General features: G+C 46.5%; 17 protein-coding genes and 1 pseudogene across 33 annotated transcripts; 13 read left to right on the forward strand and 5 right to left on the reverse strand.

The window, feature by feature from the left end:
• Nucleotides 1-7455: 7455 nt before the first annotated feature.
• KHDRBS1 (KH RNA binding domain containing, signal transduction associated 1) lies at nucleotides 7456-42909 on the forward strand. Of its 2 annotated transcripts, XR_004423855.1 has the most exons (11): nucleotides 7456-8129; nucleotides 18187-18311; nucleotides 19099-19215; nucleotides 21668-21814; nucleotides 24477-24610; nucleotides 25113-25314; nucleotides 25974-26041; nucleotides 27417-27475; nucleotides 29768-29960; nucleotides 32557-32615; nucleotides 42228-42909. XR_004423855.1 is itself a non-coding variant. In XM_033114227.1 (9 exons), the coding sequence occupies exons 1-9, from the start codon at nucleotides 7748-7750 to the stop codon at nucleotides 29863-29865; spliced, it is 1332 nt and encodes a 443-aa protein (XP_032970118.1). In that variant the 5' UTR covers nucleotides 7457-7747; the 3' UTR covers nucleotides 29866-31116. The 2 variants fall into 2 exon arrangements, 1 of the variants encoding a protein (XP_032970118.1); XM_033114227.1 differs by lacking the exons at nucleotides 32557-32615; nucleotides 42228-42909 and having other exon boundaries at nucleotides 7457-8129; nucleotides 29768-31116.
• Nucleotides 42910-51203: 8294 nt separating this feature from the next.
• On the forward strand, nucleotides 51204-69486 carry TMEM39B (transmembrane protein 39B). 4 transcript variants are annotated; one of them, XM_033115779.1, is made up of 9 exons: nucleotides 51204-51354; nucleotides 53003-53129; nucleotides 53643-53862; nucleotides 54445-54528; nucleotides 54846-55000; nucleotides 62285-62621; nucleotides 63572-63759; nucleotides 67498-67618; nucleotides 69035-69486. In XM_033115779.1, the coding sequence occupies exons 1-9, from the start codon at nucleotides 51351-51353 to the stop codon at nucleotides 69275-69277; spliced, it is 1479 nt and encodes a 492-aa protein (XP_032971670.1). In that variant the 5' UTR covers nucleotides 51204-51350; the 3' UTR covers nucleotides 69278-69486. The 4 variants fall into 4 exon arrangements, with proteins under 4 accessions (XP_032971670.1, XP_032971671.1, XP_032971672.1 ...); XM_033115780.1 differs by lacking the exon at nucleotides 51204-51354 and adding an exon at nucleotides 51863-52356 and having other exon boundaries at nucleotides 69035-69396; XM_033115781.1 differs by lacking the exons at nucleotides 51204-51354; nucleotides 53003-53129; nucleotides 53643-53862; nucleotides 54445-54528 and adding an exon at nucleotides 54577-54719 and having other exon boundaries at nucleotides 69035-69396.
• A 3182-nt stretch (nucleotides 69487-72668) lies between these two features.
• KPNA6 (karyopherin subunit alpha 6) lies at nucleotides 72669-111730 on the forward strand. Of its 2 annotated transcripts, none has more exons than XM_033113815.1 (14): nucleotides 72669-72812; nucleotides 95783-95916; nucleotides 96663-96755; nucleotides 97166-97265; nucleotides 98163-98257; nucleotides 98942-99073; nucleotides 100383-100471; nucleotides 101385-101484; nucleotides 101782-101945; nucleotides 102120-102198; nucleotides 103782-103907; nucleotides 104219-104346; nucleotides 105749-105927; nucleotides 106530-111730. In XM_033113815.1, exons 1-14 carry the CDS (start codon nucleotides 72695-72697, stop codon nucleotides 106715-106717), a joined length of 1725 nt encoding a protein of 574 aa, XP_032969706.1. In that variant the 5' UTR covers nucleotides 72669-72694; the 3' UTR covers nucleotides 106718-111730. The 2 variants fall into 2 exon arrangements, with proteins under 2 accessions (XP_032969706.1, XP_032969707.1); XM_033113816.1 differs by lacking the exon at nucleotides 72669-72812 and adding an exon at nucleotides 73136-73274.
• Nucleotides 91497-91909, forward strand: LOC117026786 (2-iminobutanoate/2-iminopropanoate deaminase-like; annotated as a pseudogene).
• Nucleotides 111731-114495: 2765 nt separating the features above from the next.
• TXLNA (taxilin alpha) lies at nucleotides 114496-129096 on the forward strand. Of its 4 annotated transcripts, XM_033114321.1 has the most exons (11): nucleotides 114496-114513; nucleotides 115037-115246; nucleotides 115844-116206; nucleotides 117579-117670; nucleotides 120077-120247; nucleotides 121504-121698; nucleotides 123425-123544; nucleotides 123771-123845; nucleotides 124354-124446; nucleotides 124827-124922; nucleotides 125647-129096. In XM_033114321.1, the coding sequence occupies exons 2-11, from the start codon at nucleotides 115069-115071 to the stop codon at nucleotides 125971-125973; spliced, it is 1710 nt and encodes a 569-aa protein (XP_032970212.1). In that variant the 5' UTR covers nucleotides 114496-114513; nucleotides 115037-115068; the 3' UTR covers nucleotides 125974-129096. The 4 variants fall into 4 exon arrangements, with proteins under 4 accessions (XP_032970212.1, XP_032970213.1, XP_032970211.1 ...); XM_033114322.1 differs by lacking the exon at nucleotides 114496-114513 and having other exon boundaries at nucleotides 114741-115213; XM_033114320.1 differs by lacking the exon at nucleotides 114496-114513 and having other exon boundaries at nucleotides 114742-115246.
• A 2360-nt stretch (nucleotides 129097-131456) lies between these two features.
• CCDC28B (coiled-coil domain containing 28B) lies at nucleotides 131457-135749 on the forward strand. 2 transcript variants are annotated; one of them, XM_033113854.1, is made up of 6 exons: nucleotides 131462-131607; nucleotides 132819-133005; nucleotides 134298-134464; nucleotides 134585-134778; nucleotides 134994-135016; nucleotides 135612-135749. In XM_033113854.1, exons 2-6 carry the CDS (start codon nucleotides 132842-132844, stop codon nucleotides 135664-135666), a joined length of 603 nt encoding a protein of 200 aa, XP_032969745.1. In that variant the 5' UTR covers nucleotides 131462-131607; nucleotides 132819-132841; the 3' UTR covers nucleotides 135667-135749. The 2 variants fall into 2 exon arrangements, with proteins under 2 accessions (XP_032969746.1, XP_032969745.1); XM_033113855.1 differs by lacking the exon at nucleotides 135612-135749 and having other exon boundaries at nucleotides 131457-131607; nucleotides 134570-134778; nucleotides 134994-135605.
• A 306-nt stretch (nucleotides 135750-136055) lies between these two features.
• On the forward strand, nucleotides 136056-138723 carry IQCC (IQ motif containing C). Its single transcript, XM_033113847.1, has 5 exons — nucleotides 136056-136135; nucleotides 136551-136694; nucleotides 136920-137184; nucleotides 137393-137511; nucleotides 137632-138723. Exons 1-5 carry the CDS (start codon nucleotides 136094-136096, stop codon nucleotides 138448-138450), a joined length of 1389 nt encoding a protein of 462 aa, XP_032969738.1. The 5' UTR covers nucleotides 136056-136093; the 3' UTR covers nucleotides 138451-138723.
• A 374-nt stretch (nucleotides 138724-139097) lies between these two features.
• On the forward strand, nucleotides 139098-144300 carry DCDC2B (doublecortin domain containing 2B). 4 transcript variants are annotated; one of them, XM_033113848.1, is made up of 10 exons: nucleotides 139098-139480; nucleotides 140220-140336; nucleotides 140428-140479; nucleotides 140916-140992; nucleotides 141236-141367; nucleotides 141665-141811; nucleotides 141918-141957; nucleotides 142592-142727; nucleotides 143157-143260; nucleotides 143531-144300. In XM_033113848.1, the coding sequence occupies exons 1-10, from the start codon at nucleotides 139215-139217 to the stop codon at nucleotides 143624-143626; spliced, it is 1167 nt and encodes a 388-aa protein (XP_032969739.1). In that variant the 5' UTR covers nucleotides 139098-139214; the 3' UTR covers nucleotides 143627-144300. The 4 variants fall into 4 exon arrangements, with proteins under 4 accessions (XP_032969739.1, XP_032969742.1, XP_032969741.1 ...); XM_033113851.1 differs by lacking the exon at nucleotides 142592-142727; XM_033113850.1 differs by lacking the exon at nucleotides 140220-140336.
• Nucleotides 144301-144447: 147 nt separating this feature from the next.
• Nucleotides 144448-148960, reverse strand: TMEM234 (transmembrane protein 234). The gene is made up of 5 exons (XM_033113856.1): nucleotides 148866-148960; nucleotides 148431-148582; nucleotides 147585-147651; nucleotides 144966-145058; nucleotides 144448-144704 (listed from the first exon to the last, which is right to left on the reverse strand). Exons 1-5 carry the CDS (start codon nucleotides 148879-148881, stop codon nucleotides 144610-144612), a joined length of 423 nt encoding a protein of 140 aa, XP_032969747.1. The 5' UTR covers nucleotides 148882-148960; the 3' UTR covers nucleotides 144448-144609.
• EIF3I (eukaryotic translation initiation factor 3 subunit I) lies at nucleotides 148889-155577 on the forward strand. The gene is made up of 11 exons (XM_033113853.1): nucleotides 148889-148998; nucleotides 149091-149183; nucleotides 150445-150532; nucleotides 150830-150895; nucleotides 151849-151998; nucleotides 152081-152208; nucleotides 153900-154010; nucleotides 154126-154215; nucleotides 154515-154588; nucleotides 155159-155251; nucleotides 155386-155577. The coding sequence occupies exons 1-11, from the start codon at nucleotides 148996-148998 to the stop codon at nucleotides 155465-155467; spliced, it is 978 nt and encodes a 325-aa protein (XP_032969744.1). The 5' UTR covers nucleotides 148889-148995; the 3' UTR covers nucleotides 155468-155577.
• Nucleotides 155578-155618: 41 nt separating this feature from the next.
• Nucleotides 155619-162070, reverse strand: LOC117026793 (myotubularin-related protein 9-like). Of its 2 annotated transcripts, none has more exons than XM_033113846.1 (10): nucleotides 161572-162070; nucleotides 161285-161393; nucleotides 160919-161044; nucleotides 160804-160827; nucleotides 159947-160173; nucleotides 158116-158277; nucleotides 157811-157952; nucleotides 157508-157728; nucleotides 156032-156183; nucleotides 155619-155950 (listed from the first exon to the last, which is right to left on the reverse strand). In XM_033113846.1, exons 1-10 carry the CDS (start codon nucleotides 161754-161756, stop codon nucleotides 155817-155819), a joined length of 1482 nt encoding a protein of 493 aa, XP_032969737.1. In that variant the 5' UTR covers nucleotides 161757-162070; the 3' UTR covers nucleotides 155619-155816. The 2 variants fall into 2 exon arrangements, with proteins under 2 accessions (XP_032969737.1, XP_032969736.1); XM_033113845.1 differs by having other exon boundaries at nucleotides 155622-155950; nucleotides 160654-160827; nucleotides 161572-162066.
• Nucleotides 162071-163765: 1695 nt separating this feature from the next.
• FAM167B (family with sequence similarity 167 member B) lies at nucleotides 163766-166513 on the forward strand. Of its 3 annotated transcripts, XR_004423899.1 has the most exons (3): nucleotides 163766-164211; nucleotides 164888-165213; nucleotides 165376-166513. XR_004423899.1 is itself a non-coding variant. In XM_033114994.1 (2 exons), exons 1-2 carry the CDS (start codon nucleotides 163954-163956, stop codon nucleotides 165116-165118), a joined length of 489 nt encoding a protein of 162 aa, XP_032970885.1. In that variant the 5' UTR covers nucleotides 163766-163953; the 3' UTR covers nucleotides 165119-165294. The 3 variants fall into 3 exon arrangements, 2 of the variants coding, with proteins under 2 accessions (XP_032970885.1, XP_032970886.1); XM_033114994.1 differs by lacking the exon at nucleotides 165376-166513 and having other exon boundaries at nucleotides 164888-165294; XM_033114995.1 differs by lacking the exon at nucleotides 165376-166513 and having other exon boundaries at nucleotides 164891-165294.
• A 640-nt stretch (nucleotides 166514-167153) lies between these two features.
• On the forward strand, nucleotides 167154-187140 carry LCK (LCK proto-oncogene, Src family tyrosine kinase). 2 transcript variants are annotated; one of them, XM_033116006.1, is made up of 13 exons: nucleotides 167154-167279; nucleotides 179169-179278; nucleotides 179579-179660; nucleotides 179865-179955; nucleotides 180185-180283; nucleotides 180420-180523; nucleotides 180668-180817; nucleotides 181113-181265; nucleotides 181400-181579; nucleotides 183494-183570; nucleotides 183646-183799; nucleotides 183882-184013; nucleotides 186487-187140. In XM_033116006.1, the coding sequence occupies exons 2-13, from the start codon at nucleotides 179174-179176 to the stop codon at nucleotides 186687-186689; spliced, it is 1530 nt and encodes a 509-aa protein (XP_032971897.1). In that variant the 5' UTR covers nucleotides 167154-167279; nucleotides 179169-179173; the 3' UTR covers nucleotides 186690-187140. The 2 variants fall into 2 exon arrangements, with proteins under 2 accessions (XP_032971897.1, XP_032971896.1); XM_033116005.1 differs by lacking the exon at nucleotides 167154-167279 and adding an exon at nucleotides 179050-179071.
• Nucleotides 187141-190557: 3417 nt separating this feature from the next.
• On the forward strand, nucleotides 190558-218778 carry HDAC1 (histone deacetylase 1). Its single transcript, XM_033115498.1, has 14 exons — nucleotides 190558-190714; nucleotides 196425-196537; nucleotides 206810-206927; nucleotides 211107-211181; nucleotides 212653-212791; nucleotides 213252-213393; nucleotides 214451-214543; nucleotides 215732-215840; nucleotides 215923-216063; nucleotides 216565-216673; nucleotides 216765-216895; nucleotides 217177-217329; nucleotides 217868-217916; nucleotides 218190-218778. The coding sequence occupies exons 1-14, from the start codon at nucleotides 190666-190668 to the stop codon at nucleotides 218215-218217; spliced, it is 1449 nt and encodes a 482-aa protein (XP_032971389.1). The 5' UTR covers nucleotides 190558-190665; the 3' UTR covers nucleotides 218218-218778.
• Nucleotides 218779-218979: 201 nt separating this feature from the next.
• On the reverse strand, nucleotides 218980-221361 carry MARCKSL1 (MARCKS like 1). The gene is made up of 2 exons (XM_033113159.1): nucleotides 221071-221361; nucleotides 218980-220252 (listed from the first exon to the last, which is right to left on the reverse strand). Exons 1-2 carry the CDS (start codon nucleotides 221155-221157, stop codon nucleotides 219740-219742), a joined length of 600 nt encoding a protein of 199 aa, XP_032969050.1. The 5' UTR covers nucleotides 221158-221361; the 3' UTR covers nucleotides 218980-219739.
• A 19040-nt stretch (nucleotides 221362-240401) lies between these two features.
• Nucleotides 240402-241438, reverse strand: FAM229A (family with sequence similarity 229 member A). Its single transcript, XM_033114088.1, has 3 exons — nucleotides 241122-241438; nucleotides 240894-241040; nucleotides 240402-240667 (listed from the first exon to the last, which is right to left on the reverse strand). Exons 1-3 carry the CDS (start codon nucleotides 241256-241258, stop codon nucleotides 240565-240567), a joined length of 387 nt encoding a protein of 128 aa, XP_032969979.1. The 5' UTR covers nucleotides 241259-241438; the 3' UTR covers nucleotides 240402-240564.
• A 165-nt stretch (nucleotides 241439-241603) lies between these two features.
• TSSK3 (testis specific serine kinase 3) lies at nucleotides 241604-243385 on the forward strand. Its single transcript, XM_033114089.1, has 2 exons — nucleotides 241604-242014; nucleotides 242668-243385. Exons 1-2 carry the CDS (start codon nucleotides 241870-241872, stop codon nucleotides 243330-243332), a joined length of 810 nt encoding a protein of 269 aa, XP_032969980.1. The 5' UTR covers nucleotides 241604-241869; the 3' UTR covers nucleotides 243333-243385.
• Nucleotides 243386-243927: 542 nt separating this feature from the next.
• Nucleotides 243928-265738, reverse strand: BSDC1 (BSD domain containing 1). Its single transcript, XM_033114087.1, has 11 exons — nucleotides 265682-265738; nucleotides 265355-265415; nucleotides 260133-260249; nucleotides 257998-258165; nucleotides 256589-256643; nucleotides 254579-254694; nucleotides 254058-254126; nucleotides 253812-253890; nucleotides 252443-252922; nucleotides 246907-247010; nucleotides 243928-245456 (listed from the first exon to the last, which is right to left on the reverse strand). Exons 1-11 carry the CDS (start codon nucleotides 265690-265692, stop codon nucleotides 245424-245426), a joined length of 1293 nt encoding a protein of 430 aa, XP_032969978.1. The 5' UTR covers nucleotides 265693-265738; the 3' UTR covers nucleotides 243928-245423.
• Nucleotides 265739-277873: the final 12135 nt, after the last annotated feature.

The following is a 277873-nucleotide window of genomic DNA, read 5'->3' on the forward strand; positions in this document are numbered from 1 at the left end:
TACTTCAACACCCACAGTATTGCTTGACATCTATGAGGTAGTGTTTAATAAATAGTTATTGAATGAATGAATCATGTATGCATGAATGTTCTTGAAGTAATTGCTTTGGGTGGGTGTGTCTACCCTTGTTCTCACAGGGCCACCATTGCTCAAAAAGTATTTTGGGATCTCATCTTTTAGAATTGACTTCAGGGTCACTTTAAAAATTACAAAAGAAAATAATCAGACTCACTAGTCTGTAGTCACACCTAATTTTTTATTCAAAATCTTTCTCTTCAACGTGATGTCTACCTTATTCACTAACTTTGGCTCTGGATTATTTGTTTTCCAAAATTAAATTCACCCTCAAGAATAAAAATTTGTACCTTTTATAATAGTCTGAAGAAGGGACTTTAGGCTCTGAAGACAATTTGGAAAAAGGAATCCAAAGCCCTCTCATTTCAACGTGTAAGTTCTAGAGTGTTGTGTTGATTTAAAATGACTACCTTATTTTACCATGATACCTTATATACTGGAACAGTGGTTCACCTGTGAATTAGTTTCTCATTTTAGTTATTTTTGAAATAGTTCCATTTTAGAGAATTCAATTTATAGAAAAAAATCAAATGGTATTTAGATTGAAAGGCAACTTAGGGTCTAAACAATTTCTTTTCTTCTCTTCTAAAAAAATCACTCCAACCCAGTACTTCACTATTCTTTAAACATCTCACACATAATCGCCAGTTCTTCCTGTTCTTTCTTCTGATGAGAATGAATCTTCTCTGCTTCAATCGAAACCCTAACAACATTTTATTCTCCCTTCCAGGCTCAGCTCAAATGTTTGCCTTCCAGAACTTCCATCCGATTTAAATCTCCTTCAGAATTAATTCCATCATCCTTTCATCTCCCAAACTACCTAGTATACACTCTATAAGGGCAGAGGCCATGTATGTCTTCTTCTGACTATGTCCTCAGCACCTAGCACAGTGTCTGGCAAAATATACTTGTTGAATGAATGAGTGCTCCTCTATTCTATTATCTAGCACATATTATGTATTTAATTATTTAAATATCTTCTTCTCCCACAAGACGGTCAATTTCCTCTACAATAAGGACCATGGTCTTATTCATCTTTACTCTCTCTGAGACATGGAGAGACCAAGGGTGCTCCCAGAAGAAGGTAGCATTTATCTTGCTAAAATTCCTAAGTTTCCATTCATTTACTCTCAGATCAGCCAGGATTGCAGCAGATTTCCTGTTTTATTTTTACTTCTCTTTAGTTCAAACAAACTTCTAATGGTGGAAGAGGGGCCCTAGGTACTGAAGCTTATTCCCCTGTCCACCCCCCCAAGCCTGGGCCCAGCTGACTAAGTCCAGATGTAGTATTTCTTGGGTCTAGGTGTCTCCAACTTGAATGTGAACTCCCTTTTCTCCCTGGGTTCCTCTGGCTGCCATTGCCCTTCTCTATCCGCTCCAATCTCTTCTTCCATTCCACCACCAGAATGATCTCTTTAGAACTGGGTCACTAACTCAAATGCTTACAGAGTCAGGCTGATAGCAAAAATGCCTGGGGAGTTAGAGGTGGTGCCCTCTAAAGACGGAAGTTAATTATTACTTGGAGGAATACAAACGCAGGGTTCCTAGAACATCTGATGTTTCAAGAAGAACTAGAAATCTAGAACTGTTTTTTAAATGTGAAATCTCCCAATGTTTAAGTACTGGCAATTATTTCCATTTTTTATAATTAGACAGGCCAATTAAAACAAATACATAGGCCCAAAATGGCCGCTGCACCCTTGGTCTCCTTTTCTACTCTAATGACTACAGAGCTTGCTACTCTCCACGGGCATTCAATTTCCTTACTTAAAGGTCAAGACACAGACTACCTTTTGGGCCTCATCTCCTGCCATTTTGCCACGCACCCACCCCCAATTTAGGTCATGATTTGTCATTCCAGGGAGCCACGCCAATTTTTATAATGGGTTAACATCTCTGCATGTGCCGTTCCCATTTCTATTCATTGAACCAACAAATCTTCATTGATCAACCAATCCAGGCATTGCGCTGGGTGCTAGGAACATAACCTTAAACACCACAGGCAAAGTTCTTCCCCTCATTCAAATGGCGGAGGTGGATGTTACTCAAATAATAACACAAAGAAGCAAATTTAAAATGTAATAGGTGTTAGGAATAAGCCTTGAGAGCATGTAACAACAAGAGCTAAGCTGACCTGCCCTGGGGATCTGGGAAGGCTTCCCTGAAGAAGAGACATTTTTATATACTGTGTCTGAAGGATGTGCAGGAATTATAGTACCTAAGGAAAAGAGGCAGAGGGGCAGGCAGGGGCTGTGTTGGAGTGAGGGAGAAATGACTAGAGTTTCAGGCAAAGAAGCCAGAAAGTGTGCAGTCTGGAGGAGGCAGGAATCGGCTTATTTGAGGAATTGAAAAAGGCCAGAGTTGCTAAGCACAGGAACTAAGGAGGAGAACGGCATGAGAGGAGGCGGGAAAGCCAGGCAGGGCTGGCCATGTGGGCAGGGCTCAGTCAGACATGATAAATGTTCTGGTCTTTATCCTAAGGGCAACGGGAAGTCACTGAAAAGGTTTAACAAGGTGTGTGTGTGTGTGTGTGTGTGTGTGTGTGTGTGTGTGTGTGTGTGTGTGTGTGTGTGTGTAAGAAAGACAGATGGAGACAGACATGATCAGATTTGCATTCTGAAAATATTATGCTGGCTTCTGGGCGGAAAATAGAGAAAGGGTAGAGAAGCAGGAGAAGTAGGGGACCAGTTCAGAGATGGCAGAAGTTCAGGTGAGGCATTATAGCACCTCAGCTGGAGACAGAGAAACATGGATGAGATCTGCAATATTTATGAAGTAAACAACTATAGGAGTTAGGTATGGATTATGTACGGTGGGGTAGAGTGGTGAAGCAATGGAGAGGATGACTCCCTGATTTCCAACCAGGCAATTAGTTGGGGGTACTGTTCCTAAGACAGGGGACACTGAAGGAGGTGCAAGTCAACGGTGAAGGCAACAGGGAGAATGAGTTTAATTATTCTGCAGATATTTATTTGATCAACATACATGTATCCAATGCCTGCTCTGTTCCAGCCTCTCTATGCACAAAGACAGAAAGAGTTCCTGCCCACAAGCCACTCACCTTCTGTTTGGGAGGACAGGCAGAAAAAAATATTATTATCATCCAAATATCATGCAGGCTTACCTTCCTGTGGATTCAAAAACAAAAAACAAAAAAAAACACATGAAACTAATCATCCTGAGTTTCTACTGTTGCCCCTGCAAAATCCCCTTCAAGTATTTTTGGGACACTTCTAGGGACAAAAATCAGTGGGGTCAAGTCACTGGGCACACCAGCCCTGCTCCAATCCCTTCTGTCCCTGCCCATGGCTCCTGCCAAAGGGTGGGAATGCTAAGAGCAGCTTGGGACTAGAGTGCAGCAAGCAAGGAGAATGGCCCTGAAAGTGAATGCCTCCTTAAGTTTTGCTGGCCCTGATGCTCTCAAGGTGCTGGAACAGGCCTGGGTCCGAAAAGAGGAGCTTCTCCCAAGCCCCGAGCTACGTAAGTCATCTGGGCCCTGAAGCAGCACTGCTAGTGGCTGCAGTTTGAGTTCTACTGGGGACATGCTGAGTTTGAGGGTCTTCTGAGACATCCAAATAGAGCGGTCAGGGATGCACTTGGCTATCTGGATTTGGAACTCGGAAGATTGGGCTACAGATTTAAATTCCAAAGCCATGAACCTATTAGAGGAGGGAATATTAGGGGACAAAGCTCCGCTGAACTTTCAATATTTAAATGCCCTGCCCCTGTACCCCACTTAACTACTTTCCAAATTCAGATCAGGAGTTGGTCCGTCACTCCTTCCTGTGTATTCCCACAGCAATTTGTATAGTGCTTGATTATAAAACTTTTCACAGTACTACATGGTCACTCTTGGTTTATGTATTTGTCTCCTTCATTAAACAATGAACTCCTTGAGGGCATAGATTCTTATTCAATGTTCAATCCCATGCCGTTTCAGCTATCATATTGGTGAAGACTAAAAAGATGGGAAGACAGTACCCAGAATTGATTGAGGAGGTGGGAAAAGAAGATGCTGCCTACCTTGCTGCTTGGCGCAGTCTTTTTGTGTCATTTCTAGGAATTATCCTATATTGATATTATGCACAGAGATGTTCTGTGCAGTGGTGCTCATTGCAGTACGGTTTGCAATACGGAAAAGCTGGAATCAACCTATATTTATATCAGACGGGAACTGGTTAAAAGCGCGCAATGAAATACTACACGACCATGAGGAAAAAAAAGAAATAAACTTATATACTGACAAGGAAAGGTAGCCAGAATATTTTATTTAAAAACAAATCAAAAACTGTTGGTATAGAATGCTGCAGTTTGTGTTTAGAACAAAAAAGACACACTTGCATATAGATGTGTCTGGTAGCCTACACAAGCAACCACTGAATAGTGGGTATCTTTAAGGAAGGGCAGTCAAGTGAATGTGCAAGGTTTTGGGGGGACTTTTACTTGTCACTTTCTGCCTTTATTATGGTTGGATTTTTCGTAAAGCTAGAAGTATGTATTTCTATAACGAAAAAATCTTAGAAAAACACTTTAAAATGTTGAATCTTGATCTCCCTGTCTACTTCTCCACCCTCCATATATTTGGCACCAAGTAGGTATTTAAGATTGAACAGAGGAGCTACATTCTCGGAAGAGAAACTCTCCTGCCCAGGGCTGGAGCCCTTCTTCTCCTGGGAACTGGCTGTGAAGCTGGGGAGGTAGGTAGGGCCTGCAGATCCCCCATCTGTGGAGATCACACAGGTCAGGCAAACCTCCATTCTTTTCAGCCCATCAGTTAGGAACTCACGTGAAAGTGAAAGTCTGCAATAAGGTACTCGATAGATAAATGTGTGTAGTAATAACAATGGCCTCTATCGCTTATCAATTACCTACTAATTGCCAGACCCTGTGCCGAGTACTTTACAGATGCTCCCTCCTTTAATCCGAACAGCCCTGAGGTGGCTATTCTGACCCGTTTTACCGAAGAGAAGGAAGGAGAGGCTGAGAAAGATTAAGTTAAGTGCTCGATCATTCAGCATGTAAGAGGAAGAGCCAGCTTTGGCCCTAACTCCATCTGAATCACTATGCTCTCAATTGCTCCTGCACCCTCTGCCATAGTAACTGGACTATGTGAGGAAATAGGGTATAAGTAACTTAGTCTTTTTGGAACCTCCCTGCTCCAAAACAAAGTATAGCTACAGCCTGTGAAAACAAGAGATTAGAGAGCAGGCCTTGCAAATCCACAGCCAGCATGAGCACCCAAAACTCTTCACTAGGCACTAAATAACATAGTAATTATTATTACTTCTGCTTATAAGCCCTACTATTGGGAGGTTTACACTGATATTTGTTAATGTTCACAATTCTGCAAGGTAGATGTCATTACCTCCATTTTATAGAGAAGGAAACTACAGCTCAGACAGGTTATGGTTTTCTCAATGACACACAGCCAAAACAAGGCAACACTACATTTGAAATCGTCCGTCTTACTCCAAAGTCAGTCTTTTCTCAAGGCCATATTGTTAATACCTTCAGGAGAACCTCAGACAGCATACCATGGTCCACAGAAAATGAACTGCAGACCTCTAGGCTTTCAGGACAGGAATTACTCTTCCCAATTCCTAAGGAAGGGTTCCTGTACCATTCCCTCCACCGGTCCCCCCACAATGGAAGGCTGCTGCACCACGTACTTGGTAATAAGTACACTGTGGGCACACAATCATCGTTTCAGAAATTACCTTTTGTGCATCTCACCCTGAAGAAGAGCTCAAAGCTCCCTTCAACCCCACCCTCAGAGAAAGTAAGATTTGGCAGCCATCTGGTAAGAATGTTGATTCCGTCTAGAAACCCACAGATACCACTACCCAGCTCCTTCTCAGACACTTCCTTATCAAAGTTTTATTAGCCTCAGCTCAAGGTACCTCCTCCATCTGGGCATCTCATTACACAACAAGGACACTTCAGCCATTTGTAACACCATCACCCAAGCAGAATGTTCAAGGACAGCAGCAGAAATGAGTTGCAAGGGAGCTATAAATCCTCCTTGCCCCCTTTCCCTCCTCCATGCATTTGATGTCTCCCCCCACTATTTCTTCACAGTTCACAACTCGATTACTCCCATTCCTTAAATGCGTCTCTGACATTCTCATCTCTGCTCATTTGTTCACGCTTCCCTTTGCCTGGAACTCATTCTCCTCTGGCCAAAATCTATCTTGTGCTTTGAACTCCAATCGTACTTAATATTCACTTATCTCTTGGCATTTGTCACATTACAATTTTTCATTACAATTATTTAAAACATTCTTTTTTTCCTCCTACTTGAATATAAACTACGTTTGTGACCTCAAAGTACTGCACCTGACACCAGAAATATATCTATATATGTGATAATTTGTGAAGATATTTGTGTTTTGTTCTCATTTCTGTGGGTGGTTTCTCTCCCCCACTCACAAGGTTGCCAGGCCTTAATGTTCTCTTGTTGAAGGCTTCAAAGTTTCAGATCCCAAAATCAAAAGTTTCCAGGCACCCAGAAGATAATTTCCAGAAATGCTCCTGAAAAGCGTTGGCTTATTCTGGGAAACTGATCCAGAAGGAAAAGGGATGGGAGTGCTTAGAAAGGGAGAAGCAAATATCTGTGAAAGGAAGGAAAGGTTAAAGAAGGCACCAGAATGAGGAGAATGCGTTGGCAGACTGTCCACTATACACCTTGGCCTTGAGAGCAGTGGTAAGGATCTCTTTGAACAGGTCTGGAAGAATCCAGTGTGAAGGGCCCAAAAAGAGGCAGGAGGCTTACCACTCACATCAGTAGAAGGAGCCACCCTAATGATGCAACCATCATGGATTATGGACCTGGCCTCTAGCCCACTTTTTGCGGAAGAATCTTAGTTCAAGTCCTCCAACAGCCTTCAGTCTTCCCACTGCCGAGTCCTTCCTCAATTTTTCCCTCCAAGCTTTCCTTTCTCATCTGCACCCTTCAGCCCTGCGTCAGACTCTCCCTTAGTCGTTCCTTCTTCACCCCAGCCTCCCCTCTGCCCTGTCTCTTCCTCCTCTCTTCCCAGGCCCAGCCAGCCTCAATTTTCTCCTCTAACCCACGCCACCCGCAACCTCGCGTCTCTCCCGCCGGTCTCCTTTTATTCCCCTACTTCAATAACCCCTCCCACCTCATTGAGCACAACCCCCCTCTACTGCTGAGCCGTTAGAGGGGGCGTGGCCCCGCCAGTAACAGGTCTCCCGCCCCACACTCCGCGGGTCCGCGCGCAGACAAAGACATTCCACAGCCCCCGCCCCCACCGCGCACTCGGCCCGAAGGGGGAGGAGACACGTGTCCCGCTAGCGCCCAGTCACGTGGTAGAGAAAACGAATGCTGCCCGCCGCCACCCGCGCAAGCGCACAAGGCTTTGGCCTGGCGGGCTCCGAGGGAAAAGAGGAGCAGGGAGGCGACATCTTCGGGTTCCTCGCCGGTGCGCAGGCGCCGTGGCCCGATTGGGGACTTTGTTCTTCGCGGAGAGACCCAAGGGCGGTGCCGGAGACTGGCTGCGCACGCGCGACGCCTCATTTCCGGTGCTCTTTCGCTGGGTCGCTCGGGTCGGCTTCGGTCGCCGTCGCTCCTGCTCTCCTACCCCCGCCAACCGCCACTCGGGCCTCTGCCGCTGCCGCGTCGCTTCCTCGATCCTTCGATCGCACATCCTCCCCAATGCAGCGCCGGGACGACCCCGCCGCGCGCATGAGCCGGTCCTCGGGCCGCAGCGGCTCCATGGACCCCTCGGGTGCCCACCCTTCAGTACGTCAGGCGCCGTCTCGGCAGCCGCCGCTGCCTCATCGGTCCCGGGGAGGCGGAGGGGGATCCCGGGGGACCGCCCGGGCCTCGCCCGCCACGCAGCCGCCACCGCTGCTGCCGCCCTCGGCCACGGGTCCCGACACGACAGTGGGCGGTCCGGCTCCGACCCCGCTGCTGCCCCCCTCAGCCACTGCCTCCGTTAAAATGGAGCCGGAGAACAAGTACCTGCCCGAACTCATGGCCGAGAAGGACTCGCTCGACCCGTCCTTCACTCACGCCATGCAATTGCTGACGGCAGGTAAGCGGGCCTCCCGAGTCCTTCTGGGTCGCCCGGCCACCCGGGAGCATGGGTGGCAGCGGCTTTGTTCTTCTCTCTTCCCGCCCCCTCGGGACCAAAGCAGTCATGAACTCCCCTTCTCGTTTCCTCATTCTCATCTTCGGTAGTCTGGATTGCACATTCCCATCCCGGCCCTGGGTGCGAGGGAGAACGTCTAGGCTGCAGTGGAGGCCCGAAAGGCACTTGGCGATCTCTGAGTGCAAAGATGTTGATGGATAGTGCTGCGCTCCCGCCCCCTTTGTGATCCCCCTCCCACCTCTTGCAGCTGCCCCACGCTCCGAGTGCTCAGATTCTTCCAGAAATGAACCTTTATCTCCCCCTGCCCCCGAAAGGGAAAGCTTTTTCGTCTGCGGGTGGCGGTAGGCGCCTCAACTGAGGGTGTAGGAGGTGAAGACAGCCTGAGCGAGGGGGGGCCGTGGGAGGGCGGGCGGAGGTGAGATGGGGTGAGGCTGGAGTGCCCTGTCCAGCGCGCCGCGGTTGCTAGGGCCGGGTCAGACTTAGCGGTAACTGGAGCTTAAGTTGCTCCGAGGTAGGAGCAACCGGTGGGAATCGACGCTTGAGGTTATCCGAATCGTATTTCCGACTTGCACCTAAAATAATCATTGCTGCAGAGCTGGAAGTGGTCAAGAATAAGCACGGACCCTCTTATTTTACAACTTGTGTTCACCATCATTCAAGAAGGGGAAAAATAACCCTAGAGACAGTGAAACTGGGAAGAGGGAGGAACGGGTGGTTTGCATGACATTCCCCAACGAAATGGACAAAAATTGAGGAAGTTGCACGATGCTTGTACCTGAAAGCCTTTTTCTTTGTGTTTTTTTTTCTTTTTGCTTCAGTAGTGAAATAGATTAGGAATAGTATAGTCTTTGTTCTGTGTCGCTGCTCCTTTTCTGCTCTGCACTAGCCAATCACCTAGTCGCTCTGATTTCTCCCTAAAGCCGTCTGTTTTGCCCTCACTTCTAGTTGAAACGTTGTTTTAATAAGTAGTTCTTATATGATACCTAAATTTTAATAAGTACAAATTCACAGCCTTCAACACTGAATGAGTGACTAACTGGACTTTTTGACAAGGTTAATGTAACAGGCAGATCCTTATGAGAATACTTCGCTCCCTTTGTTCTCTATCTCCCAACATTGCTAAGGGGTCTTTAAAAGCATAAAGCACTCAGTGGTCAAGAATAAGCACAGTTAGATAAAGTGTTTACATTATGAACTCAGTGCTTTGCTGTTCTGTAATGGATTGTTTGAAGCATTACTGTTCATGTATTCTGGCAAGGTTTTTGAGAGCAAGGAATGCTTTTTATCTTTATATTTTTCTATTGTCTTACATGTAGCAAACCCCAGGTGCTTGAATTTGAAAGCAGATTTAGGAATGTCCGAGTAGTAAAGGTTGACTTGGTAGTCTAATTTTTATTTCCTCAAGTCTTTAATTAGTCCAGGTTAAATTTGTGAGATAAAATAACAAACTTTAGGACTTTTAAAGTCTTGGCTTAGGCTTGAAATTCTGACCCTTGACTTGGGAAACTTCCTGAACCTCAGTGACCTCAACTGTAAAGTGGAGTGGTGAGTTGTGAGGATTAAATGATGTGTAAAAGCACTAGCACAGTTCCCTTCGACCTATAATCATTAGATAATAACTTGTCACCACAAGTGATAAATCTGTGGTACTAAATATGGTATGAAAATACAACATATTTTTTGCCTTTCTGACCACACCAAGTACCCAGTATGGTATTCATCTTTTAAGTAAAAGGTGATTTCTTGGGATAACCATCAAAAACTAGTGATCCTTTAAAGTTATTTATAATTTTCACCCTCTCTCACTGCTTAAATTCTGTTGCAAGAGAATGCTCTTTAATTTTTTTTACCTTGGGCTTTTTTGTCTTTTTTTTTAAACTAAAATGAAATTTTAATTGGAGAAATGAGATTAAAGTAATGTTGGCTTATTGAGAGAACAGACTTGAGATCTGTGGAAATTTCTCAGCATGAATAAATCTTGATATATATTGGGCCCTACGTTTAAGGTATTTTTTAATGATCTGGAAGAGAGATTGTAGTGAAGTCAACCGACTCCCAGAGAAGACAGAATAGTAGTATTTAAGCTCTGATAAGGAGACGTGTGAGAAAAATACAGCTAACTCACACTGTGCTAGGCAGTGGTCTGAGCACTTTACATCAAATATTTAGTCTTTACGACAAAACTTATGAGGAAGTTACTCTTATTCTCGCTTTTACAGATGGGGGAACCATTCATACAAAGATTAAATTGCCTAAAGTAACAAAATTAGCAAAAAGCATAACTAGGATTTGAAGTCAGTCTGAGTCTGGATCCACACACGCAACCCTCTCCACCACTCCACTACAGTACCTGATACAAATTGTACTTATAAAAATATTCTGTACTACTTGGACAAAATACTGAAATCCACTTGAATGCATCAGAATGCTAGCTATCTAACAGCAACGAAGATGACGAGGCCAAGATACAGAAGAAGGAAACCCAGAGCGGAGCCTCGTGGTTGGGATTGTGACTCCTTCAGGCACCTCTGCCCCTTCACAGAGGTACCACAAGACCCAGACCACTCTTCCTTCACCATCCACAAAGCTCTCCCTGTCCCTTTCCCAGCTTTACTTGGCATTGATCAGCATCTGATGCATCGTATATTGTAGTTGTGTGTGTGTTTGTTGACCACCCCTTCTTTACAACTAGAATGTCAGATCCACCAGGGCAGGAGTCTTTTGTCTGCTTTATTCATCACTGTATTTCCTGTTCCTTAAAGAGTGCCACATAGAGTGAATGGCGGCTTACTAAATATTTGATGAATGATAATCATCTTCATTGCGTAATGGGAAAATATCAACACAACTCGAAGGGATTTACGTTTTGAATGTAGACTTCTATATTAGCCAAACTGGTATTTAACTATAATGACAATTAAATGCATTTGCAGACATGCAAGGACTCAATGTACCCATGCCTGTTTTCTGAAACAAAAATAATTTATCGTTTGTGTTAAATATTTATATAATAAATGTAAAATGCTTTTAAGTATATCAGTGTTCTTTTTCTACTTTCCACAATTAGGAAAATACAGGTTACTATAAATAACTCAGGAGTAAGTAAACATTTGAATATGCGTAGATTAATAATCCCCAGAAGATGTTGAAAGGATACTCATAAATCCATCTTCCAAAAGCACTCAGTGGAGAACATTTACAAAGTCTATTGAAACTTTCAAAATAGTTCATTCCTTAATTTTATTTACAGTATACTATAGAAATATATCTAGACAGTCCCATTTCATTCCACAGGGCTGGAAAACATTTTTGAAACAGAATGTCGAATTGCAAAGAAATTGTAGGTCAAATATAGGTAGAAGTATAAATATTAGGGAAGAAAGGCAGAAGTTATCACTATTTGCAACATCGTAGCTGTTTACCTAGGAATGTGGTGGGTGATACGGTTGATTTCAACATAAAGATGTACAAATCAGTAGGTTTCTGATCTATAAGTATTAGCCAGTTAGAAATAATTTTAAAAATCTCATTTTTAGAATAGTATCAAATGCCTTGGGATAAGCAATAAAAATCAGTTCAAAATGTATGTGAATAATCATAATGAACAATAACAACGATATTTAATCTTTGTAGAGTACATAACATGTGCCATGAGATGTGCTACTTAAATTTCCTCTTCCCGGCCATTCTGTGAGGCAGAAACAATTTTCATCTCAATATTACAGATAAGGAATATTGTGATCACATACTGTCAACTTAAAAATTTTTTGAAGGTGATAAAGGAAGATCTGAATAAAAAAAGAAATATGCAATATTTTTAAGGGGACATGAGTGTGGAGAGATGGGTAAGAAGGAACTAATGCTACAAAAATGACAGAACTTTAACATGTTGAGTTTTTGCGTTTTCCAAACTAATTCCAACTAGATTTATTTTTTTCAACTTGGTATGTTGAACATAAAGTAGCTTTAAAGAGTAAATGAAAATAAATGAGAAAATAATTTTTTGGAGACAGGAAAATGATGAAAATCTGTTACACTGACAAAAATTAAGTCAAACAAGACTTAGGGCTTGAGAGGGTATGAATTAGAAGGAACTCTTAAACTTTGCTGGTGGAAGTGTGAATTGGTACAGCCTCTTTGGATAACAGTTTAGCATTTCACCTGAAAGTTGAACATTCAAATTTCTTAAAATTCAGCAATAGCTTTCCTAGGAATATACCCAAAGAAACTTGCACGTGAATGCTTCATTCAAAAGTGGTGCACCTTGTTTACAAAATGGTATAACTTCTTGTTTCACCATTGATTGGATACTGAGATTTTCAAAATGAAATATTAATACAGCAATGAAAAAGAAAACTACAGCTATATGCAGCAACACGGAGAAATCTTGGAAATCTTAATATTGGGTGAAAAAGTAAATTCCATAAGGCTACATACATATAGTACAATACTATTTTTATAGAACATAATATTCGTAAGATTAAGCAAAATATTGTGTCTGTGTGTGTATCTGATAAAGCAGTTTTTTAATAAAACTAACATGTTTACCAAACGACTCAGCAATTGCAATTTATCCCAGAAAAATTAAAACTTAGGTCCACATGATACCTGTACATGAATGTTCATAGCAACTTTATTCATAATAGGCAAAAACTGAAAACAAACTATATGTCTCCAATGGGTGAATAGTTTAAACTGCAGTACATCCATACCATGGAATATTACTCAGCAATAAAAAGAAAGTAACTATTGATGAATGCAGCAATTTGTATAGATCTCGAGAAGTGTGCCAAGTAAAAGAAGCCAATCTCAAAAGGTTGCATACTGTGTAATTCCACTAATTTAACATTCTTGATAAGACAGAATAATTAGAAATGGAGAATAGGTTAGTGGTTGCCAATGGTGAGGGAGAGATGGAGGGGGATGACTGGCTATTAAAGTGTAGCATGAAGAATTTTTGTGATAGAACTGTTCTGTATCTTGACTGGTGGTGGTGGTGGTTACATGAATCTGATTAAATTGCATAGAACTAAAGACACACAAATAAGTGCATGTAAAACTGGTGAAATCTGAATTAAGTCAATATATTGTATTGTTAATAATCTGGTTATATTGAGAAAACTGGTTATAGAGAGAAAACTGGGTAAAAGGTATATGAGATCTCATTTCTTACAACTGCATATAAATCTACAATCATCTCAAAAAATTTTTTTTAAGGAAAAAAAGCCCTAAACTCTAAATTATGCCCTAAGAAAGGGATTTGAGAGACTATGGTCAATATGCCATAATAGGGTTTGCCACTGTCCTGGAATGTGTGAATTGAGCCCCGTAGAGTTCTTAACTCAGGCTTTGGGGGGGTTTTTTTTAATCAGTACCCACCCTTACTTAACATTGTGTATGAAATATTGTTTGTATCTTTTTCTGGGGAGCTATTCTGTAGCTTTCATCAGATTCTCAAAGGGGCCTATGAACCTGCCGCCTCCCCCTCAAAAAAATTAAGAATCTGTGCTCTTCCTTAAAATTATAAATAATTTGATAAATAAAAATAATGTGTTTTTAAACAAAGATAGTAAGCTTACTGGACCTGTGATTCCAAAAGGTGTTACCAAGAGAAAAGTTACAGGACGGAGAATTATAAATTTGGGAATGATAAAGATGTAAATCTTTTAAGGGAAGTTAGAAGTGAGTGTAAATGGTACATTTCTTTCATTCAGTAAATGTTTATAGATGTCTATTGTGTATTAGGCATTGTACTAAGAATGGCAGATACTCAGTTTAGTAATGGAAAGGGATTATAAATGGTTAACCAGGGGAAGGAGTGCTGTGGTTAGAAGTATGAACTAAGTGCATTGAGAGTCAAGAGGAAGGTGTGACCCCTGACCTTCTGGAGCAGCTATACTATGAGTCTTACCCTCTTAGAAACACTGTCTCTGGATGCCTTAGTCAGAAAATCTTGACCATTGTGTTTCTTAGGCAGCCCTTGTCAAATGTTCAGTTAGTAGAGTGAGTGTACATGATAATCTGGTTTTAGTTAAGCCAATCTAGTTGATAAAGTTTGTATATCATTTTTTCAAACTTCTCTGGTGTTAACATTTTTGTGTTCATTAAAGCTCTTTCTTTTTTTCTTATTCTCCGTCTTAAAAGTCAGAAGGGAAGACTAATAGAGGTTTAATGACTTGCTCAAAGTCACATACCAAGCTTGTAGCAGAGCTGGGAATCAAACTCAGTTCTGTCTAGCTTCAAAACCGATGCTCTTCCCTTTAAGACATACATTTAAAAAAGTATGTATTTTTTTAATACATAAAAAAAAACCCTCACCCTTAGGAGTTCACTGTCTGGCTGTGACAAGACCTACCAAAAGAGGAAAGGTTAAGTTACACTAAAAAAGAGTAAGAGAAATGCCACAAGATGAGTTGAATGTGCTTTGATGTAAGGAGTGACCGGGGTTTATGTGCCTGCTCTGTCACTAGTTAGTTTTGTGATCTTGGGCAAGTTACATAGTCTGAGCCCAGACTTCTTCAGTTGTTAAATGGAGATAATCCTGGTTAGGAAGACAAAATGAAACAATAAATACAAAATCCCTGATACATAGAAGCCTTCGGATAAGATGATCAGGGAAAGTATCTGGCTAGGAAACAAATGGGTAACACCCTTCTGTGTTGTTTACACCTTAGGTTTTCTTTCTTTGGCTCTTGGGACATCCAAGGTCTCCAGAGGCCTAGGCAAAGATTTAAAGGAGTTAGTTTCAAAAAGGTTGTCTAGAAAGGACTTTTGCCTGCGGGTAAGCCATTTTTAAGAAGCTTCTCCTTGATTTTTTTTCTACCCATGATAGCCTGATCCTTGTTCCCAAGAGAAGTGAGGCCACAGAGAGAAATGTAGAAAAAGACACTGAACACCTGAGGCACCTGCAGAGTCCTTTCATTGCCTTTAGCCCTTTCAGCATGACAGTGTCTGAGGTTATAAACTGTACTTCCCAAAATTTTAAAAAATCAGCTTTTTCTTGTTTAAAGCAAGTCCCAACCTCCCCACAACACACAAACCCCTCATTGAGAGGCAATAATAAAAGCATGATGTTTGAAGTTAGAGAAAGTCTAGGTTTTATTTAATCCTTATTCTGGTACTTTAATAGTTCATGACTTATCAGTTTAACTGTTCTGAGTTTGTTTCCTCAAGTATAAAATGGGGATAGTACCATACTTCACTGAGTTATTTTTCTAGGCTAAGTGAGGTAATATTTGTGCAGTATTTGATACATAGTAGGCATTGAATAAATGTTCAGTCCTTTTGTTCCAAACATGGAAGATGACCTTTCTTGAAGATTTCAAGCTGCCTCTTAGTCTTTTGTGTTCTAGGCTAACCTCCCCTGATTCTTTCATCTTTTCAATTCTCAGTTTTATTTAAAATCATTGTTCTCTGAACTCTCTAAAAATGCTTTAATGGTCGTTTTTAAATTGTGAGATAAATTGGACAAAGGGATTCTAATTAAGATCTGACTAGTTCAAAATACAGTAGAAGGAGCCATGTTAGAAAAAGGCCTTAAATTCACTGGGTGCATCACACTGCATGTAAACCTTTCTACTGGATTCCATTTTTGCAGCCCTTCTTCCTAGTATAGGAGTACAACAGATTAATAGACTTTGAGTCATCTTGCACTAACCAAGAAAGTTTCTGGGAAGTGATGTAAAATACAGCTGACGGGCCTAATTGGATGGTAGCAATTAATAAACACTGAGGGACATAGATAAAATGAGGTATGCAATTTGTGCCACATTTTTAGAAGCTACTCACTGATGTTTTCAGATAAAAAAGGTGGCATCTTTGTTCCTTTAGAACTTTTGAGGATTGAGTACCCAGTTTCCCAGCCTGGAAACTCACAAAGAGATGTGTTCAGAGATGGTAGGCTCAAAACTAGTGACTAGAAAAAGTTAATATTAGCAGTAGGTGGGAAAGGGTGGGGGTCAGGATACACCACCAGTAAAACAGCAAACAAAGAAGGTGTTGAATGAAGCATTTAGTCTGTTAATTATAAGGTCAAATTTGTTCTCTATTCTAAGCATTGAAACATAGGCGTGTGAAGAGCACTGCATTTACAGTCTCATAGGAGTAAAGGTTTAGTTAAGAATATTTACAATATGATTAGCAGTTTTAATTGTCAAAAAGTAAGGGAATGTGTACTCTCAGGCATAAGTGGGTCAGTTAGCTCACTACATACTATATAACATCTGAAATTGGGCTTTTTATTAAACAAGATGCCTTGTGTTTGAAATTCTGAGCTCTTAGGAATCCTGTGAGGGTCAAAGTAACTTTCCTTTATGTACTTCACAGTTGGACTTAGTCTAAAGTTTTTTAAAAACTGTTAAAGTTACAGATTTGCGCAATACTTTGAAGTAGTACATCTTTATACCAAACCTGTGATTTTTCAAAGTGGGGTCCCCAGACCAACAATATCAGCATCAACTGGTAACTTGTTAGAAATGCAAATCCCAGACTGGGGTTGGGGCCCAGCAATCTAGTTTAATAAGCCCCCCAGGTGATTCTGATGCAGACTGAAGTTGGAGAACCCTTGCCTTAAAATGATAGGAACACGGTGGGAATATTATGTAAGGAAAACATTCTGTGTTTTTAGAATGTTCCACTGATTTTAGGGAATATACATTTTTGACCATACAACCTTTTAGCTGCTGTCTGTTACCTGCACGCTCTGCCCCCACGTCTGTTAGTATCCCTGTCGTAGCACTTACCTATACTTCTCTGCTAACTTCATAGACTGGGAACTCAAGTACATAAATATAATGAAGACGGGGAGCATACTGACTGTTCTGTTGTGTCTCCTATACTTATAGGATAGGTGCCTGGCCCTTACCGCTTTCCCATAGTGGTTAATGACTGCCTCTTTTTAGTAGGAAGCACTCAAACACTTGCAACCACTGAGTGAACAAATGAACGAACAAATGAATGAATAGATGAAGTTCCCTAATGATAGGAAATACTGTTGGATGCTAAGGTTCTATCTTATGAAACTGTCTTAGCCTGCAAATTGAAAGTACCTTGGTGCATTTTTTTCCTTATGATATTGACTGAATTTGGATAATGTTGACACTTCCCAGGAAATGGACTTCAATTAACGTGCACACATGTTATTTTATTCTGTTTTATAGCAACCTCATGGGGTAGATATTGCCTTCATTTTACAAATAAGGAAACCAAAAATCAGAGCAATTAAATAACTTTTCAAAGTTCACACAACTAGTGAGTGACAGAGCAAGAACCAGCTCTTTCAAACTCTTAAGGACTACTACTGTCCAAAGCACTGCTGTCGTTACCGTGTTTCCCCGAAAGTAAGACCTAGCCGGACAATCAGCTCTAATGTGTCTTTTGGAGCAAAAATTAATGTAAGACCCGGTATTATATTATATTATACCCGGTTTTATATTATATAAGACTGGTCTTATGTTATGTAAGACCGGGTCTTATTTTACTTTAATTTTTGCTCCAAAAGACGCATTAGAGGTGATTGTCCGGCTAGGTCTTCTTTTCGGGAAAACATGATAGTGGAATTTTAATGGGATTCTCCATTGTATATTTTTTTTCCCTCCATTGTATATTTAAGTTATTGACTTTTATTTCTTCATCAAGATAGGACTTTGTACTTTTCCTTGATGCAGATTTTATTTTATTTTTTTAGTTCATTTATCCCTTTCCCCCCATCTCTTCCCATTATTGTTAAATCCATTTATTCTAAGAAACATTTTAATGTCTCTTGATGTAGAGGCTTTAGGTGGGGTCGTGGAAGAGCAAACTGCTTTTATTAGAAGCAAGCTTTGGGTTTCCTGTTCCATGTAGCTTTGGTACTTTCAGTCAGTCTCTATCTGAAATTAACACATCCAGCTGAACCATTTGGTGTGATTACATGGCACTCCATCTCATCACTTTATGTATATTTGGAAATTCGCCTTTACTTACCAGAACAAAACTCAATTAAATTGTTTGTTTCATTCAGAGATTGAGAAGATTCAGAAAGGACTTTCAAAAAAGGATGATGAGGAGAATTACTTGGATTTATTTTCTCACAAGAACATGAAGCTGAAGGAGCGGGTGCTGATTCCTGTCAAGCAGTATCCAAAGGTAAGGTGACAGGCGCCTCACGTCTCTGAGTTGTCTTCCTGAGTGTGAGAGTCATGGGCTTTCATAACAAATGGCGGAGATTGGTGCATCAGGAACTTACGCCTGTGAAGCTTCTCTTCCATACTTGTATACTTGTTTCTGGCAGTTGAAACAAGTCCATTACTAGTAGCATAGCTGTAGCCAGGAAGGAAATAAAATCATCTTTTTATTATCAAAACGAGTTTCTTTCTCAAATGTTTGTTTAGGCTCCAAGTTCAAAGGAAAAAAAAATGGAACCCTGAAGTGTTGTTCTGTTAATAGATTGACCTGAAATCTAAATAAAGGAAATATGACAAATTCTTGGCTAGATAAAGTTAATTTTATTTCTTACTCAAAGCTTTAAAGTAAATGCTTTCTCCTCCTCCTTTTCGTCTCCTATTTCCTTTTTTCAGGGAGGCAATTATATTTAGTTTACCAAACTAGTACTACAAAAGGGTGCCATATGTCTGTTCTGTTATGAGGTGACTTCCTTAAAAATGTTTATGTGTGTTAAAGTACTAGGGGTTGCAGTGTGATATTGTGGAAGGAGCACCAGACCGTATCAGGAATCCCAAATTCAAGTCTAGGAACTGCCACTTTGATAACCTAGGTGAACCATTTTATTAGTACAACCTCAGTTAATATCCTTTAGTAAAACGGGAATGGAACTGTACCTGGTTTACAGGTTGTTGAAGATAAAATGAGATAATATATGTGGAAATGTTTTATAGGAACATGTGTATTTAGAAATCTATTTATTTTCTGTCAGTTTAATTTTGTGGGGAAAATCCTTGGACCACAAGGGAATACTATCAAAAGACTGCAAGAAGAGACTGGTGCAAAGATCTCTGTGTTGGGAAAGGGCTCAATGAGAGACAAAGCCAAGGTAAGCTGGCATTAATTAATGAGGTAAGATACCATAATGCCTTTCAGTAGCCCAGGGTCCAGTATAGATGCCTTATGGAAGTTAGCACTTGCGTATGTACAGAATATGACTCCTTTAAATTTGCTTTGGATGTAAGAGATTGTAGACCAAGGTAATACATTTGCTTGGCAACCATGAAAGCCTAGCTGTTCCCTGGTGATTGTTTTCTTTCTGACTTTTGACTATGTAACAGTGGAAACAGCAGGAGAAACTTTGGCATTAGGAATCTTATCTATGAAAAGTTGGAAGGTGAGCTGTACTAAAACTTACCCAGACTAGAAACACTAAAATTTGAATAGCATGTTCCCTTTGCAATAACATGGAAAGGAGCAATAGTGTTCTAAGAGCAGGTAAGTCTGGGATTAGTTGTCTGGCTTGTTTTATAATCAGCTGGAATGTGAGGCCCACTAAAAGAAGGTATTCCAAAAGGAGCCATGGGTGATCCTGACAAAAGAACCTAACGCTTATTGATTTCCTTGCCATAGCCTCATTCGCTTTGTACTTTGTAAGTGCCAAGAAACATCCTACAAAAGAAGAATAGTCTTATTTAGCCTTCTAGGGTCAGATTTTTAGATGAGACATCCCTGCTACAGCCTAAAAACTTACTCTTTCAGGCCTCCTTTTACGCAGCCGAATTGATGAATGTTGTTTTCTCAGACCTTCTTTTGTCTACTCCCATTTCTCAACTAGAAGAGTAGTTAGAGCTGAAGTATGTTATTCTAGCTAATGAGATTTACATGAGATTTTCTTATCTCTATCCTGATTTCTTTCCTCCCCTAGAACTCTTATCTCGTATAAGCAGATAAGAAGGGCTGGTGATTAACAGCTCTACCTGGGATTTAAAAGCAAATGCTTGACAATCAATGAATGAATCATTCAATGATTGGCAAACAGTATAGAGATTTCTCAAAAAATTAAAAATGTAGCTGCCATAAGGTACAGCAATTCCACTTCTGAGTATTTATCTGAAGAAAACAAAAACACTAATTCAAAAAGATATATGCACTAATATATGGTGATGGAAAGAGAACTGACTCTGGGTGGTGAACACACAATGTGAGATACAGATAATGTATTACAGAATTGTACACCTGAAATCTATGTAACTTTATTAACATTTGTCACCCCAATAAACTTTAATTAAATAAAAAAAGATATATGCGCCCCTGTGTTCATTGCAGCAGTTACTAGTGATAGCCAAGATATGGAAGCAACCTAGATAACCATCAGTATATGAATGGATAAAGAAGATGTGTATACATACACGCACACACACAAAAAAAATATTTAGCAATAAAAAATGAAATCTTGCCAGTTGCAACAATGTGGATGGACCTAGAGATTATTATGCTAAGTGAAATATTAATAAATCAGACAGAAAGACAAATGCCATATGATCTCATTTATATGTGGAATCTAAAAAAATAAATGAATAAACATACAAAACCGACCCAGAGACATAGAGAACAAGCTGATGTTTGCTAAAGGGGAATAAAAATAAATTAATTATTAATAAAATTAGTTTAAATTACTTTATTGCATTTTTTTCTTTTTACTTTTATTTCTATTTGTCAAAAAATTATTAAACCTACAGAAATTATCGAATGTGACCCATAACCAAGAAAGAAAATCACTTAATTGAAAAAGACCTAGAAATAATAGATATGGGATTTGCAGACAAGTCTTGAAAATAATTATTATTAATATAATTTGTTCAAGGATATAAAGGAAAAAAGCACATAATTAGGAGAAAGATGTTATACACGGAAAATGAAACTGTGACAGCTGAAATGTAAATTTCACTGGGTGAGCATGAGATAATGTAAGACACTGAAGGAGAACAAAGGGGGGTGGAAATCAGAGAACTTAAAGACAGGACTATTCAAGCCAAAGTATGAAGATACAGAAGACTGAAAGAAAATGAACAGAGTCTTAGTTACCTGTGAAAGCATTATCATGCAATCCAGCATATGTGCAATTACAGTTGTAGGAGAGGAGAGAGTCGGGCAGAAAACAATTTAAGGAAAAAAAATAATAAAAGCAAGTGCTTGGCAATGAGTGAATGAATCAATGGATGAATCAATAATTGATAAACAGCTATTATCTGAATGGAGACTGGAATTAAGTTTGTCTCTTCTGTACTTTCTAATAAGAGCTCCAATGAATATGCCAGGATTCAAGACAGTAGTTAACTTAGCAGCAGACCAATTACAAGTTTAGCAGGTTGTGTAAATTATTATTCTCCAGAGCTTGTTTTACTTTCTTCTTGCACTTGACTGTTTTTCTTAGATGTTAGGGTTATTTCTTGCTGTCCCTTTGGCCTTAAGGTAAAGGTGTCGTTTGCTCCCTAGTCCCTGTGATGTGATTTTTATTTGTTTATTTATTTGTTTGTTTGTTTCGCATTTTTCCACAGGAGGAAGAGCTGCGCAAAGGTGGAGACCCCAAATATGCCCACTTGAATATGGATCTGCATGTCTTCATTGAAGTCTTTGGACCCCCCTGTGAGGCTTATGCTCTTATGGCCCATGCTATGGAGGAAGTCAAGAAGTTTCTAGTACCAGTAAGAAAATCCATATCCTGTGTCGTTTGAGCAGGAGAGAACTGGGATATTGTGCTGTTGCTAAGGCAGGGATGCTTAACTAGGGTCTCTGCATAACCTGAAATTGCATACCAAATTCTACACTTACGCTTCTTTTCCTGAAGTAGTCCGTTACTTGTACCTAGTTTTCAAAGCACTGTGCCCCAAGGCCACTCTACCCATCCTTGTCTAATGTGATCTTAGTTGTATCTTAGGTCCATAATGTGTCTGGCGTTCTAACATCTAGTTAACAAATATTTAACAGGGTCTTCGCTAAACTAAGCACTTTGGTACTAGTGTGGAACCAGAGGGTTATGATAGGAAAATTACTACGATGGTCATAAACCCTCTGCCCTCAAGGATTTATGTTTTGGTTCCTATAGAGAGTCTAGAGGATAACAGCAAAAAGCTTCTAGTATCTAATGTTAATGGATTAAATTTCCTAGAGGAGTTTATTCAAGTAGAGTTTGATTTGAAATAGACATGATTACTACAGGCTTGACTGACAATATTAAACAGATTCGTGTGCAGCTCCTTTGAGAAGAATTTGGGACGAACCGGGTTATCTATGTTGTTTATTACTGCCTGGTCAGAGGATCCATTCTTTGAATAAGTAGAAAATAGTGTAATTTTTGCCATTTAGCAAGGCTTGGTAGTTGTTAGAATTAGCATACTACTATTAAATATTTAATAGCCAAGGATGAATCTGGAACCTTAGAAAGTTTTTGGAATACTGTTCAACTAGAATTGAGTAAGCATCTAATTTTCATCATTAAAACTAAAAGTAGCTATAGTTCTTGGTTTTCTTATATATGTAAAATGAGGGAGTTAGAACTAAATGTGGTGAGAATTGGTAGAGCAAAAATTTATTAGCAGTGCATACCTATAATGCTGAGCTCCAGGGATTCCGACACTGTCTCAGATGTCTCAGCAGCTGCTTTGCTTCCATGTACCTCGTCTTCATTAGAATGTTCAACGTGAAACAGCAATTTTAAATATCCTAGAGAAAAATCCAGAGCTGGTCAATTTTCCCTTAAGGGAATTCTTTTGACTGTTTTTGAGGTGTTGTATTGAAGCATCCTGAGCCATTCTGTTTCTGAAGGACTGTGGGAAAATGCCCATCTCGTCTTTATTGTTAGTCTCAGAATATTTCTCAAAAGGGATAGGTTTACAAGGCTTCCTTGTAAGCGGATCTTCAAAAAAGATGCGTGCCAGGGAGATCTGGGTTTCCTCACTGTTGATGTGGCAGTTGGGAGACTGAGCACGTTGGCTGTCACTGGTCACTTGATTCTCCAGTGTGTCTCAAGCAGCAGTAATATGTAAGGTGGGAGGAGCTAAAGAGCTGTGGTGAGTCATCTCTGTGGTGACTAGAATCTTCTATTCTTAAAGCTGTATCCACCTGGAATGCATAAAAATGCATGAAGTATTATTAGGTTGGTGTAAAAGTAATTGCAGTTTAATAAGTTAAAAATAATTGTAAAAACCGCAGTTACTTCTGCACCAACCTAATAAGACTGAACGGCTCTCATCAGGAAATATGTGAAAAGATTTGCAAATGGCATTTGACTCAATTCTTCCCTCTTATGAAGAAAAAAAGTGAGCCTACTTTTGCATCCATGACCAGAGCCCTCCGTTTTCCCCTTAGAACCATTAACTATACCAGAGAGGCTTCCTGGTACAGTTAGAAGAGCACTGGACTGGGAGCTTTATCTGCGTCATCTTGGACAAGTTATTATTTCACTTTTCTGAGCCTCAGGTTCCTTGTTCATCCCAAACATATGTTAAGTATCTGGTAGGTGCCAAATACTATGCTTGGGTCTGAAGTTACAAAAATGGCTCCCAAGGAGCTCACAATCTAGTGAGAAAGACAGATAATTCTACAGTGAGGTGGTAAGTGCTTGGGTAGAGAAAATTAACATGGCCCTGTGGGAAAAGAGGAGGGACTGGGGGTGGCATCCAGAGAAAGTTTTTCAAAAGAGGTCATGTTTTAGGTTAAGTCTTGTAAGAGTGGGTTAGAGTCCCTCAGGTGGACCCCCAAAAAGGCAATATAGTCTAATGATGCAAAGCCTTGATTTTGGTGATTCTGAATTCACGTCTAGAATCTGCCATTGACTCTTATGTCCTTAGACTGGTTTCTTTATACCACCTGAGTCTGTTTTCCCAGCTGTAAAATGGGAAGATCTCCTACTTCGGGGTTATTTTGAAGATTAAACTGAAAAATCTATGTAAAGATTATTATATAATGCCCAGTGCATGCAGCTTAATTAATAGTAGTGGCTTTTATTATTCTAAGAAGAGGAAACTATTTGCAAGAATGGATGTGTAAGAGTATGCGAAGTTCTGAACCACCAGTTGTTCAGCATGGCTTGAAAGGAGGTTATACATGGAGAGAGGATGGAAGTGATGATCTGGAGAGCTAGGCAGGGATCACATCATAAAGAGCTACAACATTCTAATGAAGGACAGGTACTTTCCTCAAAGGTGACAGGTAGGATGCCATTCGACTTCAGAGATTGAATGACCTGAGACTTCATTTGGGCTTTCAAAGCTATTCTTAGCATTCAGTGCGCATGTGGGCTGGATGACTTCTCAGCAGCACAGGTGGAGGTGTTGTACAACGCTCCTCATTATCTTTCATTCGCAGGATATGATGGATGATATCTGCCAGGAGCAATTTCTGGAGCTCTCCTACTTGAATGGAGTACCAGAGCCCTCTCGCGGACGTGGGGTGCCAGTGAGAGGCCGGGGAGCTGCACCACCTCCTCCACCTGTTCCCAGGTAAAAATAGTGGAAACAAAACCAGAAATAGGATATAAATTTGACAGCTCGTACCATCTCTCTCTTAGTGGTGCTCTTACCTCCAGCTGAGAAGGGGTCTTAGGATTTGTATCCTGCATCGAGTGGAATTGTAGATCTTGGGCACTTTAGCCATAGTCAAGTGCAGCAGTCCTGCTGAAACTTTTAATTTTGGACATTGCTAGCATTTTTAAGTGGCCTCTGACTTTAGAATTTTACCTTTTGTTGCTGATCTTTATAGAGTATTCAGACTCTTCAAGGCAGTCCACCAATGAGACAGTCGTAGGTCCACTGTGGGATCTGGGGAGTCTTCCATTATGGGTCCTTGACCCACCTTACACCTTACCTCTGTGTTTTAATAATATTCTATTTGGGGAATCATAAAAAGCTAGCTAGCTAGCTCCAGAATTTGCAAACAAATTTGAACATGAAAGTAGCCCATTGGTTTAAAAAACTCCATTTAAAATAAACTTTATTTTTGCAGGGGCCGTGGTGTTGTACCTCCTCGGGGGGCTTTGGTGCGTGGTACACCAGTGAGAGGAGCCATCACTAGAGGTGCCACTGTGAGTCGAGGAGTGCCACCCCCACCTACTGTGAGGGGTGCTCCAGCACCAAGAGCACGGACAGCAGGCATCCAGAGAATACCTTTGCCTCCACCTCCTGCACCAGAGACATATGAAGAATATGTAAGAAGTTTGAACAATGTGCCATTTCCCAATACCTAGAAGGTTGCCAAGGGAAGTTGAATGACAGGGCCTTGGCCCTTGATGTAGGCGACAGGGACTGCTTGTAGGATTTGGGAATCTGCTCTCCTCTTACAGAAGGTTAATGTGAATGTTAAGTATGAGAAGATTTTTCCATTTTAAGCATGGTTTATTATATGTAGATTAAACAGGAAATAAGCTATACCAGGGAGTATTTTCTCAGTCTGTTGAGGTGTTGCTTCTGGTCCTGTCCTCAGTTTCAGTCTAATAAACTCGTACATAACTTCCTATAGGTTTGTACATGAAAAAAAAAAAAGAAAGAAGCTGTGCCTTGATGTACAGTGTTTTACTAAGGGGTCTCCCACTACTATTATTACTACTGCAGTTCAACTTTGTGCCTTATTTCCTGCCCAGTGTTTAAAGGGTTTTGTTTTGTTTTGTTTTTCTTCATTGGTTCGTTGTTTTGTTTCATTTTTTTAAAAAAGTATGACCCTTACTCTCTCGACTATTCCACAATGGGTGTTAACATTTTGGAGGGAAATTTCATGTTCTGTTCATCTAAAAGCCTGCCATCCTCCCATGGGATATAATTAGCTCCCCATCTGTGATTCTGACTTTCTATTTCATTTCATTTGTTCTAGGGATATGACGATTCATACGCAGAACAGAGTTATGAAGGCTACGAAGGCTATTACAGCCAGAGCCAAGGGTGAGTCAGCCAATAGAGGTGCTGTTTCGTGTATTAGAGATGGAGGGAGGGAGTTGGAGGAACTGAGAGATTTTTGGCAGTACAAGTCTGAGGAGCAACATGGCTTGCCTTTTGAGGGTATCTCCTCTGCTTTTGACATCTGTAAGGCACATACTTAGATCTGTACGTTTGGATAATTGTGAATCTTAAATTATATTGTAAAATCTGGGAATAGCAGATGAAAATTTCTTGAGCTGTGACTATGTGCAACAAAGGGAAAATGCCTTTAAATTCTTTTGATTTATTATTTTAAAATATCAAAGCCACATTAAAGTTGTATAAAGGCCTAAAAGAAAACTAGAATCCCACTGCCATAACTTAGGTTTTTTTCCTGCACTTTTCTTATAAAACATTTTGTGTGTGTGTGTGTGTGTGTGTGTATGTATCTTATCTGTGATTGATTGAAAAGGCATCTCCTAATTCTACAGTGGTGACAGAACAGTTCTTTTCATGTTTGTTTATTCTCTTCCAGTGAGCCCTGTGAATACATATGTCCACCATGGTTAAGATGGTCAATTTCAGATTATGCTTTTTCACCTTAAATTGTGTGATATCCATATTTTTCTTTGCTATAGTTGTCACTTTTTTATGAGTACATAATTATACATGTTTTGGAACTATTTTGTGGTTTGGAGATGGGGGAATGAGCATTTTCTTGTATAACAAGATCTGACAATTAAGTTTGCGAACTCATCCTAGAAAAAGTGCTACATACCTCATTGCTGAATATCACTATGGTCTCCTTCAAAGTACTCCCCTTGGGAAGCTATGCACCGATGCCAGCGCCTAGTCCACCCTTCAAAGCAATTTTGGAACTCTTTTTCTGGAATGGCCATCAGAGCTGTCATATTACCCTTGATGTCCTGAATGTCATCAAAATGTCGTCCTTTCAATATTTCCTTTATCTTTCGGTAAAGAAAGAAGTCATTGGAGGCCAGATCAGGTGAGTAGGGAGGGTGTTCCAATACAGTTATTTGTTTACTGGCTAAAAACTCCCTCACAGACAGTGCCGTGTGAGCTGGTGCATTGTCGTGATGCAAGAGCCATGAATTGTTGGGAAAAAGTTCAGGTCGTTTTTGTCTAACTTTTTCACTCAGCTTTTTGAGCACTTCCAAATAGTAAACTTGGTTAACTGTCCAACTGGTACAAATTCATAGTGAATAATCCCTCTGATATCAAAAAAGTTTAGCAACATCATTGTAACAAGTTCACAAACTTAATTGTCAGACTTCATGTATACAGTAAAATGACTAAAATATGGAAATATATGGGAGAAAGGTGAAACTGAAACATAGTTGCTGTATAGCTGTCCTAACACTCTGTCTTTGGCTTTCAGGGATTCAGAATATTATGACTATGGACATGGGGAGGTTCAAGATTCTTATGAAGCATATGGTATGTCTTTATTTCTGTGGTGGGGCAGAATGTTCAAGTAAGTACCTGAGAGAAGGCTGGATGACAGGGTGAGAGAGTCACACGTCTGAGGAGAAGCCCTTAAAGACCAAGGTGTTGGTCGATGTGACGATAGGAATCCTACTCTTGTTTAAATTTTTGGTGTATGGTAGAGAGAGGGACCACTAAAGTGAGAGAGTGGTACTGTTACTGTTGGAAGACTAAGCAGATGTCCTAAGCTGGGGCGCAGGTCCAGCCTGACCTGGTTGGAACAGCAGACTTTTAAACTGATATTGTTGTTGTTTTCTGTCTTAGGCTGGGAGATGGCTAGGCCTGGGTTATGTTGCTGGGCTTTTGCTGCTGATACCTAGACCACATTGGTGGATAATAATTTAATTATATCCAGCTCTATTCTTCTGCCCCTCCTCACTTTTAAAAATAATTTTGGATCTCATCGAAAAGAATCTCAGTGTAGAGGAAGTGCTAGCTGAAAGGGATCTAGCTGGCCAGAGCAGGTTGGGGCAAGAGTAGCGTCTGTTAGACTCAGATTAGAGACTGTAGGCTGGAGCCAAGTCGGCAATACTGCACCAAGATCCCTACTGTCTTAGAGACATCTCAACTCAGGCCTTGATCCCAAGAGAGCCATAGAGGCTGGAATGGCTGCAAAACCAAACTGCCTTCCCTGAGGTTTGGTTGCAAACACATTGCTCAGGAGTGTCCTCAAGAGCCAATTATGGCCCCGTGTTAGTGGGCCACAGGGAGGGAGTGCCACATGGCAGTGGATGCAGAGAGAGCAGCCTTTTGAATGTGAGGCATTTTCAACACACCGGAAGGAATTCCAGAGTCCTTGGCAGGGGGTTCCGCAGTTGACAGTTCATCTTAAGATAACTAGTCGACAGTCTGCCCGATCCTCTAGCTGAAAAGGGGGCTCCACCTTAGGGCCTCCAACAGCCAGACAAGCCGAGCTCAACTCCTCAGCATAGTATGTAGTAGCCAATCAGCTGCTTGCCCAGGAAAACCATTTTTACAAGTTCTAGCTAAATGGTACTGGACAGTTGCCATCAGTAACACGGCACTACTCCGCTCATATGCCACTATTTAGAAGGGTGGTATGATTGCCCTGGAGTATTTTCCTCCGTCGGTGAGGCAGCACAGTGGGGCCTCTGTCTGTGTTGACTAAATTGCATTTCTGTTTTGCCGGATAAAAGACTAGACTGCAAGAGGCAGGATGCTCCTTGTGCTCCTGGTATGATGTTGCCATGGTTAATCTGTTCTGATGCCTGCCTTTATAAACAGAATTAGAAAAATAAACTGTATTGTTAGTACCCAGGAGGCACTTGAACAGTGATGGACAATTATGCTAGGTTTATAAACAGGCTTAGCTAGGGTTCTGTGAGACTTTAGACCCATATAGGGGTTATTAAACTTACCAGTGATGGAGGCAGATGTTTGTGAATGCGGGCAGCTGGAGAAATACTTCAGGGATGAACTGGCATGTGTAAAGTATGGGGATGAGTGTGAAGAATAAGCTTATGAACACAAGTCATTTTTATGAGAGGTCAGCTCTGGAAGTAAGGGATCCTGTCCCTCGAGCTTTTCCTTGTCACAAAGGAAAACCATTTGAGGATGTCAGCCATGTTGTCTGGCTTCTCTGGATTATTGACATAAGCAAGAGGCCGTGAATTCTTCTAATCAGGGCTCTAAACGCATTTGATTGGTACTTCCCGCCGCCAGACCAGTGGACCAGCTCTGCTGGTGGGGGGGCCTCCTGAAATGTGGCCCTTGCTTGCTTCTCCCAGAGAGCCAAAGGACACTTTGCCGCAGGGAAACCTGGTTTGGCTGTTGCGTGGAAAGAGAACTACCTGCTTCCAGTCTAAAGACTTCCAGAAGTTGTTATCTTACCCTAGCTGTCTGGCAGATTGCTTTGGGAACAGGAAGGGGCATTGCAGACCCAGTAAGATTGATTTCCTCACTGTCTCAGCAAGGTGTTAGGTTTATCAAGGTCTGACGGCTGGAGGATAGATCATGTTGCCTGTGGAGAGCCTCTGCTGGAGGTTACTCCAAGCCTTTCTGAGCTTTTTTCTTACGTCCATTTACTCAAAACTGCCCTCCCAGTGGGAAATTGCCTGAGCTGCTCAGGAGGGCCAAGCAAAAGGAAAAGCAAGGACTACTGGGGAGGTGGCAAGACATTGGAAGCAGCAGTGTTTCTGGTGATCTTTACCAGGTGACCTACCCCTGCTCATCCCAAAATGCCATTGGCCCATGGTTTATAAACTATTCTTGCTTTCCCCGCAGGCCAAGACGACTGGAATGGGACCAGGCCGTCGCTGAAGGCCCCTCCAGCTCGGCCGGTGAAGGGAGCATACAGAGAGCACCCATATGGACGTTATTAAAAACAAACATGAGGGGAAAATATCAGTTATGAGCAAAGTTGTTACTGATTTCTTGTATCTCCCAGGATTCCTGTTGCTTTACCCACAACAGACAAGTAATTGTCTAAGTGTTTTTCTTCGTGGTCCCCTTCTTCTCCCCACCTTACTCCATTCTTAACTCTGCATTCTGGCTTCTGTATGTAGTATTTTAAAATGAGTTAAAATAGATTTAGGAATATTGAATTAATTTTTTAAGTGTGTAGATGCTTTTTTTCTTTGTTGTTTAAATATAAACAGAAATGTACCTTTTATAATAAAAAAAGAAGTTGAGTAAAAAAAAAACACCACAAACCTGTTAGTTTCAAAAGTGACATTGCTTGCTTAAAGGTTCTGAAGTTAAGGCTTGTTAACTTTATCTTAGTTTTGATTTGAGGCATCCCGTAAAGTTGTAGTTGCAGAATCCCAAACTAGGCTACATTTCAAAATTCAGGGCTGTTTAAGATCTAAAATCACAAACGTTAACTGCAATAGGTGCCACCATGTAAAAGTGAGCTCAGACGTCTCTAAAAATGTTTCCTTTAAAAGCACATGGCGGTTGAATCTTAAGGTTAAATTTTAATATGAAAGATCCTCATGAATTAAATAGTTGATGCAATTTTTAACGTTAATTGATTTAAAAAACAACAAAATTAGGTTTGTAAAACTGACTTTTTCATTATGTGGGTTTTGAAATCTAGCCCCAGACATACAGTGTTGAGAGATACTTAGCAGGGAGTAGGTTTGAAAGAGGTTGATTGGGGGAGAGGGGTTGGCCACCTGAATTGAATTTGATGCAGAGCTTTTTTAGCCATGACCTTTCAATAATAGTAGTAATAATTAAGATTTCAGTATTTATTTTAAAAAGACAAAGTATTTTGTCCATTTGAGATTCTGCACTCCATGAAAAGCTCACTTGGACATTGGGGCCAAAAGCTGATGATTTTCTTAAGTTGTGACAGTTGTCAATATTGAACTGTTCCCAAGGTAGTTAGTCAAGTATGTCTCAACACTAGCATGATATAAAAAGGGACACTGCAGCTGAATGAAAAAGGAATCAAAATCCACTTTGTACATAAGTTAAAGTCCTAATTGGATTTGTACCGTCCTCCCATTTTGTTCTTGGAAAATTAAATGCTACATGTGTAAGTCTGCCTAAATAGGTAGCTTAAACTTATGTCAAAATGTCTGCAGCAGTTTGTCAATAAAGTTTAGTCCTTTTTTAATCAAAGTAAATGTGATGAATTGTCATTTTTGTGGGTGGACAATAAAATAGTTTTCTCTTTCAAATAAACTTAAATTAACTAAAGTTAATGGGCTTGTTAAAATACGGAGGCATTCTTAAAAGTGGTGGGGGGGATTTTATTTTAAGTATACCAAAAAAATTTTTATTGAGTTGTTAAGTTTTAGTTTAAAAATAACCAAAGCTTTTTCACCCCCTGGAAGTTGTTGAAAACAGTTTTATATAATCCTATCACAAGATCTAATTTCTGGAGAGAAAAACCCAACTAAACCAAAACTTTGATTGTTTTCCATACATAGGCCTCTATTTAAAGTGCCAGCCACCCTAGTTTGCATCTTCTGTAGAGCCCCTGGGTGGTCCTAAAAGTGACACCAAATAATCTGAGCTTGGAAAGAAATAGCACCTGCCTTTAGAGACGACAATTCAGCAAACCCTGGGTGCCCTTAAGGGTTTCCCTTCTAATCCCAGAAATGCTGTTAATAAAATCTGCTGGGCTGGGGCAGGATCTGGCATGACAGGCTGGCTCTGAACTCCCTCCTGAGAGACCAAGAGAAGAAATGATGGAATTGGTTGGCCCTGTTTCCACTCTTCTGTTAATTTTCAGGGTACTCGTGCCTTCTCTAAGGGAGCCACCTAAAACTGCTCGGGGGTGAAAAATCCTCTTGTATGAAGTGCCAAGCTGCCTGCAGCAGTGCATGATGGACATTTTTTTTTTCTTTTTAAAACACACCAACAAAAAAATGTATTTGTAGATTGTGATAAAGTGTAAATAACTGAATTTTCAACCATGGTTTGAAGTCAGCTTTCAGGGCATTATGTCTTGTTTTGATGAAAAGAGATCACTCTATACCCCCCTTTTTAAAGGAAAATTATCGCAAGAGAATCAGGATGTGTAAAGCTAACATGCATCGCAAAAAACCAAAGGTAACCTAAATGTCTGATTTTAATAGCACATATTTCTCTTTTACATAAACTGTGACAGCAACTTGCATAAACAATTCTTTAGCTGTTAATTTTAATGTAAAAACTTTGCAAAACTTGTTTAATAAAAATAGCTGTAAAAAGAAAAACCATATGCTGCCGTATAAATTAGCCATAACTCTTAATAATCCTGCCCATCACAAGTGAACTGTAATGTAACCTGGGCACAAAGTCTGACATCTTAAATGACACACTGTAAAATTTCAATGACTGTAGATTAGATCTGCTCCCCAAAGTAAAGCTTTCTGCTCAGCTATTTTAAAATGTACAAGGATGAGCCCCGATAGGTCCCCATATTGATATTCACAATGAAATGTTACTTAAAATTTCCTTAAAAGTTGCATGTTTCTCTCCTGTAATGTATAAACTGCATGCAGGATCTCTATCTTTTATTTTGTATGTCTTGAAAACAACTTCTTCGAAAGACTGATCTCCTACTTCTCCATTTTCAGGTCCTTGAAAATCCTGAGACATTTCCTGGGGTAGAATGGGTAGTGAAGACCCATATCAGGTATGTTAAGGTGGCTTTCCATTAAGGATGTGGGACTTTTATCCTGACTATAAAACAGTTTTGCCAGGGGATCTTGGCCTGGGAGGTGATAAATGTGCGAATCTTCCTTGCACGTCATTTGTACCATATTTGCAACATAACCATGGTTATATGTTTACAGTCCATATTGAATTTACTTGTAATGACAACATAGTATCAACTTAGGGTTATTAAGTCCCACTATCCTGTCAGTAACCTGATGATGCAGTGTTTTATTTGGAGTTCATTGGTTGTAAGCAACAAAGTGACTGGCTAATGTAAATAAAAGGGAATCATTAGAAGGATGTTAGGGGCTCACAGATTTACTGTGAAGGCTAGAAAATCTATCTTGGGAACCAGAGTGGCTGCGGAGAACTGAAACAGCAGTGGTGGGCCACAGGAATGATCCTGAAGCCGAGCTAGCCGCTTAAGCCCTATTGCTGGAATAAATAAAGTCTAGCCATATTTGGTTTCTTTCTCCCTCAAGATTCAAGTTCTAGGGAGGGAATGTCAAACTGGATTAGCTTGAGTCATGTGCCCATACTTCGCCAGTATGTAGTTAGGAACAAGCTCGTTCCTCAAAAGGAAGTCAGAGGGGTATTAGGAAAGGGAAGTGAATTCTGGGCAGCCAAAAAAAAACAACAATTGTCCCATAATAACTGTATTTTACAGAAGTAACTGAGAATTAGGTTAAGTGACTTCCCAGGGTCACATAATTAGTATTGGTAGTCATCAAGCCCAAGTTTATGCTGCCAGAACCTAACATCTTAATTCTTATACTATACTGCTTATAAGCTAAGGAAGGGGTATTGCTCACACTTATGAGACACCCAGTAGGGATATCGTATTGTGGTAGAAAGGATGTGGAACCTGACGAAAAATTACAGTTGAGTCTATGAGCTATCTTTAGTGATCTAAAACAAATCACTTACCTTATTTCCACATCTGGGAAGGAAGAGAGGGATAACATACACCAACAGTGGTTGGCACACAGAAGCAGTTCTGTGTATAAGACCACCAGTTCAGTGTCCTATGCATAGTAAATATTAGTGTTCTTTCCCTAAGAAAATTGAACCCTCTGGTTTGGTTAGTTGGGCTCACTCTGACAACTGAATAAGCCTTCCTGTTGCTTGAAGCCTTCAGGGAACTCACTAGATGATGTTTTCGTCTGCTCCTGAATGAGTTGTTCAGGGTTCGGATGGCCTTGAGGAGACAAGTTCTACGTGAGAAGGCCAAAGTCACATAGAGCCTTTCACAGAGAAATTTGCCTTTTTGGACATTTCTTCCAAGGAAGCCTACCTCTCAGCCAGGAGCCTCTCAGATTTGGAGACTTTCAGGGGGGCCATATGCCTTGAGCATGGTTTTGGGAACCCAGGAAGTCCTAAGGATGACATTGGTTCATATGAATGGCTAGGAAAATTTAAGGGGAAGTCCCTGAATGCAGAGAAGTTAGTCTCAACTTTGCCTAGGGTAGTGTGCAGAGCAGAATTTTGAGGAAGTGTCTTTCTTCACTTGGCCTGTAATTTGTGCTTGGAAAGACAGGTTCCATTGTTGGCAGACCATGCCTGGGTCTGCCTGTTCTGGGTGTGTAGGTTAGTCAGTTGGTCCCAGTGTTTTCTATAGCTTTCTGTCACTGCCTGTGAACATTTATTACAGTTCTACAGGCTTTAGAGCCAGGCAAGCCTGGGCTCTGCTTCATCAGAGTTTTTGTCTCTGTTGACAAAAACAAAACCCTTAACCCCTCTCATTTATCATCAAATGAAGTTGATAATAACAGCTAACATTTATCACTTATGTGCATCACCATATCCTAAGCCGTTAAGAAGGATTATGTCATTTGATCCTCTCTACCTTTTTCTTTTTTAGTTGAGATAAAATTCACATGACATAAAATTTACCATTTTCGCCATTTAGAGAGTATACAGTTCAGTCGTTTTTAGAACATTCACAATGCTATGCAACCATCATCATCTATTTAATTCCAGAAAATTTCCATTGCCCCAAAAAGAAATCCCATACCTGTTAGTCACCACTGCTAATTCCCCTCTCCTGGCAACCACTAATCTACTTTCTCTGTCTATGGATTTTTTTCTACCCTGGACATTTTATATAAATGGATTTGTATAACATGTCCCTTTTGTGATTGGCTTCTTTCACTTTGTGTAATGTTTTCAAGGTTCATGTTATAGCATGTGTCAGTACTTCATACTAGTGATAGGAAACATATTGCAAAAGCAGCCCACTTCATTTAGAACAGCTCTAAGTATTGGAAGTTTTTCCTTGTGTTAATGGGTTACTCCAATAACATACTGGTTCCGCTTTGGACCCCTGAATATCCTTTCAAGTATTTGAAGATCATTGCCATTCATGTTTCTTTCCCAGCTCTCAAAGTTTTTTGTTAGACTTGCTAGATCTGATTTTTAAGAAAAATCAGAAATTTGTATTTTACATACTGCCAATTGTTTGATGTTTGCTGAAATTTGTATCATTCCCTTTAAAACATCCACTACAAGCCAAATGCTGCCCATAGCCTACCAGTTTGCAGCTTCTGGTTACCTTCTATTAATATAAATTAAGAACATGTTAGGATTATTGAGCTATAATTCATATACCATACTATTCAACCATTTAAAGTCAATGGTTTTTAGTATAGTCATGTACTGCGTAACAAAGGTCAATGACGGACCGCATATACAACCATCTATCCTAGGTGAGTAGTAGGCTGTACCATCTAGGTTTGTGTAAGTGCACTCAGTGATGCTTGCACGACGACAGAATTGCCTGGCGACACATTTCTCAGAATGTATCCCCATCATTAAGCGGCGCATGACTGTATATACAGAGTTGTACAGTCATCACCGTAATCAATTGTGGAACATCTTTATCACCCCAGAAGAAACACTATGCCCTTTAGCCATCTCCCACCAATCCACTCACCCTCTCCAGCCCTAGGCAACCACAAATCTACTTCCTGTCTCTATCGAGTTGCATATTCTGAACATTTCATATAAATGAAATCATACAATATGTGATTTTTTTTTTTGACTGGGCTTCTTTGACTAGCATAATGTTTTCAAGCTTTATCCATGTATCAGTGCTTCATTCCTTTTATTGTCAAATACTTCTGCATTGTATGCATATACTACATTTTGTTTATCCATTCACTCGGACATTTGGGTTGTTTTTGCTTTTTGGCTGTGTGAATACTACTGTGGACATTCATGTACACATTTTTGTGTGGACATATGTTTAATTTCTTAGGCATATACCTTAAAAAGGTATTACTGGCTCATATGATAACACTGTTTAGCATTCTGAGGGACTGCCAAATTTTTTTCCACAGAGGCTGCGCATTCCCACCAGCCGTATATTAGGTTTCTAATTTCTCCATATCCTCACCGACACTTGTTATTTTCTGTTTTGTTTTTTTGTTTATTGTAGCCATCCTACTGGGTGTGTAAATTGGTACCTCATTGTGGTTTTGATTTGCATTTTCCTAATGACTAATTTTGTTGAGCATCTTTTCATGTGCTTATTCCCCATCTGTATGTCATATATCGTCTTTGAAGAAATGTCAGTTTATATCTTTCGCCAATTTTTAAATTGGATTATATGTCTTTTTATTACTGAATTGTATGTTCTTTATATGTTCTAATGGTAGACCCTTATAAGGTTTGTGATTTGCAAGTATCTTCTCCCATTCCATGGCTTCTTTTATTTTTTCTAAATTTTTATTGGGGAATATTGGGGAACAGTGTGTTTCTCCAGGGCCCATCAGCTGCAAGTCGTCGTCCTTCAGTCTAGTTGTGGAGGGCGAAGCTCAGCTCCAAGTCCAGTTGCCGTTTAGTTGCAGGGGGCGCAGCCCACCATCCCATGTGGGAATTGAACCAGCAGCCTTGTTGTTAAGAGCCGGCGCTCTAACCAACTGAGCCATCCGGCCGCCCCTCTGGAAGCTCAGCAGCAGCTCATTGTCTTCAATCTATTTCTGGAGGGCACAACTCACTGGCCCATGTGGGAATTGAACCAGCAACTCTGTTGTTCAGTGCTCTCACTCCAACAACTGAGCCATCCGGCTGCTTCTCCAAATTATGTCTTTATCCTGTACATTGTACTACAGGCTGCCAAAGTGCAAATGAGGCTGTTTTAGCTGCCGTGCCTGGCCATATGTAGTTCTCCAGAAGCTCAGAGAGTGAGCGCCAACATTCCTTTCTTCCACCATCAACCTCATTTGCTTCTGTCCTTATCTCCCTCCAGGATTTCTTTCCAGGGAAACTCCAGGTGCTCTTGGCAGTGACAGTTGCTGCTAAGGGAACACTCTCACCCTTCCTTACCTAGGGATATGGCAATTATTCAAATAGCCTTAGAGTTTGTCCACTCTTGCTTTCTCTTCTACGACTTCTCACCCCCAGCCCAAGCTAAGAATGAAGATACATCAGCAGCTGCTAGGGCTCTCTGACCACAAAGGATGAAACAGACTCAGACTGTTTTTTGTTTCAGAAACAGGAGCCTGAGAGTCGGCCTAAATGTAAGAATTAAAACTATAAAACTCTTAGAAGGAAATCGGTATAAAATCTTCATGACATTGAATGAGGCTTCTTAGGTTTCTTACCTATGTCACAGCAGCCCCAAAGGCTTCTTGCCTACAAATACTCAACGTGTTGTTGAACAAAGTGAACAAGGGAGATAGAGGTCCTGCTGGTAGATGTTTTGCTCAGGTTTTTGAAAGTTTAAGTACTCCCTCTGTGACCTTAAACCCTGAGGCAATATGTCCCCCAAGGCTTTGCCCAAAGTTCATTTCTGGATTAGAATGCATAAGGCAGCATATGGGCTCCCGCTTTCTTGATATCTTCTCCTGCTTTGTGTGAGCCTATACAGGCTACTGTTTGCTGGCAGTGTTACTATTAAATAGTCATTTTAATTTTTTTTTTTTCATTTTATTACTTCTCGGTCTACTCCCATTCATCAATCTTGACTCCATTTTTTTAAAAGGAGAAAGTGACATAGGGAAAATAAGCAGCTTTGCTGACTAAGGGAGTAGAGAACTCAATTTAATGCCTACTGTGTGTCCCTATTTTTGTAAACGAGGCACCTGATACTAGGAGAGACGAAGTAATTTACCACAGTTGTATAGCAAGTTGTGTGAGGCGGTGCATATCAACATTTTTGTACATCAGAGTCCATTTTCTATGGTGAAAGCATGCTGCTTTTATAAGATAATACCATATTTTATTGACACTGAGGCCATTTATTATGAGATGTATCATTAGGTACTGCAAAGAAAGAAAAAAGACTGCCAGTTAAACCAACACAATGGCTTCTTGTTCGTATCGAGAGTAAGAATCGTCTTGATTTCAGAGATGTCGATTGCATTTTGTCAATTCTTACATTCTTCACCATGCACTGTCTTCTCTACACGTAGATTAGCTATTATTATCCCATTCTTACACAGTGATGAAACTGAGGCCCAGAAAAATTAAATCACTTATCCAAGGCTATGCAGCTGTGATGTAGCAGAGCTGGGATCCAAGCTCAGGCAGTCTGACTTCAGAGTCTAGGATCAGTTTCAACCACTAGACTACACTGAAACTGAGGGTCTCACCTGTCAGCCAGAACCATCCCAGGGAGCCTGTATATCATTCTATATTCTGGAAGGAGGCTTATTCTGCAGGAGTATTGTTACTAATGCAGTGAACATTTGCTGAGGTCTCTTAGACCCTTGTGCTGGCTGTGGTGGGTTCTACGTCTGTTCATAGTCTCTGCCCTCATGAAACTCAGTCTAATGGGAGAGAGTAAGTCTTACATAGTTAATAGTAGTGTGTGGTCATTTCTGTTGCTGAACTGAGTATCAGGCAGCCTTCAGGAGCTGTCCGAGAAAGGGATAAGGAGAGCCAGAGAAGGGGGAGGTGCATTTCAATTGAGTCTTACAGGATAACTAAGAATTTGCCCGGCAGACAGATAGGTTATTGTAGCACTTTATTATGGCTTTAAACAGACTAATTTCAAATTCTGCCGCCTCCAAAGCTTCTGGTTTTGGAAACTTAGGTGAGTTATCCTCTCCAAGTCTCAGTTTCATCATCTGTAAAATTGGATAATAACATTTACTTCACAGCATTATTGTGAAGATTGAGGGAACTAATATATGTAAAACATTCATCATGACATGGTCAGCACCCAATAAATGTTAGCTATAAATAGATGCCGGAAGCGTAGAATAGTGCCAATTTTGAAAGGCTAAATTTTGGGCAAGGAATTTGGACTTTATTCTAAAGTTTAGGGAGCTATTTGAGGCCTTTAGCACAAGAACACACCTGTCTTTGCCACTGTGCTGGCGAGGTAACAAAGGAAAGGAACCAGAAGAGAAAAGCCTTCTGTAAGTGGCCCTACTCCTTTGTGGGACAGTGAAGGGAATGGTCCCCCTTTACCTGGCCAAAATAGAAACACCTTGCCCGAAGGCCTTTTGGTACTTTCCTTTTTTCAGAAAGCAGAATCATCGCTCCTTTCAGGTAGTATTAGGGCTATATGAGGGTGGGATGTTAAGCTTTCATCGTATCTTAATTTAGTCTTCCTATATCCTGTCCCTTTCACCCACCCTGTGAATTGGAGACCAAAACTCTCTGAGTCTCCACTAATAGAAACTTTGTTCTTAAGGAAATGTTAAGCAAAGTTTTGCTTCACCACTTTAAGTCCTGAATGAGTGAAGTCTCTGCCTCCATTTTAAGCTCTTAATTCTGTGTTACCTCTGTGCTGGGAGTGTCGTATGTGGCATCCCATTTAATTCTTACAGACAGTCCTGGGAAGGGAAGATTATCCTGGGAAACTGATGGGTACGCATTAGGATGGCCCCAGGGTCCAAAAGCTGGAGTTTAGACCTAAGTCTTTCTGTTCCCTCTTAGCTGCCTCCTCTGTGCCTAGAGTGGCCATAAGATCAGTTTACACAAAAAGTAGTTCCCAGTTTTGGTGTACAGGATGGGTGTCCCTGGCTTGGTTTCCAGATTCCCGAAGTTAAAAAAATTGGATCTTTCTCAGCCCTCCCTCCTTTTCTGTCTCCAGACCCTCATGCACCTCTTGCTTTCCGGATTAATAGTCATGGCATGTTTAAAGCTAGCAAGCATCTGATGAATATTTAATAGTCTTGAGCAGACATGCTAGATACAGCTGTCTGAGACAGCAGCTGTTGGGGGGCAGGGAGGAAGTGCACTCCACCACCTCCTCATTCTTTTGTTCCCTGACCTAGCCCCTCAGGAGCAAAGGCCTATGGTGGGCACTAGACCCTAGTCCTGTTGTGGCTTGATTGCTGCCCTGGGCTCCCAAGGAGGCTACATGCAGACAGCAGACCAAACTCCTTTTGCAGGTAATGGGGAGCAGATATGTTCCCTGACATCTAGAATCAATTTTCCAATCCCTGAGCTGGAGGTCTTCTACTCTGTGGCCCGTTCTGGCTCTGGGATGGAGGATGTGTTCTCATCCAGTGTCCTGCCAACTGCAGCGCTCTTTTCTAAAAGGAGGGAGACTTGCATCAGGAAGGGACTTGAATTTCACAGCCACGCTGCTGCAGTTTAGCTTCTTGATGTTCCTTGACTACACATGCAGTGGCCTCTCAGCAGTAGGTGTCCTGCCCATTCGTAGTCTACACTGTGGTGATGGTCTGTAGGTCTCAGGCAGGCAATCGACAGGTAGGAGTTCTCAGGCAGGTACAAGCTCCCCTGTGCTTTCCCCCACCTTACACCTAGGGAGCTTTTTGCTTCAAGGAGGCCTTGTTTCCAGGGCAAATTTGGGGAAGTCATGGGGACTCCTGCAAAAAAAAGCCCATTTGAAATGTTAGGCAGAGATGTTAGACGTGGCCAGTCTATTGCACCAGATGAATCAGCCTCGTAGAGCACGTTGCCAGAAATTGGGGCACTGTTTCTGTTAACACTGTGTGAAGGTGCCTGAATTAGCCGTTCCCTTGTCAACCTCTGAAGCCCACGTTGGCCCACCTCAGGATAGCCAGTCTCTCCTTCCCAGGCACCATGCGTGAGAACTGGGAATAGAAGTGTTTGAGTTAGACACAGGGCTAATTCTTCTCCGCTTCCTATTCATGGCCCAGCTTTAGTTATCAAATAGATGTTCCCCATCTCTCAGGCTCTCTCTGGTCTTAGAATGTAGGAAACAAACTCTGCATCTGCTTTTGAGAAAGAGAAATACCTTGTGCCCTGATATGATTCTTCATGAGCTTCTCTCCAAAGAGCAGTACAAATGGCCTCTTTCATTCATTTTTCTTAATACATTCCTTATTATAGATTGGAACACCTGTTATGTGCTAGACACTGGAAAGTCAGTTGCAAATGAACAAGATAAAATTGGTCTCTGGCCTCATGGAGCTTACAACTTATTTGGGGAGACAAACACTAAACAGATATTACTCTCATAAATAACATGTTATATCAGTTGTGATAAGCAGTATGAAAGAAAAAGAACAGGGTGCAACAGAGTATACAACAGGGACCTAACCTAGCTTTGGGGTTTTCCTTAAGGAAATGGCGCTTAAGGTAGCGTCTAAAGGAAGAATTAGCTAGGTAGAGGGTTTGGGAGATGGTGGGGAAAGGGCATGAAGCAAACTCTAGACAGAGGGTAGAACTGACGCAGGTTCAAAGTGAGGTAAGAATCGGGACCTTATTCGGTTATCACTGAAGACCATTTAATCCAGGAGTGAGGGGTGGGGGATTAGATTTCTGGTTTTTAAACTTCACTTGCTCCTGAATGGAGAATGGATATGGGGACCTATTAGGAAACTTTTTGGCATTAGTCCAGGCAAGAAATGAGGAAGACCTCGAGTAGAATGGCAGTAGTGAAAATGTAGAGAAGTGAACAGATTAAAGAACTTTTAGGAGATAGAATGAACATAATTTGGTGATTGACTAGAGGTGGGAGAAGCATAAGTATTAAGGAGGGCTCCCAGGGCACTGGTTTGAACAGCAGGGGGAATGGGAATACCATTTGTTAAAAGATGGGAGCACTGCTACAGGCGTTGGCATGAGATAAGGGCCCAGCTCCAGGCTGAGGATGTATCTGTCCTGTCGATAACCCTGATTATTTGGGGTTGGGATGAACTCCTCATAAGGCCAAAAGAGATGGACCCCTGAGCCTAGGATTGGGGTACTAGTAATAGCTATGAGAAGATGTCTGTTTTCCTATTCGCTTTCTTCCAAAAGCTCTTTAAAAAAGCTTTGTTAATCTTTTATCTTTTTCACATCTCTGGGAGAGCAGAAAGCATTTTCCCCTTTGTATAGCTGGAGGTCCCAAAGCTTATATAACTTAAGGCCCCAAAGGTTTAGTTGATTCTGCCCTGGATCACTCAGCTCAGGTATGGCCAAGGCTGGGAGGTATGAGGTTTAAGGCCCATTTCTCTGACTGACATGAAAAAAGAGCTCCTCGGCTGTGGACTTCTATTTTCTACCCATCTGCGTACCTAGAAACCTTGTACTGAATGTAACAACTGCAGTTGTGCCGTGGGAGCGGGAGATTGTAAGGGAGGCAGCCTGGCCAAATGGGAGGCTGGGAAGCCCCCTGATGTGGCAGCTTCATGTTTCTTAACTTCTGCCTGTGTCTTTGCAGCTATCAGAGGACTCCAGACACCAGGAGAGCTGCCTGCTGTGTCAAGGTTGGCCTGAGGGCGTTTGCTGAGCACAGAGAAACCCAGGAGAGATCAACTGTCTGTTCTCACCCCAGCTCTTTGATCTGTCTGATTTACCCACAGAAAGCCAGCCAGGATCCCCTCAGAAAATCTCTAGGCCCAGCCTGGAGTCCTCAGGGCTGCAGGGGACTATGCTACTAACAGTGAAACATGCTCAGGACTTTATAAAGAGTTGAAGGGGACTAACAGTATTCTCCACACGGCCTCCTAGATCTGAATAAACTGGCAACTCCTGCGGTGTCTGTCATTCCCCGTTTGTCTGCTTCCCCTTAGGCTCCAGCAGAACTGGCTGGAACACCCCCTGTTTCCCTCCCTGCCACACCTGTGTTGTGGGTACCAGCCTGGACGTCCTTGGAACCTTCCAGTGGGCTCCTAGAGGGAAACTGGTCACCTCCTGTGTAACAGGCTGAGGAAAGCCAAGTGAGAGAAGGTTCATTTATTGGGGGAAAGTTATTTAACCTCTGCACCTGTTATTCTTTCACTGTTGATTACTAACCTTGTCCAAAAGCTCTTGAAGGGTAGGACCTTTTCTACTTCACCTCTGTACTATATCCCTTCCCCAGCAAATAACTGGCATTAAGGAGCTCAATAAAGGTTTGGTCAAGTGATGAATGGTCCCACTCTGGTAGCTTCTATCAACTTTGGGAGAAAGCCAAAGCCCCCCTATATAGCTCCCAGTTTTCTTCCTGTTATATTAGGCTAGCTATTTGTCCTAACATTTTCTCCTGAAGGATTGGAAAGTCAGCCTTTGATACAGACTTCTGATTTCCTATGACCTAATGCCCTAGGATGGTTTCACACTGAGCTTTCTGAAAGGTTAGGGCCCTCTCTCTACTATTGCACTCTTCCTTTAATGCCTCCTGGTTATTTATCCTAACAAAGGAGGGAGGGGAAGGGCCGAGTTTGGGGACAGAGTCTGTCTGCCTTTTAACTGTGCCTGGGGCCTTCTAATAAGCTTAGATTCACTCTGACCTGGAAAGGGATATTAAAATCAGTTGATTTACGTGGGGCAAGTTATTTAACCTCTGAGCCTGTTTTTATCTTAATTATTAATAAAAATAACTAATAATTTATTGAATGCTTATTATGTACCAAGCACTATGTCAAGCATTTATATGCACTGTTTCACTTGATCCTCTAATCTATCATATTCATTTTACAGATGAGGAAACAGAGGCTCAAGGAGGATAAATAACTAACTTGCCTAAGGTTAAAAACAGGAGCTATCAGATTTTCATAGTCCCTGCTTTCGACCTGTTTGTACCTGTCCCAGCCACAAGTATTCTGAAGCAGTAAAGCATTGTGTTTGTGTGAGAGGTTTCTCTAAGAAGACAAACGATCCAGGTTTACCCAGAATTGAGAGGGTTCCTGGGATATGGAACTTTCCAGTGCTAAAACCAGGAAGAGTTCCAGGCAAACTGAGATGAGTTTGTCAACATATATTTGCACTGAGACTTCCAGTCCAGGATCGGCCTCTGAGGCTGCATTTTCCTTGGTTTCTTGGTCTCCTAAGGCCTCATCTTGTGGCCAGAGTTCCATTATCTAGCATTTGAGGACCTGCTTCAGGGGAGGCAGGGGAGGAGTTTGGGGTGGGGAAGTAGGAAATCAGGTGACCTCCTGGTCACAGATAAATGGAGACCCAGAGCCTAGGTCATTATCTGAGAAGCCAACACTAGGTTCCTAGGTTCCCATACCTTCAACCCCCAAATGCAGACTACTTGTGAGCCACAGAAATTTACAGAAAGCTCACAGGGCTAAAGCCAAACAGATAGGTATTCAAACCCTAGCTGGTCACCTGCCATGTATTTTTCTGGGTCTGTTTACTCCATAAAAGTAGGATGATCCCTGTTATGAATGGGATCTGAGAAATAAGTGGAATGTGTGTGAAATACGTAGCACCAGATCTATACGTAATACCGCTCAAGTTTCCTTCCTCCTTTTTTCTGGCTTGTGTTTCTTACCCAGTCCTGTCACCTATCAATCACGACTGTCACATACAGACTCCTCCCTCCTCCCATTACCGCTTGCAGCCTTGGGGAGCTTCGTTTGAGAGACCTGACCTAGTGGGCTTGACCCACCCACCCAGCTGCCCTGCATGTCAGTCACCTCCCCTGCAAGCAGAGAAGGGATGACAGCCCCCCCCTCCCCCCATCCGAAGCCTCTGGACTGGTTTGAGCCATAAATATTTTAGCTGGGCCTTCCTCTGGCTGTTGCCAGGGCGATGGGCTCTCAGGGGACTGGGGTGGGAGTGTGGAGGTGGGGCTGACAGCCTGGGGCCTAGCTTCAGAGCTGGCCCTGGAGGGGCGGGTACGAAGCCTGGCTTGCTGCAGCAGTTCTGAAAGGCTGTTGCTGTCTGCCTGCCTTCCCTTTCCTGGGCCCCTCAGAGCTGTTCCTACTGCTTTCAGGCTCAGCTCTGCCCTTGAGTGCTACTTGATCTTGGGTAAATTGCTAAATGCCTCTGGGCCTACATTTTAACATCTGCAACACAAAAGTCCCTGCTTAACTCAGCGCTGGTAAGTGTAGAAGACAAAGATGAAGGAGGTTTTGTAAAAATCCTATGAAACGCTAGGTTAGTAAGTAGTGATTGGAGAAGCTAGACTCCACAACCCTTTCTAAGAGACCTTAAGGCTGCAGTCCCAGGGCAATGTGGATACTGCTCTAAAGACAGATACGGCACTGCCTCCCCTTCTTCCTCTCCTGCTGCAGCCCTGACCTTTTCTAAAGTTCCCAGGTGTAGCTAGACTACCTGGCCTGGCACCAGGTATTCTAAGAAGGAGTTAGGCTTAGTGGCTTATGAACAGTTTTTGCTTGAGATACAGAAATTCCGGCCGTCAAACTTGATCTGGCCCTCAGCCACTACCCCATCCTAGAGATCTCACATCTCGCTAGCTGCGAAGCTCTAGATTGTGGCAGCATGTTCCACCCGTCCTTAGGATGGGTCTAAGAAAGAAAAGAGGGCCAGAAAATGGGACACCTAGACCAATGCCCCACCATTGAGAAGCTCTGCATCGCTTCTCGGCCATTTGGCTAAGATCAAGTGTGGAGAAGCTCTGCACTGACTCCAGGATTCCACACCCCTGCGCAGACTTGCCCACAACCTTCCTGTTGAGCTAGGGGGCTCTGATTCCTTTGTATGGAGCTCCTTCTGGTGGTTGATGTGCGCATTGTGCATTGCAGGAAAACAAGATCTCTGAAGTCAGACTGAATTGCAGGCCACCCTGAGAGGTGAGATGGTTTGCTCTATACCAGGAAGATTGCTTGTCTCCATCTCCTCATCTCCTCTCCTCCTCCATTTCTTATATAGGACATCTCTTCCATCTGTCTGCTTTTCTCTGTGGTGAATCCTCACAATTCAATGACAGGAATTATCCTATTTACAGATGAAACAGGTTTAAAGAGGTGAAATCAACTCCAAATTCTTCACTGTATGTAACAGTCAAGATCCTCAAGTGATAAGAACTTAACCTATTTTTCCAGCTGTTGTCACACAGCTGCCTGCCCATCTGTCCCCTCGCGCCTACCCCTAAAAAGAAAGAAGAGGCTGTGAGACTATTCCTTTCAGGGACATTGCTTCACCTTTATGCCATCTCCCTGTTTGGCCCCAAAGGATGGCTGGCTAGCCAATGACGGGTAAGATTCCTCAAGAAAGGAACGACCTAAGACAGGCACAGTCATGTGGGGACCACCAGGAGAATTCACGGGGTTGATAGAGGTGGGTGCAGCACCCCCCTTCCCCCGTCTAAGGAGAGCTTCTGCTTCTGTGGCTGTATTCCTTCCCACAACCTGCTTGGGAGGTGATTCTTGATGTGATAACATCAGTTCTCCATGTCAGTAAGTTTTCAACATAAAGGTTTTGTCCCCTGGGGAGGTACAAACAATAATTATTTATACATCATGGGGCTTTTGACAGGCAAGGATGATTGGTTTGAACCAGTTTTCTGGTATGGTATATGAGACTCACAGAGCCTAGAAAAAACAATACTACTTCCTTGTATGTGCCTCAATAAAAGCCACAAGGTGGCCCGACTCGGGGCTCTCAGTCCTTTAAGGCTGTGAGACTCTTGGCCCCTGTTTCAAAACTTTCTTGATCTCTGTTTCTTTCTTAACCCTTCGCCACCCCTTCTCATTCTCTCACTGCCCGTGTTGCACGGGACGCGACATCCAGCCTCATTTTCAATTACTCTCAAGCCAAAATGGACTTGCTCTTCTGGACCATAGTTTACCTCTGGACCTTTGCTTGTGCTGTTCCCTCTATCTTCATTGTCCCTCCCTCGAGTATGTTACCTATCCAAATCCTATTTTTGGAAAACTGAAATACAATATTTTCTAAACCTTGCATATATTATCTTTGTAATCAAATATTATAAGACATGTAAAGCAAATGTCTGGATGCAAACAGGTGTGTGGGTGGCTCTGAGATGTGAAAGATGGATGGGGAGACTAACATATAACATGGAAGTAAGAATGGCCTGGGAAATTAGAAGACACCTGGATTCTCTCTTGTAGGCTCTTATAGTAAAAGTCAGATGTAAGTATTTTTAAATTAAAAAAATAACAAGTTCAGACAAATAAGTTCGCGAACTCATCCTAGAAAAAGTGCTACATACCTCATTGCTGAATATCACTACAGTCACCTTCAAAGTACTCACTCCCCTTGGGAAGCTATGCACCGATGGCAGCGCCTCATCCACCCTTCAAAGCAATTTTGGAATTCTTTTTCTGGAATGGCCATCAGAGCTGTCATATTACCCTTGATGTCCTGAATGTCATCAAAATGTCTTTCTTTCAATATTTCCTTTGTCTTCGGGTAAAGAAAGAAGTCATTGGCGGCCAGATCAGGTGAGTAGGGAGGTGTTCCAATACAGTTATTTGTTTACTGGCTAAAAACTCCCTCACAGACAGTGCCATGTGAGCTGATGCATTGTCGTGATGCAAAAGCCATGAATTGTTGGCGAAAAGTTCAGGTCGTCTAACTTTTTCACGCAGCCTTTTCAGCACTTCCAAATAGTAAACTTGGTTAACTGTTTGTCCAGTTAAATTGGACCATTATTAATTTGTCCAAATTCATAATGAATAAGCCCTCTGATATCAAAACGGTTAGCAACATCGTTGCAACAAGTTCACGAAATTGTCAGACCTCGTATAGTTGGCATACAATATCAATTTTAAGTGTAGAACAGTGATTCAACATTTAAGTACCTTATAAAATCACATTAAGTCTAGTAACCATCTGTCAACCATACAAAGTTATTACAATATTATTGACTATATCACCTATTCTGTACATCACATCCCTGTGACTTATTTATTTTATAACTGGAAGTTTGTACCTTAGTCCCTTTCACGGATTTTGCCTATTCCCAAACCCCGCCTCTGGCGAACATAAGTTTGTTCTCTGTATTTATGAGTTGGTTTCTGTTTTATTCTTTTATTTTGCTTTTTAGATTCCACATATAAGTGAAATCATACAGTATTTGTCTTTTTCTCTATCTGGTTTCACTTAATATAACACCCTCTAGGTCCATCCATGTGTTGCAAATGGTAAGATTTCATTCTTTTTTAGGGCTGAGTAATATTTTGTGGCAAATATATATGTATATATATCACATCTTTATTCATCTATCAATGGACACTTAGGTTGCTTCCATGTCTCAGCTATTGTAAATAATGCTGCAGTATATCTTTTTGAATTAGTGTTTTCATTTTTGGATAAATACCCAGAAGTAGAATTGCTAGATCATATAGTAGCTCTATTTTTAATTTTTTGAAGAGCCTCCATACTGTTTTCCATAGTGGCTGCACTAATTTACATTCCCACCAACAGTGCACAAGAGTTCCTTTTTCTCCACAGATGTAAGTATTCTTGCTGGCAGAAGAAAGTGAGAGCAAATCCCTGGGAAGCTGGGACAACTGCAGGTGACATTTCTTCAAAGTCTTAGATCCTAAAATCACGTTAGTTTTCTTTGTACTTCATAATATATCCATGTTTCAATAATAATAGCTAATACTTAAATAGCACTTATTATGCACCAGGTGCCATTCTAAGTACTTTATACAGACTAACTTAATTTTCACCATAATCTCGTAAAATCGGTACTAGTACTACCCTCATACTTTACACTGAGGAAATCTGAGTAATTACACTTGAATATTGAAAATAATGCCTTACATTTCCATGAATAAAACTGACATTCCAGAAAGCATTATTGTGTTTTATCCTGTGGTTTCTGCACCCCCACTCTATACCACCAAAGGTCTGCTTAATCTAAGTGAAAACTGATCTGGAGGACAGACCAGCATTTGTCCCAAAATAACATGACTAAGGAAGAGATCTCAACTCCTAACCAATGACACAGGACTGGCCTAGAGCCAGTGGCATTTCCTCAAAAACTCAGATTCCTAGAAGAGCCAATAGAGAGCAAGTTAGTCAGGAAATAATGCAAAGAAGGGAAGTGACGGCTTTAAGGTCACAAAACAGCTGAGACATATCACCATAGATCTGGAGGACGAGAAGCTAACCAACCTCCTGCCATCTTATAATTATTTTCCCCAGAGAGCCTGTAGGAAACGTGAAAGGACTAGGACCCTAGATGTTTCTGCTAGAGACTGGGATAGAAGTGTATACTGTTCTGGGTTATTTCAGATGCAGCTGTCAGACACCAAACACACTGGTTTTCTGTAACAAAAGTCTGTAAAGTCTTCGGGTATGGCTCTGTTTCCTTCATTGTCAGTTAAGTTCTCCCCAAAAGGTAGAAAATTATCCACCAAGAGTTCCACATTTATATCCTATTTGCTTAGCCATACCAGAAAGGAGATTTTTTTCCCCCAATACTTCTAGCAAAGATTCTAGGATTGCATCTCATTTGGCCTGCATGGGTCCCTAACACGCGCCCCCGCCCCCCACCACCATAACCAGTCACTAGCTGGGGTGGCAGGGATGGAATGCTTTGATTCACCAGGTCAGGATCATCTGCTCACAGTGGCAATGCAGAGTAAGGCAGCTCCACCAAACCACATAGAGAATGGGAGAAAGGGTAGTTTCCCCAAGGGAAAATCAGTGTTCTTACCTTACCAGAAGAAGGAATGAATAGATGCTGGGCAAGTAAAATCAATAGTTGACATGTACAAGGTATGCAGGAGCCACAGCTAATGGGACATATGCACAACAGTCCATTTGAATGGATTCTTATGCTGGGTTGTATGAGTGCCCTCAAATCAATTCAGCAAATATTTCCTGATTATTTGCCATGTACAAGGTCCAGCATCTTCCACATAATAAATGCACCGTAAGACATTCTGCTGCCACCAGCCCCAGTATGACAATAACCAGACTCAAGTTATTACTTCCTCCCATAGGAGTGTAACAGGCAAACTCCTACTCATCTCAGAAACCAGCTCTGATGTCATCTCCGCGAAGCCTTCTCTTAACTATAACACCTCCCCTGTCAGTCAGCCACCTTCCATCCACCTCTGAACTTGGTCCATATTGCTATTATTATCACACTGTACCATAATTTATTGATTCTCCTCTCTCTCCCCCAATAAGAAGTGACATCTCTATCCTCAGTGCCCGGGATATAATAGATGCTCAAAAATATTTGACTTGAGTTGAAATGAGTTCCCAGGGATGGCCTATCTTCAGTCTTCTATGGAATATTCCTGAAACCATTTAGCTTCCCAACTGCCCTTCCTTTCAAAAGCCAATTTGCCATTATCTTAATTCAACTGAACTAATACTTATTGAATGCCTATCATGTATCAGGTAGTATTAGGCTTTGGGGATTCAGAAATTAACAAGATACATTTCAAATTCAGTACTCTATAAAGGGGCCAGAACCAACTCTTCTACCAGAATTTCTTCAGCTGGAAAAAGAATCTCAGCCTTGGTTTCTACTCTGCTTTGTGACATGCTTTGTGACATGGTCATTCTCCCCCCTCTCTTGTTCTACCCCAGGTCCTTTTTTCCCCAGTAGGGAAGGCCTGACTTGTTGTAAAATCTATAATTTAATGGATGTGTATGTGTTGAATTAAACTCCCTATTTCCATTTGTCTAACCTAAAAACCTAGGAGTAATCTTTGATCTCTTTCTTCCACACACCTATCCAATCTATCAACAAAACTTCAAATCCAGAATTCAACCATGTCTCATCTCCTCACTCAGTCTGGTACCAACCATCAACATCTGCTAAGATCATTGCGATGGTCTCCTTTCTGGTGTCCCTGCTTCCACCCTTGTGCCCTTACAGTCTATTCTCACAGAGCAGCAGGAGTGATTCTTTAAAAATGGAAGTTCAAAACCACCAACTACTCTCTATCTCATTCAGAGTAAAGCCACACGGCCCTATACGGTCCATCTCTTTTCAAGTCCTACTCTCATCTATTCCATCCAAGCCACAGTGGCCTCCCTGCTGGTTCTCAAACACACCAGGTATGCTTGTGCCTCAGGGCCATTCCACTGACTTTTCCTCTGCCAGGAATGCCCCCTTTCTCCAGATACCTGCATGACTGACTCACTCATTTCCTTCAAGTGAGGGAAACGGGGAAATGACTCCTAAGTTTTGACTGGGGTGGACCACAGAGCAGTAAGGCTGGAGAGAACGGTGACAACCCAGTTTTGGATAGTTGAGTTTGAGGCGCCTGTGGGCCACTCATGGATACAGTCCATCTCCGGCAGGAACTGAGACGAGAGGCGGGTTCCGGCCCCCTCTCTCGGGCCTGAAGAGATGCTGGGAGAAAGCACGCACAGAAGAGTAGGAGGTGGGTTTCCCTGCCTCTCGGGTTTCTTCAGGAGCAGCTGCAGGAAGGGCGTGGGAGACTGCGAGACAAAGAGCGCGCAGGCTCCGCCTTTGTCCGGGCGGCCCCTTTAAGAAGCGCGCCCCCAGCTTCTAGCCCGCCTTGTATGCAAATTTGGCGGCGAGGCGGGAGCGCGCGGCTGATACCCGGAGAGTAGGCTGCGGCGGTTAGTCCTCTCCCGGCCGCCGTCGCCTCCGACATATTGCCCGCAGGAGCTGCGGCGGCGAAACAGAGAGCGCTGGGGGAAGGAGATGGGTAAGCAGAAAGGGTCTGGCTTGGCCCAGGAACAGGCGGGCGCGGTGACTGGAATGGCCAAGCTGCTAATTGTTCCCCCACGCGGACAGAGTCCCGGCGAGGGGGAGGAGGGATGCTAGCGCAGAGGGACCCGCCCCCTCCTGTCGTGTTGCGGAGTGGGTCCTCTATTGTGGGGACAGGACACTTGAGTGGTGGGCAGGACTTCTAAAATGAAGGGGGCTTGGGCTTCGGTGAGGACCCGCTCACCAGCGCTAGGCGTGGGGGCGGGGCTTGGCGGGGGCGGGGCCTTAGTGCTGGGGGCGGAGCTCCTGGGGTGTAGGCGCTGGTGCGGGGGCGAACTTTCTGGGCTGTAGAGGCTTTATACGAGGGGTGGTGGGGTGAGAAGGAGACCTAATCTAAGGGAGCCCATTCTGGAGCGGGACTTCTGGGCAGACAGAGTTTTTATTGGCTGGTGGATGGGTTTTCTGGGCTGATAATTGTGTGTAGGCGGGGCTTCTGGGCTAAGGGGCTTTATGTGGGTGCAGAGCTTCTAAAGAGAGGAGAGTAGGTGTGGGCAGAGCTTTTGGGCTGAGGGTTCTTGTGTGGGATTTTCTAAGCCAAGTGTAATAGAGTATGAACAGAGCCTCTGGGCTGGGGGCTGGTTGGGGGCAGAGTTCCTGGACAGGTATTTGTGGAGATGTGTGGGAAAAGCTACCAAGCTGAGGATCTAGGGCAAAGGGGGTGTGTGTTGCTCTGTGGGAGTATGAACGAGGCTATAACCGTGACTAGGACTGGGCTGGTGCTTAGCTTTGTGCAGGGCGATGCCTGGGAACTTGGACTAGACTACTAAGCCGAGGGGAATAGATTGTGGGTCCCAGTTCTGGGTCCACAACCACAGCATTTGCCCAACGCCTGGATCCTTGACGGTGTGCTGGGGCCCTGGGTCCTAACCAGAGACACCAGGAGGCCCATTGAGCTGGATCTCGGACCCTGGAGGAAAAAGCTACAAGGGTGCCCACAGCTGTAAGCCTACAGACTGTGTAGTATCTGAATGGGGCAGTGTACACCAGAGCTAAGAGCACAGGACTCAGACCCCCAAACTATCTGTGACACAGAGTAAACTCAGTTTCCTAAACTGTGGAAAACCTACCTTGCTGGGTTCATTCACGCATCAACATATACTCATTGGGCACTTACTGAATGCTGGGTACTGTGGTAGGGGGAGGGGATACAAAAGAAAAACGTAAGTGTAGTGACCTCACTGACTTTAATTCTAGTGGGTAAGACAGACAATAAATATGTTAACAAATGAATAAGATAAATTCCAAGAGTGAATTGTGGTTAAAAACAAATGTAGAGGGTTATGGAGGCACATAGTTCAAAAATGCCAATCAGGGAAGGGCTCTCCAGACAGAGGATACAACAAATATAAGAGGTAGTAGAAACAAGCTTGGTTTGTTTAAGGAAAGAAAAGCCAGGATGGCTGAAGCATGGGGGTGAAGCAGACAATGGTAGGAGATGAGGTTGAAGAAGTAGGCAGGGGCCAGATCACAGGTCTCTGTGATTAAATAATAAAATGAGACAACAGGTGACAGTAGCCAGCATCGTTGCTCTTATCCTTGATATATGCCCTCTGGCTTGAGGATCTACCTTATGTTGAGCCCCACAGGAGGACGAAGAGGTCCCAACAGGACATCATACTGTCGAAATCCACTCTGTGAGCCAGGATCCTCAGGGGGCTCTGGTGGGGGCCACACTTCCAGCGCATCGGTCACCAGTGTCCGTTCTCGCACCAGGTAAGCTTCCTTTCTGTCTCTTGCTCTTCACAATGGGCTCACAGGGGCAGTATGGACAAAGCTGCCCCTGACTGGGCTCGAGGATGTGATACCCTAGATGCCAAACGGGTGCTTAGAAGGCAATGCGCAGCAGAAAAGACCCAGAGGGTGGTCACTTGGACAGCTGCAGTGCAACATAGTACAGTAAGCTCAGAAGTTTGGATTCCAGTTACAGTTCTGCTCCTGGTTTGCTGCTGGCTTGGACAAGTTGTCTCCCCTCTTTGGGCCTCCTTTTCCTCATCTGTAAAATGAACCTAATAATTCTTTCCTTCCTGGGGAACATGGGAAAGCCTAAACAAGATTAGGGATAGGAAAAGGCTCTGTCAGCTCGTTTGTCTGACAGGCAGGATTAGGAGGACTCCACCCTTCCCATGAACTGCTGTTCTGATCCTACCCCACAATCCTGTGCCACAGAAACCCTTCTTGTTAGGGTTCTTAGATCAGCTCCTGATGTTGTTCCCTCCCTATCCCCAGGAGCAGTCCTGGGACGGGCCTCTCCAGCCCCCCGCTGGCCACCCAGACGGTCGTACCCCTACAGCACTGCAAGATCCCCGAGCTGCCAGTCCAGGCCAGCATTCTGTTTGAATTGCAGCTCTTCTTCTGCCAGCTCATAGCCCTCTTCGTTCACTACATCAACATCTACAAGACAGTGTGGTGGTACCCGCCCTCCCACCCGCCCTCCCACACCTCCCTGGTAGGTGCCCAGCTAGTGCCAGTGGTGTGTGTGGGTGTGTGTGTGTGTGTGTGTGTGTGTGTGTGTGACATTTGGTTTCAGTTTAGCATAGCTTACTTAGCACTCTGTTCGCTGACCATGGGAGATGTAGAAGGAATAAGAAACTGGTAATTCCAGAACACTCGCCCCGAATGTGCTTAGCTCCGCACGAGGCATTGTAAGTGTAGCAGAGATGAATCTGACAGATTTTGCCCAAAGGAGCACAGTCTTAAGTCCTATGAGGAGATAAGCCACAGGCATACATGACTATTTCAAGGAGTGAAAAGATCTCTGTGCAAAAAGAGGTTCAGGGACAGGGGCATGGGTGATCAGAGCAAGAGGGCTCACGCGCCACTCTCTTACCTCCAGGGATGGTCCCACTTCCCTCCTCTGGGTCCTGTTCTCCTCTAGGTAATTTCCTGGCCTGACTCAGCTGGAGGCCTATGAAGGTCGGAGAGTGGGGACAGTCTCTATGGAAAGAACTGGGCAGGGGGCGGTGGGTATGAGAAAAGCTGCTATATGGGCAGGGGGCCAATGTGACCCCCAGCCTCTGCCCCCTGACAGAATTTCCACCTGATCGACTTCAACTTGCTGATGGTGACCACCATCGTTCTGGGCCGCCGCTTCATTGGGTCCATCGTGAAGGAGGTGATTGGGTCCTAGAGGCTGGGGACTTTGGGACTCCCCTTTCCCTTGGGGGTGCCGAGGAGACACGCTGAGCCCTTCAACCCTGAGGCATTTCCCTGGGACTCCCTTTGGACTTGGTTGAAGAACATTACTCACATCCCATCGGCTCTTGGAGTTTACTGGGTATCAAGGAGAAGGATTCACTCTGCCAGGTTCTGCCTAGTCTGCTGCCCCATGTTTCCCTGGGTGGGCTCACAGGCCATGTTGGGAGGAATTTGGGCACAGCCCCTGTGCCCTCCATCCAAGACCCCATCCCGTCCTATCTCGCCCTGACCCAGGCTTCTCAGAGGGGGAAGGTCTCCCTCTTTCGCTCCATCCTGCTGTTCCTCACCCGCTTCACCGTTCTCACGGCAACAGGCTGGAGTCTGTGCCGCTCCCTCATCCACCTCTTCAGGACCTACTCCTTCCTGAACCTCCTGTTCCTCTGTTATCCGTGAGTACCCCTCATTTCTCCCCCCACGGCCTAGCACCTGGCTCCTGACCTCTGCCCTGAGTGTGGCTGGGTCACCAGGTCCCCACACCTGGAAGTCTCACAGACAGGGCAGCAACAATGTCCCCTCATGTTGTCTGACAATATTCCCCTGAGATCAGGGCAATTAGCCTTCTTTTGCAGGAGCAGAAACTGAGACGGCATAATTTACCCCAGGTGCCACCAAGGGGGAGGTCAGAATGGGGCTAAGATCTGAGTGAATTCCTCAAAGGAACCTTCCTGAGGGGGAGTGCATGGGCTTTGTCTCGCTTTTCCTTCTCTTTCTGCTGCTCTCGCTTTCTTGGTCTCTTTTGTGTATCTCAGTGTTTATGTAAGCTCTCGGTACTTTCCCCAGGTCTGTGCATGTGAGCACCTGCGCGTGTGCATGTGTCTGTGTGGGCGTCTGTGCATGAAGTACGTGTGTGTATCTGCATGTGCATGTATATCTGTCTTGGTGTCTGTTTTGCTCACTCACTCCCTCCGTCTTGCCAGAACCCAGATTGTTGAGGATGGAGAGAGAGCGTCTGGGAGGAGCCCAGGACCTGTTCCTTTCTGGCCTAGAATTGGGGAGGGCTTTGGCAAGGTGTCCACTCTGCCTGTTCCTGCGGCAGGTGCCTGGCTTCCTGAACATTTAACAGTCATTTCCCAACCCCTGAGCTTTCTGGTTCATGAGCTTCCCCAGGCTGGACCATCCCTGTTCCCTGGGAAGATTCAGAGCTGGATACTCCCCAACTCTACTCTGCATGAGGACACTGTCATGGGAGGAGCCCCCTCACTCTTGCTTCGGTTAGATCTAGTTTTTAATTAGAAGAGTGACTCATGTCATATAAAAACGTTAAACTTTACAGAGGCTTTTTAGAAAATGCAATCTCATTATCTCAGGCCCCCAGAAAACCATTATTTACAGCATATCCTTACATATTTTTTCTGTGCAAGAACACTTACACATATACTTTTTTAAAAACAAAAATGGGATTATACTATGTATGATGTTACACAATTTATTACATTTTTCACATATTCATATAACTTGAATATTTTTCCATGGCAATACACATGGATCTGCCTTATTTTTTTTAAATGGCCTTATAGTATTCCACTGTATAGATTTTTACAATTTGTTTTTTCTTTCATTGGTAGATTTTTGAGTTGTTCCTAGCTTCTCCCTATTTGAAACAATGAGGCAGGGAACATTCTTTTGCATACATCTTTGCACATTTGTCCAATATCTGCGTACAACAGATTCCCAGAAGTAGAATTACTGCCCCAAAAGTTATGTCTATTTACATTTTCAATATATATTAACAAATGGCCCTCCAAAATGGTTGTACTGATTAAAACTGTCAACAATCACCTTAATTTGACCCTTTTTTGGTTTCTGTCTGATAAGTCTATGCTCCTTGGATACAGACATCATCCAATGTTCATATTTTGCCTTTTTTTTTAATTTTTAAAATTTTTATGAATATAATACATGTACTGCATAAAAAAATCAAATCCAGTAGGCTTAAAAGCTTATAATGAAAAACAACCTCCAACCCTACTCAAGAGAGTTTTAGTCCCACTTCTCAAAAGCAGTGTCTATCATTATTTTTGGTTTTATGTGTTTTTTGAGTTACCGCCATAATTCTTTTATTGTTATACCTTTGTTCCTTTCAAAAATTTATTTATTGATTTTATAGTTGGGATAATAGGTTTACATAGTTAAAATTCAAAAGGTATAAAAGAATATGAATGAAAAAGTCTCCTCTTGACTCCTGTTTTCTAGCTACCCAGTTTCCCTTCCCAGAGGTAGCCACTAATATTTCTGGTTTCTTGTTTATCTGGAAATAAATGTTCTTTGCATATACAAGCATAACACACACTCATATATGCACATGCATACGTGCTCACATGCAATGACGGGGAAAGATTCAGTTCACCCTTCCATTTCTACTGTTCCAGTGTTTGATAACTTAGTATTTTTAGTTTCCTATTGGTTATCTTTTTCCGTAATATGAATATGCCTGTATTTTTCATTCCATCAGCAACAGTCAGTATCTTAATCCCTTTCGTGTAAGATGAGAATATTAGGAACCCTACCCTCTTCCTCCTCTCATTTCCTGGCAACGGTACTCTTTACTTTTATATTGTCAAGCTTGATGTTCACCTTCCTGTATATAATCACATTTAAGTTTTTCATTCTTTGTCTAAGGCTAATTCTAAAAATTAAAAACCAATAAGTAGCCTTGATATTATTGGGAATATGAAAATATCATTCTCTGTAAGGCCAAGTAGTATGCATAGATGACATTCCTTCTCTGTAGTTATTGAGCTACAATCTTGGGCCTCTTAAAAAAAAATGTTCTAGTGTTAAGGTCAAATGGTTCCTCTTTTCTTACATTCCGTCAATTGCTTAAAATCATGTCATATTTTAGTTTGCTTCATATTTAGATCGTAACTTTCTTACACAGCTATTTATTTTTCTTAAAAGTTTCTAATTGCCTTTCTTTTCTCTTGTTAACAAAAGAATGATGGGCCTTCAACATATCCTCAGGTTTATCCAGCTTCTCAGTCATGCTACCTGTTGCCTGGAGTTCACCCCCCCCATTCCCCTCCCAAAGACACCCTTCTGGAACCCTCCATTCTCCTGCTCCAGTCTGGAGTGGTTGCTCTTTAGGCCTCCTGTACAGCTCTCAGCCTGGGGCTTCCTTACGCTGCCTTCCTGGGTTGGATCCAGTTTCCTGGATCCCATGTCCTCCTCTTTCTTGGTTTTCTCCCTTATTTTGTTGGAGTGCATTATCAGGTAATTTCCTTAACAGTGGGTACATGGGAGGCATATACATTCTGAGTCCTTGCATGTCTAAAAATGTCTTTATTCTGCCCTTATACTTGATTGCTGGTTCTACTGAACGTAGATTTCTAAACTCAAATTCATGTTCTCTCAGAATTTTGAAGATACTGCTCCATAGTCTCTAGCATCCAGTGTTTCTAATGAGAAAACCAATGCCAGTTTGATTCCCATTACTTTGTAGATAACTTATTTTTTTTTCTTTCTGAAGACTTTTAGAGATATCCTATTTATCTTTTGATCATTTGAAATTTCACAAGAATGTGTCTAGTATGGAACTTGTCTCATTTATCTTATCAGTATTCTATAACTTTTTTAACCTGGAGGCTTAAATATTTCTTCAGCTCATGGAAATTTTTTTCTACTATTTCTTTGATAATATCTTCCCTTCCATTTTTTTCTATTCTCTCTTGGATTTCTGTTCATCAGATAGTAGACCTCATAGACTAGTCATCTGTTCCTCTTACATTTTCTCTCATGTTTTTCTCATCTGTCTCCCTTTCTCCCTCTCCCTCCCTCCCTCCCTTCTTTCTCTGTCTTTCTCTCTTCTCTGTCTTTTCACTTTGCCTTAGGGAGAGTCCCTCACCTTTATCTTCCAGCTTTTTTGTTGAGGTTTTTTTCAGCAATCATATTTTTCATCTCTAAGTCCTCTTTCTTGTTTATGATTATTCTTTTCACATAGCATTCTGTTCTTTTTTAAAAAAAATATGTTCCCTCAATTTTGTCTTTCCACCAGGGTTAATTTTTCTGTTTCATGTTGCTGGTTTTCTAAACATAGTTGGTTTCTTTGGTTGTCTATTTATATTTAAGAATGAAGGACTGAGTAGCTTGGAGTGTATTTTCTCTCCTTCTGCCATTGTATCCGTGAATAGAAGGTTTGACTGGGAATTCTGAGTACATGAGCAGAGTATACTGATTGGCAAACTGTTTTGGGATCATTGAATAAGTTGTCAGTCTGTGGGCCCCCATAGGCCGGAACGGAGGTGGGGCACAGTGTTACCCTAGGATACCTGCATTAGAGACCTCTATTCTCCTCAGACACTTTATTCAATTTCTTTAGAGAAAATTCCTTTAGAGTGGGTTGTGTGAGGTGTGTAAGAAAATAAAGGGAATGATTCTTGTACATAAATTTGCATATTTTGCCATGTATAATGCGTACTTTTTTGCCCAAATTTGTGAGGGAAAAATAAGGATGTGCATTATACATTGGTAGTGCTAATTCCGTGTCTATATAAATATTTTTAATTCTTTTATTTATGCTTATGAGTTAAAAGTGTAACTCTAGAATAATCAATAACAATATCCGTATACCCTGGAATACGATAATCAGTTTTGGAATTTGATAATCAGTTTTGTTGAACTTATGATGAACTTGCAACGACAAAGAGTTCTTGGCCTTCTGTGATGCATAAATATCGTAAATTTGTTACCAGTACATAAAATTTCTTGTACCATAATATGTTAAAAAGTAAGTGCTAAAATTCTTTTATAATACAAAAAACAAGTACCTAAATGTAAACAAATTAAGATTTGAAATTAAAACGAAAAGATTTATTCCCTGAAAGTTTGGGCCAAAAACATGGGTGCGCATTATACACTAGAGCGCATTATACTCGGCAAAATACACTAGATCTTTGTTTAATCCCATTTGTTCAGCCCTGCTTCTTACTTCTACCCTCTATCAAATGTACCCATTTCAAGCCAGAGTCGATTTTGGGACACTCAGCTGATAATCTCCCTCACCCAGTGCAGCCCTCTCATGGCATGTTCTAGACCTACACTATCCAATTTAAGTAGCTGCTAGCCGCCTGTTACTGAACATTTGAAATAGACTAGTTTGAACTGAGATGTGCTATAAGTATAAAATACACACTGGAATCTGAAGATTTAGTACAAAAAAAGAAAGTAAAGCATCTCATTCATAAATAATGATTACATGTTGAAATAACATTTTACATATATTAGGTTAAGCAAAATAGTGTATTAAAAATTAATTCTATTTTTTAATATGGGCTATTAGAAATTTTAAAATTACATATGTGACTCATTTTTATCAGACAGTGCTGCTCTAGACAATGGCCTCCTTCCTCATCTGTCAGAAAGAGATAACCCCCACTTTCATCCTTTTTGCTGATATGGATTTATTTTCTATTGTCATGTCTTAGGTGGAGAGGATGAGAGGGAATCTGCCATCTTTCATGTGAAGTTGCTTCTAACTTGTGACCTGTCGGAGCAGTCACTTGCTATTACCACATTATTTAATTGTACCTACAATTCTTCTTGGAGCCAAAGCCAGGGAGATTCTTAAGATTCTTGCCCTTAAGTTTGACTCTGAATCCCTTATATGTTCAGTAGGTGTCCCACCCCCTCATTCCCACAGGGTATCCTGAAGAGTGTTTTGGGAATCCCATTTCAGTCTTCTTTCTTATTTCGTAGAATCACTGACCTATTTCTTTTCTAAACAAAATTACTCATATATTCACCTTATACTCTGAGCCAGGCACCATGCTGGGGGTTGTTGCAAAGATTAAAACAAGAGTTTTTATGAAAGCACTATCGTAATGCCTGGCTGAACATAGAGAATCAATATAGTTGCGTGACTTAAGGCAAGTTAAGGAAACTGAGGCTCATAGAGGTTAAATAATTTGCCCTAAATCACAGCACTAGTAAGTGACAGAGCTGGGATTTTAATCCTGGCCTATTTGCCCCTAAAGATTATGCTCTCAACCACAATTCTCTAAGTTATCTTACCTAACCCTTACCCCAGGGAGAATGATAGCATTCCCATTTTATAGACCAGAAAGCAAAAACTCAGAAGAGGCAAATTGCTTGTCCAAGGACAAGGTTCCCTTCTTGGAACCTCAAAAAACAAGAAGAAATTTCTGTTGATAAGAAAATGTGGGCCGGCCTGGTGGCTCAAGCGGTTGGAGCTCCATGCTCCTAACTCCGAAGGCTGCCGGTTCGATTCCCACATGGGCCAGTGGGCTCTCAACCACAAGGTTGCCAGTTCGATTCCTCGAGTCCCGTAAGGGATGGTGGGCTCCGCCCCCTGCAACTAAGATTGAACACGGCACCTTGAGCTGAGCTGCCTCCCAGATGGCTCGGTTGGAGTGCGGGCTCTCAACCACAGGGTTGCCGGTTCGACTCCCACAAGGGATGGTGGGCTGCGCCCCCTGCAACTAGCAACGGCAACTGGACCTGGAGCTGAGCTGCACCTTCCACAACTAAACTGAAAGGACAACAACTTGAAGCTGAACAGCACCCTCCACAACTAAGATTGAAAGGACAACAACTTGACTTGGAAAAAAGTCCTGGAAGTACACACTGTTCCCCAATAAAGTCCTGTTCCCCTTACCCAATAAAATCTTAAAAAAAAAAAAAAAAAGAAAAGAATAGAAACACCGCTCTACTATAAAAAGAAAAAATGTAGCATTCTCATTGGCCCTAACTCCTGGGGGCAGCCCAGTGACCCTTCTGGGTCTATGTCTGAGGACCTGAGGAAATTGAGCTAAAAAAAATAATGTAAAGAGCATCTGCTCTAACGTTTGATGTACTGTGCTCAGCACTTAACTACTTCTTATAATTAACTACCCTTCTGGGCTATGAGTCTATCTAGTTTTGCCCTCAAACGATATCGGCCAGACACTCAGAACACCCCTTGACTAATTAGCTCCAGCCCTAATCTAAGGGTGCTGCTTGGGGGAAAGGATTTGTACTGTTCAAGGGCTCATTTCAGTGTGTGGCACATAATAGACACATAAGGCACATAATGAACTGCTCTCTATATACTTTAAGAGCTGCCTCTAACATATACATAACAACTTACACCTCACTGCCACACCTTACACTGTCGTGCCGTGTACAGTTCAAATTAATTAATTACTCAGTATTTGTTGCGTATCTGTCCTGATCTTTGGTACCAGACAGTTCTGGGTTTGAATCCCAGCTCTGTTACTTCCTTACTAATTGTATAACCTTTGGGAATCTACTTCACCTCTCTGAGCCACAGCTTCCTCAGCTAAAAATGGCACAAAATAACAGTAACTAATGCACAGTATTCTTAGAAGGAAAAAAAGGAAGACAGTGCACGTAAAGCACTTAGTAGAGTGTCTGGAACATAGGCTGTGCCCAATAACTGTGAGCTGTTCTGATTACTGTTAGTCAGCAATAGACTGTGAGTGCAGGGACTCATCTCTTGCTTCCTGCTGTAACCCTGATTCTTGGCACGCACTCAATGCTATTACATGTGTTGAATGACTGACCATTGGATGAGAGGATGATGGATAGAAAGATGGATAAATTCTCCCCTCTGAGTAGCCAGGAAAACTAAGGCCCAGTGAGGAAAGAAGGATTCCCTTAGTGGCTGAGGTTTGGGATTCTGGCCCATGGCCTTCCCTCACCACTGTCTTCCCCAGCAGGTTTGGGATGTACATTCCTTTCCTGCATCTGAACTGTGACTTCCGCAAGACAAACCTCTTCAGCCACATGGCTTCCATGGGTCCCCGGGAGGCTGTCAGCGGTCTGGCACGGAGCCGGGACTACCTGCTGACGTTGCGGGAGACATGGAAGCAGCACACGCGACAGCTGTATGGCCCAGACGCCATGCCCACCCATGCCTGCTGTCTGTCACCCAGCCTCATCCGCAGCGAGGTGGAGTTCCTCAAGATGGACTTCAACTGGCGCATGAAAGAAGTGCTGGTCAGCTCCATGCTGAGTGCCTATTATGTAGCCTTTGTGCCTGTCTGGTTTGTGAAGGTGCGTAGCTCAACCCAAGAGAGGGAGAGGGCCTGCCTGGGGCTTTACCCTGCTGCCTGCCTCGCAGGAGCTCTGCTGCTTGTATAAATAAATAACTCAACTGTGATGAGATTCCATAGTTCTCTCAGGAGTTAGAGAACTACTGCCTCCATTTTAGAGTGAAGAGAACCAGGCTCATTAAAAAGAAGTGAGCTGCACAAGGTCACCCAGCCAATGAGGGGGACGTTGTTTCTAATACTTGATAACAAAGAGCAGTGACTTGTATTTCAATTTGGCTGTTTTGGCACAGGCATGTCACAAGATCCTGCTTTATCATTAAGTAGGAAAGCCAGGATTCATCCAGATCTGAGTGACTCTAAAAGCCTGTGCTCCCTTCCAGTCTTGTATGGCCTGGGAAGGTACCTCCCCAGCTGACTGTAGGCTTGAAGCATTTCTCCAAGGCTGGACTGCACTGAATGATTCGAGGTTGAGAGATCTTAAAGTCTCTTGAACACCTACAATGTGCTAGACCTGTCATGAGTATTATAATCCTCCAAATGCCTCTCAGAGGTGATTGGTGGTTACTCTTACCCTCTTTTAACAGATGCGCAAATTAGAGCGTAGAGCAGTGCAATGACTTGCCCCGGGTCATATAATTAATAAGCAGCAGAGGCAAGATTTGAACTCATGTCTGTTGGACCTCGGGGCCTGTGCTTGGACCCTGAAGCCTGTGCTGTGGCTCAGAATAGTGGTCAGTGGGAGCAGTTTTTCTTTGTAGAAAACTAAATAGTGGATGTGGGGTCTATGCCCATGAGTAAGCCTTCTTTGTTAGGTGTTCAATCCTTGGTTTCAGGTCACCCTGAGTTCTCTCCAGGGCTTTCCTGATCTGCAAAGCAGATAGAATCAGGGAAGGGGGAGACAGTAAAGCATGATGGGCGTCCCAGGCTTCACCCCCCTGTCGTTGCCCCTAGAACACACATTACTATGACAAACGCTGGTCCTGCGAGCTCTTCCTGCTGGTGTCCATCAGCACCTCAGTGATCCTCATGCAGCACCTGCTGCCTGCCAGCTACTGCGATCTACTGCACAAGGCCGCTGCCCACCTGGGCTGCTGGCAGAAGGTGGACCCGGCACTGTGCTCCAACGTGCTACAGCACCCGTGAGTTGCCCTACCCTTTCCTACCCAACCCCAGCCCTCCTGGTCAGTGTCTGGAGTCATTCACCTCACCGCTCGTCAACTCATTCATTCAGTCAGCAGTTACTGAACATGCCTTACGTGCTAGGCCTTGTGGCTGGAGTGGGGTATGGCAGGGCCCAAGATGGACATGTTCCCTCTTCTTAGGTAACTTGGACTGTACTGGAGATGGGAGGGGGGCAGGCAGTAAATTCATAGACTCATTGACTTTCACTGACTATTATTTATTCACTCATTGACTGAGTTGCTCATGCATGTATTCCTTGCTTCACTCCTATCATCTGCTTATGACTCATCCATTCAATCATTAGGTCATCTGCTCTTTTAGCAGACATTTATTTCTACCTAATTCATACCAGGCTTAGTACTGTGTATTGGACAAAGGTGCTTGGCTTTGACCTATAGGCAGAGGGGATCTATGGAGGATCTTGAACAACGGAGGGACCCGTTCCAAAGTGTGCCTTAAGAAACATCAGTCTGGTAACAGGATACAGTGCTATGTTAGCTGATGGTGAATCCTGGCCAGGGAAGAAGAGACACAGGGAGGAAATGACTGAGACGAGATCCTTGAGGACTTCACAGTCTGGTGGGGGTGATACTGTGTACACAAATAGTTAGGATGAGTGGGACGAAAGAGGCCCAGCTGTAGGATGGCACTGCACCCAGAGCAGAGGCAAGTCATGCCCTTTGGGAGCCCTGAGGTACTGGGCTGTCCACCCCTCAGCCTGGCTTATCCTTCACAGTGGCTAGCATGTCTACAGCCCTCACTGCAGTGCTTTTCACCCAGGTTATACTAAGTTTTCTGCCTGTATTGCCCCATTGGACTGGCAGCTCCTCAAGGCTGGGACCCCCTCTGAATCACATTGAGTTTTGGGTCCAGTACAAGGCCTGACAGAGAAGAGGCCCCTAGGACAGGTTTGTAGAGGTAGGCCCACCAAAAGCAGAAATGCACCGGGAGGCCTGATGTTGGCCCTTCGTACCAGTCAGGGTCTGTCTCAGCCTCTGGCCAGGTGGTCCAAGAAAGGGGATGGGCATTGCCAAATGGGCCAAAAGGGGCCTCGGCTGGCCTTGGGCTCTGAGGAGAGGGAGGAGTAGAAAGAGAACAGCTGAATATGAGGATAAACCTGTCCATAGCTCATCACAGGCCACAGATAAGATCCAGGCTCCTTCACATGGCTTCTGATGAACTGGGGTTGAACTGGGTCCTGCCAGTCTTTTCTGCCTCATCTCTTACCGTGCCCCAACTCACACTCTGCTCTAGCCAGGCCAGACCTCTTCAGATCCTCAAATTCTGTATGCACGTTTTTTTTAAAAAAAAGATTTTATTGGGGAAGGGGAACAGGACTTTATTGGGGAACAGTGTGTACTTCCAGGACTTTTTTTCAAGTCAAGTTGTTGTCCTTTCAATCTTAGTTGTGGAGGGCGCAGCTCAGCTCTAGGTCCAGTTGCCATTGCTAGTTGCAGGGGGTGCAGCCCACCATCCCTTGCGGGAGTCGAACCAGCAACCTTGTCATTGAGAGGATGCGCTCCAACCAACTGAGCCATCTGGGAGCTCAGCTCAAGGCGCCGTGTTCAATCTTAGTTGCAGGGGGCGCTGCCCACCATCCCTTGCAGGACTTGAGGAGTTGAACTGGCAACCTTGTGGTTGAGAGCCCACTGACCCATGTGGGAATCGAACCGGCAGCCTTCAGAGTTAGGAGCATGGAGCTCTAACTGCCTGAGCCACCAGGCCAGCCCTGTATGCACTTTTTTATCTAGGCTTTTGCACATGCTGCATGTTTTGCGTGGAACACCCTTTCCAACTTTCTTTTCCTGATGAATTCCTAATCATCTTTTAGCACTTTGCTTCCTCCAAGAATACTTTTCTGAGTACCCAGGATGGGTTTGGTGCCCCTCCCCTATGCTCCTACAATCCTATAATCCCGTGATCATTGCACCTAACACTTTTGCTGTGTTTTCTTAGTTACTTGCCTGTCATTCCAGGACTAAAGCTCCTGGAGGTCAGGGTCCTTGGCTGTCAAACATTCAGATAGCTCCTCACTCCTGGCAGAATGTCTGGCTTATAATAGGTCCATAGTAAATTTTTTGTGTTTTTTGTGTATAGTCTTTTTTTCCCTCCTTCTTCTGCCTTCCCCCACCCCACTCCAGTTCAAGCCGTTGTTTCTCAGTCTGGTTGTGTAGGACACAGCTCCTTGGCCCATGCTGGTATTATGAGCCTTGCGCTCCCTCCGGCTGAGGCAGTCAGTCGTCGGTTGGCAGCTCTCGCCGGCTGCCGGCCACTCTCGCTGGCTGCCGGCTGCTCATGGTGGCACATGGTAGCCCACGGCAGCACACAGCACCCCGCAGCAGCACACAGCCGCTCGTGCTGGCTGCCAGCCACTTACATTTTTTTTTTTTTGGTGTTTTTTTTTTTAAGTAAAATTTACATACAATGAAAAGTATACATCTTAAAGTGTATTTTTTTTTCAGTTTTGATAAAGGCATATACACCCATGTAACCCACCTCCCATCAAGATACAAAACATTTCTAGTCCCTCAGAAAATTTCCTCATGGCCACTCCTTAGCCCCCAACCAACTTTCCACTTTCTTTCACCATAGCTTAGTTTTGCCTGTTCTACAACTTCATATAAATGAAATCTTGCATCCAGCTTCTTTCATTCAGCCTTTTGTCTGTGAGGTTCATCCATGTAGTGCATATAACATGATAACTGTTTTTGAAATGAATAAATCAACAAGGCAGGATCAGGAGATTGAGCTTCTTACAGACAGTGATTCTCAGTCCTCTGGCCTGGGACCCTTGGAATTTCTGGGAGATCTCACAGAACATTGGAAGAAAGCTCACTGGTCCCACTACCTCACTCACTTGCTCACTGGACCCTCTCTGTGCCAGGCCTTGTGGCGTGGTCTGAGGACACAGAGATGAATTGGACACCGTTCCTTCCCTCAATGCCTCCTAGCCTAGTGAGGGAATACAGGGAAATAAGTAAGTGACAAAACATTGGAGAAAGCGGACCAATAGTAGGGGAGTTGGGGAAAGTTAAAGGATGCTAAACTCTGTGGGGTGTGTGAGAAAGGCTTTCTGGAGGATCCTGGGTTTTGAAAGATGACAAAAGAGCTTGCCAGAAGGATGAGGAAGGAATCAGGAAGGGCAGTCCAATAGGAGGGAGTGACTTGTGCAGAGACATGAAGCAGTAAGGTATGCTGAAGAAAGTAGAAACAGTTCTGAATGGCTTGAGCATGGTGGGAGTCAGGAAAGGCCACCCAGGGCCTTAGAGGTCATGCCAAATATTGGGGACTTGATCCCAAGAGCACTGGACAGCCTACAGAAGGTTTTGAGCAGAAAGTAGTCAGACTCAGCTTGATACTTTATGAAGACCACTCAGGCAGCTGTGTGATGGACCAATTGGAGGTTAGAGGTGAGACCGGATGACTAAAATGCTAGGGAGGGAAAAGAGTTTTTTTGACAGATCCTCAGACATTAACGTCAGCCCTAGACCTTGTGACTCCCAGTACAGTGAACATCTCGTGATTCTTAACCCCATTTTACAGAGAAGGCAACTGACACCCAAAAAAGGAAAATCACTGTGTCTGAGTGATAGAAATGGGAGTAGAGTCCTGGTGGGCACCCCATGCCCAGTCTTCTGGTACTTGCTTTTGTGAGTGAGCTGGGTGTAAAGGGCACTGTTGGGCTGTGCCTGCAGGTGGACTGAAGAATGCATGTGGCCACAGGGCGTGCTGGTGAAGCACAGCAAGAATGTCTACAAAGCAGTGGGCCACTACAACGTGGCCATCCCCTCCGATGTCTCCCACTTCCGGTTCCACGTGAGTCTTTTCCCCTGGGAAGGAGGGGTGGGGCCTGATCTAATGGGCAGCGAGGCAGGAAGGTGATGTCATAGCAAGAGAAAGCGATTTTCAGTATTTCCCAAATCCAAAGGAAGATGTATACATATGCAGCACAAGGGCAGTCATACAAATGACCGCCATTTGACAACTGCAGTTTACTTGGTAGCAGATCTTGGGAAACACTGGGTGGAGGCAGGAAAGATGATACAATAAAAGGAGGGGTTCTTAGTGGGGAAAATAATAACTATCATGGTTCCTTACTGTCAGGAATCATGCCAGGCACTGTGGTAGGCACTTCCCTTCCATCAATCGTTACCAGAACCTTGTGTATGGGAGAAATGCCGGGGTCTCCCCATTTTCAGATGCTAAGAGAGCTTAGAGAGTTTAACTTGTTCCAGGGTATCTTACGGGGAAATTTGGAAACCGATGGTAATGACACTGTGGAAAGTGCTGCTTAAAATCATCTACGCTAATGGTCTCCATTTTATTTATTTTACTATCAAAATCCTTTTTCCAACACAGTCATAGACTAAAGTTCAATATATAGGATCTCATGGCACTGCTGTGTTTAAAAAGTTGGAACTCCTTTCATTTCCCACTCACCACTGCTTTAGTCCCTAAAATGACCTCCTCAGAACCTGGGGCTCAGAGGAACACAGTTTGAGAAATCATTGATCTGGGTGATCTCTTCATTTCACAGTAGAGAAACCTCAGGCCCAGTCAGGGAAGGGTTTTACCTGAAGTCCTGCAGCCTGTCAGGTGCAGAGCTGAGCCTGACATGCAGGACTCCCATTTCCTGCCACTTCTCCCATCCTGTAAGCAGCTCTTGAGGTATCAGTACCTTGGCCCCTGCATTCTTTGAACTGATCAGAAAACTTTTATTGAGTCCCTACACTCTACGTTGCCCTGTAAACACCAGGTAAGAGTGAAGTGTCGCCATGTCCCCTGGAAGCTTCTGGCCTAGCTGGCGATGCTACACATGAAGTGGTAGGTGCTCAGGCTGTAGATTCTACAATAACCTTCCATGCCTATATCATAAGATGCTAATTTGTTCAGGCATTACAGTACCCAAGAAGATCATGTAGAAAAAGATGTTGATTTTAGACTGGAAAAGGTTTGAGAGCAGGCAAGACCTCTCAAGAAAAGCTTCCTGAAGGAGGTGGAGGTTGAACAAGATCTTAACTTATGTGGAAAGCGGTAGTCTTGACAGAAGGAACACCACAAGCAAAGGCAGAGGGGTGGCAAAGTCCATGCCTGACCCTCTGAAGTCTTTCTCCCCACCCAAATCTCCTTGGGGCCCCAAGAGCTTGTCCCCTTCAGTGGCCCACCTAGCCTATCCACGAGGCAGGTTTCAGGAGCCAACTTTCCAGCCTGTGCCTACTCTTTCCTGGGCAGTTCTTTTTCAGCAAACCCCTGCGGATCCTTAACATCCTGCTGCTGCTGGAGGGCGCTGTCATTGTCTACCAGCTGTACTCCTTAATGTCGTCTGAAAAGTGGTACCAGACCATCTCGCTGGCACTCATTCTCTTCAGCAACTACTATGCCTTCTTCAAACTGCTGCGGGACCGCCTGGTATTGGGCAAGGCTTACTCGTACTCGGCCAGCCCGCAGAGGGACCTGGACCACCGGTTCTCCTGAGCCCTGGGGCGACCCTGGGGACAACATCCAGGCTGCAGCCGGGAGTTCCTGGGGAAGGGGCTGTTGGGGAGGGTTGAGTGAGGGGCAAAAACAAAACAAAAAAAGACAAAAAAAATCCACCAGAGCTTTGTATTTTTGTTACATACTGTTTCTTTCTTTGATAATTGATGTGATTATGAGGAAAAAAAATCCTATTTTTTTACTCCCAATAAGTTTGTGTCTTGTATTTCTTTCCCTTCTTCTTGCCTATCAGAGCGCAGAGGTGTGGGATTCTGGGCCAGGAAGCCTCATGTGTGGCTTGTGGGGCCACTGTGGGCTCTGCCTTCTTCAATGGAGAGGAGAGGAGACACCCAAGGTCGTGGTCGCAGTGCTAGCTGCTTCTAGCTGAATGCTCACTGCGTACCAGATGCGATTCTATGTGTGTGACAGGCCTTGTCTTAATCCAGCTTTTGTGACAATCCTAGTCTATAGATGAAGAATGGGCTCAGAGCTATAGTGACTTGCCCAAGTTAACAGCTAGGACGTAGAGCTGGGTCAAAAAACCCTCCAAAAGACGACACTACTATCCTGGCAGGATGTGATGTCCTGATTCAGCATGCAGTTCCTGAGACCCTGCTCTGTGCCAGGCTTTGAGGTAGATGGTGAGAAAGCCAAGACAGAAACAAGTCCTACTACACTGAGATGGGTGTAACAGTTACCCTGTACAGAGTAGCAAAAGGGAAAGAATGTTTAATGCTCTTGACTTCTTGGAGGAGATAGCCTGAGTTGTATCAGCCACTTCCTAGGTGGACAAGAGGGAAAAGGCACTTCAGGGAAAAGGACACATGCAGTGAGTAGCACGGAGTTTTGGAATATCTTGGTGTCTTTTGGAAGGGAAGAGTAAGCAGAATGTGGTTCCTAGAGCAGGATGGATAAGGAAAGTGGGGCGAGGCAGGGTGGAGCTGGAAAGGTCTGCATCAGAGAGGACCAATAGCTCTAGACAAGGGAGGGTTTGTGAGCAAGGCCAAGGGCTAGAGTGGATACAAAGCTGCTTGGAGGGCCACCTGGCTCCTATGGGCATAGCAGGGGTGGGAGAGGAAACACAGTTACAGCCACTCATCTAGTCTACCTGTGTTCCCTGAGCCATTTTTTTTGGCCACAGGATATGCAGGTGAGTCCACAGGGTGTATGCGGGACAGACAATCCACAAATGTGTTTGGTGCTTCTGTTGAGGCAGGCATTGTGCTAGTGGGACAGGTAGAAAGATGAGGAATAATATCAACGAAAGAAAGTCTAAACCTGTAGAGAATTTTTATGAGTTTATTTGAGCCAAAACTGATGATAGTGCTGGAAAGCAAGATCTCAAATGCTCTGGAGAATGGCACTTTTGCAGTTTCTCTTCTGCATTTGGAATTAAGAAGGGAACAGAAGATTACATGAAGGGGGGAGAAAGCAGGGTACAGGATAGCTAAGATTAGTGCTCCCTTGAGGGCGGTTATGCCTCCGAGGGGTCTGAAAAAGAGGATTACTCTGGTGTTTCAAAGGTGTGTTAACCTAGATGCACAAAAATAATGGACAGGGCTTGCTTAAGGCAAAGATGAACCTTTTACTAAAAAAGTTGTATGCTTGGAGCTTGACTACCCACCATGACCTGCCCAGTTAGGAATTTATGATCAGGTCATCCTGTGAGATTACTTTTGCTCAGATTTATTACAGTGCCCCTTTTTTTTGTCCACAATACATACTACCATGTTTCCCCAAAAATAAGACCTAGCCGGACAATCAGCTCTAATGCGTCTTTTGGAGCAAAAATTAATATAAGACCCAGTCTTATTTTACTATAAGACTATAAGACCAGGTCTCTCTAAGATATAATATAATACCTGGTCTTATATTACTTTTTGCTCCAAAAGATGCATTAGAGCTGATTGTACAACTAGGTCTTTCTTATTTTCAGGGAACGGGGTATCTCTGCCATAGACAACCTTGAGAGAGAGACATATCTTATAAGCAAATTAGGATGCTAACTGCTGAGCAAAATGTGTGTCCAGGTCACTGGGTTGCAAAAATGAGAGATACCCCTAACTCTGTCCGGAAAGACAGGCTGTTTCAAGGAAGTGAGAAACGGTCTGGAAAGTGAATAGTTCACCCCACGGTCAAGGGGGAACGGAGGGCATTACATTCCAAGCAGAGGGAACAGCACATGCAAAGGCACAAAAGACCATGGGAGGAAATGATTCCATGATTCCCCAAATATGGATGGAGCCTGGGTTGCCTTGTGGGGAGTAGCCCAAGAAGCCAGTAAGGATCAGCCTGTGTCAGATTGAAATGTTTGGGCATTACCTAAGGGCAGAGAGTAGGAAGTTGCTAAACAGAGGAGTGCATGATAAGGTATCTCCTTTTAAAGAGATAATGGGTATGAGTGGGAGAGCCTAGAGGCAGGAAACCGGTGAGGATGCAGGCAAAATAGATCGGGAGAGGATGAAGAGGTCTGACGTTGAACAGGGGCAGTAGAAAGAGAAAGATAGTGCTTCCTTTTTGACCCTGAATTTTGAGTTGTTTCCATTAATGGACCAGGCACATGACTAGAGTTCGCAATTTATTGTGACAGGATCTGGAAGTCCAGGTCCCTTATTCTGCTTCCAAAAGACAGCTCCCTCTTGGGACCAGTGACTTGAAGATACAGCCTTCCTCTGTGTGTGGAAGTGGGGGACAGGAGAACTGGCCTGTCATACAAAAAGAGGCCAAATAGGTGCCAGCATAAATTCCGTAATTCAAAAGATACATGAACACTCGGAGCTTCAATTTCTTCAACTCAGAAGGGAGATCATTTCCCATGCTTCGTGTAACTCACAGGCCTGTTCGTTTTGTTTATTCATTCAACAATTATTTATGGAGCACATACTATGTGCCAGACACTGTACTAGGTGCTGGAGATAGTGATGAACAAATACAACACCAATCCCTGCTCCCAGAGAGCTTGCTGTGAGGATAAACGAAATAGCTCTGTGAACTATAAAGCACTGCAGCAGTCTTATTATTTTTCTACTTTTCATCTTCCAATAAAACTGTAAGCCCGTTTACTCCTGACTTATTTCCTTATCTCTGTATCCTTGAGCAAGTCACTTCCCCTCTTCAGATAATTCCTTATACATATCCAGCTGGGTCTATGATTGGCATTAATTACAAAAGTAAGGATTGCTTTCTGAGAGAAAACGTTTCTAGTCTATTTCCTCACTAGAGGCAGAAAACGCTGAGAATTAGGCACACTTTCTTTAGTAGGTAATCCCTTTCCTTCCTCCCCACCCAAGTCTCTCTCCACCCATCCCTTTTAGATCCCACCCCTATTCCCCGCCTTTTTAGCTGCGGTCTCTTTAAGAGCGTTCCTCTGTGTAAACTAGGCTGTGGAGCTGAGAGCGCATTTCTTCCCGGGGTTGAATGTTAAGTTGTTTGTCCGTTTCGGGCTGCCGTCTTGCAGGTCCGCCATATTGTCTGCTGAAGCTGCCGCTGAAGCTGCCGCCGCTGCCGCCGCCAAGTAGGAGCGGAGCCGCGATGGGTGAGTAAGGGAACCAGGCATCTGGGGATTCGAGTTGAGGCCGTCTTGAGGCTTGGGTCTGGCGACAGCCTGTCTCCAGTTTTCAGAGGATGTCTGAGTCCCCTCCAAATAGGTTTGGGGGAGAAGCCAGGCCGGGAGTGGCGCTTAGGCCAGTTTGGGGCCGGGCTAGGGCCCATGCGGGGAGCAGTCCTTGGGGGCTGGTTCTGGGAACACGTCGCCACGCCTGGAGCCCCCACGTGGTGTCCCTGGGCCAGAGCCCAAGCGTTCCCCGGGGCTAGAAAGGGGCCGACCCTCCGGCCTGCGCCGAGACTGCGGCCGGGAAACGGGCTCCCCGCCGCAGGCCCGGGCGGCGCCACGGGATCCTCATCCAGGCGTGTGTTTGACCGACGCGCATCTTGACTGGATGCAGTGGCTCCCCTGAACTGAGGGAAATCCTACCCACGTCGCGCTTAGAGTCCTCTGGTGAGGGGACGCCAGGCAAGCCAGCTCCAGGCCCGTAACCAAGGGCAGCCATGCTAAAGACAGCCTGGGCCGCTGAAGGCTAGAACTTCCCCAGCCAAAGCAAAAATAGGGTGGTTCGGTTAGGTTTAGAGTGACGGCCTTCATAGTGGTGGAAAACCAAAGGCCCAGACATTGTGGCCGTATATAGGTCGGGGATTTAAGGTTTCTGGGTCTGGCCCTGGTTGGGAGAAAAGGAGAGACCTGTTGCTTGCTCTTTCTGAAGGGACTCCGGCTGGCCAGGCTTGTGTTAGGGAAGAATGCAATGGAGAAGTCTTTGGATTTAGGGGCAGAAACATTAGTGGTATTTCCTCTCCAGCAATAAAAAATATCAAATTTGCTAAGCTCTTATGTGCAGACATTGTTCTGAGTGCTTTACATGTTCCGTTTTACTTAATATGAGCCGCCTAATGAGACAGATACTGTTATCCGTATTTTACAGATAAGGAAACTGAGACTTAGAGAGGTAAGGTAATGTACCCAAGGTCACACAGTGCCTAAACCTGGGTGATCACTCTAAAGCCCTAGTTTATAGCCTGGCCCCCTAGTGGTTGGGCTGGAAAAGGGGGGAAGAAAGCTTTTAACCCTAGGCGAAGTTGTAAAGGTGGTGGGTTTTTTTGCTTTTTGGTGTTTTTTTTTTTGCTGGTGGGCCCACTTTGAAGTCTTCAGTCTGAACAAAACTGGAAAACTGCAGATTGAATTGCTAACCCCAACTGTTGTTTGTGGGGGGGGGGGGCGGAGGAGGAGCTAAACGATACCCTGGAATTGAGTTTTGTAAGATCCTGATTCTGAGGAAATATTAATTATTCCCTTGAACAGCAAAGCAATGATTGTAGAATCAGATCTGGTATTATAAACCTGTCTGGCACTTCCTAGCTCTCATCCAGAGAAGTCACTTAGATAAATGCAGTAATACATATGGAAAGCACAACCACGACAAGTGTTCGTTCTTTTTCTTCCTTTCTGAGCCTTCCATGCCCTCATCTCTAGAAAGAGGGAAGGGCAGTGTTATCAAGGTGTTTGAGGACTAAAGATAACACAGTGTTGGAAGGTTAGGGTTAGGGTTCTATAAATATCAGACCAGATTGTTTACCTTCAATAATGTTAGTTCCTTTCTCTTAAGTACTCTGGTTTCCAGAATCTTCCATTAAGACTTACAGGTCTGTCTTTGTAATTGCAGCTTTATGTATCAGTGAAAAAGTTTAGGGCTTTTATGTTACAGATTTTACACTGGCCTTCAATTTCAAGAACACTGGTACCTCAAAGGGAGGGAGCTACTAATATTTAGTTTGTTGAGTTCAGTGAAATAAATCTGGTACAGTTTACTCAGTTTTTACAGATTGGGAAACTACCTCAGAGAAGATAACACCTAGTAAACAGTAAAGTCAGAAATGAGATTCTTAACCATTTTGCTGCACATAAACCTCTTGGAAGACTTAAGGTGTGAAGTAAAGTAGTCTTTTTCTGGTAGACTTTGAAATGAAAGTTCTTAAGTGGAGCAACAAAACCTGACCTGGGTCCTGATGGGGATTTTTAGTCTAGAGTGGGGTGGCCTCCCTTTTTCTCCAGCTCCAATTCAAGTACCTTTCACATCTCACCCTGTCATTCTAAATGTCCAGCTATTGGTGGTTTTGTTGTTTTTTGTTTTTAGCTGATCTTTATACCATGGGAGTGAAACTAGTGTAAGGATACATTTAAACCTGACAGTGAATCCGAGGTAGTTTGGGTTATCCTCATTTTTAAATGAGTAAACTGAGGCTTTGAGATTGGGTGACTAGTCCAAGGCTGGTGATCTAGGCCCTTTGGATCCTGGGGACACTAACACGGCCTGCACCACATCTACATGAATCTAGAACCTGCTGTATTTCACTGTGTCTCAGGTGTACTCTCCTTGAGCTCTGGCCTATATCCTGTGCTATTTCTCCTGTGCCAGACTTCACTAGCCTTGACAGACCTTTATAATGATTTCACTGCCATTAGGAACCCCGTGGAAGTAATCTTTGCAGCTCTGGAAGTTACTTATGCTAACCCTCCCCGGCAGAGACCACCGCCTCTCAAAACTAAGTCTTGGCAGACACTGGTGGTTTTATCACCATCCCTGCCACCTTGCTAATCAAGAATCGGGCAGCCCCTTCCCAGCCCCAGGGGCTAGGTCTTGATTAATATAAACTCTAAACCAAATCATTGTAATTCTGTCTCCCTGGGCAGTGATTGATTTGGGCATGGGCATGTGATACAGTTCTGGCTAATGAGATGTGAAGGGAAGCCTGGGTGACTTCTGAAAAAGCCTTCCTTATTTAAGAGAGATTTGCCAAGTTTTATTATTTTTTGCCAGCTTATGTTTTAATTCAGGTATCACCAAAATGTGAGAGCCTCAGAAAAAGAGAGATGGGAAAACTATAATAATAGTCAACACTTACTAGAACTTCCTATGTGCTAGGCACTGAGTACTGTAATGTTAACTCAGTTCTCAGATTCTCATGTTCTAGTTGAGGAAATCGAATCTCAGAGAGGTTCAGTAACTTGCAAAAGGTCAGAGCTAGTAAATAGAGGAATCACGTAGGTAGTACAGTTCTAACCAAATTATGGCTATGAAGGGCAGTGTTTTGCCTCTGGTAAGCAAAGAGCCCTTTCTGACTCTGAAATTGCCATTAGTAATGCTGGGATCATGAGGCAAAATTTATAATTGCAGGCAGTTCTAAAGGTGCGAGTAAAGAAGATAGAAATCACCTGATCTCTTTATGATGTTTTTAAGCAACTGAATTAGCCAATTTTGCAACTGTCCACTATCTCTGGGTTTAAATAGGACACTGAAGACCACTTTAGTTTGCTTTTGGGTGCGTGTAACAAAACCTTTCTAACTGATAACTCTTCCGGTCAGGAAGTAATTTAGCCCATCTCTTCTTTTAGTTTCCCTCCAGCCTTGCCCACCCACCCCACAGTTCATAACAGCTACTTGCAGAGAAGGCACTAAACCACCTAAGTATCTCACAAGCTTTAAACTCACTACCCCTTCTTGGCCTGCTTTTCCTCCCATTTTAATAGGGAGACCATTTGCCCAGACACTAGGACATAAGATAGAAACCTTATCCATCCTTGAAAGTCCTTTACTCTTTTCTTCCCTTTCTGTATTGGCAGTTGTTGGATACTGTGTGATCCTGTTACTGAGGTCTTCCCTAAATTGCTTTGTGTAGGTTTTTCTCACAGCATGGTCCCACAAAGAGTATTAATCCTGTGGTTTTCAACCTTACTGAGTCTCAGGCTCCTCAAAGTGAAGATAAGGATAATGCTGTTTATTAATGTTGTTAGTAAAGATTCAATGAATTACTAGATGTCAAAAAATATTGTACATTCTAAAGGTGTTATAACTTCGGAAGCCCTCCAAGTCTCTTCTATAGCCTCTCCTACCACTGCCAATTCTGCTGCAGCAAATGTTGCTAAAACACTCGTCCAATCTTGTCACTCTCCTCAGTTTAGCAATCTTCACAGGACTCCTTCTTGTTTACAGGATCAAATCATAACCCATAGGGTATGATATTCAAGGCCTTCTTATCAACTTTACTAATCTTATGCCACTGAACGTTTATCACACGTCCTGCATTCCACTCTGACTACCTCCTTTGTGCCTTCCCTATGGAAATCTGGCCTGTTTTTCAAGATCTAGTTTAAACGCTAGGTGAACATCCTTTGTGAACCTTTCCCACGTATTTTTCACGTCTTCCAAACTGGAAGTGAACTCTCCTGAATTCCTGTAGCACTTGGTTCTTGCCTTTCACATAGCCCTTTTCATATTCATTTTTGTATTTCAGTTACTTCATGCTGTGCTATTATTAGTTCTTTGACCAGTTAACCAGTTACTTAATCTCCAGAGCCTCATTTTCTTCATCTCTATAACAAGGATAATAGTATCTACCTTATAGGAGTGTTAGGGGGATTGACTGAGCTACTGCATGTAAAGCATTTTAGCATGGTGTTTAGCACACAGTAAGTACTTAATAAGTGATAACTAATTGCTGTTAGTCACTTAATGAACAAATAAAGTGCTTACTCTGTGTCAGGCCCTGTGCCAAATATAAAGATTAATCAATTTGTTTTTGAGGGGAAGTCATAAATAATATATTATGAATATTTGTCAGGAACTCATGCTTTTAGGGGCTAGGCAGGCAACAGTTACTAATTTCAGCATATTATTGAATGCCTACTATGTGCCAAAGACTCTTCTAAAGCCCTGGAAATATAGCAGTGAACAAAACAGACAAAAATCTATCCTTCTGGTGAAATCTCCAGAGTTTAAATTCTAGTGGGTAATTGAGTGAAATCAACCAAATACTAGTAGAGACTGGCGGGCCAGCTCTAGCCCCATGCAGTCCGTTGAGTCGCCTTTAGTTGTTGCCGTGAGGGAATGAATGTAAGTCTAGTGTTGCCTTATTGTATAATTTCCCATTCCTTTCCAAAGTCCCTCTCCCCCTTTAAGTTGGAAATCTGAATTTCATATGATAATAATGGATGAAGCATTTATAAATGTTACAGTTAACTTTTAAAATCTAAAAACATTAAGCAAACTAAAGCTAGGATATTTGAGGCCAAATATAGCCTAAGAATTGCCTGTCTTATTTATAAATTTTGCCTGAATTAATATTCTGTGTATTTTATAAAATATTTCTTAAAATAGTCTATGTATTTTACCAAATTCTGTGTATTTAAAGGTACATTTTAAAAGGGTGAAGACAAATATTTTTAAATGTCTTGCTGATCATGACAGCATTATGTATTCAGTAGGCATTATTTTTGAGCATATTATACATTTGGAGTAAGATGTACAAGAGATTGTAAGTCCATACTTTAAATAGTCTTCTAGATAATTTAAAATTTTTGGTTGACTTAGTTCTAATTAGCGTTCATTATATTATTTTGTTTTATTGTGATGTGGCAAGTGAAATTTTGGTACTTAGGAGCTCATAATTCCAGAGACATCAGCTCTGCTGTTTTTTTGTTCCTCTTGTGTTTGCATTATTAACATCTTCCATTCAGTTTCTTGATAGGACTCTAAACCATTTATCCATTTTATGAATGTTAATTTATTTAAAACTCAATAACTTATAACTAGGCATGCAAACTACAGTGTGATGCCATATGTGAAATGTGAATGAACTAGTGTCCTCACTTGGTATAACTCTCAGTCTTCCTTCAGGAACACTTGGCCATCTGACCAAAGTTGCCAGTATTAATAGGTATATATATATATATATATATTCACACACACCCCTATAATAAAGGTAAGCTTTACTAATATTGTATATTATATATTAATATATTAGCATATACATGTTAGAAAAAACATCTGTATTTTTTTTTCTTCCTGCATACCAGTTAATCTTTTTTTCTGTTGATGGAACTTGTGGGGTTTTTTATTGTTTTTTTTTCAATTACAGTTAATATACAATATTATATTAGTTTCAGGTGTACCCCAGCTAATCTTGTGTTCTGTACTTTGGAGAACAGTATAAATTGATAAATATTTTGGATGGTGCAGTCCGGAGTGCAATAGATACATAGGTCCACCCCAGCCTAGGGGAATCAGGGACGGCCATTAAGCTAAGTGAGACCTGACCTATGGAGAGGAGTTGTCAGTGGCAGGATGGGGATGACTGAGTATTTCAGAAGCAAAAGATTGGTAGACTAGATGGGTTGGTAGCATGGGAAGGAATTATAGTTGGATTTTATCCTGATGACAGTGAAATGCCATTGAAGGAAGGATTATAATCTCAGAAGTGACATGATCACATCGATTTATTTGTATTACTTGGACTGCTCTGGAGAGAATGAATTAGACTGCTATTAGGTTGGTGCAAAAATAATTGAGGTTTAAAAGGTTAAAAATAATGGTAAAAACCGCAATTACTTTTGCACCAACCAAATACAAGATACCAGCTAGGAGGTTCTTTAAATATGTAGTTGGTTCTTAAGTGCAAAAGTCCTAGAGAGTTGGTGCTGGTGACTGAGGTGGTAATGGGGAGTACTCGGGTTAGGAATTTGAAGTAGTAGGGCTTGTTTATTGTTTTCATCTGGAGGCCGAAGCCAGGGGTGGAATTAAGCATGACTCCTAGGCCTCTTGCCTTGAGTGGGTAGTGCTGCTGTTAACTGACATGTTTCAATCTGGACATTTTGAGGTGTCTCTGTGACCTCCAAGGGAAGGGGTCCAAAATGCAATTGGATGCAGACGTCTGGAGCTCGAGAGTAAGGTCTGGGGATGGGGTTAGAGGTTTGATCATCTATTTATCTATGTATGGTAACTAAAACCATGGGAATTATTGATGGCACCTACGAAAAATGGGTCTCAGGGGAGATGGACTCAAAAGAGAACCCCAAGTTACATCCGCTTTAATATGCAGGAAAAAGGGATCAGTAGCCAGAATTGGAAGGAGAAATAAGGAGTGATTGGTGTCTCAAAAACCAAGGGAAAAGAGAAAATTTCAAGTAGAAGGAAATGGTTGTCAGTATTGAGTGCTGTCAAAAGGACCAGCAGAATAAGAACTGAAAAGTTCTAATTGAATTTAGCATCATGCATTTGATCAGTGACTTTTACAAAAAGTTTTGATGGCATGAAAGCAAGTTGGAGTGGGCTAAGAAATGAGAGAGGAGAGGCAACTTTTAAGAAGTTTGGAGTAAGAGAAAGAACCGGTTAATGAGGCTCTTATTAAGTCTAAGAAAGAGATCATGAAGACCTGAATTAGGACAATAGCAGTACAACAGAGAAAAATTAGCAGTAGCAACAGAAGTAATTAGGAAATAAAGTCAGCCATTCTTAGTGATTGGATGTGGCGATAAGGGCAAGGAAGGGAGTTGTCAAGCGTGACTCCCAAGTGTCTGGCTTGAAAAGCTGAGAAGATACCGGTACAGACCCCTAATCCCTTATAACAGTGTTTCTCAATCTGTTCTTTTGTTATCACCCTCCTAAGAAGCCTTTTTAAACATTTTTTCCCCTAATGCATCCCTCCCATGAAATTTTAATACATAGATACACTCTACATCTTTTTATGTACGTTAAGTATGTCTTTGCTTTATGTATAAAAAGAATAAGCCTAAAGCTTGTTTCTTATTCAGTACAGGGTTAAGAATGACTAAACAAAATTTTTATGTTAAAAGTTAAAAAAACTATTTGCATTTAACTAAGTTTTATAGCTGTGTTTGCTGAATAACTTCTAATGTAATTTATTTTTAGTGAACTTTTAAACTTTTGCTTGATACGAGAAATAACGTAGAACCGAACTAGCTGCTAGATATTCATTCAAATATCATTGACATTTTTCTTGTCAATACTTGGCATAATTAATCATGACAAATTTTAATTTGTAGAAATAAACAATAACATATAAACTTAATTTTATATTAAGATGTCACACACAAAAGCACTGAGGATCAAACAAAAATAACATCCAGACACGCGTAACAGGCATGCACTGGCCACCTCTCGTCAGATGACTTAAAGATCTAGCGGTCAATCGAGAGGAAGTCCCCAGTCATGGCCGTCTGTTCACCATAGGTTTGTACCACAGATCTTGCATACTTTTGGTCTGCCTTCCAGGAAGTCAGTGTGAATGCTGCTCACGCAACAGTGGAGAAAACCCAATGAAAGAAATGAAATGTTAAGGAATTAGACTTTATTGCTAAGGTTGAACTTTGGAGAACTGCATACCTTTGTATTATCTAAGTACTCCCCACCACACAAACCAGTTTTACCCTTTTGGGGGCATGCAATATGGCCCCCATTAAGAATGTATGCCGATAAGAAACCATTTATGCCAGATATTTCAGAATTCTAATTGTTTAGATTTTAGAAAGGCATGTACATGTAACTTGGATAACACCTCCAGCAGGGTCTGGGGTAAAGCCTATATAGTCAAATATTAATACTTTGTGGCAAACCGTTTGAATATTAAGTGAGATAAATAAGGGCTATAAATAGTCTCATATTACTTTTGTTCAGGTTTTACAGCTAAACGTGTTTTGAGGCTATATTTACTTTTAAAAAAAAACTTTTCAGAGTTCTTTTGATTTCTGAATTCCAAATAAGGAATTGTGAACCATGAATTAAGAGAAATGTATAGGAAGTAGGTTTATGGAGATGATGACTTTTAAATTAAAAAAAAATTGAGATGCTTATGGGTCGTGGGTGGAAGGAACCCGTTGGGTATTGGGTGTGGACTGCAGATGTAGATTTGGAAGTCATCAGTATTTGTTTTCCAAAGACGCAATAATTGTCTAATGAGACGTGATTGGAATTGCTCATCTTGGGGTGAGGTAAATGGTAGAGAGCAAGTCCTTTTTAAAAATTCTGGCTCCTTGTTTCTTACAGCCTAGCTTTGGAGAGAATGAAGATGGAAAAGAAGGATAAAGATTAAGAGAAAGGAGCTATAAACACAACAACTCAAATCTATGGGACACAGCGAAAGCATTCTTAAGAGGGAAATTCATAGCAATACAGGCCTACCTCAAGAAACAAGAAAAATCTCAAATAAAGAAAATAAAAATAAATTTTAAAAAAGAGAGAAAGGAGCCACAGTGTTAGGAAAAAGGAGCAGGAAAAAACTACCTATTAATAAAGAGGAAGAAAATAATAGCTGTTCTTTTTGACCCAACTTCTGGAAATTGCCCTCATGAGCAATTCAGGCCTTTCAGAGTAGGAGCTTCCGAAAAAGGAAGTAACCATTGATTCAGCATTTAGGCCCTATTTATTTTCACATTATCTCACCAGTCCTGCAGAGCTATGAAGTTTATCCTCGTTTTATAGTTAATGGAAATAGAAACTCAAAGATAGTGGGTATGGTTATGTAGTTGGGATTGGAACCCAGCTCACCTGACTCCTCAATTGGTGCTCTTTCCCACTACATGGTATTTGAAGGATTTGATAGGATTTTAGGGACAACATTGGATGTCTGTCCATACATAGCATGTCTTCTGAGGGCAGAGAGGATTCCCTTTGTGTGCCTCTTCCCCTCCATGTTGTCCTGAGCCCTTGTACATGGGGTCACAGCAGATTGCCTCCCCAGTCTAGCTCCATTTTGGATCACTGTATATGTACAAGTTAGAGAAACCCCTGCTTTTAATTTGTCAGAAGAACTGTTGAAAAAGCCCTTTCTTGTACCTATTACTAAAAGTTAAAATGAAGAGCTAATCACGGGGATTTGTGTAATGCAGCCTGCAGACAGATGGAGAAGGCTCCTTGTTTGATGACTCGGGATGGAGGGGTGTAGGGCTGCAGAACCGAGTCCAGGTAGCCAGAAGTTCACTGTTACATCTCAGAAACGTGTTGCTGTGTGGACCTTTGTTTTTATTTCTCTCTAACCAAACTGGCTTGTTCCTCAAACCAACCTTGGGCTTTCTGTTCTAATCTTTGCTCCTGGTGAACTGTTCTCCCCACCCCTGTTATCTTCAGAAATATTAACCATCCAGCCTTCAAAGACCACGTTAGAGCTTACCACTCAGTAAAGCTAGTTCTCACTCCCACCCTCTGAACTCATTGCATGCTTAGAGTAATGACTCTCTTATATTCTTGATGCTATGACACTAAACTAGGTTGTAAAGCATCCTTTACACAGTGCCTGCCACACACATTTTTTTAAATGAATAATAAATCACTTGTCTATTTGAGTCAGTTTGGAGATAACCATTTGGAATATATAATTCACCCCCCGCCCCCCAGCTCCCTGAACAGTGTGACTGCATAGGAGATATTCGGTGAATATTTTGTGGTTGGCTTAAATGGAAGTTGAGCTCTTTGCTTTCCCTACTTTAAGTAATTCATTTTAGTTCGTTGTTTCGTTGTAGTACCTAATGGTAGTGGTAATGGGGTGTCCCTAGGAGGGTGAGAGCTGCCAGATTCTGCAGTCTACAAAGGACAGTTAGAAATTTTCTTATGAAGAAATTGTTCGGACTGTATCTATCCTTAGTCCTCTCCTATGTCTCTCGGCACCCCTTACTTCCCACGCCTAGGTCTGAGCACTGCATTTACATATAGACTTAAAAGTCCAAAGGATTACCGTGTTTCCCCAAAAACAAGACCTAGCCGGACCATCAGCTCTTTTGGAGCAAAAATTAATATAAGATCCGGTATTTATTATATTATATCCGGTCTTATAGTAAATAAGACCAGGTCTTATATTAATTTTCACTCCAAAAGACGCATTAGAGCTGATGGTCCGGCTAGGTCTTATTTTCGGGGAAACACAGTAGTAAATCCTAAAAGAGAATTAGGATTAGTGAACTAGAGAAATAGGACAATTAACTATCTGGTTGATTTAGTGTGCCATACCTCACTTAGACCCTGAGCCTTGCGTATACAGTTACATGTGCAGAAAATAATTTTCCCTACCTAGTCTTTTAGTCAAACCACCTAGTTTAGAGCTTCCACTTTGTTTCTTAGAGTAATCAGTGTTTAGCCCAGTCCTGTGACGATCTGCTAGAATATGAGCAGCCTTGCTATGGCCCCATTGTGGACTGACCCAGTTGTCCATACAGGATTCTCTCCCCTTGTCTCAGACTGGCGGTTCTGACAGGCTTGCAAGTAATACCCTGAGAGCCTCATGCTGTCAGACCTGTTTCATGCTGTTTTCTTGTTAGCAACATTATATGGTCATGAAGCTCCAAGAGAAATTCCAGAAGTTTGAAAAGCTATTACCAAACCTAATCCTACCTTATCAGCACAGCATTTTACTATGTTTCCCCAAAAATAAGACCTAGCCAGACCATCAGCTCTAATGCGTCTTTTGGAGCAAAAATTAATATAAGACCTAGTATCGTATCGTATTGTATTGCATTATACCCGGTCTTATATTACATAAGACCAGGTCTTATAGTAAAATAAGACCGAGTCTTATATTAATTTTTGCTCCAAAAGATGCATTAGAGCTGATGGTCCGGCTAGGTCTTATTTTCGGGGAAACACGGTACTATTTACAAAGTACTTTCATGTATCTTTTAATTTGATCTTCACTGTGACTCTGAGGTAGGGTAAGGGTAGAAAAATTGAGATACAGGTAAGTGACACCTAAGGTGATACACTTATTAACTAGTAATACCGGAAATGCCATTGTCTGGCTTTGTAGCTCCTTTCACCAATACCACACTCTACTGTACTTTTTGGTGGTCCATCCAGCACAACCACCTTCTCTCAATCTAGATATTTCTTTCGAATACAAACCCCTGGAGATATTCTGTCCATTCACATAATGTGGAGGTTTTAAAAAGATTTTTAACCCTACATCAGACTTAAATGGCATTTATCTTAGCTCATCCTATTTCCTTCAACTTTGTATTTCCCTTACCACAGCTGCCACCACTACCAATCCCTACATACACACACGCGCGCGCGCAGTGGAGGGTGCCACAAAAACAACAGGGAGGTTGAACTCAAATGGTTTTTGTTTTTCTTTTGAAGTGGCAGACAACCGTCAAGTGACTACCTACCTGTCAGTTCCTACAGTTTTCTACTTCTGTTCATATCAGTGTTGGTATCATCTGATATTTGTATTTCCTATTCCTGGCAAGAACTGGACCACACCTCATTTGAGGGGTTGAGCCAGGCAGTGGTTAGGGTGGTAGAAACCAAGAAGGAGCACCATGTTTCCTCGAAAATAAGACCTACACCGAAAATAAGCCCCGTTTAGATCGTCAGCCAGACAAATGCATTTAGTACGTTATAACAATTTCCAGAAGAAGATGACATGACTGTATTTGAATAAATGTAGATTGTTGTACCTGAAAAAATAAGACATCCCCTGAAAATAAGCCCTAACGCATCTTTTGGAGCAAAAATTAATATAAGACGCAGTCTTATTTGGGGGGAAACACGGCATTCACACTCCTAGGAAAGAAATAACAAGGGAATTCCCTTGTGGCCAGTGTGCTGTTAAGTAAAGTGTATGTCCTGGAGAGATCATTGATTGACTTTAGTTAGAAAGATCTGGATTAGACTCTCCCACTTCTTAGCTGGGTCCTCTGCCAGTTATACTTGTTTCCCCACCTCTAAAATGGGGGTCTATATGAGCTTAGGCTTAAAAATTAAAAGCTAAGTAAATTATTAATAAATTATTGCTAATCAAATTTGAATTTTCCCTGGGAACATCCCCTCTACAGAAGTCAGAGATTAACTTTGGGACATTTAAAAGATTTTTCAAAGGGGTATCTTAGTTTTTAGTGTGGGTTTAGTAGATACAGTTGTGTGCCACTTAACAAGGATACGTTCTGAGAAATGTATCTTTAGGCGATTTCGCCAATATGCAAACATCATAGAGCATACTGCACAAACCTAGATAGGTGGTATAGTCTACTAGTGTAATTGTACGTGCTACAGTTTTATACAATTGGCAGAGCAGGAGGTTTGTTTATACCAGCATCACCACAACGTGTGAGTTTTGCATTGCACAGTGATGTTATGACGGCTGTGACATCACAACGATGGGAATTTTTCAGCTCCATTATAATCTTATAGGACCACCATTGTTTATGCGGTCCATCTTTGACCGAAACGTTGTTATTGTAGCATGTGACTGTAAAATATTTTCACTATGGCTAGAGACTTTGAAAGGCATTCTGGACTGAACTTGAGAAGACTGCTTCCCATCTAGCAGTAAAGACATAGATGTGTAATTTTCTTAATAAGAGTATCATGATCCTTTTCTTCCTTGGTGCTTGATGGAGGTCTCCTAGCAGGACATGGAAATAAGTAACTTAGCTCAGGAAAGGAACTTGTATACTGGAATAGTTTGTTGGTTTAATAGATTGGTTTAATCATAAAAATGATTAACTTGAAAGGCATCTCAAAGATAAATTCATTAAGGAAAGACTCATGTGGATCGCTGATTTATTTTGATTGTCTTAATGTGCTAATTGCTATATATAGTGCCTAAAAAGAATAAGTATCCATATGCAAAAGATTGAAGTTTGAAGTTGGACCCCTACCCCATACCATATACAAAAATTAACTCAGTGGATCAGAGACTTAAGTGTAAAGAGCTAACACTATAAAACTCTTAAGAAAACATAGGAGTAAATCTTCATGATCTTGGATTAAGATAACAGAAATGACAACAAAAGCACAAGCAACCAAAAAACAGAATTGGACTCAGTCAAAATTTAAAATTCTTTTGCTTCACAGGACACCATCATAGATCATGAGAATTATGTAAGTGCTCACTCATATTGCTTTATTTTGGCTGTCAAGTAGTTGACATGTCAAAATGCAATTCAGTTTTAATCAATAAATGATTCTTTGGGTCCTGTTTAGCTACATTCATCTTTCCCCATTTTCTATACAAATTTGTATATTCCTATTCCAGATTTTTGTTTTTGTGTGTTTTATTTTGTTGAATTTATTGTAAACTACATCAGATCCTTTGGAAAACAAATTTAAAATTTTGAATGGAATATTTGAGAGCATGTGTGTACTGTGCTATAGACTCAAAGATTCTTGCTCTCAAAGATTTAATGGTCTGGAGGTGAGAGATGATGAGTTGTGAACTAAAACAAAAACAATGTCATTGGAGGTTGTCAGCAGGAACCACTTTGGGATAACAGGTATCAAAGATAAGCAAAATTGGACACTAGTTCAGGTGGTGAGGACAGATTTTAGTCAGTAATACACTATGGCAATAGAGAAAAGTGTGAACTGAACTCAGCTTCGATTTGTACAGAGGTAACTGGTCATTTTAAGGGGAGTATGAGGGAATAGAGGGTGGGAGTGTAAGAGGGGGCTCAGTAGAGCAGAAGTGAAAAATTACAAAACTTAAGGAACGGGGTTGGTCCACGTGAAGCCCATCTGGGTTTGCTAACTGGTGCTTATTGAAGTTAAGCTCCTACCTCCCACAGAGCCTGAGAGAGAGGCACCTATTTTCAGGTGTTGGCTGCAACAAACCGTAAATTCTTTCGGCAGCCTTGAGATTTTCTCAGGCAGGCACTTTTAGGGGCCTAGGGTCATCCTAGGGATGTGATCTTGAGCTGTTAGTAACTATGTTTGTGTTTTGTTAAAATCTTTATAGGCCAAAGTTGAGGCCTACTTGAGAAAGGGCTCAGAGAAGCCTGGATAGAGATGGGTTAAGCAGAGAATCTCTGGCACAGGTAAAAAATCCGTTTACCAACCTGTTGTCTTTGGGGAGGAGAAAGTTGATGGCTTAGTCTAAGACAGGAGTGTCCAAACTTTTTTCAACGTTTTTCACCAAGGGCCATATGCGGTAAAATACACAAAGAGCCGGGCCACTCACTCGAGGTGAAGTACGTATTGCCTCACCTGGTTTATTTAAGTAAACTAAATATATTTTTGGAATTTGCTGTGAGCCAATTAACAATGGATTGCGGGCCGCAGCTTGGACACCCCTGGATTAAGACCAGGTGAAAGAATGGTAATGGCATTAACTCTGAACTAGCGAAGACAGAAGAAGAAGCTGGTTTAAGGAGAAAGAAAGTGAAGTGGAGCTACATTTTCAGGTGGGAGGTTGTGACTGTAGAGATTTGGTGCTGGGTGTAAAAGTGGAGGTTGCAGCTAAGGGAGATCACTTGGGCTGCTCCTGCTGAGAAGAGGACCAAAGGTGGAATTTTCATACACATTGACATTGAGAGATTGGTGTTGAAGAGGGACAAACACTGAAACCTGAGGAGTGGATGGTACGGTAGAAGAGCTGGAAGAGGGTGGTGCCAACAGAATCACGCGTAGAGTTTCAAGAAGGCAAAAGTGATCATCAGTGACAAACAAAGTCAAATAGAATACTCACTGATAAGGCTGCTGGATTTAGCAGTCTAAATGTCTTTTTCTGAGGCCTCAGTATCCTATAGTCTTACAACAGAGCATTTTTATTCACTTTTATATCAATTCTGGAGGAAACCTTGGTTTCTGGGTTTCTAGTAAGAAACCCTTCTAAGACCTGCCTTTGGAAGTTCTCCATTCCTGTCACAAGGACGATATCTTTGCTGTACACTTGTTCACTTCCCTTATACTTACTGGCGAACATTTATTAAGTAACAGCTAGGCCTTGTGTCTGGGACAATGCAGGTGTTCATTAAGTATTGAATAAATATTTGAACAGTGCTTCATTCAACAAATATTTGTGTATCTATGATATTACAGATGCTGGGATACAATAGAGGTTCCTGCCTTCGTAGAACTTAGACATCCTATGGAGGAGAACAGACATTGTCAATTGTGTAATAAAGGAAATGAAACATTTGTTTTGACAAAAAATAAAGTAGCTTTCTTTGAATTAGGATTAAGAGGGAAGGATCTAGTAATTCTAAGAGCGTTATGGGCAGGGAGGAAAAAAACAAAAAACAAAATGTGAAGAGTGCAGCCAGAAACAACCTGATGGGTTCTAAATACTGAGAGGGCCACTGTGACAGGAGCATACGCTTATGATGAATGAGATGAGATGAAGATATAGGCAGGACCTTGGATTGTAAAGAGGTTTTTATTCTATGTGGGAGCAGTAGTGTGTTCTGGTTTTATTGTGTTGATGGATTGAGAGGAAAGAGGGAAGCTGTTTCAGTAACCAGGCAAGAGATGATCGTGAGTTGGATGGGATGGGAGTCAGGAATTGAGAGAGTTGTAAATACATTCAAGATATATTTTGGAGATAAAAGCAGGATAGGCTTTGGCAATAGATTAGATGAAAGAGGTGGGGGAGAACTCTTAGGCAAACATCTTCAGTAACAGTTTTCAGTTACTATTATGCACTCATTAAAGACTCGATTGCCAGTAATTCTCAAGTTAAACTGACTGTAAGTAGATAGATCAAGATAGAATCTAGTCTAAGAGCAGGCGCCAAACTGAATAGAATTTTACTTGTGTTGTGGGATGGAAAGAAGTAGTTCTCAGAAGTTGGATGAAAAGAGGAAGCCTTTGGAATTAGAGGTTTTAGATCACAGTCCAGCCTCACAATTGGATAGCTGACTGATCTGGTGCGAGTCACAGCACCTCTGAAGCCAGTTCCTTAGCTATTATGTGAATATGGCACTCACTGATCTTTCTCATTGGTTGTCAGGGGTCAATTAGATACTGTGTTTGAAAACCGAAGTATGATGTTGGGTTTATATATGTGTATATATATATCTATACACACATATGTGTATATATATGTGTATACATATATATGTGTATGTGTGTGTGTATATATATATATGTAATTTTTTTTTTTTTTAAGGAGGGCACAGCTCACAGTGGCCTATGTGGGGATCGAACCAGCAACCTTGGTGTTACTAGCACCACTGTCTAACCAACAGAGCTAACTGGCCACCCCATATTTCATTATTTAACAAAGCCTCTGTCAAATTTTGTTTCGCTGGCACAATGTAAAAATTGAGTATGAGTGCAGTCCCTGCTGTATTATTCTAACTGTCCGGTTAAAAATCAATAACCTTTTTACCTTTTAAGGCATTTGAGTTTGTGGTTAACTGAAATTCTGAATTGTGAGCAGATTTGTTTACCAGTGATGGAGTAGCCCCCAACCCAGAATTCTGATGGATTTGCTATTACTAATCGCTTCCCTTTTCAGGAAATGAAAAGAACATGGAATTTGGGACCAGACAGGTCAGGGTTGACTTTTTAGCATCCTGGCTTACTACTTAACCTCTCGGTCTCATTTTTCTCATCTGCAAAATGGATTCACAGGATTGTTGTGAAGATTAGAGATATCTGCAGAGCTTAGCACATTATCAAGCCTCACTGGCTCGCTAGGACTATGGGCTCTATATCTCAGTACACTCTAGTTCCTTGCTTTTTAATGAACTGGCATGTGGCCATAGTGTTTTTACCAGGAATCTTATGTTGATGCATATTTAATAGAGAATTCCTAGTTAACAGAGAGACCAGCTGAAAAAAAAGCCATTTCAGCCTGGGAGGAATCAGGTTTCTTACATTCTTCAAAAGGCCTTAAATTGGGAGATAACGGTTTATCTCTCTTATCTCTCTTCTCAATGCCATTAAGTAATTTCAATACATCATGATAAACTGTAAAGTTTCCTAACTGTAACATATGCCCAATAGGCTGCCTGCATTAAAGCCTTGGCTCATTCTCTTTGCCTGGGCAGCTGCAATAACATTTTACTAGAAAACCTTCTGTAAAGAGGAGCAGCCACTCAGTTTAGCACCAGAACAACGGAAGTAATTTGAAAAGACTGACTGCATCATAGTGTTCCAGGGCCCATTTCCTTTGAAGATTGTCATGTCATTACCTAGGAAATAAGGCTAGTTCCCTTTCCTCCTAAATATAACTCTTTGGGGTTCTTCTAGGCAGGTGCCTTCAAGTGATTGCTTGGTAACTTTTTGAAGTACAGACCATAAACATAAAACTTTGATTTGGAAAATCCTAGAGCCAGCAGCTGTCCAGGATGTGAGCTTGAAGATGTGACAGTGTCATTCCCATCCCTTACACAGGACAGCTGGCTGTATGTAGTGTGCCTTTTTCTGAGAAAGTGTGCATAATTTTTAAATTTGAATCTCAAAGTTTTAAAGACACCAGTGATTAAATGGGGTACTACCATAATCTTGCTACTTACCTACTGTGTGACCTGGGACTCAGATTCTTCCATCTATCTATTAAGACCTGTATTAATTTGCTAAGGCTGCCATAACAAAGTACCACAGACTGGGTGGCTTAAACAACAGACACTTATTTTCTCACAGACTAGAAGTCTGAGATAAAGGTGTCGTCAGGATTGGCTTCTTCTGCGACTTCTCTCCCGTCTTATAGATGGCTGTCTTCGTATTCACAGGATGTGCTCCCTCTGTGTGCACCTGTCTGCATCTTAATCTTCTCCTCTTCTAAGGACACTGGTCAGATTGGATTACAGCCATACCCCAGTGTTCTCATTTTATCTTAGTCACCTGTATTAAGATCCTATCTCCAAATACAGTCACATTTTGAAGCACTGGAGGTGAGACTTCAACGTATGAAGTCATAATTCAGGCCATAACAGGCTCCATACCTATTTTGTATTATTATTGCTAGTCCCTTGATTCTAAAAGCTTAGAAAATGCATGGCAACATTAGACATTAATTACCTACAAATGGGAGTTATAACTTCAGTGACCTATTCACTTTGAGAGAGTTCCCTGACTAAGAAAACTGAAGGCCGGAGTCTAATGAGATACGAGGAGATTGTAGTGTATGGGATTCTTCTTTCAGAGGAAAAGGATTAGCTATGTCATCCTTGATCAGAAAGGTGGTCAGCGCTGTGAAAGCACCAGCAGCCACTGGTCCCTACAGTCAAGATGTGTTAGTCGATAGCACCATTTACATCTCAGGACCCTTCAGCAAAGCATGCACCCTTCAAGTGGGCATCTTGTGCCAGGAGGGGTGGCAGAAGCAGCTAAACAAATGCTTACAAACCTGGGTGAAAGCTGCAGCTGCAGGCTGTGACTTCACTAATGTGATAAAAACACTGTTTTGCTGGCTGGCATAAATGACTTCGATACTGTCAATGAAATCTACAAACAGTATTTCAAGAGATTTTCCTGCGAGAGCTGCTACCAGGTTGCTGCTTTGCCCGAAGGAGGCCGTATTGCGATGGAAGCAGTAGCTGTCCAAGGCCTTCTCACAACAGCGTCACTCTAAGCGGGCTAGTGTTATTTAGTCTGGAATATTACTAATGTTTTTAAATTAACATCTTAATTTGTATCATTGCTGTTGGAAAGTGTAAGACTGACTAAAATATCTGTAGTATGGAAACACCACATAATAAGGGGACTTGAATATTAGATAATCCAGTTACTAATGTTATAAAGTACTGTATGCAGTACTGTATGCACACTTATGCACACTCACATTACTGGATGTAAAAAAAGGGACACGCAGTGCATTGCACACTTACTCAAATAAAAGTAAAGAGAAATAACATTTAGGAAAGATGAGTTACTATTCTTGAGAAATAATAAAGAGCACACCTAATTCAGTTAAGTCCTATTAATTTAATGGTGTGAAATATTTAATTCTCATGTCAGATATATGATTCTGCTTTTATTTGATTAAAATTTAAAGATTTAAGTTTGAATGGTAGAGGTAAAGGAGAAAAAGTGGACCAAAATTTTATACAGCTAATATTTTTCTAATGTAAATAAAATAGACGAGCAAATTTCCCAGAAAACAAAAAAGAGATAACCAAAGGTTGTCTAACCTAGAAAAGGTATGATTTGTATTTTGGATTTCTTGATCCAGCCCCAGCAAGTAAGGTAGGGAGGGCATGATTTTAAAAAGCCCCTTTGCCTGCTGGTCCCTGAACAAGAGTCCTCCTTTGGTTGCTGATACCAGATGTGCTTCTGCAGATGTTCCTCCTTGCAATCTAGCCTCCCCTCCCTGGCTTCTCCAGTGAAGTCATAAACAAATATTTGTGATAGTTTCTTGTCACCATGGCGACGACAGCACAGCCTGGTTCTCCTTCTGACTTCACTGTCAGCTCTGTTCGAAGGAGAGGACAGCCCTCTGGGAGAGCCCACACATGAAAAACCATGTGTCAGGTAATGGGGGACAGCAGTCCACAGTGCTGACTTTAGGCATCTGTCCTGTGCCAGCTAGTCCTCGGGACCCCAAAAGGGGGCTACTGCAGTTCCCTAGAACTTTTTTTTAAACAGTAAATCCACTTGGGCTTTGCCAAGTGGGTATGGAGAACTAGCACATTCTAAGACCCTGCTGCTGCTGCCGCTGTTGGTTCACCAGGCTACTTTCCAGAATGACCAGAGTCACCTCCTCTGAAATTTCATTCCCTTAGTATCTCTAGCTCCAGAATTCAGCTCTCTTCAACTTCCATTTTCATTTTACTCAGTCTCTTAATAGACTACTTTTTCCCCTCCCATTTATGGGTTTCCTTATTCCATTTCTACCTGCAAGATGAATCTCCTGTTTGAAGAAGCAGCCCACATCTTATCTTTGGGAGATTTCTTTTTTCTTTTTCTTTTCAATTACAATTGCAGCTTTATTTACAATAGCCAAGACATGGAAACAACCTAAGTGTCCATCAGTAGATGGGTGGATAAAGAACATGTGGTATATATAAAAACAATGGAATCTTATTTGGCTATAAAAAAAAAAAAGGAAATCCTACCACTTATGACAACATGGATGAATCTTGAGGGCCTTATGCTAAGTGAAATAAGGCTGACAGTGAAAGACAAATACAGTTCACCTTTGAACAACATGGGTTTGGACTGTGGAGGTCCACTAATGGATTTTTTTTAAATATGCAGGTTCATTTTTCCCTTTAATCTGTATTAGTGGACTCACACCGTTCAAACCCTTTTTGTTCAAGGGTACAATTCACATATAAGTGCCTGTGTAGTTCAAATCTGTGTTGTTTAAGGGTCAACTGTATTTTCAGTCTGTAACTTGGAATCCACGAAGGAGGAGTGCCAACTTAAGTTATAAAGGGCTTTTCCGTGGCAGGGGGCAATGTCAGCATGCCTAACCCCCACGTTGTTCAAGGGTCAACTGTACATTTTTATGTGGAATCTGATCAAAGCCGAATTTATATAAACAGAGTAGATTTGTGGTTGCCAGGGGCTAAGGGGTGCAGGAAGTGGATGGAGGTGGTCAAAGGATACAAACTTCCAATTGTAAAGTGAATAAGTTCAGGGAATTGGATGTACAATGTGGTGACTATAACTAACGAACTGTATTATATACGTTAAAGTTGCTAAGAGAATAAATCTTAAACATTTTCACCACAGAAAAATGGTAAAACTGTGAGGTGATGGGCTGGTGTGTTGATAAACCTTATTGTGGTAATCATTTTGCATATATTTGTAAATCAAATCATCACTTGGTACACTTTAAACTTAGATGATATCTGTCATCTTAGATGTTAGATGTCTCAGTAAAGCTGGGAAAAATTTTAAATGTTATTTGCCATTTTCACTATGTTGATATTTGCACTGATACTGCAAAAGGAATGGTGAGTAAAACTGCTGGTGCCTTAGCACACATCAAGACGGTGGCACCAAATGGTACTAGTAGTCCCATGTAGTCCTCACCACCACTCACTCTACTGTTGGGGAAATAATGCTGGTTTCACTTAAGAATGTCCTTGATGAAAACAGTACACATTTAACCCTGGAAAATGTGTCTGGAGGAAAATCACCTGTGGGATTAAGGTACTAGCTAAACTAGACACTTAAAATTGACAGTTTTTTACTTGAAAAAATGAACAGAAAAATGGTTATTCAGACTTCGGTTTTGGGCAGACATTTTCTCAAAATGTATGAAGCGTTTGTTGTCAGTGATAAAATTTTAACTTTCAAGTGAAAATTAGAATTTCAGAAAACCTGTATCTATCACTTAATGCACAAAAACTTTCCAATAGGTTCGTAATAGGATAAAACTGGAGTAGGGGAAGACCAACAGAAAAATGGTTAAATTATGATGTATTTACACAGTGAAATAATATAGGGAAAAATGAATGAAATACAGCTCCATGAAAAAACATGGGTAAATCTTAGAAACCCAGTGGAGGGTGGGGACAGTTCTCAGAAGACTAAATACAGTATGATATACTATTTATGGATATAAAAACTGTGATATAATATTTAGGGATATATTTAGCAATATTTTATATATGATTAGTTAAAACAAAAACAAAGATCATGACAATTCATGATAGCAGTTTCTTTTGGCTGGAGTTAGAGTGGGGATGAAGGGGAAGAGCCCACAACTAGATTTCCGGCTTATTAATAATGTTCTAGTTCTTATACTTGGTGGTGGGTTTATAGAGTCTCATGGTATTATTTTGCTTGGTAACTTAACATTATGCCTTTATCTGTTTGTATGTATGAAATATTAGAGATTAATTTAAATTTTTTTTAATTTAAAAAACGATGGTGTTCATATGGTCATTGAAAAAAGGTGCATGGTATTCCACTGAATTGGATATACTATAATGTATTTCACCTGGCTAGGTTAAATATATTTGAGTTTGTTGGGCAAATCATATTACTGTTTTCTCTCTTCTCATGGAGGTGATGATAGCTTGTGAGCATTTACCACATACCTAGCATTATTCTAAGTAGTGCTTCATGAGTATTAACCTATTTAATCCTTTTAACAACTCCATGAGGTAGGAACTATTAGGTCCCCACTTTAAAGGTGAGATCCCGAGGCCTAGAGGTTAAAGCGACTTATGGAAGATTGCACATCTAACAAGTAGAGGAGCCAGAATTTGGACACGCAACCTGGCTCCAGGGCCTATACCTTTAACTACTATGCTTATGTCAATTGCTATAATTATACTTATATTTAACTAATTTATTATGACTAAAGGAAACTGTATTGGTGCGGAGGTGGCATTAGGGATGTCCAGAGCGGTTATTGAGATTATTAGGCCACCTTGAGAAATCTGTGGTCCCCCTGAGTGGGTAGGGTGGGTAGGGACAGAAGCCCAGTGAAAAGGAAATGCTGTCCTCTGAAGAGCTTTTGCCAGTGGGTTTCTGTCTTCTCCTCTAGAGACCATGGCGAGCCCAGGGAAAGACAATTATCGAATGAAGAGCTATAAGAACAATGCCCTAAACCCTGAGGAAATGAGGCGAAGAAGAGAAGAAGAGGGCATTCAGCTCCGGAAGCAGAAGCGGGAACAACAAGTGAGTTAACCAGAATGTTCTCAAACGTACTGTTAATGGAAAGGATCCAGCCACTGATTGGTCTCCTCCTGGCACTCTCACTTACCTTCTCCTTAGGAAAGCAGCTAAGCTCTGTGGGCCACTTACCTAGTTTCCTTTGTAAAGAAATATTGGAAGAGAAAGAGAAAATCAATCCCTTATTTTTCATAATTTGGAACAATTTAAACATCATTTTTGTCTTCAGTATAACATTCTAGTTCTTGTCCCTTGTTGCCTTCTCTCTTTTTTACCCTATAGTCAGCTTTAGGCCTAGCCCTTTAAGAGGTTCATCAGCCTTTTGGAGCTGCCTTCTTTTTCTTGGGTGATTCTTTGTGAGCCTCCCTGGGACTGAGACTGTCATGTCTCATCATTTATGCTCTGCCACACACCCACTAAATTGGTAGCTTGCTAGGCCTACATGCAGTCACTTACCCTGCTTTTGCCTCTTGCTTTACCATTATTCCTTACTCATCACATTTTATACAAAGGACATCAGAATCTTTAAAGAGTTTTTTGCTTATAAAAATGCTCCCTTTAAAAATGGGAACAATTAGATACAACATAGAAAGTAAAGCCCTTGAATATCTTTCCATGTCGTTATGTTAAGCTTGGCATTTTCTGAATTATGCTAGCGTTTCCTTGACAGTTATGCCACAGCTTAATATTGGGTCATTGTTTTCTTCGTTTCAGTGAGTAATGTTACTACTGTCTCTTCTTTTTACTTGCAGCTTTTTAAACGGAGAAATGTGGAGATGATTAATGAAGAAGCTGCCATGTTCGATAGTCTCCTCATGGACTCCTATGTGAGCTCTACCACTGGGGTAAGGAAGGCCCTTGCTTCAGCCAGGCCTGGGAAGTACCTCCTTCTGCAGAACAGAAATTGAGCAGTCCACATCATCTAATAGTTTTGCTGACAACCATGCTAAGCTCTTTCTTCCATGGGCCCTTTTGTAGCTGGTCAGCTTAAAGAGTCAACAAGGATTCCTCTCTGATGGAGACACCTGAGGAAATATTTAAGGGAAGCCATCACTTGCCTCCTAAGTTAGGAAACACTTTCAAATGTCCCAACTTGAAGCAGCCGTGGATTAAACAAACACCTTCTCCTGAACCTGTCTGATATGCCGTCCTCTTGCCCTCAGGTCTTTAGAAAGCAAGGTGCCATGCAGGATTATGTGCTTATATTTGGTTCTAGTGTTGGTTTGCAAAGTCTTGAACCTGTTTTATGTTTTAGGAGAGTGTGATCACAAGAGAGATGGTAGAGATGCTTTTTTCTGATGATTCTGACCTGCAGTTAGCAACCACACAGAAATTCCGGAAACTGCTCTCCAAAGGTACAAAGCCTGGTCCTCCCCAGAGAGACCCTACGTGATTTCGTGTCTTGTTTCTTCTCACTGACCTCGTCAACTACTCCCCTTCACTTACTCTGCTCTAGCCCTACTGGCTTTGATGTTCCTTGGATAAGCCGGGTACATTCTTACCTTTGCAGTGGCTATTCCCTCTGTCTGATATCGACGTGACAACTCCCTCACTTCTATGATCAGATCCTACTGTCATCTCAACGAAGCCTACCCTGACATCCTATCTAAAATTACAGGCCATCCCCCACCCTCGGCAGTTTTAATCTTTCTACCCTGCCCTACCTATTCTTTTCTTCCCATTACACTTATTATCTATCATAATAGAATGTCTCTCCTCACTAGGATGTAAGCTCTATGAGGGCAGAGACTTGATTTTTTTCACTACTGTATCCTCAATACCTCGCACTGTGTCTGGCACATAGTTCATGCTCAGTAAAAGTTTGATATATGGTAGGAAAAACACTCCTTGCCTCAGTATATTAAGCAGTCCTCTCAAGAAAAGAATGCTGGTCTTAGAAGGGAAATGTTTAGACGAAATATTTAGAGTAGGGTTGCTCATCCCTTGGGCTTGCTTCTCTCTCTTACTTCCTTACTTGCTTAAGTAAGTACGGCTAATTACTTGCTTAGGTTCAGTACACCAAAGATGAGTGTACTTAAATTAGGACGGGCTTTAGTCTTTAGCATCCCAGCTGTGTGATACAGTTCAAAGACTGGTTATTGTTAAAACCACCTCACCAAAAGGGGGTTTGGGGCTGTTTATCAGGATGAGGATGGTCAGGGGTATCTCGGAAGGATGGTGGGGTGACCCCAGTGAAGTCATAGCCAAAGCCTATCCTGACTTTCTCTCTCCTTCCTTTCTCCCTCTTCCAGAGCCTAGTCCTCCAATAGATGAAGTTATCAACACTCCAGGAGTGGTGGATCGGTTTGTGGAGTTCCTGAAGAGGAATGAGAATTGTACATTACAGGTGAGGCCTGGAGTGCAGGGTACCAGACAAAAGCCCTACTTCCAAAAAATTGTAGTGGGATGTTTCTACAGACGACTCTCTCAGGAAATAGACAAGTAACATGAGGAAACCCTTAAGAGAAGCTATCAGTTGCCTCAGAAGTCTTGCCTCAAATAAGAGCCCAAACCTGTTCCTTAAAAGAATTTCAAAGGAACGATACCAGGCTATGATAGATTGATCATTCAGTTATAAATCAGAGGTTCTAGTCCACTTCTAACTACCTGTGTGACCTGAGGCAAATCATTTAGCCTCTTTGCATTTCTCGTCTCAGATATGGGTAGTGAGTCAATCTGTTGGAACTTAATAGAAACTCAGCTGAAAGGGACTTGGAGAGACCCATCTCATTCTAATCCTGGTTTCAGAAATGAAAGTGAAGCTCGGGAAATAAAGTGGTTTGCTAAAGGACTCCTGGGTGCAGGACTAGACCTGGACTGTGAAGCCAGGTCCACCTTCCCATTCTGTGATGTCGCTGCCGACACCTCTTCCTACCATTTAAAGCGAGGAGAGGAAAAGGCTTGTGCTTTGGTTTTTTTTTTTTTTTTTTTTTTAAATCAAGATCAAGAGCCTTATTGCTCTGAGCCAGCTGGTAGGCATGGCTGCTGTGTCTGGAATGACTTCTCAATCATGGCTTAATCTCCGTTTCAGTTTGAAGCTGCCTGGGCTCTAACGAACATTGCCTCTGGAACCTCTCAGCAGACCAAAATTGTCATTGAAGCAGGGGCTGTCCCCATTTTTATAGAGCTGCTTAACTCGGACTTTGAGGATGTACAGGAACAGGTAATGGTCAGGTTTGGCTTAATTTTTGATGGTACCTTATAGTATAATAAATATGTTTGGTCTCAGTCCCCAGTTCTGGCAAAGAGCTTCTAAAACGCTTGGAATTTTCTGAGTGATAGTAGTGTCTTTTGTTCTTTATAATGAGCCCTTTTGGAACATACCTGAGTCTATGCTAATAAGATGGCTCAGGGTGGGGCCCCTAAATAGTCTCAGGATTGGGGGTGGGGTGCCGGTCATCAGAAAAACCAAACATAGGATTAGCAGGTGGGAACTCTCAGCTCCAACCCCCAATCTTTCCACCTCAGCCTCCCCAGTGACGTGAGGAGGGCTGGAGACTGGGTTATAAAAACTCTTGAACAGTGATAATTCAGAGAGCTCCCAGGTTGGTGAACACATCAGTGTGCTGGGACGGTGGCCTGCCTGGAGAGGGCATGGAAGCTCTGTGACACCCCCACTCCTTGCCCCATACATCCCTTCCCTTTGCATAAGTGGTATCCATTATAATCCACTAAATGTAAGTATTAAAGTGTTTTCCTCAGTTCTGTGAACCTCTAGTGAATTATTGAACCTGAGGAGGGAATTTTGGGAACTCCCAAATTTATAGCCACTGGGTCAGAAGTACTGGTGGTGGCTGGGATTTGCAGCTGGTGTCTAAAGTGGGGGCAGTTTTGTGGGAATAAGCCTTTAACCTGTGGGGTCTGCGCTAACTCCAAGAGTTAGTGTCAGAATTGAATTGACTTGTTGGACATACAGTTGGTGTCAGAGCATTGATTGTTGGTATGGGAAAAATACCACACATTTGGCATTGGATCAGAGATGGCATTGGAAAGAGGACACCACAGCACCCATTTCTCAGTACCAACAGATCATAGAAATAAAAATAACAGCTTCCAATTCTTCCACTGGATTTTTGCAAGTTGGATAGAAGTGGAGAGTGATACTGGAATTTTTTTCCTCCATTGCAATAGGATCGGTCCTACGATGCTACCAGAATGCAACTTTTCAATCACTGTCTCCTTTCCTGGGGGGTGGGGAGAGGGAGATCTTGGTTTGGCTTCTCTGGCTGCAGTACAGATATCAGCCTGTCTTCCCCACTGACTCAGGAACTCGAACAGGAAAGGTCCTCCTAGGGCAAGTGCTCAAAAAGGGTGTCAACAGGGAGGGTATCTGAGCTCGTTTTATGTGTCTCGGGCCTTGAGAATGGCTTTCGTCCTGATTGTCGTTGGGTACTTGCTCTATAGTTGTGAGTATAAAGTACTCACAGAAGTCACTAGGCCTGTGGGTGACGGTTCCATCATCCCCTTTTCAGGCAGTCTGGGCACTGGGAAACATAGCTGGAGACAGCTCCGTTTGCCGAGATTACGTCTTGAACTGTTCCATCCTTAATCCTTTGTTAACGTGAGTAATTAATGATCATCTGCACCTGGGGCATCTGTAGGCCAGCCATGGGGCAGGTCTTTTGGGGGCAACTTACCTAAAGATAAGTAAATACAAAAATGCTAAGAGTGCATTTTGATTGCCAAAAAAAAGACAGATATCTTTTAGAAGCAAGGATATTGTGCCACGAGTCTGTGCCAAAGTGGATCTTGGGCTTCCTCACTTCATGGCGCTAGAATCTCATGTCAGTCATACCTGCCTTGTTTTGAGCCAGGGGAGAGAGGCAGGACTAGCCCATCTGGAAGAATTCAGCCTTCTCTACAGAAGCTGTTGATTTGCTATGGGTTTATGCATAGGTATATTGGAAAGCTCTGTTATAAACCTCCAGTCAAAGACCCCATGAAGGGTCTTCTGGATCCTTCTCCCATCCCTCCCTCCCATACCCTTAACGTAGAGCTACATTACATCTAAACCAGAATAATGAACTGTTCTTCAGAGACCGCAGTCTTACGGGCTACCACGATAACTCTTGGGCCCTTCACAGAAAGGCATTCCATACTATATGGCTAGAGCCCTCATATTAGACCTTCAGCTTTTATTTCCAAAGAGAGCGATACTTCCTATTTAGAACTTGTGGCCATGGTTAGGGGTACAGTATGTCCTATCTTAAAAGCTTTGAAGGCTTACTCAAGATCCAGCCCTCTATTCTTATTAGCTATGATCTTAACTAGACATTGCTGGTCATTATGCTCTGTGAAGATGTAGGTTGGCCTCCTGGCCCAAACAGGCTCAGTTAACTTAGGTCTATGGGTAGGAAGAAACAGTGAAGCTGCTAGAGTCTTGGGTCTGATTGGATTTGCTCCTGGGGTTCACTGGCAACAGCCCTACGCCGAGGACATCATTGCTCAGAATCTGGCTTTGCTTTTTCCTTCAGACTCCTTACAAAGTCCACACGACTGACAATGACACGGAACGCAGTCTGGGCACTGTCAAACCTCTGCCGAGGGAAAAACCCACCCCCAGAGTTTGCAAAGGTGAGAGAACTTCTTACCAGTTCCTGAGTGATAGCAGGTTCCTTCATAGGACGGGGAGTTTTCAAGTCTTTGGGGAACCCCTTAGAGTCAATCCATGGGAAACTGAAAAAGGCGATTGTCAATGAAATAGGTGATCTTGTGTGCCTGGATGGTAAAGTGAAAAGTTTGGCCTGATGGTTAAATGTAGTAGAGATCTCCAGAGCTTAGAATTACTTGTAGAGGAGGGGACAGCAGCGTTAGTATTAGTAAAGCTGATGTAGCCCTGTCCCCCTATGAGTCCCTCTCTGCTTCCAACAGGTCTCCCCTTGTTTGCCTGTGCTGTCTCGCCTACTCTTCAGCAGCGACTCAGACTTGCTGGCAGATGCTTGCTGGGCCCTTTCTTATCTGTCCGATGGCCCCAACGAGAAGATCCAGGCGGTCATAGACTCTGGAGTCTGCAGGAGATTGGTAGAGCTTCTAATGTGAGTGGTCTCAGTTAGAAAGGGTACAGATTCCTTAGGCTTCTTCAAGCTCAGACTAAAGAATTGCTGTCCTGTCCAAAGGTCAGGAGCCATGAGAGTGCTGTCAGTCTTGGTGGTCAGTAGGGCTGAGTACCGTGTGCTGGCCTCTGCTAATCCAATCTCCCTCCTCTGCAGGCATAATGATTACAAGGTGGCTTCTCCTGCCCTGAGAGCTGTGGGTAACATCGTCACTGGGGATGACATCCAGACCCAGGTGAGGAAGAAGAGAGCTGCCTGTGACCAGAACCCTTCCCTACCAAGGGCTTTGGTCCTGATGGGAGGCAGCATGGTCTAGGACAGAAAGCATGGGCTTAAGTGAAAAATTCCCACTCTGCCACTTTCTGTATGATAATGGGCAACTTGGTTGCCTTCATTTCTTCTATAAATTGGAAGCAAATCATCATCCATTGTGTGCTTTTGAAGGAAAACTAAATTAACCTGACTTAGTACCTGGGACATTGTAAGGTAATAGTTAACAGTTTTTGAGTCATGGTCCCTTTGAGATACTAAAAGCTATGGAACCTTACCCCTACTTCCTGGACCTTTAGGACCCCATGGATAGTACCCCATGTTAATATCAACTCCAGTGAGGGTACAATAAACAGGGTTCTCTGTTCAAAGGCTAGAGATCAGGGTGTTCGTTGGGTCTTGAGTGGTTGGCATAATTCTGTGGGATTCTTGACAAATTTAGATGAGCAATCGCACTGAAACCCACACTCTCATTTTCTAAGTCATTCTTACGTGTGTGCATGTGCAGTTATTCGTAACATAAAATTTACTGTTTTAACCATTTTCACGTGTACATTTCAGTGGTATTAAGTACATTCACATTGTTATTCACCCATCACCATCAGCCATTTCCATAATTTTTTCATCATTTCAAACTGAAACTCTGTACCCATTAAAACATAACTCCCCGTTTCCCCCTCGCCCCAACCCCTGGTAACCACCATACTTTCTTTGAGTTTGACTACTTTAGGTACCTCATTTAAGTGAAACCATATATATTTGTTCTTTAGTGTCAGGTCATTTCACTTAGCATAATGTCTTCAAGGTTCATTCATATTGTAGCATGTGTTAGACCTTCATTCCGTTTTATGGCTGAATAATATTCCATTGTATGCATATGCAACGCTTTGTTTATCCATTCATCTATTGATGGACCCTTGGGTTGTTTTCACCTTTTGACCATAGTGAATAATGCTGCATTAAAATTGGTGTACAAGTTATCTGTCTGAGTCCCTACTTTCAGTTCTTTTGGATGTATACCCAGAAGTGGAATTACTGGATCATACGATAATTTTATGTTTAAGATTTTAAGGAAATGCCATACTGTTGCACAGTGGCCATACCATTTTACAGTCCCACCCACAAAGTATCAGGTTCCAGTTTTCCACACCCTTCAGTACTTGTATTTTCTGGGGTTTTTTGTAATTGTCATCCTAATAAGTGTAAAGTGTTATCTCACTGTGGTTTTGATTTGCATTTCCCAAATTATTAGTAATGTTTGGCATCTTTTCATGTGCTGTTTGGTCATCTGTATATTTTCTTTAGAGAAATGTATTCAAATCCTTTGCCCATTTTTAAAATTGGGTTGTTCATTTTTTTATTGTTGTAGAAATTCTTTATATATTCTGGATATTAATCCTTGCCAGATATATGATTTGCCTATGTTTTCTCTCATTCTGTGGTTTGCCTGTTCACTCTGTTGATGGTATCTTTTGATGCACAAGACTTTTTAATTTTGATTAAGTCTATCTAATTTTTCTTCTGTTTCCTGTGCTTTTGGTGTTCTAGGTTATTCTTAACTGTTCAGCCCTTCCTTGTCTCCTCCACTTGCTGAGCAGCCCCAAGGAGTCAATCCGGAAGGAAGCTTGCTGGACCATTTCAAATATCACTGCTGGCAACAGAGCTCAAATACAGGTAGAACAAGCAGGAGGGAAGTCAGGGAGCAGGGTGTCAGGTGGGAAGCCATAGGGACATGAGAAGTTGTAAAATATTTGCTTCTAGAAGAATGTGTTTCCCTTTAGAAATGATGGTCAGTGTGTGCTATTAGTCAGAGATCCTGTGTAGCGGAAGCCACGTTCCTCTGTAGCCTCTCACCTATGTAGGAAGAACAAAGGAAGACTCCCAGGAAAGGAAAATGTCTAAATCTTAGCTAATTTGTGGGCTGGATTTGATTTCTCTTCATGTGATTTACTTTCTCTTCCCTCCCCACCCATATCCTCTCACAGGCTGTCATAGATGCAAATATATTCCCTGTGTTGATTGAAATCCTTCAGAAAGCAGAGTTCCGTACAAGGAAAGAGGCAGCCTGGGCCATCACCAATGCCACATCAGGAGGAACCCCTGAGCAGATCAGGTATCACATTCCTATAGTGAGATATATGTATGCTCCCTCCTGGCTCATGGTTTACATGTGACCTCCAGACTGCTTTTCTGGGATAGGTCTGCCACAGTCCAGCTGCAGGAGGTTTACCTGGTAAGCTGCTAGAGTGGCATTGGAGTCTGGAATAGATACCCATAGACCATGTACTTCTTTTCCCTGCTGGAGAATAGAAACCTATGACACAAACATCCATCTCTCCTCTACCTCTTCCTACCCTCCAGAGACTTTATGTAATTCTCAATTATCCATACAAAAAAGGAGAACCATGCTATGGTTCATTCCAAGCAGCTTCTTTGGGAAATCATTTTTGGGGGTGGTACTTGGGAGAAGCAAATAGGAAGCTATTTTGTGTGTGTGCTTTTTTGGCTTTAGTTTCCATTATCAACATGAGTAGTAGTGGTGGGAATTGGACAAGTGTCTTGCCGTCAGCCTGTAGCCTAGGAAGGGGAGTATATTTAGTACAGTCAGGCACCACTTAATGACAGATACTATACATTCTGAGAAAGGCATCATGAGGCGTTTTCATTGTTGAGTGAACATCATAGAGTGCATTTAACACAGACCTAAATGGTATAGCCTACTCCACAGGTAGGTTCTATGGTATGGCCTCTTGGCCTAAGCTACAAACCTGTACAGCATGCTACCGTACAAAACATGAGATTAAATCAAGCACAAGAGAACATGATGCAATCAAGAGACATGGTGAGCACGAGATGTGAGGCTGCTGCCAGCATGATAGCGTACTATTTTACAGCAAAGTTTTTTTGTAAGTAGAGTACACTCTAAAATGATGATTAAAAAAGTACTGTATAGTAAATACGTAAACCAGTAATGTGGTCATTTATTGTCATCATAGGCCAGCATGTTATGTGGCACATGACTGTTTACATAAAGCATTAGGAGAAAAGGGATAGTCATTAAGGTCAGCTTTGAAGGATAAATACAGGGTTGTAAAAGGCCTTTTGGATAGGAAAAAAGTATAAGTAAAGGTACAACAATCAGAAACCTAGAGACCTTCACATGTCTGACAGGAATGCCGTGTCCTTGGAAGGGAATGATGGGAAGCAAAGCTAGAAGAGGAGGGAAGGAGCCAGACTGTAGACGATGTGTACTTTGAAAATTTGTAAGCAGGGAAATCATGGGTTTAGAGTGGTGACATCGCAGCAAGGAGACATTAGAGACGAGGAGGAGAAATGTCTGGCAGCCTTCCACGTGGTAATGAACTTGACCAGTAACACGGGGAGGGTGGAAGATTGAAATATAAGGTGGGGGTCATGAAGGTTCAGTAAGAGTGGATTGCGGAGTGTGCTGCCATGTCTGAGGGAGACCAGCGCACCTCTCTTGCCATGCATTAATTTAGATCTCTGGTCCCCAGGTACCTGGTCTCACTGGGCTGTATCAAACCCCTGTGCGACTTGCTGACTGTGATGGATTCAAAGATTGTGCAAGTGGCCCTCAATGGACTGGAGAACATCCTTCGGCTTGGAGAGCAAGAGGGCAAGCGCAGTGGCTCAGGGGTCAATCCCTACTGTGGCCTCATCGAGGAAGCCTATGGTGCGTGCCCTCTCCCCAACGTCACCTGCCTTAAGTAGAGGGGTTCTAGGTCAGAACTTGGGGACTGTAGGCCTCCAAAGTAGTACATGTATCTGAGGGTAGGTGTTTTGGGGGGTCATTACTAAATACGGGGTTTTATCCCATCCGTTCCTTCTCCCTCTGAGGAGCAGTGATCAGTTCTCTTTCGGGTGGGCCGTACCCAGTAAGTAGGTATGGTACAGATGCAAAAAGAAAGCTCCAGAACTGATAACAGAAACAGGCACCGGAAAGCATCTTTTTAGCTGAGTTTCTAGCAAGTTCCAGTAAGAGTGCAGGATGACCTCATGACTCATCTCAGATTCAGAGAGGCTAATGATTTGCTCAAGTCAAACAGGTAGTTAAAAGCAGAATCAGGACTGGAACCTCTGATTTATAAGTGACATTTTAGTCTTTTCCCTTTGGGGATCTTGGCTCTTCTCTTTCAGGTCAATGAGAGATATGATCATACTACTTGTGTTTATAACCAGTAGCATACCTCAGGGAAAGAAAAATAAATGTTTCACAGACCCATAGAAAAGCATTCAAATTTCACTCTTCTCCCTCCTTCCTTCTTGCCACAACAGGCTTGGATAAAATTGAGTTTCTCCAGAGCCATGAGAACCAGGAGATCTACCAGAAGGCCTTCGACCTCATTGAGCACTACTTTGGTGTAGAAGATGATGATAGCAGCCTGGCCCCCCAAGTGGATGAAACACAACAGCAGTTCATCTTCCAGCAGCCTGAGGCCCCCATGGAGGGCTTCCAGCTATAATGTCTGCCTCCGGGGAGGGGATGGGATGGGAAGCACCACCAACCAGCGGAAAAGCAGCCCTCTGGTGGGCGGGAAACCATCCCCCCACCGTCAGCCACCACACACCTCTGCTGCCCTGGAAACTGTGCTCTTGACCTGCTCCGCCCCCTTCCCTGGAGGGAGCACCCTCTGGACAGACAGAATCATCTGAGGCTCACATTTGGGTTTTGTGACAAGAAGGGGACGTGTTGGGTTTTTGTTCCTTACACTATATTTTGGCTGCACATGTGTCTTTAACCCAGGAGCCCAGGCGTAGACAAAGGAGGACTGAGGTAATCAATTTTGCACCTTTTTTATTTTTATTCTTTAGTGGTGACTTCCTTCCCTTTTATCTTCCTTCATCCTTCCCAGTTCTCTGCCCTGATCTGTGTAACTCTTATCTTGGGTACTTGAGCAGATGGAATATTCCAGAAGTAGGGGGTGGGAGGGGAGGGGAGAAATCCAAAACAAAGTGTTCTTGCTCTGACAGAATATTAATCTTGTATGCTTGGATTATTTAATTTTTTTTCCTTTTGCACATTTTTCTTGTATTAAGATGGCTCTTTCCAAGAGCCATGAGTTCCTGGTTTTAGGAATCCCAGCTGCCAGCATTGTCTGGGACTAGAGGTTGAGGGGGAGGTCACCATGAGACAAGGGCCCCTCCCTCCTAACGCCTGCCCAGACCTCTTTAGTTTGGGAGATCCCCCTCACTCTCCTGGGGCAAGTACACCAGCGGGAGTGGAGGGGAGGGGCACGCCTTCGGACGGGGCTTCCCATGTGTCGCTACTGATCCCATGTTTCCTACCCACCTTCCAATGGTGCGACCCAACTTCATTTGTTTACTTGAAAATTCCCCTCGAGGTTGAATGAACCTCTGAGGTAGCTGTATTTTCTCCTAAGCACGAGACGGGGCTGTGGTCCTTCCTTTCTCCTGAGGAGAAAGTCCTTGCTCTGGTGACCCATCAGTTGCCAAGGAGGTTGGAGTGAGAGTGTCATGGATTGGGTGGGGTAACCAGGGATCCCTGCCTTTGGCCTTTCTTCCTCTTCCATAGTTGGATCGTGTATATTTTACTTCCAAAGGAGAGAATGTCAGAAAGTTCTGTATTTTTTTATAGTCTATATATTAGGTAGGTCAATCTTAATTGGTCTCCAGAGGAAGAACTGTCTGTAATTTTCTGTAAGTAGGATACTATGAGGAAGACCAAAAAGAGATATGGAAGCTCCCTTGCTCACGAAGCCTAAGCTTGGCCCTTTTCTTCTCTGCTTGGTTCTGGGCCACCACCTGGGACCAACCCTTATCTCTGAAACCTTTATGTAGCAGGTCAGCCTGGTCTGATTGTCTCTGTACCTGAAGGGAGCAAGGACGACCCCAGGGTGTGGTGAAGTCACCACTCTAGTTCTTACTGCTGAGCATCCTGCTTATTCAGAAAACCCAGAAAGCCGCCTGCCTTCTCAGATTCAGTCTCAAAGGCCCTCGTTCACGTAATTACCACACATGGCTGCCTCTCCTGTTACCACAGAAACTTAGCAGCCTCAGGACTTTTGTGAGAGTTGTTGGTGTCTTCCCTGTTTGGGATCCTTGTACCTGGTTTGGGTTTTGCCCTCGTGACAATTTTAATCCTAAAATTTTTCTTTTTTTTCTTTTCTCTTTGTGTAAAGCTGGCACAGTGCCGCAGTGGCTTACTTACGGATTTCATAGGAGAGTAACGCCCAGTTGTTGGGGATGGGCGTGGAGGGAGTTGTCAGCTAAGTGTAGACCAACTGTGAGAAGGCACAGTCTGCCCTGCCCACTTCCCCCCAAGGTCAGTTAGTCAGAGGTGCCTTGCTCCAAGCTGTATTTTCCCTTTCCAGAAACAATGCCATTCTTGCCCCGTTCCTACACATCCCCTCTGGCTCAGGTGAAATCCATGCCCCTCTGCTTGCAGATCTGAAGTTCAGGTACTCACTGTGAGCCATTGGTCTTGAATTTGCCCTCTCCTCCTAATGTTGAGATCCAACCACACAGCCATTTTCTGAGAAAGGTGGTTTAGAGCTAGAGCTTATTACTGAAGTCACACCAGTGCTCTACCGCCTTAGTGAGTCACATGTTACTCTTCACCTTGGGAATAATGACTGTCAACCCCCAGTCTCCCAGGTAGGCAAGAGGCAGGACCTTTTTCACCTGGTTGCTGACTCCATTACAGAACGATTCTCCTGCAGTTCAAAGAAAAACCCCACCCTCACCCTTACCCCCATCTTTGTCCAAAGGGCAGAGCACTTTAATAGATCTACTTTGTACATCTCAAGCAATAGTTAAGTCCCTGACATTGGGGCCAGGTTCTGACTGTGAGACATACACATCCTGCTTTTCCCAACTATTCCTCTAAAGCCTACTTTCCCTCCAGGGGCCCTGTACCAGATGGAAGACTTCTGATTCTCTGGCTGCTGCTTAAAGCCAGTTTCCTCCAAGGACTTCAAAGGCTGAAGTCTCCCAGGGCACACTTGAGGACGGATTTCTTATCAGATAAAAGTGGCCTCCAGGAGCTTTCCTTTTCAGTGTCTTCCTCAGCTCAGTTTCCCATTATCTTCCTCTACCCCCCTTTCAGTCAACAGGTGAAGTTCTTCCAGCCCACAGAGGCAGTCATATCATCTTTTGTGTGTCTCCTCTCCTTTGGCCATCTTGGGAAGCAAAATACTACTTCTATAACCCAGGCTTGACAGACACTCTTCATGGGCAGCTCCCATCTGGACTCCAGACCCTGGCCTAGGTGCAGTCAAGGGCTTTCTGGTAGATTTCTGAATGCTGTTACAGGGATGCAGGGGCTGCCAGCCTGCTATAGGGAATAGCCTGATAAGATGTTTTTGAATCTTCATATGTTGGCACAGGGCTAGTATATCCATTTTAAGATCTGTGGTGGGAGTGGAGGTATCTAGGTGTGGATTAAGGGGACAAGGAGCCTTTTTCTTAGCTAAAGTGTTCAACTACTGTTTTAAACAGTGCCAGCTATTCTTTTTTGCCAGTCTCTCTGGGCATCTCATCCCTAAATCATCTCCTTCAATACTAACAGGGTCTCTGGTCTTAGAAGCCTGCCTTCATTTCTGAGCTCTCCCCAGTGATTGCCTGGCCTTGGTGTTGGCTGCACCTTCTGGTAGAACCACATGGGTACCACCCTCAGCTGGCTATCCTGGATACTTGGGGCATTGGGTACAAATGATCCTTTCAAGAAGCAGGTATTGATGACCTCAGCTTTCAGGGACCCTTGATGGTCCCCCTTAGCTAGGACCTTTAGATCTACTCCTTCTACTCTCTTTGCGCTGGAAGCCACTTTCCAGGAGCCCAATTTTTGGAGCTGAACTGCACAGATTGTAGCTCCTATTATACTTAGTCAGGGAGAGCAAAAGAAGGCGCTCAGGCACAGACTTTATTTCTTTCAAGCCAAACCAGCTTAAAATGAAAACCGTCTACAGAATGAAATGGATTTCCATTTTCTTGTGTCTACCTGCTTCCCCCCCTGTATCCTAGAGTTACTCCTGTTTCTAGCAAACTAGTAAGGGAAGGGCATAAATGCCTAGCAATACTTCCCTCATTCCATATAACCCCCTTTGAATGCCTCAGCTCGTATGTTCAGGCCACATCTCTTCTCCTCAAGACTCAACTTGGTATCCATCATCTTGGGTGTTCCTCTGTAGATTCATCTTGTAGGCTCAGATTCTGGATTCTCCAGGTCCCTATAGGCACTACAGGGACCCGGAGGGAAAGCAGGCTGGCTGGGGGCCTCAGGAATGTGTGTTACTGTCTGCCTCCCTGGCAGTCTGGGAAAGGGTGCAAGGCTCAGTGCACTGAACCATAGGAAATGCTCATAAGCAATGGCAACATCTTCCAGGTAGGACTATCCTAGAAGTGAGTGTGAGACTGAGAAATCGCTCAGAGTTAGGTTTCTTCCACAGCCGTTTTAGGATTCTAGACCAATCTTGTTCAGTATTTTTTCTGTGTCTTAACTTTTGGATTCTTTTGTTAAGCCAACAAGCTGAGAACTAGCTGCTCTTTGGCCAAGGCCTTTATAAATGATTCAGTCATCCGGTTGTCTACCCCCCAACCCCACCTCCAGATTAAGACCATAGCACGGGAAGAATTTGAGGTCAGTACCAACCAAGTCTGTGAATTAAAGCTGTTACTTTTCCTCAGAGGGCATTTTGCATCATGCCTGGGCTATTTACAGAACCAAAACTAGGTATGAGAGAAGAGGCAGCATTAAATTTGGGGCCCAGAACACCCCAAGACAAAGGTTTGTGTAGTGTGTTATAAAGGTCTTCAGTGAGTTTGGGCCTACCTCGCTACTTCTGGGCCAGCCTGACTGATGTCCATATTAGCACATACCTGAACCCCTCAGCTAAATGCTAGCCCTGCTCCCACGTGTAGGTCAGATTTTCAGCCCCTGGGTTTGGGAAAAGCAAATCCTGCCATGCCCTGGGGGCAGTGAAGGAAGTCAAAGGTCATATCCGGAGACTGGCTGGGAACCTCTGACTCAGAATGGCCTTAAAGAGTCCACCTCTCTGAGAACCCTCAAGCCTTGTAGTTGGGTATGGGCTCTTTTAGCCCACTTTTGGGGGAATTGCCTTTGACTGAACCACTAAAGCAAAGGGGATAGGAGGTCCCAGCCACCCAATACAAACCAGATGTCCCTCAAAAATAGCTTGGGTTTCCAGCTACCGATCTTAGGAAGGTGAATCAAACCAATTTTCCTCACTGGTTTTTCTTTGCAGTTCATTTGCTCTTAGTTTTCCAAGAACTATAAACTCTGACTATTTTCCAAGTTCTCAGGGCCCCTGGGTAGACAGACAAAGCTTGATTTCAGAGCAGACATAGGCCAAGAAACCGAGGCATTGAGTGTGCTGAGTCCAGACAAATGATATTTATATACACATCCAAATTTGAAGAGAAAATGTTATTTCTTTAGGTTTCAAACACTGTAATAGATATAAAGCAAAAATAAAAACCTGTTGCAAAGTTCTAAAGCGTCGTCTCTGGAATGATCCTAGACTGGACTTTTCGGAAGTGAACAAAGAAAGTGTTTAAACTTGGGGCCTAACAGTGGAATGAGGAATTGCAACAGCCTGCTCCTGCTATAAAGACATCTTTAAAAATCACCTTTATTGAAATACAATGACATACAGTAAATGGCACATATTTAAAATGTGCAGTTTGGTAAGTTTTGACATATACCCATGAAATCATCACAATTAAGATAGTGAACATATCCATCTAGAAGTTTCTGCATGCCCCTTAGGAATTTCTCCTCCTCACCCAACCCCCAGCAACTACTGATCTGAGTTCTGTTTAGTTTGTATTTTCTAGAGTTTTTTCTAAAGGATTTGACATCATTTCATCACCACTCCACAGCCCTTTGAGCCCTTGAAGGTCATACAGCTCACAGACTACTCACTTTGGTTTAGGTCAATTCCTAAAGCAGAGATTACAGACAAGCAGCCAAAAAGCTGACTCAACATAAAAGGAGGATTTTGGTTGGCAGACAGTGTGTTTTAAGTATTAATTCACTGCCAACATTTTAAGAAATAAAGATATATCCTGAAAAATATCTGGCACTACTGGGCTTGAGTTTCTGCTTGAAAACAATCTGTAAGAGGTCTGTTTTACCATCATCACCACCATTCCCAATGGTGTCCCTGACTAGTTGACTGGCAGGTGCTAATACTGTTGCTATTTTATAGCAAAAGTAGAAATTGACTTTTTAACCCATGTTTATCAAATTGTTACTGCTTGCCTGCCTGCTCCACTCTTTACCCAGCTGGCCCCTGTAGGGCCACTGTTGATCCTTCTTGTTACACTACCCCTCCAAGCGTACCTTGTTCTTGCTTATTACGTTCTTTATCTCTGCCTAGAACACCTTCCTATGGAAATCCATCAAGGCTTGATTTGTATGTTACCTCAACAGATTTCCAACATGCTTTTCTGGAAATAAATCAGGCCTTGGTTTCGTGAGACTTGGATTCCAAACTTTTCTGGCCTTGAGTTTCACCATTATACCAAATTGCCTCTCAATGTTACCTGGTAAAAGGTGAATTTGTGCTGCCTAAGGAAAGGGGGAAGAGCACTACTCTGGTATCTCTAATTGGGAAAAATACTTAACATCTTAAGAGCCCTAAAACAATGCTGAGTTTGCACAATTAAAACATTCTCTTCCCTCACCCCCAAAACCCTAGGCTTTAGGATGAGAGAATTTAGCCAACAGTCAGAGGTTCATTGATTTGTAAGCAAATAATTTCAACACTTTACTAATGCTGTAATAGAACTCTAACCAGTAATAAGGAGCTAGGACAGGCTGCAGAGCATAGGGCAGGCTCTAAAGAGACCTTTGAGCTGGGCCTCAAAAGATTTTGTTTTTGCCATAAGGGCATTTTGGAAGCTGGAATAGCACCTGCAAAATCCTGGGAAATGCAGGCAATAGTGAAAGTATTTCTAGAGCAAAAAACAGGCAGAGGGAATGGGCAGGATTGTCTGGAAACAAGCCAAACTATGTAGGCATTAAATCCCAAGCACATGGGTTGTTGGTTTTTATTCCATTATCTATAGGCAATTCGATAAAGAATTGGGATCTCGCATTTGAAAAATTTGGCTTGTTTCCCCTTTAGCTCCAGTGCAACAGAGACTCTGTAGAGAGTAGGCCAGTGATAAAAAGGGCTCAGGAATCTGCTAAGGCTAAACTTGCCCTTGCAGGGCCCCCTCAGCCCCTGCCCAAGAGGGGCTCATGCTGGTAATGAAGAGGGGAAAAAAATACAACCCACTTTAACAAGTTGCCTTGACTTATCCTCAGAGAAAGTGTGTCATGATGGTTATTTCTTCTGGGTAAGAGGCCGGGTAGGTCCAGTAGTTAAGATGGGTGCTGGTGCCAGACTTCCTGCTCTAACCACTGTTAGCAGCTGTAAAATGGAAATAAGACATAGTACTTACCTTGATGAGTACTTAGGATCAAGATAGTAGATACAGCAGTGGCCAGTTAGCTCAGTTTGTTAGAGCGCAATGCTCTTAATGACAAGGTTTCAGGTTCGATCCCCACATGGGCCACTAACCTGCGCCCTCCACAACTAGACTGAAAGAACTACTTGACTTGGAGCTGATGGGTCCTGGAAAAACACACTTAAAATAAATTTTAAAAGTTTAAAAAAAATGTAGATACCGGGAAAGCACACCTTAAGCGTTCAAAGAACTGCTGTTGTTATTAAAAGCTTCTATTTGAACGTGGAAATCGAGGTTCTGGGAGAGAAAAGAATGTCCCGCAAATCAGTGATGAAGTTAGGACTGCAATACAGGTCTCCAGGTTCCCAGCCCAGAATTCTGGCGGGAAGGGTTGGAGGCGTGCAAGAAACAACAGCCAGGAGTAAACCTTTCGGAGCTGAATCATAGCTTCTGCGCGACAGAAAGGAGATTGACGTGGGTACGTATACAGAATGACTGGCTCCTTTCGAACCTGAGTATCCGGCTCCTAGGACTAAAGCCCTTTATATTGCATCTTGGGAGTTGGAGTCAGCCCTGCTGCATAAAGGGACTTGTAGTCCTTTCCCTCCCCCGCTTTCCCAACTCACCCGCCTCAGGGGCCCCTTCGCTATATCTTTCCCAGCAAGCCTCGCGAGAGTGCCGGCTATTGATTGGCTGCGGCGAGCAGGCAGCTCTGCCGGCAGCGGTTACCCAGGGTTTCCGGTGTGAGGCCAGAGCGGGCGAAGCTGTGCGGACGGCGTTGGGGTGGGTACCGCGGCGCCTAGCGGGACCAGGCGATCAGCGGGTCTGTAGACCTGGGCGCTTTCGGCCAGTGAGGGGAATCACACAGACTCCGCGCGAGGGCGAGGGCCGGGGAACAGCTAAGGCCTGTGCGCATGCGCCGGCGGGCGGTTCGCGCGCGGCCGGAGAGCGCGCGGGGTGTGGGTGGCTGTGCGCGCGCGGAGCCGGGAGGAGGGGGGTGCCCACGTGGGGCCTAGGGCGCAGAGGAGGGAACCGGAATCGAGCGTCCCGCCACGTCAGTCTGCGGCGGGGAGCCTATCCCGCGCTCCGCCTGTGGTGAGGTGGACGCGTTGTGCCGGGAAGAGGCTTCAAGAAAAAGGAGGCCTCCCCTGGAGCAGCTCCTCAAAAACCTGCCAGGGCACCCCAGGCTCCCCTGACTGGCCAGAGACAGGGAGAACCGTTGACTCCCTCTGGTGAACGCCAGCCAGTTTGTTTATAGGAAGCTTTGTGCACCCGGTGTTGGGATTTCTGATCCAGGCTGAGAAGAATTTTGAAGTCTGGAAAATAGCAAGTGTCTTGTTTTATAGGATCTGCTCCTCACCTAGCATTGCGAGCCACAATGAAGAATCAAGACAAAAAGAACGGGGCTGCCAAGCCAGCAGGCAGCACTTCCAACCCAAAAAGCAACCCAGGGCAAGCGGAAGCCGGACCAGAGGGAGCCCCGGGGCTGCCCAGCCAGGCAGCCTGTGCAACAGAAACTGAAGGTGCCACCAGCCAGACTCCAGGGAAGACGGAGGGTGTGTGCCAGCTCTCGGTTTCCAGCGGGGAGGGAGAGGAGTTTGTGGTGCGGCCAGTGTAGCTGCTGGAGTTAGAGGCCACTGTTGACTCAGAAAGAAGGAAGTGGAATGAGGGGACCACAGTGCTGAGTCTCTGGGATCCCCAGTGTCCTGGGGAGTTGGGAGAGCCTTCCACTCTTAAGCGCAGACACAGAACTCTTTCGAGGCGGCTCTGACAGGATTAAATCGGGTGGCAAGCAGATGAAACACCCAGCCAGCACATCCAGATTAGAAACACCTCATTCACCAGTGGGTAACTGCTTTCTATACTTGAGGCATTTCTGGAAGGTTTTTAGTAGCAAGAAGTGACTTTTTCGGGGAAGAGAAGATGACCTAGACATTGAGCTCCTGCTACATGCCATCTGCATGTGCTGAATGTTTTACTTGGTTTCTTTTATACTCGTAACAGACATGGTTGGGTGGTAGTGAGAAGTAGTCATATCATTTTATAGGTAAATAAACTGCGGCTTAAAGAAGTTAGGCAACATTTCACCCAAACCAGTAAGTTTGGGCCTGAAAAACGCAACCAGTGGTGTAACCATCTTATTTCTCACTCAGCCCCTTCATCCTCTGCTGCTTTAGGAGTACAAGCCAAAACCTCTCCGTCTGGGGCCCTCCGTGATGTCTCTGAGGAGCTGAGCCGCCAGTTGGAGGACATCCTGAGTACATACTGTGTGGACAACAATCAGGGGGGCCCAGGTGAGAATGGGGCACAGGGTGAGCCTGCTGAACCCGAAGATGCAGACAAGTCCCGCACCTATGCCTCGAGGAATGGGGAGCCTGAGCCAGAGACCCCAGTAGTCAATGGTGAGAAGGAGACCTGCAAGGGAGAGCCAGGCACAGACGAGATCCGGGCAAGTGATGAGGTTGGAGACCGAGACCACCGAAGGCCACAAGAAAAGAAGAAAGCCAAGGGTCTGGGTGAGCAGAGGGAAGCTACTCGTGATGCTGTTGAGGGGAGGGAGTTTGGACCCGAGATTCCCTGGGCTAGCCTACTCTGCTAGGATGCAGAGGAAACTACTTCCCAGGGCTTAATCAGTGCCAGGGCTGTAGGGCCATAGCATAGAGGTGTGCAGGTGGTTCACTGCACAAGGGCTTCTGGCCTTGGGAGCAAGTGGGAACCGAAATTCAATCTGCTGGGTGGACTCCTGTGCCAGCCAGCCAGCCTGCACGGTTTCTAACCTGTTGTGTTGGGCAAGGCCTTTCTCCTCTCCAGTCCTTTGTTGTCACAGTAGAGAATTGGGCTAGACCAGGGTTGAAAACACAAACAAGCCAAGTTAGTCAGGGGCCTCGTGAGGACGAAGAGAGTGCCTCCTTCATCCAAAGGGTTGACTGTCACCTGGTCCCAGCAAGTTGATAGCATGTAAAACTACAGCCTAATTCTAGCCAGAGTCCCAGCCCCCTTTTTTTTAAGCTAGAAATCTAGAATTACACGCAACTAATATGCTAGGAATCAAACAAAACCCATCTGTGGGTTGGATTTGGCCTGTGTGCTAGTGATTTGCAGTCTCCACATTGGTCTCTTGGAGCCTCCTAGGGCTGCCACTTCAGAAGCCTGGTGCTGTGCTATGTACGGTGGCTCTCTAGGGAGGCAAGGAAGATTCTGACTCAGGCACAGGCAGTGCAGGAGAGTCTTGGCTGAAGGTGGGAATGGGGGCGGCTAGTGTGTGTTAAAAAATCAAAGTCCGGTGGTATTATACCCTTAGCCCCTACTCCCGTATCCCCTAACTGTCATCCTAACTTAAACAAGGTTATTTTGTTTGTTTTTAATCTTAGGATCAAATATCGGGAGGTACATTCATTTTAAAGTTCACTGTTTTGCTACCTCTGTTGGTGAGAGTTTAGTAGTCCTCAAGGAAACCTTTTCCTTTTTGCATCCTTCCTCTATCAGAAGGGCCCTCTTTGCATTGAAACAGTAACACTGAATTCACAGGTGGCCACCTTTTTCTCACCTGTTGGAAGAGCAGGCAGTTTTGCGTTTTTTGTTTCTCCCACTCCTGGTGCTCACCAAGGAGATTCCACAGAGATTCAACCATTTATTTAATAAGTATTTGTTGAGCGTGTCCTCCGTGCTGGGCACCAGAGCAAGTACTGGGCCACAATAATAGGCAGAACTGAGTTGGTCCCAGCCCTCATGAAGCACACAGATTAGCAGGGAAGGCAGCCAGTTCAACAGACAGAAATATAAAGTGTGATAGGGGAGGGCTGCCTCAAGGCAGAAGAGTGTGGGCCCAGGCCTGGAGGGGAATCCCAGAGAAGAGGGTTACATGCCTTTGTTCCCTGTGCTTTGCAGGAAAGGAGATCACATTACTGATGCAGACATTGAACACGCTGAGTACCCCAGAGGAGAAGCTGGCAGCTCTGTGCAAGAAGTATGCTGAACTGGTCAGTTTTCCCCCTTCTCATACCCTCCCTGCCTTGGAAAGTCAGCAGGCCACCTGGCATGGGGTTGTAGGTAGCTTAATTCCTGTTCAACCTCTCCCTGAGCCTTTTCCCTATCTAACTGGGGAGTCCAATCCCAGCCAGCCTCTTCACGGCTGACAGTAACAGGAGAAATTTCACATTCCAATGGTAGAGCTCTAGAGCTCCTGGCCTGAATTCCAGATACCATATTATCTCACCCCCGTGTGCCTCAGTATGCATCTCCCTAAAATAGGGAAATGCCCGGTGCCATCATCACACTTAACAAAATTAACACTAATCACTTGATATTTTGTTAATACCCAGTCCATAGTCAAATTTCCCCAGTTGTCAATTTGATCAATTCAGTGTCAAAATGAGGTCCATTTATTACATTGGGTTATTACAACTTTTTTTTTCTTTTACTCCAAAGCAGTCTTCATCTTACTACCCTGCTTTTCATGACATTGACTTATTGCAGATCAATTATCCTGTAGTGTGTCCCACTTTCCAGCTTTGTGGCATTTCACTTGTTTCTTTACCTCCTTCGTTCACGTAAATAAAGCGGAAGTTAGCTGTAGAAGTTTATTCCAATTCAAGTTCAACTTCTTCAACAAGAATTCTTCATAAATGGTTCTCTGTACTTCATGTTGCATCACAGGAGAAACAAAGTGTGGTTGTCCCACTTTTAGTGGTGAAAGATTGTTCAGTGGGCTCAGGTGTCACCAACCAGGTCTTTCCTCTCTGTCAGGTTTCCCATCAGTATTTGAACTAATAGATTCCACTAAAGGTTATTGCCTAATTATTTTTAAATTCTTTCATTCCATTCACAGTTATTAGCTGGAATTCTCCTGTAAGTAACTTCTCTCATTTGTAAAATGGGGAAAATCACACCTGCTTAATGGGGTTATTACAACAATTAATTAAGAAAAGGATATGAACAATACACCACCCTTTCAGAATGATCCAGCCCAGGAAAGATTAATGATGGCAAGAGGAGAAGTGAGTTGCTAGAACGATGTTCTCGAGTAAATGATAGGAAATTAGGTCCAGTACACCAGGAGAGGGGTTGGCCGTGGTGAGAAGCACAGCCAGGTCCTCCTGACTGGAGGAGAGGACAAGTGCAGGTGGACTGTCAGGTATGGAGCTTGTGCCCCTGCTCCTCTGGGAACTTCTGTTTTCTCAGAAATGGAAATGATAAGTTTTAGCTGGGGCAGGAGAGATTTGAAGAGGAGGATGAAATAGTTGTCCAGAAGAATAGGATGGCTAGGCAAACGAGAGCTCTTCCTGAAAGTGATCCTGAATTCAAAGTGAGATTCTTCAGAGTTGCTTCAGTGCCGGTGCAGGGTTAGCAACAGGTTGATATACCAGGGTTGGGATTTTGCTGAGCAAGGGGGCAAGAGAGTTGAGGGCATAAGGAATCTAAGCTGGGTGAAAATGTATGTGATTATTTAGAAGAGGGTTAAAGGAAAGTGAAAGGATGGTTGGGTCAATGGACTGGAGGTCCACTAAGGTAGGGGACCTTCCGGGCCCACAGATGTTGGAGGGAATGAGGTAGGTGGTGGTGCTGGCCTGGGATGAGATAATTGAGGTGGGTGCAGGCCCGGGTCATGACAAACTGGCTGACTGAAATGTGGCAGTCTGAATCTGGATGTGCTGTAAGTGTAAGGTACACGTTGGATTTAATAGACCTAGGGAAAAGGAAGACTGTAAAATATCTTAAATTTCTTCACATTGATTCCAGGTTGAAATGAAATACTCTAATATTAAAGTTAATTCACCTCTTTTTACTTTTTTAATGTGGCCACTAGAAAAATTTTAATTACATAATTGAATCACATTGTGTACCTACGGTACAACATGAATAGGCTCATGGGAGGGGAGCGGAGCTGGGAGAAGACAGGGTCTGAGGACGAGGTTAAGCGCTGTGAGGCCAGGGAATCAGAAAGATTGTCGATAATGAATGAAAAGGTCAAGATGATAATAGGAATCATATTAAAGAGAAAAATGGTGACCAATGCTGAAGTCTGAGCAGTGCGAGGGAGTGACAGGTCTATTGATGAGTACAGAAGGGGTCGCAGGTGGTCTCATCGAGAGCCTGAGTGTCCAAAGAGTTGGGGAAAATGTAATGGTCTGAGAGTCTTGAAATCTTGGTCTCTGGAGTCAGAGCTGGGAGAGAAACTGGGATCTGCTGACTGCGTGCCTCTGCTTGTCCGTCTGAGTGTCCATTTCTGTATCCTTGAGTTACAGGGGTCCTTGGGGTTATCGTGAGGGGCGTACCCGCACAGTGTCCAGCCTGTGCTGTTGGGGCTGGAGTTGGGTCAGCTCAGGAGACCCTGGATCCCCATGAGGAGAGCCCCACAGGGCACTTACCTGCCTCTCTGTCCCCAGCTGGAAGAGCACCGGAACTCCCAGAAGCAGATGAAGCTCCTGCAGAAGAAGCAGAGTCAGCTGGTGCAGGAGAAGGACCACCTGCGCGGCGAGCATAGCAAGGCCATCTTGGCCCGCAGCAAGCTCGAGAGCCTGTGCCGCGAGCTGCAGCGCCACAACCGTTCCCTCAAGGTAGGCTGGCTGGACCCCCTAGGAGGGACAACTGGTTTTCTTGACTTCTTACCTTTGACGGCTTTCCCCTTAAAAACTGTCACAGGCTTTCGGTATAGAAACAGATTTCCCCAGTAATGCCCTGCCTTAGCACGAGTTACTTGTAACCATTTGACATGTACTCGTCTTAGGTAAGGCAAAGGCTAAGGAGCTAAGAGAACCCAGACTGCAGGAAGTCAGGAGTTCACAGTTCCATAGCAGTCCCCGGGTAAGCCGGGGTCCAGCACCAAGGAGCAGCTCTTCTCCCAGAGTGGGTCAGTCAGGAATGTGGGTCCTTTCCTGCCTGTTCTGCTTCTCCTAGGGTGGAGTCAGTCTGGTTAAAGGCTGGTCACTGCTGTGACCTCCAGATCGTTTTGGTAGGCAGATCCTCAATGTATTTCTCATGAAATTTGCATCAGTAAATACATGCTGTTTTGCAACTTGCTTCGCTCATTTTTAGTTTGTTTTTTTAAAATTGACAAATTTAATGTAAATTTGATGTAAGAGATTCAAAGGTAACAAAAGTAACAAATCAAAGGTAATAGTCACTCACCATCCTCAACCTCAGTGCCCATCAGAAACCACTGGGAAGAAAACCTACTTATGTGTAAGTTGAACTACAGCCTTGTAACTTTCCTGTCTACATATAAAATCTTGCATACAGTTTTTTAAATGAAATTATTGTACACGTGTTGTTTCGTATACTGTTCCATTTTCTCATTTTACACAATGCTTTATTTTTCCCTATCAGTGTATATAGGGCTATCTCATTTTTTTTAAACAACAAATTTGAATAGATTTTGCCAGATTGCTTTCCCACCAACAGTGTCTGAGTGCCTAATTCTCCTAACCCTGCATATAACTGCATTTTAACTACTTGGTCGGGGCGTGGGGGCGTCAAAGATGAAAGCATGTTAAAACTAAACTACTTAATAGGTCTTCCAGACCTAATCTGAGGGCTGGAAGGATAGGCTTCAGGAGATTCCAAAGTTTTTTAGAATGACACTTACATATATGCCTGCGTTTTTCTAGGGAGAGAATCTCTCACTTGATGTCACCTGATATACAGAAGGGTCCATTAGAAGCCCCCGTTGCATGACTTCTTGGAGCCTGGCTACTCCTCACTTTGAGAGCAGGGAGGGCTATTGATAGAGACCATCCTGGACTGGTTGGGGGAGCCTTGTGAGGCTGGCTGGGGAGCAGTAGATGATGGAGCTGGGGCTGACTTCTCTGCCCAGGAAGAAGGCGTGCAGCGGGCCCGGGAAGAGGAGGAGAAACGCAAGGAGGTGACATCGCACTTCCAGGTGACACTGAATGACATTCAGCTTCAGATGGAACAGCACAATGAGCGTAATTCCAAGCTGCGTCAGGAGAATATGGAGCTGGCAGAGAGGCTCAAGAAGCTGATTGAGCAGTATGAGCTACGAGAGGAGGTAAGGTGTTGTGGACAGCCGTCATGGCCTGGGAATTGGGAGGTTCTAGGTGTGTAACAGACTCTGGGACAGCACTTTGCAGGCTTCATCCCATTCTCCCTTTCTTTCCTCCTCCGTCCTTGTGAGGGAGGCAATGTTGTGCATCCTCGTGTAGACAAGGAACTGAGGTAAGGAGAGACTGGCACAGCCACAGGTCCACTGTCCTAGACGGTAGGTCCAGTATGTTTTGGAATCAGAACTGTCCAAGTCTTAGAATGGAGATACGTTCGTGGACTCTGTTACATAGCACCCCCAGCAGGGCCTTGTGGCAGCACCCCCAAATCAGACAACAATATTTATGCAGTTAAACTCCTGAGTATACTCACCTAGATAATAATTAGCCATACAATGGTACAGGTCAAGTTTGTCTGGCATCTTACTTCAATTGCAGTTTTCAGAGTTTTAGAATTTGAAATTACAGGGGAGGAGCTGAACCTGTGGTCAGTGACCAACTCCAGGAGCTGTGTCCTCTGATTCCTGGGCTGGCGTTGGCTGATTCCCAGGCACTCAAGTCCCTCTCTGGGAGCCCACATGCCAGTCACTTGGCTGCTCTGGGCCTCTGTTTCCTCATCGTGAAAAGGGAGACTAGCAGCTACCACAGTGCCAGACCAGGCCCCTTCCTAGGCCCTGAGGGTGTGGTGACAGGTGGGATAGGCAAGACCCTGCCCTCCTGGGCTCACAGTCCAGTGTGGTAATCACTGTGCAGGGCCTAGAGCGGCCTCCCCTGGCCCACCCCGTCGTTTTTCTGTACTGCATCCTCTGGGAGCAAGGCTGCTTATGATGCATTTGATTTGAGAGGAGTTGGTTTGGTTCTTGTCCCTTAGCCCTGAGAGACATGGAGGTTCCCTGAGGCACATACTTCAAGAAGCTGAGGGTTCTCTTTCTCTTCCCCCTCATTCCCCCTAAGGCAAAAATAAGACTTGGTACTGCCTGTGGCGGTGGAGATGGAGGTGCAGGGCTCCCAGACTCTATGTGCCTCAGTTACACCCCGCCCCCAGTCAGATTCAGGCACTCCCATCCTGCCCCCTCTGAGCCTCTGGACCTCAGATCACAGGCCACTGAAATTCATCACGTCCCAAACTGGACCTATCCCCAAGCCACCTTCCCCTCCCCTTCCAAAAAATACACAAAATTCCCCACATCCCTTTTTTCACTTGCTTTTACTTTTGAAATAGTACTTAAGTTCATCCCCTTTGCTCCATCCCTGCTCTCAGCTGGCCCCAGTTCCCAGGGCTGCTCCAGCTGTAAGGACAGCCATTCCTAGTGATATCTAATCTTCACCTATAGATAAGGCGGAGTTCTGTCAACAGAGCTAAGCTGTTGTGCTGATAGAGGTGTTCTTTTTGCCCTTTCTTCCCACTTATGAGGGAGTCAGGCTTCAAAAGTGACGGTTGTAAGCCCAATGGAGGGATCTCTTTTGGGGTTGGAGGTTTGGGTTTCTGGGAGCTGATTTTGTCCATAAACCCCTGTGCTTACCCAGGGCCGACTCAGTGGGAGAGAAATAAGACGAGGTTGGAAAATACATCTTCCAGGCATTTGGGGCCCACGTCCTATGGTACACATGAGAGTCCAGTATGTCAGATTGAGATGGAAGGCTGGGCTGGGGCCCTGGTCCCTACAACCACTGGGCCTCCCTGAGAAGGGGAGCTCCTGACACGTGGATTCCTCCCACCATGCTTTCCTGCAGCATATCGACAAAGTCTTCAAACACAAGGACCTACAACAGCAGCTGGTGGACGCCAAGCTCCAACAGGCCCAGGAGATGCTGAAGGAGGCAGAGGAGAGGCACCAGCGGGAGAAGGATTTTGTGAGGCTTAGGCCCTGGGCGTGGGGGGACTTGAAGGAGGTGGAATGGGTTTTGGCTTAGCTCATAGTCAAGTTTGTATGGGAGAGGCTTCTGCCTGGCCAGACCAAGGCACTGCTTCTTCAGACACTAGTCTGAGAGCAGGAAGCTTCAGTGGTGTGGCGAAATAAAAGCCACACACAGCCCCTCAGGGCTTCTGACAGCGTTTGGGGTCCTATCTTGGAAATAGCTCCTCAAAGAGGCAGTGGAGTCCCAGAGGATGTGCGAGCTGATGAAGCAGCAAGAGACGCACCTGAAGCAGCAGGTGAGACAGTGTGTATCCTGACCCTGCGCCTCCAAGGTCCCCTCGCGGGCCCCATCCCAGGGGGAGGGCAGTGGGACCCTCATTCTAGGACCACCTTGACTGCTGTGTGACCTTGCTGAGCCTTTGTTCTCTCTGGACCCGCCCAGCACCTGTGTGGTGGTGACCAGGTGGCTAGGTGAGCTTGAAGGACTTCGTTCCTAGTCGGAAGTGTCGTGCTGCTTTTGAGGAGGTGGGGACAGATGGCTGTTTTTAATTACAAATACTTAATTCTGGAAGAAATATTTGAAAATAAACATAAAGGCAAAACATAAGTCATCCCAAATCCTACTTTCCAGGCTTAACATTTTGGATTATGCCCTTCCAAATACATAGTTTTTGTTTTATTTTTAAGAAAAATGGTATCTCAGTAGAATTGTTGGGTCAGGGCTGAGGATGGGTCTGAGTGTGTTGCCCAGAAGTGCCCTCTAGGGAAGCCCAGTCTTAACCTGTGGGCTTCTTTCTCGCCCAGCTTGCCCTATACACAGAGAAGTTCGAGGAGTTCCAGAACACTCTTTCCAAAAGCAGTGAGGTGTTCACCACATTCAAACAGGAGATGGAAAAGGTAACACTGGTCCAGGCTGGGTATGGCTACAGGGACACAAGCTGCTTCATTCAAAGCGGGGTGCCTCATGGGTAGCTGTTTCCAGTAACAGTGTGATTGAGACCAAGGGTGGGGACATATGGAGGGATCGCAGCCTTTCCTCCCTCTCAGGGAAGTGTCAGTCAAATGTGCACCTTCCAGAGTGTCCTGGCGAAGGGGCTTCTTGTCATTTCCTGTTATTGGCATTGGGCGTTTAAATTGAGTCGTCCTGAAGTGGCACAGAAGGCACCGACTGTACTGTAATGCCTTGGCTCCTTGGGACCATCCCCCACCTTGGGGCCACATAGATGCATAGCAGCCAGGCCCCCTGACCATTTCATTCTGCCTGTCACATAACCCAGATGACCAAGAAGATCAAGAAGCTGGAGAAAGAAACCACCATGTACCGGTCCCGGTGGGAGAGCAGCAATAAGGCCCTGCTGGAGATGGCTGAAGAGGTGGGTTCAGTGTGCTGTGCAGCTGGGGTTGGGGTACGCCGTTACCAAGGGTCAGGCCCTTTCCTGTACGTTCTAGCAGTAACTGATGCAGCTAGCATGAGGTGGAGTTGGGCTTCACATGCATGTGTGTCCGAGTCCAAGGCACCGCCAGCTGTACCCAAGGGAGGCAGTGAGCTCAGTCATAGGTCTGCAGTGGAAGCAAAGAGAACAAATGGAAGAAAGGAATAAAGGAGAAGGAAAAATAAGGGGTGTCGATGATGCACGTGGTTTGTATGCAGAGTGACCCTGATCTTATGGCTTGAGATGTGGGAGAGAAAAGAAACTCAGTGCTGGAGCAGCTACTGCAGCCAGACCTGCTGAATGTCTTCGATACACCAGTTCATTGCACCTTCCCTCGAGATCTATGAGATTGATGTTAGTAGTCCAGTTTAACAGATAAGGAGGGAGGCCCAAAAGCCAAGTACTTTGCCAAGGTCGTCTAGTGGCGAAACAGAAACAGGAGGAATAGATTGTCTTCAAGCCATGCCCCTTCTCTATACTACATAACACTGCCCCCAGCTGACAGCCAGGTCTTGGCATAAACCAGGGCTGTTGACTCAAAAGGGGGCAGCTTTTGACTTGACTCTATTCCCAGCATTGTTAAAATGTGAATCTTTTCTACCCAGTGGTGGTGTGGGGTAGAGGGTCAAGGGCATGGCACTGAAGGCCCCCTTTGTCTCCCTAGAAAACACTCCGGGACAAAGAGCTAGAGGGCCTGCAGGTGAAAATCCAGCGGCTGGAGAAGCTGTGCCGGGCACTGCAGACAGAGCGCAATGACCTGAACAAGAGGGTACAGGACCTGAGTGCTGGTGGCCAGGGCCTCCTCACTGACAGTGGCCCTGAGCAAAGGCCAGAGGCTGCCACTGCCACCAAGGAGCAGGGTGGCGAGGGGCCCGGGGCCCAAGCACCTAGTTTCCCAAGGGCCACAGAAGCTCCTTGCTGCCCTGGAGCACCGAGCACAGAAACATCAGGCCAAACAGGGCCCCAGGAGCCCACCTCCACCACCGCCTAGGGAGCCTGGTGCTGGGGGCGTGCTGGGAAGGGAGCAGGCAGCCCCGCCAGGCCTGGCCCATGCGAGGCTCCCACTGCTAAGCAGTCCAGTGCCGAGGCCCAGGGTGCTCTGACTGGGTGGCATCTGACACTTGGCAGTTTTGGATTTTGTGGGTCAGTTTTACGTACATGACATGTGCAAGGCCTCGTACATTTATATCTGTTAAGTGTAAAGTGGGCTTGCATTGGAGGTGGGGTGTGTACAGATGAAGTCACTGGCTCATCTGTGAGCTGAAGAGTCTTAAAGAGAAGCTGTCATCTGTAGCTGCCTTCACTGAGCTGACAGGACAAGTAACTTGAACATTTCCCTGCCGGGTTTGAGGCTCACATCCCTCCCTCCCTGCCCTCCAGGGCTCATGACAAGTGACACACCCAGGCCGTGACTGTGTTTCTCTTGTTAGCGGGGTTTGGGCAGCTCTGGCTCTTCTAGCTCTTCTGGAAGCTCCTTTGCTTCTCTTGACCTGGAAAAGGGGTCCCCAGGCAGAGCCTTGGCAGGCACTCAGCTGGTGGTCAGACTGCTTCCCTGCCTAGGACGGGACGTGGGGAACGTCTGTGAGGTGATGCTCTGGTAGGGAGCCCCCCGGGCAGCGCTTCTGCCCTCTGGGAGTGCCAGGACCAGGCCGACGATGCTTCTCAGCCTTATCATTCACAGGTGCCTCTAGCCTGCACAAATGATTGATGAGAGATCACCCAAAGGATTCTTTCTGAAGGTTTTTTTGTTTTTGTTGCACATGCCAGTGTCTTATCGAGGATCTGAGGGAGGAGGAGAGTCCTAGCAATGGTGCCTGGGCTCCTGGTCTCCAGTGTCCCACCACCACACCCCAGCTGGCAGCTTTGCCATGTTGGTGCTTAGGTTTCCTGTTTGATGAAATCAGAGTGTAGTTAAAGGAAAAGGCTTTTGCTGGCTTTGTCACAAAGCTTACCTATGGGTTTCCGTCCTAGAAGGCCACCACGATTCCCATCACCACTGTCTCCATGCAGCAGTTGCTGGGCTCCAAGCCTAATTGTCCTCCTCGGCTTTACGAGTCTGTTTCTGCTTCCTGCCCCCACCCCCCCCAGCGTGCAGTTCTTGAGCTTTGCTCTGGTTCCATTGCCCAAGGAATGAGAGCTAAGGTGTGTCCTCCTTGACATACCACTTCTTCCTGTGTGGGAGCCCCGGCTCTTGTTTGACAACTGATGCATGGGAATGAGACTCAGTAATTGACTGAGCCTTGCCGAGATTTGTCTTGCCTCCATCCCGTCTCCCACAGCCCCTCTTACACGTTACGCTATACTCTGAAAGTTGCCTGGGATATTAGCCAGTCTGGACAGAGCAATTTTCTAGAACAGTGGAATGAGTCTTGGGTCAGGAAGCACGGCTCTGCTGGGCTTGGGGTACTGTACCCCATCTCCAGCCAGGCTTCAGCTTCAGTGTCGCTGAGGGAGCCAAAGTCCAAGGTGGAAGGGATGGTTGAGCTTCTGCTTCGTGCTGTATTTCCTTGAATCTAGTTCGTTATCATACATGTCCCTTCATCTTCCACAACTAGCCCACTCTTTCAGCCCTTAACTTAAATCCCTCTTATTAAACTAGGTTCATGGAGAGTATTAAGTACTCCTGAATCGTGTTCTGACTTAGACCAGAGATGGCAAATGGATGGCATTTCATTTACTCTCAGCCCCCATGGTAGCTACCACCAATCTGCTTCAGAGTATTTCCTGCTCATCCCTGGTATTGCTTCATTTCTCAAGGTTCCCTCAGCAGCCAGTATAAGTGCTGAGACCTGTGTTCCATCCCTGGCTGAGATACTGCTCTCCCGTGGAGAAGTGTATCCTAAAATCTTTTCTTCCCCTCTGAAATGCCTGTCTGAATGGTCCCTGAACATGTCTCTTCCTGTTCCAGTAAAGCTTCTTCCCCGAGCCTCTGTGCCAGGCTGAGGTACACAAGAGCTGCCAACCCCATACAGGGTTTGCTGGGCTATGGAAGCACAGGAGAGAGGTGGAAGCTTCTGCCTGCTCCCTTTAAAGGTCAGGAAGGCCTGCAGTGGCCCATGATTGCCTGCCTCACTTCAGCTACCTCTTAAAGCCCATGGGGTTGGGGGGAGGGGGCTGTTGGAGCCCAGTGTGATGGGAAGGGAACTCAAAGCTGCATAGCACAGCAGCCCTCTGAAACCAAGTCTAGTCACTGTGGAGCTACAGTGAGCAAGGTGGCCCCAGCTGGCCTTCCCAGGTCAGAAATACAGGCCCTGGGCAGAGGAGAACCTGTCCTCAGCTCTAGGCATCCTGGCCAGGTTATAGATGGGGATCCCATCCTTTCTCTAACTCCATTGACCAAATCTTACCAGTCACTACAGCTGCTCTACTTTCCAAAGTCAGCCCAGGTACCTGGGTGATGCCCACACCAGCCGGGAGCCTGGGTCAGATGCAGGAGAGGAGGCCTATGAATGAAGGCCAGTGCCTTCCTCACCAGGGCAGGTCCCATGCTCGTGACCTCAGTTCTAGGACCAAGAGTTGTGTTGGTTTCTTAGATGCTAGCTTTTCCTGCAGGGAACCACGGTAGGTGAGGCTCACAGCCCTTGGCTCAGCTGACAGTAATTTCTGTTCAGGACCTTAATCCAGCCGAGAGCTTCATGTACACCAGATTCTGGGGTGTCAGCAGCACTTTTTTTCCCCCCCTCCATGAGGTTTTTGGACCATGGGCTGCTCAGGCACTTTTCTGTAAGGGAATGTTATGTCTCTAAAGATGGTTATTTCCCCTCCACCCCTCTGGTGATTGCTGAGGGCTGACCAAGAGGCCAGTGGAGCTGCGCACCATGGTGTCTATGGGGGAGGGTCAAGGCCTGCTGAGCTGATTCTCCAGCTGCTGCTCCAGCCCTCCCACCTCGCACAGCACAGATGGACACCCCAGGGACAGCCAGGCACCTGCCTGGGGGAGGGGTGCTGCCTTCTGTCCCTGTAACTGCTTCCCTTATGGCCCCACTTGGCCACTGGATTTATTTGAAGCTGCATTCGCAGCTTTTTTGTCTCATTTTGGTATTCACAACAGCCAGGGACTTGATTTTGTTGTATTTTAGACCACATTAAAGAGTCTGTTGCCTTACTTTCCTGATTTTTGTGGTCATTTGGTGCTTCTTGATCCATCTATCCATCACTGATTTGTACCGATCTGCTGCCAAGTCTCTGTGCCTTGATATCCTGCATCTTCCAAAGTGCCCTCTTTCCTTCCAGCGGTCCCCACAGCCTCAGGACAGGGAAGATTCACTTGAGCTGCCCAAGCGGGACTCTTGGTAAAACCGGTGTGATGCTCATGGGAACATCAGAGGTGATTTCTTTCACTCAACCAATCAAAAGTCGTCCCTGCCCTCCCAGGGCTCATAGGCTAGTAAGGGGGAAGGGAACTTAGATGTAGGAAGGATCGTGGTGCTATAGGAGCCTACCTGTCCCCTTCAACAAGAAGAGGGGTGGATACCGAGAAGGGCCTGTGGCCCAAAGGGCAGGTAGGAGTTCCACAACTTTATTTAGTGATAGAGTGGATCACCTAGCACGGTGCACAGAAGGGTGGTGGGAGGAGGTGTTTGGGCCACATCACCAAGAGCCTGTGTGCAGGTGAAGAAATTTGAGCCAGATCAGAGGGCGGGTGGAGGGGGTAACCCCTGAAGGTGTTTAGATAGGAAATACAGGTAAGCAGAAGGCAAGTACAGCAGAGATCTATCTAGGCATATGCCAGTTGAAGCCCAAATTAAGATGAGTGGGCACCCGTCACTGCTCTCTGGGGCTGTCTGCCCTGGGCGCCATCTTTTGGCAGTGGCCTATCCAAGGGGGATATACAGGAACCTCCAGGTTCCTCGGATTTTCTGCATTCCTTAACAAGACCACATTCTGCGTGCAGTTCTTAAGAATGGGCTGGTTTCTTAAACATGTCTGCTCACCCACCCCAAGCCTAGGTGTAAAGGTGAGGCTCCCTGATAGCAGACATCCTACTGGTGGCCTCACACAGCACCATGTTCTCTTGAGCCTGGGCTTGTCTGGCGCAAAGGATAGTATATGAATGCCCAACAAATGGAAGAGAAAGTGCCCGTCCCTCCAGACCTCCACAGGCAAGTGTGTCCACACAGTCTCCGCAGAGCCTCTGCCCCTTCTAGTCAGGGTCCCAATGGGTTATTTTTCTGTGCTGGCCACATTGATACCAGCCAGAGATCCTTCGGAGGGGATCGGGAGGCCAGCACAACTCAGCTCCCAAGGCAACTCTGAGAATCGACTTCACCCTGGAGGTTCTCCTGGGCCCTCTGCCACCTTCCTGGAGGAGCCCTGGTGATACTTGCAGTTCTGGTAGTGGAGGAGAGCGACTTCCCAGTTGTCCTCTCTACCTACGCAGACCCATCCCTCAGATTCCTGGTTTTTGAGAAAGTCCTGAATTAGTGTCCCCTTTTGGATCAGTCTGGGCGTCGGAAGCACCTGGCAAAGAGCCCTGCTCAGGAGCCCGCGGAAACAGTGCCTGACCCTCCCTAACTCAGCCTGAGGTCCAGGCCCAGGGAAGCTGCTCCTGCCCAGCTGACGGGGAAGGTGGGTGGGGCAGCTGTGCGCATTGCCCTGGGGCAGTTATTTGAGACTGCAAGGCGGCCTGGCCAAGGAAAAGCCTGTCTCCTGTTGCACAGATGCTTGCCTCTCTGAGGACCTGAGCTGGGAGCCTCTGCCAGGTCTTTAAATAGCTGCCCCATTGATCTGGCCCCCCCCTCACCCTGGGGGCGGGCAGCGGCAGGGGGCAGGGTCAGCCTTCATCAGGTGCTCAGGTTTCCCTCCAGGGGCTGCAGTCAAGCGCCCTGTAATCGTCTCAGTTTCCAATGATCTGAGGCTTCCTACACCAGGTCTCCTAGGCCTGGGGGCTGAGAGGGGTGGGCTTGGTTCCACCCCTTCGTCAGTGACGGAGTACAGCCCCCACACTACCAGCTAGGAGTGTCTGGGTGTTGTTTTGATCGTGGGAGTGGTATAGCCCTCAAAAGACTATTGTCGATTTTCAGTAAAATGGGACAATGACAATATCTTCTGTCAGGGTTGTTATGAGGATTAAATGTCCATAAAGTGCTTTATAGGAGATCTGGACTCAATAGATTGTTATCTGGCAGTTTATTTCCGCTGCTGCAGCTTTTGATGCTTCTTATATGCTTTTATATATTCATGCATATTCTCTCTCTCTTCCTCTCGCTCTCCTCTTCTCGCTCCCGCTCCACCCCCCTATATCCCCCCCCCTTCCCTGGCTCCCCCGCTCCTCCCCCCCCCCCCCCCCCCCCCCGCTCTTTCTGACAAAGCCACCATTTTGTAAGAGACTGTAGTTCCTCTCCAAAACTCACAGGAAAGCAAAAGGATTTTTAGGTTGCCATCACACAACCAACGTGGTCACCTTAGTTCAGGACGGGAGGTAAAGTCACAAAATGGGCAGCTTAATAAATGTGGGGATGCTCTCCCATCTTCCTCCATCCCAAGCGCTAAAGAAGGTCACTTTCTCTTTAAATGCAAATTACCTCCTTCCTGCTCAGTTTCCACCCCTTCTGATCCCTAGTAGGAGAGAGCTGAGGGCGGAGGAACCCTCACTGAAGCATCACTCCGGACCCCAAATCTCCAGGTCAGTTGTCCCTTTCAGGAGGGGGCGGGGAGGGGGGCGAATGACGCAGGTCGAACACTCCATTTGGGATCCTGGCTTCCCGAGCTGAGCAATCCATTGGCTTATGGAACGTGGCTTTGGGAACTGAGCATGGGAAACAGATCCCAGGTCGACCGCAGCAGTTCCTGGGGAGCAGGGGATCCTGTTCCAGTTCTTCTGTCAGTTCCCTGATTGGGCCAAGCTGCTGCTGGGCGAGGCAGATGACGTTGCTCCCAGTCTCCCCTCCACTACACCCCCTCTGTGCCAGCCAGCCATGAGCCAATTTAAATGCTCATGCCCCCAGCGCCACCACCGGAGTGCAGAGTCAGGCTTGGTGATGGCAGTCTGGAGTGAGCAGCTCGGGGAAAACCTCTGTAAAGGGCCCCCAGGCCTCCCTGAGGAGGACCTCAGCCAACCTGGGCTTAGGAGGCCGAGCAGTGCCCGCCACAGGCCAGCCACTGTTGGGGCCAAGGCAGCCAGCTGCTGACTACCCCACCTCCCCAGCTGAAGCCAAGCAGGGACTTTCTGAGTGGGGAGGATGAAGGAGCTGGAAGCATGTCCCAGGGAACTTCTGGGAGTTATCTGGTGTTTGCAGTTGTGGGTTAGTGGAGGAGGGGGCATGCCAGTGTCTCACACCGAGTCCTGCCCTGCATGCCACAGCTTCTTCCTCTGCTCCCCACCCACTGGTCGTTAGTGCTTGACACGGGTCTTCCCAGCCACCCCCACCCATAACTTGGTCACCTCCCATGCTGAAAGGGTTTGTCAGTATCTGCCTAGCAATTGAACGGGGGCCTGGTTAAGTCACCCCTCATCCTTAGCTGGGCTCCTGCCAGCTCACATCCACCCTTTCTCCCTCCACATTTCCTCTGCCAGCTCCGCCCCCTCAGCCACACGGGCAGGAAACTCTGGCAGCCTGAGGAGAAGAGTATCTGGTGCAGCCCTTTCAAGCGGGGCTGGAGGGCGGGTGGGACCTGGGTGGACCTCGGAAGGTCCTCAAATACACATCCATGACCCTAGAAGTAGGCGCTGGCATCGGGTCCTGCCCATACTGGATAAACGATGGGACAGAGACCCTGACAGATGTGAGGGGACAGTTGGAAGTTCCCAGGACCTTTTCCTTGCAGCTCTCAGGGGTTGCTGGGTGAAAGGATGACTTTGGCCCTCACATCTCAGTGGGACTGCCTCCCTCCCAGGGTCTGAGACACAGCCAGCATCAATGGAGGACAAGAAGAAGAAAAGGAGTCCCAAGCCCTGCCTGACCCAGCCGGCTCCGGCCCCAGGAACACTCCGCAGGGTCCCTGTGCCCACCAGCCACAGTGGCTCTTTGGCCCTGGGCCTCCCTCATTTGCCCTCCCCCAAGCAGCGGACCAAGTTTAAGAGGTGGGTACAAAAGGAAAGCAGTGCGAGGAGGGAGGGATCCCAATTCTGGGTTGAGCCCAATGGGTAGAAAGGTAAAGAGGGCCTTAGTTTTTACTTACTAAGGAATAATTGATGCCTTCCCTGTGGCTGCCCCAGCTAACCCTTGAGATGATCAGACCAGTCCCTACGTAGGTGGGTCACTGGGATCACACAATAGGATGATACACCTCAGAGCAGGAAGTGAACAGCGCTGCCTGCCAGAAGTGAGAATCAGAGAAGGCTGGTGGGCACACTGGAGGGAGACTGTTCGGAGGGGCTTACCTGGCATAAGTATGGAAGAAAAGTATTGCTTGGAAGGTTCTGAGAACCACAGGTGGTTTGGTGGCCCTAGAGTCTCATGGGACAGAAATGGTGATGGGATACTCAAGTGTACAATTTGAATTATCTGCTTAACTTTTTTAATGATTGGGAATTTGTGTATTCTTTCTCCAACTGCTTGTTATGTTTCCCTGTGGCTTTGACACTCCCTGCCTGAGGGGCATGTTTGGGGACCACCACAGTAGGTGTAGCTGAAGCTCTGGGCTGGGGCAAGAATAGGAGGAAATGCAATTGGAAAAGCCAGGTATTGGGTAAGGGCCAGCCTGGGAAGGTAGATCAGTGTTATCCCGAGGGCAATGGAAAATTCAAAAATTCTTAACCCTTTTGCCACGTTGGTTGGATATATCTGAATGAATATATCCGAAATTTTTATACATAAAAAAGTCATTTATTTACAAAGCAGCTCAAATTGTTATTATTAAATGCATAAAATAATCAAAATATCAACTTTTTGTTTGTTGTGGATTTCTGACACATTTTGGGGAAAAAAACTTGAAATCAATTAACACAGCAAAAGAATTAAATAGAAGAGAGACAGAAAGATATTTTGGGGAGAGGTGAGATGGCTCTTGTGGCAAGAAAGGAGTAACTGTCCCCAAATTCACTGAGAACCAGTGAGGACAAGTGATTCACGCAGGGTCACAGGAGGAATGAGTGGGGGACTCAGAAAAGAAAGCAGGAGCCCCCTTCCAGGCATGGCTCTGGCTGTATCACTGGCAGAAAAAGACTCCTGCTGAACTCTTAACCCTCACCCCACCTCACCCACTCCCTTCCCTTTATTAATCCCAATGCCCTGGGCAGGGCCAGAAGAACAAAGATCCATTTAAGTTGGTGAGTGGACGGGAAGATGAATTAGTGCATAGACAGATGGTACAAAAGATCTGGGGGTACCTGGCTGCTCCCACCCTGACCTTGGTCACTTCCATCCCACCCAGGGTAGGAAAGGAGAAATGCCGCCCAGTGCTGGCTGGAGGTGGGGGTGGCTCTGCAGGCACCCCCCTGCAGCACTCATTCCTGACCGAGGTGACAGATGTCTATGAGATGGAGGGGGGACTACTGAACCTGCTCAATGATTTCCACTCAGGCCGACTGCAGGCCTTCGGTGAGTTCTGGGGGCTGGGCTTAGAGGGCATGTGGGTGGGGCTGGAGGGCCTGGTCTCTGGGGAGCTGCTGGGACCAGGGTGCCAAACTTGCTCTTAGGAACCAGACATGTGCTGTCCAGGGAAGGAATGCTCCTTTGAGCAGTTGGAGCACGTGCGGGAGATGCAGGAGAAGCTGGCCCGGCTTCACTTCAGCCTGGACGTGTGTGGGGAGGAAGAAGAAGAGGAGGAGGAAGAGGATGGGGTCACTGAGGGACTGCCTGAGGAGCAGAAGAAGACAATGGCTGACCGCAACCTGGACCAGCTGCTTAGCAATGTAGGTCAGGGCTGGGTACTTCTGTTCCTGGGGGGTCTAGGGAGTCTGGGAGGTACATGCTCCCACGGCCATTGCTGGCCCCTGGGTGAAAAGCTGGGAATGCATGGAGTCAAGAGCTCTTGGCCCTTCAACCTCTACCAGAAGCCGGCCCCCTGAGCACCTGAGGTTTGGCCTGGCGCTCCTCCTGACACCAACCTCTCTCTTTCTCTTGACAGCTGGAAGATCTTAGTAATTCTATGTATCCTTTCCAGGGGACCTGACAGTGTGTATGTGTGTAATGGTACCCAGAGAATTGAGTTTCCTCTTTCCCACCACCTTCCAGGAGTATTTACATATAACCAACTTCCCCACCCCTTTCAGTCCTACTGAGTCAGAATTAGCCAGAGATTGCCCCCAGGAAAAGGAGTGCAGACAGAATTTCCCAAATATTAGGAGAAAGCTGGTTGCAGGGAATATGTTTTACCTACCTATCCAAATCTTTGCAAGTATCATACTTTTGCTGACAGTAATCCATGGCAAAGTTTGTCTAATATCTTCCTACTCTTTCAGCACTCAACAGTTATTTTCACTGATTTAGATTATCTCCCCACCTAGTAGTCCTAGTCAGAAAGAGTGCAGGAGCACGCACCTGCAGGATCTAGACCAAAGGAGAAGAGTGTTAACCACCTAGCAAGAAGGGTAGGCGAGGACTGCAACCTCAGACCGCGCACCACCCCAGAGTCCCTTGCGTAGCCCCTTTGCACAATTGGAGAAACTAAGCCTGTGCAGGATGGGAAGATTGGGATGGAAAGACTGGAGTCCAAAGAGCGCATCACAATCCTTGACTGGCACAGACAGAAGTTGCACCTGGCGGAGAACGCAGAGCCTGAGGAGCAGTCAGCTGTGTAGGTGTCGGACCCAGGCCCAGACTGCCCCCTCTTATTCACTTCAAACTGTGACTTTTTACGGACTCGGACTCGTATTCCGCGGCCCCCCAGGTGCTAAGGGGAGGGGGGCACTGGGTGGAATTAAACCACAAAGAAAGAAAACGGCTCCGTGTCCTCCCTCGCCTCCCTGCGCCTTTACTCGGCAGGGGCGCCCCAGCCCCCGCGGATACATCCCTGGGCAACACACTTTTGGTTTGGGAGGTCCCGCGCGAGCACTAGGGAATCCCGGGTGGGGCTCAGGTAGTGAGTTGGAGGCGGGCGCCCGGACGCGCCCAGCCCGGGAGAGGGGTACGGTTGCCGTGGATACGGTGGGGCGGGGCCTGCGCGCGGCGCGGACTAGTGACGCACTGCGCAGGCGCCGGCAGGCCCGCAGGGCGGTTGGCACCCGGATGGAGCCGGAGCAGTTGGTTCGGAAGATGTCGGTGCTGCAGGTGCAGGGGGGGGGGAGGACGGGGGGGCACGATTCCCGCAATGGGATCTTGGACTGGGACCTTTGAACGATATGAGGCTATCACGTTTAGTCACCTATCTGCGTGCCCACTATGGAGATACTGACACACACCCCTGAAGAATGCTGGGCCCCACAGACCCCCACGAGCCCCCCACTCCCACACCACGTTCATGCGGGATCAGGGAAATGGCGGGAAGGGCCTTAAATCGAAGAGGGGATCCAGTCCAGCATGCTCCGTTGAAGCCCTGGAGCCCCAGCACACAGCGTCACCTATCCTTTCCCCTTGGCCGGGTCCCCTCTTGCAGTCATCGGGATGACCGCCCCAGGAGAATTCCCAAAGATGCCTCCACTTTTGCTGTGATAAGCGTTTTCTTTCCCCTCGTTCTCCACACCAGGCCTGCGTCCGGGGCTTCTTGGTCCGACGCCAGTTCCAGAGTCTGCGAGCTGAGTATGAGGCTATTGTACAAGAGATCGAGGGTGATCTGGGCACACTTCAGTGGACTGAGGGCTGGATTCCTAGACCCCGATTTCTCCCACAGGTAGTAGGCCCCCCCCGGAGGCAAAGGGAGGGAAGTTGGGACCTGGACAGGATTCAAGGAGATGGCAGAATCCATCCTTCCTGCTGATGAGCTTTTTTCAATGAGAGAGTCGGCAGACTCAGCTCCTCACAATCCTGAATCCCCACCCATACACATGCTAAATCATGACACCCAAATACTTGGCGGGTTTAGCCCTGGGGCTCTCACACCTGACTAATTTATCAGAAGGCAAATTCCCATCGGACCTGGAAAGCTGGAGAGAGGATACCAAAGTCAGAGCAGGAACTATGGAGCTGCTTCCCATGTAAGGAGCCTGACAGAGAGGTCATCCAGGAGGAGATGATGCTGAAGAAGTCAGGAGAGAGCTCAGCAAACTCAGGAAGTCTTCCCTGTAGGGATGACAGCCCCTGGTTTCAGGATAAGCGGAACAGGAAACCCAGGAAACCCAGCCAAGAGGAGACCAGAGCTATGTCAAGGATGGAGATCCCAGGTATCTCTCTGCCTAAATCAGGGCAAGCCCCTGACCCTCTCTGGGTCTCAGCCTTCCTGTCTGAAAAGTGAAAGGCTTGTGCTAGATATAAGCTGCATCCCTTTCCTTCTTCCTTCTGCCTGGTTGGGGGCAACTCCGGTGGGCAGGGCAAGGTTGCCAGGATCTACCCCTCAAGGCTTGCTCCCTTCTTTTTCTCCCTCCGTCACAGAAGCTGCAGGTCCAGGACTGCCCCTCAGCCAGACTGAGCTCCAGGAGCTCCAGTACTGCCGCAGCCACTTGGCCATGGAACTCCTGTGGCTACAACAGGCAATCAACAGCCGTAAGGAGGTATGCACTAATTTGAAGCCCTCTCTGTACATTTAGGGCCAAGGGTGGGGGTTAGGGAAAAGCCTCCTGCCATGCTCAAACACGCCTGCCTAGTACAATGTCAGTTCTCTCCTCTAACAGTACCTAATTCTCAAACAAACACTGAGATCCCCAGAGGCAAGCCAGACCAGAGATGAGCCCAGCATGTCCCCAGACCATGGGAGCCAGGCCTGTGAGAGGGCTGGGTCACAACGAAACCCACCCCTGGAAAACCAGTCCTACAGGACCACTGCAGAGCCAGATCATGTGGATAACTCATTCTGGAGGCTCAAATCACAACCCAGCAAATCCCCAGAAAGACTGGCCACTACAGACAAAACCACTGCTGGGACTAAGTACAGGGACCCATGCTACAGGAGGGCTGCACCACAACTTCCCACACCATCAGATAAACAGGCCATAGAGAACAGGCTCACCAAAGAGCCGGACTGTGGGGAACAGACCTTTGAAGGGACCTGCCTACAGCTGACGCAACTCCTGGAGGACCGGACCCCCAAAGTCCTCAAATCTAGGAGTAACTGTTCTACGCAGGCCAGGATACAGCTGCCCGCACTCTGTGAGGATAAGTGTCCCAAAGGGCCAGACCACAAAGAGCCTGATTGCCAAAGAACTAGGCCACAAGAGTTGGGCCTCTCAGAGGACCATGTCATCTGGGATAGGACTTTGGCAGAGCACGGTGGCCTGGATCTCTGGAAGACTAAAGCACCCAAAGGCCAGACCCCCAGTGGTGAAAGCTCTGGAGACAGAGCTTCCAATGAGTATCGCCACGAAAGATGGAAAAACCAGAGGACTGGACCGTGGAGACCAAGGCCGCCTGATAAACTGTCTTCCACAGGGTCAGACCCCACAGGAGAGGACCACTGGAAGGGCAGGCTGTGGAAAGCAGGACCACCAGGCTAGACCCCGGGGAGCCAGGGGAGGACCAGACGCCGGAGGGGAATGATACGAAAGGGCGAGGAGGGAGATAGGCCTTCAGGCATTGGTACAGCTCTGCCTCCTGCCCCAGCCATTGGTGGCTAATGTGGCCAAGAGAAGCTGGAGCAAAGAGGGGGCACCAGTACAGGGATAAGAGGGAGAAGGATACTCTTTTATCCTCTGCCTATGACTCAATCCAAAGTTTGGGACACGGAGTCACCTGGGATAAGTAAAGTGAAGGGCCCGGTGGAGAATAAAGGTTTTTCTTGGATTCTGAGCCTGGTTGCATTCATCTGCCTTTGGTCAGGACAGACTCTGGGCCCTTCTGCTCACTTCCTGCTGCCATGGGGCATCTTCGCCAGAGCTGGCTGGGAGCAGACTAGCCATCCCTGGGGAACAGCCCCCAAAGCTGATCCTCCTGTGAGCTCAGCCCTCGGGCTGTAGAGTGGCAGGGAGGTGCTGAGAAAACCTCCCTCTGCTCGGTATTGGAACATCTGTGTTTCAGTGTGATCTCTGCTCCTGCCTCTCCCTGAGCCCCAGGGTCTCCCCTGTATATAGTGATCACCCCTGACCTACTCTTGTGAGGCCCCACCCAGGGCCTCTTGAATGAGACCCTGAATGTAAATAGATATTCCTGCTGAGGTTCTCTCTGCATTCCTGAGTGAGGGCAGGTCCCCACCTCTGATTGGCACTGCTCCCAGCCCTGCTTTAGTTGCCTGGCAACAGCTCTGCGTCTAGCTGAGAATATTATGGCGGGTGGCAGTCCAGCAGCTAAGAGGATAGTGGTACACCGAAATGGGGACCCTTTCTCCCCAGGCCGCCAGCTGGTGGTGACTCAACGCCGCTTCCCCACCCTGGAGAGCTTCCTTGGTGAGGTAACATCAGCCGTACAGGCCCCACTGGCTGTGCGTGCCCTCTACACGCCTTGTCATGGCCACCCTGTCACCGACCTGGCTGACCTGCAGAATGGAGGGCACTATGTGGCTGCTGGCTTCGAACGATTCCGCAAGCTCCAGTGAGTGGGTTGGGACTAGTTAAAGAGCCTAGGGAGGGAGGGACTAGCAATAGCAATATCGTGTTCAGTACTTACTATGTACATGCAGGCACTTGATATACTATTTCAGAATGCAGCAACCCTCTGAAGGGGGTGGTCTTGTCCCCATTCTTTAGAAGGGAAAATTAAGACAGCCAAGTTAAGTGATAAGTAAAACAGTGGAGCCACAGTTCAAGCTGAAGTACGACACTGATATTTGATGGGCATAAAGCCCTTCACAGCCAGGACTAGCCTGTGGGAAGGAAAACATTCTTCCACAAGCTGAGCCCCTTTTTCCACAGCCTCTTCCTGACTGGATCGGCTACGACCACCAAATACTCTAAAACCATCCATCATCGCTCCTCCCTGCTGTGTGTAGGCATCCAGTGCTCTGCATTAGGCTGGGGTTAGCCCCCTTTGCAGGGTGGGTTGTGCCTTCCAAGATGGGAGAAGAATTTGAGTATCTGAGCTTCCAACGTAGATCTGGCTCCAGGTCTTACTCTGTTCTCAGCTGAGTTTGTTGAGGGGTCGGGAGCTAGATAGACTTAGAACCTGGGCTCTGTCATTTCTGTGTTACTTTAGGTGATTTCATTTAACTTTCAGCCTCATACAAAATGAGATAAAACCACCTACCTCATAAATGAGAACATTTCTGAGATACAGTAGGATGCTTTAATGAACTAGTTTCTCTCAAGCTTTACTCTTATGGTTTGTGTCTGAGACCCCAGTCTGGATGTGTCAGACCCAGCCTGACCCAGAGCCCTAAGGCAGGTTCAAGTACCAGCATCTGTTTCTGGACTGAGATGACGGAGACTGTTCCAATGGGAAGAGATACCTGGTGAGCTGGGCCTCAGCCCCAAACTCGCAGCTACCAGGCTGTTGAGGTCCCAGGCTACCTAAGATGACCTGTGACCTATCTGTCCTTTCAGCTATTTACCCTCTGGAGGGAAGAATCCAGCTGAGAAAAGCAGCAGACTACCAGTAAGTCTTCCCACCCTTCCAGGGATTGCCCCCAGTTTGGTCTGGGAAACCAGGGGCCCTGGAAACAACAGGATCTGCCATGCCAGTCCCATGGGGGCAATCTTCACACCCACTCTGGAGCAGCTGCTATGTTTCCTGGGTGCGGGATTTCAAGACAACTATCCCATGCTCCTTTCCCAGCCTTTTACTTTATCTCCAGGCTGTAGTCCACAAAAGAAAGAGGAAGCTGTAAAATACATGGGGCAGATGGGTGGTTAGAATGTGACTTAGGGAGTTAGAAGCACCCTTTGGTGAAGGTGTGACCAGTCCTATCCCTCCTTGCCCCCGCTTTGCCCCCGTCTGGTGCCTTTCCCCCACCCTACCCAGCTTGGACTGATCCACCCCCAACCAAAGGCCTCAACTCTCTCCTGATTTTGGGACCTGAATTGGATTTCAGGGTCCTCCGGGGACTCAGTGCCCATGTGGTGGGGGCTACGGACGGCGGCTACCTGCAGATTCCCCCTGCTGTATCTAGTGAGTACTGGTATCAGGGAGCAGAGACAGATTTTTGTTTCAGTAAGATCAAGAAAAGGTGGGTGGGTTTGTTCCAGGAGCCCCTGGTCACTAGTGGGGATATAAAAAGTCCAACATGCTTGATTAGTGACAACCAATGTGCTGGTTCTTGGACCATCTTCTGGTCCCTATGCCACTCTTCTTCCTCTCACATGTAGCCAGTCCTGGGGACCCTTCCCCTTACCAGGCTGCTTTTTGTCCTAGTGTGTTCAGGAATGGGGACCTGTTAAGTCCTCCATTTAGCCTGAAGCTGTCCCAGGTTGCCAACGAGGACTGGGAAACCGTGTTGAAGCTCCTGACCAAGAAGGCCAGATTAGAGAGCGGGGCTGTGTGCAAGTGAGTATGGGGCCGGGGGAAGCCCACAAGCCCCCAGAGGGAGCCTCCTGACTGGTTTCAGCTGTCCTTGATGAAAAGGCAAAAAGAAAGCATGTTGCTCCAAATGGGACTTCTTTCTACGTGACAGAGAGAGGCCCCTCCAGCCCAGCTCTCGGAGCCAGCTCAGGGACTGGCCCTGGTGCCCATAGGGCCCGTGACCAAAGGGTACCTTGAAATTGCCGTACCCACCCCCTCACAGTCTGCCGAATATGAGGCATCTTATCCACCAGCCCTTACCTGCTCACCTCTCTGTCCCAGACTCTGCACCCTGGAGGGGCTCCCACTGTCAGCCAGGGAGGCTCTGGTGAGTGGCCATTACTATGTGGCTGTTGGAGATGATGAGTTCAAGGCCCTCCCCTATCTGGAGCTGCTGGTGCCTAGCCCCTCGCTGCCCAGGGGCTGCTGGTATGTATGAGTGAGGTGGGAGGGGTAGCAGGTTAGAAGAGCGGAAGCCACCCTGACTCTACGTCCTCCTCTGCCTACTATAAGCCTTTTCTTTTTTTCATTTCAGGCATCCCCAAGACCCAAAGTCTGGGCGCCACAAGCAGGGGGTAGGTGATGAGGGGAAGGAAGGGGAGTGACTCCTTCTCCAGCTCAGGCTCTGCCCTTATCTCACTGCATCCTCTCAATAATCTTGTGAAAGAGAGATTATTATTCCCATTTTCCAGAGGAGAGACTGAAGTTCAATGGAGTGAAGTAATTTGTTCAGGGAGACAGTTATTGAGCTGCAGGGATCAGACCAGAACCTGGTCTGAAAGCTAGCTCATCCAGGCTCTAGATCTTCAGGACTCCGACTTTCTGGACCTAATGCCTTCTTACCAGGTTGCATGCTGGGAGACAGAACTGGCACATCTAGCATAGCAGAGTCCAAAGGAGCTTATCAGGCCCCCATCTTATCCCAGGCCTGAGCTTTCCAATGAGATCAGCCAGTGAGCATTAGGTATGGGGGAGGGGCACACGGCCTGGTCTCACTGGGGTTCTTGAGTGCCAGGCACCAGCTGCTCTGTCGCTGGATAAGGCAACCTGATGGGAAGAAGGAACAGGAGGGAGGAGGCAGGCTGTGAAGACGGACAAGACCTCCTCTATAAGCTCCCACAGGCACCTGGGCCATTCAAGCCTGGACTGGGAGTAGAGAAAGTAAAAAGAGCCAGTGCCCATGGCTCAAGTGCGGTGTCCCCTCTATAGGCCCCTGGCCACAGGGCACAGGCAACCCAGCCCTCTCCAAAGGAACCAAGCCAAATTGAGCCATCTGTTTTCTATGCCAGACCTCAGCAGGCCATTCAGCCAAGAAGCATACTGCCCACTCTCTCATTTCCATCAGGTGAGGGGACCCCAAGACCCAGGCCCTTCTCAGCTACCTTCTGACAGGGACACAGGATGGTCCCTGCTGTTGTGAGGATGACCCATAGGGGCAGGATGACCCATGGGGGCAGAATGCCCCCGTACAGAGCTGGCCCTGACCTCAGCACCGCTGTCTCCTACTCGCTCCTGTGCATATCCAGTCCCTTGCCTCTTCACAGGGACTTGGCATATAAAAAGCAGCACATGGAAACTCAGAGCAATGAGACTTCAGGGAGGGATTTGGAAGGGACGGGACTGGAGTCCAAGGGCCTGCCTCTGAACTACCCTGCCATCCTCTGATGTAATGAGGAATGTGGAGCAAGGCTCAGAGGCTGGGAGAGAAGGTCAAGGGCAAGAACGCTGAGGAATCCTCAGCCTGGGCATCAGCGGATGTTGCCTCCCTCTTCAGGAGTCAAGGGAGTGTATGAGGCTCCCCACCCGAGGAAGGAGACAGCGGGGGCCCAGGAAGTAGCAGATGATGACGACACCTGGACAGAGGAACATCTGCATCAGGTGGGCTGGGCTGGGGGCTGGAAGTGGTACCTGGGACAGGAGTTCTGAGCTGGAAACTGGCAGCCCTGGGTCCCAGGAACAGTTCTTCCCCATTGTAACTGGGAACAGATCTAACATCTGAAAGCCCGACTTCTTACCTTGTTAAATGACAGGGCAGATCCTATTTTCTAAAGTCTCTTCCTATTCTGGGGTTGGAAAACTCAGTTGAGGGCTGGAAGCTGGACATGGGATGCTAACGGATCCATTTTGTATGGCCTTCGCCTCCTCCAGAAGGCAGCACAGATAGTGGAAGAGGCCCTGTCCCTGGAAACCCAGCCTCGGGCTGGGGTAGCTGTCTCAGCATCAGCCGCTGATCCGCCATCCTGAGAGCCAGCAGTTCTAGCCAGGCACTGGGGACTGCCACTCTGCAGCCACCTGTTATCCTCAGCCTCCAGCAGCCTGTTTTAGAGGAACCAGCGCTCCCCTGGGCTCACAGGGTACGCTGTAGCCCCCGCAGGCCCTCCCCACTCTTCTGCTCCTAAACCCACAGCCCAGTCTCGGTTTCCTCTTTGAGCAAAGCAGCCCTAGCTATGGAGGCCATTTCCTTATGGGGTTCTCTGGCCAGAGAAAGGAGTAACCAACTGAGCTTGAGGGAGAGACCACAGACTTGGGAGCGGGTCTGTCACAATAAAAGAATTCTTACGAACTTCCGTCTGTTAACTACAGATTTATTATAGGCTACTACTCGCCGGGTATTACGCCATATGCTGGAGTTAGGCAGTGCTGGGGCTCACGGGTGTCCATCTGTTTGACAGGGGTAGGCAGCTGAAGACTCCCACCCACCTCATGGGTGGGACATGCAAGGCTAACAGACAGCTCATCTCCCCTACATCTGCCATTCTGATGCACCTTCTTCTCCTCCGTTCCCCCCTCAGCCAGCCAAGGCTTTCTGACTGAGCCCTGGAGGCCTCCTGTTTGCATTTCTGGTTCAAAGGCTATAGCTGGCCCTCTCTATGCAGCTGGAGTTCTGCAGCCCATCGACCCTGTTGCTGTGATGGTCCAGATCAGGCCATGGTAACAGGGGCTGGGCGGGGGACCTAACATGACAGCAGGAAGAGAGCTGCTGGAGCAGAGGTTTGCTGAGCGGCGTGTGAAATTTCTTGTGCTAAATCCTAGCAGTTGAACAGCACTTGAAAGTTACAAAACCCTTTCACTCTTGTTCTTTTATTGTGATCCACGAGGTAGCTATTATCCTTGTAAGACATGAGAAAGCTGAGGTTCAGAGGGTAAGTGCTCGGTCCATCTGCTTGCACGTCATGGCCCAAAGGGCTTTCTGGAGAGAGCAGAACTGGAGGGTGGTGTTGGCCCGCTCAAAGGGTAGACGGTTGCCCCTGGGTCTTGTTCATTGAGCTTGTGATGCAGAGTGTAATTCCTGCCACGGTGAGCACGATGCCTGCGAATGCTCCTAGGATAATGGGTAGAAATTGAGGGGCTCTGAGCCATGCCAGCAGGAACTGAAAGAAGGGCTCAGAAGGAGTCTGTCCCCAGACTGTCCAGGGGAAGAAAGCTCTGATGGCTGCAAGGAAGCAGGGGAGCTACAGAGGAAAGGGATAGGATGGGGGAAGGTCCTCTACTCACCCGCCCATGGAAGATGGCTCCGGGAAAGAACTAACCCAGGGGTGTCAAGGCCCCTGCTGCTTTCCGTACTTGCAGTGGTCTCACTTACGTTTTCCACCAATATCTTCTCCAAGGAACTTCCCGACAATCAGTGTGAAGACAATGGCCAGAGAGTTACTGATGGGCACAGCTAGGGTCAGATCTGAGTGATAAGAAGGAAAAGAATCTCTGAGATGCAAAAATTACCTTTCGAAGCACAAAACACTTCCATTTCATCATCAAGACAGCCTTTTTAAAACAGGTATCTCATGGCCCCATTTCCCAGATGAAGTCACAGCAAAGCTCAGGATTCAAACCCAGGGCTTCTGACTGCAAATTCAGTGCTCCCTCAGGATTCCAGCATGAAGACCTAAACTACAAGGTCTGGGACAAACCTGGTGTTGCTGATTTAAGGATGAGATCTCAGAGCCCACAGGAGCAGCAGAGTAAGTGCAATAACATCAAACATAGCCACCATTTATTAAACATATATTATGTGCTGGATGCTCTGTGTACGTATCTCATTTAATCTTCACAACACTGCAAGAAGAGCATTATCATCATTTTGCATAGATAAAGGAAACAAAGGCTCAAAGAAGTCACATCCATTGAGGCAAATTGAGGATTTAAACCAAAGTCTGCTTGACTCCAAAGCTGTGCCCCTCCTGAACTAAATAAATGGATATGGACAAACCCAAACAGCAGGTGAAGCACATTTTATTTCTGTTTCAGCTCAGGCTGGGGCATTGAGGAGTTCAAGAAGAGAAAACAATGTCAGAAGTCGGAGGCCAGGTACCTGTTCAGGACAGGCCCCACAGGGCTGGGCCTCAGGTAGAGGTCACCATAGCCCAGGCTCTGTTTCTTAGTTTTGAAGCTCCAACGAACTGACTCCCAATAAACAAACTTGAAAAAGACTAATGGAGATAACAACACTGTTAACTTAAAATGTACTACACTTAAAATGTGTTAAGAGGGTAGATTTCATGTTAAGTATTCTTACCACACACATACAAAAAAAAACAAAACCCGAATGGATAAAAGAAGCTGCATTACTTGTTTATAACAAGACTCAACTGTCAGACTGGGATGCTTAGGTGGGCTCCTCAGCACATTCTTTCCCAGCACTCCCAGGTCTCACCTGCTTCAGGTAGAGGAGGAGAGAACTGTCCTGCCCCTCACCCCCTGCGAGGCTCCACCATGGCTGGCATTCTCCATCCAAGAAACTTACACAACTCCTACCTACTCAGAGCTGCTCCCTTAAGCTTACACACCTTAAGGTAAGCACCTGCATTCGAAGCACCTGCATCGAATGCTGGCGGTGGCTGCTAAAGACTGACTGGTTTGCGACAGTAGATGGGGGAAGGAAGCATCATGGTCAATGGTAGAGTGAGGACACTGGAGTGATGCAGATGTCGGCTTCCCTATATAATCTTGGTTAGATCACTCAGACTCACTGCGCCTGTTCCCCACACGTAAAACAATGATAGCAAGATAACAACGTAGTCTTACAACACGGTTGTTTTAAGATGAAATATGATAATGCATGCATAGTCTCTGGCCTACGCAGGTGCTTAGTAGTGACCACTGTTCTGATTATTAGAATGGGTAGATGTTCAAGGACAGACACTGAGTAGGCGGATGAGATAACAGGATCCTAACATTGCAGTTTGCTCAAAACTTAGTAAATGGCTAACTGCAGTCTGGCCAGAGGGTTCAGCATTCTTGGGCAACAAGGAGTGCTAGAGGATTTCAAACTGTCTATTAAATGAAGTATTATGAGAAGCCCAAAATGTAAAACAGATGCAAGTGGAGTGTCTCTAGTTGAAACTAGAGGAGGCAGGTCTGAAGGTTGACCTATCCCCTCATCCTCCCATGGCCTCTGAGCGGTTCCCCAAAGCTATTGGGGCCCAAACTCCACTCAAATCCCTGGGAGGCCTGGGTGAGACTCCAGAAGAAGTGAAACCACAGCACGGGGTGGGGGGGGCTACTTCTCATAGCACAGTTCAGGAGCATAAACTTTATGGTTTCAAATCCTTCTACACTGATACGCTACAGTGTATCAGTGTATCAGTTTATCTCTCTCTTAAGAGAGAGAAAATAAGTTGCCCAAAGTTTTGTACTCCATCTCCTAAATGGAGATAATCATGTCTCCTTCATAGGGTCATGATGAGAATTAAATAAAATATGTAAAACTAGCACAGCATCTGATGCAGTAGAGGGCAGTCAACAAACAATGGGGGAAAGGAAATTTATATTTATTGTGCTCCCACAGTGTGTACCAGGTACTCTGCTAGAAACTTCTCATACACTGAATTTAATCCTCTCAATGCTATGAAGCTGACTGTATAAAACCAAGGCTCAAATAAGTGACTTGCTCGAGATCGGGCAGGTAGCACACAGTGGAAGTGAGTGTCAAAGCCAGCCCTTGGCACAGCAAAATGAACCTCCCTTCTTCCTCCACTGCTGCACAAGACTGCCAGGCTTCATACCAACCCTAGTGCCTGGCAGCATACTCATAACCAGCCCAGCATGTCGCTACTGCTCAGAGAAGAGGGTACAAAGAGGGAACCAGAGACAGTGGGCTCTCCCTTCACTCCAGGTGAAGGAGGTATCGCAGGCACCCTCCCCAAAGTGACTCATAGGTGGCCTCCATCACTAAGCATAGCAGTTCTGAAAGCCCGAGACCCACCTGTTGATGCCAAGGTGAGGTAGTAGAGAAGGGAGCCACACTGGTTAAGGAAAAAGGGCATCAGGTACTGAAAACAAGAAATCTACAGTCAGTGGGATTGCTGGACTGAGGACCACTGCCTTCTTTGAGCTTATATGACTTTCCTTGGAGGGAAGAATAGCTGTAAGGGTCCAGGATGCACTAAGGCCCTGAAAAGGACTTTTCCAGGACAGAGGCAAAGTTATTGACTAAATTCCATGCCTTTGCCCTGAATGCCCTCTCCCTCAGCCCTGCTAGTTCCCATCCTCCCCATCCCGCAAGTCCCTGAGTGCCAATGTCACTTCTGCCAAGAAGCCTTCCCGAGTCCCCTAGCTCCAGCCTCCCTCCTCTGAACTCATGCAGCACTTTATCTGTACCTCTCATAGCCCTTAGCCCTGAGAGGTGCTTGTGTCATTGTCTTGCTTTTCCCACAAACCTAGACTGACAGGTCAGAGGTAATTCTCCATACCCTTCCTTATCTCCCTCCCCAGGGCCAATTTGATCCCCAAGGCCTCCCTCTGGAAAGGTCTATTGGCTCACCATAATCAAATAATCATAGCAGCCATAGATTAAACACTAATTATGTACTAGGCCCAATGCTAAGTGCTTTATGTGCCTCATCTCATTTAATCTTCACAACTGCCCTATAAGATGGTTACCATTATTATTCCTATTTTACAAATGATGAAACTGAGGCTCAAAGAGGACAAGTGACTTATCTAAGAACTAGCAAGTCGGTGGTGGGGCGCAGATTCTGACCCAGACCTGTTTGACCCCAGAGACTAAATTCCTAGCGGGGCTACCCCGAGAGGTCATTTACAGACGCACCTCAATATTCAAGAAGAGGGTCTTCATCTCCTGCACCAACTGCCGGACCCAGGTCCGCTCGTGAACCTGCTGCAGGCGGGAGGAGGCCCGTTTCAGCAGTGGCTGTGTGCCACCCCACAGAGCGGCCACGAGCACCAGAGCCAGCACCTGCCCTGGATGGAGAGGCGAGTGACCCTCTCCCCGCCACCAAACGGCTGCTAGCCGGGCCCAGCCAGCCTCCGGCCTCCCATCTTCCAGCTAGTCGCCCCCACATCCTTCCTTCGCTTTCCGACGCCCCAGGTGCGATTGACCCGGGGAGATGGATCCAGGACCCCGGGATTTGAGCTTGTAGCAAGGGTCGGGGTTAGGTGATGGAAGTGGAGTAGGAAATGGACTCGCGGGTGGGAAAGTCGGGAGATGGGAAAAGCCCAAGGAGGGGCGGGGCCGCCTACCCACCGACAGACGCCGCCATGGCAACGCCGCTCTTGCACTTCCGGGAACGGAGGGACGGAGACCCACAATCCGGAAGTGACACAAAGCCTCTTCCGGTCCTCCTCACGTTGCCGCCGCTCGCGTCAGCGCAGGGATGGTGAGTTCCACAGAGTTGAGGGTGTTGCGGTGGGGGTACGGGGTTGGGCAGGGGCCGATTCTGGCGCTGATACTCCTATCCTGTCCCCACAGAAGCCGATCCTGCTGCAGGGCCATGAGCGGTCCATTACGCAGATTAAGTACAACCGCGAGGGAGACCTCCTGTTCACTGTGGCCAAAGACCCTGTGAGCGCCTAAGGGCGGGCGAGCAGGACCGTTCGGAGGGGGCCCGGGAGGGGGCGAGTTCATTCTGCCAGGGCGATGGGTGGACAAGCCAGTGTTGCCGCGAGCGGGGAACCAAAAGAGCGCCCCGTTCTAAGAAGTAGGGAGAGACCATTCCGGGGGTAGGTGGGCGAGAGCATTCTACCCGGAAGGGTGGGAAATAACTCATTGTTGGTAGAAGACGGGAGTAACCGGGAGAAGAAAAGCAAGAAACCATAGTGGAAGTGGGGAGGGACGAGAGTCAGTTCGTTCAGGGCACCGGGAGGAGACCATTCCTGGGGAAGAACAAAACTATTCTACCAGGACGGGGGAGCAGACCACTTCTAGAGGGGAAAGCTTATAAAGGTGGTCCTGGTCTTGCTTCAGTCAGTCCCTCTGGGCCCCAGCCTGCCACTCGCTGAGTGCCAACAGCCCCTCACAGGGCTGCCTTTTGAAGTAGGGCCATAGGAAAGAAGTTAACTCTAGTGGCCACTGTGGGCGCTCTGAAGCCAAACAGACCTGATTTGAATCCTGCAGCTACTAGTAATGTGACTTTGAGCATGTCATTTAACCTTTCTAAACTTCAAGCTTCCTTTTTTATAAAATATGGGTGCTAATAGTACCTCCCTCATGGGGTTGTCTGAGATCATTCAAGTAAGGAGCCTAGAGCTTAGCACAGAGCGTGGTGTGTGTGTATGCCTAATTAATGTTAGTCGCTTACATTTTAAATTCTTTAGACATCATTTTATTGGAATAGCTTCACAGCTGCTCTTTGAAGAAGGCATTATTGTCATGGCCATTTTACAGATGGAAAAACAAGTTCAGAGAGGAGAAGCACTGTATTTGAGATGATACAGTGAGATAGAGGCAGAGCAGGGACTGGAACCCAGGCTTGCCGACTATCAACAGCTCCCGTTTGGACAGGACACCAAAGCCATTTTTCTGGACTGGCATGCAACTTGATCTTTTATTTTCCTAAGGGTTTAGGAGTCTGGAGGAGGGCTGGGACAGTGGCAAATGGAGATGTTTTTGCAAGCCTCCTGATTCCCCTGCTACTTACCTGCAGGAAGGGGGAGAATTCAGGCATTGCTCTTTTTAGCAGCAACCTGCTGTTTCCCAAGAGATGAGCAGGAGAGGGCAGTATCTGGCCTAGCGAGAGACTGCTGAGGGTTCCTGGGGCGAAATAGGGGGCCATGGCTCTGCCTGGGAGTGTACCATCCTGTCACATTGTCTTTGACTCCTCCAGATTGTCAATGTATGGTACTCTGTGAATGGTGAGAGGCTGGGCACCTACATGGGCCATACTGGAGCTGTGTGGTGTGTAGACGCCGACTGTATCCTTGGCTTTGCTCTGAGTCTATGTTCCCAGTGTCTGCCAGCAACAGAGAGGCTGTTGACTTGGAGCTGCGAATTTGGGATGCAATTGTGTGTCTGGAGAATGATACCTACCTCCTCCTACTCCCTGGTCTGTTCACTGGTTGGGGGAACATTTAGGACAGGTTCCAGTTCTGCATGAGGAGGTTAGAATGCTCTGAGGTAAGAAAGGAAGAAGGGCTCTCGAGGGCTGAACAGGGGAGGTGAGTCAGTTGGGCTCAGATGAACTTGGTCATGTTTCTTAACACTCTCTTCAGGGGACACCAAGCATGTCCTCACTGGCTCAGCTGACAACAGTTGTCGTCTCTGGGACTGTGAAACAGGTAAGTCTGGGTCATCCCTTCTTCAGCAATCAGTGAGGACCTACAATGTGCTGTTTAAGTGAACAGGTTCTGAGGAAATAGAGGTAAATCCAGAGATGGTTCCTAATCTAGGGAACAAGAGACAGATGAGGAAATAAGGACAACCGACGAGAAAAGAGGCATGACAGTAAAATATAATCCATGTTAGAGGAAGCATAGAGCACTGCAGAAGACCAGAGGGGGCAACTGGCTGCCTTGGAGTGGGAATGGAAACAGCCCAGGAAGGTTTCCCAAGGTAAATGTCATATGAGCAGGGGCTTAAAAGATGAGAAAGACGTCATCACTTTGGCATACGCAGGAATGAAAGCATGGCAAGTGTGTCCAAGTCATCTGATCTGGCGGGAGTTCGTTTCTTGAGGGGAGAAATAGACAGTCAGTGGAGAGAATGAAACAGACTAGGACCGGAACAGGCTTTGAATGCCACACTCAGGAGCTTGGTTTATTCTGTAGGACTTGGCATGCTGTTTAGGTCCCTGAGCAGGGAAGATTGGTGGTCTGTGTTTGGTTTTAGCAAGCTCAGGGAGCAGTGGGGAGCATTGGAAGAGCTGAGACTAAAGACGGAATCCTGTTAAGCTGCTCCATGTAGTAAATATTTACTGGGCACCCAACTCTGTGCCAGGTCTATGCTGGGTACTGGGGACACAGAGAAATCAGAGTAGGTCTTTGCTGTGGAGGAGCACATTCTGAGGGGCAGAAAGATGTCTTGCAATCCTCTATGAGCAGTGCCACAGAAGCAGTGTCTGAGGAGGGGCTGTGGGGAAGAAGTGAAAAGACTTGAGCGAAAGTATAGCAGTGAGGAAGAGGAGGGTGGTGGGATAGAGTTACTAGAGCAGGAGAAACAGTGAGAAGCAAGTGTAGTGTCCTCCCTGTGGTGGCAATGGGCAAGGGGTAGCCCAGACTCTGCCTGTCCCCAGGGAAGCAGCTGGCTCTCCTCAAGACCAATTCAGCTGTCCGGACCTGTGGCTTTGACTTCGGGGGCAACATCATCATGTTCTCCACGGACAAGCAGATGGGCTACCAGTGCTTCGTGAGCTTCTTTGACCTGCGGGATCCCAGCCAAATCGGTAAGGGCTGGGGCCAGGGCTGGGGTTGAGGGAAAGGGCACGGCTGCAAAGCCTGGGGCCTGACATCTGCTGCCCCACGCAGACAGCAATGAGCCCTACATGAAGATCCCTTGCAATGACTCCAAGATCACCAGTGCCGTTTGGGGACCTCTGGGAGAGTGCATCATCGCGGGCCATGAGAGCGGAGAGCTCAATCAGTATAGTGCCAAGGTAAGGGGCTGGGTGGGGCTCGAGCCCACCTGAAGGAGTCCCTACAAAAAGGCAGGATAGCGCAGGGGTTGAGAGTAAGGGCTGAATTCAAATACAGATTTTACCACTTTGTGAGCTGTGTGATCTTGGGAAAACCTGTTTATCTGTAAAATGTTTCACGGGTCTAATATGACATCAGGTGTTTGAAGAACTTGTGACAGATTACTCAGGATCTGTTAATAATGATCACAGTTAAGCATTTTCCTGCCACCCTAGAGTGCCAGGCCCTGTGCTGGGATCTGAGGACAAAGAAGTGAATCAAACGTGAGCCCTATCCCAGGGGGAGGCAGATTCGCAAATAGCTAGCACATGAGTCAGATTGTGAGTTGTGCCACCAGAGAGATCTCAACCAAGTACAGGAAGTGCCCTCTGTCACAGAGGAGATGGTACATACATTAAGCCAGGAAGAATAAATGGAACGTCACGCAGGAAGAGAAGTATATTACACGGCGGGAAAGAACAGCACACTCAAAGGCACAGAGTTAAGGGAGTGTGTGGATTCTTGAGAAAATCAAGCCTGGTATCATTAGAATGCGGTGACCATAAAGGTTAGTCGTTCTCTCGGCAAGCACTGACTGTGGTACACTAAGCACCAGGCCTACCTTCAGGAAGGGAATGGGAACCAAGGTCAAAGGTCAAAGGCTTGGTGCTAGCAAATAGTGGAGCTGATCTATGCCCCCCGCGTAGGCCAGACTGCAAAGCTGGTGTGTGTTCCCCAAAATGTAAGAGCCAGATACATCCCTAACACGTGTCCAAATTGATGGAGGAGACAAAAATACATTCTTCCCTCAGAATAGGTAAAAATAATTAAGGAAAGGAAATGAATGTTTTCTGGGGGCCTGTTATGTGTGAGGCAACAGTGCTCAGGGCCTTTCATTCATCTAACAAATGTTTACAGAGCACAGGCCAGGCCCCTGTCACCATACAGTTCCAGTATCGTTAGTGACCCTGGACAGTGGGCTCTCAGTTTTCTAGATAGAGAAATTAAGGCACAGAGAATTACTTTTAAGGGCAGACTCTAAAAGTCTGCTTTTTGTACTACACAGTCGAGCAGGTTAGGGTAAGGGAAATTGGATGAAATGGCCCTTTGAGAAGAACTAAGAAAGGGTGGACATGCAGCAGCCCTGGGGGACTGGGACCCAGACCCTGGCAGGGAACGGGGATGAGCTCAGGCTCTCATTGGCTGCATGATCTCCAAGTCACGCTCTCTCTGAAAACTTAGTTTCTTCCTTTTAAATTTTCCATTAAAATACCCACATAGTAGGATTGTTGTGAGGATTAAATGAAGTAGGTATTGTTAAGTGTTTAGCACAATGCTTGGCAAATAGCTGTTCAATAAATATTTGTTGAAAAAAGGAATAAATGGAAACTGCTCTAACATTATAATATGATGATTAATTAGTAGGTCCATAGATTTGTCACCATAAACATGTGTTTTCCTAGATGGACTAGCAGTGTTTATGAAATTTGTACACGTGGGCCAGGTTAGGATGTAGGCATTGCCTGGGGAGAGTGAGTAAATGTTGATTCAGGAGAGAGCTAGTCCCAACCCAGACCTCCCCTCCCCTTGATAGGACAGGAAGTAGTATAGAACCTGGTTGGCGGGGCGAGTGGGGTTCAGGCTGGTCAGAGCCTCACTCTCTCTTTCCCAGTCTGGAGAGGTATTGGTGAACGTTAAGGAGCACTCCCGGCAGATCAATGACATCCAGTTATCCAGGGACATGACCATGTTTGTCACTGCATCCAAGGACAACACAGCCAAGGTGAGCCTGGGCGAGGGGTCTGGCAGGGCTGCTCTCATACTCTTGCACAGCTCTCAACTTGCCCAGCTTCCCCCAGGAAGGCTCCTTTTACAGATTTCCCTGCATCTCTCTCCAGCTCTTTGACTCCACAACCCTTGAACATCAGAAGACTTTCCGGACAGAACGTCCTGTCAACTCAGCTGCCCTGTCTCCCAACTATGACCATGTAAGGGAACCCCACCCAGGCTTCCCCAAAATATTTCCAGGTTCTAGGTGTTTGTCTAGCAATTAAGATACGAACTCTGGGGGGAAGTAGTGTCCGGCAGAGGAGATTCTCAGAGCATCGACAAGGCTGAAGGACTGAAAAGCCAGGTGACCAGGCAGGGGGTGGCTGAAGTATTTGTCCCTTGCCCTTACTATCCTCCCAGTCTGATGTGGGAGATACTAAGTCTATAGGGTGTGGAGGGCAAACAAAATGGGCTTGCCTGTCTTTTGGGCCTGTCTAGGGTTTCTTCTTCCCTTTAGGTGGTGCTGGGCGGTGGTCAGGAAGCCATGGATGTAACCACCACCTCCACCAGGATTGGCAAGTTTGAGGCCAGGTAAAGGGGGAGGGAGCTTTTCCAAATTGAAACCTCATGGAGTGTCTTTCATAATGGACACAAACCGTGTAACTGAAGAGACTTCCCTTATTTATATATATATATATATAAATATATATATAGCAGAGACTTCCCTGCTGCTAGAAAATGCAGGCAGATCTGTGGCCCTCCTGTGACAAGTGTGTCACACAGCAGTTAAGAGCATGAACTCGGGGGCACACTCTGATACGCTAGACCCATCGTTGTATTTCTCTGTGCCCAATTATCCTCAGCTGTATAATGAGGACAGTGATAATATACTTACCTCATGTAATTGTGCAGATTAAATAAATGAGTTAATTGATACCTATTAAGCTCTCAGAACACTGCCCAGCACATAATACGGAAGTGCTAACTACGTATGCAGGAGGACACTTGGGTCCATTCTTTCCCTGACTTCATCTTATTTCATTCACATTTATTTCCCCTGATCCCAGTATCCCCACTTTACAGTTTGCACTGGGGAGTGGTACTTCTGAAGTGTTTTGGAAGGAGATGAACTGTCCCTTCTCACCATCCTCTCTCCTCCAGGTTCTTCCACTTGGCCTTTGAGGAAGAGTTTGGAAGAATCAAGGGTCACTTTGGACCTATCAACAGTGTTGCCTTCCATCCTGATGGCAAGAGGTAGGGCCTGGTGAAGGGAGCTGAGCTCAGCCCGGGTCTGGTCCTTGCCCCACAGGCCCACCCTCTGCTCTTTTCCCATAGGCCTGCCTTCCCCAGAGCAGGCATCTGACCGGCCCCTGGCTATTTCTTTGCAGCTACAGCAGCGGTGGAGAAGATGGTTATGTCCGCATCCACTACTTCGACCCACAGTACTTTGAATTTGAGTTTGAGGCTTAAGAAGTTGGATCTCCATCCTGGCCAGGGAAAAGTTTCCAGGCCAGGGCTCACAGAAAGTTTTGGACTCTGAGAAATAATAAATGAGTTTGGAAATAAATGATTTCTGGTCAGCTCTTTTGTAGGGTCTATTTAATCATTTCCCCTTCTCAGTGTGACACCCCACCACACTGATACCAGTCATGGATACCTTTATTATTTGGACCTTCTCCCTACACTTTGGACACTTCAAACTTGGAACTTCAATATTATGGGGTTGGCTGGTTGCAGGCACTTCATCCAAGATCCAAAGGTGCTGAGGGGCCTGGAGAGGTCTCAGGAATGTCTCAGCCACTATGCAAGTGGCCAGCGCTTAGGGCTGGGGCTCAGAGGCTGAAACCATTGGCTGAGAGCCTTCCGTCTTCTCCTTATCTGTCACTATTTGCCACACCTTCTCCCATGCTACCTCTGAAGGCTCAGATGGGTGGATCCAGCGCAGAAACAGTCCTGAGGAGGAGGAGGAGGACATGTAAGGGAGCTGAGCAGAGGGGATGACTCCCCAGGGGAGAAGGTGGGGTTGGGGCTCACCTTGCCACAGTCGCAAGCTCTGAGGCTCCACTGAGGGCCAGATGGCCAAGGGATTGAGGACATAGAGTGGGTTCCGGAGTTTTCGTTGCTCTTTTGGCTGGTTGAGAACAGACCACAAGGAGTGTGTTCGAGTTCTTACTTCACACAGGCATCTAGAGGGAGTGAGGGAGTGAGTTTCCACACAGCGATGCACTCTGGGATTCTGAGTGGGGGGCCCCCGGTTACTAGGGTGACTGCCACCGCGGGGCAGTGATAACCTCCCCTTTTTCCTGCAAATGTTACTGCCAGTCATCCTGTACCATGCTCTAGAATAAAGTGGAACAAGACAAAGCCTAGTTCTTAAGGAGTTGAGCTTAGCTTTGCCTGAAAGTGTCAGAGAAGGCTAATTAGAGATGTGCCATTTAAGCTGGGTCTATCAGAAGTCCACCAGGTGTGTAAAAACGTGGAAATACTTAGTGAATGTTGGTAGATCGGGACTGATGAGTTTTTACCAAAAAAAACACGGATGAGTGATGAAAGTGGAGATAGAGCAGTGTGGAGGCTGTTCCAATGGTCCACATGGAAAGGAAAAAGGATTGGAGTTGGTAGGAGGGGACTTTAACAGGAGAGGACGAAGCTAAGAAATTTTTAGGAGAAAGGCTAAATACAAAGGATGGGGAGGAAGGAGGTAACCAAAGATAACAGTTTCTAACCTGGAGGACCCATGAGTGGAGTTAGGAAAACAAGGCGGTGAGGGAGGCTGGGCCATGAAAGATAACTAATTGTGATCTCCACATTCCTGGAGAGGAATAACCCGTCCCTCCACCCCCCATTTTAGTCTGATGAGAAGAAGATGGCTTTGGGGTGCTTATTGGGAGCAAATGCAACCAAATAAAAATAGCTACCACTTGTGTGCCCACTATATGCCAGGCACTGGGCTAAGCACTTTCCATGCTTTTACTCGGCTAATCCTCAAACACACCCCTGATAGATTTTGGCTACAATCATGAACTTCTCTTCACTACTAACTTCTCAGAAGTTAACTCAGTTAACTTCTCAGCTAACTGAGACTCAACAGGTGAGTAGTGGAGCCAGAATTTGAGCCCAAACACCTAAACTCAGCTTTCAAACTCTGTTCTATCGCTTCACTAGAATCAACGTTGCAAAGTGGCAGAGAGCCCCAGAAATGATTTATTTTTGCAGCAACTTTCCCTTTCAGTCTTTGTTTTTAAACTAGGGGTGCAATTGCTCTTGGCTATGGACAGAGTGGGGAAGAGCAAACGATTGGCCTTGGACCACCTATCTCAGCGTTTGCAGAAGTTAGGAGGAAGTGTGAGATTTGGAGGTCGGGGAAGAGAGGGCACTCGGATTTTTTCTAAAAGAGAAACTCATCTGAACGGGAAAGATGTCTTCTAGGGAAGTAAAGTGCTGGTGCAGCAGGTATCAGACCCTGTCCTGTGCCTGCCCCTGACCCCCCTTGACTCCCCCTTGGCTCACCTCTCCTTTTCACTGTTGCAGAGGAAGGTGCCAAAAGGAGAGGCATAGGCGTGTTCAAACAGGGCCAACAGCAGGCCCTCCCCAAACTCCAGCGACAGCGGGAACTGGCGGCCCAGCTGCCACACACAGTCCAGGAAGAGGAGAAAGGTGGGTGCCTCGTGCTTGGGGCGGGCATGGGAGAAGGCGGAGTGGGCACAGCGCAGCTGGAAGGGATGGCCAGCCTGGGGAAGGGCAGAGCAATGGGCACAAGGAAGTGGGGGTTTCTGGAGAGGGGTGTAGGGTTGGGGCTGGGTGGCCACTTACCTGGATCCACTCTCGCTCCACCAGTTCCTGGAACCCAGCCATGGTCCGGCTCAAGGGGTCCAGGATGAGTTGGGCCAGTGAAGTCACAAGCAAAGTACTGTCCATGCCTTCAGCGCCATGCACTAGGATGCAGGCCCCTTCCCTGTGGGCCCAGGGCTGGTCAACAGTGGCCAGTCCTTCCCTGCCTGGGGTGCCCAGGCCTGGAATAGAATGGGCCCAGTCCTAGGATGTATTTGCTTACTGAGATAGGTGCTCAGGGATTGAGCACCCTGCTCTGTTCTCTGTCTCTAGGGAGGGGCTCTTACCTCTCCATGCCCTGTGCGGCTAGGCAGGCGGTGCTTAGTGCCTCCTTCACATGTGCCAGCCAGCGGCAGCCCTCTAGTCGACTAAGCCAGCGATCCATGCTCTGCTCCAGGTCCCCACAGGCTTCCACCAGGCGCACGAAGCTCTCCTGTAGGGGCCGCCCCCTGCACAAGTGAGAGTCTTGTCATCCCTCCCCCAGCCCAAGCTCTGGTGAGCACAGCCTGAGAACAAATGCTCCAGACTCAAGAGGGAGACACAGAATCCAGGACACTTTGAGGAGCCCACCTAATCTGATGGAAATGATTCAGTGTCCCTAAGAATTCCCCAATCTGATGGAGGAGACCCAAGACCCTCTGGGGAGACTTACTCTGTTGGGGGGCACAGAATTACCTGGAGAAGGGCCACATAGCCCTCTGGGGAAGTGCTCTGGGAAACCCCCAATTTGATGAAAGTATTACAGTATCCTTGAAGAACCCCAATCTGATGAGAGCAACACTACTCCCTGGGGAGCCCCCAGTCTGACAAGAGAAACACAACACTTGGAATTCTGGTATCTGCTCCTACTTCCCAGAAACTGCTCTAATCAAGATCACTAGTGACCTCCTGCCAGAAAATCTTTTTTTTTAATTATTATTTTGTATTGACATACAATATTACGTTAGTTTCAGGTATACAACATAGTGGTTAGACATAGATACAACTTACGAGGTGATCACCCCATAAGTCTAGTACCCACCTGGCACTATTCATTGTTATTGCAATATTACTGACTATATTCCCTATGCCGTACTTTACATCCCGTTTAAAAGCTGTCAGTGCCTTTAGGATAAAGTCTAAGCTCATAATCATGGCATTCAAGACCTGTGCTCTGCCCCTGTCACCTCTTTAGCCCCACCTCTCTCTACCTCCACCTTCACTCTATACTCCCACCATACTAAAGTACTTGCAGTTCCCCAAACAGGACAAATGACCTGCTCCCTGCTGTACATACCTGCAGTGCCTTCCATACAGAAAGTCCTTCTCCCACCTTCTGGCTAACTCCCCCTCCTCTTTCAAGTCTCAGCTAAAGCATCCTACTCTCAGGGAAACTTTCTTTGGACTACCTGCACTAAGAGGGGTGCCTCTTCTGTGCTGCTACTTATCATACTGAACTCTAACTGCCCGTTTACTGCGCATTTCTCAGCCATGTCTGGGCTGGCCACCATCTCAGCGTCTGTGCTCAATCAATGTTGGCTGAATAAATGAATAAACAGAGTTTTGCTCCCCTATCCAGAATACAAAACTCTGTTTATTCATTTATTCAGCCAACATTGATTGAGCACAGACGCTGAGATGGTGGCCAGCCCAGACATGGCTGAGAAATGCGCAGTAAACGGGCAGTTAGAGTTCAGTATGATAAGTAGCAGCACAGAAGAGGCACCCCTCTTAGTGCAGGGGGAGCAGTGCACTCTCCTCAAAGCACAAAAACTTCCTCAGAACGTCACCTGGAGACAGAGGAAATAGATACAGCTGTGCAGGTACAGCCCTCAGGGCAGGGCTAGGACAAATGGGGAGGTGTGTGTGTGTGCTGAGGTTATTCCTGGAAGACAATTTTCATTTTAATGTAAAGAGGTACTTTTCCTTTCCAGCAGAGTTGGGACGCCCAGGAAGTAATAAGCTGTCTTAGTGGGGGTGTGCTAGTGGGGATGCCCACCGGGATGGCTACCAGGAAAGGCCTAACAGTCCTCAAGTTTCCTGGGAGACACGCCTTCCCCTCCTAGTTCCCCATGTCCCCATCCCCATCCATGAAGAGTCCTACAAAAGAGTCTAGGAGAGGATGGGAAGCCCCCTTACCTCTCCAGAGGCCGGTGCAGCCGTTTCCAGCCAGGGTAGGCGGCCTTAGCCTCGGTGCCGCCGCCAGTTAGGCGGGCATGTTTGGCGGTCTGGGCCGAGCGCGTATCCACGATGAAGCCCCGGGTCCCAGGGGGGGCTCCTTCCAGCACAGCTCGCAGCAGCTCCTCGTCCTCAGCGCAGCGCCGCTTCTGGGGCCCGGTCAGGGGCTGGCTGGAACGTAGCAGCACCTGCGGACAGGGACTCAGCTCTGGAAGCCGTACCCACCAGCCTTGGTTCAGGCACCCCGCTCAGGACCGAGTCTACACACTGGAGCGGTTCAGAGCTGGCAGGGGTGGGCTGGGGCACAGGGGCGGCGGAACTCGGAGTGGTGTTTAGTTGGCTTGCGGTGGGACGGGGGAGGGACCTGATGAGTAGACTGGGCAGGCCCTGGTTTGACAAAGAAGGGACTAGGCTTCAGCCGCCCAGACCGATCAGGGGCGGGGCCCGAGAGCCTAGACTCTGAAGCCCGGAGCGGGGCGGGACCAGAGTTGGGGAAGGCTGGATTGAGCAGAGCTGGCGGGGCTTGTCGGGGGCAGGACACGGCGCGGCCCGAAGGGCCGGAGCCGAGACAGTAGCGGGGCAGTGAATTAGCCCGGCCAAGGCAGAAAAAGGCCCAGAAAGGACGCGGTTGTTCCTAGCGGCAGAGTCTGGGGAGGGGCGGGGCTCACGGTTCCGCTGGGAGCATGGTGGTAGCTGAGCACAGGGAAGCGGCCTCCCTGGCGGAAGCGGGCGCTGCGCGCCAGGGCATCGTCGCCCACTGCGCGAGGCACGATCACGGCGCGGGGGTAACTGGGGCACAAGCTGAAGTCCTCGTTCACCTCGCTCAGCCGCCACGCGGTGGTCTGCAGCGCAAGGAGGGGCGAAGGCCAGGTTTAGGATACCCAGTGAGTGCCACGTCCCCAGGCCCTTCCCAGGCCCCCACGACGCACCCACCTCGCGAGCTACTCGCTTGTAGTAGCGTTCCGGCGGGTGGAAGTGCCAGGCGTCGCCCAATCTCAAGCCCTTGGGACGGTGGTAGAACGGATAGGAGGTGATGACCGATTCCAGGGAGGACAGCGCCTGGGGAAGGAAGTCAGGGGATCTGGGAAAGGTCGGAATCATCTCACCGGCGCCCTTCCAACCCCTCGGTTCCACAGCTTCCGCCTCTCCAAGTACTCCAGACCACCCTGCATCCCCTTGCCATTGGCTGTGCCCTGAGATAACATTGGCTGCTGAGTATCCTTGCTCAGTAGTCCCTGTTTACTCCTCTAGTTATGGGATAGGGGTAGCTTAAGGGCCTCGGGTGCACCCCTGGCGCACCTCGATGGAGCGGGCGATGTCAAGCGTCGCTTCCACGCCCTCTATGTCCAGCTGTAGCACGCGCAGGTCCTTACAGCGCAGCGTGATGGTGCCGGAGTCACCCGCGACCCTGAGGAAGGACGGACTTAGGCTGAGTGTCCCCCGACCCCCTCCTCCCGACAGCAGGGCAGGAGAAACCAGGATTGGACGTTACGCGGGGGGACACCAGCTCCAACAGCGCTTGCCCTTTCCGCTCTACCCGCGGAGCTGCGAGGTCCTCATTCCCGGGATGTCCCCACTACGCTTACCGCTTCTCGATGGAGTCGACACTACGCAAAAGCAGCAGCCACAGGTCTGGAGTCGCCTGGGGCCCTGGAGACAGCAGCAGGTGATGGCCGGTGACACACAGCGTGCCGCGCAGCGGGGGCGCCTCAGGGCCCCGCAGGAGCTCTGCTTGGGCCCGGCCCGTACGGATCAGCTCCGAGAACTCCATTCCCGCCTATGGTGGGCCTGGGGCCCAGCAAAAAGACAGACTCCTGTAGTGTCAGGCTGAAAGAGCGCGGGCTCTGAAATGGACAGGAACTGGCTGGGCAGCTGGCGACGCCGGCAAGACAGCTGTTAAGGAGGCCCCTTGAAGGAAGAGATTGAACAGTATCACAGGAATTTCCCCTTCTTATTGCCAGCACCTCTTAGCGTGGACGCCAGTCAGAGCCTGTTAAGGAAACCTCAATTTTGTCATCTGTGAAATGGGGAGAATAATCTTGCTTAAGCCCTTGACCTCGCCTGATTTGCAGGAAGCACTCAATATTTTTTTTATTTTTTACACTGGGATGTTGACACTCCAGCTGATTTAAAAAGGAGAGAAAAATGCCATCTTTTCTCCTAGACCTGGTGGAAGGGGTGGAAAGTGTGGGCGTGAAACGTAACTGCCTACTTCCTCCCTATATCTGAGGCTGGTGGGGGAAAATCCCTTGGTCCACCTTAAATGCAAGCAGCTGTGTAGTCGGCTCCTTCCCCCTACCACAGCTGGAAGTCTCTGCCTGAGGGCGCCCTCTATAGGGGCCACTTCTGATTTAGTCCTGCCTTCTGGAGCCCCATGCTCTATCACTTCATCCTTTGAACACATATGAATTGCAGGTACACTGAGCTGGGTTCCATATTTGGTGTTGGAACCCAAAGGTGACTGAGGAGGGTTCTGTTCATAAGGTTTTCAGTTCTGGTAAATTACACGAGATTAAACCGATTTACTGGAGGACTCATCCATCTAATTCTTTCATTTCTTAAACACTGATGTCTACAGCTGTGTTAAGTGCTGATTACCATAAGAGGAAGAAGACCCACTCCTGCCTTCAAAGGGCCTTCTGGTCCACTAGGTTCCAAGCTCTTGTGTGTGTTGGGGAGCGGGGAAGGAGGCATGCAAAACCCTTCTTTCAAAAAAAAAAAATCATACATGGACCCTCATAATATAAACATAAAATTGGAACTACTCTATGAAAGGAACCAGATAATAGAGTACAAACTGTAAAATTCCAGACCAGCAGCACCAGCCGGGATGGGAATTGGTTAGAAGTGCAAATTATGAGGCCCACCCCTGACCCCACATATACTAAATAAGAAACTCTGGGAGTGGGGCTGACAGTATTTTTAAAGAAGTGTTCTAGGTGATTCCAATGCATGCTACAGATTGATAACCACTAGAAAGGTGTTTTTGTTTTTTTTTTTAAAGGCTAAACTAATCTATGCTGTTGGAAATTAGAGTAGTATTACTCTTCGGAGAGAAGTGACAGGCCAGGAGCACAAAGGCTGTACCAGCCTGGATGCTAGTAAAACAGAACTCTGCTGCTTGACCTGGGTGCTGGTTACATATGTGTGTTCAGTTTGGGAGAATTCATCAAGCCGTGTACTTATGATAGGTGAATTTTTCTGTGTGTATGTTATTTTTCAGTACAAAGTTTACAAAAGGGAACTGCTCTGGTTAAAGCCCTGGGAGAGGCCCTCCAGGAGAGGCAGGTCTAAGAGCCCATCCACAGCTCTGTCCTCACCCGGCACTGTCTCTGAGGGATTTCCAAGGGAACCTGAAGTTCCTTAGAGTACAGTTTGAAATCTTTGATCTGCCCCAACAGAGAGTCAGTGACTTGTCGAGACCCCACATCCAGCACCAGAACCCAAGTCTCCCGACTCCCAGGCCAGGACTCTGGCCACTATTCCTTTGCTGAAGGACCAATGCCATGAGTGACGATGGGGCCAGCTTGTCAGCCTTCTATCCCCTCCCCCACTCCCTTACTTGGGTGTTGGGAAAAGGGCCAAGACTCTGGTGTGGATGATGCTTTTCTTATCCTGCAGCAACTTCCTTTCTGGGAACTGGGTGTCTCCTTCTGGGCAAAGACAATAAAATTCATCCAAGGGGCTAGAGGATCAGGGCTCCTCCTGTCACCACCCAGATGGGCATCACGTGGCTCCAGGGTTACAGTCCAGGAAAATCCCAGCCCTTGCACACTCGGCCTCCCATACCCATCTACTCACCCACCCTGATACACTCAGCCTCTTCCAGCCACCTTGAGCATTCACTATCACACACACACACTCCCTGGCACACTTCTTTCAGCTTTTGCCACTTCTCCCTGAACAATATTGCCAGGCTTTCCCTAATTCCAGAGCTGTAGCCTTTTGTCACTTACCCCAAACCCACCATGTCCTTGGGGCCACTGAAATTCCAGGCAGTGGGTGAAGAAAAGGAGGATGAGGAGGAAGAGAGCCTAGACTCTGTGAAGGCGCTGACGGCTAAGCTGCAGCTGCAGACACGGCGGCCCTCATATCTGGAGTGGACAGCCCGGGTCCAGAGCCAGGCCTGGCGGAGGGCCCAAGCCAGATCTGGGCTGGGGGGACCTGGGGCCATCTGCGGCTTTGACTCAGTGGATTCTGCCCTTGAGTGGCTCCGACGAGAGCTGGTGAGTCTGGTGGGGTGGGCAGCCTTGCAGAGGGCCTTGGGATAGCACTTCTAAGGGCCCAAGACCACAGGTGAGGGGCAAAGATGAGAATGGACCCCACCTCCAGCAACTGCCCACTCCTATGGCTGTGTCTGGGGGCTGAGGAGCAGGAATGGATTTGTTCAGTGTTTTATTCAGGAGCCTTGCTGAAGGATTCCATTCAGTCTGCTGACCTTGTGCTTCTTTGGCTCAGGAGACAGTATAGATGGGAAAGGCATGGCCTCCCCTACTCTGGGAATTTGCTATATCCCAAAGACACTGTGAAGTACAAAATGAGGTCAGTACAAAATGAGCATGGTCAGTACCATGCTGTAGACAGAATCTGAGGAGGCAAAGATGAAATAGGTGGTTTTTACCCTAACATGTACAAATATAAAGATGTCCAGGCTCCATATTGGAGATTCCACTTAGTTATCTGGGATGGGGCCCCAGGAACGTGTTTAACAATGGCTCCTTGTCTTAGTTTTAGAACCATCGGTATGGAGCAAGAGCAGAGAGAGGGGAGGATCAAGCTGGGGTGAGAGGGGGTGTGGAGGACACATCCAGTGCAAGGCCCCAGGGTGTTGACAGGAAGGGAAGAACAGGGCTAGCAGCTGAGCGCTGGTGCAGCAGGCTAAAGGCCCCCTCTCTGCCACAGCAGGAGATGCAGGCTCAGGACCAGCAGCTGGCCGGGCAACTGCTTCACCTGCGGGCCCAGCTGCACCGGCTGAAGGTGGACCAAGCCTGTCACCTGCACCAAGAGCTGCTGGATGAGGCCCAGCTGGAGCTGGAGCTGGAGCCAGGGGCCGGCCTGGCCCTGCCCCCACCGCTGCGGCACCTCGGCCTCACACGCATGAACCTCAGTGCTCGGCGCTTCACCCTCTGCTGAGGGGTGCCTGTATGCCTCCTGGGCCACCCACTACCTCTTCCTCAGCCCACCTGGAAAGGGGGAAGCAAGGGGTGCCCCAGAGGCGCCAGCACCTGGTGAGGGAGGAGGGTTGATGGGTACACACTGGGCTCTGAGAGCATCCTGTCCCTGCTGCTGCCCCAGTTGTGTGTGTGTGTGTGTGTGTGTGTGTGTTAGGGGAGGAGCTCACAGACACCCACCAGGCTCCTCAATAAATGCCCTCTCTGCTTCCCATCAAGGTCTCCGCAGCCATTATTCAGGTTCAAGGTCGTCAAGTGTTATCTGTTGCTGGGACCAGGGATTCCGTTGCAAGAGAGAAGACCTGGGTTGGGGTGGAAATGAACTGATGGATCCTCATTTCCCCCACAGCTCCAGCTCTATGGCTCTATCTTATCAAGATCAGAACTGGGGAAAAACTTAAAATCCTAAATCACGTCCATGGAAGGTGACTTGGGTACGTGGGCAGCTGAAGAATGCAGAATCCGGTAGAACTGGACTCAAAGGCAGCTCCCCCATTTGTTTCTATCAGATTTGAGAAGGTCCCTTAATTCCTGAATCATTTCCTTTACCTCTAAAATGGCAGTGCTAATTCTCACTCCCCAAGTAGGTGGATGTTTCGTAAGTGGGAGAATGCACAGTAAGCACTCAGTAAATGTGAACTATCTGTTGCTTATCCTTACTATCAGCAGTGGTGTTATTACTATTGTGCTGAACCCAGAGATGGCCTGTGCCATGCTCAGGTTCATAGCTAGGGTTGCTGACGCCTGCAGCCCAGACTATGGGCTCTGTGTCACTGTAGTTGGGTTTTGTGTTTTTTTTCACTTTGTATCTCTCAGTCTTTGTTTCTGTGTTACCCTCTTTGTCTGACTTTCCAACTCAGGCTTCCTCTTCCCCCCACCCACTTCCTGTCTCCCCCTTCCCTCTGCAGCTGAGGTGCACACAGCATCAGCTTCCACCTCACAAACCCCAACAATGCTCTGTGGGCTCCCTTCCCCCAAACTGCTCACTCAGTGTAGGCTCAGGCAGTGGTGACGTGTTTATACTTTCCTCTGGGTGGGGTCAAGGCCCAGCTCTTGGGCCTGATAAAGGCCACCTGGAGCTCCTCATAACACTGATGACCTGGCCCTCAGACTATGATGGGTGCCACCCTCAGTGTGGCCTCCGGGTAAAGGGAGATTCTTGGCCTGCTTGCTGCTGTGACAAGGTTCCTGCCTGTAACAGAAAATGCTGCCAGTCTGCTGCTTGCATCTGGGTGCTTGAGAAGGAGTGTTTGTTCTAGCTTCCACCTGTTGCGGGAGGTGGTGCCAGGCTCTGCACCTCTAATAGGGTTGGTGGCCTTGCCACTACCTGAATTAGAATTGTTCCCCAACTCTCCAACCATCATTAGTGGGTGTCGTCCTGTCCTCTTAAAGACACAGCGTTATCCTGCCTTCTTCCTTAAACAGCTTGTTGTCCTGCATTCTGTCTATAACAGGAGTGTTAGCCTACCCTCTGACAATAATAAAGCTGTTGTCCTGTGCCCTGAGATGACATGGCTATTATTCCGACTATAGCAGCCATGTTAGCTTGATGTTTGAAACGTGGGTGTTCTGCTCTCCAACTACTTAACAGAGGTATTGTCCTCCCCTTTGCCCCTGAAATGATGTTACCTTTGCCCTCAGACTGTAATGAAAGGGTCCTTCAGCTCGCAGACTGTGACAACAGTGCTTCTTGCCTTTCACTGACAGCTGAGGGTGTGTCTGCGTGCCCTTGCTCATTGGGGTTTAAAGGCTGCCCTTGAATCTTTTGTCCAGGTGTATCCTGGAGGGCAGGAGGGAGGTTCCATCAAATATCCTCCCTTCACCTCCAAGTACCACCCTCAGGGTGAGCAGGGCCTGGCCTGGAGACGTACAGGACCCCCAGAGACTGAGGGTTGGGGGGCTATGGTGGCAGGAAGCTTGGGGTGCTAGAGGCTTGTGGTTGGGCTGCTGGGGCCCGGTTGACTGCGGAGCCCTCAGGAGGAGGCAGGAAGTCAGGGTGGGACGTGGGCGCGAGGAGTCAGGTGGTGGCTACGACGGTGAGGGGAGCTGAAACTCTGTCTGGGCAGCCAGGCTGGGCCAGGAGGACCATGTGAATGGGGCCAGAGGGCTCCTGGGCTGGGCAGGTAAGGAGTACCGGGACAGAGGTCCATGGGGCTGGTGGGGGCCTGATGGCAGGGGGCTGCAGCTGGGCACGGGGCCAGGCTCCTTGGGTATGCAGCAGCCCTTCAGTCTTGGGGTTGGGGGCACAGAAGAAACTTGCTGGAGGTCAGGTAGGAGGCATGCAGTGCAGCCAGATCAATTCTTTCCTCTGTAGCTGTTGGCTCTTGGTTCTGCCACAGGGCCGGCCATCCACCTCCACCTCACTGGGATATCTGGCACATGGCCTGTCGGGTATTGACAAAGCCTTCAGAAATCCCCAAGTCCAGTCCCTCATCCCATGGTGGATGAGCCTCCTGAGTCCCAGAGAGGGCAAAGGCACTCCCTCCCTGCTGTCCCTCAGCAAGGCAGTGGCAGAGCCCTGGGAAAGGGTGATGGTGTAGGCTATGACCCCCACTCCACCATGGAGCAGGGAGAGGAAAAGGCTTGAGTCAGGGGATCCAGGAATCCTTCTGGTTGCTGGGTCAGAGCCCAGGGACAAAAATCTCCTGAAAGAGATCAGAGTCACCCAGACCATCCAAATGGACACGTGTGAAGTGATTTTAGCCTCAGTGACCAGCACTGCTTGGGAGAGGGAGGTGTCTCCCGTTTGGAGCAGATGGAAATGCGAGGGCACATTTATCATCTGGAATGGGGCCTCCAGGGCGGAAGTATCTGACCGGAAGCTGGGAAGTCGGAGGGGAGAGAATGAGGGGAGAAGGTGAGAGGAAGGGCTATTTTTATCCAGGACAGGGATGCAGTTGGCCCTGGGCGAGGACCGTCTGAGCTCCCATCTGGAAAGCTGCCATCCCTACCCCTGCCAAGTGTCGCAGGATGTCCTCCCCTCTCCCCTCGCTCACTCCTGCTGCAGCCACACACACAGCTCCTACATGTGTAGGGCCAGTTGGTCCTGCGGATTATTCCTGCTTCAAACCCCAGGAAAGCATAGTCAGCTACCTGCCCACCCCCTCACTGTGCAACTCTCAGCCTTCAGTTTATGGGGAGAGTCCCCACCTGCACCAGACTTTCCAGGTTTCCCCTGCCATTGGAGTTTTTCTTGACACACAATTTCCACCTAGTCAGCACGTCCCAGCCTTCTCCTGTCCCCAGCTCCAAGGCCTGCAGACTTTTGTGGGGGCTGAGGAACACGCTGGCTCTTCCTGCACTTCAGGGGGGCTCATCCACACCCTGAACAGGCATGAGCAGGCCCCCTACCCCCATCCAGCCTATGCTTGTAGATGACTCAGGGCTCCTCATCCTTGGGGCTCAGGGAGAGTGGTTCTTCTCAAAGGGTAAAAGGGCCAAGTGATGGGCACGAAGACAGGCTGAGCATTAGAGGTTGGGAGAAGCCATCCCTTAGGTTACCTGGAAGGCTTCCTGGAAGAGTCAGCGCAGTTCTGAGAAGGACAAAGGTCCATTTTGGAAAGTTCCCAGGACATGAAGCCAAGGTCACTGTCCCTGGGTTCTGTTCTTTGGGTACCATGAGGTCAGAGACCTGCAAGCAAGATCAAATGCAAGAGTCAATGCAAAGAGCATGCGTTTCAGAGTCGGGCAGGCTAAGGTACTATTCCAGTTCTGCTATTTCCTTGAACGAGTGGCTTCACCTCCCCGAACTCCAGTTTACTTATCTGTATAGAAGCAATAATGAATTTCTCTCTTACAGAGTGCTTGTGGGTAATCAAAGAGATAATAATGACTGTGATGTGCCCTGTAATGGTCTAGGCTGTGACCCCCATGGAGCAGGGTGATGAACAGGCTTAAGTCAGGGGACCCAGGAATCTTTCTGACACATAGTAGTTGCTTGACAGAGGTTTGACACTCTCTCCTCCTGCAAGTAGTTTACCAAACGGAGGACTGTCCACACCCAGAATTACTCCTACTCAGCGCTTTGGGAGGCCAGTGAACCACCCATTCCCTCACACTTGTGCTGTGGCTTTGCAAATTAGCTTGTTTCCTGTGTATAATGGGTGTGAGAATTCTAGACCGGGCCACAGATCTACCTTAAAGGAGGGTCCCACACACAGTTACCATGTTTCCCCGAAAATAAGACCGACCCAGCTGGGCAATCAGCTCTAATGCATCTTTTGGAGCAAAAATTAATATAAGACTCGGTCTTATTTTACTATATTTATATTTTACTATACTTATAGTAAAATAAGAGCGGGTCTTTATAGTATAGTATAATATAATATAATATAATATAATATAATATAATGTAATATAGTATAATATATAATACCAGGTCTTATATTAATTTTTGCTCCAAGAGACGCATTAGAGCTGATGGTCCGGCTAGGTCTTATTTTTGGGGAAGCAGGGTATACACACGCACACATACACACCCTATCCCAAACACCATACATATTGTCAGTGGAAAATGTGTGTGTGTGTGTGTGTGTGTGTGTGTCTGTGTGTGTTTGCATGTATGTTCAGAGGCAGAGGCAGGGTCTACACATACAACACACACTGGACCCCACAAATCCATACACACACCCACAAGCTGATGGCTTCAAGGCCAAGCTTCATTCAGTGAAAGCAATGCTCAGAGAAGCTGAGTGTATGGGGGGCATGGGGACACGTAGGACCACAACAATATCCAGGGATGTGGCCTTCTCTAACAACCAAGTTCAGTGTTGGTTTTAAAGCATCTGGAGTTGCATTTCCAATGCTTGCTCTAAAGAATGTTATTTCCAGAGGTGCCTGGAAAGAAAAGGTTCTCGGGCCAAATCAACATGGCCTCAGCTACAAACTGTCTTGTATTAACTTCACAGTCAAGCTTGTGAAAGCTCTGAAAGTCCCTTCAGAAGGAGCCAGATTGATTTTATCTAACCCAATGTTTCCCAAACTTCCTTGGTCGCAGAACCTTTTTCCAGTAGTACCTCTTCCATGGTTACAGTTCTTGAGACAAGGAGAGGAATGGAAGGGCAGGCTATTGATCCTCCTCAAATGATCCTCTTCTGGCAGTGTTTGCATTGGTGGTGGTTTTATTGTTTTTTGCTTTTCAAGTACAAAATTAGCACACAGTTGTTTTTAAAACTTCAAACAGTATAGAGGCATATAAAGAAATACAAGAAATGCAGCTCCCTCCAATCTTACTTCTGGGATATGCTCACTATGAACAATTTGGTGAGCGTCCTTCCAGAATTTCTTATGTATGGCTACTGAAAAGCCTAGCGGTTAAGAACCTAGTCTCTGGAGACAGGCAGAACAAGGCTCAAATTGCCACTCCACCACTTATTTGTTTGTTATGAGGCCTCAGACAAATCGCTTTACCCCGTTTGAGCCTCAGTTTTTGCCTCTGCAAAATGGGGATAATAATAGCACTTACTTCATAGAATTATTATGAGAATTACATGAAACTATGCAAATAAAGGCTTTGCACAGAGCCCGGCTTAAAAGAATCCCCTATATATACATATTGAAATGCAAATAGGCTTATATTCTACATTCTGTTTTGTAACTTCTTACCCTGTTATGTCTGTGACATTTTTCCATGTCAATACATGGAGATCTACCCCATATTTTTAACAGTTTTAACTAGACTTCGTTAACTTGGTAAGTGAGTAATGGTGGTGATTTTGAGACGCTACTTCCTGGCAAGTATTGCTGTTTTGTGTTGTTAGTGTTAGTGTTGGAGTCAGACATTACTGATCAGTGAGCTAAAGTAAAGACAAGCATTATGGCTTCCTGTAAAAGAGTGCTCCGCCAGAGCGGCACCCACCTCTGTCAGAGGGCAGGATGAAGTGGACGGGAATCTTCTGTGTCCCCAGCGTTAGATCAGGGCTTGCCACATAAGAGGTACCCATTACATTTTCATCAATAGACTGGCCAATTAAGAAAATTGTGCTTCTTCTAGCTCACCAACAGAGGCCTAAGCCCAAAGTTCTGTCTCACAGTACAGCATTTCCCCAAATATGGCCTGTGTATCATTGATGAGGGTGAGTGATTTTAGGGGGTAATGAATGGACGTTTACAAATGTGAATTTTTGTATCATATTATGTGTTTATTTATTTATTTAAAAAATTTTATTGGGGAAGGGGAACAGGACTTTATTGGGAAACACTGTGTACTTCCAGGACTTTTTCCAAGTCAAATTGTTGAACTTTCAATCGTAGTTGTAGAGGGCGCAGCTCAGTTCCAGGTCCAGTTGTTGTTAGTTGCAGGGGGCACAGCCCACCATCCCTTGCGGGGGTTGAGGAGTCGAACTGGCAACCTTGTGGTTGAGGGGTCGAGGGGTCGAGGAGTCGAGCCGGCAACCTTGTGGTTGAGAACCCATTGGCCCATGTGGGAATTGAACAGGCAGCCTTCAGCGTTAGAAGCACAGAGCTCCAACCGCCTGAGCCACTGGGCCGGCCCCATATTAAGTGTTTATTTTAATGTATACTGATTTCTATTTATGGCTGGTGATACTGATTTTCCATTTATGGTAGTCAAGTTTCATTTTAGATAAATACAGAGGCTGTCAAAAAATGTATACACATTTTAAGAAAGGAAAAACTATTCAAATTGTAATGCTCAATAGATACCGATAACAAAAGATGAATACAAGTCACGTCTGACTTCTGCAATTACAAGAGGTGCTCAAAGTGGTTCCCATCAGCATCCAGACATTTCTGCTTACGGCAAACTACTGCTTGAGCAATGTTGACCAAAGTGTCCACTTGTATACATTGTTTTGGCACCCCCGGTATATTAAAGGTAAAAAGGTAGTCCGTGGAAGGACCAAAAAGGTTGAAGAAAAATGAAAATGATTGATAATTTTAGTCTGGAAAATGTTTAAGTCTGGTGTAATGAAATGCTCATGCCAGCCTCAAACAACTATTATTCTCTCCCAATAAATTAAAAAAACAAAACCAAAAACTACTATTCTCATTTATTTAATCCTTACTACCATGTTTCTCTGAAAATAAGACCTAGCTGGACAATCAGCTCTAACACATCTTAGAGCAAAAATTAATATAAGACCTGGTATTATATTACATTATATCATATTATATTATATTATAGCCAGTCTTATATTATAGTAAAATAAGACCAGGTCTTATATTAATTTTTGCTCCAAAAGACGCATTAGAGCTGATGGTCCGGCTAGGTCTTATTTTCGGGGAAACACGGTATATGCCAAGCACCATGTTAAACACTTTATCATATGGGATCGTCTATATATCATATATAATGCTCACAACAGCCTTAGTTGCAGGTCCTATTTTTATGCTCATTTTGAAGATGAAGGAACAGAGGGAGGCTCTGGGAGGTTTAGTAACCTGCCCAAAAGCCCTCTGCCAGTGAGTGTCTGGGGGGTCTTGGGATCGAACTTGGGTCACTATGACATGGACGTGGTGAGCTGAGCCCCCATGACCTGCAAACTCCTAGAAAGTTTAATAAAGCAGCATGGATTGTCAAGCTGTAAGTAAGACTCCACCCTGATAAAACCCCCATGACACAAAATACACACTGAGGTATGTGAGGGTGAGGACTCACTAAAGGGATTACTAGGTACATATGTGTTACTAGTTGGAGGGCTTCTACCCAAAAGACCAGCTTTAGAATAATTGCTCTATAGCCCTGTTTATGGCAATCATTAACTAGCAGAATCAATTCTATGTTCAAGCCACCCCCAGTTTGTGAGAATAAATCCAACTTGTTTGCATATAAGAGAAGGCTTATTGTTTTGTTCTCTATTTTTATGAACTCTGTGAATTCACAGAGTTCATTCAAAAGTGTTATTATGTGAAAAAACAAACATGAAAAAGGAGGGAGCTCAGGATATACCTCTGCTTTACCCACTAGTAATTGCTTACCATGCTTGCCAACCCTGATCCTTGAAGTGTCGTGATGAGGGTTCTGCGTAGGTATGCATAGCTAAAGCTCTTTGCCAATGACCAAATCTTGGCAGAAGAAAAAGGCCAAGAAAATGTTTTGAATTATTCCTGACAGATTTTCCACAAGGTGGCCCAGAGTACAATAGTGGTCTTGCAGTGGCGTAGCCTGCCTGCTCTTGACATAAAGCATTATCCCAAGAAACCCAGGCAAGAAGCTGGCACACATTTTGGACAGAATGTTCAATAAATGAGTAGGTTTACAGTTTAGGGAAGGAAAATTGATGACCATTTTTATTTTATTAAGGGGAAAAATCACATTCTAGGGCCAGCCAGGCGAAATAATGATCTATGAAGTTGATAAAAGTGAACGAGCTAGCAAGAATCTGAAATCATCATGATACGATTCCTAAACAACCCTGGGGTCAGGAAATCTAGTCCAGGACTCCCTGCAGCCTGGGAGTTTTGATCAGTTCTATATAGTGTAAGCAGGGCCACTGTGCGTTTTGGGCACTGTGGGCTGAGGGGCAAGAATGGTGGGGACTGAGGGGTGGCCCTTTGTAATCGGCTCAAAGTGCTCTGTGGACCATGGGCAGCCTTGAGCTTGACGGCGAACTTTATAGACCCTAGTCAGAGGAGGTCTAGAATCTCAAAATTCCTGCTATTGACCTTGAATTCCTGAGTTGGGAGAAGAGAATGGCCTGTTTCATTCACTCCAGAAACTGCCCTCATTGCTGGTTTTGTAGAGCCCTGGGGATTCCTTAGTTCTGTTTCTCCTCCTTCTCTTCCTTCTCCTTCTGCTTCCCCTTCTTCTTTTCTTTTGGACAATGAGAAATTTATATTAAGCTTTAATTTTTATTTTCTTTTTTACTGACCTCATTTATTAACCTGGTTATATCATTTTGGCTACATAGCAATCTTTGTCAAACAAAGACCAGAAAGATGGGACCCACATTTTGTATAATTAGATGTATGCATGTAAGACCTCAGAATTACACAGGGACAAGCATAAAGTATACATACCCCCATTTTGTTATACATCTGTCTACAGGCACTGACTCAGGCACACCCATGGGTATGTACACATTAGCACAATGCTCACTGAGTCATATGCCTCCATATGCATGGACTTGCATTCACGAGTCAAGTAAATGTATACACAGAAACATGCATTTTAAGTAGAAAGAGGAGTTGTCTTAGAAAGATAGGACTTGTTAACAGCACAATGATTGAGTTTTTGATGGAGTGTGGACCACACCGTGTCAGACCTGCCTCCCTGCCCATTTTCTCCATGACCTCTCAGGACCCCACACCGCTTTAGAGTGAAGAGTACAGGAGAGTACCTTGATAAAGGAGGTAGGGGCCTGATTTGAGTTTCGCCTCTGCCAAGAGCCCTCCTGTGCTATTCTATTGGAAAAATCACTTAACCACTCTGATCTCTCAACTTCTCTATCTTTAAAATGAGGTTGGTGAATTACATTAGTGTTTCTAAACTCTTCCCTCTCAATGACTCCTCTGCCCGTCCCCTGTTGTACCACCCTATAGATCTCATGATTTTGAAGTTTTTGACTACTAAATTACCTCATTTAAGTACTAATTTTCTTGTTTTATAGTTCAAATTTTAATCAGAATCTTAACTAACTATGCACTGAAGAAACAATAATACAATTTCCCAAACTAAGAAGCTGGTCATAGTACGATTTTGCTTCAGAGTTTTGAAATATTGAAATAACCTGCAGGTCTCCAACATTATCCTGGGGCCTACTAGGAGCACGTTAGTCCCAGTGACGCTGGGCTGGGAGCCACTCATCAAAAGAATCTCTGATACTGACAGATCCCGAGGTCTTCTGATTGCTGCCAGGCCCAACATTGCAAAGCTCACCCCTTGTAGAGAGTAGGATCTGCTACCTGTAGCTGGAGTATTCCAGGAGCACAAAACAAACGTTACAAAATTCCTTTTGGCTTAATTTAACACAGCTTGACTTTTTCTCACTCATGGCCCCCAGACTTTAGGGATGTCAGCTCCTTGCTTTTGTAGGCCCAGATTCAGACCAGGATCAGCTCCTGCCAGCATGTTCTCCTGGACGCTAGCCCAAGGTGTTGTGGCTTTTCCCCTTCCCACGTGACTCCAGCCTGGACCAGTACCAACTTCCAGCCCTATGATCTCCCGCCTAAATTCCTCCTGCCCCTTCTACTGGTCTCTCCTCATTGCTACACCCCAGTTCATGCCCCTTTCTCAACCCCAAACTTTTCTCAGCTTTTTCTTCCCCTTTTCCAAAGCCACTAAGAATGTCAGGCCTAAAAGGAAGCTTACTGAGCTAAGTCCATACTCCGTCTGATGTTGGTGTTCTCTTTACAATATAACCAACCTGTGGTTTCCAAAGGCCTGTTTGAATGTCACAAACAACTCATGACCTTACTAGAGATAGCTCAGCTCATCTTAGACTGGCTCCAGGTTATCGCCAGTCCTTTTCTGGAGGCTTTTGCTACTAATCAGTTCCTGGCCATACCAAAATTAGCAGTCAAAAAGCCATTTGTCGCTACAGATGGGTGGACTCTGGTAGAGCAGGATTTCTCTACTGCCCTCCCCTCCAGCCAGGACTCCTACGAGTAGGGGAAAGAGTGAATGTGTCCCCTTCCCTTTAAAGTCTCTTCATTGGCTTAAAACTCCATGTACATTTTGCATTTTTCTCCATAACAGACTGGGTTACTTTAATGATATGAATAAGGACAGGGGCCACTCACTCTCTCTGGGAAGATGCACACCCATGACTTCCGGTACCCATGAGACGTTATGAGTATCTCAGTTTGAAAAACAGGAGCTTAAATCAAAGAGGACTATTTACCAGTCCTATTCTCTCACTCTCCACAGCAGGAATTGGTAGTGTAGAATGGGCACTGGTGAAAATCTTTCTAAACTCTAAACTAACATTTATGTAAGCTTACAAGAAAGGGATGATGATCCCCATTGAATAGAAAAGGTAAAGGGAGGCTTAGAAAGAATAATTTCATCAAACTCATACAGTAAATGTCAGAACCAGGATTTGAACTTAGGTCTGACTCCAGGGCCTGTCCTTGAGTCTTTTTATTTATTTATTTTTCAAATTGAGGTAGGATTGACATGTCCTTAAATCTTGCTAACCAAAAACCTCCACTGCTCCCACTTCCACTTCGTCCCAGCATAGATTGGCAACTCTAGCTTTGTTCTGCCCCAAATAGGTTGCATAAGTTTAAGCAAGCCTCTCTGGGCCTTGGTTTGTTCACCTAAAATCAGAGGTTAGACTTGGTGGTTGCAGATGGGAGAATCTGTGCATTAAAAGAATTTTTAAAAATTTTAATCACGGTTGACATTCAATATTATATTAGTGTCAGGTGTACAACATAGTGATTAAACATTTATATAACTTCTGAAGTGATCCCCCGATAAGTCTAGTACCCACCTGGCACCATACATAGTTATTACAATATTATTGACTATATTCCCTATGCTGTACTTTACATCCCCGTGACTATTTTGTAACTGCCGATCTGCACTTCTTAATCCCTTCACCTTTTTCACCCAGCCCTCCAACTCCCCTCCCATCTGGCAAACACCAGTTCATTCTCTGTAGCTATGTGTTTGTTTCTGTTTTGTTTGTTTGTTTATTTTGTTTTTTAGACTCCGCATATAAGTGAAATCATACGGTATTTGTCTTCCTCTGACTTATTTCATTTACCATAATACCCTCTCGGTCCACCCATGTTGTTGCAAGGGGTAAGATTTCATTCTTTTTATAGCCAAGTAATATTTTGTTGTATATGTGACCACATCTTCTTTATCCAACCATCTATTGATGGACACTTAAGTTGCTTCCGTATCGTGGCTATTGTATAGAAAATGTCCTTCTTTGTCTCTTGCTATAGCTTTTTTTTTTTTAATTTATTGGGGTGACAGCTATAGCTTTTGTTTTAAAGTCTATTTTGACTGGTATAAGTATTGCTACCTCAGCTTTTTTTTCCACTTCCATTTGCATGAAATGTCTTTTTCCATCCCTTTACTTTCAGTCTGTATCTTGAACTGAAGTGGGTCTCTTGTAGGCAGCATATGTATGGGCCTTGTTTTCTTTATAAATTTTACTGGGGAACATTAGGGGACAGAGTGTTTCTCCAGGGCCCATCAGCTCCAAGTAGTTGTCCTTCAATCTAGTTGTGCAGGGCGCAGCTCAGCTCCAAGTCCAGTCGCCGTTTTCAGTCTTAGTTGCAGGGGGCGCAGCCCACAATACCATGCGGGAATTGAACTGGCAACCTTGTTGTTGAGAGCTGGCGATCTAACCAACTAAGCCATCCTGCCACCTCTCCGGAAGCTCAGCGGCAGCTCGTTGTCTTCAATCTAGTTGTGGAGGGCGCAGCTCACTGGCCCATGTGGGAATTGAACCGCAACCCTGTTGTTAAGAGCTTGTGCTCTAACCAACTGAGCCACCCGGCCACCCCAGGCCTTGTTTTTTTATCCGTTCAGCCTCCCTTCATCTATTGATTAGAGCATTTAATCCATTTACACTTAAAATAATTAAAGATAGGTATGTAGTTATTGCCATTTTATTATTCATATTTTTGAGCTTTTTTTTTTCTTCTTCTTAAAGAAGTCCCTTTAACATTTCTTGTAATACTGGTTTGGTGGTGGTAAATGCCTTTAGCTTTTTCTTGTCTGGGAGAGAATCTGTGCGTTAACCCTCCACATGCCTGTCAACATTTATTAATGATGACTAGTTCTGGGTGCTGGGGCATTCAGGCAAATAAAGCACAGCTCCTGTTCTTGAGGAATCTCTCATCTCACCAAGTAGGTGAGAGAGGCAGTGGGACTAACACAAATCAGTCTAGTCATGGCATTCAGTGCCTAAGTTGATGATTGTGGTCTGAGTAGAATGTTGTAGGAGCAAAGAGCATTGGGAAGGCTTCACAGAGTAGATGATATTGGAGCTGAGCCTTGAAGATTGAGTTCAATTGATGGACAAAACCAGAGAGGTCCAAGGCAGGGGAAACACAAGTGCAAAGGCACGGAGTAAGAAAATAGTGTGGGGTGTTTGGGAGAAACAAGAGTAGCTCAGAACACCAGCTGTGTGAGTGTGTGGGTGGGAGTGCTTGTGTGTGTGTTTGTGTGTTTATGTGTGTGTGTGTGTGTGTGTGTGTGTGTGTGTGCAGCAGAATAGACTGAGGAGGTAGATTTGATCTTGATATTAAAGGGTCTCGAATGACGGTAAATTAAACTTTATATGAGGACTAGTGCTTTCTAAGCAGTTCTGAGGAGCAGCCCCAGGGAAAGAGGTGTCTCAGGGACTCCTAGGGACTTCAGAGTGTGGCCCCCACTTGGCTTCAGGCAGAACAGCTCCACTTTTACCTGCTTTATCTAGGGGGTTCTGCTTGATTTCATCTGACAAAAAGTTTCCACTGCTAAAGCAAGCAAACAAATAAAAAAGTTACGGCCAATAGGGCTGCTGAAGGGTTTTCTGATGGGGAAAAGCAGAAAGAACGCTCTGAAGGAGACTTTGTGTGTGGGCGGAAGGGGGTGGGCAGAGGACCGATAGCTGACATTTGGGAGCAGGAGTCTCTTATTTTGCTTCCTTGTCTGGAGAGGGGAATTGTAATTAGGAGGTGGGGCACACACCTCTCTGGTAGGGGTAGATCAAATCTTAGGTCTCCCCTAGGGCTCAGGGAAGTGTGTGTGATCTCTAGTAGGTAGTCCCCCAACATGGGGGATGGGCAGAGGGAGAGCGTGGGGGAGAGGCAGGAAGCGGGCAACTAAACTAACAAAGGTGTCTGTGGCGGTTTGCCCATCCCAGGTGGGAGGGCGGGGTCTAGGGCTCAGCCCCAGCCTTGGGCACTGTACTTGTGGCCTGGGGGCTCAGAGGGAGCACCAATCGGGAGTTAGGGCCCCATTTCAGCTTTTCTATGGCTGGTGAATGGGGGCTGGAGATAATTTCTGGTACTTCTGGAAGTTCCCAGGGCTAGGCCCTAGCATGTCTGTTGTTGGGGGAGTAGATTTTGGGGGACTCCCTTCAGCTCCCTCTCCATTCCCCCAGGGATCATGGGCTGTAGCTGCAGCTCAAACCCTGAAGATGACTGGATGGAAAACATCGATGTGTGTGAGAACTGCCATTACCCCATAGTCCCACTGGATGGCAAGTCCACGGTAAGAGGCAAGACAGGGGGCTTGGTGAGGGAGGGTGGAGTGCACAACCCAGAAGAACGAATGGACCACCACTACAGGTCCTTGAAATAATAGAGCAGCCCTCTCCCCTGCAATACAGAAAGGAAAAGAGGCCCAGAGAGGGGAAGGGGCTCTTCTAAGGTAACACAGCAAATAGTTGGCAAATTCAGGGATAAGACTCAATTACTGGAGAAGTGAAGGAGAGCAGAGCAGTGGGGCTGGGACACAGGGTCTGGCCCAGCCTCCTGCTCTCTGGCCTCACTGTCTTCCCCCACCCCACAGCTGCCCATCCGGAATGGCTCTGAGGTGCGGGATCCACTGGTCACCTACGAGGGTTCCAACCCCCCGGCTTCCCCACTGCAAGGTGACCTCAACCAGCAGGGCCTGGAAGATAAGGCCTGTGGATCCTTGGCGGGCTGTCTCCATCTCCTCCCCACCCGTCCTCAACCATGGCCTGTCTCTCTTGCCCCCACTCTTTCCCTCTGCCCTGTAACTCCTCTGCCCTGGGAACTCCATGTTCCCAGACTATTCCAGGCTAGTTCTCCCTGACAACCCACTGTCTTTACAGACAACCTGGTTATCGCCCTGCACAGCTATGAGCCCTCTCACGACGGAGACCTGGGCTTTGAGAAGGGTGAACAGCTCCGAATCCTGGAACAGTGAGTGCCCCCTCCACTCCACCCATTCTTGCCCTGTAGTAGGATGTGAGGGAGCTGGAATCCTCGGTACTGCGGCCCTCCTTTGGCTCCTGTCTTGCAGTAGGTGCCCTTGAGACAAAATGGAAGGTTCCAGAGTGCTGAGCTGGAGGGTGGGGTGGCATGGCATAACTGGGACTCTGAGGGAGGGTTGTCAGGTTTCCAAGGCTGAGCGGCCACCGCTGTCGTGCAGGAGCGGCGAGTGGTGGAAGGCACAATCCCTAACCACCGGCCTAGAAGGTTTCATCCCCTTCAACTTTGTGGCCAAAGCGAACAGCCTGGAGCCCGAACCGTAAGTAGGGATGGATGAGAACGGATCTAGGGATCTCGGGGCAGAGGAGGGGTGCTAAAGGGTGGTGGTGAATGCTTGAGGGTGATGGAGGAAGAATGGACCAACAGACGACGGCCTTCGCTTCTGCCTTGCGCAGCTGGTTCTTCAAGAACCTGAGCCGCAAGGACGCAGAACGGCAACTACTGGCGCCCGGGAACACGCACGGCTCCTTCCTGATCCGCGAGAGCGAGAGCACCGCGGGTGAGCGCTGGGCGGGGCCCGGCTGGGTGGGGCCGGTGGGCGGGGCCACGTGAGTCAGAGGGGAGGGGCGCTGTGGCGGAGATGCCACTGGCAGGTGGCCACTACCCCCCAATTTTACGTTCGTTCACCCATTCTTTCATTCAGGATCGTTTTCCCTGTCTGTTCGGGACTTTGACCAGAACCAGGGAGAGGTGGTGAAACATTACAAGATCCGTAACCTGGACAAAGGCGGCTTCTACATCTCCCCCCGTATCACTTTTCCCGGCCTGCACGAGCTGGTCCGCCATTACACCAGTGAGCGCGGCAAGACCCCCTCAGACGTGGGTCTGAGGCTCCTTCACCTGTGCCCTATCAGCCTGCCTCCCCCAAGTCCCTCTCAGGGGTGCCCTCTCCTCATCTTTGAGCATCCTCCTTCATTCCCCCACAATGGGTGAGGTGCGGTTCCTTATAGCCCCAGGTGTAGAGTGACAGCCCTACACCTCCCCCGCCGGTCCATTTCCCCTAGACGGGGCTTGGTGAAGTGGGGACTGGGTGGGGGTACCCGAGTCCCGCCATGTTCACAGCCTTACCCCGTCCCTTGTCCTCGCAGATACTTCCGACGGGCTATGCACGCGGTTGAGTCGCCCCTGCCAGACTCAGAAGCCTCAGAAGCCTTGGTGGGAGGATGAGTGGGAGGTTCCCAGGGAGACGCTGAAGCTGGTGGAGCGACTGGGGGCGGGCCAGTTCGGAGAGGTGTGGATGGGTGAGTGAGGCGGGCAAGAGAGAGGGGAGGCGTCTGCTGCAGTCCTGAGAGTCCTGCGACAGTGTCCTGTTTCTGGGTGCCTGATTCTTGTTTCACGGGCACCGAGTGACTTCCCCAATCCCTCCCCGCCCCAGGGTACTACAATGGGCACACAAAGGTGGCAGTGAAGAGCCTAAAGCAGGGCAGCATGTCCCCCGACGCCTTCCTGGCCGAGGCCAACCTCATGAAGCAGCTGCAACACCAACGGCTGGTCCGGCTCTACGCGGTGGTCACCCAGGAGCCCATCTACATCATCACCGAATACATGGAGAACGGTGGGCGCCGCCGCCGTGCGCGGCCGCTGGGGGGCGCTGCCGTCCCCGCCTTGTGCCAGAGAGTGGAGGAAATAGTGCCTTTTCTTCTGGCTCAGCACTGAAGTTTCTAGAGTGTTCCTGGGCCCCTAAAGACACCCCCAGGGCTTAGAAGAGGCTGTGTTCTTCGAGCCCATCTGGGAGCCTAGCCTGAGGTGGCAGGCTCTTAAAGAGCATTCACTCCCGAACTACCTTGACCCGCAGTCCCGTTTGCCTTCTTGATCTAAGGATGCTTGATCTCAGGAAATGAGTGGATCCCTTGCCCCATTTCTTTCCCTTCTAACACTCGGGAGGGCAGATACGCCCCAAAGCCCTCTTTTTGAGTTCTGGGTGCGCCCCTCCCCCTCCCTTGTCAGCTGTTGGAGAGAGTGAAAGCCTTGGGTAGGTAAATAGGAATTTCTAGGTTCAGCTTTGCTACTGATTTGCTGTGTGACACAGGCCAACTCCCTGTCCCGCCTCTGCTGCTCAGTTTCCCCGAGTATAACAGCAGAAATCTAAATAGGCTCACCCAGAAATAATACAGTTATTAAGGGCTCTAGGGTCTGACTACTTGGGGTAGAATCCTAAGTTTACCATTGTGTGGCCTTGGGCTGATCCCTGCACTTCTTTCGGCCATGGTTTCCTCCATCTGTAAAATGGTGATCCTAATGCAGTTGTAACTTTGCGGAGGTTTTTAATGAGGATGAGAGAGTTAATGCATATGGAGCAGTTAGAACAGTGCCTGCCGTATGTTAACTGCCCAGTAAGTGTGTTGTTATCTGACTCTGATTCTTTGGGAGTATAAGATCGGTCCCTCTTTCAGGAAGAGAAAAAAGCTGTTAATTGGCTAATGGATTCTGGAAATGGCAAATAGGTTTTATCATGTGGGCCAACATCAATTGGTAGTTACTTGGAGTTCTGTGCTGAGAAGGGTTATGAGGCCCACTGGGAGTGAGTGCTGGGATTGATTAGCGACAACAATTATGGGCACAGCGGACACAACGGGAATGGCAGTGTATGTCCACATAATGGCAGTGTCTGGGTGAGGGAGGCCTTTCTCTTTGGTGACGAATGCAGCACTCAGCGTGGGGACACTCAGGTTGCTGGCATCTTCACATAGGAGTTTAACTTTTTGAGAAGGGCCAGTGGTCACTAGCTCCATTCCAGTAACTCCCACCCCTGGTCTTCTCCTAGTCACCCTCTGCTACCAGAGAGGTGGCACTTCTTGTCCCTAGTCACCTCTTTCCATACTCTTAATGCACTCAACACGTTAATGGCTGCTTACTTTGTGCGGGGCACTGGGAACATGGATGGACAAAACACGGTTCCTGCTATCAGCAAAATCTCATTTTAGTTACGTGCACTAGGAAAACCAGAGTTTTCCAGTGTGTCACGGGGAATGTAGATGATGATGCAATTTATTATGTCTGGTAGGATCTAGAGAGGCTTCCTAGAGGAATAGTGTAGCTGGGTTATGAAAGAAAAGTAGATTTTTAGCAGGCAGAGATGGGACAAAGAGACTTTGGAGTGAGAGCCTGGTGGTCTGCGTGAAAAATCAAAATTGTCTAGGGTGGGTGGAGTGAAAGAGGTGGGAGGAAGAGAAGAAGCTACACATGTGGATCATGCAGGGTTTTGGATGACTGGCTGAGGAGTTCGGGCTCTATCATTAGTGACAAGAAGCTTGCAGACCTCTCCAAACATACCCCATTCTAGCCCTGGGAAAAGACTTTTGCGTATTCCGGGCCCCCTCACTCTGAACACACACAGCCCTCTATTTTCAGCTCTCATTCTTCCTTTCCATGTGTCAGACACTGCTTCCAGACCCCCAGTTAGGGGAGAAGTGTCTGGGAGCCCCCCTTTGGGGCAACTTGGGTCAATAACTCTTGCTTCTGACCACAGGGAGCCTGGTGGATTTTCTCAAGACCTCCGCAGGCATCAAGCTGACCATCAACAAACTCTTGGATATGGCAGCCCAAGTAAGGAGAGTGGGGAGGGCTGGGCATGGGCACAGGCCGGCGGGGCAAGACTGCTGACCTGTACCTGGCCTGCAGATTGCAGAGGGCATGGCATTCATTGAAGAGCGCAATTATATCCACCGTGACCTGAGAGCTGCCAACATCCTGGTGTCTGACACCCTGAGCTGCAAGATTGCAGACTTTGGCCTAGCACGGCTCATTGAGGACAATGAGTACACAGCCAGGGAGGGTAGGTGTGGGATATAAGGGAAGCTGGGCCTTCCAGGGTCTGGCCAAGCAGACCCAGATGACCTCACTCTGCCTACCCCCAGGGGCCAAGTTTCCCATTAAGTGGACAGCACCAGAAGCCATTAACTATGGGACCTTCACCATCAAGTCGGACGTGTGGTCTTTCGGGATCCTGCTGACGGAGATCGTCACCCATGGTCGCATCCCTTACCCAGGTCAGGGCCCAGGACAGAAACTGAATCGGGTGATGGGAAAGGGCAGCAAAATCCATGTCTTGACACTCACTTCTTCCAGGCTCAGAATCTGAAATATTCTAGCTGTTTCTCCTCCATCTTTTCAGGCATGGGACGCCATCATCCCCAGTCAGGTGCCACATCAAGCATGGTTGGCTTCCATCTCTGTCTCTGGATCTCTCTTTCCTGTCAATAATCCCAGCTCTTCTGTTTAGTTCTGACACAGGCAGCCTAGTAGGGTAAAAGAGGATCTGGCCTGAAAGGCAAAAGGCCTGCCGCTTATTACCAGATCAACCATGATGCTAACGTTCTGTTTGATCAGATCATTCCTTCTTTTCCCATCTGTATAATGTAAGGTTAGAAGAGTACCTGGCCCATACTAAGCACTGAAAGTGTTAGGTTTTGTTATTAATCATCACTTTATGCAAGCGACTTTGGGTAGGTTAGCTTCACCTTTCTGAGCCTCAGTTTCCTGATATGAAAAATGAGACTATTTGTGAAAGAGCTTGACTCATAATAGATGTTCACTAAACACTGACTTCCCTTCCCTCTGAAGCTTTCTGTCTAAAGACACGAGAGAGAGACACACGAAAGCAACTAATTCTCACTCTCTCCCACCCCTCCCTTTATCTCGTGGACAAAGTCCTTTACCCCTGAATTCATCCAAGAAAGAGATGGAACTTTTTGAAAGGAACTTGCTAGGAAACTGGGGAAAGGAAATGGAACACAAAGCCAGGGCAGGGAGGTCATGGAGTACAGTGGCCGGATTTGTAGAGGCTTCGCATATCCCGAGAGCAGCGTGCGCAGAACTTTGCTCCTAGGAATATAAAGGCACTTTAGAATCAGGTGAGAGCCTGAAGGCTTTCCCTGCCCTGGACTTGTCCCTCCACAGAAACCAGCAGCAACACTGGGGTTAGAACCACACTCCAGTCATCCTGCCAAGGGCCCTCACTGCTCCTCCACTGTGCCCATAGAGACGAACCCATAGAGAATTTCTCTATCGAAGAAAAGAGGCATTGAAAGCATGATAATAAATGGCAACTGACACATGGCTTCAGGATTAGGGAGACAATGGGCAGTAATGGCGACCTGGGTGAACTTGCAGTTAGTTACTCCAGCAGATGGTTGCTGTTAAGACATGGGGACCCCAAAACCAGATCTTTTGTTTTTTCAAGAGAAGCTAAAACTTGGAGTTTTAGAAAAATTTGCTCATTTGCAGATATTGGTGATAGATTCAAATTATTTAAAAACACTATAGGGGCCAAACCAAAGTAGGTCTGTGGGCTATATTTAGGCTGAGTTTAGCGTATGGGTTTGTAGCCGTGACTCTAGCTTTGGGTGTTTATTTCCCAGGCCTGTGTCCTCTAATGTCCTAATTTTGAAATGTGAGCGACCCATAGCTGGAGGCCTCACAGGGGCAAGGTCTAGGGAAGAGAGTCTCTATTGAGCAGAGTCCAGTCCCTTTGCAGGAGCAAAACTTCTGTTTTGTCAGGACCGTATAAGGGTTTAGTCTTTGTGGATTGCCTGTCACTGTCTCCTCTCAGGAGTCTGAAGGAAAACTAAGAGGCCACATGGGAAATTTAGAAACAGGGAGCAATATTTCTGCTGTTACCATGCGGTTTTCCAGATCAGCTCCTCTCGGGGTCCACATGCTAGAAGGCTGCCAGGTGGACCAGGACCAGAACAAAGGAAGGGAACTGGACCAAAAATTATTTCATATGGGTCATGGAGGGACCTTGTAAATCTCTGTCCTATGCAGGGTTTGCTTTGCTGGGGCCCTTGATCCATCTGGCTTCCTGATGCAGCATCTCATGTTCCTGAGAAGCTGCACCACTGTCCTTGCTGTGGGCTCCCATCCTGCCCTGGGCCCTGACCACCGCACCCTTCCCCGCCAAATAATAATAATCACAAGTGTTATTTATGCAGTATCTCCTCTGCAGGCATTATACTTGGTACTTTATATGCACTATCTCATTCAATCCTCATAAAAAACTCTGAGGTAGGAGCTTCTACCCTGTTTCCCCAAAAATAAGACCTAGCCGGACAGTTAGCTTTAATGTGTCTTTTGGAGCAAAAATTAATATAAGACCCAGTCTATATTACATTCTATAATATTAATTTTTGCTCCAAAAGACGTATTAGAGCTGATTGTCTGGCTAGGTCTTATTTTTGGGGAAACATAGTATTTGTTCTGTTTTTCAGATGAGAAAACTGAGGCTCAAAGAGGCCAAGGTCTCACAACCAATAGATGTTACAGGTGTGTGTTATTGAGGGTCTAAGCCAAAGCAGACACTCCAAGGGGCATGACTAACATCTAGCAGGCCTTATCATTGAGGAAGAGCAAGATCTTCCGGTTTGGTGCTCACACCGTGCCAGTTAAATATTCTGATCATCGCGCCACCTGTGGGCTTCCTATACCTGGAGACTTGATGTCCTTTCTCCCATCAACCTCTAGGGATGACCAATCCTGAGGTGATTCAGAACCTAGAACGAGGCTACCGCATGGTACGACCTGACAACTGTCCGGAGGAGCTGTACGACCTCATGATGCTGTGCTGGAAAGAGCGTCCAGAGGACCGGCCCACCTTTGATTACCTGCGCAGTGTGCTGGAGGACTTCTTCACAGCCACGGAGGGCCAGTACCAGCCCCAGCCCTAAGAGGCCTAGCTGGCTGGGACGTGGAGCCCTCCCCGCATCTAGCCAACCTGGCTGGGGAAGAAGCAGTTCTTGTGCCGTTCCCATGTGGCCTATGCACATATGGACCCTGCACGTGAATCCTATCTACATGTGACACATCCACTTGTGTCTTATACACAGGTTCTTGAGTTGTGTGGGCTCTGCACATGTGCCTTGTGTATGTGTGGCCTGTACATATATGTCTTGGACACCTGTCCAAGCTATCCCTCTCTGGGCCCTCCTACTTCCTGAGACCACTAAAGGAGAGAGGCCTGTGATTGACACCAGCTTCTGCCCACCCCTTTTGCCTTTCTCCTGGTCCTAAAGAATCTCTCTCCTGGAGGGGGAGACCTTTCTAATACCTCTGTGTGCTCCTCCTTGGTGCCTGTCACACATCAGGAGCTCAATAAATGTCTGTTTGTTGATAAAGGTTTTACATCTCTCTGCTCCCCACTCCTATCTCTTCTTCCTTGGGAGGGGAGAGTGGGGGTTCAGAAGATGATAACCCTGAATTGCGGTGAACCATGGGATGAGGGGATGTCTGAACTTTTTCCAGCTCTGCTGACGCTGGGGGCCAAAAGGAGGTCCCGACTCTTTGCTGTACGGGCTCTTTGAAACCCTTTAAATCCCCACCCCAAAGGCTTCAGGGCGACTCCTACCTAGAACCTCCTAGTATATATCCCAGGACCCTCTCCCTCCTATTACATAAGAGCAATAGCAATTTTTTGCGTGGGAGGGAAGGGGAACAGGACTTTATTGGGGAACAGTGTGTACTTCCAGGACTTTTTTTTTTTCCCAAGTCAAGTTGTTGTCCTTTCAATCTTAGCTGTGGAGGGTGCCGTTCAGCTTCAAGTTGTTGTCCTTTCAGTCTTCGTTGTGGAGGACGCAGCTCAGCTCCAGGTCCAGTTGCCGTTGCTAGTTGCAGGGGGCGCAGCCCACCATCCCTTAAGTGTCAAACTGGCAACCTTGTGGTTGAGAGGATGCGCTCTGACCAACTGAGCCCTCCGGGAGCTCAGCGGCAGCTCAGCTCAAGGTGCCGTGTTCAATCTTAGTTGCAGGGGGCGGAGCCCACCATCCCTTACGGGACTTGAGGAATTGAACTGGCAACCTTGTGGTTGAGAGCCCACTGGCCCATGCGGGAATTGAACAGGCAGCCTTCCGAGTTAGGAGCATGGAGCTCTAACCGCCTGAGCCACTGGGCCGGCCCTAGCATTTTTTTACATGCTAATGATTCAAGGGCTATATTTGGCTTCAGATGTGTTTTGATTCACTTTCAAGATGTTTTTAAACATCGAGTTAATTCACTCATTTAACAAATATTTATTCAACATCTACTGTATGCCAGGCACAGTTCTGGGCTCAGGATATACAGTAGATAAAACAGTTTCTGCCTTTGTGGAGCGTACATTCTAGCAAGGGAAGACAGACAATAAGCATCACAAAGATGTGAATGATACGGTATGCTACAAGGTAATGAGTGCTAAGAGGAAAATAGAGTTGGGTAAGGGGAATTAGGAATGTCATGTTTGGGGAGGTTAACATTTTTAAAGACAATGGTCTGAGAAGCCCTCATTGAGAAGGTGACTGAGCAAAGATTTGAAGGAAGTGAGTGAGTGAGCCTCCTGGTGTGGGGGAGGAGTGGTGGGGCAGAGGAAACAGCCTGAGGAAGAAGCTTCCCTGGCCAGCTCTAGAAGTAAAGGCTGCTTGAAGGAGGGCGATAGATCCTCTGGGGCTTTGTGGCCTTTGTAGGAGACATATTGAGGAGGCTTTACTAGGATTTGTGCAGAGCCATGACATGATCTGACTTACATTTTAAAGGATGGCTCTTACTGTTATGTTGATAATAGACTGAATTAGCAGTCAATTTATAAAACTAGATAGATTTTGCATAAATCTCCAGATTTCTGTATCTCTTGAAAAACCAGGAAGGTTTGGCTCCCTTGCACTTATCTGTCCTAGAGCTGAGTAGTGATCACCCCGTTTGGATGGGGTATGGGCTCTCCTTTTGCCAGAATACTCTCCACTCTCTCTTGCTCCCAGACAATGAAACTATTAGCAGCTATTTATCATCATGTTCATGTTCTTCTTCTTACAATATAGAGGAAAATGAAATTTTTTTGGCACCCACATTTCCATTAAAAAGTGAGAAAATTGAAGATACCTGAAGATGGCAGTGTGTTTGTGGAAAGATGGGGGAAAGTGAAAAGGAATTCAATTGAAGAGAGTGAAAAAGAATTCAATTAAAAAATATGCAAACAAAGCGCCTGAATCAAACTAATATAAACAATGTAAATATAATATATATCCAGTCATTTACATCACCTGCCTGATCTCTGTTGGCATTTGAGTGTGTGATGTCCTGCATTTTATAAAATGCTGCCACACCCACAACCTCCTTTGGAAACTGTGCAGCCATAGAGTCTGTCAACTTGTTTTCTTATCCTCTCCATTTTACAAAGAGGGAAATGGAGGCCCAGAAAGTTTCCTAGCTAGGAAGCAGCAACACAAAATTGGGAATAGAGTTTATTCCCTGGCCTTTTGTTATTTCTTTAATAGAACTGCCCAGTATTAGATCTCTTATTACCTTCATTATTAATGGCCCAATACAATTCCCAACTGAGGAACCCAATTGTCCAAGCACTCTTTAAATGTAAAGAAGCATATTGTATATTATTGACTATAGGACCATGAGTGAGTAACTTACTTGGCCCATAGTAAGCACTCACTAAATATTAGTGTTATTTTAATGGCCCATCACAGTGTTTTTCAGCCTTTCAGCTTTCAATACTGACCAGTTGATGACTGATCTAGTGCAGTGGTCTCAAGTGTAGGGTGAGGGGCAATTTATACTTCCTCTAACCCCTCCCCTCCTTGCCCTGGAGACTTGCAATGTCTGGAGACAATTTTGGTTGTCACATCTTGGGGTGAGGGTGCCAGTGGCATCTAACGAGTAGAGGCCAAGAATGCGGTTAAACATCCTATGGTGCACAGGACAGTCCCCTACAATAAATAATTATCCAGCCCAAAATGTTAATAGTTCCAATAGCTAGAGAAACCCTGCTCCAGGTTCAGGGGACCATCAGTTTTCTCCTAGCTAAAAGCACTCCTCAGTCCTCTTGGGCATCTGCATCAGGGAGGTAGGCTTGGAGAAAGAGACTAGGTTCTGCCACGTTGTTACAGTGTCCCTGATGTATAATAGGCATTCAAAATATATGTACAATTGAAAATTGAATTTAGAGGAAAAACTAATAAAAAACAAGAAAAAGAAAACAATTGAATTTAATTACTAATTGTGTGAGTCTGAGCAAGTCACAAAGGTCTCAACTTCAATATCTTTATCTATAAAATGGGGATAAAAAGGCCTCCTCCAAAACTGTTGTGAGGAATAATTGAGATAATCTGCACAGTACTTGGCCCACAGCACTTTTATTTCGTTTGTCAGTTTAATTCTCTTTCCTCCAAATCTGAGTTATAATCCACGTTCAGCCCTTTCACTAGCTGAGTGACCTTGTGCAAGTCACTTCCCCCCTGTAGACCTCAGTGGATTCTGTGTAAAATTGTACAAAGTTGGCCCCTTATCTCCAAGCACGCCTCCAACACCGAAATGGGACTGTGAAGTTTACAGACCTGCTTTCTTCCCCCGGGACTAATGGTACGGTCCCCGGGCAGCTCCCCCACCCCCCTGTCGCGGACCTTGGTACAGGCCCAGGGGGCCCTGGGCTGCCTCTCCGGGCTCCTCCGGGCTGCCCTTGCCCCCTGCCGAGTTCCGGGCCGTCCCTGCGTAAGCTGATTGGCTGGAGCGGTGCCCGGGCTGCGCGGCTATAGGTGAGCCCGGGAGGGGACGGGCGGGGCGGGCTGGAGGCCCGCCCCCTCCCCCCTGGGTCGGACGCTGAGCAGAGCTGCGGGCGGGAGGCCGGACGGACCGACGGACGGACGGGAGGGACGGGAGGCGAGCAAGATGGCGCAGACTCAGGGCACCAAGAGGAAAGTCTGTTACTACTACGACGGTGAGCACCGTCCTCGCAGCGGGGGCGGGGCCTGGCCGGGCCGGATCCGGGAGCGGGAGGCTGGGAGAGACAGGCGTTGGGGCAAGGCTGAGAGAGGAGGCTGAGAGGAAGACGAGGCTGAGAGAGGAGGCTGAAGGGAAAGGAGGTCCGGGCTGAGGGAGGAGGTTGGGAGGAAGGAGGCCGAGACTGAGGGAGGAGGCTCAGGATGGAAGTCTGGGCTGAGGAATGAGGTCGGGACAGAGGAAGGAGGTCGAGACTGAGGGAAGAGGCTCAGAGGAAAGGAGATCAAGGCTGAGGAAGGAAGCTGAGAGAAGGAGGTCGGACCTGAGGGAAGAGGCTCAGAGGAATGGAAAGGAGGTCGAGACTGAGGGAAGAGGCTGAGGTCTCCCGAGAGAGTCGCCTGAGGTGATCTTGGTGGGGAATTCGGAAGACGTCTGATGAGGAGACTTTGAGGGGACTCCTGGAGGGGAGGCTGAGGCCAAGGGCCGGAGGCAGAATCCGAGGGAGGGGTGCAAGGGTATGTGTTCCTGCTGAGTGTACAAAGGCTTTTCACTGCCCCTTTCCTTCCTCATCCTTTTTGGGGAGAGTCCTTCAGGAATCACCAACTAATCGGCACCACTGCCCCTCCCCCAGCCCCTGAGCAGGGCCTGCAGTTGCTGCTGGGCAAGGGGGTCCCTCGGGTTGGAAGCTAAAGGATGCGAGCTGTTAAAACAGACTTTTTCATGTCACCACACTCTCTGGAGACCTCATTCTGCACTAGGTAGCATTGAGCTGCTGGTGGCCATGGAGTTGATCGAGTCACTTCCCATCTTCAGCTCCGTCTGGAGAGGAAGATAGACAGTGACAGAGAACTGCTCTCTGTTATCTTGCTGGGATAAAGGAACTTTCAGAGTGTTACCGGGGCACAGGAGAAGAGGCACCCAGCCCAGTGTGAGGAGTCAGGGAAGGAGGTGCCATCTCAGTTGGGATCTGAAGAACAGGGGTTATTAGCCTGGCACAGGGCAGGCAAAGATGACAGCAGTTTAGAGGGGAGAGAGGGGACAGCTGCTTTGAAGAGCATCAGGGATGTGTCCATAGGGCCGAAGCGCAGATTTGAGGGCAGAGTGTAGAAGTGAGGGAACAGGGGTGAGGGAAAGGTTGCTGGTGATGAGGCTGGAGAAGGCATTAGGGACTAGGTCACGAAGGGCCGGGCGTACTGTCCTAAGGAAGTTGGACTTTATGCTGAGGGCACTTGTGAATCATAGACGCTTTATGCAGGTTAGTGACATCATCAGATTTCTACCTTAGAACTCTCGCTCTAGGACAGAAATTAAATTCATGAAGGTTGGGGTAAGGAAGAAGGCAAGGATCCCAAGTTTCTGGTTTGGGCAGTTTGATGCCGAGTGGAGGAGATCATGTCCGTTGATAACTTTTTTTTTCTTCAAGAAATACTTGTTGAGATGTCTGGGGGACATCCAACTAGATCGTGTTCAGTAGGCAGTTAGCCGTTCTGGTCTGCAGTTCAGAAGATAGAAATGAGGAGATTTTTGATAGACGTCAGCATACATAGTTGTCAGATGGGAATTTTAGTTACAAAAGAGGATGCCATCACCCAAGAAGTTATACAGGGTGAACGGAAGAGGATCCAGGGTGGAATTCTAAGGAAGTGGAAAAGTCTAATGTCCTTCGTGCTCTGTACTTCCCCGGCCATAGCACTTGTCACTGTGTATTGTAATTACCCATTTACTTTTTTATACTTACAGATGGTAAATGCCTTAGGGAAAGGAACAATGTCTAGTCTACCTCTATATGCTCTTCCCCCAGAACAGTGCTTAACTCATAGTTGGCTCTCAGTAAATGCTTGCTGATTAAATGAATAAAAAGATACAGAGGAATAGCCAGAGATGTAAGTGAACCAGAAAGTGTTGGGTTACAGTAGCCAAAAGAGGGAGGGACAAGTGTTGGCAAGAACTGTTTCCCGTGCTAGGTTTGGAACTGAAGCTAGATTGCTGTAGCGTGAGGAATGAATGGATGGGTGAAGAGGAGACATCAGGCTGGACCCTTTTTAATGAAACTTGTCCAGGGCAGAGAGAGGGTTGCTGATAAAGGAGAGATGTAATGGTTGAGAGTTGAGCATATTCAAATTCTTAGGGAAAATAGCCAGAGAGGAAAGGTTGGAGATACAGGAGAGGGGCTAGTCATGATGGAGGTTCCTAAAAAGACCAGGTGAGATGGACACCAGAGCACAGGTAGGGACACTAGCCTTCAAGAGGAAGTTCCTTCTTGGTGAGAAGGTAAGTGGCAAGAAAAAGTTCAAATGTAGGTAAGTTTGGTGGGGAGAGTCGAGGGAGTTTTCAAGATGAAGTTGGGGAATATTCCTTTTCCTGAGGGCAGTTGGTAGAGCAGGAATCTTGAAGAGAGTTAGCTGTTAAATAGCTGTTGTGAAAGAAGGTGCTAGGAAAATAAATTTGGAAGGATTGCTGGGCAGTAGTGAAGACACGTTTGAGGCTGGATCCTTTGACTTTGTAACCGTATCAGTTTGCACAGTTTTGTGACCTCTACATTCTCAGTTTAAAAAGAAGAAAAGAAGGGACCCAGTGTTCAGAGAAGGGAGACTTCTTACTTTTTTTTTTTTAATAATTTCTATATATATAATTTTATTGGGGAATATTGGGGAGCAGTGTGTTTCTCCAGGGCCCATCAGCTCCAAGTCATTGTCCTTCAATCTAGTGGTGGAGGGTGCAGCTCAGCTCCAAGTCCAGTTGTCGTTTCCAGTCTTTAGTTGCCCGGGGCGCAGCCCATCATCCATCCCATGGGGGAATTGAACCGGCAACCCTGCTGTTCAGAGTTTGCGCTCTAACCAGCTGAGCCATCTGGCCGCAGACTTCTTACTTTTAAGAAACAGTTTTGCAGTGAGGTCACTAACTTGGGACTCAAATTTGGCTCTGCCACTCAGAAGCTTTGCAGTACTGGGCAAGTCACTTCACCTTTCTAGGCCTCAGGTCACTTTTCTGTGAAACTGAAAAACTATGAGAACAGTGGGAAAAGCTCATCTAAAGTGTAAAAGTAGTATCTGAATTAAAAGGATTATTTCTTTTAAACTCTCTCAGCAACTCAATTCAAAACTGTTAAGAAGGTGTTTCTGGGCACCACCCTCAGGTACTCCCTTAGCCGTCTAGATAAGGTATCTTAGTTCCTCAAGTCTAAGCCTTGGCTGGATCCAGGCTTGATAGGCAAGGGAGTTGCTAGGGATCAAGGCCCCTGCCAGGAACTTGCGTAAGTAGGAACCCAATTATATAACATGATAATGGTCATGTGGCTCCTGACTGCCTACACAGGGGGTCTGCAGCTGGGTGTCTCAGCCAGTGCCTTGAGAACCTCTTCTACCCATCCCCATGGCAGATAAGGTTGTCTGAGGGGCCCTGGGAACTTTTCTGCCTCCCTTCCCGACTACTGCATTTCAAAGTCTGTGTCTGTATGGGACTAGGATCCCTACTGAACGCCACTATGTGCTATATTCTGGCTGAGAGCACAGTCGCTGCCCTCAGGGGCCTCACTAAGATTAAGAGAAGAGGATGAAAGGACATTAGGTAAAAACTAAGGAAATCTGAATAAAGTATGGACTTATAGTTAAATATATCAATATTGGTTCATTAGTTATAACAAGTACTTATTTTACTAATGGAAAATTTTAATAATGGGGCAACTGGGTATGGGTATCTGAGAACTCTCTGTTCTAGCTTTGCAATTTTTCTGTAAATCTAAAATTGTTCTAAAAATAAATTATTTTAAAAGAGAGACAGAAGAGGATGAGATCCTTAACAGCCAACTGTTTAGAAGTTTCCTATTGTCCCGGGCCCTGTCTATGACAAAGAAAATTAGAATGTGGCTTGGATGCTGTTGGTGGCATTCCCCACAGTGCACTGCTCCCTGGAATGAAGCCTGTTTCTGGCGCCAATCACAATGCATAAGAGGTTGGGACCTTTTTTTCCACGGGTGCTGAAAGATCTGCCTCATCCTGACGGACTCCTAAGGAGAGATCTTTGGGTGTGCAGTTCACTAGATTTTGGAATATTCTTCCAGGAACTTTCTACCAGGTAGACTCACAGAGCGCTCTACATTAAATACAAACTGAAGTAGGTACCTGGGAAACCCATGTAGCTTTTAGCATGCTGGATTGGAGTCAGAAGAGTTGACTCCCCATCACTCATTAGCTGTGCGACCTTGAGCAGTCACTTAACTTCTCTGAGCCTCAGTTCGATTCTTTGAATCTTTATTGCGCCTCTGTGACGTACAGGGCGTATTTTTCCTTGCCTTGAAGGAGCACCCAGTCTTGTAGATATAAATAAATATGTCAATAATTCAAATACAAAACAAAATGAATTAAGTGCTATATACAAATTGCACACAGAGGAAAAGACCATTTATTCTGATCAGGAATAGTGTGGAGCTTGAGCTGGGCTTTGTAGTATGAGGATCATCAGAGAAGGAAGGACATTCCAGGTCAAAGGAACAGTCTGAATAAAGAAGGTGAATGCCGTGTTCAGGATGCTAGTGTGTTTAGAGCAGAAATTGGCAAACTTTCTGTAAAGGACCAGACAGTAAATATTTTATGTTTTATTTTTTTATTTTTTTAAAGGAGAGCACCGCTCACAGTGGCCCATGCAGGGATCGAACCAGCAACCTTGGTGTTATTAGCACCATGCTCTAACCAACTGGGCTAACCAGCCACTCCCAGATAGTAAATATTTCAGACTTTGCGTGCCCTGTGGGTAGTTCTCCGTGGCAACTATTTAACTATTCAACTCAGCCATTATAGTGTGAAAGCAGCCATAGGCCGTATATAAACTAATGGAAATGGCTCTGTGCCAGTAAAATTTTATTTACAAAAAACAGTCAGCTAATTGTATTGGACCCAAGGGCCTGTAGTAGTAGTTTGCACACTCCCAGTCTGGAGTAGAAAGAGTGTTGTGGGGGAGGGTTGTGGTGGTAGAGAGCAGGAGATGAAGTTGGAAAGGTAGATTTAAAAAGTCCTTGAATGCCAGATTACTGAAATTCTTTATTCTTTATCCTGTAGAAGATGGGGAGCCATTTAGGATTTTTGAGCAGGGAGGTGATGTTATCAAAGCTGTGTAGTAGGGAAATAACTGGTGACAGTATGGCAGATAGTTTGAATTGAAGAGAGAGGGACCAGTTAAAAGGCTTTTGCAAGGGCTGATAAGAGTTTAGTTTTCTTACCTATAAAATTGGAATAAAACTCGCTGTTGTGACTATTTTATAAGATTATTGTGAGGATCCAGTAATAAAATGAGTGCGAATGTGTTTTGACACCATAAAGTGTCACAGTGTACAAGAGGTGAACTGTGGCTTATAATAATTCTGAATATTAACGATTATTTTTTTGTTGTGGGAGTGAATTCCTTGTAATTACGGCGAAACACCTCACTGGTTGCTGTTCCCCGGTCGCTTTGGAATGAACCCCTCACACTCTCTAGTACTGCCTGTGAGTTCCAGGAGAAGAAACTGGGCTAGACTGACATTCATAAGTGCTCACCTCACCAGCATTCCCTACTTTTTTTGGGGGTGGGGGTTACCCTTCCACAAGGTGAGTGAGAATCTTAAGAGATTAGAATGAACAAGAGAGTTTGCCTAGGAGTTGGTTGTAAAAATTCCTGGGTTCTCCTGGGAGTGTGTGTCTGTGTCACTGAAACTACCACTCTTTCTTCTTCAGGGGATGTTGGAAATTACTATTATGGACAAGGCCACCCAATGAAGCCTCACCGAATCCGCATGACTCACAATTTGCTACTTAACTACGGTCTCTACCGAAAAATGGAAATCTATGTGAGTTGCTTGGAACACCGCCCTCCCGCCCCCCAATCTCATCAGCTCTGGTCATTCAGTATTTTATTTTTCTAACTATTCATTCATTAGACATGTATTGAGCGGCTGTTATGTGGCGGACACCACTGTAGATGATAGAGATTCTGTTTTTAAGGAGTTCACTCTAGTGCTAGAGACTGACATGTACACAAATTAATTACACTACAGTGTGTAAGTACAACGATTTACAAATGTACAAGATGCAGAGATGAGGAGTGAAGGAGGAAAGGAGCTTTGGGATGTTTCCTGGAGGTGATATCTGAGCAGAATTTTAATGATGGAAAAGAATTTAGCCTGGAGTTTAGGAGGGCACTGTCATTCTCGGCCAAGGGAAGAACATACACAAAAGGGCAGAGAGGTAAGAACAATATGGTACATTTGGGGAAAATATAAGTAGTTCAGTGTGCTGCATTGCTGTATTGTAAAGTGCACAGATGTGAGTGAGGGGAGCTAAAGCTGGAGGGGGCAGCAAGGGTTGGATGTGCTGTGCTAAACAACTCCGATGGGCCAGGGACAACAAATCCAATGCCTGAAAAAAAAGAGTGATTGGGTCTGTTGAACTAGCACCAAGTCTCTGGTTACTAGAGAGTATAGACTATCTTCATCTCTTAACTGCTGATCTTTGCCCCATATTCCAGTTTTTAAAGAGAAGCTAGAAATCCAGATTATTATGTAAAATCTCCCATGTTTAAAATGTTAACCCATGTATATATTTTTTAAACCTGTACAAACAAAAACACATCAGTACATCTGTGGACCAAATTTGGTCCAAAGGTTCCCAATTTGAACCTCTTCTGGAGGCAGTGAAGAACAAGTGAAGGATTTTGAATGAAAGAGAGAGAAACAGGCATGTGTTTTAAAAGCATGGAGGCCAGTTAGGCTGTTGCAGGGTCCCAATGAGAAAATAAAGAGGATCTGGGGGCCCATGTTGCCTTGTGGTTCCAGTATAAGAGTCTGTTGTTGAAGTCTGCGGACAGCTTAAGTAACCTAGCAACAACAATACCTTCCTCACCATTTCAGAGACTGAAAGGAGATGAATCTTCCTTCCCAGATGGCCGTGTCATGTCTCTAGAGCCTGTGGAGGCAGCTGGGGAAGCAAGAGGGAGAGTAGACAGACCTTGGAACCAGAGAGGTTTTTCAGATATGAAAGGCAGCTGGGAATGAAAACCATAAAAGGTAGCAAGGTTTTCAGGGACTCTAGAGCAGACTAGCATTTAGATAAAGATACCTGAATGTGAAATAGTAAGCACTAATCCCTTCCGGAGTTGCCCAGTGCACATCTATAGCAGGCTAACCTGGCCCCCACTTGCCTTCTTCCCTGCCTTTCCCCCTCAGCCCTCCAAGGCAGCCAGATCAGCTTCTGCCTCTTTCTCCCACATCCTGACTGGCAGGATTATTTACTCTGCCCAGTTATACCTCACTCATCTTCAAGCGTCATCTCAAGCCCTATTTCTTTCATTCACCATACTTTTGTTGAGTATTTGCCATACCCCAGAGACTATATTAACCTCCATGAGATATATTGAGATAATAAAAAATGGATTCTATCTCCAAGTCAGAGGACAAATAAACTAACATTTATTGATGATTGCTAGGTGCCAGGCCACAGCTACCTGTTATTTCTTTCATGCTTATAATAACCCCAACTTATAGATGAGAAAACAAGCTCAGAGAGAATAATTAACATGCCTACAGTCACATAGCTATTAACAGATGAGCTAAGACTTGAACCCCTATCTCTCTGATTCTAGAGTCTGTCTCTGTCCATCTGTTCTTTTTGTCCTTCCTAAACAACCTCTTAGCAAGAAGTCTAGAGGTAGATGGTCTAAGGATTTCTTTGTTTTGTTTTGTTTTTTGGCTGTGTTATCAGGGATCCAGGCTTATTCTGTCCTGCTCAGCCATCCTTAACTTTTGTGATTTCATCCTCATGTTTTTTGCCTTGAAGTCACATGATGGCCGTCTCAGTTCCAAGTATCATGTCTTCATACAACAGACTCCAAAGAGGACGGGAACAGGGTCAGAATGGATCACTCTCCACTGTCCCCACCCCATACTCCCTTTTTTATTAAAAAGGAAAACGCTTTCCAGAAGTTTCCCAACAGATTTCCCATTAAATCTCATTGGGTCATTTGCCATCTTGAGACCATTCACCAGCAATTGGCTTAGACTCTCCACATTTGATCCCTGGGGCTGGGTACATTAACACCCAACCAGTCGAGATCTGTTACCAAGAAAGAAGGGAGAGAATGGCTCTTTAGGAAGCAATCAATAAGGAAATAATAATACCTTATTGGAAATGACATCATGTGTGGTATTCTGATTATAAACTTAAAGCAAAACCCTAGTATAATCTCCGTCCAGCATCTCTAGACCTTGTTCTGTTTAATGTGATCCTTTTCCTTCTCTGGACCTACATTTTCACTGAGTGTGAATCTTTGGTCCTATTCCCCCAACAGTGTTTCTCGGCATTCATCCCTTCTATCCCCTCCTTTCTCTGGGCTGAGATCCTAGCATTCCTTTCCCAAAGCACAGATAGCCATTTTAGTATCTGTCCTGAAATTGATGGTTTTTGACAGTGAGCCCAGAGGGACACTCCTTAGATTTCTCATAGAAGTTGCTGTATTATTTCTGTCTCTATACCTGAAGGAGACATGTTGAAATCTTTTTCACACAATTTGATCCTCTTTGGTCCCTCCCCCAATTCTGTCTCCACACAGATCTAATTAATCTCTCCCAGAATCAACATCCCACTTTTCATCCAGGCACATTCCTATTTATATAATCAAAAACCCTGCTCTCTTCTTTGCCTTGGATGCTAATTTTGTATATTCCCAGGCTTCTTATTCATTGCCTTCTGTTCTTTTGTTCTTTTTTTAAAAAATGTTTTTATAAAACATTGAGTAGATATGAAAGGATTTTTATAAAATATATGTAAGGTATAAAGAATCACATTGCAATTAATACCACCCGATTTAAGAAAAGGAACATTTCCGTGACTGCTAAAGCCCCTGTATGTACTTCCCTAACCCTGTCTTCTTCCCCAGAGTTAACCTCTGCCCTGAATTTGGGGTTTATTATTACCTTGCTTTACTTTACAATTTTACCAGTGTGTGTTTTACGTGTTTTAGTTTTACATGTTTGTTACATAAATGGAGCCATATAGTATTTATGTGACTTGCCCTTTTTGCTTAACATGTTTCTGAGAGGCATATATGTTGATGCATGTAACTATTTATTTTCACTGTATTTCTTTGAAAGAATATGCTACAATTTGTTTTATTATTGGTGGGCATTTGGTTTGTTTCTAGTTTGGAGCTGTTACAAACACTGCTACTGTGAACATTCTTAAACATGCTTCTTGGTGCACGTATGCTGGAGTTTCACTGGGGATATAGTAGGAATAGAATTGCTGGGTCAGGACATGTGCATATCATCACCCTTATATTAGATAATGCCAAAATGGTTTCCAGTTGCCAGCAATGTAGAGTTATTGCAGTTGCTCCAAGTCCTTTGTCAACCCTTGATTTTGTCAGATTTAAATTGTTTGGCCAGTTTAGGTAGTAATGAAATGGTATCTTGCTGTTGTTTTACTTTGTATTTCCCTGGTTACTAGTGAGGTTGAGGATCTTTTTGTTTGTTTATTGGCCATTCAGGTTTCCTTGTTGGAGTTCCTATTCAAGCTTTTTGCCCATTTTTCTATGCGATTGTCTGTTTTTCGTTTTTAATTGGACCTCAGATACACAGAATAGGGTCAGTCATTATACTTGGCAGATAAGCATCAAAAGAAGGTCCATGGGGCCGGCCGGTGGCTCAGGCGGTTAGAGCTCCATGCTCCTAACTCCGAAGGCTGCCGGTTCGATTCCCACATGGGCCAGTGGGCTCTCAACCACAAGGTTGCCGGTTCAACTCCTCCAGTCCTGCAAGGGATGGTGGGCAGCGCCCCCTGTGCAACTAAGATTGAACATGGCACCTTGAGCTGAGCTGCCGCTGAGCTCCTGGATGGCACAGTTGGTTGGAGCGCATCCTCTCAACCACAAGGTTGCTGGTTTGACTCCCGCAAGGGATGGTGGGCTGCGCCCCCTGCAACTAGAAATGGCAACTGGACCTGGAGCTGAGCTGTGCCCTCCACAACTAAGACTGAAAGGTCAACAACTTGAAGCTGAACGGCACCCTCCACAAACTAAAATTAAAAGGACAACAACTTGACTTGTAAAGTACACACTGTTCCCCAATAAAAGTCTTGTTCCCCTTCCCCAATAAAATCTTAAAAAAAAAAACAAAGAAGGTCCATGCTTGGCCTTCTTTTTAGAAAATTGATTTCTTTGTTTATTTAATAATTTATTTACTTAAATATTTTAATAATGCAGTGAACATCCATATTCCTACAACCAAAGTCCTCTTCTAAATTTTGTGTTTATCTTTTTAAAAAATATGGTTATTTGTATATGCGCTTATTCATTTACTTGTTTTTGAATTTTTAAAAAATGATATCATGCTATGTGTAGTCTTCTGGGACTTTTATCCAGAAGAATATTAGTAATATCTACTGTGTTGAATATAGCTATAATTCTTTCATTTTTCTCTGCTGAATATTTTCTCACGTTAGTATACTGCAGTTCTTCCATGTTCTTAATTTATATCTAGTTTTTTAATGTTAAGAACAGTGCTACTGGACATATTCTTGTACATGTCTTTTAGTGCATATATGTAAACATTTCTTTAGGCTATTTCCCTAAGAGTAAAATTGCTCGAGTGTAGGATCTGTGAATGTTAAACACCAAGTTGCTTGTCCGTGTGGTTGAATGAGTTTTACTCTCACTGGCACAATGTATAAGAAATACCTTGATTCACCTCCTCTCCTACACTTGGAATGAGACTTTAAATTTTGACAATCAAATGGGTATAAAACAGTATAGTATGTAATTGTGGTCTTGATTTGCATTTCACTAATGATCAGTGAAACTGAGCATCTCTTCCGATGTTTATTAGCCATTTGTATGTCCTCTACTGTGAAATGTCTTTTAATTTCTTTCGCCCATTTTCCTCTTGGGTTGTTTGGCTTTCTTTTTCTTACCAATTTGTAGTAGTTCTTTATATATTCTCGTATGGTAGTCCTCCCTTATCCGTGGTATATACTAGATCTAGAATTGATTCTTTAATATGCTTTGAAATAAGAATCCACTGAATTTTTCCCCCATGTTGCCCCAGCTGACTTATTGAAAAGTCTATTGTTTCCCCTCTAATCTAAGTGCCACCACTTTTACATATGAAATGTCCACATTTATTCATTCATTCTACGTATACTTACTAAAGACCAACTTTGTGCCAGAAACCATGTGTGGGTCTGTTTCTGGGCTCTATGTTCTGTTGACTTGGTCTGTTTTATTGACCCAGATGCTAGTACCAGTCTTTTTAGTAAGTCTTGATATCTTGTAGCACAAGCCCGCCTACTTTGTTGTTCTTTAAAAAAAAAAAAAGTGACTTGCTGTTTACCTTTTGTACGTCTATATTAATTTAAGAATTAACTCATCAAATGCTACACACAAATCTCGGATTTTGGTTGAAATTTCATTGACTCTATATATATCATCTTAGGGGAAAATTGATATTTTGAGAATATGAAGCCTTTGAATTCATGAACATGGTATATCTATTTATGTAGGTCTTTTTTTTCTTCTTAACTTTCTATTTTTTTTTAAGTGTGTTTTTTCTAGGACCTATCAGCTCCACCTCATGTAGTTGTTTCAATCTAGTTGTGGAGGGCGCAGCTCACAGTGGCCCATGGGGGGATCGAACCCGCAACCTTGTTGTTAAGGGCACTACTCTCTAACCAACTGAGCTAACTGGCCGCCCCTATTGAGGTCTTTTTAAAGGTCTCATATAAAGGCTTCCTTTAACTTCTTTATTGTGAAGTGTAACACATGTACAGAAATGTGTTATATGTGTTATAAAAGAAATGTGCAGTTTAACAAATTGATATAAAATAAACATACATGTAAACACCAACCCTGCCTTGCCAGGTGCTGCAGGGACTTGCGGTCTGGGCTGTGGGTGGGGGTTGGGGGTTGAGCTGGGCATGTAAGCTGGGGAGACTGGGGGTGGTAGGCAGGTGCAGGCCCCTCCCCCATCAAATAAAATTAAAACAAAAAACCACCAACCGGTTCAAGAAACAGAACCTTGCCAGTACCTCAGAAACCTAATATTGCTTCCTGATCACAGCTTCTCTCCCCCAAGATGTCCCCAGAATCCTGACTTTTCTGTTAATTGCTTCCTTGCTCTTCATCATAATTTAACTACCTAAATATGCATCCCTAAACAATAGAGTTTAATTTTGCTGAACTTTATAGAAATTGAATTATGTAATATGCAGTTTTTGTGTGTAACTTGTTCATCGTCATTGCCGTGTAGTGTTTTGTTGTAGAATATACCACAGTTTATCCATTCCACTGTTGATGGGCAGTTGAGATTTTGCCTATCAACATAAAGTTTTATATTTTCTCCATAAAGATAATATACATCTTTTGTTAGATTTATTTCCAGGTACTTCATTTTTTAATGCTATCATAAATTGTGTCTTTTTAAAATCTTATTTTTTTAATTGTTTACTGGTATATAAAAATGCAGTGCAGTTGTTTTTTTTTATTTAAATATGTATCCAAAGCCTCTGTAGATCTGATTCTGCTATTTGTTGTTTGTATGGGCTCTCACACCTGGTGCTGTTTCCTTGTGTGTTTTGTGATTTTTGACTGTGAGGTCATGTTTCTTGGAACATTATGGTCTCGGATGAAGATGGATTCTTAGGGCAAGTTTGCTTTTACTTTGTAAAAGAGGCAGCTTTTGAGATGGTCTTTGTCCTTCAGAGATTTGGAATAGGGATGAATTTCAAATTGTAGGAGGAGCATGATCGTTGACGATGTGGTGGAAAGCTCTATGGGTCTTATTGAGGGAGAGCTGTTTGTCTGGAGCATAATATTTATGGAAGAGAGCAGGGGGAGTTAGATTGGAAAAGGAACCTTGCAAAGTTCCAGTGATTACCGTGTCAGAATTTAGAATCTTTTCTCTTGTAATTATAGAGTTATTGAATGTTTTAGATCAGGGCATTGACTTTTTAAGATTTTTGTGACACCTTTAGAAAGATGATTGGAAGAGGATATAAATAGGACCAATTAGGAGGCCAAAATTAATCCAAAGGAGAGTTAATTTATGGCAACAGATATGTACTGAGCACCTACTAAGTGCCGGCACCATGCTAATTGCTTAGAATAAAGACAGACCTGCTCCTGGCCTCCCAGAGTGGACCAAACAAACGCAAGTTATATTGCAGTTTGAATGTGATGATAGAGGGAAGTAAGGGTTCTCAGGGAAGCACTTGAGAAAGTTACTTAACCGAGACTCTAGGGGTCAAGGACAGCACTCTGGGGGAATTAATTTTTCAATTGCAACCTAAGGTTGAGTAGAGGGAGTGAAGAGAACAGTAATGTAGGCCATAGCATGTGCAAAGTTCCGAAGATGAGAGAGAATTCCCTTGGAGAATAGCAAGTAAAATTGTGCTTGCAGAATGGTACAACCAATGCATGAGATCAAGTCAGCCCCTCATATGTTTTATTTAGCTCAAAAAGTACTTTTAAGAACTTTGTTAGTGGCCAACCTTTGACAAAATAAGATTTAACCCAGAAGACTGACAATTGGGCCCAAATTCCTTTATGGCAGTAATCAGCTAGGCTGCCCTCTCAGCTTACTAGTTTTTTTGTTTGTTTTAAGCACCAAGTTAGCTAAACTGCCTGGCCTTTTTAAGTGCTTTGAATTTGGTGTTTCCTGGGCTAGAACATAAAATATTTAGAGGGATTCTAGACAGGTGAGCAGGGACCAGATTATTTTGGTTTCCCAAGCTATAATAGGTTAAAGAGTTCGGGCTTGATCTTGTGAGTAATGAAGCATTTTTAGAAGAGCATGACGTGATTCATTTTGAATTTTAGACAGATTACTATGGCTGTAGGATTTGAGAATAGATTCACAATTGTTAAGTGATACCAGTTAGGAAATTGATGCCACAATCCAAGCCAAAAATTTGGTGGCCTGGAGATGGAAGTAGACAGAGTTGACAGATACATTGGCGGTAGTTTCAAGAGAAATTGAATGTGGTAGATGAGGTAAGAGGAGTCCAGGCTTCTGTCTGGAGCAGCTGGATGGATGGTGGCTAGAATAGGAAATCTGGGGAAGAGGAGCATAGGAGAAATAAGGTGGTGGATGCATGCAGTCAGGACTAGGAAGGGATAATGAAAGAGATGGGCAATGGATTGAAGTAGAAGGCAAGAAAGGGGGGAGTTGAGGCCAGCCCGGTGGCTCAGGTGGTTGGAGCTCCATGCTCCTAACTCCGAAGGCTGCTGGTTCGATTCACAGGAGCAAGGGCTCTCAACAACAAAGTTGCCGGTTCAGTTCCTCGACTCCCGCAAGGGATGGTGGGCTCTGCCCCCTGCAACTAAGATTGAACACAGCACGTTGAGCTGAGCTGCCGCTGAGCTCCCAGATGGCTCAGTTGATTGGAGCGCATCCTCTCAACCACAAGGTTGTGGGTTCGACTCCCTCAAGGGATGGTGGGCTGTGCCCCCTGCAGCTAACAATGGCAACTGGATGTGGAGCTGAGCGTGCTCTCCATGACTAAGACTGAAAGGACAACAACTTGACTTGGAAAAAATCCTGGAAGTACACACTGTTCCCCTTCCCCAATAAAATCTTTAAAAAAAAGAGAGAGAGAAAGGGTGGAGTTAAAGTTGACACAGGTTTTCAGCCTGAGTGGATGATGGCATCATTCACAAAAAATAGTAAAAGAGAAGTTCTGGAAGTAAAATTGAATTGGAAGTGCCTCTAGGATTTGTGGGTGGAGCTGGCTGGGAAGCTGTTGGAATTGTGAATCTGGAGCTCAGAATAGAGATTAAGATGGAGAGTTTGGGCACTCATTGCTCTAGAAGGGAAACAGTGGAGCTCTGGCGGCATTGCCAAGAGAGTAAAGGGCTTAGGATAATTAAAAACCCAAACTTAGTATTTGGAGCCAAGTCTAGCTTCTTTCACTATGGGTGTGGTTTTTTGTTTGTTTGTTTTTATAAAACAGTATCCACCTTTCAGTCTTATATTTTTTATCATATTAAGTGAGAATTAAATGAGAGTCAAATAGTATCAGGAGCCAGACCTCTGGGTTTCCTATTCCACTTACTAGCTGTATAACCTTAGGCAAATCACTTCTCTACTACAGTTTCCTTACTGCAAAGTGAGGAAAATAATAATATGAACTTGAAAAGGTTGTTGTAAGGATCACATATAAAACAGTGACTGGCACAGAGTAAACACTCAGTGTTAGCTATATATTGAAAATGCTTTATACTATAAAAGTAGAGAAGATAATTTTTTTAAATTCTATTTATTTATTTATTTTATGGAGGGCACAGCTCATAGTGGCCCTTGTGGGAATCAAACCGGCAACCTTGGTGTTATCAGTACCACGCTCTAACCAACTGAGCTAACCGGCCACCCCGAGAAGAGAATTTTTAAAAAGAGACGGAGGAATCAGAATGTTGGGATATATACCTGAAACTAATGTAAAATAATATTGAATGCCAGCTGTAATTGAAAAGAAAAATAAAATGATGGACAACAACAAAAGAAATTCAAGATTCGAAAATAAAATTTAAGTGGAAAACTTTTTTAAAAATGTTGGAATAACTAGGAAATTACCATGTCATATTTTAGTGGGGAGGATATCATCAGAATTGTTGGTGTGATGATGATTTATAAAGGAATTCCCATCTATTGCAGTTAGACACCCCTTTTTCTTGAGCTGTTGGAGCCATTATATACTGTTATATTTAATTTTAAAAAGAGGTAATAATTTGTAAACTGCTTCACAATTTACAAAGACATTTAACAGTCTCATTCAGTTATCAAATTCCCTGGCTCCTGGTATTATTTAGTAAATGAAGAAATTGAGGCTCAAGAGAGGGACTTGTCTAAGCAACAGAGCTTGCCTGAGTTGCAGTCTGGATCTTCTTCTGAGTCTCCTTTGATAATCTTGTTTGTCTAATTAGATTGTAAGTTTCTTGAGGCTTGAATCTAATCAGTAATTTCTTTGTGTTTTTCACATCACCTAGCTCAGTGCTGGACAGATATAAGTGTTCAAACTAGATTGAGTGAAGACCAGCAGTAGTCAGTAACATGCCCTTTCTCCCCTCTGCCCTCTAGCGCCCTCACAAAGCCAATGCTGAGGAGATGACCAAGTACCACAGTGATGACTACATTAAATTCTTGCGCTCCATCCGCCCAGATAACATGTCCGAGTACAGCAAGCAGATGCAGAGATGTAAGTACATTCTGTTCCCTCCCTGCTCTCACGCTCCCAGTTGGATCTCACTTTCAGTTGGAGAGGCCCACCCTGCTTTCCTTTGTACCTTCTGTTCAACTGACACCTGATTTCCCTTGCCTCCCAAAGGGGCCAGAGTGCTTCTTTTTTCAGAGTGTTTCTTGATTGTAAGGAATAGAAATTGAACTTTGTCCAATTAGATTCACAATATTTTGCTAAGAAAACTGTAGTTGTCATAATGGAAGAAGCAGTGACCTGGGAGGGGGAGACAGGAGATACAGGTCCCAGCTCTGACTCTTAACTGACCGGAGAAGTCACTTCCTCTCAGAGTTTTCCTTTGTAAAATGGACTGGATATCATCCCATACAACTGTCACTGCTCTCACTTTGTGAATATTAATTGAGACGAATTTAGCAGCCATTTAGGACAGACTCTAGATGATGTAATCTTTGAGTTGAGATGATTCGACCCCTACCCCTTGAGACTTGAAACTCAGAACAGGTCCTATCTCAGAAGCAACACTCATTTTGTAGGAATTGTGGGGACTATTTTAGCTGTGGGGAAAAATATGTTCAATTTGGGAAGAACTATTACACCTGACTTCTCCCTTGTGTTATTTTAGAAATTCTCTTTTAGCACCTAAGATCTCTTACAATAACAGCATTGTCCAGAAGTTTTGATTATTTTATGATGGCTTATTTTGAAATGTCAGGAAATCTGTGGCATTGTTTGTTGCCACTGCCACAATGTAGTCTGATCCCAAGGCAGAAAGTTATTTATTAGTTACAATAATTGTGCAGGTGATGATTACAGAACCACAGAGACCTTTTTTGAAGCATTAGGCTTCACAGCTCCAGGACCTGCTGCCCCTTCTAAGTGAAGTATTTGCTCTGTGAGTTAGCAGGGTCTTATTTCCTTCCAAGGAGAGACAAATTCATTCCTTTCTCTAGATGGCTTTAGGGGTTTCCATTACCTATTTAGGCCAGTAATCAGGCTCCACTGTCAGCAGAGAGGGCTCTTATTAGAGAAGCCACTTTGTGTTGAGGCAAGAAAATGAGCTTTAATGTCTTGGTTTGAATCCCTTAGCTCTGCCACTTAGCTATGTGCTCTTGAGTAAGTTTCCTAGCCTCTCTGAGCCTTGTTTTCTCTTCTTTAAAAAGAAGACAATAGGGGGCGGCCAGATGGCTTAGTTGGCTCAATTGGTTAGAGCATGAGCTCTCAACAACAAGGTCGCCAGTTCAATTCCCATATGGGATCGTGGTCTGCACCCACTGCAACTAAGATTGTAAACGGCCACTGGACTTGGAGCTGAGCTGCGCCCTCCACAACTAGATTGAAGGACTACGACTTGGAGCTGATGGGCCCCGGAGAAACACACTGTTCCCCAATATTCCCCCATAAAATTAAAAAAAAAAAAAAATAGTAATAGTGCCTGTCTCATAGTGGAGGTTGAGAGGGATAAGTGAGGTAATGTATTCAAAGCACCGACTGTCAATGAATAGTAGCTTTTGCTAGTGTGACTTCCATTATTTTCAAACCTGTCAAGTCAGACAAAGTACTAGGCCCTCAGGAGGGCACAGGTTTGGCTCTGACTCCAGTTTGCTCCAGTTTTCCTGAAACCAAGCATTCTAAACTTAAGCATTCAGAAATTAGGTCTGGGAATTCTCATTGAAGATGAGGGTAGAAAGGATGAGGCCAGACAACAACAGGGATGTAAGAACTGAGCTCTTTTTAAATATTTACCAACACCTGACATAGGAAATTATACCTGAAATACCTGCAATAAGACCAAGTAAGTCAGGTTTCCTTGCTTTTGGCTAGACTGTAATAAATGCTTCGTGGTCACTTTGATACTTTGAGAACTTTGATCAGAGGTTAAAAAACTGAATAAATGCAGTTTTTGGGGGGCAGGTAGTCAATCTGAACATGAGGCTCATGGTGGAAACATGATAAAAGGAATTTATAGTGGTGAAATTCGGAGATATTCTTGTCCATTTGATAGATGTGTAAGTAAAGTGAGACCCAGGAAAGTAAAATGCCTTTCCCAGGGTTACACAGCAAGGTGGCGGTAGAATGGAGAATGGAATTCTAGTCTCCTGATTCTGGAGAATTTTTAAATATGTTGCATATAAAATATTTCAGACACACAAAAGAAGTATAAAAAATAATATAATGAATGTACATGTACTCACTACCAGCCTAAGAAAGAAAGCATTACCAATACAGTGGAAGCTCCCTGGGCACCTCCTGTTGATCACATACCCTTTCTCTCCTACTCCCGCTGCCAACCCATTATCACCACCACCACCCAGGTATACGCATTATCCTGAAGTCAGTGTTTAATCCCACGCATCTTTTTATTGCCTCTCTACCTACATCTGCTCCCCTGTCTCACCCAGTATTGTTCACCTTCAGTCTCAAGCCAGCCAAGAATGATAACAGTATAGTAGGCAGGAAGAGGGGAAACCCTGGATAAGTCCTTCCTACGCTTACAATCAGCCCAAGTGACAGGCTGGTCTTCCCTCCCTCCTCGCCCCCTTCCATCTCTAATCACACAGTTTGTTGAGCTGGGAACAATGAGCTGGCCATTTGAGCCACATGTCAGTTTGGGGCCTGAAGGAAAATATTTTTTTCCTTGTGTCTAAAACACCCATTTCCTCCCATGGAGGCTCCACATCCCTAATGGGAATACATGCAAAACTTCCGAATCCCAGGCAGGCCAAACTCACTGAAGGAGGAAGCAGCCTGAGGGGGAAATGGGTTGCCAGTGGATAAATAGCCTGGTCCCAGGGACCAAAGTTCTTATTGACACAGCCTCCCAGTATTTATCCAGGAAGCTGGGGAGAGAGCTTCCCACTGCGCACCCCCTTTTGCAGGCCACACTTCCTCAGAGCACTTGTCTTGGCAAGGCACGAGATCAGGGCCCCCACCAAATTTAGGGCAATGCCAGAATTGGTACCTTTTGTGCTTATTGCAAACCTTGAGTTTCAGCTGTGTCTCAAGAGGTCACCAAAATCCAAGCTGGGCTTTCCTATGCTCTTCGTCCTAGGGCCCCTCCTCCTTATACTCTAATTTGGGAACCCCTGTTGGTAACAGTGGGTGCAGTGGGAAGAATGGGGCAAGAGAATAAGGCTCTAGCCCCACCTTGCCTCTAACTTCCTTTGTATCATTGATGTCTCAGCAGTTTCCTTTTCTGTGGGAGGAGATTTAGAGCCATTAAAGTTCCTCTCTAGCTCTGTGAGTCTATAAACTTCAGGTGTGCTTCCTTTCCGGTCTTTTTCATTTCATTTGCATTATGGTTTGCATGTGTTTCATCATTATGTGTTAGTTTGTACTTTTACCCCTTTAGGCCTGAAATAAATTTATTCCAGTTGTGGCTTGTAGGTGTAGTAGAAAGACAGCTGGACTGTGGGAGTCAAGACAGCTGGACTCTGATTCTAGTTCTGCCGCTGCCTGGTTGTATAACCTTGGGCAAGTTACTTAGCTTCTCTATATCTCTGTTCCTCTGCACAGGGGTTGATATCTGTCTTGTCCAGCTCATGGGGTTGTTAGGAGGATCAAAGGAGAATGTGTCTGTGAAATTACTGGGAAAAGACGGAGTATATTCATAGGTTTTTGGGACAGACAGATCAATACGTGAATACTGCCTCTGCCATTTACTACCAGTTCCCCATTTATACAATAGGACCAAATTCAACCTCAAAAGATTCTGTGAGGATAAATCACCTCAGGTATTGAAAGCATTTAACACAGTATTTGGCACATTGTTAAGCATTCAGTGATAGTTACATAGGTCTCTGTTCTTCACTTCTTTGTCAGCCAGAGTGAGGTCCAGGAATAAACCCAGGCTGGAAGAAGAGGCTAAGTTTTTCTCCCTCAAGGAATGAATCAACATTTTCCAAGTCTTTACTTGCTAAATGCTTCCCCGTATAAGATTTCTGTTAATCTTCTCAACAATGGGGTGAGGTGGATATCATTATCACTTGTTATAGATAATGAGCCAAAGCTCAAAAGAAGTTAAATGACTTGACCCAATTATACAGCCAGTAAGTAGTAGAGGCTGGATTAGAAGCCAGGCCTTCTGAATCTAAATTGTATGTTTTTTCCATCAGCTCATAAATATGTAAACAAAAACTAAAGGAAATTGTGGAAACTAACCTTTCGCTTATGTCTTTCAAGTCAATGTTGGTGAGGACTGTCCGGTATTTGATGGCCTGTTTGAGTTCTGTCAGTTATCCACTGGTGGCTCTGTGGGTAAGGAACATACCTCCCCCTCCTTGAGGGCTGTGCTGGGTTGTACTGGTGAGGTCTGCTTTTTAGGCCGCTATCCCAACAGGGCTGATCTGTGACCATGTGACATGGTCCCGTGGGTTTTCACGTTAGGTCTTTAAAATGTCCTTCTGGTTCAGTCCCAGCCCAGACTCAGTCTCTGACATGGTAGTGACAGGTGTCCTTGATTGTCCTCCCCTACCAAGAGATCTATACACGGGAATTCCCCGCAGACCTCCTGGGGTTGTTGAGATGCTATGAAGAAAAGCAATTTGTGAACTGCATCGTGCTATAAAAATGGGAAGTGTCATCATCTGTGTCTTACAAAACAGCGTGGTAGTTCTCTTTAGAGGTCAGAAATAACACCCCACATATCACCCACTTCCATTAGTAACTTCTAGATTACCTCTAGATTTACTCTAAACCCTTTCTTAAATATTAATTTTCCTGTGATCATTGTTTTCTCCCCTCCCCCTTTCCTCCCACCTCTCAACCTCAGAAAACAAAGTGCACAGCGAAAAAAAATTGCCCACAATCACACTGTCCATAGATAACCATAGTTACCATTTTGGTGTTTGTACATCCATTCTTTTTTCTGTGTGTATATATCTGGACATAACATATATTCATCTATATTTTATAAAACTGTGTTCATTTTATGTACAGAGAGGGAGTTTTGCGCCTACATTTTTTACTTAGTAAATCTTTAAAATTTCTCTATCTGTAGTAGACTGTAGCATGGTTTTTAGTGGCTACATGATTATTCCATGTTATGGATGTACTTTAGTTGATATAATCAGTCCCCTCTTTTTGGATCATTTGGATTGTTTCATGTTTTTATTGCCGTTAAAGTTATACTTTAACAAATGCACGAATAACATGCCACAGCACACTTTAACAAACGCCACGGATGCTTTTGCACACTTGAATGTGTATTTCTCTCTAATTTCTTGGACCTATTTGTACTGTGAGCCTCTATACCTTTGGTATCTTTCGAATTTTTTGACCATGAACCATGGTAAGAAATACATTTATACTTGTAATCCAGGTTGTACATGCGTGCGCGTGCACACACACACACACACACACACACACACTCACATACCCTCTTACACTCTGAAGCCAGTTCACAGAAGAGCAATTACCTTTATTGTTATTCTGATGTTTTTATTCTAGTCTATTTTCATTTAAAAAGATAGATATTAGTCATGACCCACGAAACCAATTTTAAGGTATACAAAGGGGTTACCACCTTCAGTTTGGAAAAGTTTTTTTAGAGTAACCAATGTCTGTTTACTCCCTATTGGAATGGTGGGAGGGAGAGGACTGGCTTGTGAATTGTACGATACAGCTGTTGAATAGTCAGGTCCTACCTCTCACTGGGTTCCCTGGGCTTCTTAGGGGGAGGGGAAGAGTGGCTTGGTAACAGGCTTATGTTCTCTCTTCCCACGCCCAGCAAGTGCTGTGAAACTTAATAAGCAGCAGACGGACATCGCTGTGAACTGGGCTGGGGGCCTGCACCATGCAAAGAAGTCCGAGGCATCTGGCTTCTGTTACGTCAATGATATCGTCTTGGCCATCCTGGAACTGCTAAAGTATGCCTGCCTGGCCTTGTCTCTCGGAGGAGCACCTTAGGCCAGGTTCCCACTTACCTTTCCCCCTGGGCTTGCCTCCCTAGTTTGCTTTTCCTAGCGGTGTGCTGGCTAGGATATGTTCGGTGAGTGTCTCTGGCCGTCCTCTCCTTGACGGGGGTCTTGATTTGATCTGAGCCCACGGCAAGATCAGGGGCAGGCGCTGCTCAGATCCTGCCTCCAGAGTGTCCCTGTGTGGCCGGAGTTGACCCTGGCTGTAGAGTAGGAAGATCGGACTTGGTCGGCTTGGTCAGGCCTCTGGAGACACCCTGCCGCTCTTCCACCTTCCTTCAGCCAGTTTCCACGTCTCTGGTGCTTAGAGATACCTGAGGGAGGCAGCCAGCCCGGTAAGCTGGGACCTGGCGCCCTTGGTGCGTCCCAATCCCAGAGAGCCCCCAGACCCCTGACCCCCTTCTGATCCTAGGTATCACCAGAGAGTGCTGTATATTGACATTGATATTCACCACGGCGATGGCGTGGAAGAGGCCTTCTATACCACAGACCGGGTCATGACTGTGTCCTTTCATAAATATGGAGAGTACTTCCCAGGAACTGGGGACCTACGGGTGAGAACTCCCTTCAGGGGCCAACCAGCTCGCCCTCAGCTGCCAGCTCTAACTCGCCTATCTTATGTCACCAAAAACCATTTCCTGCCTCTCCTGCCATTCAGAACACCATACCCCAGCCTAGGACACTGGCCATAGTCTCCTTTTCTCCCTTATCCTGAGGAAGGGAATGAGGGGACATAAAGGGTTGGGAGGGATGGGGGTCTCCTGACTCCCTGCAATTCCCTCCTGGCCATAGCTGAACTGCATTACTCTATTCACATATCCCTTATGGCTCAGGTTTTCTCCCATGGGCTAGAAGGTGGGACCCTTATGGACCATCTCAGGGGTTCTTAACATTTTTAGGTCACTTCCCCTTTGACCATCTGACTGAAAGCTGTGGACTCTCCCCAGAAAAGTACATGAAATTTTACATCTGATAACAAATACTTAATAGACACTTCCCCTTAGTGAAGTCCATCCATGGACCTCTAAGAATCCTTGGAAACTAGTTCATTGAACGGTTCTATCTGCTATTGCATGAATACAGTGAAACTAGCCACTTTGTTGTGCCAGTAGCCCTTGGGTGAAAAAGTGGCACTAATTCAGTTATTTGGTATGGCAAGCATTAGGATAACTGAGCATTTATAATTTTGAAGAATTCTTCTTCCCCCTTTGCTTCCCCTCAACTCCTCCTTAGAGAAGAGAGGGTTGTGGGTAGAGGAGTGAGCAGTAAAGCTCTCTGGAGAGGAAACGGTTGTTCCGTGGCCCAGCCACCAGCCAGCTCTAACCCAGTCTAAAGGTAGAGGTCTCATGCTCTGGGGTAGGATATTTCATCTCTGGCCCCATAAACAATCCCTCAGTCTGAGTGCAGGCTTAGTGCTGTGTCACATGTGAGCTAGACTTGCCAGTGAGGGAATGGTACTAACCAAGGTATCCCTGCTTGGTCCCTGGCCCACCTCATGAGCGCAGCTTGTCTCTCTTAGAATCACTGCCTCTTTCTTTAGCTCCAGCCCCCATCCTTGAACTTGCTCCTAGCTTCGTTTTTCAGTTGTGCTTTAATGTCCCTTTTGATTAGGATATTGGGGCTGGCAAAGGCAAGTATTATGCTGTTAACTACCCACTCCGAGATGGGATCGATGACGAGTCCTATGAGGCCATATTCAAGCCGGTAAGTGGTTTATCCAACACGTGTACTGCAAACGGTATTGGTCTAAGGGAGGGGGAGCAAAGCACCCCCAGCATTATCTTAGGAATCTCTTCCCACTGAGAGGCTGGTTGGGAAATGAGATGTGTTTCAGCCCTGGATTGCATGCTGTGCGCTCAGTTCAGGAAACCAAATTCATCCAAATATTTGTTGATGCCTTCTGGATCAGGCCCTCTGTCAGATACAAGAATATCTAAGATCTATGCCCGTGAAGAGCTCACAGTCTGAGGTGTGGGAGGCAGGCACATACCCAACAATGTGGTCAGTACTGTTTTTGAGGGGTGAACAGAGAGTCAAACTTCTGCCTGGCCTGGGGAGAGGGTAGTCAGAGATGGTTTCACAGAGGTAGTGACATTTGAGCTAGACTTTGAAAAATGAGGAATTACCCGTGTGAAGAAGGAGGTGGAGGCTGGATGGGTGGGGTGGCATTCAGCAGAGGGAACAGCCGCAGCAGAAGCACAGAGGTGCCAATACGTAGCTGTATGTAGGCCAATGAATGTGTGGGAGAAGTGTTAAAGGATGTGGGAAATGTATGTTGGGGTAGGTTTTTCAAAGGGAGCCTTGAATGCTATGCTGAGGACTTAAATCTTTGCCAGTAAGCAACAGGGAACCATTAATAGAGTAACCAAATAAGGTCAGGTAGTCATTCAGCAAACACCAAATACCTCCCGTGTGTCTTGTAGTAAGGGTGACAGAGAAGCCTGAGTTACAGCTTTGGTCCTCAGTAACGTTAGATTCTAGTTATGAGAATGAGATGTACAAAAGTGAAGTGCTTCCTCAATACCAGGCGCCAAGTCTGTTGGACCAGATGAGTAAAGCAGATGCAGCCAAGGGTCAGAAAGACTTCCGAGAGGAAGTAGTCCTGGGGCTCAGGCAGTGGAAGAAGGGAAAGACTCAGAGTGGATAAGGTCATTCTAGGTTCAGCGTTAGCAGAGGTAGGAGGCTGTTTCAGATTGGAAAACTGAAATCCAAAGTGGGGAAACAAGAACCCCAGGCTGATAGTACCTTTCTCTGCCACCCAGCATGTGTCAGAGTGGAAAGGTCAGAGTGGGCGATAAGGTACAGAAGGAAGTGTTGCCTCCACTCTTTTCAGCCCCGAACCTCACATAGCTTGTTTGGAGGCTGGTGGTGAGTAGGATGTGTACCTTCTAGGTCATATCCAAAGTCATGGAGATGTTCCAGCCCAGTGCGGTCGTCTTACAGTGTGGCTCTGACTCCCTGTCTGGGGATCGGTTAGGTTGCTTCAATCTGACCATCAAAGGTGAGTCTGGGTAGCAGAGGGCTGGGTGGGCAGGGTCCCGCTGGGTGTTCCTGTAACCCAGCACTGCCTTCTCCCTCCAAAGGGCATGCCAAGTGTGTGGAGTTTGTGAAGAGCTTCAACCTGCCTATGCTGATGCTGGGAGGAGGGGGCTACACCATTCGTAATGTCGCCCGGTGCTGGACGTACGAAACAGCCGTGGCCCTGGACACAGAGATCCCTAATGGTAATGGCTCCAGGCCCAGGTCGGGCTGGGTGGGGCTGGCGTTCACGTGTCCTCAAGTGCGCAGCCCCTGCCCCTTGGCCATGTGACCGGCCTTCTGATGCTAGTCATTGATTCTCCTGCCTATTCTCTTGTGAGCGTCAGACAGTAACTGTGTCAGTTTGTCCTGAGACCTTTTTGACCCTGTCCCTTCTCCTTCCTGCTTTTGGCCTGGACAGAATTTTCAGCGGTTATTTATAGCTTTGGAATTTCTACTCTATAGGTAGGGTAAAGGGTAGTGAGTGACACACACGCACACACACGCACGCACACACACACTGGTGTGGACACTGCAGAATGGCATTAAAAAGACTGAAATCCTATAGGCACAATCTCACCCAATCGTGGACTCATTCTTCAGTTTGCTAGTCGGGCTCTCAGCTCCAGAGAAACCTGCAAATGCTTTTCTCAGGGTCCCATGGTTTGGCCGGGTCTCTTGACTCTCTTATCTGCTGCCCCAATTAGAGCTTCCATACAACGACTACTTTGAATACTTTGGACCAGATTTCAAACTTCACATCAGTCCTTCCAATATGACTAACCAGAACACGAATGAGTACCTGGAGAAGATCAAGTGAGTATATCCCGACACCCCTTGATTGAACATCCAGGCTCTGGTTTGTCTCTAACCAGAACCCCGCCACCCTCTCTACCATTGGCCATAGACAGCGACTGTTCGAGAACCTGAGAATGCTGCCCCACGCTCCTGGGGTTCAAATGCAGGCGATTCCCGAGGACGCCATTGCGGAGGAGAGTGGCGAGGAGGACGAGGAAGACCCTGACAAACGCATATCGAGTAAGACCCAGACCCGGGGCCTGTGCTTCCCACCCAGTAGGCACCTCTGACCCCCTGCACTGTCCTGGTTCCACATTCCTCCCAAGCTCCCTGTCTGTTGGGAAACTCAAGTTCCAAGTCCCATTGTCTATAGAAACAGTTCGGGAGCCTGAGTTCCCTCCCCCACTTCTCTTGGTCCCCTTCCCTCAGTGTCCCTTAGAGGACACGCAGGGAAGCATTGTGCACAGACTCAGAGGTCAAGAATCTCCTGCTCTCTCTCAGTCTTTTCCATTGCTTCCCAGTCTGTTCTTCTGATAAACGAATTGCCTGTGAAGAAGAGTTTTCTGACTCTGATGAGGAGGGAGAAGGTGGTCGCAAGAACTCTTCCAACTTCAAAAAAGCCAAGAGAGTCAAAACAGAGGATGAAAAGGAGAAAGACCCAGAAGAGAAGAAAGGTGGGTTTGTGTTGGGCCAGGACTTGGGTCTTGAGCCCCAGGCCCTGGAGGAGGATGAATCTATGTAGGGCACTGGGAGGAGGGAGCTGACGTGGGCCCTGCCAGCTCCTGTGGGGCTCTTCCTCAGCTCCTTGGGCCTTTCAGTGGCTCCCAGAAGTGGCAGGGCTCACAAAAGAATGAAACTCGATTCGTCATCTCCACTGGCTTATTGAGCCCTGCCAGGCTCCGGAGCCAGGGACTTGCCTGGACTCCCTGTGGTCAGGAGCGTGGCTCTCACATACCACCCAAACCCTTTTCCTGGCACTTCACCCCAGTTTCCCAGGGGGCTGCCTCCGCCCACCGGGTTCAGCTCTTGGAGGCTGGGAAACCGGTCTGACCTGTTTGTTCTCAGCAGGGTTCACTGGGTGGACTTGGGATGGGCTTTTCTCTTTTGTATGTCCAGTGAGCTGTAGTGTGGAGAAGGGGTTTCTGGGGGAGCAGACTCCATGGGTCTTCCAGAGGGGCTGTCCTTGGCCATCCCTGTACTTTTATGTTCTAGAAGTCACAGAAGAGGAGAAAACCAAGGAGGACAAGCAAGAAGCCAAAGGGTGAGGAAGGAGCTGTCTGTCGGCCATCTCCCTGGCATTGGCGCACGTCCCTTTGTCCCCCCACATGCAACACAGGGACAGCTGTCCAGCTGACAAAGGTCTCTTTCAGGGACCAGTCTGTCTGTCTCTGCAGTTCTAGGCAGAGCGAGAAAGCCCCAGCCCTCAGTGGTCACCTGGGCTGCTGGGGTCCTGTGGAAGCCATTGTACCCACATTTTTGCCTCAAGGCCCCGCTTGGTTGAGCTGTCTCATACCAATCTCTGCTCTCTCCACAGGGTCAAGGAGGAGGTCAAGTTGGCATGAGAAGACCTCTCCAGTTCTGGCTTCTTGCCAACTCCCCCACCTTTCTCCTGCAACCCTCAGATTTTATATTTTCTATTTCTGTGTATTTATATAAAAATATATTAAATATAAATATCCCCAGGGACTAAACAGGAACCAGGGCCCCAAGCCCAGGGACATGTGCCGGGTGAGCCTTGTCACCCATCCCTCCCCTACTTTTAATTTTGAACCATAAAGGGTGCCGTGTCTGGGTGGAAAGGATTCTGTTAAGCATCCATAGGACAAAATCCTGAAATGCCAAATGCCTGCTTAGTAGTTTTGGAAAGGTGCCCTTATTGAGTATTCTAGAAGGGGTAGCTGGGTCTTCAGGGAGCCCCTGTTCTTTTCAGGCTCCTTAAGGTAACATCATCCATCTTTAGATTGATTCTGTTCTCCTACCTTCCTACTGACCCCAAGTGAGCCAAGAAATCCACACTGCCTGCCCTCTGTCCCTGTTCTGCAGGTGGAGATTGGTAGTTTCCTTTTTGAGATACTATTTTTGTTTTTGTGAGAATCTTTGTAATAAAATGGTACATTTCTATACCCTCCTTAGCTGGTCTCCTGATGGTATTTCAGAGTTGGTTATGACTCCACTTTTCTGCCCTTTTGGGGTCCACGAGGATCTGGGCAACCCAACAAAAGAACCGCACAAACTTACCTGTCTTCTTCATCCCTCCCTCAAGATTTGAGATTAACCGATCTTTTCACCCTTCCCCCAGTAGACCACTCATTAAAAAGCAGTACTAAAGGGATGACATTTATTCCTTTTCCAAATGTTACAGTAAAACCAGGTGGAAGAGAATGGTTTTAGCAGTTAGAAAAAAAAAAGTACAAATCTGGGGTTTGGCCATTAAAAGTTATTTACAACAATGGGAGGGGGGAAAAAGACAACAAGAAGTTGTTTCACATTACAGACCTCCCCACCCCGACCCCAAAGCCTAATACTTGCTTACCAAGTCAGAAAAGAGACACAGTTGATTCACAAGCTGGAGGTTTGAACTTGAGTAAGACATTTATAAAAACCTAGACAGGGGCAGTATCCTTCCCCAGCCCAGGTGCCACTAGGCACAGCACAAGAGACTCAAACTCAACGGGGAAGGCTGGACACTCAGGGTTTGGGAGTGTAGGCACCCCACATCTGGCTCAGGGATTTGGGGAGTAAACAAAACCTACTTGGAAAAGAATTGGGGGAGAAAACCAGCAATTGCCTTCTGCAGGGGTGGGGATAGGGAAAGAGGTAGGGCCAGGGGCAGGAGCATTTCACATCACTAACCTAACTTGGGAAACTGCAAGGGACCATCTTCAACTGGCCTTAAGAGGAAGACCAGGTGGATGATGGGAGAATCCACAAGAGGGAGAAGAGGAAAGGGAATGTGGCTGGGAGGGGGCAACAGCCCCTTCCTTTCTGGGCACAGGAAGGCAGCCAGGGCACCAGGTCCAGGCAGTGACCTCAAGGACAGCACAGTTTTTGCAGCTTAGAGATCACCCACCTGCCCCCACCCAGCTACTCATTCTGCTCGCTGGCAGGTGTAGGGCCACTCTCCGGCCCCGAGGGAGTGGACAGGCCGGCGGCCTGGGACCCTGCCTCTTCTTCTGTGTCTCCTCCCTTGGAGGCAGCACTAGCCTCTGCCCCCTTGGCCTGGGGCTCCTGGCTCTCGGGGGTGGCAACAACCTTCCCTTCCTGGGCAGTGCCTTCCTCGCTGCAGGCACCGATCTCCCCCTGCTCCTGCTCTTCCTCTGTGGGTGAGGAGGCAGACGAATCACCCCCACCCTCCTTCCGATTTCTCTTGAAGGACAGGCCACTCAATTTGAAAGGCTTCTTGAAAGAGAACTTCTTCTTCTTCTTGGGGGTCTCCTTGGCGGGGGCGTCCCCCTTGGCATCAGCGCCCTGGCTAGGGGGTGCTGGCTCGATGGCATCGCCAGTGGCCCCGGCTGCCTCCTCTGTTCCGTTCACGGGGGGCGACTCCCCTTCACCCTTGGGGGATAAGTCTCCATTGCTTTTCACGTGGCCATTCTCCTGCGGGGCAGAGGAGAGCAGTAAGGGCCAGGGCTCTACCCGCCATCCCAGCCCGCCTCTGACCTCTTCCAGACAACGGGGGCCCGACTCAATTCTACTGCAACCCGAGAGTCTGGTTGTAGTCTCACCCCACACCCCAGATCCCGTCAAACATTTCCCTCCTGCCCCTCCGGGCGCGCTGGGGCCGAGCACCGAAGCCGCGGCCGGCAGGAGGCGCTGGGGTCCCGTGGCCCCCCACCCACCTCCCCCGGGGCCCGCTCTCCATTCCGCGCAGACCGGCCGGCGGCCGTGGAGCACCGGCGGGCGGGCGAGCAAGCCGAGATTGGACGGGAAGTCGCCCCGGGGCGCTGTTCTCCGCACCTGGACGGCCTATTTCCCTGGCCTCCTGCTTTGTGTAAACGGCCCCCACCCACCGCAGGCTCTCCCCACATCTCGACACCCCCTTTAAAAAGGCCGTGGGCCACCGAGGCCCGGGCTGCGGGTGGAGTGCCGGGAGGGGAGGGCACCCGCCCCGCAGCCCCTGGGCGCCCCCTTGGCGCGGCCCTTTGTTCCCCGCGCGGCACTCGGGGCGGCCGGGGGGCAGCGCCGGGGGCCAGGGCCTCGAACAAAGAAAGCGGCGGGACTCGGCCGGCGCCCCCTCCCCGCCCCTCCCCTTGCTTCGCCCGCGGGGGCTGCGGCGCGGAGAACAAAGGGACCGGGCGGGGGAGGGGGCGCCGCGTGTCCCGGGCCGGACAAAGCGCGCGGCCCCGGCCCAGGGCCCGAGAGGGGGCGAGGTGCGAGAGAAGGGGGCCAGGGCGGGCCGTATCCAGCGCACCCACCTGTCCGTTGGCCTTAGCTGGGGAAGCGCCTGCAGCCTCCTCGGCGGTCACGTCGCCCCGGGGAGCCTTGGAGCTCTGGCTGCCCATGATGGGGGGTCTGCTGGGGGGCGCCCGGAGCCGCCCCGGGCTCGCGCCGCAGGGGATAGTTCGACGGGGTCGGCTTGGCCGGCAGAGGGGTGGGGCTCGCGCCTGAGGGGGAGGGGTATCGGGGGGAAACCGAGCTGCACCCCCGCTCCGCGCCCGACCCGCTAGCTGCGACCGCCGCCGCTCAGCTCCGCGCCAGAATGCCGCCCGCCGCCCGCCGAGCTGCTTATATATATGCTCCCGGAGCTCGGGGCGGGGCCGGACATTTAAATGAGCGCCCAATCGAGGGGCGGAGGCGGGCTCAGGTCTCTGGGCCCCACTTGCGCAGTGGGCGATGCTGGCGGTCTGGTCCCCACAACCCGCACGACTACCAGGGGCAGGTGGGGTCTGGTGTGGGAAGGAAAGAGGCGGTTTCTTCAGCGTACTGGGAGGAGAGGCGCTCCGAGAGGAAAGGGGAGAGCGCAATCATTCCCTCTTCTCACCGCCCACCTCTCAGCGGGATGCCCCAGCACCTGGAGTGGTCCCCATCTCCTTGGTCCGGCACTGGCACTCCCTGGCAGTCTCCCCCCTAGAACTCCTGGACGGGCTCACGTGCCCAGACTCGTCTGACGGCTGGTCCTGAGTTATGCTCCAGAGAATGTGGTCATGTTAGCCGCAGGGCCCCTTGCTGTGATCTGCGCCCCCTCAGGCCCCAGACAGGTCATAGGTTCCACCCACTTCCCAGCCAGCGTTCACTGGCCACCCAGCCACCCGAGGGGGCCAGGGTGTGTGTGTGTGTGTCTGACCTACCGCAGGGTCACTGTGGTCAGACTGGTGAGGCCCGTTTCTCATCCCTCCTCTTAGTCCCTGGTGGCCAATCATACTGAGCCCCCACAGACAAGCTCACCCTTAGTCCCTTGTGCCTTCAGCCTGGACCCCACCTGAAATGGTCCTGTGACCTTGAACAGCATCTTCATCTCCATTTGAGAACTGAAGAGCCTGGGGCTCAGAGACATTGACATAACCTGTCTGACTTGTCTGGTGCTCTCCCCCAACATCTCCCCTACTTCAGGGCTCCTCACCAAGGAGGCAGACCTTAAAACACTCCAGTTCTTGAAGAGGAAGGATGGCATATCTCCAAGGCTCCCTCCTCCCCTGGCATAGCCCCTTGAGGACAGCCCCCAAGGCTCCCCAGCCCAGCCTCCAGCCCTGCCCAAGAGTGAGGGAGCCTGGAAGTAGGGGCGGGCTGAGGGTGGCTGGAGACTCTCCCGCTCCAGTCCCCTGCCACTTCCCTTTCCCCTAGCCTGGACATGCCAATGGGAAGCCCAGCATCCTGACTGGCCCCGATGTGTGTGTCCAGCTGCCCACCCTCAGCCCCCGGGAGAAAGGGGATGGGAGTTGGAGGAAGCAAACTGTTGCAAAAGCAAAGCTGTGTCCTGTACAGCTAGCTCAGTATGTCCTTCCTTCCCCACCTCCCCACAATGGGTAAGGCCTCCTGGGAGGCCTGAGGCTGTCAGTCGTGGAAACACCCCCGTGCCTGAAAAATCAGGAACTCCCCACACATCTGACCACAGAGAATCAGGGAGGGCTGAGGTGGCTTCTACATTCAGCCCTCACTGGCTCCTGTATCCTACATTCCCGCCCCACTCTGAGACTAGACACTAGGAGTATGCTCAGTTTCATTGGGACCCCTCCCCGTTTTACAGATTGGAACAGTGAGGTTCAGAAAAGAAAAGTAACATGTCCAAGGGCACACAGCAGATACCAGTAGCTGAGGGTGAGAAAAATTGGAGAAGCCTGCTAAAATGGGCTGGGAGCTGTAAGGAAACCCCTGGAAGAATTCTCCATTGAGATCTGGGGCTGCGTGGTCAGTGGGAGGAAAGAAGAACTAGCTTTGGAACAGGGAGGAGCACCATGCCCCACTGAACCTCAGTGACAAAACAGTGACTTCTCCACCCACTGCCACTAATGGATGGACGTCGTGACCGGCATCTGTCTCGGACACAATAGGGAACCCACAATGCTGCCAGGCGCTGCCCGCACCGGCTGGCAGGGCTCAGATGGAGGGTGTGTGAGTCCTGGAGGGGTTGGGGTCAGAGGTTAAGAGCAGATCCCAGGGCTCCCTAATTCCAGGCGCTGCCCTGAAGGGATGAGAGGCAAATTGCCTAGACAATCTCAGGGCTAAAGGACCCTGAGTCCCCGGAGGGGGCGTGGTGCACAGAGGAGACCCTGCATCCCCCCCCCCCCCCGACCCCCACCCTCCCGCCAGAAATTGAAGGAGGCTGGGCAGGGGTTACCTCGGAGCCCAATCCCTCAGCAAATCCAGGTCCCAGCAGAATCTGGCTTCTGGAAGAGGGAAGAGGTTTAGGATGCTGTGGGGGTGAAAGGGGTGGGTACAGCAGCCCCCACAGCCTCCTCCGTCCATGCTGAGGCTCCTTCCTCCCCAGCTGCTGCCAGCCCAGACAATGCGCCCATTGTTTCTGCGTCTCCAGGGGCCTGTGTGCAACTGTGTGTGTCTGTTTCTCTCTGTGTGTGACTGTGTATTGCTCTGTATCTGTCCGTGTGTGAGAGACTTTGTGACTGACTGTGTGTGTGTGAGACCAGGTGTGTGTAGTTGTGGTTGTGTGAGTGCATCTGTGTGTGTTTCTAGGGTGAGCGAGAAGCTTGGTGACTCTGAGACTTTCTGAGTGTGTACTGGTCTGTCCTTGACACTGTGTTGGTGACTGTTGGCTGTGATTGGGTGTATAACTATGAGTGTTGGTGGCTGTGTGAATGCCCATGAGTGTGTGGATGAAGGAGTGTATACTTTGCGTGACTGTCCCCATGTGTGGCTGTGTGGGCCTCAGTGGGTCACTGAGGCTGTGGTGGTCAGAACCTTTAAGGGGTGAGCTTTGGCCAGGAAGAGTGACAGGGAAAGGAAGAAGGACAGCGTGACTCTGGGATAGTCAGGGGGAAGGGAAGCTGCAAAGATTAGAAACCCTATGCTTTCACACATCCCCCATTTGTCCCAACTCTCTAGTAAGGGCTCAGACCCTGGCCCTGGCCTGAGATGCTGCTAGCCCCCATGGACAGAACGGAATGGATTTCCTTAGCAGGAAGCCTGGGACCTCAAAAGAGACAGAGTGGGGCTGAAGGTGGAGGAGGGCAGCAGAGAACATTGCCCCATGAAGGAGGTTTCGGGGCATTTTGAGATCTCTGAGGGATCAGATCAGATACCAGGTGAGGTGTGAGCAGACACTATCTAGTCAGAAATGGAGGATGGGCCTTCCTAGTGGAGGGAAAGGCCCGGAGGTGGGAAGAGACATCCGAGAATGGCTAGGTGCAAATGGAGAGGAGGCCTCAGGAGTGGTGAAGGCACAGCCCAATTCCCAGCCCCAGGATCCCCATCTCCTTCTGGGGAGCGTCAACTGGACCCAGAGACCTTCGTTCTAGCCCTAGGTCTGCCTCCTCCTGCTTTGTAACTCTGAACAAGTCCTCTCCTCTTGGGCCTCAGTTTGCTCATCTGTACAGTGAGAGTTTGGGCTCAATGATTCATACTCACAAAGGCTGGAGTTTCTCCTGCTCCCACTAAGGCAGAGTGCCAGCTGTGAGTCACACAGGGCCCTGCCCTCAGGGGTTTCCCATTGAGAGAAGAGATAGGCAGTGCCTTAAGGGGAGAAGAAAGACCAGACCAGGGTCACATGAAGGGCCTGTGGGCTGCATGGGGAGGGGGTACATGAGTGGGCCAAGGGACAGAGGAAGAGTTTAGATCAGGACAAAGTGGGAATAGCAAATGGTTTATGTGAGGGTGGGGATGGAGGGAGAGACCTACCGTGTTTCCCCCAAAATAAGACCTAGCCGGACAATCAGCTCTAATGAGTCTTTTGGAGCAAAAATTAATTGTAAGACCCAGTCTTATTTTACTGTAATATAAGAGCGGGTCTTATATAATATAATGTAACATAATATGATATAATATAATACAATATAATATAATTAATATAAGATCCGGTCTTATTTTAGTATAAGACTGGGTCTTACATATTATAATGTAAGTCCGGGTCTTATACTAACTTTTGCTCCAAAAGATGCATTAATGCTGATTGTCCAGCTAGGTCTTATTTTCGGGGACACATGGTAGCTCAGAACAAGGTTTAGGAGACAGGCTCCTTAGGATTCAGTGACTGGCTGAGTGTAGGTGTGGAGTGGGGAGAAGGGAGTGATGAAATTGTTGCCCACATTTCTGTTTGGGGTGACACTGGCAAAGTGGATCCATTGACTGAGACAGGGCATCAGAGGAAAAAAGAATTGGGAGGGGGTTGCTGAATCTAAGCTTGCTGAGTTTGAAGTCCCCAGGGAACGTTTGGAGGGACAACCAGAAGGCAGCCTGAAGTCTATAAGCTTCAGCACATAGACTTGTGCTCAAAAAGGCCAGGGCCCAGGCTGACTAGTGACCAAACAGGGACAGCAGACAGAAGGTTTGAAGTCAGAACTAATCCTATGAAATCTGGGCCTCTGGTTGCTGCTTGTAAGAGGGTAACTGGAACCATGCAGTACAGGAGGTCACCCAGGAAGTACCAGGGCAGTGGGGAGCACCACCATTGGAGGGTCAGGCAGCAGGGGAGGGCCCCAGGAAGGAGTCTGGGAGGGAGCCAGCAGAGAGGGGGAAGGAAAACCCCAGGGTACAGAATCATAGAGATCCTTGACCACTGGGGAGAGTTTTAACGAGGCAGTAATGACCAACAGTAATAACAATCATGGCTGCTAGCACTGATTTAATGCTGCTTCCCATAATTACCTCCAGCTGGTGAGATGTACCATCCTTGTTCCCATTTAGGGAGGAGGAAACTGAAGCCCAGAGGCTGAGAGTTTATCTGAGCAGAAGAGGAGCAGGACAGGACTAGCAGAAAGCGGTTTTCAGGAGCTCTTGAGAAGCATGGCTCTGTTAAGTTCAGTTGGAGGCACCCACAAAGGGTTCTGATGTTTCGGGTTTGGGAGGAGCAAATAGGGATGTCAGCAGGGAGAGGCAAGGCAACCCCGAGGCTGGGGCCTTAGGACTTGACTCTGGGTAGCTGGGTTCTGGCTCGGTTATCGGTTATCGGCAGGACCCAGGTCTGTAGCCTCCTTGCTAATCACCTGGCCTTGAAACCCAGGTCTGGATACTGAGGCACCTCAGCGGCCCTTCCCTGGGACCCACCATCCCACCAGTCACCAAATCACAGGGACAGGGATTCTGAAGTTCCCTTTTAGAATTTTAGGCAACCCAGACCTTTTATTTCTCCTTTCTCCTCCCTTTTCTCCTGGTCTCTGTGTGTAAAGGCGTGCGTGTGTGTGTATGTGTGTGTGTGTGTGTGTGTGTGTGTGTGTGGTGGCGGTGGCTGTGTAAACTGGAGCAGGGCCCAGCCACTATCCAATAAAGCTGTCTCTGGCTCAATTTTCCCAATAGCCAAGACGTGTGTGTAATCCCAGCTCACCTGCCTATCTCTCTCAGGCTTGATGAAGTCACCAGAAATTCAACCGAGTTATTCTGGGCTGTCCTGAACCTCTCCCTCCCCTCTTCCATCCCCTCTTCCCAGCTTTCAGTTTCTTTTCAGATCCTGGGTGCCTTTGAGGTGGAATGTGGATTGCTTACAACTTTCCAGCCAAAATCCCCCACTTAGGGGAAGTCCCTTTAAAAGGGAAACTGAAATTGTCTTCCAGTCCCACCCCCTCCTCCCTGGCACTGCATAGACCTGGTATCATCATCTGTCCCATTCAGCCTCTTCCCTCAAATGATCTGGACCCAAACTACTGTTACCTTCTGGCTTTGTGACCATGACATGTCCCTTCCCCTCGCTGAGTCTCACCATGCCCACTTTGTAAAATGAGGACACTGGGTGCCACTTCAGGTTGTGGCCAGGGATCAGTGAGGTATTGTGTTGAGGCAATTGTAGCAGTGAAGAGCTGGCTCCATTACGTCCTAGCTGTGTGGCTTTAGGTCCTCTCTGAGCCTCAGTATTCTCATCTGTAAAATGGGAATGATAATAGTACCCATTTCTTAGGGTTATTGTGAGATAAATGAGCTAGTGACTGGGAGTAAAGCCCTTAAAACCAAGCACCTGAGGCGCAGAGCACCTGGGAAGCATTCAACAATGTTCCTAGGTGTGATTACGTGGCCTGCTGGGCAAGGGCTGGACATAAAGTTAGCACTCAACAGTGTGCCCATTCCCTTCCCTTTTCTTCCCTTCCTGCCCTCAAGAGGGGAGGTGGGGATCTAGGACAACCCTGAGATAACCTTACGACCCCTCCATCAACATTCTTCTGGGGCAGGTGGTGGAGGGACTGACCAGGCTGAGCTGGATTGACCAGATGCTGAAATGTTCAGATGGAAATTTATTTGGCTCAATCAGTTCCTTAAATGGCAAAGGAATCTGCCTCTCTCCAGAACCCTGAGGATTCTTTCTCTCTCCTCTTGCACCCCAGAAGTGTCCTCCTGGGACTTCCTTTCAGTGACTCTTCCCAGAAAGACATACTCTGGAGCCCGCTACCATCACACACATCATGTGTCTGTCCCCTCCCAGTCCCTCCACAAATTCTCCTTCCCTCCAGTCTGTACACGGAGCCTGACATTCCGGTGGCCCTCCCCAGTGCTCCACACCTCATTTCCCTCCTTTCTCCTCAGCCCACTCAACTCTACTGTCTTTTCAGTTCCTCAGAGTGCTGAGCTTCTCCCACCTCAGGGCCATTGAATATGCTGTTCCCTCTGCCTAAAATGCCTCTTTCCACTTCTCTACTTGCTGAATTCCTACTCTTCTCTTAAAACCCAGATCAAAACACTCCTGAGGACTCCCCAGATTCGCCAGGAGGAAGGAATGGCTCTCCCCACCACATACATACTTCATGTCTCTGAGCTTAAGGTCCCCACTCAGCACTTGTCACATTAAATCTATTCAGTGCTGAGGATTATGAGTGCAGCCTTGGAGTTCAAGTTTGTGATGCCTATCAGAGTCCCAGAGGAGACATCAGGTCGGCAGTTCATAGATCCATAAGCCTGGACTTCAGAGGAGTTTGGGGGTATCCCAAATTTGAAGCCACAGGACTGAATGGGCTCCACTAGAGAGAAGTGGCTCAAGGAGACAGAACCAGGGAGCTCGCTAACATTTAGACTCTGGAAGGGGAGCCGGTGGGAGGATTCAGCTTATGGCCACTGAGAAAGGAAGAGATCAGGTGTAGGGGTGTCCTGAAGGCTGAGGAAATAAATGGTTTCCAGAAGGAATGAGTGATCCTCCATGTCAAATGCTGCTGACGGATGGAGGAAGATAGAGGGAGAGAGGTGTGGGAGGTGTTCAGGGGGCAGAAGTGACAGGACTTAGGGAAGGACTAAGAATGTTGGGACTGAGGAGGAAGGAAGATGAAGGATGGTACCCAAGGGTCTGGTTTGGGCAAATGGGTGGAAGGAGGTGCCAAGCCACCCATAGAAAGCCTGAAGGAGGAGCAGTGGGATACGCATCGGGGAGAGGTCAGTTTTGGACAGGTTGGGTTGAGGTGGCTTTGGAATGGCATTAGGATCACATGATATCAGCAAGATCAAATGATGTCTATGGATATGGAGAGAAATCTGTGTCGGAGACAAAGAGAAAAAAAGATATCTCTCTCTCTCTCTCTCTCTCTCTCTCTCTCTCTCTCTCTCTCTCTCTCTCTCTCTCCACCTCCTTCTCTATGTGGATCTGTGACTCTATAGGCTGATGACTCTGAAATTGCTATCTCCAGCCCAGATCTCCCTAGCTCCACTTGCTCTTGGAGATCACTCCAGATGTCCCATAGGGATCTACAAGACACAGAAAACCTGGCCCGGGTGGACAAAGATTGGAGGGGACAGAATTAGAGGCAAGAAAACCAAGGAAGAGTTGATCAGACTGGTCCAGACAAGGCAATAGAGGCCTAAATTAGGTGAGGCCAGAGAGCAAAGGAGGAGAAGATAAAGTCCAGAGACATTCAGGGGACTGGCTTCCTTGTGGAGGGAGAGGGAGCTAGAGGAGAAAGGGATATAGCTCCAGGAGTCCGCTGGGGTGGGGAGTTGGGGTGGGGCTGTCCCCACCGGTACCTGTTTATGTGACTAAGACCCCACAAAGGGCAGAGGTTGGGTCATAAGGGTCTGGGATAAGGAAGGGGGGCTGCTGTTGACCGCTGAGTGGATGAGCGCGGGTAGAAGTCCAAAGACTCCTCCCTTAGCCACCAGCACCCTCTGCCCGGCCTTTGCAGGTAAGCTTAGGCAGGGTCCACTCCCGGCCTCAGTCCTGAGTAGGACCCGGGAGAGCGTGTAAGGGGGAGCACCAGAGGCCTTGGACCTAGTTGAGGGCTGGAAACCATTCGTTGCCCACCAGCGTGGACCTGAGACCCCAGGAAGGCCTGAGGCCTGGACATGCCATGATAGGACCATGTCCCTCCCCTGCATTAAACTTGTTCATGGCTTCCTACTTCCTCCTGGAAAATGTCTAACTCCCTAGTCTGACCTTCAGGGTCTTTGAGACTCCAGGCCCAGCTAGCCTTAGTTTAGGCAGAGCCTACCTGACTGCCAATCTCACCGCTTCCTCAGTGGGATGACCATTTCAGCCTGCAAATCATCAAACCTTTCTCCATGCTGCCAATTCTGCCGGGAGAATGCCACGTGTATGCCTTCCTGGTGCTTGCCCACCCATCAAGATTCAGCTCGAGGGACCCCTCGTGGAGGCTTTTCTGATCCACCAGAGGACCCACTGTGCCTCTTAATAACGAATGTCACCCTCCTGTGACATTTTACTGAGCTGGAATACATCTCTGCCTTTCTCTTTCTATGACACTGTGAGTCTGGAGAGCAGGTGCTAGGTCTGGTTCATCCAGTCTATCCTACCAGGGGGTTTGTATGGGGATGGATGCCATGGGAGGATCACTGGTGATAGCAAGTGCCCCCCAGGTCTTGGGTTCAGTCTAACTCAGTGTGTGGGAATGAGGAAAACTGAACTCATCACCCCCCAAAGTGGAGAGAACCAGAAAGAGGTGAAAGTAACTTTATTTGGGCAGTGAAGGGCAGAAACACAGAGAGCCCAGGAGAAAGGGCAGAGGTGGGCAATCTTCAGAGAGGAGGCACAGGACTGTGCAGCGCTTCCAGACCATCTTCCTGCTCATCCTGGCTTGGCACAAGGTAGCCTCTGGACCCTCATGTGATGAACCTGAAGCCTGTCTCCCCAAATCCTGGAAAACAGACATCTGTGACACTCCTCTGGAACGCCAGGGCCCAGGGTGCATAGCTGAGAAGCCAGACTGCTGGGCCTCACATGCAGCTCTGCTATGAACTATCTGGTATCTGTGGACAAGTCACTTAGTGGTTCTGAGCCCCAGTCTCCTCATCTGAGGACAATGGGAATAATGATGGCACCCACCTCATACGGTTATGATGAGGCTGAAGAAAGAAAATCGCATGCAAAGTTTAAGCAGAGTGCCTGGCAGAGAGTCAATGTGCAATAAATATTAGTTGTCATGATTATTATTTTATCAAGAGACCTGGGTTCTAGTCCCAGTTCTGCCAAGTTTTCCTCTCTGGACCTGCCTGAGCTTCCATCTGTAAAATGGGGTGCTGAAGGGTTAAATGAGATAAAGGATGTGGCAGAGGCTTCTAAGGTGAATGATTCTCTCTGCCTCTCTGAGGTTCACCTTCATGGGGGTGCAGGGGCATTGTCACCCCATTCTGTCAGATCTTTTTTTTAAAATTTTTCATTTATTTTAAGTGTGTTTTTCCAGGACCCATCATCTCCAAGTCAAGTAGTTGTTTCAATCTAGTTCTGGAGGGCACAGCCCACAGTGGCCCATGTGGGGATCGAACCCCACTGTGGGGGTTGGGGGAGTAACCCTGCTGCTAAGAGCACCTCGCGCTCCAACCAACTGAGCCAAGTGGCCGCCCCTGTCAGGTCTTTACTGGGCTCTCTGTCCAGGCAGGACCTGCTGTCACAGGGCCAGCCCATCTCCTCCTCTCTGCCCATGAGGCAGAATGAGAGGAAAGGGTTGGGGTTGCCCCAGCAGGGACTATGGTTAGACAGGACGAAGGACTTCCTTCCGGGCTGCAGGATACTACCCTGGGAAGGAGCCAGAGGTCATTGGACTGAGGCACTGGGGGGAGGGGCTGCTTCCAGGACAATGGCCAGGCCAGGCCAGTCTGGCCAGAATGGGATAGTGGGACGAATCAGTTTGGCAATGACCTCACCTCCAGAGACTCTGGAAGGGCCCTGTTTAAACCTGCCCCACGGCTCCTGAGATCACAAAAACAACAGACAGGAACAGAGACACAGAAATAGGAACGCTTCTGGACAGAGAGCCAGAGGCAAGAGGCCACCCACTAGACATATGCTGTTCCCTCTGCCCAGAACAGTCTTCGCAGGATCTGGAGTAGCTGACCCCTCATCCTCCTGGCCTCATTTCAGAGTTACCTCCTCAGGCAGGACCTCCTGACCAACAAATACATTCATTCAACATTTATTGAGCCCTAATTATGAGTCATTCGCTGTTCTAGATCTGTGAACAAGACAATGGCTCTGCCCACTCCATATAAAGTAGCACCTGGCCCACCTGGCTCTTCTCTAACACCGAGTACTTCATCTCTGACCTCTCTTTATTGTTTGTCTCTCCAACCAGAATGTAAGCTCCCCGAGGGCAGGGACTTCAACTGTTTGTTTCACCCATGACTCAGTACAAACCTGGCACAAACCACTAAAATGAGTCCTTGATAATATTTGCTGAATAAATAAACGGACACAGAGACCAGAGACAGATACACAAAGAAACAGCCATGCTGCAAGGTGGCTGCGGACATTCAAGAGATGCACAAAAATGTAAGCACACACAGGATAATCACCACAACAGTGCCCTGTCAGTTTGACCCTGAGTCTGCCTTCCTTCCCATAGGTCATTCAGCTTGGTCAAGGGTCAAGGACGGGAGGGGGTTGGAGTCACTCCTGCCCTGGGGCTGACCTAGTTGGTGCCCAAAGGCACTACCTATCTTGGTTCCTCATACTCCCCGAGCAGGGCACAAAGCTGGCATTGTTTGAGGAGCCCTATTTGGAACTCTATTTTACTTTTTTAGGTGTCTTCTGATGAACAGAGATCTTAATATGGTCAAATCTGTCAATCTTTTAAATGTTTGTAGTGGTCTGAGAAGGGCAGGGATAAACAACCCCGCAGAGATCCACGCCCAGCCTATGCGGCCCTTCCTATTTCTGCTCAATCCCTCCAAGTCCTGGGCCACGCAAGGCAGCTGATGCCGGGGACCCACCTTTTGCTCACGCCTCGCCCTTTCCCAGACTCTCCACTAGGCCCCGCCTCTAGACCCCTCCGAAGTCGCGCCCTCTTCTGGCACCGCCCCTCACTGGTTCTCACGGGCGCAAAGGAACTAGAGGTCTCTTCCTCTTGCCCAGGAATTGGTAGTTAATATTCTGCCACCGGTGCTTCCACCTGGAGGGAGGGAAAATTGAGCAGACAAGATGGGGACAAATCTCCCCGTTCCCTTCGGGTCTAGCCCACCCTGCCTAGTCCCGCCCCTTCCTTCGGCTCTCAGTCGCCTCAGGCCCCACCCTTCCCACCCAGTCCCGCTCCCTCCCACAGACCCCGCCTTCGGCAGTAGACCCCGCCCCTTCACAGATCCTCCGCCCCGCCCCACCCTGCCCCGTCCCGCGCGCTCACATGAGGCGCGGCCGCGAGCCGTAGCAGCTGGGCCAGCGCGCTGAGGGCACGTCGGCCAGGCCCGTGGCTCCCGGCAGCAGCAGCAGGTTGCGCGCGGGCCAGCGCCAGGAGGCGCCGGGTGGGCGGCGGCGCTGCGGACTCAGCCAGTAGTCACCCAGGCTGCGGCGGACGGCGGGGTCCGGCAAGGCCGGGCCCCGACAGCCCCAGAAACACAACTCCTGGTCCAGGCGGTGCGGGGGCGTGGCCCGGGGCCTCCTGTGTGTAGATGGGGCAGCAGTCACCCCAGGAGAGCACGACAGGCGGGGAGGAGGGGGCCGCCTTGGATCCGACACGGCGAGGCGAGGGCCGGGATCACTCCTAGTCGATTTAGAGGGACTGGGAGAGGGATTGGGGCCCCCATCGGGCCAGGGACCTGGGCGCCTCTTCCTCCCAGCTGCCAAACCAGGGCCCTTGATCCCGCCGGTGCCCTCCCCCAGGCCCCCTCACCGGGACAGAAGAAAATTCACCACGAAGTGGGCAGTCTCGGTGAATAGCATGGTGTCCAGGCCGCCTGGCCCGGCTTGGGCGTCTTTAATACCTGCCCGGGCATGGAGGGGGAGGCCTGAAAGCCCATAGTCCCCCGGGGCCGGCTGTTTTTAGCAGGAGGCCTCAGCTGGTAGAGGCGGGTGGGGGCAGCGCCAGCCCCTCTGGTGGGGTCTAGTCCGTTGTCTGCCTTCACCAGCTGTTTCAGTGGGATGGGGCTGATAACCAGATCTTGAGGATACCCTGAGACACTTACCCCCAGGACCAAGGACGGAACAGCAAGGACAGGCAGAGGCAGCAAGAGGGGGCTGAGGGCGGGAAGGTCAGCTGCCAGTTGGATAAACCCTTCTCTAGCTCACCCAGGGCCTCCAGCCTCCACTGACACACTCTGTTGGTGTGCTCAGGTAGAACCCACACTTCAGAAGGCCTCCCTGCTCCCAGGCTTAGGAGCCCCCAACTTCTGCCCTCCAGGGCCCTTATAACCGCCTTTCCCCTTGCTCCAGGGCATTCTTAAATGTCAGAGGCAGGAAGCTCCTCAGCCAGCTCCAGTTCAGAAGTTCTTATCTGGTGGCCAGGAATGAGGTTTGGGGAACTCCAGGAACCCCTAAACTGTCTGCAAAGTTCCAAACACATGTATTTCTGGAAAGAATCTAGAAAGGGTCCCTGACGCCTACTTCCTCCCCCCAAAAGTCCTTGATCTGGTCTAACCCACTTTTTTTCAGAAAAGGAAACAGGTTCAGCAAGGAACAGAGAAAAGCCAAAAGTAAAACCCTGCCCCCAACAATGGGTGAGACAACCCTCTGTGCCCTTGTCCTGTTCAGAGCATGGGGTTCAGGGCTCAGAGCCCAGCCTGGGCCCTGCTCCCCAACCCACTGGCATCCTGAGGAATGTGCTGGCCCAGCTCCCTTTCCCACACTGCCAGTTGGGCTATTTCCCCCCCAGTGACTCACACTGGCTGCTGAGGAGAACAGGCAGCTGTTCCAAGCCCCCAGAGTCCAGTACAGGTCCTGACTTGTCCCCCCAGTTGTGCAGCCATATTTGGGGATTTAATCTCCTTTTTTCCCCTCCTTGGGGGAATCTCCCTGATCTCATCCCTTCCCCTTTTCCCTGTCTCCAACCTCTCCCTCCCTGACAGCAACGTCCCAGCAGCAAACAAACAGGCTCTAGTCTTTCCTATCTTTGCAAAAGAAGAAAACACTCCTTCAACCCGGTGTCCTTCCAGCTCCCCTTCACAGCCAACATTCTTGAAAGACTTGTATATACACGCTGTTTCTACTTCCTCACTCATCCCCTGCAATCGGGCTTCCTCCCCCACCATTCCACAAGAACAGCTGTCAAGGTCACCAATGACCTTGTTAAATCCAAGGGATGCTCTGGAGGCTTTATCTGACTTGACCCCTTAGCAACTTTGACAGGGTCATACTCCCTCCTATTTGAAGTACTTTTGTGCCCTCATTTTTCTGGACACTGTGCACTCTTGATTTTCTCGCTATCTTACTGATTGCTGCCACATGGCAAATCTCATCCTTTGCTCACTGCCTAATAAACCTAGGTGTTCTTGGGCCCTCTATAGTCTGTCCCAGGGGAATCTCATCTATTGCTATGCCTTTGGTGTCCACCTGTGTCAGAGACTCACCTCTCTCTTTCAGCCCTGACCTCTCTTCCCAGCCCCATACCTGTCTCTTGGACCCCTCCCTCTGGATGTCTCACCTCACAGGAAACAAGCCCCTAGCTGCCTTTCCTCTCATCTTCCCCAGCTTGGCCATTTTCTCAGTTGCCTGAACTAGAAATCTGTGCTTGCTTCTAGACTCTTCCCTCTCTCTCCCTTTTTATATTTAAGCAGCTACAAAATTCTGCCTTCTCTGGCACATATGTAAATCCCATTGCTTTTCTCCACTTCCACTGCTGCACCTGGTCCAAGGCCCCATCGCCTTTCACCTGGGAGGCTGCAGCAGCCTCCTGAAATGTCTCCCTGCTGCCACTCTCAATCTCTCACGTGGTCTGTTCCCACGAGCTGCCAGGGTGGTCTTTCCAAAACATGAGTATGTCCCTCTGCACAATGTCTTCAGCACCAAGTTCACCCATGGCACATACCAATCCCAGTGCTGGGACATTTCCCAACCCCATGTCTTTGCCTGGGTAACTGCTTTTCATCTCAGTTCCAGTGTCAGTTCCTTAGGTAAGGCATTCCAGGTCCCCCTGTGGGCTCTGCTTTTCCTTCTCCTCACAGCATTGCAGTCTCTTCTCTGTGGACTTACCAAGCCGTCATTCGCTCACTAGCTAGTCTAATCTGCAGACATTCTGCAAACTCCTGAGCCCTCCCACTCTAGGCCCAGGGGATGTCAGGACGAATAAGACATAGGCCACTGCCCTCGGTGAGTCTATCGTGTAGCGGGGGTGAACAGCCATTCAACAGGGATCAAGGAACAGGCAAGTACACAGTGGGACAAGTAGGTGCTATGGGGGGAAAGACAGGTGGTCAGAGGAGCCTTCTTTGAGAAGCGACAATGGGTGGACATCTGAAGGGTAAGTGGGATTGGAAAGGAGGCTATTCCAGGCAGAAGGAACAGAATGCTTAAAGGTAGGAAGAATGTTTTATAAAGCGTTGATGAGATTTAAATAGGAGAGTGAGATGGCTGGGTTTGTGGTCGTTATAAAATAAGTCTGGACTGGAGGAATCAAGCCAGGAAGGAATCAGGGAGACTGGCTAGGGGGCTGCTGGAGTAATCCAGATGAGTAGCAATGGCGGCCTGATTTAGGGGTTGGCAGTGGAATTGGAGCAGAACAGACTGTGGTCACTTTGGGGGCTGGGGGAGAGAGAGGGAATGAGAATGATTCCGGTTCCCTTATTCCAAGGAGGGATGGGAAGAAGCCAGTGGGAGCTGGGACCCCCACATCCCTGTGGTGTCCCACTCACAGATCTTCCTGGTGGCAGGTAGCCTGGTGTCTTCCTAGTGTCCCTCATCCATCCCTTTTCCTAGAGGAGCAGATGGAGGCTCAAGAGGCAGAAGGCTGCTAAGAAGGCCTAGAAGGAGGCAGAGGGGGGGACAAAGGGGAAGTTGGGTCAGAAACCGGATGTGATGGGGTGTCAGGGAAAGTGACATCTGGGATTGCCTCAGAATCTGGAAATTCCACTGTCTCCAAATTCTAAGATGCTCAGTCTCAGGGGCCCAGTCCTTAGAAGTCTTCGGAGCCTTCTAGGGGTTGTGAGTCTATATCTGAAGGACCACAATTTCCCGACAGGTTCCCAGGACTCTTGACAGTCCCTAATGGCAGGGCGCACTTCCCACAAGATGGCCCAACGCCCGACTACCTGCATGATCCCCTGAGAGCCTCACACTAAGCCCTGAAGGCCTGCAGCTTCTGTACCCACATTGTACATAGGAGACTTCCAGGGATTAAGGAACTTGATCAAATTCACGCAGCTAAGACGAGGCAGGAGGAGGACTGGAACCAAGATTTGACTAACATCAAAGTCTGTGCCTTTAACTCCTGCACTATATTAAGCCTGTCGACCCCTAGGTTGATTGGCTCAGTAAGGGAAGGAGGCTTTGTGGGGGACTTGCTTGTGGTTGGGGTGGCTGCCCCCCTCTCAGATCAAGTGATAGGAAAGGGTAGCACTGACGTCAACTGTTGCCATGGTGATACAGCAACCCTTTCCCTGCCATCTCCATGGTAACCTGGGGGTCCATCTGTACTTCGCCCCCTCCTTCTAAAAGGGGGTCTGTTAGGGAGGGGCTGGCTACTAAGGTGTCTGAGAGAGAAGTCAAGGAAGGCAGTGATTCAAGCGTCCCCCTTTCCTGGGGCCCCTCCCGATTCCTCAGACCTAGAGAATAAGACTGGGATCTGTGGGTCTGGGGACAGCTTTACCCTCTAGGGTACAGGAGGCAGCTCTGCTTTTACCCCTGGGGATTCGCCTGTAAATGCCCCCCATCAAGTTCCTAGGCTCCTGAGCAGAACTGCTGGGAAGCTGGCAGAGGGAAGCAAGAGGGATTCCCCAACCCTCTCCAAGGCTGGGCATCACCCAGACCCTGGGGACGTGACTGGCTGGCTCTCTGCTGCCCCTGGAAGCCAAAGGTAGGAGCAGCAGCAGCAGCAGCCACAGCAGCTTCTCTTGCTCATCAAGTGCTGCTGGCTGTGCCAGAGATTCCTACCTGGTGCTGTACTCACACAACTGCTTAAACCTTCTACCAGGTGTCATTAATCTCATTTTACAGATTTGGAAATGGAGACTCAGAGAGGCTAAGTAACTAGCCCAAGTTTGCACAGCTAGTAAATGGCAATCAGGACTCAAACCCAGGATGAGAATTTAGGCCAGCAACTTTTCCAGGGGGAAAGATGAAGCAGCAACAGAGAATGGAATGGAAAAGAAGATGAGAAATATAGGGACGTGACCCAGGTTGGAGCCTGTCATGCTCCCTGTCACCTACAGAACGAAGTTCAAGCTCAAGGCCTTCTTGATCTAGCTTCTCTTCTGTGAACTCATCCTGGATCCCCTAAATTTTGAGCTCTGCAAGGGCAAGGGATTTGTCAGATTCAGACCTGGCCTCTCAGCACCCAGTGGGGCCCAGGTAGGTATAGGTGAAAGTTGTTTGAATGAATTCCTTAAACTTTCCCTCCACTTTCCTGCCTCCAGGCCTTTACCCACAGTGTTCCTTCCACCTGGAATGCCCTTTCTCCTGCTCATGGACATTCTAGAGCTAACTAGAATGTCCATTGGCAAGATGTGTGTCCGGAATCTGTGCATCACTCACTACCCAAGCACATAGAAGGTGGCAGTAAATCTTTTTTAAAGGAAAGGAGGATTGAGAAGATGGGACAAGGGAAGTGAGGGAGACGAAAGGAAGAATGGGAAGGATTCAGCAGTTTGGGGGCAGGCAAGGTCCAGAGAGATCAGCTGGTGCCTTTTTTTTTTTTAACCAGTGAGGAAATGGTCCCTGAGGGAAGGGACTTGTCTGAGTGAGACCTCCCAGTAGGTCATTGCTAGGCCATGTGAGTTCTATGAGAGCCAAGGCCCATGGAGGTCAAGTTCTCCACTGAATCCCCAGTGCCTGGTGGACCTGTATTGTCTGAGTCAGGGACAAAGCCTGAACTAGAACCCAGAAGCCCGACACCTGGTCACACTGTCCAAGGCTCCTCATTGCCATGGAACAGAGTTGTCACCCTGGCCCCTGCCACTCTCTACCCCTTCTTTTCCGGTTTCTTTTTCTCTCAGGCATATCCAGTCTTCCAACCTTTGCATAAGCTCTCTCTTCTCCTGAAGTATTTTTTTCCCCATCTTTACCCATTCTTTTCTGGTGATACTGTCAATCACCTGGCTGTGTTTGCACCTCAAGGGAAGGTTTATCTATAGCCCAGCCTGGCCGTTTATAGTCTCCCATCTCCCTAACAATGGTAATTGGCCCAAGGAGTGCACATGTGATTTAAGAAGGGCCAAACACTGCCCTTCCAGGGGTAGCTATATGGAGACTGGGATTCTTGGGATTTCTAAGCTGGTGCAGCTATGTTCTCTGCCCAGGAGACAATCAGGGATGAGAGAGGAACAACGGGGCGTCCTGGTGGGGTTGAATACTTGGTTCCAACCCCATAGATGCCCTGGTTCCTACAGTTCTTCCTTTAATCACTAGCGTATATCCTTCCCAGCCACTTGAAACAATCAATCCCTTTTTTGCTGAAGCTAACTTCAGCTGCTTGCAATGGAGAGACCCTATCAACACAGAGCCTGATAATTTGTTTCTCTCTAAAATGATGATGGTCTCCTAAACAGCGCGTACTGTTTACAGGGAAGTAGGGGAGGCCCTTTTTCTGCAGAGCACCCCCATGGGTTGTTAGGCTGAGTAGAGACTGCGTGGAGTTTTGTGGGGATGGAAGAAACTGGATTATTCCACTTAATAGAAGTATTGAGAGTCCCTGAGATGTTCTCCAGGAGGTAAGTGTGAGGGAGGAGAGAGAAGCCAGCACTAGGGCCTGAAGCCAGAGGTTATTCTCGTGAAGGGGAAACGTAGGCATGGAGGGGCTTTCAAGAGCCAGGACGTTTAAAGGACCAGGGGTTGAATGGTCAAGTCTAAAGTCTTCACTTAGGAGTATATGCTTTTCAGCAAATACCCTCTCCTTCCGTAAGTCTCCTACATTTGGCACTGCCTGGGAGAGCATTTTGTGCAGAAGCCAAGAAGTCACCTTTTTGGTAACCATGGGATTCTGAAGCGCTCCAGGGACAGCTTGGGCTTCTACCCCATGTGGATTAGGAGAGGGGTATTGAGTCAATTGTACTTAGATGTCAGGGGACAGGAGACTGAACCTGATCTTTAGGTTACGTATATTTTTTCCAATATTAAAATAATACAGGTTCATTAAAACAAACTTGGAAAGTGGGAAATACCCATTCAGCTTAAATATTACACTTCCAGGCAACTTTATGTCATGGCCCCTCCTATGGATGGATGGCTTTTAGGGCATTAAGTCTGAAGACACAGGAGTGTGCTAGGGGGACCCCAGGCAAGTCTCTCAAGGCTCAGTTCTCTCACCTGTAAAATAGGAATAAGAAATCAAAGTTTTTCAAACAACTTCTTCCCCAATTTTTTTCTGGTGCCACCAGTCCTAGGAGAAACCAAGGCGCAAAATGGACGGGGCAGCCCCTAAACTCTTTCAACAAAACCAGAGGTGCCCAGGATCACAAAACAGCAGGTAGCAAAACCTAATTCCGTCTTGGGAGAATTAAATGAGCGCGGTGTGGATAGTCATTCTCTTTATTCTAAGTTGTCTGCCGCCCTCCCCCAATCCCGAGCTTCTCTGGGCCTCCAGAGTTCAGCAGAGTGATGTGATTTCCTTGGAGAACTAAGGCGAGGGATGGGGGAGAATGACGTAGGCAGGGCCCGAGGGAGCTGTACAGGAAGGGGTCCTAACTAGCAAAAAAATGGGGGGAGGCGTTAGCGCCCAGACAGAAGAAAGCGGACCAGGAAAGGGGGGCTCCTGGGGCTGGATCCAAGGGAGGAGGCAGCCGAAGGGAAGGTGCTCAGGGATGGGGAGGAGCAGGCGGCAGGCCCGATACAAAGGAACAGAGACACACAGCCAGCCTGTAGTGGAAAGAACAGTTTATGCTGTGCTTTATTAAAATGTGCATCATTCTTTTATTTTAAAATGTGCATCATTGTCTCGTGCTCGGCGCGCGCGACCTCAGCGTGGTGGCCCGCAGCGGGCCACGTCCCCGCCCGGCTCCCGCGGAGACGCCGTGCGCAGCCTCACTTAGGTGGCGCGGGCCCCCGGGCTCCCGCCCATAGCCAGGTAGACGTCGATGGGCACGTGCAGCAGCGTCAGGCAGTGGCAGCCGGGGCAGCGTCGAAGCGGCCTGGGGAAAGTGACGCGGCAGGGGACCCTGAGGCGGGGGCCGGCCCATCCTGTTGGGGACGCATCCAGGGAGTGCACTTGGGGGTACCCGAGGTTCGGTAATGGATGTGGGGCCCTTACGTGGGGGGGTGGGGGGGCAGTGTGGGGATGAAAAGTGGGCCGGGGACAGGGACGGCCGGGAGCACTCCGGGACGCAGGACGAGCCGCGGGGGAGGGCGCCTGCTCACCTGACCGGGTTGTGCTCTGTAGCTACCGGCTCTGGGTTGTCCTGGGATTCGGGGGCGGCGGCAAGGCTAGGGGAGTCTCCGGCCTCAATGGGAAATCTTCGAACCTGCGGGGGCTCCTGGGCACTCATGTCCAGGACCCCGGATGCTCTGCGTGGCGAGGAGCGGTCAGGCCACTCCCGGGCCTCCAGGCGTCCCCTCCACGCACCCGCCCCGTGGGTCGTTGCTCACCTGCCGGAGGCCGAGGCCGGTCCCAGGCTGGAAGCAGCTGCCTGAGCCCTGGCCGCGAGAGGACGCTCCGGTCCAGGAGGAGCCGGGCAGGTGTCTGCGGCGGGTGCGGTCCCGGGCGTCGAGGGGGAGGGCTGCATTGTGACCCGGACCTCGGCTCGCTGACCTCACAGAACCCGTTCCTCCAGCCGGGAACCCTCCGCTGCCCCAGCACTTAGTGCGGCCGCGAGCCGGGAGCCGGAGGACTCTCGCCATAGCGCCTTAAGCCTGGATGGCGCAGATCCCCAACGGCCCGATGGGGGCGCAGGCAGAAACGACAGTCAGTTGCGAGGCGGCATCCACGAAAAGGAGCCTGGCATCCTGGGCAGCGCGGACACCCCGGAGTGCCCCACCCTCACCCCAGGAGGGGCTGCGACTCACTGCCTGGCGTGGTGGCGGGAGCGCGGCAGTGACTTAACCGGTGCTGTTTGGTGTTGGTGCTGGTGAGGGCAGGTAGGGGTACTACCCATTTTGGCCAAGGGTCACACATTTACATCACAATTGGGCCGGAGTTTTAAAATGTCCGGCCCTGTCCCTCCCCACCACCTGCGGCTGCTCTGTCCAGACGGAGAATGTTCTAACGCTGGAGGCCGCTGCGGATGAAGTCCTTGGGGGAAAAAGGACCGGGCCAAGGGCGATGGTGGAGTAGAGCTGCCTCAGAGAGGCAGCATGAGCTGAGAGGGTGATAGGAAGAAAGGAGGCGCTAGACAGCATGGAGGACTTTCTGCTCTCCAATGGATACCAGCTGGGCAAGACCATTGGGGAAGGGACCTACTCAAAAGTCAAAGAAGCATTTTCCAAAAAACACCAAAGAAAGGTGGCAATTAAAATTATAGACAAGATGGGAGGGCCAGAAGGTGAGCTGGGGCCCCTTTGGAGAAGGGAGGGCTGGCTGAGGTGGGCGGGTGCTTCCTCCAGTCAGAAGGACCATTCTCTCCTCCCCTTTTAGTCTGTGACCAAGCGAAGCAAGAGATTGTGGCTCTGGGGTAGGTCAGTGGGGAACAGAGGGATGCTGGGAGTCCAGGAACATCATGCCCTCCAAAATCCAAGGTTAAAGTGGTAGGGTGAAGGGTCGTCGGAGGCAGAACCTGAGCCTGCCAGGGGAATAGAGATTGGCAGAAAGACCATGGCCAGGGCTGCCAGAGGGCAGGAGCTGCTATAGAGGTAGGTAGAAATGGGAAACAAGACTGGGCTCATGGAAGGAACTGTGGGTCATGAGGCAGGGGTGAGAGCTGGCTCACATGCTGTGGGCAGCCTCATAACAGATTCAGTGGCTTGGTCTGAAAGTCCCACCAAGATTTGGATATCCATGATCTCACGGGCTGCTCACAAGAGTCCCTGAGGTTGGCAGGGAGTAGTTCCTTTGAATATTAACTACAAAAGTAATAGAACCAGACATGGTGTGTGGGCAGGCAGGTAGGCAGGCAGATGTTGGAAGGCAGGAGACAGGAGGGAAGAGTTAGGCCCCTCTGGACTTGATGCCCCATCTCTTTCTCCCTCGTTTCCTCAGAGTTTATCCAGAGATTCCTGCCTCGGGAACTCCAGATTGTCCGGACTCTGGACCACAAGAATATCATCCAGGTGTATGAGATGCTGGAGTCTGCAGACGGGAAAATCTACCTGGTGATGGAGCTGGCTGAGGGAGGGGATGTGTTTGACTGCGTGCTGAATGGGGGGCCAATGCCTGAGAGCCAGGCCAAGGCCCTCTTCCGTCAGATGGTCGAGGCCATCCGCTACTGCCACGACTGTGGCGTAGCCCATCGGGATCTCAAGTGTGAGAATGCCTTGTTGCAGGGCTTTAACCTGAAGCTGACTGACTTTGGCTTTGCCAAGGTGTTGCCCAAGTCACGCCGGGAGCTGAGCCAGACCTTCTGCGGCAGCACAGCCTACGCTGCCCCCGAGGTGCTGCAGGGTATTCCCCATGACAGCAAGAAGGGTGACGTCTGGAGCCTGGGCGTCGTCCTCTACGTCATGCTCTGTGCCAGCCTACCTTTTGACGACACAGACATCCCCAAGATGCTGTGGCAGCAGCAGAAGGGGGTGTCCTTCCCCACTCATCTGGGCATCTCGGCTGAATGCCAGGACCTGCTTAAGCAGCTCCTAGAACCAGACATGATCCTCAGGCCTTCAATCGAAGAAGTTAGTTGGCATCCATGGCTAGCAAGCACTTCATAAAAGCAATGGCAAGTCCTCCCCAATAAAGCAGGGGGAGAAAGCAAACCCAAAAACCTGCTTCTAAACTGGTGATATATATTTTACACTTTTAAGTTTACTTATCCTAAAACTTACTTACACCCTCCCCAGCCTTACTTCTCCTTCCCTTAAAGATCTTCATGGAACCAGAGGGTCTCATTCAGACTTCCCTTTTATTACGACTGACAAGTGATTTTCATGCAAGTGTTTAAAGTTAATTAAAAATAGACCCCAGAAATATACACATACAGGGGGAGGAGAGGAGAACAATGACCCAGAGCAAGCGCAGCCACTGTTGCTGCAACTTCCTTTCCAAATAAAAGCAGAAGCGTTGGGAATGCAGAACCAGCCTCTTGACTCGTCTTGGTCACAGGCCTGTTGGGGGCCCTGTCCCTTCCTCATCCCAAAGGCCAAACTGAGTCTGGGATGAGGACAGGAAGTTCCTCAGGACCAGGCTAGCCCCCAGCCCTCCCCCTTCCCCAGGCTCCAAGCTGGAAGCCACTCCACACATGGTGAGCCCTGCGTTGGCTCCAAGGCAGCTGCCGTGGGGGACAAGAACAGACCCCCAGACAGCTTCCAGCTTTTGGTGAATCTCTTTAATGCTGTTAACGGCAAGTCTGGAAAAGGTTCAGGACAAAGTTCTTTTTTCTTTCTTTTTTAATTACAAAACTAACAGCTGTTGGAATCTTTTTTTTTCCTTTTTTCTTTTCCCGGCTACAAAATACTCTGGGGAGATGCATTATAATTTAAAATATATAATATTGCACAAACAACCAAAAGATTAATTAAACTAAAGAAATAATTACAAAGAGAAAAACCCCATCCCATCAAAAAGATTCAGCCTTCTCTCCGTCGCTCCCCCTCGTTGAAGGTTTGAAGTGGAAGTGACCACTGCTCTCTTGGCAGCCCTGACCACGATCCCACTAAATCACTGGTGAACACACCAGACTATGTATGTACAAGAATCACCAGAGCAGCGTCGTGAAGCACCAGGGATTCCTGCAGCCTCTCCTTCCCCCAGGAGAGGTGCATCTGTACGAGTGGAGGATGAGAGCCACAAAGACTGGGTCTATCTTCAGGAAGAGGAGCTTTTGCAGAAGCCTGATGAGAGTCTCAAGAAGTTCACCGCAGCACATCCCTTCAAGAAGCAAAAGGGCTGAGGCAGAGAAGTTGGGCTTGCTAGAGTTGAGTACTCGGCTTTGATCACTGCTCTGTACTGTCAGGAGCTGGCTTGTGTCTTCATCTCCAGGGGGTCGAGATGGGTAGCTGGCTGGACAAGGTACCTCACCAGACAACGCACAGCAGGCCTGAAGTGGCCTCCCCGTTCGTGGGGAAGGGAAGAAAAGCAAGAGCAGTCTTGCAGGTGGCACAGCTGGGCTAAGGACTTGGGTGCATCTGACATGAAGAAGCCCTGGGAAAGGCGTTGGGGACATACCAGCCTGGACTGGAGGAAAGGTGGGAACTCTGTGTTTGGTCTCTAGATGCTGAACCTCAAGGAACCTTTCTAGGAATGGAAAATGCCTGGGAAGGGGAGATCACCAAGAGAGGCAAATTTCCCAGAGTCCAATATTTCTTACCCGAAGGAATAGGAACCAAAATGTGTTCGCCATCTCTGTCTAGCCAACGACAGGTGGCATGGCTTTCTGTGCCTGCTTAAAGGGTGGACAGTGTTTTGAATGGGCTTCCTCCACGAGTCCGATGGTTCAGCTTCTGTCCACACAGGCAGAAAGTAGGGGGCTGTCCCTTGGGACTTCCCAGCAAGAGTCCCCGGGAACAGTGGGTATTCAGCAGAGATATGTAGGCTCTTCCGGTGAGGGGGGAGGTTTCCTCCCCCTTAGGTCATTCTATAGTTGGCACAAGTCAGAGTTCTTGGTTTGGATTTTGTGAGCCCCTTTCCAGATGTGAGCAGAGGCCCAAAGGGCCAGTAAGGAGCAACCCAGAATCTGGGCTGAGAGCTCTGGTTGTCAGGCCATTTGCGGGGACATTCTTGGTCAGTGTCTTCCAGGGCCGGGCTGAGATGAGCAAGGGAGGTGGGAGGTGCTGTGGGAGGGGAGCTGCTTGCCTCGGCGCCCCTCACTCCCAGTCCTCCCACTCTACATCTTCCAGCTGCAAACGGGAGGGGATAACGGAGAGCATAAACACATATTTACTCCTCTGAGTCAAGCCCAGACCCAAGCTCCCCTTGTTGCCTCCATTTCCAGATAGTCTTTCCCCCAACTCCCCCCACTACCCTGGGCCATGCTCTGGACTTGTGGTCCTTAAGTGTTCTTAAGGAACATGTCTGGGGGGCAGAGTTGCCCTCTGCCCAAGGGGTGGTGGCCTTGCTGTTTTGATTGTTCCAGACCCAGAGGAAATGCTTCCACCAACCAACAATGGACTCTCCAAAGGATGCCTTGCCGAAGGAACCAAGTCAGTTAGTCCCTTAAGGAAAACTTGTCTCCTGCTGAGCAGATAAGAATATGGCTCTGAGGGGCAGAGAACTCGAGAGAGAGAGAGAGAGAGAGAGAGAGAGAGAGAGAGAGAGAGAGAGAGAGAGAGACAGAGAGACAGAGAGACGCTGTAATTAGGAGCAAGCGTGGCCCTGGGGACTACAGGTGCTCACAGGGTCTTCCCTAGGGGCTCCAGCACCTGGTCCCCAGCTGAAGTCTCCCAGTCCACTTTCTCACGGCCTGCTTGTCAGCTGATCCCTGGTGTAACTCTACTCAGGTATACTGCATGTCAGGCTGCAAAGACACAAGAGCCACGGCGCTCCACGGCATGACGGGGCCCCATGGGCCTGCTGTGCCTTGGCTATAGCAATATGCTCCTGCACAGGTCACTACCTCGCCTCAGGTTTCAGTTTCCCAATATAAAAAATGAGGCCCTTCCCGTGCCTCTAATCTGTTCGCCTCTTTTAGTAGGTTCATGGGCTTCATGATGGAAAGAATCATGTGGTTCCTGTGTGTCAGTGGAAGTAACACTGACTTGAATCAGATGTCTGGGCTGGAGCCTCAGTCCGAATGACCCATTCTTGATTTTGAGAGGTAGTGAAGAATGAGTGATCGGCCTCGGAGCTTCTAACTGGACTGGCTTGTGTGGTGGTTTCAGTAACACGCATTAGTACTCCCATGTCCTGGGCACTACGCCTGTCCTGTCTACGTTCATTGTCTATCACAGCGTCTAATGATCAATTCCATGTTTCACATGGGAAAATGGAGTCTCAGGTGAAATGATTAGTCCTAGATCACATTGTCTTGTCTCCAAGGCGAGGAATCTGCTCAGGTCCCACCCCGGGGGACCACAAGTCAGAAGCTCCAGGGCAGGGTTTGGTGTCCTTATGTTTAGTAGTTCCTCAGGTGATTCTGACACACAGCTGTCAGGAACTCGCCCATCCATCCACCCCGAACTGAGGGGAAACAGAGCCAGGGCCTGAGTGGGAGGCCCCAGCTCTTTCCTGTCACCTGCCACCTGCGAGAGGCACAGGAGTCCACCCTGAGGAGACAGCGGGGCTGGGCAGGGCGAGTCCTCCGCCCCTGAAGCCTCGGGCTGGCACCCCTGTGGCCAGCCGCGCACTCACCTCCCCGGAGGCATCCACTTTAGACAGTGCCACCTGCACTTCTTCTTCGGTCATGTCCAAATCGAAGTCCTTCTCCCAGTCCTCGCTGACGTCGGTGCTTGAGCCTGGAACCATGACCACAGTGTGAAGGCAGGAAGGGGCACGGGAGGAGGCCGCGGGGCGTGACGGCACTCTAAGAGGGCCTGACAACTACACACCACAGGTCTGCGTTCTGCAGTCACTCTAGCTCACTTCCCGCTTTCAGCAATCTAAGGAACAATCCTAGATTCAATCAACAATTTAGCCAGAAGGATGTTCTGTGATTTTAAGTTTACAGTGATGAAAACTTAAAAAAACTACCTGAAAGTCCACAGATAGGGAATTACAAAAATAAACGGTGCAGTCACGTGATGGAACATTACATGGCCTTTAAAGGTTAGGCTGTAGAACATTCATATACATAACAAATAGTGTTAAACTATTAAGAGAGAAAACGCAAGTTGCTGAATAGTGGAGAAGCACTTTGGTCCAGAGGTTCCCTGGAAGCCCCAGAAATCTTCCAGAAGAAATAAACAATGAACCTCTTCCTCTCTACTCATTCCCTTCTATCTACACTGACCTTGCCACTCCTGAAACATACCAGGCACATCCCCACCTCAGGGTCTTCGCACGGGCTGTTCCCTGTACTTATCACTATCTAGCGTATTATGCCATCAGATTTATTTAATATGTTTACTGTCTAATAATAGAGGAGCTAGAATGACAGCTCGCCGAGGGCAGGCGGAATCTTTGTTTTATTTTCTTATATATTCCAAGTGACTAGAACACATAGCTTGTATTCAATAAGTATTCATGGACCCTTTCTCTAAACCAGGAGTTGGCAAATGATGGCCCATAGACCAAATCCACCCTACCACCTGTTTTTGAAAATAAAATTTTGGCACACAGCCATGACCATTTGTGTACATATTATTTATGGCTACTTTCACGCTACGACAGCCGAACTGAGTAGTTGGGATAGAAGCTGTATGCCCCCCAAAAGTCTGAAATATTAGTGATCCTACCCTACACAGAAACAATGTACTCATCCCTGTTCTAGGTGATTCTGATGCCTGTGATGAAGTTTGACAACCACTGCCCTAAACATTCATATTTGGGTATGACTTTTTACAGGCAATATAAAAAAAGTACATGTGAGTTATTACTAAGAAGAAAACTATAAAAATACTTCCTGTAAAAAAAACGTATACGCAGTATGAGTCCATTTAAAAAATATGCTCACAGATGCATGCACACATACAGGAAAGATGAGCAAGATACCCACAAAAATACTACCAATAGTTATCTCTAGGTGATGAGGTCATGGGGTAATTTTCTTGGTTTTTCTTTTTTACCTCCTAAAATGAACACGTATTACTTTGTTTGTTTTTTTAAAACAGCTTTAAAAAGAGTAGGCCCCTCATCCCCCAATTGCATGACCCGTAAACATCTCCTTATTTCTTGTCCAGCTTGCTCCTCACCAGCTTGCGCCTAGGTTCTGAGATCCCCTAAACCCAGCCCCCACATTCCTTATAAAGGGGTCTCCTACTGTTCTCTCTTCCTAGCCACCTAGCTAGCCACAAGCAGTGTGGTAAGAGCATGTCTCTGGAGCCAAGCAGACCTGGTGGAATCCCTACTCTTTTATCTATTGTGCAGTCTTGGGCAAGTTATTCTGAGCTTCAGTTTATTTATAAAAGAAGGATAAAAACACCCTCTTTGCAAAGAACCACCGGAGGAGCTTACTAGAGTGCAGACTCCTGCCTCCCACCCCATCATTCAGATTCAGCAGATCTAGGTAGTGGCCCAGAATTCTACATTTTAAACAGGTATTTGGATGATTCTGTGTAGACCTAGGGTCTGCAGTTTGAGATACAATGTGTTAAGAAGAGAGGTATCAATGGGGGCAGCTGATGGCTCAGTTGGTTAGAGCCCGAGCTCTCAACAAGGTTGCAGTTCAATTCCCGCATGGGATGGTGGGCTGCACCCCCTGCAACTAAAGATTGAAAATGGCAACTGGACTTGGAGCTGAGCTGCGCCCTCCACACCTAGATTGAAGGACAACTTGGAGCTGATGGGCCCTAGAGAAGGACACTATTCCCCAATAAAATTTAAAACAAAACAGAAAAAGAATAGAGGTATCAAGGTAAAGTACCTGTAATAGTGGATTTTAACCAATGGAGTTGTTAAAGGCCTTGTCTCTGAGTTAAGTAATGTCACACATGGTCCCACAGCTGGTCAGGGACAGAGCAGCAGCCAGGAGCCAGTTGTTCTGACTTCACATCTAAGTATCCCTGTGCGTTCAGGACACGCTGGTGGCATGCACCTGGCTAGCTGTCTGTGTAGGCTTCCTGTGGGGTAGAAGCCAGACTCCTGGTGGATTCCTCACTTCAGAACAGTGGTCGTGGCCATGGCCGTGGCCATGACAGCTTTCTCTAACCTCAGGTAGCCCTCTAGGGATTTGAAACTCTCTTCTTCAGGTTTAAATGCTAGGGAAGACCGTTCCAGGGGTAGGAAACAGAATATCAGCTAAAATTTTTGGAGCTCTTCACATCACCCTCTAGAATGGGTATTTACAGTCCCAATTTACAGATGAGGAAATGAAGGCTTTGAGTGGCAGAGATATGAATATGGGCTCTCTCTGCCATCTGCCTCCTCCCACCATACTGTCTTATGATACAATGAGAGCACTAAGATTTCCATTTCACTGTGCACGTTGCAGAAAACTCATCTATGCAACCATTGTAGACTTCATGATGGAGTTTTACTGTTTTTTGATTACTAACCTCAGGTGGGAAGCAGCTCTGCAATGATGGGGAGCACCTTGGGACCCTGGGAGACCCTATGGCTAGGCCACCCCAAGAGACTCTGCTGCACCCAGAGACCAAGCCTCCCTCACGTCATCTTAGGAAGTGTACATAAGAGGGAAAGGTGTCACTGTCTCCAAGCCTCCATTCTTCCTTTTAGGATTTACTCCCTCCACGGTCCCACCCTATTCCAAGACCCTGGCTCCCCCCACTAAGTGACTACAGCTACTTCTGGTGGGTCTTCTACATCGCATTCCCAGCCCCTCCTTTCGAGAATCCCCCAGCATACCAGCGACTACGAGCTACCACCGCATCTTCCCCGTAATCTCATTCCGTCCAGTCTCTTCCACCCACCACTCAGTTGTTTTTGTCCTGCTCACACTCTCTAGTAGCCCAGTTCCAAATGGAACCTATAATTCTTTAACCCTCCAACTGTTTCACTGTTATTCTCTCCTTTATCCAGCTCGGATTCCATGAGCCATCATTCTGATCACTTGTTGCATATACTTGAACTCTCTTCTTTTCCTCCACTGATTTCAGCCGGCTAAACTTGAACCCTGGTTAAATCCAACTCCGCATCTGCTCTGTGCCTACCCCTGAGTAATCGCGTGTGGCTGGACAAAAGTACAACAGAATTGACAGGTGTCCCTTAAAATTCATGACCACGACCTCAAATGGGCCTTTAGTCCCACCCACCAGCAACTTCACACTACCTGTCAGTATTCACCGACTCTTCTACTCTCCTAAGGGACGATTTCACATTTTTTCAAATTCTTATTGGGTGGGTGATTGACCTCAGTTCCCTACCAGTGAACAAAAAAGGGGGCAATTGCACCGATCTCACAGGGCTGTTGTGAAGATTGAGTGATTATGTTTATCACACACTTGAGCATAGAGCTATACAAACGTATAGAAAGTGCTCAAAAAATGGCACCTCTTATTACCATCACCATTTCTCCAAAGCAGCGCTCTCCTCAGAATTTCTCCCCTGACTGAGGACCTGTCATGGAACAATTACCCCCAATTTATAGAGGAGTAAATGCAGGCTTAGAGATCAGTACTTTTTCTGAAGTCACATAGCTTATGAGCAGAGTTGGAATTTGAACCCAGAGCGGTCGGAACTCCAGAGCCTGAGCCCTTAGCCTCTACATGTAAGACTCCTAGTACAGGATGGGCGTATAATATAAGCAGCATGCCTTGTTGCTTTGTGGCACCAAGTCCAACCTTCTGAATTCAGCTTAGGATTTTAAGTTCTTAAGTTCTATTTCTGAGCCAACCCATCGACGCTTTCTGTTCCTCCCTCTCCTAGGAGATAATACACAAAAGTGGGCTTTGGTCACCACCCCTTAAAGGGGCCACATGCCCCTGCTATCAGGACTTTGTAGGCCCCATCAGCCTGGACTACTCCCCAACAACTGTCCCAAACTCTCCACTCTCCTATACAACGCCTGTCTCCTCGGTGAAACACTCTCTGACGCCCAAAGGTTCCTTCTTTCTCTGAATCTCTCCAGTATCAAGTCTGTCCATACTGCTCCAAGCTTCATCACAAAGATTGCAGCTTTTGCTCCTCCCTCCTCAGTGTCTCATAAAGAGTAGGGAGGAGCTCCATGGATGACCTCACTGAATCAGTCGAAAGGAAAGCACTGTGTTGGCAACTAGAAACCCTGCAGTTTTCCATCAGAGAGCAGGGTAGGGTGTGGTAGGGCCCATTTCCCATCCGCTGCAGCAAACCAGTCTCTCACTGTGCCAGCAGGCCAGCGCTCACCAGCTGGGCAAGCTTTGTGGCTGACGGGTACTGAATATTGGCAAAGACCGCTGTGTGTGTGTGTGTGTGGCTGAGGGAAGGTCTTGCTAACAATCAGCTACCTCTAGACAGGTATTTTGGATGTGGCAAAAAAGTTGACAGCAGAGCTATTACTGTCCTTTAATTCCAGGAGTTAGAGAGTTTCCCCCTTGAAATAAAGTCAAAGAGTCAGCAGACTAAAATTTCATTATACAGATAAGAAACTAAAGCTCCATTACTTAAACTGCCTCACAGCAAGTTCACTTTATTCTTTAAACTGTACATGTACGTTTTGTTTATATGTTTCATAATAATAATTAATGAAGGCTTAGGGAAGCTAAATGACCGTCCCGAGGTCATCCAGGAAGAAGACCCTGCAAATCAATTAATGGCCAAGCATTCCCAGCCCAGGATAAGGCTGAACTGTCCAAAAGGACAGAACAGAAATGGGAACAATGCGGTAGGTAGTTAAGGCATAGGTTGCAAGTCAGACAGACCTGGGTCTGAATCTGGACTTGCCACCATTCGCGCCATGGGAATCTGAGCCAGTAACTTAACATTTCTGAGCTTCACTTTCTTCATCTGTAAAACGAGGACAGTAATACTGACCTTACTGGGTTGAGAGATGTGAGAAATTAAAATGTAATATTACAACTTAGCACAGGATCTGACATAAACCTTATTTTATTGACTCTAAGACCCAACAATTATAAGATGCATCTTTAATTCTGAGAATCAGTGCATCTTAGAATTGATGCAATATGGTACTCGATGCTCCGTATTAGCAGCTGTCACCATCATCAGTATCACAAATGAAAGACATCTGGTCCTGGGATCCTCACAAGGGACAAGGAGATAAACCTGCCTTGTGAGGTGTCAACTCTTACCTACCCTGTCCCACATACTTCCCTGGGCTTTGGCCTTGACTTACCTTTCTTTCCATTGTTGGAAGGTGTAGACTTCCCACTGTCCGAGTTCAGCTCAAACACCCGTAAGTCTGTGAGCACCTCCTCCCTGAGAGTCTCTACTCTGGCTGGAGGCCTGGGTTCTGGGCCACTGGGGCGCCCGGCAGGGATGTGAGGCTTGGACTGAGCTGGGGGTGGGGGTCCAGTCTCACCCACATCCACAGCCAGGCCCTGTTCTTCCAAAGATGCCTCTAGAAGCTTTTGGGACACGTCCTTGGGCAGCACTGGTGCCTCCAACGTGGTAGCAGGTGTGGCAATCTGTGTCACGAGGGAGACGCTCTCACTGCTCTCTGATGGGGTCACCTCTTTTGAAGGCTCAACTGGAGTCACCAGGTTCTCCTCACAGGGGCTCTGGGGGTCAGGTCCTTCTTCAAGGGATGTGGAAGTTTTGACCACAGGAACCTTTGCTTCTTTTGGAGATGTGGGGGAAATGCCAACAAGCTCCTCTGTTGAGAAAGGTAGGGAAAGAGGGCAATGTGCCCTGGTCAGTCCCAAGACAGTCTTGGAGCTCTGAAGACAGATCTCAGGTTCACGCCAAAGCTTTCTCTGAGCAAGTCTAAAGGGTGCCAGTTTCCTCACCTCCTCCATCAGGGTTCTCCTACCCGTGAGGCCTAGCACATGTCTGGTGGGCACTCAGTTTCCAGAAACACAGCCTAAGATGGCATTATATATTAGAAAGCCAAGATTGTAAATCAGTCAGTTTTGGGATCCGGTTAGGTTCTGCTACATCCTAGGTGTATAAGCTTGGACAAGGCACTTAACTTTAATTTACCTGCCCTGTTCATCAAAGAGGGTAATAGAGTTGTGCTAATGACCACACACGTAAAGCTCTTAGTATAGGTTGGGCACATAATATAAGCACTTAATAAATATGTTAAATATTATTTCATGCAGATGGCTCCAACACAGTGTCATAAGCTGAGCTACCAGGTAGAGGACGCACAGTTTCCTCCCTAAGCCAGCAGTTCCCAAGTCTGGATGGGCATTAACATTACAGGGAAGCTTGTTAAAAATACAAGTTTGGCCACATCCCCACAGTCTTACAAGGAGGGGAAAGGAATCTGGAATTTCAATAAGCATCCCAGTAGCTGGTCCGTGTCTGGCAGGAGAACCTGCTGCAACTGACACAATGCTCTCTGTACCTAAACCTGGCATTCCGCCAGCCTTGGGAAACACCTCCTGTTAGCCAGGCTATCCGTGGTACGCACACACACTGTACGCATTCCCCACTCTTCCCCAGGCTGCCACGTCTCTCCAGGCTTCCAAGAGAACAGCGCAGACATTCCCCCACAGGCAGGACCTGTTACCTGCCCATCACCTCTCAAAACCCCTCACCTTCTTCCTCCTCCCATCCAGGCTCCTCAGAGATGCTTTGTTCTGCCCGCTGCTTCAGGGCCTCCCTCCGGGCCTGCTCCTGAACGTGGGGGAACAGACGGGCAGGAGCAGTCAGAGCACCTTCTTCCCAGACCCTGGGAAGTCAGGAGACCCCAGAACTCTTGGCACCCCATGTCCAGTTTTTCCCTCAACAAAACCTAGGCCACTCCCCCCATGGCTGTGTGTCCCCAGGCTGGGGCAGCATACCTGCTCTAGTTGATGAACTTTATAGAAATATCGATGCCAGAATTCTGAATGGGAAACAGCTGCTGGCACCTGGAGGGAGGGGACAGCAGAGATGAGACTTTTGGAGTGGTTGTGTGGGATATGCGTTCCCAGCTTTATCAGCCAGCTCCCAGCCACTTGGGATTTCAGACAGTTAGTGGCTGAGCAGTGATAATCAGAGCACTTTTACTTCACTGTCGCCCCCATCCCCCTAACCCCACCCTCACCCCTGCTACCTTCCTGGATCATCTTGGCCAGGAGGGAGAAAGGAATTCCCATCAGTCTTTGCCAGCCCTTCCGTTTTTCACCATGACTGCCAGAAGCCTGGCAAATCAGTTTCCCTCGTGCAGATTCTTAGTTCAGGACCTGGCTGGTTTAGGCTGTACAGGGTCTCCCACGGGCTCTCTAGGCCAGACGACTCCAAAATACTCTGGACAGGTCCCTCCCACCTCCCAACACCTCAAGCTGGGAGCCGGGTGAGGTCCTGCTGGTTGGGCCCTCACCATCTTGGTGTAGAGGGCCCGGATGGAGGGGCTGCCTACAAGGAGCTCTGAGATCTCCCCCTTCTTCTCCTCCAAGCAGAACTGGGAAAGCCAGGCGTCAAACAATTCCGGGGGCCCTGTAGAGGGACAGACACTGACGGTCAGTTCCCTGGATCTGGGGAAAGAACCCTGGACCTACAGAAGACACACCTAAGCTTGCACGTGGACAATGAGGAAAGCTTACGGTTTTTTCAAAGTCATGTGGGCCAAGATAGTGGGTAAGGCAGGGTGAAGGGGTAGGTGGACTTCTCTGACACCAGGGTGCAGCCCCTACGTGATCTCTAGGGCTGCAGGCCCCATTCTCTCCCATGTCTGCTCGTGTTTTTAGCCCACTGCACTTGGTCCTCTCTGAAACAGCTGTTCTCATCAGTTCTGGACCCATGTTGCCAGATCCAGTGGCTACTTCTGTCCTTCCTCAGGTGACCAATCCCCAGTTTCTGACCCTGGGAGCCACTGCTTTCCTCTTGAAGCCCTCCTCCCCACTGGCTTCTCGGTCTTTTGTGATTTTCCTCCCATTTCTCTAGTTTCATCTGAGTCTTCCATGGGCCCCTCTCTTTTCTTTCCTTTCCTTATCTCTTCTCATTCTCTATTTTCTCCCAACACAACCTCCAGTACACCATGAGTTTCAACCTTCTCCTCCCACTGACAATTGCCTCAGTCTTTCTTTGCAGCCCTGGCCATCCTTCTGAGCTCCAAATCCAGAGGTCCATGCGTCCCCTGGATACGTCCACCTGTACAGGTGCTGTGAACCCAAAGTGCTCTCATCTTCTTCCCTGCCCAACCTGTCCTACCTAGTTACCCTCTGGAAACCTGGGGACCCTCCCAGATGCCCCCATTCGGTCACTCTGGATTCTACTTCTTCAGTGTCTCAAACATGCACACCTTCCTCTTCATTCCTCCTGCCACTTCCCAGCTCCTGGCCCTACCGCGGAGGTGAAGACTGCCGCCAACATTCCTAACCAGTCTTTCCATCTTCTGTCTCTCTCTCTATTTCATCCTTCACAACACTGCCCAGGGCTCTTTTATCCAATGTAAAATCTGAATCACCTCAGGCCTCAAAACCCTTCAATAGTTCTCTATAGGAGGGGTTTTTAAGCTAGGGTCCAAAGATGTGCTTTAAAGGATTAAAGAATTCCCATTTTGCATATAAAATTTTGTGGAGAAAGGGCTCGTCATTTTCAACAGATTTTTAAAGGCCTTTGTAACTAAAAAAAGGTTAAGAAGCACTACCTTGAGCATTTTAGGACAAAACTCAAACTGCGTTGTCTGGCACCCAAAGCACTGCAGTCTGGCTCGCACAACAGCTCTTACTGCCCTCATTCCCTCACATGCACCCTGTAATGTAGCCTTCCCAAATGCCTAGGTACTCCCTGTTCCTTCTGGATCCTCAAATGTCCTGTAGCCATGCTTGAACACTCACCTCCCCACTTCTAAAAGTGAAATTAGTTTACTGCTAATTCATCCTTCAAACCTCAATTCATATGTCACATCCTAGGTTCCTAGGCTAGGTTGGGTGCCATTCCTCTGGGTTCCCATTGCCCCCATCTTTCTGTGGAAGCAGTCACTCCATCCTTTGCTTTATTCACTGTTTCCTGTTTGCCTCTCCTAACAGCAGGTTCCTGGAGGTCTGGACCAGGTTAAGGCCATTTCTGATCTCCAGTTCCCAGCCTGGGGCTCGCTGCATGGCAGGGATTTAGCAAACAGGCAGGGCAGCAGCGCGGGGAGGGAGCCTGAGCTGAAGATGAGGAAGAGGAGCAAAGCCTCTGCAGATGGGGATGAAGACAGCCGGGGTTCAGGGAGGAAAGGGACCATCAACCCATCCCATCAGATGGAAGGTACACACTAGCCCCACTCTGGTCCCTCTACACAGGAGGTACCTGGCCACTGCTAACAGAGGTGAACAGAACACCTAGCCCAGACCCCTTGGTCTCCCTGCCCTGCGAGCCCGCCCTCTCACCATTACCCCCTCACCATCTGGTTCATTGCAGTAGGTTGCTGGGTCTGACTGCAGGCTATAGAGGCGAGCCTGTAAGAAATAGAGAAGAGATCATCAATTCTGGGGTACTGGGCAAAGAATGCACCCCTTCCTGTCAGAGTACCCAATCATCCACAGTCCAGCTTCTCCCCTGAATACCATACCCACAGGGCACTTGTCAATTAGCACAGTGGCTAGAGAGTGGAGCACGAGGCCAGGAGTCCGAAACTGGGGCTCCCAAAAAAATGATCTTTCAACCAGTATCTCACCCCTGGAAACTAAGAAAATACAGTGTAAACAGGCTACAATATTACATGTATGAAATGCTTTTGAATTATGTGAAATTTGAAAAATGCTAATGCAAATATTTTAATAAAGTCCAAATTTATGGGCAAGTTTTGAAATAATGTAACTCCTGTAAATTAAAACCATCCATCGAGAATTTCTTAATTCACAGCCAGTCTGCCAAGTGAACTGTGAGCTGTGTTCCCATGGGGGCCACAGAAGTGGCAAACACTAGCTGGTAAACAGAAAGCCCCCACTTCCTTCCTCAGGATTACGTGAAGCATGGGCGGCTGTCTGCATCAGAACTTCAGCAAGTGGTTCTGGTGATTCACTGTTTTCTAAAATCTGATCATTTAAAAAAATTCACAATTCCACTCAAATGTTCACTAAGTGGTGGTGCCAATTCTAGTGCTGAAAAACATGTTTGAAAAATCAGTACATTTGGAATGGAAAATCAGTGTGGTAAAATGCTACAAAGAAGGCCAAACTGCTAAGACACCACACTGTGAATTTAGGAGAAAGCATTCCATGAAATCCAAGAAGTAATGAGAAAATAGAATGTGCTAAAAATATACTACTATTGTTGATTTAAGTGCTTTGAAGACACCCTTCCCCCTGTACATTTATTCTTATTGGACATTAGTCCTAAATAACCCAAATGTGGAGAAGATCACGCCTGTAAAGACACTCCCTACAGAATTCCATAAATGTGCAACACTAGGGAAATGACTGAATAAGTTATGCTATATTCATTTGCAAGAATTTAAAGATATTAAAAATGATGGTTATCAGGAAAGGTGCAAAGTTTATTGCAAATTTTTTAAAAGAAGGTTACAAAATTGCATGTATAAAGTGCCTTTCTTTTTAAAAAAGAAAAATACCCAAACTATCTTTACCCGTGTTAGCAAACAAAAAGAAATGGAAGGTTATACACCAACAAGATATTACTGTTTCTGTTTGAGTGATGGGGTGAAAAATGACCATCTTATTGATATTCGCCAATTTAGTTATATACATATATTGATTTTCTCGCCTAAACGTGTATTGCTTAAGCGAGTACAGGTGGTAAACGAGAGCTCAGTGCTGCCCGGCATCTGCAGGGCAGGCCACTAGTGAATACCTTGGTGCCATCGTAGGGCTCAGCAGTGCCAGAGGGCGTGCCCATCAGCGTGATGACATCGCAGTCGATAGTTTTGTCCGGTGAGGGAGCAAAGGTGTCAGAGATCACCCCTAGGAAGTCAGACAAACCCTTCTTCATTTTCTCCGTTGCCCCCGAGGAGCCTTCAGTCTGCAGAGAGAAGCCAGCAGAGGAAGCAAGTGGCCCAGGAGCAGGCTGCAACCTGGGATATGGGGCATGGAGGGGCAAAAGTATACTGTGTGGGGCAGGGAGGGGGGAAGGGGGCAGGCAAGTGCTCACGACCTCTCACCCCATCTCTGGGGCCAGAGGAAAGAGAGGTAGCCAGGGTCCCCTCCCCCAAATGGGGTGCAGAACAGGGCTGCAGGTGGCCTTTGTAGGTCAGAGCAGAGCTCCTTGACTAGCTGTTTCATCGAAATTCCAAGGCCAGCCAGGCTGATCAAAAATTGACAGGGGAGGAGCCATAAACATTCAGAGGGGAAGGGAACCTGTGGGCGGAGTGATGGGAAAGGTGCTGTTGTGGAGTCAAACTTGAATCTGAATTCCAGTTCTACTACTTGTTGGTTACGAAACCTAAACCCTCCCTTAGTCTGTTTCCTGATCTGGAAAATGCAGATAAATATACTTCTTTCAGAGGGCTACTGTGAAGATTAAGAGATAAGGCATGTACAATGCCTGGCACATAGCAAACATTGAATAAATAGCAGTACTGTAATATCACAATTTCATCATCATCATCACTGCTCAGGAAGTAGAGTATTTTATACATGAAGGTTGGGGAAATATGGGCAAGATGAAAACAGATAGCCTTGCCTAGAGGCAAGCCTGGGACCAACTAAGGGCCAATGTATGGACCTCACAGAAGGTGAGACACCACACTTGAGCCACACTGGTCAGAATGCCCTTGAGCAAGCAGGGATGGGATGCTGAGAGACAGGGCCAGTCTCTAAAATCCTCATGGAAAACTATAATATTTATTCCTGATTAGGCTGCCCAGGCATTTTAAACCTAGAACCTATCACAACGCCTGGCACATGCCGGAACAGGCATTCAATCATATCTGTTGAACGAAAAAAGTAATTATTAACAAAAAAACCCCAGTGATGTCTCTGCTACTTAGCACAGTTCAGCAGGATGATGACTTGTCATTCATGCTCATCAGTAGCTGTGCAGGAAGACAGTATTTTACAACATTCAACAAAACAAGATTGGCAAAAAGCTTCAAAACGTGTTTTTCATAATGAGGTCTCTAGTCACAAGGCAGATGATTCAGATGGTGATCAAATGAGGAAACTGCAATTTGTTCCAATACTAAAGGAAAAATTGTAATATAAAACCAATACACTGCACTTCATCAGAAACTTGAGACTTGCAGGGATATCTTTGACGATACACAATTTTCACTTTCACACTGACTTCAAAATCTAACTCCTATTTAACAAGAGGATTCCACTGTACATCTCTGATTAATAAAAACAGGGCCAGTAAGAATATAAGTTAGCACAACCTTTCTGGAGAGTAGTTTTACAATAGATCTTAAAAGGCCTAAAACTGTACTCACCCTGATCCCTTCTAATATTTTATTATAAAGAAAATATTAAGGGCAAAGATTTAGCAATCAGAATGTTCACTGTAGCTCTGTTAACAATTCTGGGAGAAGCTGAAACAGAAAACTAGGAGTTGGTTAAATGCACATGATAGAATACCATGCCATTTGTGAGGCTGCTGAACGAAGTCTGCAATGATTAAGTCAAATGGTAGATTACAAACATGGTATTCAGTTGATTCCAAGTTTGAAAAAGAAAATGAACATAAGGGATATATTCCCCAAATATTAACAGTAGTTATCGCTGAGAGATGGAATTATGGGTGTCTCTAGGCCTTTCTTTCATTTATCTATATTTTCTAAATTGTCAATCGACAATACAGAAATGGGAAAGCTTATTTTTACTTAATACATGTAGCTTGTTTGCTTGACAGACAATTCTTTCAAAATGGGAGCCCATGGGGAAAAACAATCAAGTAGAAATAACGGTAGAAAGTTTGGGAGCCCCCACCAGGGTCCCAGGGCATGTCAGGCTGTTAGGGACAGTCACTTGAAGGGCACAGGTAGTACTCACAGCCAGCTTCTCCTTGACCACACTGGCTGTGGCTGCAATGGTGCAGGCCGTGTCATGCTGCACCACCTGGGTGAACTCTGTCAGGTCCCGCTTCATGAACTCCAAGGCTTCAGAGGACTATGGGAAAACAGAGAGGGATGACAGAGCCAGCTGGCTCTACCTCCCTTTGTTCCTATTCCCTGTGCTTCTTTGGTACCAGACAGACATATAGAAAACTCAAGTGACATAGGAAGTCTGGGCTTAGAAAAAATGCTCACTTTGTTCCAATTCCACGACCTGGTACCTGACAAAAGAGCAGAGGAACTTCTTGCTGTTCTGAGAACAGGGACTGACACTTACAAGCTATGTAGCCATGACTAACTCTCATCTAGTCCTCAGTTGTCTCCTATAAATGAGGGAGGCTGACTAGGTCAGTGGTTCTCAAGAGAGACTGGGGAAGGCAGCACATACAGTATGGAAACAAAACAGACTTCATTGCATTGCTCTGATATGCTTTAAGACATGCTGTTTGTTTCAAATAACATGAAGAAAAGGTATGTGATTTTTTATCAAAGGAAAGTGTTTCTTACTTTTGTTGTTACAGGGAAATTCAGTTGAAATATAAGGCAGGATGTGAAATTATCTGTCTGAAAAGCTTAATAAACATGTTGCATTAATAACAGCAATAGTTTAGAAAGCTTTTATGAGTAATTCTTGACAATTTAATATCACTAAAAAGGTGTGTGCAATTTTTACATTCAATAAAGGGGGTGCTAAGATAAATATTGGATTGGATTCTCTCCGAGGCTTTGTTGGTCCCACCATTTCAGGGTTCTATTCACATGTAGAACTCCTTTGGGCAGAACTGATATTTGCTTCTGTTAAACCAATCTGCTTCTTACCCTGCACTCAGATCCAGCTTGAGATAGCAGGCCCTCTGCTCTTGTCTAAGTCTTACCCTGTCTTGCTTTATCCTCATCCACTCAAGGACACCTTCCTGGACTACCTCTGCGCTCACCCCTGCAAGCCCTCTCATTTTACACGAGGATAAACAGCTGCATTTGTTTTTAAACTTTTATTTAAGTGTGTTTTTCCAGGGCCCATCAGCTCCAAGTCAAGTAGTTATTTCAATCTAGTTGTGGAGGGCACAGCTCACAGTGGCCCATGTGGGCATCGAACCGGCAACCTTGTTGTTAAGAGCACAGCGCTCTAACCAACAGAGCTAACCGGTCGCCCCAACACCTGCATTTTTTAAAGCATGTTTTTCAGTATTCTAGTGGTGTTTTTCTTTGGGGAAGGTCCCGCTTAATTGTCTTCAGCCTGGGAAGTCTCTGAGTGGCACAGTTTCATCTTATCAGCCAGAGGCTTCTCTGGGGGTAGAAATCATGGCTCCATATCAGACTTGGGACTCCTTCACTGAGGTGGAGAGGTAGTTTATTAGTTCTCTCTCTCCATCCACTCTGCCACCACTTTAGTCCAGGCCAAGATGCCTTCATCTGGACTCTTCCCAGGTAGTATCAGATATCTCTATTACCTTTTCCTCCTGACACCAGTGGGAACTCTGTAAGTCAGAGCAGACCATGTTGCCCCTGCTTTACATTCTCCAGTGGTTACATAGTATCTATGAGCAAGTTTAAAATCTTTACCTTCACTCACTAGGCCCATATAATTTTGCCTGTGGCACACTCTCATCTCCTACCACTGTGCCTCTCACTGAGCTCCAGCTGAGCTTCCCCAAGTTTCTCAAATGCTCTAGCATCTTCCTGACCTCAGGGTGTCTGAATACGTTATTCCCTCTCCTTGACATACAGTTCTAACCATTCAAAGCAAAGAAGCGAACAAACACAAGGAGTGAACCCTCTCACCTGGCCAACTCGTTTCTCCTTCAGATCTACGCTTAAATGTTGCTTCCCTGGAGAAGCTTCCCTGATGCCACCTCAGACGAGGTGGGCTGCCCTGCTTCATGTCCTAAGGGTACCTGCACATTCTCTTCTTTAACATTTCACATACTTTAGGTTTATGATTACCCATTCAATGTCTATCCTCCTGCATAAACTGTGAGTTCTGTGAACATAGAGCCCATGCTTTTTGTTCACTGATGCTTCCCCAGTGTCTGAGATAGCGTCTGAAATAGAGTAAATGCTCAAAAAATGTTTGCTTGTTAAATTTCCATGTACCAGGTTAATTTTAATTATATCACCATCTGCCTGATTATTTGATGAATGGTTGTCTCCCTCACTAGATTGTGAGCTTGGAGGGGACAAACATGAATAAACATGGCGCTTGTCCTTAAGCTTGTCACAGTCTACTGGGGGAAATGCTCACATAACAGTGTTGACATTCAAGGACAGACCAGTGAGCAGTGTATTATGGGAAAGTTGGAAAGACTTGGTGAAGGGAGGTATGGAGTGCGCCCTAAAGACTGAGCAAGAGTTACTTAAGGAAGCCTGGGCCTGGTGGGCCATGGGGTGTCCTGAGGCCTACAAATATTTTAGTCCTAATGAACATAAGGCAAAGCAGAAGTGGTGAGGGATAAAGCTGGAGAGGTTGCCAAGGGCAACCATGGAGTACCTGGTCAGCTCCGTGGGTGATGGGGAGCCACCAAAGATTTGAAAGAGGTGGAGCATGAAGAGATTTGCCTTTTTAATAGGTCACTGAGTGACTGGTATGAAGGATAGGTCCAAGGGTGACAAGATTAGAAGACGGAAAAAGACCAGTGAGGAGGCGGCTGCAACAGGCCAGGAAAGAAAATAGAATATTGATTCTTACCGGACAATGCCGGGAAGAATGAAGAGGATGGGACTGCTTCAAGAAATATTAGAGAAAAAAGGTGGATTCGGTGATTAAACAGACATATTAACTGATGGCAAGACAGAGTCAAGGAAGAGCCATTGGCTGCTAAATTAGGTATGTCGGGTAGAGGCAATGCTGCCAACTGATGAGAGAAAACGCTGAAGGGGGAACAGGTTTAGAGAGATGATGGTAACAGTGACTTTGGTCGTGTAGAATCTGCAGTGACTGTGGGACATCTGGAATAGTTGTCCAGCAACAGCTATTTCAAGCACTAAAGCTCAGAGAAAAGGACCGTCACCCTAACATGAAAATGGAGGTCACCCAGGAAGTCTGTAAACAGAGCAGTGGGCTGAGGACAAAGCCCCTCCGATACACCTTCAAGGGGCAGGCACGGGAATGAAAACAGTCAGGAAAGGAAAGCCTGGAAAAGCATATGAAGAACTGAGAGAGAATCATGTCACAAATGCCAAGGGAGTAGAGTTTCAAGAAAGAGGGAGTGATCACTAGTGTCAAATGCAGCAGAAAGGTGCAGGAAGATAAGCCTGAAAACCACCCATTGGTTTGGCAAGTGGTAGGTAAAGCTGAGTGTGTATACGGATAAGTTTGTATCTAGAGGCTTCAGGGGTAGGAGGGAGTTAAGAGAGATCATGCTGTTGACCTCAATTTTTAAGAAGTAGGAGCTGAGGCTGTCTCCCTTAAGTAAAAGATGAAGTGGTTGAACAGGGGACTTGAGGGAAGAGTTAGGTTTGAGGCAAGTTTCTGAAGGCAAGGGGAGGAGAAGCAAATTAAGAGACTGAAAAAGCTTGTTTGGCGGTGCTCAGGCCCAGATGAGGTTGGGGAATCTGTGGTGGGGCCAAAGAGTCGTGCAATTTTCTCTGTCAGTGTCGGTGGGCAAGCATGCACGTACACACAAGCATGTGCACGCACACGCACACACACGCACTACAGGAGGAAGGAAGGAGCAGAGGAAGGCAGATTACAGCACCATCTCAGAGCTTTAGTCTCTGGGGCAATGTATGCTATGGGGTGCAAGAGAATTGAGGGTGCTGGGAATTGAGTGGTCCAGAAGGAGCCAGGAGAAAAAGGGAAGGAAGCAAGGCCAGGAAAGCACTGAAAGACTGAGATAAAAATGGAAGGAAAAATGGACTGGTGGTATTTAAGAGGTTTCCCCATCACTTTCAACACTTAATAAAAATAGCCAAAACTTACATAGTACTTATTGTGTGCTAGGTATTATTCTTAGTGCTTTACACATATTATCATATAATCCTCATGACAATCCTATCAGATATGTATTAATACTCCCATTTTACAGGTGAGGAACTAAGGCCTAGAGAAGTTGGATAACTTGCCCAGGTTCATATAAGTAGCTAAGAGAAGGAAATTAAGTCTCTTTTTTATGAATGGGGAATTGTCAAAGGCAGAAACAACACTGACCTCCTGCCCCTTCCTTTCAAATGCGAGTTCCCCAAAAACAAAAATGGAAGGTTAATCAACTACCTATTTTTCATGAGTTATATAGTAAGACCAATCTTGAGGGAAACACACACAGGAGGCCTTTACACAACATTTGTTAAATGAATATCATACTGCTAAACGAATGTCAGACTCTCAGTGGATTGATCAACAGGAGCAAGCTACTTGGGAGTCTCCTCTATTAAACCTCCGTGTGAAATCTCTCTTGGTCCTCATCAAAACACAAACAGCTCAGGGCATTCTCAGATTTGCTGGTCTTTAGCTGACAGGAGTATACAGCCAGGGGAGGATAAAAATGCTCCCAGAGTAGAGGACTGATTTAACTGAGACCAGAAGCCTCCTGGAGTCTGCCCTGAAGCAGGACTCACCCCAGTTGCTTGAAACAGTAATTAACTTTTTCCAGAATTCATTTGGGTTGGTTTTGACAAACTAGCATGGAATGAAACAAAAACACAATGGCATTATTCACTGGCAGAGCCAAGCCTCACTCATCCCACAGGGATTGTTGTCTCCCCACTAGACTGAGCTTTGTGAGGCCCTGGTTTGCATCTGTTTGGCTAACGTCGTATCCTGAGGACCTGTCAGAGAGTGCTGGCGGTAGCATACGCGCACTCTTATACACTAATATTTAAATGACTATAGAAGTAAGTTTTTAGTGCTAGAATCCTTTTTCTTCAAGGCTTACATCAAATGTTCTCTCTTCTACGAAGCTGTGAATTTCCCGAGCTGGAATAAATTGCTCCTTCCTATGGGATTCCTACGAAAGGGTCGCTCCAGCCTTGAAAACAATCTTTCTTTCACTGGGGCTAGTGTCACATTGGTCTGTGTGGGGCTCTGTTCTCCCGTAGACCGAAAGGGTCTAAAGTAGGGACCAAGTCGGCCTCATCCTTGAGGCCTGGCACACACACCGGTCGGGCAGGGCTGCTCGGAACAGGTTGCCAAGAGGCGGCGCGGGGCCCAGCCGGCCGGCTTACCTTTTCCTTGACTGCCTGGTAGCTCTGCTGCAGCCAGCTCCGCCACCATCCCACGTCCTCCCTGTGGAAGACAGACACATCTGGCGGCCCCGCAGTGCGACTCCTGCCCGCACAAACATCGGGTCTCAATTTCCCCCTCGGAAGAGGCCCGCGGGCTGAGGCTTCGCAGACCGCTTCCCCACCCCCGCACATTTAAGACTCCACCCCGCCTTTTCAGCTCCGTCTACCGTCGCGCTGGCCTCCTGTTCCCCATGGGGACCCTGGCCCAACACCCCAACCCTGGGAGAATTCAGGCCCCAAAGCCCGAGAGCTGGATGACGGGCTCACCCTTCCGCCATCTTGCCTGCATGACATCACCACTATTTACTGACCTTTGACTTGCGACACGGCACCGCCCCCTCAAGCGCCTCCCCGGAACGCTCGGCCCAATCCTCGTGTGGACACCGCCCTCAGCCCAATCTCCGCCCGCTTCATCATTAGGCTCCGCCTCCTTGAGCTTGGTCCAGTCTCTGTCCAGAGTTCTCCCTTAAACTCCGCCCCTGAGTGCTTAATCCTATCTTCACTCAATTTCCTCTTAAGGCCCACCCCCTAAACGTTAGCCTCACTCTCACCAAACTCGAATGTTTTTCGGTTATCAGCCAACGTCTGCTACGGTGGCTGCTATGGGCCACGGTCGACCCTCTGGCTGGGCGGTGGAAAACTGGGAATAAAAGGGAGGGAGTGAGGGAGCCCGGCTGGAGGAAGCCGGACTGGCCTTCGAAAGTCTGGTTGTCAGAGCTCAGGGTTAGGACCGCCCCCCGCTTTAAGAAACCAGTCGCTTAGCAGCTACTTGGAGTCTCTTCCGGCTAATTCAACAAGCGCAGACTGGGGGATCTGGGCCAGGGTTTAGAGGTGTGTGGCGAAAAATTCATAGGTGACTTCGATGCAGCCTCAGGAGGGGCTGTCAGACTATCAGGGAAACATACATTCAATTACCTCAATTTTTGGTGGCCCAACTCAAAACAACTCCCGCTGGTTGTGGTCAGGAAAAATGCGGAGACAGCCTGGAGGAGGGAGATTGAGGTGTGTGTGCGTGTGTGTGCGTGTGTGTGCGTGTGTGTGCGTGTGTGTGTGTGTGTGTGTGTATGACAGAATGAATGAAAATGGGGGGAGACCACAGATTTTTGCACTGGATCCCATCCCTCTTGTCTGTTTCAAGGCATAGTTTTATCGTTCTCTCCCCGACTATCCCATTCCCTTTTTCCCCTTTTGACAGGATTATTTGTGTCATCATACATGCTGTTATTTCTCCCATCTTAAAAGCAAGCAAGCAAACAAAAACCAACCCTCTCTTGACCCTGCACCATTTCCCTACTCCCTTTTATAGCAAAACTGAAAGACTTCCCTATACTGTCTCCCATTTCTCTCTCCTATTCATTCTCTTGAACTCACTTGAGTCAGGTTTTTACCTCCCCACAATCCTTTTAAGTAACTTTTATTAAGGTGTCAAGAGCAATGGCCAATTTCCAATTCTCATTTAACTTGAACAATCAGCATATCATTTAACACAGTTGATCACTTTCTTTCTCTTTCGAACACTTTCTTTACTTGGCTTCCGCTCCTGACTTTTCTCCTACCTCACTGGCTTCTCCTCCTCAGTGTTCTTTGCTGTTTTCTTTTCTCATCGACCTCGGTTGCTGTAATGTCCCAGGGCTCAGTCCTTGACCCTCTTCTTTTTGATGTCTATAATCATCCTCAGATGATCTCAAGTCTCATGATTTTAAATGTCATCTATATGCATTGGTGACTCTCAAATTTTCTCTCCAACCTACACACCTCTGCACCCCAGGATCGTGATGTCTATTTAGATGTGTAACAAACACATTAAACTTAACACGCCCCCAAACACTTGATGTATCCACCTCAACTTACTGCAAACTTTCTCAAAGCTGTAAATGGCAACCTCATCCTTCCAGTTACTCAAGCCCAAAACCTGGGAGACATTTCTTTCATACTCCAAAGCTAATTCCTTGGCAAATCTGATTTGCTCTACCTTTAAAACAAAACCAGAATCCGGTCCACCATCTCCACTGCTACTATGCAGGTCCAAGCCACAATCGTCTCTTACCTGGTGTCGTGCGGGGTGTTAGGTGGGGTCTCTGGTCCCACTCCCCACATAAGAACGCAGGACATGGTGAGGCCAAAAAGGAACACCCACGGAGCCATAGGTAGGGGAGTCATACTACTATACTCTCACTGGTGGCTGGGTTAGAGACACAGGAACCAGGAGCAACACAATTCTCAACCCTCACTGTGCCGCTTGCAGACTCAGCCACCATCTTCTTGCTAGCTCCCCCTTTTTTCTGCTAGCCTAGCCACGGCAGTTATATTCATGGCTAATGGCTCACTGGTTACAGCTGACGGCCAACTAGCCACAGCTGATGGCCATTTGATCACAGTCGATGGCCATTTACTACCTGAGCCAGCACCTTTCTATGTGAGGCCGAGAGCCTGGAAACTGCTTTTTGGGGCTCTGTCCCCACACCTGGGTAAACACAAGAGCCTCTGAGCTGGTATTTCTGTGTCCCCTCTTGCCTTCCTCTAGTCTAGTCTTAATTCATTCTGAAAGTAATCTTTTAAAAAACAAGATAGTGGGGATGTAAAATAGTACAGCAGCTATGGAAATCAATATGGTGATTTCTCAAAAAATGAAACAGAATTACCATATAATCCAACAATTCTACTTCTAGGTATATACCTCAAAAAACTGAAAGTAGGAACTCAAATATTTGTACACCCATGATCATAGTTGCATTATTTGCAGTACCCAAAAGGTTAAAGCTACCCAAGTGTCCATTGACAGATGAATGGGTAAACAAAATATGGCATATACATACAATGGAATATTATTCAGCCTTAAAAAGGAAGGAAATACAGACACATGTTACAACATGGATGAACCTTGAAGACATTAAGCCAAGTGAAATAAGCCTGTCATCACAGGACAAATATTGGATGAGTCCATTTATATGAGGTACCTAAAGTAGTCAAATTCATAGAGAAAAATGTAGAATGATGGTTACCATGGGCTGGAGAGATGAGGAATTGAGGATTTATTGTTCAGTGAATACAGAGTTTGAATTTGGGCATATGAAAAAGTTCTGGAAATGGATGGTGGTAATGGTTGCACAATAATATGAATTAACTTAATGCCACTGAATTGTACACTTGAAAGTAGTTAAAATGGTAAATTTTATGTTATGTACATTTTACCACACACAATATATATGTAAGTCAAATCATGACCCTTCTCTGCTCAAAATTCTCCAGTATCTTATTTCGCTCAGAGGAAAAGCCAGTAAGTCCTCATAATCTCATTTAAGACTCTACATAGTTGATTTGACCTCAAAATACTGGCCCCCTTAATCCATCTGCTCTAGCCATATTAGCCATTTTGATGTTCCTTGAAAATTCCTGACACTCTCCTTACTCAGGGTCTTTGAACTCGCTGTTCCCTCAGCTTAGAATGCTCTTACCCTAGATATCTATGTGCTTCAAACCTTCACCTCCTTCAAATCTTGACTCAAATATCAACTTCTTACCCATCTTGAATGCATTATTTATAATTACAACTTGCAACCCCAGCATATCTGTTCCTCTCACCTGCTTATTTTTTTCCTCCACACCACTTATCACCATCTGACATACCTACCATACATTTTACTTTTTTTTTTTAATTGCCTCCCCCTGACTAGAAATGTCTATTCTGGTACTTCAACATTTAAAAAAAAAAAATCTGTCATCTTCAGGAGAAATGTGAGCTCCATGAAGGCATGAATTTTTGTTTGTCTTGTTTACCTGCCTGCCCCTAGCATCTAGAACAGAGCCTGGAACATGATAATAGATGCTTAATATTTATTGAGCAAACAAAAGAATAGAGGTAGGGTGGCTGGTTAGCTCAGTTGGTAAGAGCGTGGTGCTGATAACACCAATGTTGACGGTTTGATCTCTGCATGGGCCACTGTGAGCTATGCCCTCCTTAAAATAAATAAATAAATAAATAAATAAATAAATAAATAAATAAATAATTTAAAAAGAGCAAGGACAAACAGGACTAATTTGTAACAAGCTGGAGTAGCCAAAATAAAAGGGAAAAGAGAAGATGGACATGAGGCTGTAAAGGAAACAGCTAGATTCCTGAGAACCTTGGATGCAGGGCTGAAAATTCAAATTTAATCCATGGAAAGACACCAAAGATTTTCGAATAAGGTAATGACTTGTGCTGTGAAGGTGACGTGACCAAGTGACCATGTGCCACTGTCAATAGGTCTAATGGGGCCACTTATTAAACAGGTGAGCATTTTACACAGTGTACCTTGTGTGACCTTCCCAATAGCCATATGAGATAGGAACTATTCTTAATTTCCATTTGATAGTTGAAGAAGCTGAGATTCAGAGAATGGAGTGACTTTCCCAAAGTAATACACCTAGGAAATGGCAGAACTACGATTTGAACACATCTTATATGTCTAACCTTCATCCGGCTTCATATCCTGCCTCCCCACCCAGATGATAAGCTACAGATAGGCAACAACTCTGTTTTATCCTTCGCTTATTCACCTTATCTCATTCCCTCACCCCCAGGCCTAGCAGTGTTTGCCCAAGAGGTTGTCAGTGTGTGTGGACTGAGCGGGACCCTCTTGGATCTCTTTGGTCTTCTCCATCTGTGCACCTCCATACCTTGACCCTTGGCTCTCTTCACTGACATCCAGCATATCTGGATTCAAATCCCAGCTCAGCCACGTCTCAGCAATGTGGCTTTGGGAAAGTTAACTTCCCCTGGCCATAGTGTCTTCCTCATTTAAATGGCGATAGGACTCCTGGTTGTTATGAGGATTAAGTAAAATAAGTAAAACACCTAACACATTATATGCCATAAAGTCCTCAATGTGGTAATTATTATTGTCTTAGCCCCTTACCCCTGTCTTCAGAACTAACACAATGCTAGACACTGGGAGTGTTAATAAGCATCTGTTGAAATAAATAGTATGTTGAAAAGACACTAGACTGGGAGTTAGCAGAGGTAGATTTTAACACTGGGTTATGGGCATTGGTCATTTTTTTTCTCTCTGGAATTGCTTTTTCACAAGCCTTGTGATGTCTAAGTTCTCTTTTAGCTCTTAGGCAAAATATGAATGCATAAATTTACCCCATCCCTAACACTCAGACCCTCTATTGACCCACATCCCCTCTCCTGCACTGCTAGACCCTTCTTAGTAGATGATTCTTATCCCAGAATCCTCCTGGCTTTGGCTCCCAAGGAGCCCCGACACCCAGTTGCTATGGACTCATTCAGGTGAAGCTGGCTCCCAGTCTCCAGAAAGGGCTTATAGGAGTGGTCCCAGGATGCCATTCTGGCTTCTTTGGAGAGACTGGGCTTCTTCCGTGAAAGGCAGCTCGACCCAGGACGATCCTGGGAGGTAAATTTCCCAAAGACCGCTCTGGTTCTGCTGTGGAGATTCCAGCATAGACTTGGCATCAGGAGCAGGTACATAATTTGTTGAGCCCAGTGCAAAATGAAAATGCCTAAGTTGGTGGTAGAGGCAGCACAGGGCATGCCTAAAAGCCTACAGAATGGTTCTAGTTCAGTTTTCTATAGCTGATTGTTAAAATTTCAAGAATTTTATGAGCTGGTACTGAACACAGCCATTATAAAAAATGATATAAACTTTCAACTACATAAATTGTATAAAAAATAAACGTAATGAATATCCCCAACTCATCACTATGTAATTATTTTTATGCACTTCACTATCATCTATGCTTTTGAAGTGACTTACATTTATTGTATCTATTTGGTGGAAATACTATAAAATGGCCTGCTACTTACTGAACCTCTCTTCCCAACTCTGCGTTCAGTAAGGTCACATTGGTAGTTTAAAATCGACGAAGGTGGGAGTGTTTACATCATCAGTCTAGAAACACTGCACATCATGTCCCCAAACCTCAGCCATTTGTTAGTTAAACTTTTGCCAGTAGTCCCCTGTTCCTGGTTGTATACTCCTCACATGCTGTGTGATCTTGAGCAAAGTCCTGTTCCTTCCAGCCTCCCATATGTTTATGTATCACTATAATTTACAAAAGGGTAGCATCCTTTGTGTGCTGGTAACTATTGTGTTGTGTAATTTTTTTTTTTGCATTTTTTTTTAAATTAAAGTTTATTGGGCTGACAATTGTTAGTAAAGTTACATAGATTTCAGGTGTACAATTCTGTATTACATCATCTATAAATCACATTGTGTGTTCACCACCCAGAATCAGTTCTTCTTCCATCACCATATATTTGGTGTTGTGTAATTCTTAGAAGCAGGCAGGAGGTGGGTTATTGTGGTCCAAAGAGTAAAGGATGTTGCCTTGGAAGAGCTGATGACTTTGGCGGCCAGGGTGGCCAGGTGGCAGGGGTGGCTGTCACCAAGGCTCCCAGAAGGTGGCGCTGTGGACTGGCTCAAGGAAGCAAGCCACATTACCTTTTTTCTGTGCCTCTTTCTCCACGTTGGTTAAAATAATAATAATAATAATGTCTCTCCAGCTGCCTCCAGCATTGTTGGGTGCAGGGTACAGCCTGCACCCTGGCTGTATCTGAGGGTGAGTAGAAAAAAGATCTAGCCCCCTCTGCTTTTGCAGAAGGACACAGCAGTGGGAGGTGGGAGGTGAGAATTGGCATTTCCTTCTTACTCTGACAACAGTGAGAGTTATCACAAAAGGGAGACTGGGGTTGGATGCTTTAGGAGTTCAGGAAATAAATGCCAACCCAAAATATTCTGCTTTGACATATTATTTTAAGCTGAAGTCACTTGAAAAATAGCAAATTCAGGGAGAGGTTCTCTCTGAACTCCCCTTATCTGCTTAACAATAGATCCTCCAAAAAGAACTTCAATTATCATAAATCCCCTTCCATGGAGTTTCATCAACCAGGGAAGACTGACTCTTATCACAGGAAGAATAGACACCACACCCAGGCAAACTTTGTCACAAACTATCCGATCTCTGATCTTCTAAGAGCCCATTCATCTTTCCTAAAAATCATTTACTCTCTCCCCTAAGTGACCTACTTCTCTCCTCCCCTCCCCCTATTAAGATGATATATAAGCTTTCAAATCCCACCACTTTTTTTGGTATTTACTTACTTACCCTGTGATGTCCCCAAGCACATAACAGTAAAAATAAATATATTTGTATACCTTTCCTCCTGTTAATCTTCCTATTATCCGTTTATTTCATAGACTCAACTATTGAACCTGGAAGCACAGAGATGGAAAGTTTTTCCTTTCTTACCATGTGGATGGCCCAAACATTAACTGTCCTATGTACTTCACTTGCTGCCAAACACATACACCCGGTGTTCTAAGTTTAGACTTGCTTCCCACTTAGTAACAAAGCATCTATCGCTCCTATAATTGAAAATACCCTTACTTCCCAAGGAAGGCACCCCAATGCCCTGATGTTCCTCTTCTAGCTTTCTTGCAATTCCTTCTCAAAACTCTGCAATTTATGACTAAATGGTGAAGTTAATCTCCCTAGACTACCACCTAGAGAAAACAGTAGGGGAAAGGGAAAAGAAAGAGAAGGAAAAATATTTAAAGTATTATGTAAATATGTATATTGAGGAAGGAAGTTCAAATAGAGGCTATCATCCTCACCTCTGTAACCGAATCTAAGGCTGATATTGTATTTATGACTTTCCTTCTTTACTATTTATTCCAGGTTCTTCTGCCTTCAGTCAGCAACAGATGGTCAAGTTCTCTGCAAATGGAAGAGATCCAACGCTTCATTCCGGAGAGATCTGTGTCCTGGGAGATCCTCTTGTATAGATGTGCGGACAGAGCCCCAAAAAAGCAGTTTCCAGGCTCTCAGCCTCACATAGAAAGGTGCTGGCTCAGGTAGTAAATGGCCATCGACTGTGATCAGTTGGCCGTCAGCTGTAACCAGTGAGCCATTGGCCACTAATATAAGTGCCATGGCTAGGCTAGCAGGAAAGTGGGGGCTAGCAAGAAGATTGTGGCTGAGCCTGCAAGCGGCGCAATGAGGGTTGAGGATTGTGTGGCTCCTGTTTTCTGTTTCTCCAACCCAGGCGCCAGCGAGAGTATAATGGTATGACTCCCCTACCTATGGCTCCGTGGGTGTTCCTTTTTGGCCTCACCATGTCCTGCATTCTTATGTGGGGAGCGGGAGCAGAGACCCCGCAGGCTGCCCTGCACAACAATAGAGCTGCTGTAGTTTTGCAGTAACTTTGACCACACAATTTGTAGTGTAGGAATAGGATCCTTAGCAATACAGTTCAGTCTATCACTAAGCCTCCCAGTGATAGCCAGAGGTTTTAACCCTAAATAAAACCTTGATTTCTTCTTTTGTTTGTCTATTTGCGGCATGAAGTATTCAAAATGGTTAAGTGGCCATTTCAACTCCCAGTTCTGTGGGAATATTGTGTCACTTGGCAGAGGCATTGATTCCTTGGACACTAAAAGTTTTTAATATACCTTCCCTCCCTACAGTTATGGGGCCAAGAAGCAAATAATTTTTGAGTGAGTCAAAAAGTTTTATTATGGGCGGTCGGGTGGCTCAGTTGATTAGAGTGTGAGCTCTGAAAAACAGGGTTGCTGGTTCGATTCCCACACGGGCCAGTGAGCTGCACCCTTCACAACTAGATTGAAGACAACGAGCTGCTGCTGAGCTTCCGGAGGGGCAGCTGGATGGCTCAGTTGGTTAGAGCGTGGGCTCTCAACAACAAGGTTGCTGGTTCAATTCCTGCATGGGATGGTGGGCTGAGCCTCCTACAACTAAAGATTGAAAATGGCGACTGGACTTGGAGCTGAGCTGTGCCCTCCACAACTAGATTGAAGGACAACGACTTGGAGCTGATGGGCCCTGGAGAAACACACTATTCCCCAATAAAATTAAAACAAAAAAAAGTTTCATGTTGAGAGGAGGCACTCCTACATTCAGCCCCCTTGGCTTTTGAACTATGTAGTATCTGGCTGAAAGGAGATATGGTACACTGGTTCCTGTAAATGGCTCTCTATCTCACAAAGCGTTTAACAACTGGGACCTTATCTGGGCCATCAACAGGCCTTTCCACCATTCTAGAAGGCTGACTAATGTAGCTCATGGCAAGACCAGTGAATCCTGTGGGTGTCAGCTCAGTCTCATTTCTTTTTTGTGTGATGTGACCATGTTTCTTCCATGGTCAGAAACAATATTGTATGGGACAACAAGAAGGTGAATTAAGTTCATAGATGGAGGTTCTGGTGGAGGCATGTAAGACAAGGAAAGCAAATCCAAATCTAGAGTATGCACCTCTTCTAGTGAAACAAATTCTTGCCTCCATCATGAGTGACCTGGGGTCCTATGTAACCAATCTGTCACCAACTGGTTGGCAGGTTCCCTCAAGGTATGACACCAAATCAAGGATCTAGGACTGGTTGCTGCTGTGGGCAAACTGGGTATCTGCTCACAGTAGTGGTTGCTGGGTCGGCCTTGGTGAGGGGATTTTCCTTTTCTTCACCCCTATCCTCATGGTCTTTTGTCCATGAACCCACTGAATGAGTAGTGGCTTTTGGTGAGCATTCATATGGCATGGCATTACCTGCTGTCTCACGATCTAGGACCATTCTAAGACCATCTTTCCCAAACCTCTTTGACATGAACTTCTAATCTTTAAATCTGAGCTGCTCAAATCAGTAGTCACTGCCTGTGAATTGGTATAGATCTTGATCTTGGACCATCTTTCCTTCCAGGCAAAGTAGACAATGAAATATACCACTTACAGTTCTGCCTGCAGATGTAATTAGTTAAGATGAGGTTATACTGGAGTAGAGTAAACCTCTAATCCAATATAACTGATGTTCTTATGAAAAGGGGGAAATCTGGACAGAGATACATACAGGGAAAACACCATGTGAACATGAAGATGGCTATCTACAAGCCAAGATGAGAGGCCTAGAATAGATCTTTCATAGCCCTTCTAAGGAACCAACTGGGCCAACACCTTGATTTTAGACTTCTAGCCTCCAGAATTGTGACATAGTAAAACTCTGTTATTTGAACCAGTTTGTGGTACTTTGTTACAGCCAGCCATAACAGACTTAACAATAGTAAGCTTGCCGAGATAAGTAACCTGGGTTGTCTTGTTCACAGCCATCCCAGAATGTGTCTGTACCATTACTTAACACCTTGTAGCGCTATTTAACTGTTTCACTTTTATAAATGAACCTGAAAGCCTTTCAAGAAAAGAGAGTGTTGCGAATGTTCAATCAAACCTGTTGAGTAGACTAACCATTTCACTCATTTCCATATTTTTTGCGGAGAGTGCGGGCAAGTAAACTGTGTGCGAACTGATAAGTCATAGTTCTTCCTCTTCAGGCTGCATTAATATGCACGCCGCATTTTTAGCTTTCGGGACAAAGAGACTAACACTTCGCAGGTCCCTCAAGTGGGATTCAGAAGACCGAACGGAGCGCCAGCCTTTTCCAGCGCCAGTTCTTGCCCCTTTTGGCATCTCGGTACTTGTAGTTTTGTCCACTATATCTTTGCCCTAAACACCGGCGCTAAGACCACAATTCCCATCACCACGCGAGTACTGGAACCTTCAGAGCGCATCCTCCGGAGGGGGGCGCCGCCGCTATTGACTAATCTGCTGGCCTAAGAGCCCGCCTTCCTGAGCCCAGGCGACCCCATGATTGGTCAACTGCCCCGCCTCACACCGGAGGGGGAGACAGGTGAATGAAAGGGGGGCGTGTCGGTGCACGTAGCTTGGTGGAGGCGCGGCTGGAACCCGCTGGAAGGTGAGAGTCGAGAAGTGGGTTCACGCTGCCGCTTTCATTGACTTGGGCAGAATTCGGGGCACCAAGGGAGGTCGACCCGGGCGGGGATGCAGCCGGCAGGGAAGCCCCCACTGGGTCGGCCTTCCTCGGACCGCCCGGCCCTGGCGACTCCCGGTACCGTCGCCGCGCGAACCCGCGCTGGATGACCGACCCCCAACCTTCCCTCCAGCGTGGGGAGGGGCGCCGCGGCGGCAGATACCTCTCCTTCCCTGGCATCGGGCTGTCTCCCATCGTGGTCCATCCGGGTGGTCGGGGCGTGGGCTCATTCCGATGGTGTTGGGGTTGTGTCCGCCACAGCTATGGTCACTTTGTCCGCGAAGGCCACGGGAGGGGCAAGGCCTCAGTTCCCCACCCTCAGAGACCCAAGACCGAGTCCAGTAACTGGTTCGTCAACTGGCTCCGGACGGGGGAGGATCCCCTTGACTTGCGAGCAATTTAGCAGGTGAACCAAAGATGCAATTGTCCCTGAAATTCTTTCTGTGGAAATGGAAACTTCTTCTGTGTCGTTCCCCTCCACGCGTTGGGGAAGGAAAGGAATCCTTCTCACTGTGTCCTGAGGTCTGGGGAGTCAGGTTGGCATAGTGGTTAAGGATGTCAACTCTGGAATCAGACCAATCTATGTTCCAATCCTAGCTTTGGACGTGTTACCAGTAAATTTGAACCTTCCTTTCCTCCTCTGGAAAAGAAGATGTAATGATCGTATCTACTGCATTGGGTTATTGTGAGGTTAAAGTTAATGTTTGTAAAGTGCTTTGTACAGTGCTTCATAAGAAGTAGTGCTCAGTAAATGCTAACAATTGATGAGCAGGTTGTCATTTTTCTCAGATGGGTGAACCTGGAAGGAATCTTGCCAGAGTCAGTAGGTGGAATTCAAAGCTGCTTTTGGTGCCAGAATGAAGACAGTCCTATGATCTGGCTAGGTAGGATTCTCTCCGGGGAATGTGGAAGTTTATTGCAGGTGGTAGTGTTGGCAACCCAGAGGACAGGCACTGTATAGTACTAGGTTTGTTTTTCTATTCCTGGCATCTTCCTTGTGTCAGACATTGCATGTAGCCAGTACCTGTTGAGTTGGAACAGCGGGAAGGTTGGGAGGATCCCCGCCAGAGTGTGGATAAATGTACTTCTGAGAATAGTGTATATGCCCCAAGAGCTTCTTTTCTGGGAGAGGTGATCCTCAGCATGTCCCAGGGATGCAGAGCACCAAAGGCAAGTGGGATTAATATGATAAATATTTTCACGTTATGTGCCAAATGCAGGATTGGGGAAAAGTTTGAAGAAAGTATGTGGATAGACTTGCAAAGTCTGGGAGTATTTGCATGACCCAATAGACCTGACGATATTTGCAGAGAAAAAGCCAAAGGAAATGAGTTTTGGGTACTATTACTGGAAAGGAGCACCTTCCAGTGGGGAAAAAAAAGGAAATACCCTGGGAGGAGGCTCTGTAGAAAAGACCATTATACAAGTTAAGAAATATTGTGTCTACTTAGATTTTTATCTCCCTGGTTTGCCAACTACTTACCCTTTTACCCTTTTTCCTTTTTTCCCCTTTGTTTAAAAAGAAAAATAAAAGCAATACAGGCCTATAGTGGAACATACTAGCAGTACAGAGGTTGAAAAAGAAAAGTAAAGGTCTCTCCACGCTCCTCTTACACCTAGTTCC

This window comes from Rhinolophus ferrumequinum, chromosome 9 (genome assembly GCF_004115265.2).
Source record: "Rhinolophus ferrumequinum isolate MPI-CBG mRhiFer1 chromosome 9, mRhiFer1_v1.p, whole genome shotgun sequence".
In the NCBI taxonomy this organism is placed as follows: domain Eukaryota; kingdom Metazoa; phylum Chordata; class Mammalia; order Chiroptera; family Rhinolophidae; genus Rhinolophus; species Rhinolophus ferrumequinum.

Excerpts from the sequence above, each read along its gene's own strand:
- KHDRBS1 (XM_033114227.1), top strand. The coding sequence starts at position 7,748 with ATGCAGCGCCGGGACGACCCCGCCGCGCGCATGAGCCGGTCCTCGGGC. Across the intron at positions 24,611-25,112 it reads CCTCCTCCACCTGTTCCCAG|GGGCCGTGGTGTTGTACCTC; the intron begins GTAAAAATAGTG and ends TTATTTTTGCAG. Across the intron at positions 26,042-27,416 it reads TATTACAGCCAGAGCCAAGG|GGATTCAGAATATTATGACT; the intron begins GTGAGTCAGCCA and ends TTTGGCTTTCAG.
- TMEM39B (XM_033115779.1), top strand. Across the intron at positions 62,622-63,571 it reads TGCCTGTCTGGTTTGTGAAG|AACACACATTACTATGACAA; the intron begins GTGCGTAGCTCA and ends CGTTGCCCCTAG. Across the intron at positions 63,760-67,497 it reads TCCAACGTGCTACAGCACCC|GTGGACTGAAGAATGCATGT; the intron begins GTGAGTTGCCCT and ends CTGTGCCTGCAG.
- KPNA6 (XM_033113815.1), top strand. The coding sequence starts at position 72,695 with ATGTTAAGTTGTTTGTCCGTTTCGGGCTGCCGTCTTGCAGGTCCGCCA. Across the intron at positions 96,756-97,165 it reads ATGTGAGCTCTACCACTGGG|GAGAGTGTGATCACAAGAGA; the intron begins GTAAGGAAGGCC and ends TTTATGTTTTAG. Across the intron at positions 104,347-105,748 it reads GGAACCCCTGAGCAGATCAG|GTACCTGGTCTCACTGGGCT; the intron begins GTATCACATTCC and ends TCTGGTCCCCAG.
- TXLNA (XM_033114321.1), top strand. The coding sequence starts at position 115,069 with ATGAAGAATCAAGACAAAAAGAACGGGGCTGCCAAGCCAGCAGGCAGC. Across the intron at positions 123,545-123,770 it reads ACCAGCGGGAGAAGGATTTT|CTCCTCAAAGAGGCAGTGGA; the intron begins GTGAGGCTTAGG and ends TCTTGGAAATAG. Across the intron at positions 124,923-125,646 it reads TGCTGGAGATGGCTGAAGAG|AAAACACTCCGGGACAAAGA; the intron begins GTGGGTTCAGTG and ends TTGTCTCCCTAG.
- CCDC28B (XM_033113854.1), top strand. The coding sequence starts at position 132,842 with ATGGAGGACAAGAAGAAGAAAAGGAGTCCCAAGCCCTGCCTGACCCAG. Across the intron at positions 133,006-134,297 it reads CAGCGGACCAAGTTTAAGAG|GGTAGGAAAGGAGAAATGCC; the intron begins GTGGGTACAAAA and ends CATCCCACCCAG. Across the intron at positions 134,779-134,993 it reads TGGACCAGCTGCTTAGCAAT|CTGGAAGATCTTAGTAATTC; the intron begins GTAGGTCAGGGC and ends TTCTCTTGACAG.
- IQCC (XM_033113847.1), top strand. The coding sequence starts at position 136,094 with ATGGAGCCGGAGCAGTTGGTTCGGAAGATGTCGGTGCTGCAG. Across the intron at positions 136,136-136,550 it reads GGAAGATGTCGGTGCTGCAG|GCCTGCGTCCGGGGCTTCTT; the intron begins GTGCAGGGGGGG and ends TCTCCACACCAG. Across the intron at positions 136,695-136,919 it reads GACCCCGATTTCTCCCACAG|AAGGCAAATTCCCATCGGAC; the intron begins GTAGTAGGCCCC and ends CTAATTTATCAG.
- DCDC2B (XM_033113848.1), top strand. The coding sequence starts at position 139,215 with ATGGCGGGTGGCAGTCCAGCAGCTAAGAGGATAGTGGTACACCGAAAT. Across the intron at positions 140,480-140,915 it reads AGAAAAGCAGCAGACTACCA|GGTCCTCCGGGGACTCAGTG; the intron begins GTAAGTCTTCCC and ends ATTGGATTTCAG. Across the intron at positions 140,993-141,235 it reads GATTCCCCCTGCTGTATCTA|TGTGTTCAGGAATGGGGACC; the intron begins GTGAGTACTGGT and ends TTTTTGTCCTAG.
- TMEM234 (XM_033113856.1), bottom strand. Across the intron at positions 147,652-148,430 it reads CCCTCTTCTTGAATATTGAG|TACCTGATGCCCTTTTTCCT; the intron begins GTGCGTCTGTAA and ends TCTTGTTTTCAG. Across the intron at positions 145,059-147,584 it reads CCTCACCTTGGCATCAACAG|ATCTGACCCTAGCTGTGCCC; the intron begins GTGGGTCTCGGG and ends CTTATCACTCAG.
- EIF3I (XM_033113853.1), top strand. Across the intron at positions 151,999-152,080 it reads GCGGGATCCCAGCCAAATCG|ACAGCAATGAGCCCTACATG; the intron begins GTAAGGGCTGGG and ends TGCCCCACGCAG. Across the intron at positions 154,011-154,125 it reads CCAAGGACAACACAGCCAAG|CTCTTTGACTCCACAACCCT; the intron begins GTGAGCCTGGGC and ends ATCTCTCTCCAG.
- LOC117026793 (XM_033113845.1), bottom strand. The coding sequence starts at position 161,756 with ATGGAGTTCTCGGAGCTGATCCGTACGGGCCGGGCCCAAGCAGAGCTC. Across the intron at positions 157,953-158,115 it reads GCCGCACAGGGCATGGAGAG|GGAAGGGGCCTGCATCCTAG; the intron begins GTAAGAGCCCCT and ends CTGGGCCCACAG. Across the intron at positions 156,184-157,507 it reads TGCAACAGTGAAAAGGAGAG|ATGCCTGTGTGAAGTAAGAA; the intron begins GTGAGCCAAGGG and ends CACTCCCTCTAG.
- FAM167B (XM_033114994.1), top strand. The coding sequence starts at position 163,954 with ATGTCCTTGGGGCCACTGAAATTCCAGGCAGTGGGTGAAGAAAAGGAG. Across the intron at positions 164,212-164,887 it reads AGTGGCTCCGACGAGAGCTG|CAGGAGATGCAGGCTCAGGA; the intron begins GTGAGTCTGGTG and ends TCTCTGCCACAG.
- LCK (XM_033116006.1), top strand. The coding sequence starts at position 179,174 with ATGGGCTGTAGCTGCAGCTCAAACCCTGAAGATGACTGGATGGAAAAC. Across the intron at positions 180,818-181,112 it reads GCTGGTCCGCCATTACACCA|ATACTTCCGACGGGCTATGC; the intron begins GTGAGCGCGGCA and ends TTGTCCTCGCAG. Across the intron at positions 184,014-186,486 it reads TGGTCGCATCCCTTACCCAG|GGATGACCAATCCTGAGGTG; the intron begins GTCAGGGCCCAG and ends ATCAACCTCTAG.
- HDAC1 (XM_033115498.1), top strand. The coding sequence starts at position 190,666 with ATGGCGCAGACTCAGGGCACCAAGAGGAAAGTCTGTTACTACTACGAC. Across the intron at positions 206,928-211,106 it reads CAGCAAGCAGATGCAGAGAT|TCAATGTTGGTGAGGACTGT; the intron begins GTAAGTACATTC and ends ATGTCTTTCAAG. Across the intron at positions 216,064-216,564 it reads GGACACAGAGATCCCTAATG|AGCTTCCATACAACGACTAC; the intron begins GTAATGGCTCCA and ends TGCCCCAATTAG.
- MARCKSL1 (XM_033113159.1), bottom strand. The coding sequence starts at position 221,157 with ATGGGCAGCCAGAGCTCCAAGGCTCCCCGGGGCGACGTGACCGCCGAG. Across the intron at positions 220,253-221,070 it reads CAGCTAAGGCCAACGGACAG|GAGAATGGCCACGTGAAAAG; the intron begins GTGGGTGCGCTG and ends TCTGCCCCGCAG.
- FAM229A (XM_033114088.1), bottom strand. The coding sequence starts at position 241,258 with ATGCAGCCCTCCCCCTCGACGCCCGGGACCGCACCCGCCGCAGACACC. Across the intron at positions 241,041-241,121 it reads CCGGCCTCGGCCTCCGGCAG|AGCATCCGGGGTCCTGGACA; the intron begins GTGAGCAACGAC and ends CTCGCCACGCAG. Across the intron at positions 240,668-240,893 it reads ACAGAGCACAACCCGGTCAG|GCCGCTTCGACGCTGCCCCG; the intron begins GTGAGCAGGCGC and ends CACTTTCCCCAG.
- TSSK3 (XM_033114089.1), top strand. The coding sequence starts at position 241,870 with ATGGAGGACTTTCTGCTCTCCAATGGATACCAGCTGGGCAAGACCATT. Across the intron at positions 242,015-242,667 it reads CAAGATGGGAGGGCCAGAAG|AGTTTATCCAGAGATTCCTG; the intron begins GTGAGCTGGGGC and ends TCGTTTCCTCAG.
- BSDC1 (XM_033114087.1), bottom strand. Across the intron at positions 258,166-260,132 it reads TGGTCAAGGAGAAGCTGGCT|ACTGAAGGCTCCTCGGGGGC; the intron begins GTGAGTACTACC and ends TTCTCTCTGCAG. Across the intron at positions 256,644-257,997 it reads AGCCCTACGATGGCACCAAG|GCTCGCCTCTATAGCCTGCA; the intron begins GTATTCACTAGT and ends TATTTCTTACAG.